Source organism: Elephas maximus, chromosome X (assembly GCF_024166365.1).
Source record: "Elephas maximus indicus isolate mEleMax1 chromosome X, mEleMax1 primary haplotype, whole genome shotgun sequence".
Classification (NCBI taxonomy): Eukaryota; Metazoa; Chordata; class Mammalia; order Proboscidea; family Elephantidae; genus Elephas; species Elephas maximus.
In genome coordinates, this window is record NC_064846.1 from 3954675 (window position 1) to 4243032 (window position 288358).

Sequence of the window (288358 nt, forward strand, 5' to 3'; positions counted from 1 at the left end):
CTGCCTTCTTCCTTCCTGCCTTCTCCCTTCCTGCCTTACATCCTTCCTGCCTTCTGCGTGCCTTCCTGCCTTCCTTCCTTCCTTCCTTCTTCCTTTTCTCCTTCCTTTCCTTCCTTCCTGTATTCCTGCCTTCTTCCTTCCTGCCTTCTTGCCTTCCTTCCTTCCCTTTCTTCATGCCTTCTTCCTTCCTGCCTTCTTGTTTTCCTCCTTGCTGCCTTCTCCCTTCCTGCCTTCTTCCTTCCTGCCTTCCATCCTTCCTGTCTTCTGCGTGCCTTCCTGCCTGCCTTCCTTCCTGCCTTCTTGCCTTCCTTCCTTCTTCCTTTCTCCTTCCTTTCCTTCCTTCCTGCCTTCTTCCCTCCTGCCTTCTCCCTTCCTGCCTCCTCCCTTCTTCCTTCCTGCCTTGTGCGTGTCTTCCTGCCTGCCCTCCTGCCTTCTTTCCTTCCTGCGTTCCTGCTTCCTGCCTTCCTTCCCTCCTTCCTTCCTTTCCTCCCTTTTCTTCCTTCCTGCCTTCTTTCTGCCTTCCTGCTTTCCTCCTTCCTGCCTTCTTCCTTCCTGCCTTCTGCGTTCCTTCCTTCCCTTCCTTCCTGCCTTCTTCCTCCTGCCTTCCTGCTTTCCTCCTTCCTGCCTTCTCCCTTCCTGCTTTCTCCCTTCCTGCCTTCTTCCTTACTGCCTTCTCCCTTCCTGCGTTCTTCCTTTCTGCCTTCTACCTTCCTGCCTTCCATCCTTCTTGCCTTCTGCGTGCCTTCCTGCCTTCCTTCCTTCCTGCCTTCTTGCCTGCCTTCCTTCCTTCTTCCTTTTCTCCTTCCTTTCCTTCCTTCATGCCTTCCTGCCTTCTGCCTTCCTGCCTCCTGCCTTCCTGCCTCCTGCATTCCTGTCTTCTTACTTCCTGCCTTCTTCCTTCTTGCCTGCCTGCCTTCTTCCTGCCTGCGTTCCTCCTTCCTGCCTTCTTCCTTCCTGCCTTCTTCCCTTTTGCCTTCTTCTCTCCTGCCTTCTTCCCTCTTGCCTTCCTTCCTTCCTTCCTCCTGCCTTCCTTCCGGCTTCCTTTCTGCCTTCCTCCTACCTCCCTTCCTGCTTCCTTTCTGCCTTCCTTCCTGCCTTCTTCCTTCCTGCCTTCCTCCTGCTTTCCTTCCTGCCTTACTTTCTTGCCTTCCTTCCTGCCTTCTTCCTTCGTGCCCTCTTCTTTCCATCCTTCGTCCTTCCTGCCTTCGTCCTTCCTGCTTTCTTCCTACCTGCCCTCTTCCTTCCATCCTTCGTCCTTCCTGCCTTCTGCCTTCCTACCTTCTTCCTTCTTGCCTTCCTCCTGCCTGCCTTCTTCCTTCCTTCCTCCTTGCATTCTCCCTTTCCCCTTCCTTCCTTCCTTCCTTCCTTCCTTCCTTCCTTCCTTCCTTCCTTCCTTCCTTCCTTCCTTCCTTCCTTCCTTCCTTCCTTCCTTCCTTCCTTCCTTCCTTCCTTCCTTCCTTCCTCCCTCCCTCCCTTCCTTCCTCCCATCCTCCCTTCCTCCCTTCCTCCCTTCCTCCCTCCCTTCCTCCCTGCCTGCCTTCCTGTCTGCCTTCCTCCTGTCTGCCTTCCTCCTGCCTGCCCTCCTCCTGCCTGCCTGCCTGCCTGCCTGCCTGCCTGCCTGCCTGCCTGCCTGCCTGCCTGCCTTCCTTCCTTCCTTCCTTCCTTCCTTCCTTCCTTCCTTCCTTCCTTCCTTCCTTCCTTCCCTTCCTTCCCTACCTTCTGCCTTCCTGCCTTCTTCCTGCCTGCCTTCTTCCTTCCTGCCTTCCTCCTGACTTCCTGCCGCCTTCTTTCCTGCCTTACCTTCCTGCCTTCTTCCTTCCTGCCTTACCTTCCTGCCCTCTTCCTACCTGCCTTCTTCCATCCTTCCTTCCCTACCTTCTGCCTTCCTGCCTTCTTCCTGCCTGCCTTCTTACTTCCTGCCTTCTTCCTGCCTGCCTTCCTCCTGCCTGCCTTCTTCCTTCCTGCCTTCCTCCTGACTTCCTCCTGCCTTCCTTCCGGCTTCCTTTCTGCCTTCCTCCTACCTCCCTTCCTGCTTCCTTTCTGCCTTCCTTCCTGCCTTCTTCCTTCCTGCCTTCCTCCTGCTTTCCTTCCTGCCTTACTTTCTTGCCTTCCTTCCTGCCTTCGTCCTTCCTGCCTTCTTCCTTCCTGCCCTCTTCTTTCCATCCTTCGTCCTTCCTGCCTTCGTCCTTCCTGCTTTCTTCCTACCTGCCCTCTTCCTTCCATCCTTCGTCCTTCCTGCCTTCTGCCTTCCTACCTTCTTCCTTCTTGCCTTCCTCCTGCCTGCCTTCTTCCTTCCTTCCTCCTTTCATTCTCCCTTTCCCCTTCCTTCCTTCCTTCCTTCCTTCCTTCCTTCCTTCCTTCCTTCCTTCCTTCCTTCCTTCCTTCCTTCCTTCCTTCCTTCCTTCCTTCCTTCCTTCCTTCCTTCCTTCCTTCCTTCCTTCCTTCCTTCCTTCCTTCCTTCCTTCCTTCCTTCCCTGCCTTCTGCCTTCCTGCTTTCCAGCCTTTCTGCCTTCTTCCTGCCTGCCTTCTTCCTTCCTGCCTTCCTCCTGACTTCCTGCCACCTTCTTTCCTGCCTTACCTTCCTGCATTACCTTCTATCCTTCTTCCTTCCTGCGTTCTTCCATTCTGCCTTTCTCCTTCCTGCCTTCTTGTTTCCTTTCCCCCTCCTTCCATTCTCAATTTCCTCCTTCCTTCCTTCCTTCCTTCCTTCCTTCCTTCCTTCCTTCCTTCCTTCCTTCCTTCCTTCCTTCCTTCCTTCCTTCCTTCCTTCCTTCCTTCCTTCCTCCCTCCCTTCCTCCCATCCTCCCTTCCTCCCTTCCTCCCTTCCTCCCTCCCTCCCTCCCTGCCTGCCTTCCTGTCTGCCTTCCTGTCTGCCTTCCTCCTGTCTGCCTTCCTCCTGCCTGCCTTCCTCCTGCCTGCCTGCCTGCCTGCCTGCCTGCCTGCCTTCCTTCCTTCCTTCCTTCCTTCCTTCCTTCCTTCCTTCCTTCCTTCCTTCCTTCCTTCCTTCCTTCCTTCCTTCCTTCCTTCCTTCCTTCCTTCCTTCCTTCCTTCCCTTCCTTCCCTACCTTCTGCCTTCCTGCCTTCTTCCTGCCTGCCTTCTTCCTTCCTGCCTTCCTCCTGACTTCCTGCCGCCTTCTTTCCTGCCTTACCTTCCTGCCTTCTTCCTTCCTGCCTTACCTTCCTGCCCTCTTCCTACCTGCCTTCTTCCATCCTTCCTTCCCTACCTTCTGCCTTCCTGCCTTCTTCCTGCCTGCCTTCTTACTTCCTGCCTTCTTCCTGCCTGCCTTCTTCCTTCCTGCCTTCCTCCTGACTTCCTCCTGCCTTCCTTCCTGCCTTACCTTCCTGACTTCTCCTTTCCTGCCTTCTCCCTTCCTGCCTTCTCCCTTCCTGCGTTCTTCCTTCCTGTGCGTGCCTTCCTGCCTGCCTTCCTGCTTCCTGCCTTTCTGCCTTCCTTCCTTCCTTTCCTCCTTCCTTTCCTTCCTTCATGCCTTCTTCTTCCTGCCTTCTCCCTTTCTGCTTTCTCACTTCCTGCCTTCTCCCTGCCTTCCTCCCTTCCTTCCTTCCCTTCCTTCCTGCCTCCTTCTTCCTGCCTTCTTGTTTTCCTCCTTCCTGCCTTCTTCCTTCCTGCCTTGTCCCTTTCTGCTTTCTCTCTTCCTGCCTTCTCCCTTCCTGCCTTCCTTCCTTCCTGCCTTCCTTCCTTCCTGCCTTGTATGTGTCTTCCTGCTTGCCCTACTGCCTTCCTGCCTGCCTTCCTTGCTGCCTTTCTGCCTTCCTTCTTTCCTTTCCTCCTTCCTTCCCTTCCTTCATGCCTTCTCCCTTCCTGCGTTCTTCCTTCCTGCCTTCCATCCTTCCTTCCTTGTGCGTGCCTTCCTCCCTTCGTTCATTCCTTCCCTTCCTTCATGCCTTCTTCCTTCCTGCCTCCTTCCTGCCTTCCTGCTTTCCTCCTTCCTGCCTTCTCCCTTCCTGCCTTCTTCCTTCCTGCCTTCCTTCCTGCCTTACTTTCCTGCCTTCTTCCTTCCTGTCTCCTTCCCTTTTGCCTTCTTCTCTCCTGCCTTCTTTCCTTCCTGCCTTCCTTCCTTCTTGCCTGCCTTCCTACCTTCCTCCTGCCTTCCTTCCTGCTTTCTTCCTGCCTTCCTCCTGCCTTGCTTCCTGCCTTACCTTCCTGCCTTCTTCATTCCTGCCTACCTCCTGCCTTCCTGAGTTACCTTCCTGCTCTCTTCCTTCCATCCTTCGTCCTTCCTGGCTTCTTCCTTCCTGCCTTCTCCCTTCATGCCTTCTTTCTTCCTACCTTCTTCCTTCCTGCCTTCTTCCCTCCTGCCTTCCTCCTGCCTGCCCTCCTCCTGCCTGCCTTCCTCCTGCCTGCCTTCCTTCTGCAGGCTTTCCTCCTGCCTTCCTTCCTCCTGCCTGTCTTCCTCCTTCCCGCATTCCTCCTTCCTGCCTTCTTCCTTCCTTGCTTCTTTCCTTCCTTTCTTGCCTTCCTGCCTTCCTGCCTACCTTCTTCCTCCTGCCTTCTTCCTTCCTGCCTTCCTTCTGCCTTCCTCCTCCTTTCCTTCCTGCCTTCATTCCTGCCTTCGTCCTTCCTGCCCTCTTCCATCCTTCGTCCTTCCTGTCTATTCCCTTCCTGCCTTCTCCCTGCCTGCCTTCCTCCTGCCCGCCTTCCTCCTGCCTGCCTTCCTCCTGCCCGCTTTCCTCCTGCCGGCCTTTTCCATACTTCCTTTCTTCTTCCTTCCATTCTCCCTTTCCTCCTTCCTTCCTTTGCTCTATCCTTTCCTGCCTTCTGCCTTCCTGCCTTCTTCCTTCTTGCCTTCTTCCTTCCTGCCTTCTTCCTGCCTGCTTTCTTCCGGCCTGCCTTCTTCCTTCCTGCCTTCCGCCTGACTTCCTGCTGCCTTCCTTCCTGCCATACCTTCCTGCTTTCTTCCTATCTGCCTTCTTCCCTTCTGCCTTTTTCCTTCCTGCCGTCCTCCTTCCTGCCTTCTTCCTTTCTCCCTCCTTCCATTCTCCGTCCCATTCTCAAATTCCTCCTTCCTTCCTTCACTCCTTCCTTCCTTCCTTCCCTTCCCTTCCTTCATGCCTTCCTTCTTCCCATCCTTCCTTCCTTTTTGCCTTCCTGTCTGCCTTCCTGCATGCCTTCCTCCTTCCTGCTGTCTTGCTTCCTGCCTTTTTCCTTCCTGCCTTCCTTCCTGCCTTACTTTCCTGCCTTCGTCCTTCCTGCCTGCCTACCTCCTGCCTGCCTTCCTCCTTCATGCCTTCTTCCTTCCTTTCTTCCTGCTTCCATTCTCCATTTCATCATTCTTTCCTTCCTTCCCTTCCTTCCTGCCTTCCTTCCTGCCCTCTTCCTTCCATCCTTCGTCCTTCCTGCCTTCTCCCTTCCTGCCTTCTCTCTTCCTGCCTTCTGGGTTCCTACCTTCTTCCTTCCTTCCTTCCTTCCTCCTTCCTTCCTTCCTTCCTTCCTTCCTTCCTTTTTCCATTCTCCCTTTCCTCCTCCTCCTTCCTTCCTTCCTTCCTTCCCTGACTTCTGCCTTCTTGCTTTCCAGCCTTCCTGCCTTCTTTCTTCCTGCCTTCTTCCTGCCTGCCTTCCTCCTAACTTCCTGCCGCCTTCTTTCCTGCCTTACCTTCCTGTCTTCTTCCTTCCTGCCTTCTTCCTACTTGCTTTCTTCCAATCTGCCTTTCTCCTTCCTGCCTTCTTGTTTCCTTTCTTCCTCCTTCCATTCTCAATTTCCTCCTTCCTTCCTTCCTTCCTTCCTTCCTTCCTTCCTTCCTTCCTTCCTTCCTTCCTTCCTTCCTTCCTTCCTTCCTTCCTTCCTTCCTTCCTTCCTTCCTTCCTTCCTTCCTTCCTTCCTTCCTTCCCTTCCTGCCTTCTTCCTTCTGCCTTCCTTCCTGCCTTCTTCCTTCCTCCTTTCTGCCTTCTACCTTCCTGCCTTCCTGCCTGCCTTCCTCCTTAATGCCCCGCTTCTTGCTGCCTTCCTGCTTCCTGCCTTCCTGCTTCCTGCCTTCCTCCTTCCTGCCTTCTTCCGTCCTGCCTTCTTCTTGCCTTCCTGCCTTACCTTCCTGCGTTACTTCCTGCCTTGTGCCTTCCTGCCTTCCTGCTTTCCTCCTTCCTGCCTTCTCCCTTACTGCCTTCTCCTTTCCTGCCTTCTTCCTTCCCTCCCTCCCTCCCTCCCTCCCTCCTTCCTTCCTTCCGCCTTCCTGCCTGCCTTCCTCCTGCCTGCCCTCTTCTGTCCGGCCCTCCTCCTTCCGGCCTTCTTCCTTCCTGCCTTCCTGCCTTTCTTCCGGTCTGCCTTCTTCCTCCTGCCTTCCTTCCTGCCTTCCTCCTGCCTTCCTTCGTCCTTCCTGCCTTCTTCCTTCCTGCCTTCTCCCTTCGTGCCTTCTCACTTCCGGCCTTCTCCCTTCCTACCTTCTTCCTTCCTGCCTGCCTGCCTTCCTCCTTCCTGCCTGCCTTCCTGCTTCCTGCCTTCCTTCCTGCGTTACCTTCCTGCCTTCTTCCTTCCTGCCTTCTTCCCTCCTGCCTTCCTTCCTTCCTGCCTGTCTGCCTTCCTTCCCTCCGTCCTTCTTTCCTTTCCTCCTTCCTTCCTGCCTTCCTGCCCTCTTCCCTCCTGCCTTCTCTCTTCCTGCCTTCTGCCTTCCTGCCTCCCTGACTTCTTCCTTCCTGCCTTCCTCCTGACTTCCTCCCTGCCTTACCTTCCTGCGTTCTTCTTTCCTGCCTCTTCCTTCCGGCTTCTCCCTTCCTGCCTTCTTCCTTCCTGCCTTCTTCCCTTTTGCCTTCTCTCCTGCCTTCTCCCTTTCTGCCTTCTCCCTTCCTGCCTTCTTCCTTCCTGCCTTCCTTCCTTCCTGCCTTGTGCGTGCCTTCCTGCCTGCCCTCCTGCCTTCCTGCCTGCCTTCCTTCCTGCCTTCATGCCTTTTTCCTGCCTTCTTGTTTTCCTCCTTCCTGCCTTCTCCCTCCCTGCCTCCCTCCCTCCCTCCCTCCCTCCCTCCCTCCCTCCCTCCCTCCCTCCCTCCCTCCCTCCCTCCCTTCCTTCCTTCCTTCCTTCCTTCCTTCCTTCCTTCCTTCCTTCCTTCCTTCCTTCCTTCCTTCCTTCCTTCCTTCTTCCTGCCTTCCTGCTTTCCTCCTTCCTGCCTCCTCTCTTCCTGCCTTTTCCCTTCCTGCCTTCTCACTTCCTGCCTTCTCTCTTCCTGCCTTCTCCCTTACTGCCTTCTTCCTCCTGCCTTCTTCTTTCCTGCCTTCTCCCTTCCTGCGTTCTTCCTTCCTGCCTTTCTTCCTTCCTGTCTTCTGCGTGCCTTCCTGTCTGCCTTCCTTCCTGCCTTCTTCCTGCCTGCCTTCCTCCTGCCTGCCTGCCTCCTTCCTGCCTTCCTTCCTGCGTTACTTTCCTGCCTTCTCTCCTGCCTTCCTTCCTGCCTTTCTCCTACCTTACCTTCCTGCATTCTTTCCTGCCTTCTCCCTTCCTGCCTTCTCCCTTCCTGCCTTCTTCCTTCCTGCCTTCCTTCCTGCCTTGTGCGTGCCTTCCTGTCTGCCCTCCTGCCTTCCTGCCTGCCTTCCTTCCTGCCTTTCTGCCTTCCTTCCTTCCTTCATGCCTTCTTCCTGCCTTCTTGCTTTCCTCCTTCCTGCCTTCTCACTTCCTGCTTTCTCCCTTCCTGCCTTCTGCCTTCCTGCCTTCTGCATCCCTCCCTCCCTCCCTCCCTCCCTTCCTGCCTTCCTTCTTCCTGCCTTCCTGCCTTCCTTCTTCCTGCCTTCCTGCTTTCCTCCTTCCTGCCTCCTCTCTTCCTGCCTTTTCCCTTCCTGCCTTCTCCCTTCCTGCCTTCTCACTTCCTGCCTTCTCTCTTCCTGCCTTCTCCCTTACTGCCTTCTTCCTCCTGCCTTCTTCTTTCCTGCCTTCTCCCTTCCTGCGTTCTTCCTTCCTGTCTTCTGCGTGCCTTCCTGCCTGCCTTCCTTCCTGCCTTCTTGACTGCCTGCCTTCCTTCCTTCCTGACTCCCTGTCTTCTTACTTCCTGCCTTCTTCCTGCCTGCCTTCCTCCTGCCTGCCTTCCTTCCTGCGTTACTTTCCTGCCTTCTCTCCTGCCTTCCTTCCTGCCTTCCTCCTACCTTACCTTCCTGCATTCTTTCCTGCCTTCTCCCTTCCTGCCTTCTCCCTTCCTGCCTTCTCCCTTCCTGCCTTCTCCCTTCCTGCCTTCCTTCCTGCCTTGTGCGTGCCTTCCTGTCTGCCCTCCTGCCTTCCTGCCTGCCTTCCTTCCTGCCTTTCTGCCTTCCTTCCTTCCTTCATGCCTTCTTCCTGCCTTCTTGCTTTCCTCCTTCCTGCCTTCTCCCTTCCTGCTTTCTCCCTTCCTGCCTTCTTCCTTCCTGCCTTCTCCCTTCCTGCCTTCTGCATTCCTCCCTCCCTCCCTCCCTCCCTTCCTTCCTTCCCTTCCTTCCTGCCTTCTTCCTTCCTGCCTTCTGCGTGCCTTCCTGCCTGTCTGCATGCCTTCCTACCTGCCTGCATGCCTTCCTTCCTGCCTTCTTGCCTTCCTTCGTCCTTCCTGCCGTCCTCCTTCCTTCCTCCTGCCTTCCTTCCTGCATTCGTCCTTCGTGCCTTTTTCCAGCCTTCGTCCGTCCTGCCTTCTTCCTTCCTGCCGTCTTTGTTCCTGCCTTCCTTCCTTCCTTCCTGCCTGCCTTCCTTCCTGCCTTGTGCCTGCCTTCCTGACTGTCTGCTCTCCTTCCTGCCTTCCTTCCTGCCTTCTTGCCATCCTTCCTTAAATTTCTCCTTCCTTTGCTCCTTCCTTTCCTCCCTTCCTGCCTTCTTCCTTCCTGCCTTCTTCCTTCCTGCTTTCTGCCTTCCTGCCTTCCTTCTGACTTCCTCCTGCGTTCCTTCCTGCCTTCCTTCTGACTTCCGCCTGCGTTCCTTCCTGCCTTCTTGCCTGCCTGCCTGCCTTTCTTCCTGCCTTCTTGCCTGCCTGCCTTCCTTCCTGCCTGCCTGCCTCCCTGTCTTCTTACTTCCTTCCTTCTTCCTGCCTGCCTTCCTCCTTCCTGCCTCCTTCCTGCCTGCCTGCCTTCCTCCTTCCTGCCTTCCTTTCTGCGTTACCTTCCTGCCTTCTCTCCTGCCTTCCTTCCGGCCTTCCTTCCTGCCTTCCTACCTGCCTTCCTCCTGCCTTACCTTCCTGCATGCTTTCCTGCCTTCTCCCTTCCTGCCTTCTTCCTTCCTGCCTTCTTCCTTCCTGCCTTCCTGCTTCCTGCCTTTCTGCCTGCCTTCCTTCCTGCCTTCCTGCTTCCTGCCTTTCTGCCTGCCTTCCTTCCTTCCTTCATGCCTTTTTCCTGCCTTCTTGCTTTCCTCCTTCCTGCCTTCTCCCTTCCTGCTTTCTCCCTTCCTGCCTTTTCCCTTCCTGCCTTCTCCCATCCTGCTTTCTCACTTCCTGCCTTCTTCCTTCTTACCTTCTGCGTGCCTTCCTGCCTGTCTGCATGCCTTCCTACCTGCCTGCATGGCTTCCTTCTTGCCTTCTTGCCTGCCTTCTTCCTTCCTGCCTTCTTCCATCCTGCCTTTCTCCTTCCTGCCTTCTTGTTTCCTTTCTTCCTCCTTCCATTCTCAATTTCCTCCTTCCTTCCTTCCTTCCTTCCTTCCTTCCTTCCTTCCTTCCTTCCTTCCTTCCTTCCTTCCTTCCTTCCTTCCTTCCTTCCTCCCTCCTTGCCTTCCTGCCTGCCTTCTTCCTTCCTGCCTTCTTCCTGTCTGCCTTCCTCCTGCCTTCCTTCCTTCTGCCTGCCTTCCTCCTGCCTGCCTTCCTCTTGCCTGGCTTCCTCCTTACTGCCTTCCTCCTGCCTGCCTTGTTCCTATCTGCCTTCCTCCTTCCTCCTTCGTGACTTCCTCCTTCCTGCCTTTTTCCTTCCTTCCTTTCTTCGTCCTTCCATTCTCCCTTTCCTCTTTCCTTCTTTCTTTCTTCCCTTTCCCTTTCTTCCTTCTCCCTTTCTTCCTTCCTTAATTCCATCCTTCCTTCATTTGCTCCTTCCTTTCCTTCTTTCCTGCCAGCCTGCCTTCCTGCCAGCCTGCCTTCTTCCTTCCTGACTTCTTCCTTCCTTCCTGCCTTCGTGCTTCCTGCCTTTGTCCTTCCTGCCTTCTTCCTCCCTGCCGTCTTCCTTACTGCCTTCCTCCTTCCTGCCTTCCTTCCTCCTTCCTGCCTTCCTTCCTCCTGCCTGCCTTCCTTCCTCCTGCCGGCCTTCCTCCTGCCTGCCTTCCTCCCGCCTGCCTTCCTCCTTCCTGACTTCCTCCTTCCTGCCTTACCTTAATACCTTACCTTCCTGCCTTCCTTACTGCCTTCTTACTTCCTGCCTTCTTCCCTCTTTCCTTCGTTCCTTCCTGCCTTCCTGCCTTCTTCCCTCCTGCCTTCTGCCTTCCTGCCTCCCTGCCTCCCTGCCTTCTTCCTGCCTTCCTCCTGCCTTCCTTACTGCCTTACCTTCCTGCCTTACCTTTCTGCCTTCTTTCCTCCCTCTTCCTTCCTGCCTTCTCTCTTCCTGCCTTCTTCCTTCCTGCCTTGTGCGTTCCTTCCTGCCTGCCTTCCTGCCTGCCTTCCTGCCTGCCTTCCTGCTTCCTGCCTTTCTGCCTTCCTTCATGCCTTCTTCCTTCCTGCCTTCTTCTTCCTGCCTTCCTGCTTTCCTCCTTCCTGCCTTCTCCCTTACTGCCTTCTCCCTTCGTGCCTTCTTCCTTCCTGCTTCTCCCTTCCTGCCTTCTTCCTTCCTGCCTTCTGCGTGCCTTCCTCCCTTCGTTCCTTCCTTCCCTTCCTTCATGCCTTCTTCCTTCCTGCCTCCTTCTTCCTGCCTTCCTGCTTTCCTCCTTCCTGCCTTCTCCCTTCCTGCCTTCCTCCTTCCTGACTTCCTTCCTGCCTTACTTTCCTGCCTTCTTCCTTCCTGTCTCCTTCCTTTTTGCCTTCTTCTCTTCTGCCTTCTTTCCTTCCTGCCTTCCTTCCTTCTTGCCTGCCTTCCTACCTTCCTCCTGCCTTCCTTCCTGCTTTCTTCCTGCCTTCCTCCTGCCTTGCTTCCTGCCTTACCTTCCTGCCTTCTTCATTCCTGCCTATCTCCTGCCTTCCTTCCTGCTTTCCTTCCTGCCTTCGTCCTTCCTGCTCTCTTCCTTCCATCCTTCGTCCTTCCTGGCTTCTTCCTTCCTGCCTTCTCCCTTCGTGCCTTCTTTCTACCTACCTTCTTCCTTCCTGCCTTCTTCCCTCCTGCCTTCCTCCTGCCTGCCTTCCTCCTGCCTGCCCTCCTCCTGCCTGCCTTCCTTCTGCAGGCTTTCCTCCTGCCTGCCTCCCTCCTGCCTGTCTTCCTCCTTCCCGCGTTCCTCCTTCCTGCCTTCTTCCTTCCTTGCTTCTTTCCTTCCTTTCTTGCCTTCCTGCCTTCCTGCCTACCTTCTTCCTCCTGCCTTCTTCCTTCCTGCCTTCCTTCTGCCTTCCTCCTCCTTTCCTTCCTGCCTTCATTCCTGCCTTCGTCCTTCCTGCCCTCTTCCATCCTTCGTCCTTCCTGTCTATTCCCTTCCTGCCTTCTCCCTGCCTGCCTTCCTCCTGCCCGCCTTCCTCCTGCCTGCCTTTCTTCCTCCTTCCATTCTCCCTTTCCTCATTTCCTCCTCCCTCCCTCCCTCCCTCCCTCCCGCCCTCCCTCCCTCCCTACCTCCCTAACTCCTTCCCTCCCTCCTTCCTTCCTTCCTTTGCTCCTTTTCTGCCTTCAGCCTTCCAGCCTTCTTCGTTCCTGCCTTCTTCGTTCCTGCCTTCTTCCTTCCTGCCTTCTGCCTTCCTGCCTTCCTTCTTTGCAGCCTTCTGCGTGCCTTCCTGCTTTCTGCCTTTCTGCCTTCCTTCCTTCCTTTCTGCCTTCTGCCTTCCTGCCTTCTGCCTTTCTGCCTTCCTCCTTCCTGCCTTCTCCCTTCCTGCTTTCTCCCTTACTGCCTTCTTCCTTCCTTTCCTTCCTTCCTGCCTTCTCACTTTCTGCTTTCTCCCTTCCTGCCTGCTTCCTTCCTGCCTTCTGCGTGCCTTCCTGACTGCCTGCATGCCTACCTGCATGCCTTGCTGCCTGCCTGAATGCCTTCCGTCCTGCCTTCTTGCCTGCCTTCCTGCTTCCTGCCTTCCTTCCTTCCTTTCCTTCCTTCCTGTCTTCTGCCTTCCTGCCTTCTTCCTTCCTGCCTTCCTGCTGACTTCCTCCTGCCTTCCTGCCTTCTTCCTTCCTGCCTGCCTTCCTCCTTTGTGCCTTCCTCCTGCGTTCCTTCCTGCGTTACCTTCCTGCCTTCTTCCCTTTTGCCTTCTTCTCTCCTGCCTTCCTACCTTCCTGCCTTCCTCCTGCCTTCCTACCTGCTTCCTTCCTGCCTTCCTCCTGCCTTCCTTCCTGCCTTACCTTCCTGCCTTCCTTCCTGCATTCTTCCTGCCTTTTTCCTTCCTGCCTTCTTCATTCCTGCCTTCCGTCCTGCCTTCTTCCTTCCTGCCTTCCGTCCTGCCTTCTTCCTTCCTGCCTACCTCCTGCTTTCCTTCCTGCCTTACCTTCCTGCTTCCCTTCCTGCCTTCATCCTTCCTGCTTTCTTCCTTCCTGCACTCTTCCTTCCATCTTTCGTCCTTCCTGCCTTCTTCCTACCTGCCTTTCTCCTTCCTGCCTTCTTCCTTCCTTCCTCCTTCCATTCTCAATTTCCTCCTTCCTTCCTTCCTTCCTCCTTGCCTTCCTGCCTGCCTTCCTCCTGCTTACCTTCATCCTGCCTGCCTTCCTCCTTCCTGCCTTCCTCCTGCTTTCTTCCTGCCTTACCTTAATGCCTTACCTTCCTGCCTTCCTTACTGCCTTCTTCCTTCCTGCCTTCTTCCCTCCTGCCTTCCTTCCTTCCTGCCTCCCTGCCTTCTTCCTTCCTTCCATCTTCCTGCCTTCCTCCTGTCTTCCTCCTGCCTTCCTTCCTGCCTTTCTGCCTGCCTGCCTTCCTCCTTCCTGCCTTCTCCCTTCCTGCCTTCTTCCTTCTTGCCTTCCTTCCTTCCTGCCTTGTGCGTGCCTTCCTGCCTGCCTTCCTTCCTGCCTTCTTGCCTGCCTTCCTGCGTTTCTGCCTGCCTGCCTGCCTTCCTTCCTTCCTTGCCTTCCTGCCTTCCTGCTTTCCTCCTTCTTGCCTTCTCCCTTCCTGCCTTCTCCCTTCCTGCGTTCCTCCTTCCTGCCTTCTGCCTTCCTGCCTCCCCACCTTCCTGCCTCCCTGTGTTCTTACTTCCTGCCTTCTTCCTGCGTGCCTCCTCCTGCGTGCCTTCCTCCTTCCTGCCTTCTTCCTTCCTGCCTGCCTGCCTTCCTCCTTCCTGCCTTCCTCCTGCCTTCCTTCCTGCGTTACCTTCCTGCCTTCTTCCCTTTTGTCTTCTTCTCTCCTGCCTCTTCCCTCCTGCCTTCCTTCCTTCCGGCCTTTCCTCCTGCTTTCCTTCCTGCCTTACCTTCCTGCCTTCCTTCCTGCCTTCTGCCTTCCTGCCTTCTTCCTTCTGCTTTCTTCCTTCTTCATTCCGGCCTTCTTCCTTCCTGCCTTACTTTCCTTCCTGCCTTCGTCCTTCCTGCACTCTTCCTTCCATCCTTCGTCCTTCCTGCCTTCTCCCTTCGTGCCTTCTTTCTTCCTACCTTCTTCCTTCCTGCCTTCTTCCCGCCTGCCTTCCTCCTGCCTGCCTTCCTGCTGCCTGCCCTCCTCCTGCCTGCCTTCCTCCTGCCTGCCTTCCTTCTGCAGGCTTTCCTCCTGCCTGCCTTCCTCCTGCCTGTCTTCCTCCTTCCCGCGTTCCTCCTGCCTGTCTTCCTCCTTCCCGCGTTCCTCCTTCCTGTCTTCCTTCCTTCCTTCCTTCCTTCCTTCCTTCCTTCCTTCCTTCCTTCCTTCCTTCCTTCCTTCCTTCCTTCCTCCCTCCCTCCCTCCCTTCCTCCCTCCCTCGTTCCTTCCTTCCTTCTTTTCTTCTTTCCTTCCGTTCTTCCTTCCTGCCTTCCTCCCTGCCTTCTTCTTTTCTTCCTTCTTCCTTCTTCCTTTCTTCGTTCTCCCTTGCTTTCTTCTTTTATTCCTTCTTCCTCCTTCCTTTCTCCCTTCTTTTCCTCCTTCCTTTCCCCCTTCGTTTCCCTCCTTCTTGCCTACCTGCCTGCCTTCCTTTCTGTCTTCTTCCTTTTTTGTTCTTACTTCTTCTTTCTCCCTTTCTTCCTTTATCCTTTCCTCCTTTTTCCTTTCTTCCTTATTCTTCCTTCCTTTCTTCTTCCTTTGTTTCTCCCTTCCTTGCGTCCTTCCTTTCCTGCCTTCCTGCCATACTGCCTTACCTTCCTGCCTTCTTCCTTCCTGGCTTCCTGGCTTCCTGCCTTCCCGGCTTCCTGCCTTCCCTCCTGCCTTCCTTCCTGCCTTCGTCCTTCCTGCCTTGTGCCTTCCTGCCTTCTCCCTTCCTGCCTTCTAAGGCAATTGGCATAATAAAATCTATTAAAAAATATTCTGCATCCCACTTTGAAGAGTGGCGTCTGGGGTCTTAAATGCTAGCAAGCAGCCATCTAAGATGCATCAACTGGCCTCAATCCACCTGGATCAAAGGAGAAATAAGAACACCAAGGTTACAAGATAATTATGAGCCCAAGAGACAGAAAGGGCCACATGAACCAGAGACTTACTTCATCCTGAGACCAGAAGAACTAGATGGTGCCCGGCTACAACCGATGACTGCCCTGACAGGGAACACAACAGAGAACCCCTGAGAGAGCCGGAGAGCAGTGGGATGCAGACCCCAAATTCTCATAAGACCAGACTTAATGGTCTGACTGAGACTAGAAGGACCCCAGTGGTCATGGCCCCCAGACCTTCTGTTGCCCCAGGACAAGAACCATTCCCAAAGCCAACTCTTCAGACGTGGATTGGACTGGACAATGGGTTGGAGAGGGATGCTGGTGAGGAGTGAGCTTCTTCAATGGATCAGGTGGACACTTGAGACTATGTTGGCATCTCCTGCCTGGAGGGGAGATGAGAGGGTGGAGGGGGTTAGAAGCTGGCGAAATGCACAGGAAAAGAGAGAGTGAAGGGAGAGAGCGGGGTATCTCATTGGGGGGAAAGTAACTGGGAGTATGTAGCAAGGTGTATATGAGAGACTGACTTGATTTGTGAACTGTCACTTAAAGCACAATAAAAATTATAAAAAAGAAGTTTGATTGAGGAGGAAAAGAAAGTAATAACTAGATAAGAATATGTCTAGAGAAGAATTTATTTTTAAGATGAGAGAAACTTGATATGATTATATTGTAAGAGTAAGGAGTCATGAGAGGGAGCGATTTAAGATACAGGTGAGAAAAGTGGGCTTCAGCAACCTGAGGGAAGCCCTTAGGGATGCAGATGTTGGCTATTGGGAGGGAGGGCACAATGGAGCCAGGGTGTAGGAAAATGGGGATATGAACGAAACACTTTTAGTGTCTGTTCTGGGTCGCTTGCCACTCCTGATTGTATTGACTTTTCACAAAGAAGATTGTACATTGTCTTGAATAGGCAACTTGAGAAGAATGGCAAAGTTTTAGAATAGTCGAGAGCATAGGGGAGAAGGCTAATTCAGGACAAATCAAAAGATCATTGAGCGGTGCTGGTTTGGAGACAATAGATTTGTAGTGCCTCTGATTTGCATAGTCATGAGATTTTCTTCAGCAACACTCTCCAGTCCAAGAGAGTACAGATTTTTTTTTTTTGTTGTTGTTGTATATTGACCCAAAGAAGGGTTTCTGAGCACATACAGTGAAAGGACTTATTTGCAAGGTGCTGGTGAAAGGTAGTTCAAGTGATTTATTACTTGGTCCAGCTTCAGTAGGAAAGGAAGTAGCACTAGGCAAGCCTGAGAGACTGAGAGACAGCGGAAAGATAATGGACTAGAACACTAATTTAAAAGAGAAAGTGGAGTAGGATTAATAACTTGAAAACTAGAAGGATAACAGTATAAGGACAGAAACTAGAGCTACTGTAGTTTAAGGCTTATGTGGGAACAATTATGCATAAGGTACAAGGTATGATCATGGCGATAGATTGCTAAAGTGGAATGAAGAGAAGGCCATCTGGGTTGTGCAGGTCAAATAACTGTGATAGATACATTATCTATACGGAGAGTGAAAATCTAGAAGATGATGGAAGGACATGAAAAGTGTGATCTGAGCACTGTTTTTGAATCAATGTGGAGAGGCTACAAGGAGGCTGATGAAAGACTAATGAAGGTGGAGGGTGATATAGATGGGTGACTTGAACCTCAAATGAGAGGGAGTGTGTGCACATGGATAAAGGAAGAATGATTTCCAAGCGGCATTGAATAGATGAGTGAATTCTGATCCTGTCTCCGTTGCATAATGTGTGACAATAGGCACAAGGTATACTTCAGAGGAAAGTTGATGAAGTAGTAGTGTCTTTGAAATAAAACCCAATTTATTTAAGGCAAGGAGAAGGGAAGACTATTCTGTTAAGAGGTGGAGGGCATAGGAGTGCTTGTTTTCCATAGAATGAAGGATTGAAAGAGCATGGGGGAAAGGTTTTAGAAGGGAAGGATAGTCTTGAAAATATATTTCTGAGAAGGAAAAGATGCCCGTAGCAGTGAGGCATGAACACAGGAAAGTATTCACACTTTTTTCAACAAATACAAATTTTTAAATTTTATTATACTTTAGGTGAAAATTTACAGTGCAAATTAGTTTCTTATTCAAAAATTTATACACAATTTGTTTGTGACATTGGTTGCAATCCCCACAATGTATCAGCACTCTCCCCCTCAACAGATAATTTATTGATTAGCTAACATGTGCTAGGTTCTATTCTATGGCCCAGAGATAGAGGTAAAGTCACTGCACCAAAGAAATTTATATCTAGTGGGGAAATAAAGAATAAACAAATAAGTGTAACACATAATTTTATGTAGTGATACATCACGTAAGGAAGATAAAACTGGGTGAGGACTTAATGGCACCCAACAACAATAACAACAACAAGGAGATAGAGATGGGGGAAGAGAGTGCAATTTTAGGTAAGGTTGGTCAGGGAAGGCTTCTCTGTCATGGTGACACAGGGCTAGAATCCTGAAGAAAGTGAAGGGGTAAACCAAACTGATACACATGGAGGAAGAACATAAGGCAGAAGGAAGAATAAGTTCAAAGCCAGTCAGGCAGGAGCAGGCTTGGTGTTTTCAAGGAACAGCGTGAAAACCAGTGTGACTTGGTTTGAATCAGGTAGGGAGATAGTGGAAAGAGGTGAGGTTTCAGAGGTAGCCAGTGGTCAAGCCAAGTAGATCCTTATAGGTCATGGCAAGTATTTTGGGTCCAAGGAAAACACATTGGAAAAATTTGAGAAGGGTAATGTAATATAAATTGCTTTATATTTTAAAAAGGTCACTCTGGTGACTGTGTAGAGAATGGACTGTATCTTAGTTATCTACTGCTGCTATAACAGAAATATCACAAGTGGATGACTTTAACAAACAGAAGTTTATTCTCTCACAGTACAGTAGGCTAGAAGCCCAAATTCAGGGTGCCAGCTCCAGGGGAAGGCTTTCTCATTCTGTCAGCTCTGGAGGAAAGTCTTTGTCATCAATCTTCCTCTGGTCTAGAAGCTTCTTAGCACAGGAACCCTGGGTCCAAAGAACACACTCTGCTCCTGGTGTTGCTTTCTTGGTGGTATGAGGTCCCCATGTCTCTCTGCTTGATTCTGTTTTTTATATTTTTAAAGAGATTGCTCAAGATGCAACCCAATCTTGTAGATTGAGTCCTGCCTCATTAACATTATTGCTGCTAATTGTATCTCATCAACATCACAGAGATAGGATTTACAACAGATAGGAAAATCATATCAGATGATAAAACGGTGGACAATCACACAATACTGGGGATCATGGCCTAGCCAAGTTGATAGATATTTTGGGGAGACACAATTCAATCTATGACAGAGTATAAGGAGAAAAAAGTGGAATCAGAGAGACAAATTAGGAGTGCATTTATGGTGGTTTGGACCAGAATGGGGGCTTTGGAGGTGGTAAGAAGTGATCAGAGTCTGGTTCTGTTCTGAAGTGAACAGAATAAGCTGATATTTTGGATATAGAGTCTGGAACAGAGAAATCAAGGTCTGAATAAGTATTGGATAAGGGTGGATTTGATGTGGGGTGTTAGAGAGAGGAGTACTCCGTCTAGTGTTCTTCTCTTTCTTCATTGATTCTTTTTGGCTGTTTTGTTCACTGCTGTATTCTCAGGATCTAGAACAGTGCCTGGTACATAGATGTGCCCCATAAGTTTTGAATGAATGAATAATAACAGTGCTTTCAGTGCAATGGTTAGGGAAAAATGTCTGATTGGTGTGGATGATATGAGAGAACGTGAGGAGAGGAAGCTGAGATAGTGATATAGAATATTATTGAAATGAGTTACTGAAGGGAAAGCAGAGAAATTGGGCAAGAGTTAGAGGGGGATGTCAGGTCAAAGGAGTTTTTTTTTTATGATGGATTATATTACATCATTTTTTATGCTGCAGAGAATGAGCCAGTAGAGATGGAAAAATTGACAAGTGTGGGAGAGATAAGACAATCACTGAAGTAAAATCCTTGAGCAGGAGACAAGAAATGGGACCCAGGGCACATTCGGGAGGGGTAGTATTTGATAGGAGCACAGACACCACTGGTAACCAGGATAGGCTAAGATGCAGGTAGGTTGGTGTAATTTGTGGTAGGAAGATGAGGGCATTATCTTCTGATTTCTTTTATTTTCCTGGTAAAATAAGCGAAGCTATTTGCTGAGAGTCTGGGAAAACACTTATTAGAGGTTTAAGGAGAGAAAATAAAGTAAGAAATAGCTGTTTCAGCGAGTGGAAGAGTGAATTGATCTGGCAAATATATAAAAGAATCATGGAACATTTGAAGTTTGCGGAAGAAAATTTAAAGAGTGACCTTTCAGGCATAATTATGCATTTTTCTCCAGCTACATTCAGCTCCTCATCTGCAGGCAAAGAGTGGGATTTAACCAGGGTATAGGTTTTTGTAGGCTGATACGACAGAGCAAGAGGGAGGCAAGTCTGATGAAGGTACATGCCAGAAAAGGATTGTAATCATTTAAATTATGGACTATGTATGTAATCCAGGCAGGATAAGGAAGGAGCTGAGAATATGAGGTGATGATGGATGATTCAAAGGTGTTGTCATCGATGGATTGAGATCCCAGGGGAGTGCAAGAATTAAAGTAAATTAAAGTACTTCATGAAAAGGGTTGGAAGGATGTGGTTAGAGAGTGATTTTTTATTTTACTTTTTAAAAATTTTTATTGTGCTTTAAGTGAAAGTTTACAAACCGAGTCAGTCTCTCATACAAAAACTTATATACACCTTGCTATGTACTCCTAGTTGCTCGCCCTCTGAGACAGCACACTCCTCCTCTCCACCCTGAATTTCCCATGTCCGTTCAACCAGCTCCTATCCTCCTCTGCCCTCTCCCCACCAGACAGGAGCTGCCCACATAGTCTCATGTGTCTTCCTGAGCCAAGAAGCTCACTTCTCACCAGTAACATTTTCTATCTCATAGTCCAGTCCAATCCCTGTCTGAAGAGTTGGCTTTGGGAATGGTTCCTGTCTTGGGCTAACAGAAGGTCTCGGACCATGACCTCCGGGGTCCTTCTAGTCTCAGTCAGACCATTAAGTCTGGTCTTTTTATGAGAATTTGAGGTCTGCATCCCACTGCTCTCCTGCTCCCTCAGGGGTTTAGAGAGTGATTTGAAATCATGGACTTGTAAGGACAAGGTTTAAGATATGACCATGAAAATTGACCTGTAGCTTACAGTGATCAAGGATGACTATATGCCAAGAATAGTGCTTAATGCTGTAAATGGATTATATTATTTAGTCCTCATAACACTCCTGTCTTATGCTGGGTTCTCTAGAGCAGCAAAACCAGTTAAGTGTAAAATATATAGAGAGAGAGATTTATATTAAGGAAATAGGTCACGTGGTTGTAGATGCTGGAAAATCCCAAGTCTGTGGTTCAGGCTGGAAGCTTCTCCTGGCTTACAGGCTGCAGAGACTGATGAATCCCAAGATTGGCAGACAAGATGGCAGGTTAAGCTAGTAGCTTGAGTCCCAAGAACCAGAGGTCAGAAGAATGCGGCCAGCTGCCGGATCCAGAGGAAGCGAAAGCCCATGAGCTTCTCCAGAAAACCCATTAAACCCACTGCTGTCGAATCGATTCTTTCCATACCCAGACCCAGTGCCGTCAAGTCGATTCTGACTCATAGCGACCCTACAGGACAGAGTAGAACTGCCCCATAGAGTTTCCAAGGAGCGCCTGGTGGATTCGAACTGCCAGCCTCTTGGTTAGCAGCCGTAGCACTTAACCACTATGCCATCAGGGTTTCCCTTTGCCAGAAAGTGATCTATATTGGATGCAGGACACACCCCCAAGGAAACCCCCTTGCAACTGATTGGCTACTCACAGCAGATCCCATCATGGAGGCGATCACATTATATCAGATCTCATCATGGAGGTGATTACATCATTATACAACTGCCAAACTACATCATAACTGCCAAACAACTGAGAATCATGGTCCAGCCAAGTTGCCACGCAACCTTAATGATCACAGTCCACCCCTTGTCAACTTAGCACCTGCAAGTATCTCCTTAAAAAAATCTCCTTATACCATTGATAATCTCTGAATAAATACAATTATAAAGTCATACTTGTGCCTAACATGGTAAAACTAACACATATACAACCAAAAATGCACTAGCCCTGTTTACATCTTATATTTTACAAGTGAAGAAAACAAAAATATTTGATGCATACATACAAGGCAGAAATACACATAACGATTACAGTTCTTATTTCTGCAACTGGCCACGTGGCCATAGCTGGTATTTAGAACTACCTTCTTCCACCACCCATTCCATTATTCCCTTTGCCCTCAGCAAGGACCTTAGCTAGTTGTGGTTCTTTGCCTGGTGGGGTGGCCCAAACCTTCATTCCTGAAGTGTCTGGGCTATAGTAGTTGTGTCGGAATTGGGTTGCGGTAGTTTTCCCATTGACTTTAATCACAGGGCATGGTAGTACTAAGAGACACCCTAATGGATCTCCTGCATTCCATGCATAGTCTTCTTTGCTTCTATTATATAATATCAATTCCATTTCCTCTTCGTAATTGGGATCAATCACATCAGCCAGTATGGTAACTCCCTTCTTTGCCTGTTGATCAAGAGGCTTAAGGAACCCAAAGTGGCCAGGTGGCATTCTTAACTTCCAGTTCAGTGGAATCAGCAATGTATCTCTTGGTGGGTGTGTTCCTCCCTTTGGAACTAAAAGCTCTAGACCTGCACAGCATAAAGTCGTGGGAACAGGAAGCAAAAATTTGGGGAGTGGATCACTAGGGGTAATAGTGAGTGGTGCCATTCCCATTTCCACCCCCTGATTCCTGGACCCATGAATCCTGGCTATGGGAGAAACAGCACCATATATTGGATGCTGGTTTAGAGCATATAGAGCCTTATGGAGATCATTGCCCCAACCCTACAAAGTATTGCCGCCTAGCTGGCACCATAATTGTGTCTTTAGAAAGCCATTCTTTCATTCTATCAAGCCAGCTGCTTCAGGATGATGGGGAACATGGTAAGACCAGTGAATTCCATGAGCATGGGCCCACTGCCACACCTCATTTGCTGTGAAGTGAGACCCTTGATGCTGAGGTGATACTGTTTGGGATACCATGGCTGTGGATAAGGCATTCTGGTAAGTCCACACATGGTAGTTTTGACAGAAGAGTTATGTGCAGAGAAGACAAATCCATATCCAGAATAAGCTCTATCCTAGTAAGAACGAAATGGTGCCCTTTGCAAGTTAAACCACTGAGACGACTGAAAAATAGCATGATGTTGAGTCAGAGTTAGCTATCCTTCCGGTGGTCAGTGTCTCAGAGTCAGAGAAGACAGAGGTTTAGAATTAGCAGGCAAAAGCCACTTTATTAGCTGTTAACCCCATGTCCTTGGTAGACCTCCACTACACCAGAGTTGCTGAAACAGCCCTATATACAGACAAGTCCAAATCTTATAACTCTGTCACCTGTAATTTCCTGACCTCTTAGGGATTTCTGTGGCAGGAGGCTATGCTTGGATTTCTTCTTTATGTTGTAGCTCCTACCTAAAGAAGCTGGTTTTCCCACACACATCTCTGTATGGGGAAACATTGCATTCCTGCTCAAAAGCCATGGTGTCTCAAGGGCTATGGGGACCGTGGTCTCAGGGAGCATCTAGTTCCGTTGGCATAACGAAGTTTATAAAGGAAATGTTCTACATTCTACTTTGGTGAGTAGAGTCTGGGGTCTTCAAAGCCTGTGAGTGGCCGTCTAAGATACTCCACTGGCCTCACTCACCCCTTCGGGAGCAAGGAAGAATGAAGAAAACTAAACATACAAGGGAAAGATTAGTCCAAAGGACTAATGAACCACATCTACTGCGGCCTCCACCAGACTGAGCCCAGTACAACCAGATGGTGCCCGGCTACCACCACTGACTGCTCTGACATGAATCACAGTAGAGGGTCCTGGACAGAGCTGGAGAAAAATGTATAACAAAATTCTAACTCAGAAAAAAAGACCAGACTTACTGGCCTGACAGAGACTGGAGAAACCCTGAGAGTATGGCTCCCAGACACTCTTTTAGCTCAATAATGAAGTCACTCCTGAGGTTCACCCTTCAGCCAAAGATTAGACAGGCCAATAGAGCAGAACAAGACTAAAGGGGTACAACGGCCCAGGGACAAGGACTAGGAGGCAGGAGGGGACAGGAAAGCTGGTAATAGGGAACCCAAGGTTGAGAAGGGAGAGTGTTGACATGTCGTGGGGGTTGTTAACCAATGTCATAAAACAATATGTGTACTAAATGTTTAATGAGAAACTAGTTTGTTCTGTAAACCATCTAAAGTACAAAAAAAAAAAAGCCATAGTGTCTCATCATTCAACGCTTTCTCAGCCTGATGCAAAGGAAGCTGTCTATCTACTCCAGGCCCTTCGATCTTTTGGAAAATTGCTTAACTCTATCAAGATGAGAATCAATCCCCAAAATACTATAAAGAGACTCCAGGTATTAATATCCTTGGATTTTCTACAACCTATGGCACAGACCTTTGTGATACTAAAGATCAAACAGGGAGTTGGAAGCACATAAAATGAAGATATGAGAGGTTATTTGCAGCTTTTGGATTACGCTAAGAGGTAACTGATGCTGAGGGAAGTATGCTGAGGGTCACCTAGTCACACAGGGAGACAGGGAAAGAGGAAATTAGAACCGAGGACTCCTGACAACTGAGCTAGTGCTCTTTACATTGCCCTTTACATCCTTTCTTGGATGGGCTCTGGGTATTTTCAGGAGGGTGGTATATTGGGTGTGAATTTTTGTGGGATTGGTTAGTTGGAGAAAGAGGGCTGTCATATTAAGCATGGAGTATGTATCAGAGAAGTGGGATAGGCTCTAATAGAGTTGAACAAAACCTTTTTTTTTTTTTTTTTTTAACCTCTTTCTCCTCTACCCCTTTGTCTTCTACACCTTTCCCTTTTCTCTTTCCCTGAACTGTGGATCTCACAGGTTGGTGCCCAAGAAGATGATACTCAAACAAATGAGTAACTTCTACGTGAGCAGCCTTGGGCTTCTCTTCCTGATCAACATTTTCCCAGAAGCAACTGGTCAAGGTGAATCAAGACGACAAGAACCTGGGGACTTTGTGAAGCAGGATATTGGCGGGTAAGAACCATTTATGATAAATGTTTGCCTCAGCCCAAAACCTCTGATTTCCACCCCCCCCCAGATGAACCCAAGTACTCTGGTCCCTGAAACTTAGACAATACATTGTATTGGGCAAAGAATAATCAACTCAGACTCTCAAGGTGGAAAGAGATCTCAAGCTCCCTAGCTGACTTGAATCCCCTCTGTAACATCTTAAAAGTAGTTCTAGCTAGGCTTGGTGGTGTAGTGGTTAAGCGCTGTGGCTGCTAACCAAAAGATCAGCAGTTTGAATCCACCAGGTGCTCCTTGGGAACCCAATAGGGCAGTTCTACTCTGTCCTTTACAGTCACTATGAATCAGAATTTACTCGAGGGCAATGGGTTTGTTTGTTTTTAATCTAGCCTTTTACTTTTAATTGTCACTCTTTCATATATTTTCAACCCGTCCCTTTCTATTGGATCTGTTCCATTAGCATTTAAATGTGATCAAGAACCTCCCATCTTAAATAAAAAAAGTCTTCATTCCAGGTAGTGCATTATGTCTTTCCTCCCCTTTGCAACCATACTTACCAAAGGGATGCTGTACATAATTGTCTTTACTTCCTCCCTTCCCACTCATTTTTCTACCTGTTGCTGTCTGACTTCCTATTCCGCTACTCGAAGGCAACACCTATGACCATGATCACTGATGTTGGCTGTGTTGCTAAAAGGAACACTTGTCTGTCCTTGTATTACTCAGTTTCTTTAGTAACATGTAGCAGTATTCAAAATGGTTGACTCCTCCCTCTCTTCTTAACATTCTTCTATTATGAAATAAAACATGTATATAGAAACATGCATAAAATATAAATATATAGTTTAAGAATAATTCCTTCTTTGATTTCAAAGACACCACAATTTCCTGATGTCTTAGACTAAGTTCTCTAGAAGCAGAGCCTGAGATGAGGATTCTTGAGCAAATGATTTAGTGAGGAAATGCTCTCAGGAGAAACTTATAAGGAAGTAAGGAATCAAGGTAGCTAAGGGGAAGAAGTAAAGGAAAGGTGTGATTTCTTTTGAAGCCTTGCCTCAGTTTGACCCCATGGGTAGATTTGAACTTGAATGGCACCACAGATTTGTCCTACCTTGAGGCAAGGGGTCTGGGCTTTTGTATGTATCAGTCATTGCCTGTGGGCCCACTGGAGGAAGGGGTACCCACCCAGGCATTTTAGGAAGAGATGGCTCCCTTTTACCTATGGTAACTGGGGAATGGGTACAACTGGCTCAAAAAATGGGATCTGGGCATGGTACCAATAGTAAATATTATACCTCATTTTCGTCATACTTTTATGGCTATGCTTTCTGCAATATTTTCCACAATACTTTGATTTGTGATATAAAAATCTTTACAATCTCTTTTGTAATACTAAGCATCTTTTATAATTTCTTTTGTAGTCTTCTGTTCTTGTGTTCATCTCTCAGGTGTTGGTGTTTTTCTTTTTTCTGTTGGAGGTACTCTTCCTAACATACAGGTCTTCCCTAAGTGATTTCATCCATTCACATGGCATTGTTATATTTGCCAGTGACTGTCCTTTGAATCTCTGTTCCTAACTTGTGTCAGACCTCTTTATCCAGCTATCTATTGGACATGTCCATTTGGCTATTCCACAAACTCCTTAAAGCAGGCAAGTGCAAAACTACTGTTGCCTCATCATCTCCATCTCCCCCCCCCCAAAAAAAAAAACAAACAGAAAGAAACTGAACCTGCTCCTGTTTCATTTTCCCGTTTCAGTGAAATGTATCACCATGCACCTGGTCGCTAAAGCCAGGAACTTGTAATCATTCTTGGCAATTTTCTACCCTTCACTTTCCATATTGAATCAATTACCAAGATCTGTCATTTTGCCTCCCACGTATCCCTTGAACTCATCTACTTTTTCCACCTTTCCTGCTGTCACCCTAATTTAATCCAATGTTGTTTCCTACTTAGACCACTGCAAGAGCCTCTAACTGGTCTTACTTTCTAAAGTCTTGTTCCCATGCAAACTGATCTCCACTCTGTAGTTGGAGTGTTTCTTCTATGATGCATGTTGAGTCATACCTAGTCTGTTCCCTTTAATGACATCCTATTGTCTCTAGAATAATGTCCAAATCCCTTAATGTGATTTATAAGGCCCGTTGTGAACCAACCTGTAAGTACCTTGTTAGCCTTATTTCTTCGTTCTTTTGCCACCAAACTCTATGTTCTCCATCTCTGCTGAACTTCTTTCAGATTTTAAGAGCTCATTCAGTAAATATCATTTCTAGAAATGACCCCTTAGCCTTGAAATATTTCGGTATTACGTAGGGAGTTTTATTCTTTGGTAGTGCCTTTTTTTCTTTTTCCATTTGGCTATTGTCCCGTATTCTTGGAAGCATGTGCCTTGAAGTAGGACTTGCTCCTAATTATTTCTGCAGAGTTGATTATCTTAATGTACTCCAAGTCTTTCCATCTTACATCAGCATTTTCACAGTAATCTCTGAGACGAAGGGCTACAGAACTGGGCTTATATATCCTTAGAATCTTGGCATATGAGGCCCTTTTTGTTCTTTCCTTCAAACTGAAAACCAAACCAATTATGCTCTATTAACTCCTCATGTATCTTACTTCATTGGGCCATGATGTTTTTGTTAGGTGCCACTGAGTTGGTTCCTCTCAGAGCAACCCTATGTACAACAGAATGAAACACAGACCAGTCCTGCACTATCCTCACAATCATTGGTGTGTTCGAGCCCATTGTTGCAGCCACTGTGTCAATCCATCTCGTTGAGGGTCTTCCTCTTTTTCATTGACCCTCTACTTTACCAAGCGTGATGGCCTTCTCCTGGGACTGATCCCTCCTGATAACATGTTCAAAGTACGTCAGGTGAAGTCTCACCATCCTTGCTTCTGAGGAGCATTCTGGCTGTACTTCTTCCAAGACAGATTTGTTCGTTCCCTTGGTAATCCATGGTGTGTTCAATATTCTTCAGCAACACCATAATTCAAAGGTGTCAATTCTTCTATTTTCCTTATTCATCATCCAGCTTTTGCATGCATATGAGACAACTGAAAATACCATGTCTTGGGACAGGTGCACCTTACTCTTCAAAGTGACATCTTTGCTTTTCAACACTTTAAAGAGGTCTTTTGCAACAGATTTACCCAATGCAATAAGTCGTTTGATTACTTGACTCCTGTTTCCACGGGTGTTGATTGTGTATCCAATAAAATGAAATTCTTGACAACTTCAGTTTTTTCTCCATTTATCATTTTGTTGCTTATTGGTCCAGTTGTGAGGATTTTTGGGTCATGATAGATGTTCTAAATAAGATGAAGATTCTAAATAAATGAACCTTGCCTCTTCAAGCGCTATAACCTTTTTAAGTCCAAGAATAAAGTTTGCTGAAAATGTATTATATATTTCCTTAGAATCCTAAACAAGGATTTTGTACAGAATTGGCCCTTTTCTTAGTCAGTTATGATCATCATAAAGAACATTCATTATGTTCATTCTATATCTGCTTTTTTTCTTGTTGTATCTCCATCTTTAGTGTTTGTTGTCAGTTTTCTTCTTTACATTATGCCTGTTGGTTTCAAATTTCTCATCTCTTTGTGCTTAGAAAATCAGAGAGCCAAGGCTTTTAGTAATTATGTTAAAGAGGAGGCCAAGGGATCCTGTCTGAAAAGATAGTGAAGTGCTTGATGACTGCATGTTTCTTGAATTTAGAAACTTTTTTCTGTTTACTTTCTTCCAAGTTCTGTGCAATTAATGCTTTGGAATGATGAGACTACTATAAGCCTGACTTTGAATATTGAGGTTGGTACTTTATTTGTATTTGGTAGAAATAAGGAAATAAAGACAAGTTTAAAATATATGGTATATGCTGGTAGTTTTGATACTTAGCCAAGCTGCAGCTTCTTTTTGTTTGTTTTCATGCTTTCTTGATGATGTTTTTATGTGGCAAAAAAAATCTATTTACTGCATTATTTTGCCTACCTCTGATGGCTTATTCAATTGAATCGGCTGGGTTCACTGCCACAGCGGCATCAACGATCAATAATGGCTTATTGACCACTACTTAGTACAAATCATGTGCTAGAAGCAGTGGTTCTCAGTGTTCTGTGTGTGTAAGCCGGGAAGCAAGTTCCACACATTGTAACTTAGTAGCCCTGGGGATAGGGCCTATGAATCTGCATTTTATCAAATGTCCCAGATGATTCTGATATAAGGAATCTTTGGATAATACTCTGAGAAGATGTACCTGTTTTCCAGGAACTAACAGTATAGCTGGAATCCTGGTGGCTCAGTGGTTAAGAGCTTGGCTGCTATCCAAAAGGTCAGCAGTTCAAATCCACCAGCTGCTCCTTGGAAATCCTATGGGGCAGTTCTACTCTGTCCTATAGGGTCGCTGTAAGTTAGAATTGGCTTGACGGCAAAGGATTTAACGGGTTAACAGTATAGTTAGAGGGATGGAATTCTGGGATTTTAGAGTAGTAGAGATGGAAAGTACAACCAGAATGCTCCTTAGAAGCAAGGATGACGAGACAACATCTCACATACTTTGGGCATGTTGTCAGGAGGGATCAGTCCCTGGAGAGGGACATCATGCTTGGTAAAGTGGCGGGTCAGTGAAAGAGAAGAAAACCCTCAATGAAGGGATTAACACAGTGGCTGCAACAATGGACTTAAGCATAACAACGATTGTGAGGATGGCACAGGACCAGGCTGTGTTTCGTTCTGTTGTGCATATGGTCGCTGTGAGTCAGAACCAACTTGCACCTAACAGCAACAACAGCAACAGAGATGGAAAAACTCATAGAGAGCATTTAATCCGATTCTTTACTTTGTACGTGAAGAAACTGAGGTCCAGACTGTGAAACTGTCTTACTCAAGTTCATAGAGCAAATTAATAGTATAGGCAGGTCTAGAACATCAATCCTCTGATTCTCAGACCCACATTCTGTTGTTTGGTCGATTGATTGATTGTGCTTTAGATGAAAGTTTACAAATAAAGTCAGCCTGTCATACAAAAAGTTAAACACACCTTGCTATGCACTCCCAGCTGCTCTCCTCCTAATGTGACAGCACACCCCTCCTCTCCACCCTGTATTCCCCATGTCGATTCAACCAGCTCCTGTCCCCCTCGGCCTTCTCATCTCCTCTCCATACAGGAGCTGCCCACATAGCCTCTTGTGTCTACTTGAGCCAAGAAACTCACTCACCACCAGTATCATTGTCTGTCTTACAGGCCAGTCCAATCCTTGTCTGTAGAGTTGGCTTCGGGAATGGTTCCAATCTTGGGCTAACAAAGGTTCTGGGGACCATGACCCTCAGAGTTCCTTGAGTCTCAGACCATTAAGCCTGGTCTTTTTACGGGAATTTGAGATCTGCATCCCACTTTTCTCTGGCTCCATCAGGGATTCTCTGTTGTGTTCCCTGTCAGGGCAGTGAACGGTGGTAGCCAGGCACCATCTAGCTCTTCCAGTCTCAGGCTGATGGAGTCTCTTGTTTATGTGCCCCTTTTTGTCTCTTGGGCTCATCTCTACCTTAGGTTTTTGGTGTTCTTCATTCTCCTTTGCTCTAGGAAGGTTAGACCAATTGATGCATCTTAGATGTCAGATCCATATTCTTGAGGAAATGCTACGGGAACAATTTCAGCTTCATGTAATAAAGAAATTTCTTATGATCCTGCTTCTTGGTCCAGTATTTTGACCATCAGAAAATGAGAGCTATATATGCAAACAGTATTAAATTCAACCATTATGAAAGTGCCATTTTTCTGTGTTACGATGGTCAAATATAAGCAATTTCATAATGGATCAATCTACAAAATAACTAAAGTAGCAAGTTAGTGCCAAATGGCTTCTTTGCTCAGATCTGATTGTAATTGGTTGAAACTGGAGAGCTGTATCAGTCAGGGTCCCAAAGAAAAAAGATGGGGCATTTCAATTACGATTCTTTGAGGATGGTGGATTTGCAAAGGGATTGTTTATAAAGATACGGGCTGGATGTAGGGGAATCACAAAGGGATAGAGCAAGAACCTAAAGGCAGCAGCAGCAGACATACCATGTAAAGCAGATTTTTTTGAGAGGTGCGAAGACCTTTAGTGTAGGAAACAGTCAGCCTGAGGAGATTTCTTAGGGAGAAAGCCCGGGGGTTAAATGCCTAGACTTTACTTTCTCACTCTAATCTTTGGCCAAGGATGCCAAACCCAACTTGAAGCCAGAGGGCAGGGGAGCTGTATTGATGTAGTTTATACAGGTCAGCCTTCTAAGAAAGGAAACCAGGTGGAAAAGAATAGATAACATATGTGGAAGACCAAATGAAGGATATTGGGCACAAGGCCTTATGTTTGTACATTCAAGACTAGAGTGGACAAAACTGAAAGGCGCTCTCAAAGTGTACTTTCCAGCCAAAGATTAGACAGGCCTGTAAAACAAATGGTAACACACTTGAGGAACGTGCTTTTTAGTTTAATCAGGTATGCGAGACCAAATGGGCAATTCTTGCCCAAAGGCAAGATAAGAAGGCAGGAAGGGACAGGAAAACTAGATGAATGGACAAGGGAAACCCGGGGCTGAAAGGGGGAGAATACTGACACATTGCGGGGATTGCAACCAATGTCACAGACCAACTTGTGTATAAATTTTTGAGTGAGAGACTAATTTGCATTGGAAACTTTCACCTAAAGCACAATAAAATTTTTTAAAACATTAAAAAAAAATCTACGATAGAAGTATGGACTAGAGAGTGGTATGCAGATTATATTGCTAGAGTTTCTAAACCAAACCAAGATAAAAATATTGGAAAAAAAGTTAAAAAAAAATTTGAAACAATTTTTAAAACATTCATCAAAAAGAATTGGGTGAATTTGGGGATATTCACCTTTGGGACCCTCAGCAACCTCTTAGAAGCTGTATCTTCCTCTTTAACATGGAAATAATATTTTTCTTACATCTTTCTCAGTGTTGCTTCAGAGTCCCAGCATATTTTATCAGAAAGATTCTAAAATTTTGCTGAAATCCCACATTTTCAATTCAGTGACCATAGTTAATTTTGAAATATTTTAATGATGTTAAACATAACCAACGATAGTAAAAAAAAAAAAAAAAGACTAGAGTGGAGACCATGATTTTGGAGGCTGGTGGCACTATAGCAATACTTTTTTGGATCAAGAGTATATGGTGATGGTCTTTTATACTGATAGTGGCAATGAGGACAGCAGACACTATGAACGGAACAGGAGATGGTTGGGGGGTTGCTTATTTGTTTTCATGTCACACAGATGGTCAGACTTGGTGCCACTGCACCAAATGTGTCAGTTCATATAATCTTCTGTGTTTATCTTGAAAGTTCTGTTAATCTAAGAATTAACTGGCATCTTATGCCACATGAATCTTTACTGTGATTTGAGGTATAAGTGTGGAAAGTCCAGTCCCTTCCATATACATATAATCTCTATTACAGAATCAATGCATCAGAGACTCTTAGCATTGTGTCATCAAACCTCAGATTTTCAGAACAAGATATGTGGCCTGAAAGGCTGTCAGTTCTAAGCTCCTATCCTGGACAAATATCCCTCCTGCATTATGCTAAATGGTGGATCTACCAGTTTGAAGCCCTTTCATGACAAACTGCATTACTACCACAGGACTTAGATCTAGGTGAGGGAAAGCGCTTCCTAAATTGAGCTGAAGCCCGCCTTTCTCTATAATGCCTACTAGTTATAGGCCATGGGCAACATTTGCTTCCTCTGCCACAGAGCAGCTCTCAGAGCTACTCCATGCTTTCTTGTCTACGGCCTCTCATTTCTTTCAACTATTCTCACATGATATGATTTTCCAGACATTCCTTCAAACTGGACACCCAAGTTTGCTCTCTAATTATATTTTTTTGAAACTCAGTTCAAGACTTGACTTACAGCTGTCATATTCCGTCTTGTTAGTTTAATGCTCATATTTAAATAGCTCTTAGTATGTACCAAAAAAAAAGTACAGAAAAGAAAACCCAAAAAACAAACCTGTTGCCACTGAGGCGATTCCAACTCATAGCAACCCTATAGGACAGAGTAGAACTGCCCCATAGGGTTTCCAAGAAGCTGCTGGTGGATTTGAACTGCTGAATCCTTCATTATGTACCAAGGGCTCCTTTATTATGTACCAAGAGTGCTTTATATATGTTAATTCAGATAATCTTTGTAACAGATCTGCTAGCTAGGTGCTGCTATTATCTCCATTTGTCTGATAAAATACAGAGGCACCGAAGGTCAAGTAACTTGCCAAAGCTCACATAGCTAGAATATCTACACTTAAGACTATCTCAGCCATATTGCTGGCCGGCTTGTGTTAAAATTGTGCAAGTGAAGTTTTCTTATAGGGCCTGGAGGAATAAGAAATATTATTTGGCCCCCCATTTTCCCTTTTGAAGGGGAAATGTTGCCTATGGGACATGAGACAGTGCTGGACATTTGAGGTTGGGATCAAGACTACTTCACAGGTGATGCTGTGACTTCCGATTGTGTCAGGTTAGGAGGCAAGGTCCTGATGCTGATGCTTAATGTGATCACTTGGTTAAGATGATGACTGCCAGGCCTCTCAATTGCAGGGATACCAGCCAGCAGGATTGATTGAGAGAGGCTGCGAGCTGGTGGCCAGTAGCTACCATTACATGAGCATGGCTGTGGGTGTAGGGTAGAGAGCAAATAATAGTGGGGGAGAGAATATTCCTAGTCCTGTGATTTTTCCTTCTTTTCTGTTGGAATTAGAATTCATTTCTACGTGCAGACAGTGTTATAAATGGCTCTCAGTCTGGCCTATGAATGTCCACTTCACCTTCACTGGAAATGTTGCTGAAAGAGTACTTGTCCATTGGCATTATGGTTACTATTATTCAAGTAAATTATGAGAAATAAAGACTTGTGTAGTCTTGCCTGGAACACTAGCTGGTCATTATGACACAGTTTCAGAGGAAGAATGTGCTCTTAATTCTTTGCAAATGTTTGGAACACACTCTGGTTTAAGTTGGGGCATTTCTGCTTACGTTCATATATTGAATCGCATCTCTAAGGTCTAGTCCCTTATTAGTTTATCATTCACAACAACAGCATATACTAGTCTGGTCTTCTTGTGCGTGTCTGTGAAGCAATGGCTTTCAGATACTAAGAAGTCATGAAGGACTTGATTTTTATTTCATTTAAACTCAGCAAATAAAGTGAGTGTGAGCAGGTAGGGCACATGCTGAGTGTGTGCACACAACAACATCTTCAGTTTCATTACCAGTCTATAAAAAAAAAAGTCTATAAAAGCTATTTTAAAAAGGACAGCTGTCTTTTTTAGATGAATTGGGCATATTCTAGCCAGAAATCAGGTTTATTTTTTTTTCTTCAAGCAGCTTCTGTAAAGATGTTAGAATGTTTATTATTGAATTCCAGGTGTTTCTTGTTCCCTTCCCAGTATATAACTGACATCCCTAGTGCTGAAGCTTTAGCTAGACCTTTCCACTTATGCAAAGGACTGGGATTGGAAAATGAAAACATGGGGGAGTGTTGGTAAATGGTGAGTAATATGATTTGGCTATGATTTCTGGTCAGAGAGGAGAGTAGTGGAATTTGCAGCTGAAAAAGTACATTGGGAACAGATTGCAGAAGGTTGTGAATGTCAGGCTAAGGAGTTGGAATTTTATATGTTAAGTAGTGAAAAATTGTGGAAGGTTTGTGAGAGGTACAGAAGCCTGACCTACACTTTAATATTAATTTTTTTTTCTTCTTAAAAATCTGTTCTCCCCCAGGAGATAATGCAGCATCAGGAAAAACACCATCCTTTTAATAATGTAAATTCCCCCCGTCTTTGGGTTGTGGTATGAAGTACTTCAGCAACTGCACGTCTGTGCCTCTCCTGTTTCCCCCTAATGTAAACACACATGGAGCCCCAGTGCGGTTGAACTAGTGCTGTTATTGCCAAAATCCTGGACCGAATCCCCAGTGGGTCAGCGAGCTTGACTTTGCTGCATAGCTTAAAATGTTCCCCATTGCTTTTTCAGGAGTTTGGGGGGAGGAAGGAATAATCATCCCTCAGAGAGATACTGAGCCTTCCTATTTCTAAAACAATTTTGCATTTATAATCTTGTCTACTTTCTTCTCCCCCAAACTTTCTTAAGTAGGGTATTATTATCCCCATTTCACATGTAGAAGGTGACATAATCACTTAGTGGTAGAATCAGGGCTAAAACTCTGGTCATTTGCTGCAGTCCTGTGGACTTACCATTATTCCATCTTTAGGACTGGAAAAGTGTGAAACCTGCCTAACCTACAGTTAATTTATTAGTAACATCATTTTCATGTTTTAGTTATGGATTATTATCATATTTAATCCAATCAGTAAGGACAGATATGAAGTACAATAAACGTAGTTATTGCATTGATGTCATCAACTTAATAATCACATGTCTTCTGTGCCTTAGGTGTGTTGTTGTTGTTGTTGTTAGGTGCTGTCAAGTCAGTTCCGACTCATAGCAATCCTATGCACAACAGAAGGAAACACTGCCCGGTCCTGTGCCATCCTCACAATCGTTGTTATGCTCAAGCCCATTGTTGCAGCCACTGTGTCAATCCCTCTCATTGAGGGTCTTCCTCTTTTTCGCTGACTCTCTACTTTACCAAGCATGATGTCCTTCTCCAGGGTGTTCCATCTTCAAAATGAAGGGAAAGAATGAGATGATCCCTGAGGTGGTCCACAATACTGACATACTCCTGAAACTTCTTCCCTCAAACTACAATTGGATGGGCATAAACTACAGCATTTTTAACTTGTTGTGGTTCAGTTACTGAGAAGAGTCCTGATTTGGGTTCTAGATTAAACTCTTCCAGCTGCCCATGCAATAATTTAATGTATATCAGGAGAAAAAAAACTATCAGTAATCAAGTGTAAAATCAGAGCAATCTATTGAAAATCATTTTGGAGTGACATTTAGCATTGATTCTGACTTAAAAGTTTTAAAGTTATTAGTGAAGAATGATGATAACGTGTCATTACAGAGTCAGCAGGGGATGGTCATGCATTCTCATGGAAGTTAGAATTTCAGTAAAAGAGACAGCTCAGTGTTTTGGCCTCATATCTGGGGATTTTGGATCCAAATTCTAGTTCTCTCATTAGTTATCAGAGTAATTAAAAATTATCTCCAGGGACCTCAGTATTCTCATCTATAAATCCACCTGGAGTAGCTACTCTCTGACCCCATTTATACTTTGTCTCTGACTCTATCAGGATTGGAAACCCTGGTGTCGTATTGGTTAAGTGCTACGGCTGCTAACCAAAGGGTCGGCAGTTCAAATCCTTCAGGCGCTCCTTGGAAACTCTATGGGGCAGTTCTACTCTGTCTATAGGGTCACTATGAATCCGAATTGACTCGACGGCACTGGGTTTGGTTTCGTTTACTATGAGGATTCTCCTATCTCTCCCCTCCCAGTAATCTAAGAAATGGTTTTTTGTTCAATTCATAGACCTAATTCCCAGAAACTGAGTTAGACTAACCAGGGTCAAGATTTCCCACAATGAGAGTTAAAGGATAATAAGAAAGAGGTTTGCACAAAATCATTCAAGCTGCCACAGCCTCCCTCCTCACAGCCCATGTAAAGTGGATCCAGAACGTTAGTGGATTGAGCCAAGGGTGGAACTGTCACCTGACAGGATGTCTGTAATTTATCTCTTTGGCATATTGATGTCAGTTTGTTAGCTCCACGCTACAGTTTCCTTCTTCCTTCCCCCTTCTCAATGAGGCATCTGTATCACTTCTAGTTATCTGTCCATTCATCTCTGCTCTTTACTAGGTTCCAGGGCCTCTCTGACTAAAAGATTTCCTTATGCTTTTTGGCTGAAAAGGGTGCTAATGCTTTGTCGTTAATATTTACCTTTGAATAATACATTCCAGTGCATAAAATACTGCTTAGAAAAGAAGAAAACAAACTTTGAATACTTCCAGATGTTAGGCATTAAGCCTGGCAATTTTAATATATTGTATGCTTTAATATTAATACAACATATCTGTGAAGTTATTTTCATTTTAGTGATGATAAAGCTATTACTAGAGGTGTTACATGGCTTGCTTAAGGTCACAGAATTAATAAATTAAAATGCGTGTGTCCAGAGTCTTTAAGCTTATGTCCCTTTTTCCTTCCATGTGTGTCCATTTTGCCATTTGATTCTCTTAAGAACCCTGTAAGTGAAGCAGGGGAAAGATTACTAGCTTCATTTTAATTTGTGTCTTTTCGTGCCAGTGCTGGAGTAAGAGTGCAAGTACAGTGACCACTGTCTGCCTTCTACACAGGCAACCGTTGTGACAAACAGGAAGTGTTTGCTGTTTTGCTTAAGATATAGGGCTAGTCAATTTTCTCAGTCTGTTGATAGAAGTCTTGTTGAATTAAAAAGTTTAGACATGCAGTTCTTTCCCACTAAGAATGATTGTTTTCTTCTCTTTCCTTGCACTGTCTCAGACTCTCTCCTAAACATGCCCCAGATATTCCTGATGACAGCACTGACAACATCACTATCTTTACCAGAATCTTAGATCGTCTTCTGGATGGCTATGACAACCGGCTGCGACCCGGACTTGGAGGTCAGTTATTACTTTAAGGTCATTTCCTTGGCCATTGTCATCTACAAGTTTCATAAGATGCCTGCAGTAGTCTATTGACCAATGAGGTTTTTGCAAAGCTGAGTTTCTTTCCTCTGAGCATTACAAATTAGTTCTAATCTTTTATTTCAGTGGGTGATCTTTCTGATTGGTTTTGGAAGATTCTGGATTCGCTTCCATATACAAAATAACTTCTCTCTTCCTGGCCAAGTGTCTGTCAACTCTTAGAACATCACTGTAGTAACTATACACATGGAACTCACCAGATGGAGCACACAGAAATCAAATTGACTACATCTGTGGAAAGAGACGATGGAAAAGCTCAATATCATCAGTCAGAACAAGGCCAGGGGCTGAGAGACTCAGCATGTTTGAAATTAACTGTTCTGAACTTTGTCTAAACCTCACTATTTGTCATTGAAAACTGTGAGGTGGACTGTCTTGCATTAACACCTAACTAAGAAAATGGGAAGATATTAAGATGTTTATGGATGTTTTCTGGATCATTGGTGGGCACGGGCAGCATATGGCAACGAGAAAACTATTGCCTTTCACTTTCCAAGAGGGCCAATAAAATTTAGGCTTAATATAAATTTTCACAGAATAGCTTTGGATCTGGAGGTAGATTGAGGAAGTCATATGGCAGCAGTCTTCCACAAAGGCTCTGGGTACCAACAGCCCAGTAATGCCCAAACTTTGATGCACATTGGAATTCCCTAGAGATCACTTAAAGTGCTGATTCCTTGTATTTTACCACAATAAAAAAAATTACTGATTCCTGGCTCCTACTCTCAGAAGTTCTGATTTAATTGGGCTAGATCTGGACCAGGATATTGGGGTTCTTAAATCCCCCCCAAGTGATTCCAATATACAGCCAAGTTGTGGGACCACTGCCTTAATGCTATGTAAGGCTGTGTCTGCTGAAGTGACAGGAAGGTATTTTCTCTCTGCCTTTCCCTTTCTTTTTTCTTCTTCATCTTGAATCTACCTTTTTTTTTTTTTTTCCCCAACCACATCCTCACCTCAATACATGAGAAGATTCTGGAACATGAAAAACAAAACAAAAACGTTGTGATCAGATAGAGGATTACCAGGTGCTCAGTAGGTGAACAGATGGGAACATAAACAACCAGGAAACAGAGAAACAAATTTTTTTTTTTTGGCTCTGTTTTAGTATCTTTATTTTTGGTCCAAGCTCTTATCATGCTGGAGGTGGTGGGCTGGGTGGGAAGAATAACAAGATATTAAAGATATGGAGCCCTAAGAAGTTTGATCCTTGCTCTGCTTGATCAATGTTAAGAATGACCAAGTCAAGCAAGGGTGAGGTAATCCAGGTGACTTAAAGGAACATATCCTTGACATCTTTCCATTTATACACCTATCTACTACCCATCTTTTCATTTGACCACCAGCTATATGCCAAACATTGTGCTTGGTACCAAAGTTAGATTAGTAAGTAAAATGGTCAAAAAATTCTGCTTTATAATACTTACAGTCTGGGGTGTGGGAAAGACTAGCATTAAACAAATAATCACACAATTTCTAATTACAAACTGTGATGTGAGGTAGAATAGCATGGAGAACTAATTCAGATTTGGGAGGAGTAGTCAGTGAATGCCTCTTTGATAAAGTACCGTTTAAGCCAGGACCTGAAAAATGAGGGGGATTTTCAGCAGACAGAGCTTTCCAGGTGGTTGGAACAGCATGTGTGAAGAATCTGAGGTGATAAAGGCCTTGACATATGTCAGAACAAAGAAGGAACAAGACACAGTGTAGTGAGACTGTAGTACAGGAGATTGGAGGGAACATGACATTGGAGAGATTATGCAGGTCTTATAAATTATAATAAGGATTTGGGTTTTATTCAGAGTATATTATGAAGGCATTGGAAGGTTTTACAGCAAAATGATAAGATTTTACTTACTTAAAAATATATATGTGTTATTTTTCTTGTTGTTGAGAACATACACAGCAAAACATATATGAATTCAACAGTTTCTTCAAGTACCATTTAGTGACGTTGATTACATTCTTTGAGTTGTGCAACCATGATCACCCTCCTTTCCTGAGTTGTTCTTTCCTCATTAACATCAATTCACTGCCCCCTAAAGTTCCTGTCTAATCTTTGGAGTTGCTGTTGTCAATTTAATTCCATATGGATAAATCTTAAAAATGTGTCATGCTCAAGGCAGAAATTTTTTACTAATTAAGCTAAACTGTTGTTTGGTTTTAAGAAAACTTCAGGGGATATTTTTGGTTTAAGGTTTAGAGATTATCTCAGGACAATAGTTTCAGCAGTTCATCCAACTTTCATGGCTCCAGGAAGTGTGGAACCCATGAGAATTTGAAATTAAGTTCTGAATTTTGCCCTTTCTGATCAGGATTCTTCTATGAAATCTTTCATCAAAATATTCGGTAATGGAAGGATGTCCTTTATCACCATTCGTATTCATCATTGTGCTGGAGTTCCTAGCCAGAGCAATTAGGCTAGACAAAGAAATAAAGGGCATCCAGATTGGCAAGGAAGAATTAAAAGTATCTCTATTTGCAGGTGATGTGATGTTATACACAGAAAACCCTAAAGAATACTCAAGAAAACTATTGAAACTAATAGAAGAGTTCAGCAGAGTATCAGGTTACAAGATAAACATACAAAAATCAGCTGGATTCCTCTACACCAGCAAAGAGAATGTCAAAGAGGAAATCACCAAATCAATACCATTAACAGTAGCCCCCAAGAAGACACAATACTTAGGAATAAATCTAACCAGAGATGTAAAAGACCTATGCAAAGAGAACTACAAGACACTACTGTAAGAAACCAAAAGAGTCCTACATAAGTGGGAAAATATACCTTGCTCATGGATAGGGAGATACAATGTTGTAAAAATGTCTATTCTATCGAAAGCAATCTGTAGATACAATGCAATTCTGATCAAAATTCCAACAACGTTTTTTAATGAGATGGAGAAACAAATCACCAACATCACATGGAAAGGAAAGAGGCCCCAAATACATAAAGCATTACTGAAAAAAGAAGAACAAAGTGGGAGGTCTCACACTACCTAATTTTAGAACCTATTATACTGCCGCAGTAGTCAAAACAGCCTGGTAATTGTGCAACAACAGCTACATAGACCAATGGAACAGAATTGAGAATCCAAACATAAATCCATCCACATATGAGCAGCTGATATTTGACAAAGGCCTAAAGTCGGTTAAATGGGGAAAAGACAGTCTTTTTAACAAAGGGTGCTGGCATAACTGGATATCCATCTGCAAAAAAATGAAACAAGACCCATATCTCACACCATACACAAAAACTAATTCAAAATATATCAAAGACCTAAACATAAAATCTAAAACAATAAAAACCATGGAAGGAAAAGGAGAGACATGGCGTAAACAGTATACAAAACATTACTAACAATGCAGAAGAGAAACCAAACAACTGGATGCTTCTAAAAATCAAACATATATGCTCATCCAAAGACCTCACCAAAAGAGTAAAAAGATTACCTACAGACTCGGAAAAAGTTTTTAGCAGTGACATTTCTGATCTCTAAAATCTACATGATAGTGCAAAAACTCAACAACAAAAAGGCAAATAACCCATTTAAAAAATGGGCAAAGGATATGAACAGGCACTTAACGAAAGAAGACATTCAGGCAGCTAACAGATACATGAGGAAATGTTCATGATTATTAACTGTTAGAGAAATGTAAATCAAAACTACAATGAGATTCCATCTCACTCCAACAAGGCTGGCATTAATCCAAAAAACACAAAAGAATAAATGGAGAGGCTGTGGAGAGACGGGAACACTTATGCACTGCTAATGGAAATGTAATATAGTACAACCACTTTGGAAATCAATTTTGCACTTCCTTAAAATGCTAGAAATAGAACTACTATATGATCCAGCAATCCCACCCCTTGGAATATATCCTAGAGAAAAAAGAGCCTTTACATGAACAGATATATGCACACCCATGTTCATTACAGCACTGTTTACAAGAGCAAAAAGATGGAAGGAACCAAGGTGCCCATCAATGGATGAATGGATAAATAAATTACGGTATATTCACACAATGGAATACTACAAGTCGATAAAGAACAACGACGAATCCTTGACACATTTCATAGCATGGAGGATCTGGAAGGCATTATGCTGAGTGAAATTAGTCAGTCGCAGAAGGACAAATATTGTATGAGACCACTATCATAATTACTCAAGAAATAGTTTAAACACAGAAAAAAAAATTCTTTGATGGTTATGAGGGTGGGGAGGGAAGGAGAGAGGTATTCACTAATTAGACAGTAGACAAGAACTTTTTCAGGTGAAGGGAAAGACAACACACCGTACAGGAGAGGTCAGCACAACTTGACTAGACCAAAAGCAAATAAGTTCCCTAAATAAACCGAATACTTCAAAGGCCAGCATAGCAGGGGAGGGGCTTTGGGGAACCATGGTTTCAGGGGACATCTAGGTCAACTGGCATAATAAAATCTGTTAAGAAAACATTCTGCATCCCACTTTGGACAGCGGCATCTGGGGTTTTAAACGCTAGCAAGCAGCCATCTAAGATGCATCAATTGATCTCTACCTACCTGGAGCAAAGGAGAACGAAGCTCACCAAGGACACTAGGTACTTATGAGCCCAAGACTCAGGAAGAGCCACATAAACCAGTGACTACATCATCCTGAGACCAGAAGAACTAGATGGTGCCCGGCTGCAACTGATGACTGCCCTGACAGGGAACACAACAGAGAACCCCTGAGAGAGCAGGAGAGCAGTGGGATGCAGACCCCAAATTCCTGTAAAAAGACCAGGCTTAATGGTCTGGCTGAGTCTAGAAGGACCCTGGAGGCCATGGTCCCCAGACCTTCTGTTAGCCCATGACAGGAACCATTCCCCAAACCACCTCTTCAGACAGGGATTAGCTTGGACAATAAGACAGAAAATGATACTGGTGAAGAGTGAGCTTCTTGGCTCAAGTAGACACATGAGACTGTGTTTGCAGCTCCTGTCTGGAGGGGAGATGAGAAGGCAGAGGGGGACAAAAGCTGGCTGAATGGACATGGGGAATACAGGATGGAGAGAAGGAGTATGCCATCTCATTAGGGGGAGAGCAACTAGGGGTACACAGCAAGGAGTATATAGATTTTTGAATAAGAGACTGACTTGATTTGTAAACTTTCACTTAATGCACAGTAAAAAAAAATTCTGTAATGGTAGCTGGGCACCGTCTAGTTCTTCTGGTCTCATGGCAAAGGAGGCAGTTGTTCATGGAGGCAAGCAGTCGGCTATTTCACATCCTCCTCCTATTCCAGAATCTCCTTTTTCCTATGTTGTTCCAGGCGAATAGAGACCAATCGTTGTGTCTTGAATGGCCGCTTCTGAGCTTTTAAGACCTCAGGCAGTACACGACAAACTAGGAGGTAAAACAGAAGTGCTAAACATGTTATTTTATTAGGCCAATTAATTGGGAGGTCCTACGAAACCATGACCCTAAACCTCCAAACCAGAAAACCAAATCCCACAAGGTGTTTGGTTGTACATAAGCAGCCACAGTAGCTACTATTTTTTTGCCATTGTTGTAAATATATTCTTAGTTAATTTTGAAGTAAAACGTTACTTTGGAGAATGGGCAGTTTGACAATTTCACTCATTGATTTAATTCATTTATTTATTGATCTCCTGATTTTCTCAGTTGTGGGGAGACACAGATGAGCAACGTATGGCCCCTGCTCAAGAAGCTAAATGTAATGGGTGAGACAGAAACTTGTAAACATAAAATTATGGTAAAATTATGATAGAGGGCGAGAAAGGGCATTGAAAGTATGTATGTGGCACTGAGAGAACAAAGACAAGGATGTACCCCATGGAATAGTCAGGGAGTGCTTCCAAAAAGAAAATATATGTAAGTTAGAGGGAAAGTGTTTTGATGTGTACAGAATATGAGAAAGAGCATCCTAGGCAGAAGAGAGGTACAAAAGTCAGGATGTATAAAATATTGCATAGGTGTCTTAGTCAGAGCATGTCTGGCTATAGAGAACCCTTCTCACAAATCACTGAGGCTGCCTCCATTCTGCCCATTAGCTGCGTTTGAGCTGACTCCACTGCTCGGTATATTCTGCTTCACACTCCATCTTCTACGCTTTCACACATTCATAGGCCCTCACCCTCTTACCCGTCACTGAGATTTCTACATTTTCGTCTCTCTTGATTTGATAAACGGGAAATACATTTTTCAACTCACCTTTAAAATAATAGCTCTTGCTATTTCTCTAAGTTGTCTGTACTTTCTTTTTATAGTCTTCAGTGGATCTGAGACCTATCTGTTACCACAAATCTGCTACTAATAAAGGACCTTCCTGCTATAACGCTTCTCTAGACAATTCCTTTCCTGGGATCCCATTAGTTAGCAGAAAGAACAGCTACCAATCATTGTTAAAGAAAGCATGGGTCTAGGCAGCTGGAATATACCCCAAGTTAGGAATGCAGAAATTGAATCCTGTCCCCAGCTGTAGCACCAGTTTATCACATAATCTCAAATAAGTGACTTGTTTTACGGTGCAGTAGTTTCCCCATTTATCACATGAGAAATAATTTTTTTTCCTTATACCAATAGTACAGAAGGGACTTAAAATTCACCTCTAAATAACTAAAATAGTGTTTCCATGTCATGGTGGTCACTTAGGATCCCAGATGGTCACCTCTGCCACCTTGTATATTGTCTTTTCCTCTTTTTCATTGTTGTTTATTTTGTTTTTGCTGAGTCTCTATGTTTTTCCTGTATTTTATTTTGATGTGTAGGTTTGTTAGTCTCCTTTGTGGCTGTCTTAATATTTACCCTTATTTTTCTAAGTTTAAACCAAACTTTTATCTCTTTATATCACCTTGACTTCCTCTCCATATGACAGATCTATGACTACATTTCTTAGTCCCTCTTTACTGATTTAATGTTGTGAACTTTTATATAATGACATCTCTGTTTCCCTGTTTTGAGTGGTTTTTATCTTGATTTATTTTTGTGATTTCCTATCTGGGTTGATATCAGGTTGCTCTGTCCTGTGTTCTAGTCTTGGCTGATATCTGATGTTATTGATTTTCTAACCAGAGGACTTCCTTTAGTATTTCTTGTAGTTTTGGTTTGGTTTTTGCAAATTCCCTAAACTTCTGTTTATCTGGAAATGTCCTAATTTCCCCTTCATATTTGAGAGACAGTTTCTGGATATATGATACTTGGCTGGAAATTTTTTTTTTTTCCTTCAAGGCTTTATATATGTCATCCCGTTGCCTTCTTGCCTGCATGGTTTCTAAATGCACCAGTTCTTCCTGGGTCTTCCTTATTCATTGTCTTGCTTTTGCACGCTTATGAGGTGATTGGAAGCTCCATGGCTTGGGGCAGGTGCACCTTAGCCTTCAAGGTGACATCCTTGCTTTTCATCATTTTAAAGAGGGCTTTTGCAGCAGATTTGCCCAGTGCAATACTTCGTTTGATTTCTTGACTGCTGATTCCCTGGGCACTGATTGATAAGTAAAATGAAATTCTTGACAACTTCAGTCTTTTCTCTGTTTATATGATGTGGCTTATTGGTCCATTTGTGAGGGTTTTTGTTTTCTTTATGTTGAGGTGTAATCCATACTGGAGGCTGTAGTCTTTGGTCTTCATCAGTAAGTGCTTCCAGTCCTCTTCACTTTCAGCAAGCAAAGTTGTGTCATCTGCATATTACATGTTGTTAATGCATCTTCCTCCAATCCTGATGCCCCATTCTTCTTCATATAGTCCAGTTTCTCAGATTATTTGCTCAGCATACAGATTGAACAAGTATGGTGAAAGGATACAACCCTGACGCACACCTTTTCTGACTTTAAACCATGCACTATCCCCTTGTTCTATTTGAATGACTGCCTCTTTGTCTATATACAAGTTCCTCAGGAGCACAATCAAGTGTTCTAGAATTCCCATTCTTCACAATAGTATGCATAATTTGTTATGATCCACACAGTTCGATGCCTTTGCATAGTCAGTAAAACACAGGTAAACATCTTTCTCATATTCTCTGCTTTCAGCCAGGATCCATCTGACATCAGTAATGATATCCCTAGCTCCTCATCTTCTTCTGAATTTGGCTTGAATTTCTGGCAGTTTCCTGTTGATGTACTGCTGCAGCTGCTTTTGAATGATTTTCAGCAAAATTTTCCTCGTATGTGATACTGTTCAATAATTTCTACATTCGGTTGGATCACCTTTCTTTTGAATAGACGTAAATATGGATCTCTTTCAGTCGGTTGGCCAGGTAGCTGTCTTCCAAATTTGTTGGCATAGACAAGTAAGCATTTCTAGTGCTTCATCTGTTTGTTGAAACATCTCATTTGGTATTCTGTCAATTCTTGTTGCCTTGTTTTTCACCAGTGTCTTCTGTGCAGCTTTAACTTCTTCCTTCATTACCATCAGTTCTTCATCATATGCTACCTCCTGAAATGGCTGAATGTCGGCCCATTCTTTTTGGTACTGGGACTCTGTGTATTCCTTACATCTTCTTTTGATGCTTCCTGTGTCATTTAATATTTTCCCTGTAGAATCCTTCAATATTGCAAATCGAGCCTTGAGTTTTTTCTTCATTTCTTTCAGCTTGAGAGGTGTCAGGCATGTTCTTCCTTTTGGTTTTCTAACTGCAGGTCTTCAGATGTCATTAAAAAAAATTAGTTCCTGAATATTTGTTCAATGAATGAATACATTACAGGTTTTTTGTGAGAATTAAACAAAATTATAGATATATATATATATAAAAGATTAAACAGTATAAATGTGAGTTATCATTTTTATTATTCCCCTCTGTTGGAATTTATCCTTGCCTAACAAAAGCTCATAGGTAAGATCCCTATTGAACTTATTTTACTATTTTGGGATTAGTTATTTATGTGTTTGTATTGTGGTTTCTCTCTCTCTGAACAAAGTGGGGGTACAGTGTCTCAAATTTTGGTGGGAATTTTTGGTGTGTAAGCTGGGTGAAGAATGACTAATTTTGGGGCCACAGAATGTGGAGACAAAAAATATCTGAAAGAAAATGCTCGGGGATGAAATTGGAAGTGAGAACCCAAGCAGACAGCTCAACTGGTGCAGACTACAGAGAGCGAGAAACCAGTTACCAAGCAACAGGATAGAAACCTTAACAGCAGGGGAAGAAAAGTAGATTCACAGGGCGAGAAAAGTAGATTCTAAAGGGAGGGTAGAAAATAGAGCCTGGGGAGCGTTTCCTGAGGTATTGTCACAAAGCTACACAGACATACTATATATCACCTTTGGCCTTGCCTGTGGGAGTTATTGGCATTTCTGAAGTGGTTCAGTTACCACCTCTCTGAAACCCTCGTCATGGGTGCTGTAAGACCATTATTTCCCTGGGGACACTAAGTAGATGGCTTAGACAGCCTTTGGAACATTCTAAAGGTGGAGAAATAGCATCATGATGATTTTTTAAATATAACCCACCAAATCAGGTACCAGAAGTAACCAAGGCATCCTGTGTTCAACATCTCATTCAAAATATACTCCACTTCTCTGTATTATTCCAACTTGTCCCTAAAGAAGGAATAGAGTACAGAAGAAAGCAATGAGAGATGGAGTGGGAATGCCTGCAGTCAGTATCAGAGCCAGAAGGCAAATGCATGGATGATTACTGTTATCCTGAAGGGCAAAAGACAGTTCATGGTCGTCAAACTTTGGGCATGAACTGGTAATTCATATGTATTGAGAGGAGGCCAAGTGCCTTCTTGTCTTCTCCCAAGGTCCACTACTGGTCAACATATTCCTCATCCCAACTCCTGGTGCACCAGATGTAATAAGGGTCCTTCTGGGAAGTCTGGTTTGGTCAGGGAATGATCAGCTACTAGGTATCACTTGCAGTAGTCATTTTCAGGAAATTATCAGTAGAATTTGTCAAACTCAGTAATTTTTGGGTGTATTTAATTGATTGGGGATGAGAGGCCCTCACTTCAGAACTACTGAAAACTTGTTCAACATCAAGCAGACCCTGTGATAAGCAAGATGTGCCTCAGAAATTCCATCTCTGGACTTAGCCCAAATGTATTTTTCCTGTGGCCTACCCACAGAAGATGCTGATATAAGCAGTGAAAAATTACCTGAATCAGGGATTCTAGTAATTTCGTGTTTGCAAAGATAAGCAGGAGGCTGTTCGAGTCTATAGTATCACTGTTCAAGAGGAATTTTTATTTTAATATGGTGTTTATCAAGGCAGTTCCCCTGTGAACCTAGAGCTCAATTGCTCCTGATAGAATTATATCTGAAGGAGAAAGGACATAGTCTTAACATTATCGGTACATTTCTCAGGAAGGGGCAGCAGCCAGGACAATGACAGCAGTAGTGCTGATGGCAGATATTGGAACCAGAAGTTCCAGTTTCAGTTCCAGCAATTAAACTTGAGTCATTTATAGCTGGAGTATGATCAAGGCAAGGCTAAGAATGGAGGTACTGGAAATGACACCTCCTTAACAGCCAGAGAGAACTTATAGCTGGTGTCTGGGCTGAGTGTAGACTGTGGAAGACCTGGCTTACAGGCTGCAGAGTGTGGAGTCAAAGGATAACAGATGTGAGAGTCCAACAGACAAAAGCTTCAGGCAGAGAGCAGGTATATGGCACAGGAGTCAAAGTAGAGCTGTCAGGCAGAGCTAATTGGGAACTGAGAGAAAGTTGAGTTGTTAATATCTCTGAGCAAAATTAGAGGACCTATTGGATACAATTATTCTTCTCTGATTCCTGTCTAGAAATGAATCTCTAACTTTTTGTCTCATCAAAATCATCTAGAAGGCTTTTAGAAACATAGATTCCTGGCCCTAGCCCAGGCCACAAAATCAGAATTTCTGGGAGCAGGGCCCTCAATCCATATTTAAAGAAAACTTAAAAAAAAAAAAAAAAAACCTCCCCCAAGCAATTCTGGTGATCAGTCAGGTGTGGAAGTGCTGTCCCGTAAAATGCAGTGTTGAACTTTGCAGAGGAGGACCCTAGCATGCTTTCCAAATGAATTAATGAATGAAGACAGGCAGCCCTTTTGCCTTATTAGCCCTTCCAAGACTCAATTATTTTCTGCTTCAAATTTTTTGTTGTCACCATGTGTTTTCATTAATGGAAGCGTGCTGAATCATTGACTGATTCTGAATTTTTGGTAGGTAGTATGGATTTTTTTTTCTTGCCCCCTCCCACATGTCTACCCTTAGAGTCCAGTGGGACTTACTTTGTTTCACTAATTCAATCCCCCAGATATCCCCCAGAGTCCACTGAGACATATGTTTCCCACATAAAAATTTTCAAAATTTCTATTTTTCCTTCCAAAAATACAAACACCTCATGCAATGCCCTGTAAAAACAGTAATTTGTGGCACACACCTGTTTCTCTGGTTTCAGTCACAAAGGCTTCTGCCTTGCCACAGCGCACACTGTCAGTGGGAAAGCAGATTCCCAATAAACCTGAGAGGCAGAAAATGTTGGTGGGCAACCATATATCTCAATGGTCATAAATAATTACAAACATTTTATGAAGCCAGAATTACCGCTATAACCAAATCAGATAAATATATTAAATAAAGGAAAATTACAGAAAAAAATCCCTCATGAACTTAAAAAAAATCATAAACAAAATACTAATTAATGTTAATATTAATGTTAAAAAGTACAAAACTTAAGTAAAATTAAAAAACTGAAAACAAGCACAAAGACTTCGATTCAAAGTGAGCCTACAAATCAAAGCTAATGAAATAGAACAGAATACTCACAAACCGCCCTATGTGAATATATGGAAACTTGATATATGGCAGAATGAGCATTATGTATTAGTGAGAAAAGAATGGACTATTAAAAAAATGTGCTTGGACCACAGGTTTATCCATATGTAAAAAATACATTCCTATCTCACACCACATACAAAAATTAATTGCAAGTGTATTAAAGACCTTAAATAGGAAAAGTAATTTATGAAAGAGGGAATCGGAATAGCTAATAAACATATACTGCTAGTCTCACCAGACGATAAGGGAAATGAAAATCAAAATGAGGGACTATTTCACAGCATGGCAAAAAATAAGTGTTATCACCAAATGTGGACAAGCAAGTGAAGCAAAAAGAACTCCACACACTGCTGTGGGGAGTGAAAATTGGTGCAACCATTTTGGTGAACATTTGGCAATATCTGCTGAGATGTGTATATCCTATAATTCAGCTATTTCACTAATAGGTCTATATCCAACAGAAGTTCCTATACATGTGCACAAGGAGATAAGCATAAGAATGTCCATTCAGTGCTTGAAATGAGGTTCTGTTTAGACTTGATGGCAGTACTAGGTATCTTTCAGCAGTAAGATTCTCTATTTCCCTCAGAAACCTCCAGTAGAGGTTTGTAATCACTGTAGGTCAGTGTGTTGCAAGTGAGATTTCATCTCATTCCCTTTGTTGTGCAATGAGCTAATGTGCTGGGCCTCGCAGAGGAGGGCACACTCCAGGCTTTCTGCCTAGAATAAGACATCTTCACTTTGCAACTCCACAGGAGTAGTTTTTCCTCCCATGCCGTTGTTAGTTTCCATATTCCTTTGACCCTGTTATAGAGAATTTTGTCTCCCAACCACACTGCCTGCCAAGTTGTTCTTTAACCTTAGTGTTCCACCACACATCTAATGGTTTGTTGTGAGACCAAAACATGACCTTGAGTATATACCACCTGAATTTGGAGACCATCTCAAGAATAGATATGATACATTGAATGCTAATGATTGCAGACCAGATGAGTTGTGGAATGACATCAAGGTCATCATACATGAAGAAAGCAAAAGGTCATTAAAAAGACAGGAAAGAAAGAAAAGACCAAAATGGGTATCAGAAGAGACTCTGAAACTTGCTCTTGAACATCGAGTAGCTAGAACGAATGGAAGAAATGATGCAGTAAACCAGCTCAACAGAAGATTTCAAAGGGTGGCTCTAGAAGAAAGACAAAGTAAAGTATTATAATGACATGTGCAAAGACCTGGAGTTAGAATACCAAAAGGGAAGAACATACTCGGCATTTCTCAAGCTGAAAGAATTGAAGAAAAAATTCAAACCTTGAGTTGCAATGCTGAAGGATTCCATGGACAAAGTATTGAATGATGCAGGGAGCATCAAAAGAAGATGGAAGAAATACAGTCACTGTACCAAAAAGAATTGGTCAAGGTTCAGCCAATTCAAGAGGTAGCATATGATCAAGAACTGATGGTATTGAAGGAAGAACTTCAAGCTGCACTGAAGGCACTGGTAAAAACAAGGCTTCAGGAATTGATGGAATACCAATCCAGATGTTTCAACAAATGGATGCAGTGCTGGACATGCTCACACCTGTATGCCAAGAAATTTGGAAGACAGCTACCTGGCTAACTGATTGGAAGAGATCCATATTTGTGCCCATCCCAAAGAAAGGTGATCCAACAGAATGCAGAAATTATAGAGCAGTATCATTAATATCAGACTTCAAAAACAGTTGCAGCAGAACATCAGCAGGGAACTGCCAGAAATTCAAGCTGGATTTAGAAGAGGACTTGGAATGAGGGATATCATTGCTGATGTCAGATGGATTTTCGCTGAAAGCAGAGAATACCAGAAAGATGTTTACCTGCATTTTATTGACGATGCAAAGGCATCGAACTGTGTGGATCATAACAAACTATGGATACCATTGCAGAGAATGGAAATTCTGGAATACTTAATAGTGCTCATGAAGAATCTGTACATGGATCAAGAGGCAGTCATTCGAACAGATCAAGGGAATACTGTGTGGTTCAAAATCAGGAAAGGTGTGCGTAAGGGTCGTATCTTTTCACCTTATTCAGTCTGCATGCTGAGCAAATAATCCGAGAAGCTAGATTATATGAAGAAGAATGTGGCATCAGGATTGGAGGAAGACTCATTAACAACCTGCAATATGCAGATGATACACCCTTGCTTGTTGAAAGCCAAGAGGAAGCGCTCACTGATGAAGTTCAAGGACCACAGCCTTCAGCGTGGATTACGCATCAATATGAGGAAAACAAAAATCCTCACCGACCAATAAAACCAAACACACCGCCGTCGAGTCCATTCCGACTCATAGCGACCCTGTAGGACAGAGTAGAACTGCCCTATAGAGCTTCCAAGGTGTGCCTGGCGGATTTGAACTGCCGACCTCTTGGTTAGCAGCCATAGCACTTAACCACTACGCCACCAGGTTTCCAAAACTGGACCAATAAGCAACATCATGATAAATGGGGAAAGGATTGAAATTGTCAGATTTCATTTTATTTGGAGCTACAATCGACACCCATGAAAGTAGCAGTCAAATCAAAAGATGCATTGCATTGGGAAAATCTACAAAGAAAGACTTCCTTTAAGTGTTGTAAGGCAAAGATGTCACTTTGAGGACTAAGGAGTGTCTGACCCAAGCCATGGTGTTTTCAATCCGTTCATATGCGTGGGAGAGCTGGACAATGAATTAGGAAGACCAAAGAAGAATTGATGCATTTAGATTTGGTGTTGGTGAAAAATATTGAAAATACTGTGGACTGCCAGAAGAACAAACAAACCTGTTTTGGAAGAAGTGTAGTCAGAGTGCTCCTTGAAAGCTCCTTGAAAGCGAGAATGGCGAGACTTACTTTGGATACATTATCAGGAGGGACCAGTCCCTGGAGAAAGATATCATGCTTGGTGAGATAGAGGGTCAGAGAAAAAGAGGAAGACCGTTGACAAGATTGTTTCACACGGTGGCTGCCACAATGGGCTCAAACATACCAATAATTGTGAGGATGGTGCAGAACTGGACACTTTCATTCTGTTGTACATAGGGTCGCTATGAAACAGAACTGACTCGACAGCATTTAACAACAAGAAGCTCAGTGTTAAATTGGAAAACTCTCATGTTTTTCCTCTCATATCAACAATAGACAGCACCTGCTCTTTTATATTTTCTTATGAAGACCAGTCCTCTAAATTGACATACACCTACAGTGCCCCACTCTGGCCTGCTCCAGCTTTGAAACAAGTATGCCCTGTAGAGCCCTTTGTTAGAAAATACATCCAGTCTCCCTCCAATTCCTGATAATCATAGCGAATGGAAGACTGGAACTTTCTGTGAGGGTACTCTGTTCACTGTTATCTTTGTTTCACTCTTTCCTTCAAAGATAGCAGTGATGAGATATAAATAGATCTGTATTTAGAACTAGAAGCCCTGAGACTGGGTTCTGGATCCACTATTTATTGGCTAAATTGCCTTAATCATGTCATCTTTTTAGTTTTAGCTTCTACCCCTGTGAAACAGGGATATCACTACCTGCCCTCAGAGGCCTATTGAGAGAATTAAATTAGATAAGAGATGTTGGATGTGAAAAACACCTTGAAATTGTGAAGTGCTACTGAAATGCTAGTTATTACCTGTACTATCATATCCATTATAGTAGAATTTTCCTGTACCTGTATGAATACCTTTTGTGAAGTTTTCAAAATATTTGGGAAAAGAAAAAAAAAAAAAGCCCTTTTCCTGAGGATTCACTAGGAGTGCTTAGAAGCAGTAGCCATCTTGGGGTGGTGGTGATCATGATCAACAAACCCACTGATTTTTGTCTCTGTGTGTGCCACTTAGGAGATAGTCCAAATTTTAGACAGTAGTTTAAATCTTAGTTGGTAATTTAGTTCTCAAAGCTTTGGGTATGTCCCATGCATGTGAAGATGAGCAGTGAGCCTATGATTTGCGGGAGTTCATACACAGAATTAGGGGAGCCCGCTCTTTAACCCCTTTCACTCTGGGCAAGAAGCATGGGATTTACATCAGAGTTTTAGCTGCCTATGCCACTGTTCTACCATGAAGCTTTGCCTTTGGGGCAAAACTGCAAGGCAAAAGGAACAAAAAGTCAAATAGAAAGCTCATTCCCCTGTGGGTTGCTTCTCCAAGCTTTGACTCACCTCCGTAATCCACCTGTTCTCATTTACTTTTCATAGACTTCAAGTAGGTGCTTTTTAAATTTTGTCCCCAAATTTTATTTACGATCACTAGAGAAAAGCTATGGTGCATTCACTCCATCATACCAGAAGCCAATTTGGTTTTGTTTTAATTTTAGATTTTCACCCCTTTTTCTTTCTTTGTAATGGTTTTCTTGTCCTTTCCACTCTGATCCCCACTTTCGACTGGACTTATAATAGCATTTCAAAGTTTCTTCTCCATCACAATACTGGTTATACATTGCTGGACTAACAAGCCATTGGCTCAGTTCCTAATACCAAGGTTATGGCTTTGTGTGTCATGCCACTCCCCCAGCTGCAGGCCTGCAGCCTCAAGCAGAGCCATACCCAGGCAATAGTTCAACTTCACTTTTTCCGCCTCTTTTTAAGGGGTTGGTGAGCCCCAGAGCTGACCCACAAGCATTCAGCCAGCTTCTAGTCTCCTGTTTTGTACAGAGCACTTTTAGTCTCTTTTACTCCACTTCCTATTTTCAGACCTAGAACTCTGACTTCAACATTGTTTACCCCTTTGCCTTGTTTCCAATTCATGATAATTTTTATAGTTTATTTGAAATCACTATATCTTTTTTTGTTATATATTTTATCTACCATTATTGTGTATTTTGAGTAGAGGGGTTATATTGAAATGCAATGTTACCTGTGCATCTTTTCTGAAAGTCCCAAACACTTCTTAAAGATGATAGTTTATCTACTTCTGACAGCCTCTTTTCATCTATTCCGGGCTTGAAAATTATAGTATTTTCAATACTGGAAATACATAAGAAAACCAACTCTCTTTTACAGGTAAGGAAATTGAGGCATAGTTAACTTGATAGCACCAGGGCTAACCCAAGTCTCCAGATTCCTGTACCAGTGGCTTTTCCACTCATTATTTTTAGGTGTAAGGTAAGACTCAGCAGGCTCTGGAAAAATACCAGAGCATCCTTTAAACATTTATAAAATATTTTAGTTGTTTTAAAGACTTTCTTACTTCCCACTGGCTCTCAGCTTGTTCTGGCTCAAGGAGGTGACTTTAGAGTGGAGAAGACACTGTGTAATGAGCCTCCAATCTATTTCTTGGTCATTATTTGAGTACTGATTCAACTTCCCTCTCTAACTTTGTTATAATGTTGCCCCAAGGAAATCCCACTAGCTCTTGGTAGTGGAGTCTATTTGCAGTGAAGAGCTATGAACAACTGAAGAGGCTGCTCTCTGATGTTTTTCTTTCTTTCACACCTATTACTGACATTTCTCTCTATGTGGGTGGCTAGTTCTACACACATGCCCTTTTTCTCTGGAGATACAAATTCAAATATGTTTTTGGTTCGAAGTGAACATCAGCTTCACAAGGAAGAGATGTCATTAGAAAGGTTGCTGAGGGCAAAGATATTCCAGGAAGGTGCTTCTATATATCTACATTAATGTCACAGAGAAAATTAAGCACGTCTATCTTAATTGAGAAAAGTCATAGATACCATTTGAGTTATTTTCTTTCCATGGACTGAAGCCTACATATTATCTTTTTTTCTACCTCCTCTTTTACTCCGTTAGTGCTTAGTTTTTATTTCTATCACTGGGCCAATCTCTAATTTGGTGCTTCTGATCTACTCTGGATGTGTAAACCAGGAAACCAAAGATTCATAGAAATATTTTATTTGAAAAGGGTCTTAGAGATCTTTGAGCTGAAACCGTTCACATTCTAGATAAGAAAACTGAGGCTCAGGGAGTTAAAATATTTTATTAAATGTCATAGAGCTTGTACAGAATGCTCCTCAGACGCAAGAATTTCAAAATGTCATCTTACACACTTTGGACATGTTGTCAGGAGGCATCAGTCCCTGAAGAAGGACATCATGCTTGGTCAGTGGAAAAGAGGAAGACCTTCAGTGAGATGGACTGACACAGTGGTTGCAACAATGGGCTCAAGTATAATGATTGTGAGCATGGCACAGGACAGGGCAGTGTTTCGTTCTGTTGTGCATAGGGTCGCTCTGAGTCGGAACCAACTCGACAGCACTTAAGAACGACAACAGAACTTGTCAGTAGCACTGCTAGACTTTGTACTGAGGCCTTCTGAAAATCAGATTTAATGCTTCAGACACTACATTCCGGGTAAGTATTGGGTTAGGTAACAAATAATAGGTGTAGGGTAAAGGCAAAAGGAAATGCTGGAGGAAAGAAACATCTAGAATCAGTGGAAGTTAAATGGAACCATGGGAGTTGAGGACTGAAATCTGTGTTGGCCAAAAAAAGACCAGACTTACTAGTTTCACAGAGAATGGAGAAACCCTGAGGGTTTGGGCCCCAAACACCCTTTTAACTCAGTACTGAAGTCACTCCTGAGGTTCACACTTCAGCCAAAGATAAGACAGGCCCATAAAACAAAACGAGAATAAATGGGCACACCAACCCAGGGGGAAGGACGAGAAAGCAGGACAGGACAGGAAAACCAAAAATGGGGAACCCAAGGTCGAGAACCCCCATGTTTCTGTCTATTTGTCACACTGTGGGGGCTTGCATGTTGCTGTGATGCTGAAAGCTATGCCACCAGTATTCAAATACCAGCAAGGTCACCCATGGTGGACAGGCTTCAGTTGAGCTTCCAGACTAAGACTAGGAAGAAGGATCTGGCAATCTACTTCCAAAAAGAATTGGCAAGTAAAAACCTTATGAATAGCAGAAGAGCATTTTCTGATATAGTGCCAGAAGATGAACCTCTCAGGTTGGAAGGGCACTCAAAAGATGACTGGGGAAGAGCTGCCTCCTCAAAGTAGAGTCGACCTTAATGAAGTGTATGGAGTCAAGTTTCAGGACCTTCATTTGCTCATGTGGCATGACTGAAAATGAGAAGAAACAGTTGCAAACATCCATTAATAATCGAAACGTGAAATTTACAAAGTATGAATCTATGAAAACCGGAAATTGCCAAAAATGAAATGGAATGCATAAACAATGATATCCTAGGCATTAGTGAGCTGAAATGGACTGATATGGGCCATTTTGAATCGAACAATTGTATGGCCTACTATGCCGGGAATGACATCTTGAAGAGGAATGGTGTTGCATTCATGATCAAAAAGAACATTTCAAGATATATCCTGAAGTACAACGCTGTCAGTGATAGGATAATATCCATATGCCTACAAGGAAGACCTGTTAATAGGATTATTACACAAATTTACACACCAACCTCTAAGGCCATAGATGAAGAAATTGAAGATTTTTACCAGCTTCTGCAGTCTGAAATTGATAGAACATGCAATGAGATTGCACTGATAATTACTGGTGATTGGAATGTGAAAGTTGGAAACAAGAAGAATTGGTAGTTGAAGAATATGGCCTTGATGATAGATGTGACACCAGAGATCGCGTGATAGAATTTTCCAAGACCAATGACTTCTTCAGTGCAAATACCTTTTTTCAACAACGTAGACATGGACCTCACCACATAGAACATATGGGAATCAAATCGACTACATCTGTGGAAAGAGGCAATAGAAAAGCTCCATATCATCAGTCGGAACAAGGCCAGGGGAAAACTGTGAAACAGATCATCAATTTTTAGCATGCAAGTTCAAGTCAAAACTGAAGAAAATTAGAACAAGTCCACGAGAGCCAAAGTGCGACCTTGAGTATATCCCACCTGAATTAAGAGACCATCTCAAGAATAGATTTGATGCGTTGAACACTAAGGACAGAAGACCAGACGAGTTGTGGAATGACATCAAAGGCATCAAACATGAAGAAAGCAAAAAGTCATTAAAAAGACGGGAAAGGAAGAAAAGACCAAAATCGGTGTCAGGAGAGACCCTGAAACTTGCTCTTGAATGTCGAGTAGCTAAAATGAAAGAAATATGACGTAAAAGAGCTGAACAGAAGATTTCAACGGACGGCTTGAGAAGACAAAGTAAAGTAATAATGACATGTGCATAGAGCTGGCATAGAAAACCAAAAGAGAGGAACACGCTATCATTTCTTAAGTTGAAAGAACTGAAGGAAAAATTCAAGGCTTGAATTGCAATATTGAAGGATTCTATGGGGAAAATATTAAATGACACAGGAAGCATCAAAAGAAGATGGAAAGAATATACGCAGTCACCATACCAAAAAGAATTGGTCAATGTCAAGCCATTTCAGGAGGTACCATATGATCAGGAATCTATGGTACTGAAGGAAGAAATTTAAGCTGCACTAAAGGCACTGGGGGAAAATAAGGTTCCAGGAACTGATGGAATACCCATTGAATTGTTTCGACAAATGGATGCGGTGCTGGAAGTGCTCACTCATTTATGCCAGGAAATTTGGAAGACAGCTACCTGGCCAACTGACTGGAAGCGATCCTTATTTTAGCCTATTCCAGAGAAAAGTTATCCAACTGAGTGCAGAAATTATTGAACAATATCATTAATATCACATGCAAGTAAAATTTTGCTGAAGATCATTCAAAAGTAGCTGCAGCAGTATATTGACAAGGATGTGCCAGAGATTCAAGCTGGATTTAGAAGAGGACGTGGAACCAGGGATATCATTGCTGATGTCAGATGGATTCTGGCTGAAAGCAGAGAATACCAGGAAGATGTTTGCCTGTGTTTTATTGAGTATGCAAAGGCATTTGACTGTGTGGATCATAACAAATTATGGGAAATATTGCAAAGAATCGTAATCCTAGAACACTTAATTTTGTTCATGAGGAACCTGTACATGGATCAAGAGGCAGTTGTTCAAACAGAACAAGGAGATATTGCATGGTTTAAAGTCAGGAAACATGTGCGTCAGGGTCATACCCTTTCGCTGTATTTAATCAATCTGTACGGTGAGCAAATAATTTGAGAAGCTGGACTACATGAAGAAGAACTTGGCATCAGGATTGGAGGAAGAGTCATTAACAACCTGCGTTATGCAGATGACACAACCTTGCTTGCTGAAAGTGAGGAGGACTTGAAGGACTTACTGATGAAGCTCAAAGACCACAGCCTTCACTATGGATTATACTGCAACATAAAAGAAACCAAAAATCCTCACAACTGGACCAATGAGCAATGCCATGATAAACGGAGAAAAGATTGAAGTTGTCCAGGATTTCATTTTACTTGGATCCACAGTCAACAGCCATGGAAGCAGCAGTCAAGAAATCAAAAGACGCATTGCACTGGGCAAACCTGCTGCAAAGGACCTCTTTAAAGTGTTGAAGAACAAAGATGTCACCTTGAAGATTAAGGTGCGCCTGACTTAAACCATAGTGTTTTCAATCACCTCCTATTCATGTGAAAGCTGGGCAGTAAATAAGGAAGATGGAAAAAGAATTGACGCCTTTGAATTGTGGTGTTGGCGAAGAATATTGAATATACCATGGACTGCCAGAAGAAGGAACAAATCTGTCTTAGAAGAAGTACAACCAGAACGCTCCTTAGAAGCAAGGATGGTGAGACTGTTTCTTATATACTTTGGACATGTTGTCAGGAGGGATGAGTCCCTGGAGAAGGACATCATGCTTGGCAGAGTGCAGGGTCAGCGGAAAAGAGGAAGACCCTCAACAAGGTGGACTGACACAGTGGCTGCGACAACGAGCTCAAGCATAACAACGATTGTAAGGATGGCTCAGGACCGGGCAGTGTTTCGTTCTTTTGTGCATGGGGTCGCTATGAGTCGGAACTGACTCGACGGCACTTAACAAAAAGAACAACAAGGCAAGGCTGAAATATCTGAGAGTTTGGGGATCCAAGTCATGAACTTTATTCAGTACCACCTTTGTAAGGGTCTTGGTCAAGATTATAGCAACAGTGGAGTTAAGGAGAATCTACAGCAGTTCTTTAAGTAGGTAGTGATTATGGTCTCTTTTAAGTCTTGTATTTTTTGCTGGTGTTATGTTATAACCATATATTTATACACACTTCCCCTCTTAAAAGCCTCAACAGGAAGGTATCTGGCTATTATGGATTTAGTATACATTCCAGGTACCAGATACTAGATGGGGTGGCATAAACATAGTACTAGACCTCTAGCCTACAAAATATCAAAAATTGTGAGATTTGCCTAAACAGCATGCAAAAGGGATGTAAGTCCAATTGCAGGGCCTTAGATTAGAGTTCAGGATCACTCATACAGTTTCTTGTAATATCTGCTTCCCTATTATACCTGTTGTGATGCCTCTGGAAAGCTTGTCTATGATTCATGCTATTTGGCAGGGAGGAGGAGATCACTGAGTACTTACAGTATCTCAGTCCCCAAGGGTGGTCAAAGACAAAGTGAAAAGTCATTAATGTGAGAAGAGAACACTCTAACTCTGAGACCTGTGAGGGTCTGTCCATAAGCCATTGTAGCCTGCTCCCTCAGCCAATACGGCTAGCAGATTCAGACAGCTAGTTAAATGAGAGCTCATTTCTAGCAGCAGTTTCTCTTTAAGAAGAAAAATGTGCACAACGAGAACTTATTCTCCAAATTTCCCAGTGATCTGGAAGAAAGAAGACAGGAAAGGCAGGGCTTTGTTTTCTTGGCCAAAGCCACAATTCTCAAAGCCTCACTATTCTTAGGAAGATTGTTATTGGAAGGGACTGAAGAGTCCATCATGGCCCACATTGAGATAAAGGGTTTTTGTTCATGTCATCCATTGTGTGTCATAGTTAATGTTCTGTGTTAACTTGCCGAGGCAATGATTCTCAGTATTATGTAATTGTCCTCCATCTTGTGATCTGATGTTATTATGCTCCCTTTTGCCATCTATAAGTGAAATAATGTGATCACCTCCACGATGTGATCAGCCAATCAGTTGTAAAGGGAGTTTCCTTGGGCCTGTGGCCTGCATCTGATATATTTATGGAGATTTTGGAAAAGCTCACTTGCTTGCTCTGTATCCTGCATCCTGCTCCTAATCATCTTAACTCTGGCCCTGGGCCTTATTGAAAAAAGGTATTTGCGATGGAGAAGTCCATCATCTCTTTCCACAGATGTAGTAGATTTGATTCCTATGTAATTATCAATGCACTCTGATTGCATGTTCAGTCAATTTCAGGCTGCAGCATCTGATAAAAATCTATTTCTTCATCTTTGGCCCTAGTGGTTGGTGCGTAAATTTGAATAACAGTCATATTAACTGGTCTTCCTTGTAGGCATATGGATATTATCCTATCACTGACAACGTTGTACTTAAGGATAGATCTTGAAACGTTCTTTCTGACGAAGAATGCAACACCACTGCTATTCATAAGGTTTTCACTGGCTAATTCTTTTCAGAAGTAGACTGCCAGGTCTTTCTTCCTAGTCTGTCTGGAAGCTCAACTGAAAGCTGTCCACCATGGGTGACCCTGCTGGTATTTGAATACCTGTGGCACAGCTTCCAGCATCACAGCAGTACAGAAGTCCCCACAGTATGACAAATTGAGAAATGTGTGGGGAAAATTAGTAAGTGGTAGAGCCTAAATTCCAACTCAATTAGTCATGCTTTTAACCACCATGCCATACTTCTACAGGGTACTTCTATATGTGCTGTCTAGTACCCTGCTCTGATGCAGCTGGAATTCCTAGCCAGAAAATGTGTCTAGACGTTGGGACTTGGTGTTCCCTCTGTGGACCACTAAAAAAAAAAAAAAAAATTCCTGTGTTTGCCTTGTCTTGGAGTAGAGGACCAGAGACCTAAGATAGAACCATACATTCAGGGCCCTCCCTACCTTGTGCTGCCAGGATAAAATTAACTACTTCTGTCTCTACATCCCATTGCGTGAAAGATTTCTAGCTCTCCTGGCAAAAAGAGCATTATCTTTTTTTTTTTTTATGCTCAGCATTTTTCTTTCTCTTGCTCTTTCTTGCACACACTCTCTTGCACACTCTCTCTTGCTCTCACTCGCTGTCTTTCTTGCTCTTGCTATCTCTAGCTCTCTGTCTACTTAGTTTTCTTTCCCCTTCTCACTCCCTTTCCTTTCCTCTCTTCCCTGTCTTACTTTCTCTTCATTCTCTTTCCTGCTTATTCCTCTCTTTCATCCTCCTCTAATTACCTCTCCGCTCTTCCTTTTCCTCCCCTTTATTACACACCCCTTTCTCTACTTCTGTTACCTGCCAGACTCTTTTCAACTGGGGTAGAAATAAAGGAATAAGGGACTTGGTGTCCAATTTGCCAGACCAACTACTAGACCAATCTTCCCAACTCTCTTCCCTGTTACAAAGCCAGAGACAGTTCTGAAGCTTTGCTGAGCCCTAACTCATTGGAAAAGTCACCTCTTCCCACATAATTGTCCTTTTAGCAATCATTGGGAGCCTTTTAAAAGAAATGAAAGGGTTGAGAGAGAGGAGTGGTGCCAGATTTCCGTAAATCCTTCTTGGCCCTACCTTCTACAGGCAGCTGAGGAAGCTTGCCTTGTGTACCATTGAACACCTTTGGTCAGATGCTTCTTGTTTGGCCCTACAGTCAGAAATTTTAGTTATAACAGAAAATTCAGAGTTTGCCTGATCCCAAATCCTCATCATACAGGAGGCAAAAGAGCAGCCGAAAGGAGAATGGTCTTGTCGCATTTGGCAATCCTGGGTCAGAGATTCAGTACTTAAGCCTTTGGATTCAAGTCCAACGTTCTTTGTTTTAGACACTTTCCTTTCTTTCCACAGTGACTTCACTCTTCCCGTGGTATTAGAGCATCCTCCTGCCACTTGACTTTACCACCAGTGGGACCAACACCTGGCAAGCCTGGGGAGCAAGAGGAGGAGGGAGTGTTAATGCAAGACTTTCCTTGGGTTGCTTCACAGTTGGATTGCCAGGAGGCCACCATAAACTACTCTATTCATTAACTCTCCAAGCCCAGCATACCTATCAATTTTGTAGGCCTTCGCTACTATCTCTCTTGCCCTTTGTTTCTGTACGCTGGGTCATTTGTTGGAAGGCTGCATGGTTACCTTACTATTATACTAGTTTAGAAATTTGTTCTGTATTTAACCTATGTCCTGACTAGATTATTGGATTCAAATGTAATAGCAACGTCTTTTATTAATTAATTTATTTTGTTTTATGGGTTTAGGGTAGGGACATTGGAGATCATTATGCCACACAGTAAGCATATGAACATTTGGTTATCCAGCCAATGAGCCTGGCAGGATCCAAGGGACAGTCTATAGGGAGTATGTTTTGGGTTCTGAAGTTTTTTTTTATTCTCCTTCCTGTGCAGAAATAGCTCTGAGGGAAGACTGTGCTCTAGATGAGAGCCCAACTATTTAAAACACTGCTTTAGTTTCAGAGACATGTTATTTACTGATTAAGCTTGGGAGTAAATTGTGTCTTTTGGTGAATTGATTATACTGTTGATTATTATTAAATGATACTCATGGTCTCTTCTGAAAATAGAATATTTTGGATGAGAGTAGTGGCCTTGAGTATATTGAACACATCAGTACCTGAATAGGGGCACAGATATTAAGCCTAAGAGGTGGTTCTGGGAAATGAGAAGTCAACAAGATGAAAAGTACAGCTGGGTCAGAACCCAGGGATAGGCGACTAGAGTGAATATGCTTATATGTAGTAAGTATGTTCTCTACCTCTCCATGAGGGAAAGGATATAGTGCCATAGACTGCAGTAACCAGCCCCATAATACACACACATCAAGGCTTGCCTGGGCTTTATTGGTGTTAGCTGTGCTACTGGTGTACTCTACTGGGGTCAGGTATCGTGGGCTGGAGTGAGACTTGTTTGAATTTACTGTAATGACGTGGTGTTTGGTAGGCTGGAATGAGCTTTGCTAGGCTGGAGCAGGCTGCCCTGGCTTGTGCTCTGTTTGTGGCATGCTGGAGTGAGTGGGCTAGTATGGGCTGTAGCGGGATAAAGAGGCCTCAGACAGACGCGAGAGAAAGGGAAACTCAGTAATGGGATAACTTCACTTCTCTGAGTATTATTTTCCACCATGGTAGATAGGTGATGGAATTCATCCAACATATGAAAAATTTTCAGTGAATACCATCTGAGTAACAAGCCGCCTCCCCTCTTTTTCAGGATTTTATTTTTCAAATTTATTGTACCTTAGGTGAAAATTAACAGCGCAATTTAGTTTCTCATTTAAAAATTTATACACAAATTGTTTTGCGACATTAGTTGTAATTCCCGTAATGTGTCAGGACTCTCCCCCTTTCCCTTTTTGCTCTGGGTTCTCTGCGTCCATTCGTCCAGTTTTCCTGTGCCTTCCTGCCTTCTTGTCTCTGCTTTCGGGCAGGTTTTGACCATTTGGTCTCCTAGACTTGATTGAAAGAAGAAGCATGTTCCTCACGTGTATTATTGTTTGTTTTATAGGCCTGCCTGATCATTGGCTGAAATGTAGACTTTGGGAGTGACTTCAGTTCTGAGTTAGCAGGGTGTCTGGGGGGCCATAGTCTGGGAGGTTTCTCCAGTCTCTGTCAGACCAATAAGTCTGGTTTTTTTCTTGTGAATTTGAATTTTGTTGTACATTTTTTTGCCTCTCTGTCCAGGACCCTTAATTGTGATCCCTGTCAGAGTGGTTGGTGGGGGTAGCCGGGCACCATCTAGTTCTTCTGGGCTCAAGCTGGTGGAGGCTGTGGTTCTCGTGGTCCATTAGGCCTTTGGACTAATATTTTCCTTCTGTCTTTGTTTTTTTTCATTCTCCTCTGCTCTAGACAGGATGGGACCAATAGATGTATCTTAGATGGCCGCTTGCAACCTTTTTTTTTTTTTAAATTGTGCTTTAAGTGAAAGTTTACAATTCAAGTCAGATTTTCACACAAAAACTTATACAGACATTGTTATGTGACCCTAGTTGCTCTCCCTACAATGTGAGAACACGCTCGTCTCCACCCTGTATTTCCCGTGTCCATTCAACCAGATCCTGTCCCCCTCTGCCTTCTCATCTCGCCTCCAGACGGGAGCTGCCCAATTAGTCTCATGTATCTACTTGAGCCAAGAAGTACACTCTTCACCAGTATCATTTTATGTCTTATAGTCCAGTCTAATCTTTGTCTGAAGAGTTGACTTTGGGAATGGTTTTAGTTCTGGGCTAACAGAGAGTCCTGGGTCCATGTCTTGAGGGGACCCTCCAGTCAGTCAGACCATCAAGTCTGGTCTTTTTACTAGAATTTGAGTTCTGTGCCCCACTTTTCTCCTGCTCCATCAGGGACTCTCTGTTGTGTTCCCTGTCAGGGCGGTCATTGGTGGTAGCCAGGCACCATCTAGTTTTTCCAGTCTCAGGCTGATGGAGTCTCCGGTTTTTGTGGTTTTTGTGGCCCTTTCTGTCTCTTGGGCTCATATTTTCCTTACGTCTTTGGTGTTCTTCATTTTTCCATTGCTGCAGGTGGGTTGAGACCAATTGATGCATCATAGATGGCCGCTTGCTGGCTTTTAAGATCCCAGACGCCACTCACCAAAGTGGGATGCAGAATGTTTTCTTAATAAATTTTATTATGCCAATTAGACCTAGATGTCCCCTGAAACCATGGTCCCCAGACCCCAGCCCCTGCTACTCTGTCCCTCGAAGTGTCTGGTTGTATTCAGGAAACTTCTTAGCTTTTGGTTTAGTCCAGTTGTGCTGACTTACCCTGTAAAGTTTGTTGTCTTCTCTTCACCTAAAATAATTCCTTTTTTTTTTTTTTGTACTTTAGATGAAGGTTTACAAACAAACTAGTTTCTCATCAAACAGTACACACATTGTTCTATGACATTGGTTAACAACCACAAGACATGCCAACACTCTCTTTTCTTAGCCCTGGGTTCCCTATTACCAACTTCCTGTTTGTTCCCTCCTGCCTTCTAGTCCCTGCCACAGGGCTGGAGTGCCTCTTTAGTATTGTTTTATTCCATGGGCCTATTCAATCATTGGCTGAGGGGTGAACCCCAGGAGTGACTTCATTACTGAGCTGGAAGGGTGTCCATGGACCATACTCTCAGGGTTTCTTCAGTCTCTGTCAGGCCAGCAAGTGTGGTCTTTCTTTTTGAGTTAGAATTTTGTTCTACATTTTTCTCCAGCTCTGTCTGGGGCCCTCTATTGTGATCCCTGTCAGAGCAGTCAGTGGTGATAGCCAGGCACCATCTAGTTTTACTGGACTCTGTCTGGTGGAGGCTGTGGTAGATGTGGTCCATTAGTCCTTTGGACTAATCTTCCCCTTGTATCTTTAATTTTCTTCATTCTTCCTTGCTCCCGAAGGGGTGAGACCAGTGGAGTATCCTAGATGGCCGCTCACAGGCTTTTAAGATCCCAGATTTTACTCATCAAAGTAGAATGTACAACGTATTCTTTATAAACTATGTTATGCCAATTGAGCTAGATATTCCCCGAGATCATGGTCCCCACAGCCCTCAGGTAGTTTGAATGTGCCTGTGGAGCTACCATGACCTTGCCTTGTACAGGTTGTTCTGGCTTTCACAGGAATTGTGTACTCTTTTACCCTTCACCAAAGTTTTCCATCCCCACACTTCCCCTCCCTCATAACCATCAGAGATTGTTTCTTTTTGTATGTAAACCTTTTCATGAGTTTTTAGAGTAGTGGTCTCATACAATATTTGTCCTTTTGTGATTGATTTATCTCACTCAACATAATGCCCTCCAGATTCATCCATGTCATGAGATGCTTCACAGTTTCATCGTTGTGCTTTAGCATTGCGTAATACTCCATTGTGTGTATGTACCACAGTTTGTTTATCCATTCATCTGTTGATGGGCATCTAGGTTGTTTCCATCTTTTTGCTGCTGTAAACGATGCTGCAATGAACATGGGTGTGCTTATGTCTATTCATGTGACGACTGTTGTTTCTCTAGGATATATTCCTAGGAGTGGGATTTCTGGATCATACGGTATTTCCATTTCTAGCTTTCTAAGGAAGCGCCGTATCATTTTCCAAATGCTAGTACCATTTTGCATTCCCACCAACAGTGCATAACAGTTCCAATCTCCCTGCAGCCTGTCTAATATTTATTATTTTCTGTTTTATTGATTCCTGCCAGTAATGCTGGAGTGAAATGGTGTCTCATTATGGTTTTGCTTTGCATTTCTCTAATAGCTAGAGACTGTGAGCATTTCCTGATGTGTTTATTGGCTGCTTGAATGTCTTCTTTTGTGAAGTGTCTGTTCATTGCCTTTGCCCATTTTTAAATTGGATTGTTTGTCTTTTTGTTGTAGAGATGTTGGATTTTCTTATAGATTTTAGAGATTAGACCTTTGTCTGATTTGTAATAGCCACAATTTTTTTCCCAGTCTGTAGGTTCTTTTTTTTACTCTTTTGGTGAAATCTTTCGATGAGCATGGAGTGTTTAATTTTTAGAAGATCCCAGTTATCTAGCTTATCCTTTGGAGCTTGTGTGTTGTTGGTTGTGGTTCTGATTGTATTAATGTCGTATATTAGGGCCTCTAACATTGATCTTATTTTTCTTCTATGAACTGCATGGTTTTTGGCTTTATATTTAGGTCTTTGATCCATTTTGATTTAGTTTTTGTGTATGGTGCGAGGTATGGGTCCTGTTTCATTTTTTTGCAGGTGGACATCCAGTTTTGCCAGCACCATTTGTTAAAAAGGCTATCTTTTCCCCATTTGATGGACTTTGGGCCCTTGTCGAAGATCAGGTGACCATAGGTGGATGGATTTACATCTGGTTCTCAATTATGTTCCATTGGTCGATGTATCTGTCCTTGTACCAGTACCAGGCTGTTTTGACTACCATATCTGTATAGTAGGTTCTGAGGTCAGGTAGTGCAAGTCCTCCTACTTTATTCTTCTTCAATAGTGCTTTACTTATTCTGGGCTTCTTCCTTTTCATACAAAGTTAATGATAAATTTTTCCATCCTATTAAAGAATGTTGTTGGTATTTGGATCGGTATTGCATTGTATTTGTAAATCGCCTTGGTTAGAATTGTCATTTTTACAATGTTCAGTCCACCTACCCGTGAGCATGGTATGTTTTTCTATTTATGTAGATCTCTTTTAATTTCTTGCAGTAGTGTTTTGTAGTTTTCTTTGTATAGGTCTTTTACATCCCTGGTTAAATTTATTCCCAAGTATTTTATTTTTTGGGGGGGCGATTATAAATGGTATTTTTTTCTTGATTTCCTTTTCATCATTCTTTTTAAGGATGTGTAGGAATCCAACTGATTTCTGTATGTTTATCTTGTATCCTGCTACTCTGCTGAATCTTTCTATTCTAGTAGTTTTCTAATGGAGTCTTTTGGGTTTTCTATGTATAGTATCGTCCGCAAATAGGGAGAGTTTAACTTCTTCATTACCAATTTGGATGCCCTTTATTTCTGTATCTTGCCTTATTGCTGTAGCTAGGACTGCCAACACAATGTTAAATAGGAGTGGTGATAAAGGGCATCCTTGTCTTGTTCCTGTTTTCGAGGGGAATGTTTTAAGGCTCTGTCCATTAAGAATGATGTTGGCCGTTGGTTTTGCATATATGCCCTTTATTATGTTGAGAAATTTTCCTTCTATGCCTATTTTATTGAGAGTTTTTATCAGGAATGGTGTTGGACTTTGTCAAATGCCTTTCTGCTTTGATAGTGATGATTATGTGATTCTTTTATTTATGTGGTGGATTACGTTGACTGAATTTCTAATGTTGAGCCATCCTTGCATACCTGGTATGAATTTTACTTGGTCGTGGTGTATTATTTTTTGATACTATTCTGAATTCTATTGGGTAGAATTTTGTTCAGAATTTTTGAATCTATATTCATGAGAGATATTGGTCTGTAATTCTCTTTTTTGGGGGTATCTTTGACTGGTTTTGGTATCAGGGTTATGCTAGCATCATAGAATGAATTCGTAAGTATCGCTTCCTTTTCTATGTTCTATAACAGTTTGAGTAGTACGGGTGTAAGCTTTTGTCTTAATGTTTGGTAGAATTCTCCAGTGAAGCCATCTGAGCCAGGGCTTTTTTTCATTGGGAATTTTTTTTTATTGCCTTTTCAATCTCTTGTTATGGGTCTGTTCAGATTTTCAACATTATTTTGTGTTAGTTTGGGTAAGTACTGTGTTTCTAGAAATTTTTCCATTTCCTCTAGATTTTCTAATTTGTTGGATTATAGTTTTTCATAATACTCCATTATGATCATTTTTATTTTAGTTGGGTCTGTTTTATTGTCTGTTTCATTTCTTATTTGGGTTATTTGCACCTTCTCCTGTTTTTCCTTTATCAAATTGGCTAGTGATTTGTCAATTTTGTTGATCCTTTCAAAGAACCAACTTTTGGTTTTGTTGATTCTTTCTATGGTTTTTCTATTTCTTTTATTTCAGCTCTGGTCTTTATTATTTCGTTTCTTCTGTTGGCGGTAGGCTTGTTTTGCTGTTCTCTTTCTATTTGTTCAAGTTGTATAGTTAATGTTTTAATTTTGTCCCTTTCTTCTTTTTTGATGTGTGCGTCTATTGCTATAAATTGACCTCTGAGGACTGCCTTTGTTGTGTCCCTAAGGTTTTAGTATGAGGTGTTGTCATTGTCATTTGATTCTAGGAATTTTTTTTTATTGCATCTCTGATTTCTTCTATTACCCAGTATTTTTTAAGCAGGATATCATTCAGTTTCCATGTAATTGGGTTTTTTTTTTTTCCTTACTCTTCCTGCTAATTTCACTTTGATGGCTTTGTGGTCAGAGAAGATACTTTGTATTATCTCAGTGTTTTGGATTTTGTTGAGGGTTGCTCTGTAGCCTACGATATGGTCTGTTCTGGAGAACGTTCCATGTGCGTTGGAAAAGAATATGTACTTTGCAGCTGTTGGGTGTAGTGTTCTATATATGTCTATGTGGCAGAGTTGGCGGATTGTGCTCTTTAGCTCTTCTGTATCTTTGCTGAGTTTCTTTCTAGATGCTCTGTCCTTTACCAAGAGTGGTGTGTTCGTGTCCTACTATTATTGTGGTAATGTCAATTTCTCTTCTCAGTGTTGTTAGTTTGTTTTATGTATTTTGCAGCCCTGTCATTGGGTGCGTAGATGTTTATTATGGCTAAGTCTTTAATCATTATACAGTGCCCTTCTTTGTCTTTTATGGTGGATTATGTTTTATAGTCTATTTTACCAGAGATTAGTATTGCCACTCCTGCTCTTTTTTGGTAGTTATTTGCTTGATATGTATTTTTTTCCTCCCTTGATTTTTAATAAATTTGCATCTTTATTTCTAAGGTGTGTCTCTTGTAGACAGCATATTGATGGATCCTGTTTTTTAATCCATTCTGTCACTTTGTGCCTTTTTATGGGTGCATTTAGGCCAGTTACATTCACTGTAATTATTGATAGGTGAGTTCATTGCTGTCATTTTGTAGTGCTTTTTTTTTTTGTGGTGCTAACATTTTCTTTGTTCCTCTTACTCTGCTGTGCTGAGTTCTTTTTGTTTGTGGATTTCTTTTCCTTTTGTAGATTTTCTTTTTTTTTGATCCTTTATGTTTTTCTTCTCCATTTTGATGAGTGGGTTTGTTAACCTTCTTTGTGGTTACCTTGAAATTCACCCTTATCTTCCTAGGTTTGAACCAGTATATTATTACTTGTTATCTCCTTGCCTTCCTTTCCATTAAGGAAATTCTATACCTACACCATTCATTCCCTCCTCTATTCTGACATTGTTGTCTTTTACAGATTAACCTCTCTGGCTCACTGTTGCAATTCTTTTGGTTTTGGATAGCCCTTGAGAATTCATTTCCATTGTTGTTATCTGGCTTGTACGATCTTGCGCCCTTGATTCAGGCTTTGGTCAGATGTTGTTTGTTCTTAGACTGAAGGCCCCCCTTTCATATGTATTATAGGTTTGGTTTTTACATGTTCCCTTAATTTCTGTTCAACTGGAAATCTCCTAATTTCACCATCATATTTGAGGAAGATTTTGTCTTGGTAGACAATTTTTGTTTTACTTTTAAGATTTTATATATGGCATCCCATTGCCTTCTTGCCTGCGTGGTTTTTATCGAATAACCAGAGCTTCATCTTATTGTTTCCCCTCTGTATGTGACTTTCTGTTTTTCTCGAGCTGCTCTCAGGATTTTTTCTTCTTCTTCGCTTTTAGCAAGTGTGATTATATTATTCCTTTGTGTTTTTCTGTTGGGGTCTAACTTATATGGGGTTCATTGAGCTTCTTGGATGGTCAGCTTCTCAGCATTCATGATATTAAGGAAGTTTTCTGTAAGCAATTCTTCAATGATCCTTTCTGCGTTTTCCGTTTTCTCTCTCTGCTCTGGAAATCCGATTACTTGCAAATTTTTGCTTTTGATTGCATCCCGCATTGTTCTCAGGTTTTCCTCATTTTTCTTTTCCTGATTTATTTCCTCAGAGTTGTAGCCAAGTGTTTGTCTTCAATTTCACTGATCCTGTCTTCCATCATTTCAAATCTGCTCCTCAGCCCTTCTGTGACACTATTTCTGAAATCTTGTTTTTTTTTTTTTATCTTTTAGATTTCTAATAGTTGTTTTTGTATGATTCGTAGGGATGAATTTATTTTGGTATTTTGTTCCTGTATTATTTTCCTGAATTCTTGCATCTTTTGTCTTTATTTTCCATGAATTTGCCTGGCTTTTCCGTAAATTTTTCTATTCTTTCCTCATTTTTCTGTGCTTTTTCTTAAACTCTTGGACAGCTCTGAATATTAGAGATTTGAATATCCTTTTAGGGAGTTCTAGCACCTTTTCTTCTACTGGAAAGTCATCTGGTGTTTTATATTGGATGCCTACTGGAACCATCCCTTCCTGTTTTTTTTTTTTTAAGGTGTTTTGAAATTGTCTCCCGTCTTTGGGACATTCAGTAGTTATTGTCTTTGTTTGTTGATTGTAGATTTGTTTGTTTCATCATTTTTTTTTTGTTTTATTTGGTTACGTCTGAGCAGTTGGCTGTGCATTCTTTGTTGTTTGTTCACCTATAGTCGCATAGTTTTCACCTCCTTGTGCAATGGGTGGGGCCGGTCACTAAGGTATGGTGCAGCAGGACAGGTCCGGCTGAAGGGCAGGAGCTGGGATGGGTTGTTTGTGGCCGACAGGGAAGGCCAGGAATCAGTGCAGGGAAGGTTCAGCAGGCCACGTCTGTGCTGCTTAGAAGTGTGATGTTCAGCCCACAGTGCAAGTAGGCAGAAAACAGAGGGGAGGTTTTGATGTATGGAGCTACTATGGAGATGGGTCAGAGGAGAGTTAAACAGGACCCAAAAGGAAAGAAGCAAGTAAAGAAAAAAGAGTGCAAAGGGAGCTTGCTTTTGTAGTTGAGAGGTTAGACACCAAGAAATGGAGAAAAGCAAAAAGAAAAAAAAAAAGAAAACGAGAAAAAGAAAAAAACAACTAGATAAAAATTTGGTAAAGAAAAAAAAAGCCCCCAGGGATCCCACCAGTGCAGCTGCGATGAACGGAGAAATCTCCCAGGCTGCACAGTATAGCCTGGCTAGAGAAGTTATAGATTTCACACAGCACAAGGTATTCAGGAGACAAGAAAAGAATGTAAGTGTAGCCAGATGAGAACTGAGAAATGAAACACAGGTAAAAAGAGAAAAGAAAAAAAAAATGCTCCCAGGGATCTCAGTCACATGGCTGTGTAGGTTAGTGCAGTGGTTGCTAAGCCATGCAGTGCAGGCCAGCTAGAAAAGGCTCCCAAGTCTGAAAAGAGAAGGAAAACAAATGAACAAAGTGAAAGAAAATAAGGAAGAAAAAAAAAGCCCCAGGTGGCCTACCAGCATGGTGTTGCAGGTCAGGGGAGTGGTTCCCCTGTTGAATGGGGCTCCACAGCCTTTCAGAAAGAAACAAAGTTGGCACACTGAGCCAGGTGTTTGAGAGAAAGGAAGGGGAGGTGGAGGGAGACACTGAAGAAACCAGAAGAGACAGAAGCAGCACCAGCTCCAGGACCGGCCTGTGTGGGTGGGGCAAATCCACGTTGCCTGGGGTGAAAGCAGTTGCCTCCTGGCAAAGAGACTGTGGCTGGCAGAAATTAGAGGAGGCCAAATGGGGAGGGGAGCAAGGGTAAGGGTTGGAAAAGCACATATGGCTCATTACGGGGTGCTCTGTCTACTGCTGGGAACATCCTGAAGCTGCTTTCCCATACTCCCTGTCTGCCGATCTGCTATGTGGGTGGGGTGAATCCAAGCAGAATGGATGCTGCACTTCCAGACTGGCTGAGCCACTGCAGAGAGTCAGGAAGCTCGGAGGTAGAGCAGCAGGGAGAGGATGGGGGGGGGGGGAAGCTTGTATAGCTGGTTACCAGGTGCTGTGTCTCCTGCTGGGAGCTCTGTGAAGCTGCTTTGTCCCGCTCCCTGTCAGCCAATCTCTGACAGGAGTCTAATATGACGGATCCATGCTGCATTAGCTGATAAGGAACCTCCATGTATATCTCTCCTTGCTCTCTGTCCTCTGTCAGTTTCTTATTCCATTCAGTGTTTGGCTGAGTTCTTTATCTCATTATTTAACATTTCGGGTTCCAGGAATGACGTTTTTCTCTGTTTTACTTAGTTTTTCACGTCTTTGCTGTGTAGGGACGGTGTGGTGCTTTTGTTTTAGGGTGCCATGTTGGCTGGAAGTACCTCACCTAAAATAATTCTTGTCTACTACCTATTTAGTGAATACCACTCTTCCTCCCTACATAACCTTGTAACTACCAAAGAATGATTTCTTCTGTGTTTAAACCTTTTCTCGAGTTCTTACAATAGTGGTCTCATACCACATTTGTCCTTTTGCAACTAATTTCACTCAGCATAATGCCTTCCAGATTCATCCATATTATGAGATGTTTCTTGCATTCATTGTTGTTCTTTACTGTTACACAGTATTTCATTGTGTGAATATACAATAATTTTTTTACCCATTAATCAATCTGAAATTGATTCAACATGCAATCAGGGTGCATTGATAATTACTGGTAATCGGAATAGGAAAGTTGAAAACAAAGAAGGATCTGTAGTTGGAAAATATGACCTTGGTGATAGAAATGATGCTGGAGATTGAGTGATAGAATTTTGCAAGACCAAGGACTTCTTCATTGCAAATACTCTTTTTGACCAGCATGAACAGTGACTATACACGTGGACCTCCCCAGATGGAATAAAAAAAAAATAACTACATCTGTGGAAAGAGACAATGGAAAATCTCAACATCATCCTTCAGAACAAGGCCAAGGGCCAACCATGGAACAGATCATCAACTGCTAGCCTGCAAGTTTAAGTAGAAACTTAAGAAAATTAGAACAAGTCCACGACAGCCAAAGTACAAGTTTGAGTATATTCCACCTGTATTTAGAGACCATCTCAAGAATAGATTTGAGGTGTTGAACACTAATGACTGAAGACCAGACAAGTTGTGGAATGACATCATACATGAAGAAAGCAAGAGGTCATTAAAAAGAGAGTTAAGAGAGGTGGGGCCAAGATGGCGGCCTAGGTAGACGCTACCTCGGATCCCTCTTGCAACAAAGACTCGGAAAAACAAGTGAATCGATCACATACATAACAATCTACGAACGCTGAACAACAAACACAGATTTAGAGACGGAGAACGAACAAATACGGGGAGGCAGCGACTGTTTTCGGAGCCTGGAGCCAGCGTCCCAGTCAGGTAACCTTGGCGCCCGGCTTAGATCTGGGCCCAGGGGAGCTGACGGCGCAAACAAGGGGTGCAGCCCTCCCCTCCTGAGCTCACCCTGGGAGGAGGCCCATCCGGTCCACAAGGGAGACGTGGCGACGCAGCTGATGGGAGAAGTCCCCGGGAGGCAGTGACTGGTTTTGGAGCTGGGAGTGCAGGGTCCCAGCCGGGGAACCTTGGCCCCAGGCTTTTGACTGGGCGCTGTCACGGTGCAAGCACAGGGCGCAGCTCTATTCCCCTGAACTAACCTCGGGAGGGGGCCCAGCAGGTCCGCAGCGGCGGCGCAGTGATGCGGCTGGTGGGAAGAGAACTCCCCGGGAGACAGCGACAGATTTAGGAGCCGGGAATGCAGCGTCCCAGCAGGGGAACCTTGACGCTGGGCGTTGGACTGGCAGGAGAGGATCTGACCGTGGCTTCAGCGTGCCAGACCCTCGGGGGCAATCTCCACACACCCAGCACACATAGGCGAAATGCCCCTCGGGAATCTCAGATAAAATAGTCATTCCGAGCAAGAAAAGCAACTTTGGCTATATTCCGAGGTGCTACCCTCCTATTTCTCTGAACCCTCCCCAACCCTTCCCAGGCGGCTTCATTAACATTGGAATTTCCTGAGCCAGAGGGAGAATGGCTCCGGCTTTGCTTCCCCCCCCTTTTTTTTTGGTCTTTTCCTAACCCATTCTTCCGGCCTGAGAGAAGGAATCACAAAAAACCCAGGGACCAAAAATCCATCCCTAATTGGACTAAAAACACAGAACCAGCCACAGCCAGGCATATATGATCCAAATCTCGGACTTTCATCCTTACAGGGAGCAAGGTGGCAGTTATAATCCAAAGGCAGTTCTGATAGGGATCTGACTGCATTTTTTTTTTAGTGGATTTTCTGGAAAAACAAGTTTCCCAGGTCTGATATCTCTGCTTATTCAACAGAGCCCTAACTGACCCACAACAGGGAACTGAGGGCTGAAGCTCCCCCCAGACCACCTAGCCCCTTACCTTAGGGGTCTAAGGAGGGTGACATCTACCAATCAGTAGAAGTACTTGCACTGGGGGCCTAAGGTACAGCTGCAGTGCCCTCCCACCAAGGTGCCACAGGAATAGAGACACACCTACCTCACTGACAGTTGGGGGAACCTTGTCAGCATCATGCCCCCCTGGAGGGTGAACCCCAGCTGCTAATAGAATCTGGTGCACACAACTATCACCACTACTTCTTGAGGCGGATAGGTGTCAGGGTGCAGCACACACTTGATGACCCAAAATCAGACTCAAGAATAGTGAATAGACTCAGGCATATATATCTGGCAACAGCCCAAACCAGCTGGTAATAGGTCATAAGTAAGTCAAGGGCTACAACAATCAAGACAGCACAATCTAGTAGCCCATCCACGTATATTGAAAGAAAACAAAACAAGATAAGACTCAGTGAGCAAATACAGAATAAACCACTACTATTGGCACATATCTTAGTGATGGCTCGGAGACAGCAGTCGATATCAAACCACACAAAGAAGTAGACCATGACACCTTCTACAACCCCCCAAACAAAAGAATCAAAATCTTTCCCAAATGAAGATACAATCCTGGAATTATCAGATACAGAATACAAAAAACGAATTTACAGAATGCTTCAAGACATCAGGGATGACCTCAGAAATGAAATAAGGCAAACTGCAGAAAAAGCCAAGGAACACACTGATAAAACAGTTGAAGAACTCAAAAAGATTATTCAAGAACATAGTGGAAAAATTAATAAGTTGCAAGAATCCATAGAGAGACAGCATGTAGAAATCCAAAAGATTAACAATAAAATTACAGAATTAGACAATGCAATAGGAAGTCAGAGGAGCAGACTTGAACAATTAGAAGGCAGACTGGGAAATCGGAGGACCAGGGAATTAACACCAACATAGCTGAAAAAAAATCAGATAAAAGAATTAAAAAAAATGAAGAAACCCTAAGAATCATGTGGGACTCTATCAAGAAGGATAACTTGCGTGTGATTGGAGTCCCAGAACAGGGAGGGAGGACAGAAAACACAGAGAGAATAGTTGAAGATCTGCTGACAGAAAACTTCCCTGACATCATGAAAGACGAAAGGATATCTATCCAAGATGCTCATCGAATCCCATTTAAGATTGATCCAAAAAGAAAAACACCAAGACATATTATCATCAAACTTGCCAAAACCAAAGATAAAGAGAAAATTTTAAAAGCAGCCAGGGAGAAAAGAAAGGTCTCCTTCAAGGGAGAATCAATAAGAATAAGTTCAGACTACTCAGCAGAAACCATGCAGGCAAGAAGGAAGTGGGATGACATATACAGAGCACTGAAGGAGAAAAACTGCCAGCCAAGGATCATATATCCAGCAAAACTCTCTCTGAAATATGAAGGCGAAATTAAGATATTTACAGATAAACACAAGCTTAGAGAATGTGCAAAAACCAAACCAAAGCTACAAGAAATGCTAAAGGATATTGTTTGGTCAGAAAACCAATAATATCAGATACCAGCACAACACAAGGTCACAAAACAGAACATCCTGATATCAACTCAAATCGGGAAATCACAAAAACAAATTAAGATTAATTAAAAAAAAAAACACTCATAACAGGGACTCACTGAAGTCAATATGTAAAAGATCACAAGAATCAAAAAGAGGGACTAAATACAGGAGGCATAGAACTGCCATATGGAGAGTGATACAAGGTGATATAGAACAATACAAGTTAGGTTTTTACTTAGAAAAATAGGGGTAAATATTAAGGTAACCACAAAGACGTATCACAACTCCATAACTCAAGATACAAGCCAAGAAAAACGTAACGACTCAACAAACATAAAGTCAAACACTACGAAAATGAGGATCTCACAGTTTACTAAGAAAAAAGTCTCAGCACAAAAAAGTAAGTGGAAAAATGAAATGGTCAACAACACACATAAAAAGGCATCAAAATGACAACACTAAACACTTACTTATCTATAATTACGCTGAATGTAAATGGACTAAATGCACCAATAAAGAGACAGAGAGTCTTCGACTGGAGAAAGAAACACGATCCGTCTGTATGCTGCCTACAAGAGACACACCTTAGACTTAGAGACACAAACAAACTAAAACTCAAAGGATGGAAAAAAATATATCAAGCAAACAATAAGCAAAAAAGAAGAGGAGTAGCAATATTAATTTCTGACAAAATAGACTTTAGACTTAAATCCACCACAAAGGATAAAGAAGGACACTACATAATGATAAAAGGGACAATTGATCAGGAAGACATAACCTTATTAAATATTTATGCACCCAATGACAGGGCTGCAAGATACATAAATCAAATTTTAACAGAACTGAAAAGTGAGATAGACACCTCCACAATTATAGTAGGAGACTTCAACACACCACTTTCGGAGAAGGACAGGACATCCAGTAAGAAGCTCAATAGAGACACGGAAGACCTACTTACAACAATCAACCAACTTGACCTCATCGACTTATACAGAACTCTCCACCCAACTGCTGCAAAATATACTTTTTTTTCTAGTGCACATGGAACATTCTCTAGAATAGACCACATATTAGGTCATAAAACAAACCTTTGCAGAATCCAAAACATCGAAATATTACAAAGCATCTTCTCAGACCACAAGGCAATAAAACTAGAAATCAATAACAGAAAAACTAGGGAAAAGAAATCAAATACTTGGAAAATGAACAATACCCTCTTCAAAAAAGACTGGGTTATAGAAGACATCAAGGAGGGAATAAGGAAATTCATAGAATGCAACGAGAATGAAAATACTTCCTATCAAAACCTCTGGGACACAGCAAAAGCAGTGCTCAGAGGCCAATTTATATCGATAAATGCACACATACAAAAAGAAGAAAGAGCCAAAATCAGAGAACTGTCCCTACCACTTGAACAAATAGAAAGTGAGCAACAAAAGAATCCATCAGGCACCAGAAGAAAACAAATAATAAAAATTAGAGCTGAACTAAATGAATTAGAGAACAGAAAAAACAATTGAAAGAATTAACAAAGCCAAAAGCTGGTTCTCTGAAAAAATTAACAAAACTGATAAACCATTGCCTAGACTGACTAAAGAAATACAGGAAAGGAAACAAATAACCCAAATAAGAAACGAGAAGGGCCACATCACAACAGACCCAACTGAAATTAAAAGAATCATATCAGATTATTACAAAAAATTGTACTCTAACAAATTTGCAAACCTAGAAGAAATGGATGAATTCCTGGAAAAACACTGCCTACCTAAACTAACACATTCAGAAGTAGAACAACTAAATAGACCCATAACAAAAAAAGAGACTGAAACGGTAATCAAAAAACTCCCAACAAAAAAAGCCCTGGCCCGGATGGCTTTACTGCAGAGTTCTACCAAACTTTCAGAGAAGAGTTAACACCACTACTACTAAAGGTATTTAAAAGCATAGAAAAAGACAGAATACTACCCAACTCATTCTATGAAGCCACCATCTCCCCGATACCAAAACCAGGTAAAGACATCACAAAAAAAGAAAATTACAGACCTATATCCCTCATGAACATAGATGCAAAAATCCTCAAGAAAATTCTAGCCAATAGAATTCAACAACATATCAAAAAAATAATTCACCACGATCAAGGGGGATTTATACCAGGTATGCAAGGCTGATTTAATATTAGGAAAACCATTAATGTAATCCACCACATAAATAAAAAAAAGACAAAAACCACATAATCTTATCAATTGATGCAGAAAAGGCATTTGACAAAGTCCAACACCCATTCATGATAAAAACTCTTACCAAAATAGGAATTGAAGGAAAATTCCTCAACATAATAAAGGGCATCTATGCAAAGCCAACAGCCAACATAACTCTAAATGGAGAGAGCCTGAAAGCATTTCCCTTCAGAACGGGAAACAGACAAGGATGCCCTTTATCACCGCTCTTATTCAACATCGTACTTGAAGTCCTAGCCAGAGCAATTAGGCTAGACAAAGAAATAAAGGGTATCCGGATTGGCAAGGAGGAAGTAAAATTATCTCTATTTGTAAATGACATGATCTTATACACGGAAAACCCTAAGGAGTCCTCCAGAAAGCTACTGAAACTATATAGAAGAGTTTGGCAGAGTCTCAGGTTATAAGATAAACATACAAAAATCACTTGGATTCCTCTACATCAACAAAAAGAACATCGAAGAGGAAATCACCAAATCAGTACCATTCACAGTAGCCCCCAAGAAGATAAAATACTTAGGAATAAATCTTACCAAGGATGTAAAAGACCTATACAAAGAAAACTACAAAGCACTTCTACAAGAAATTAAAAAGGACATACTTAAGTGGAAAAACATACCCTGCTCATGGATAGGAAGACTTAACATAGTAAAAATGTCTATTCTACCAAAAGCCATCTATACATTTATCGCACTTCTGATCCAAATTCCAATGTCATATTTTAAGGGGATAGAGAAACAAATCACCAATTTCATATGGAAGGGAAAGAAGCCCCGGATAAGCAAAGGACTACTGAAAAAGAAGAAGAAAGTGGGAGGCCTCACCTTACCTGACTTCAGAACCTACTATACAGCCACAGTAGTCAAAACAGCGTGGTATTGGTACAACAACAGACACATAGGCCAATGGAACAGAATTGAGAATCCAGACTAGATCCATCCACGTATGAGCAGATGATATTTGACAAAGAACCAGTGTCAATTAACTGGGGAAAAGATAGCCTTTTTAACAAATGGTGCTGGCATAACTGGATATCCATTTGCAAAAAAATGAAACAGGACCCATACCTCACACCATGCACAAAAACTAACTCCAAGTGGATCAAAGACCTAAACATAAAGACTAAAACGATAAAGATCATGGAAGAAAAAATTGGGACAACCCTAGGAGCCCTAATACAAGGTATAAACAGAATACAAAACATTACCAAAAATGACGAAGAGAATCCAGATAACTGGTAGCTCCTAGAAATCAAACACCTATGCTCATCTAAAGACTTCACCAAAAGAGTAAAAAGACCACCTACAGATTGGGAAAGAATTTTCAGCTATGACATCTCCGACCAGCACCTGATCTCTAAAATCTATATGCTTCTGTCAAAACTCAACCACGAAAAGACAAACAACCCAATCAAGAAGTGGGCAAAGGATATGAACACGCACTTCACTAAAGAAGATATTCAGGCAGCTAACAGATACATGAGAAAATGCTCTTGATCATTAGCGATTAGAGAAATGCAAATTAAAACCACGATGAGATTCCATCTCACTCCAACAAGGCTGGCATTAATCCAAAAAACACAAAATAATAAATGTTGGAGAGGCTGCGGAGAGATTGGAACTCTTATACACTGCTGGTGGGAATGTAAAATGGTACAACCACTTTGGAAATCTATCTGGCATTACCTTAAACAGTTAGAAATAGAACCACCATAGAACCCAGAAATCCCACTCCTCGGAATATACCCTAGAGAAACAAGAGCCTTCACACAAACAGATATATGCACACCCATGTTTATTGCAGCTCTGTTTACAATAGCAAAAAGCTGGAAGCAACCAAGGTGTCCATCAACGGATGAATGGTTAAATAAATTGTGGTATATTCACACAATGGAATACTACGCATCGATAAAGAACAGTGACGATTCTGTGAAACAGTTCATAACATGGAGGAACCTGGAAGGCATTATGCTGAGTGAAATTAGTCAGAGACAAAAGGACAGATATTTTATAAGACCACTATTATAAGATCTTGAGAAATAGTATAAACTGAGAAGAACACATACTTTTGTGGTTACGAGGGGGGGAGGGAGGGAGGGAGAGGGTTTTTTACTGATGAATTAGTAGATAAGAACTGCTTTAGGTGAAGGGAAGGACAACACTCAATACATGGAAGGTCAGCTTAGTTGGACTGGACCAAAAGCAAAGAAGTTTCCAGGATAAAATGAATGCTTCAAAGGTCAGCGGAGCAAGGGTGGAGGTTTGCGGACCATGGTTTAAGGGGACTTCTAAGTCAATTGGCAAAATAATTCTATTATGAAAACATTCTGCATCCCACTTTGAAATGTGGCGTCTGGGGTCTTAAATGCTAATAAGCGGCCATCTAAGATGCATCAATTGGTCTGAACCCACCTGGAGCAAAGGCAAAGGAAGAACACCAAGGCCACACGACAACTAAGAGCCCAAGAGACAGCAAGGGCCACATGAACCAGAGACCTACATCATCCTGAGACCAGAAAAACTAGTTGGTGCCTGGCCACAATCGATGACTGCCCTGACAGGGCGCACAGCAGAGAACCCCTGAGGGAGCAGGAGATCAGTGGGATGCAGACCCCAAATTCTCACAAAAAGACCGAACTTAATGGTCTGAGACTAGAGGAATCCCGGTGGACATGGTCCCCAAACCTTCTGTTGGCCCAGGACAGGAACCATTCCCGAAGACAACTCATCAGACATGGAAGGGACTGGACAGTGGGTAGGAGAGAGATGCTGATGAAGAGTGAGCTAATTATATCAGGCGGACACTTGAGACTGTGTTGGCATCTCCTGTCTGGAGGGGTGATGGGAGGATAGAGAGAGTTGGAAGCTGGCAAAAATGTCACGAAAGGAGAGACTGGAAGGGCTGACTCATTAGTGAGAGAGCAAGTGGTTGTACGGAGTAAGATGTATATAAACTTATATGTGACAGTGTGGAAAAAAAAAAAGAGTTAAAAAATAAAAGACCAAAAATGGATGTCAGAAGAGACTCTGAAACTTTCTCTTGAATGCTTAACAGCTAAAGCAAAAGGAAGGAATGATGAAGTAAAAAACCAAATAGAAGATTTCAAAGGATGGCTAGAGAAGTTGAGGTAAAGTATTATAAAGACATGCGCCAAGAGCTGGAGATAGAAAAGCAAAAGAGGAGAACACGCTTGGCATTGCTCAAGCTGAAAGAACTGAAAAAACAATGTAAGGCTCAAGTTGCAGTAGTGAAGGATTCCACAGGAAAAGTATTAAAAGATGCAGGAAGCATCAAAAGAAAATGGAAGGAATACACAGATTCATTATACCAAAAAGAATTAGTTGATGTTCAACCATTTCAAGAGGTAGCATATGATCAGGAATTGATGGTACTGAAGGAAGAAGTCCAAGTTGCGCTGAAGGCATTGGCAGAAAATGAGGCTCCAGGAATTAACAGAATATCAATTGAGATGTTTCAACAAACAGATGTACTCATTCATCTGTGCCAAGAAGTTTGGAAGACAGCTACCTGGCCTACTGACCAGAAGTGATACATATTTATGCTTATTCCAAAGAAAGGTGATCCAAACAAATATGGGAATTATGAAACAGTATCATTAATATCACACACAAGTAAAATTTTGCTGAAGATTATTCAAAAAGGCTACAGCAGTATATCGACAGGGAGCTGTCAGAAATTCAGGCTGGATTCAGAAGAGGACATAAAACCAGGGATATTATTGCTGATGTCAGATGGATCGTGGATGAAAGCAGAGAACACCAGAAAGATATTTTCCTGTGTTTTATTAACTATGCAATGCAAAGGCATTTAATTGTGTGGATCATAACAAATTATGGATAGCATTGCGAATTATGGGAATTCCTAAACACTTAATTGTGCTCTAGAGGAACCTGTACATAGATTAACAGGCAATTATTCAGACAGAACAGGGAGATACCCCGTGGTTTAAAGTCAGGAAAGGCGTGCATCAGGGTTGTATCCTTTCAACATACCTATTCAGTCTGTATGCTGAGCAAATAATTCGAGAAGCTGGACTATGTGAAGAATGATGGGGAATCAGGATTGGAGGAAGACTCATTAAGAACCTGCGTTATGCAGATGACACAACCTTGCTTGCTGAAAGTGAAAAGACCACAGCCTTCAGTATGGATTACACCTGAACATAAAACAAAAATCTTCACAACTGGACCAATGAGCAACATTATGATAAATGGAGAAAAGATTGACATTGTCAAGGATTTCGTTTTACTTGGATGGATAATTAACACCCATGGAAGCAGCAGTCATGAAATCAAAAGACGCATTGTATTGGGCAAATCTGCTGCAAAAGACCTCTTTAAAGTGTTGAAAAGTAAAGACGTCACCTTGAAGGCAAAGGCTCACCTTAACCCAATCCATGATACATTCAATTGCATCATATACGTGTTAAAGCTGGACAATGAATGGGGCAGACTGAAGAATTAACGCCTTTAAGTTGTGCTGTTGGCAATGAACATTGAATATACCATGGACTGCCAAAAGGACTAACATAGCTGTCTTAGAAGTACAACCAGAATTCACCTGGGAAGCAAGGATGGCGAGACTGAGTCTTACACACTTTCGACAAGATGTCAGGAAGGATCAGTCCCTGGAGAAAGATGTTAGGCTTGGTAAATTAGAAGGTCAGGTAAAAAGAGGAACAACTTGAACTAGATGGATTAAACATTGGCTGCAACAATGGGCTCAAGCAGAACAAGGATTGCGAGCATGGCTCAGGACCGGGCAGTATTTCGTTCTGTGGCACGTAGTGTCACTATGAGTTGAAACTGACTCCAGGGTACCTAACAACAACAACAACGTTCATCCATTGATGGGCACCTAGGTTTTTTACAAGTTTTTTTTACATGTTTGAAGAGCAAAGATGTCACCCTGAAGACTAAGGTGCACCCGACCCAAGCCATGGTATTTTCAATCACATCATATGTACGTGAAAGCTGGAAAATGAATAAGGAAGACTGAATAAGAGTTGACGCCTTTGAATTGTGGTGCTGGCGAATAATATTGACTATATCATGGACTGCCAAAAGAACGAACAAATCTGTCTTGGAAGAAGTACGGCCAGAATGCTCCTTAGAGGCAAGGATGGCAAGACTGCGTCTTACGTACATTGGACATGTTGTCAGGAGGGATGAGTCCCTGGAGAAGGGCATCATGCTTGGCAGAGTACAGGGTCAGCGGAAAAGAGGAAGACCCTCAACGAGGTGGATTGACACAGTGGCTGCAACAATGAGCTCAAGCATAACAACGTTTGTAAGGATGGCACAGGACCGGGCAGTGTTTCGTTCTGTTGTACATAGGGTCGCTATGAGTTGGAACTGACTTGATGGCACCTAACAACAACAACAACATGGTAGTTCTATTTTGTGCTTTTGAGGAAGCTCCTAATCGATTTCCAAAATGGTTGTAACATTTTACATTCCCGCCAGCAGTGTATAAGTGTTCCAGTCTCTCCACAACCTCTCCAACATTTATTATTTTGTGTATTTTGGTTTAATGCTAGCTTTGTTGGACTGAGATGGTATCTCATTGTAGTTTTGATTTGCATTTCTGTAATGGCTAATGATTGTGAGCATTTCCTCATGTATCTGGTAGTCACCTGAATGTATTCTTTGGTGAAGTGCCTGTTCATATCCTTTGCACATTTTTTAATTGGGTTGTCTTTTTTTGGTTGAGGTGTTTCTGTATCTTGTAGAGTTTAGAGATTAGACGCTGCTTGTATATAGTAGGCAAAAAATTTTTCCCAGGCTGTAAGTTGTCTTTTTACTCTTTTGGTGACGTTTTTGGATGAGTGTAAGTGTTGGATTTTTAGGAACTCCCAGTTGTCTAGTTTCTCTTTTGGTGTTTGTGCATTCTTAGTAGTGTTTTGTATTCTGTTTATGCCATGTATTAGGGCTCCTAGCATTGCCCCTCTTTTTTCTTCCATGATCTTTATTGTTTTAGATTTTATGTTTAAGTCTTTGATGCATTTTGAGTTAGTTTTTGTGCATGGTGTGAGGTATGGGTCTTGTTTTTTTTTTTTTTTTTCAGATGAATATCCAGTTATGCCAGCACCCTTTGTTAAAGAAACTGTCGTTTCCCCATTTAACAGACTTTGGACCTTTGTCAAATATCAGCTGCTCATAGGTGGATGGATTTTATGTCTGGATTCTCAATTCTGTTCCATTGGTATCTTTTGTTGTACCAGTACCAGGCTGTTTTGAGTACCATGGAGGTAAAATAGGCTCTGAAATAAGGTAGTGTGGGGCCTTCCACTTTGTTCTTCTTCTTCAGTAATGCTTTACTTATCTGGGGCCTCTTCTCTTTCCATAAGAAGTTGGTGATTTCTTTCTCCATCTGATTAAAAAATGCCATTGAAACTTGGATAAGGAATGCATTGTATCTGTAGATCACCCCGGGTAGAATTGACATTTTCACAACTTTGAGTCTTCCTACCCATGAGCAAGGTATGTTTTTCCACTTACGTAGGTCTGTTTTGGTTTCTTGCAGTAGTGTCTTGTAGTTTTCTTTGTATAGGTCTTTTATGTCTCTGGATAGATTTATTCCTAAGTATTTTATCTTCTTGGGGACTATTGGAAATGGTGTTGATTTGGTGATTTCCTCTTTGAAGTTCTCTTTGTTGGTGTAGAGGGATCAAACTGATTTTTTGTATGTTTATCTTCTATCCTGATACCCTGCTAAACTCTTCTATTAATTCCAGTAATTTTGTTGTGTCTTTTTAAGGGTTTTCTGTGTATAAGATCATATCATCTGCAAGTAGAGATACATTTACTTCTTCTTTACCAATTTAGATGCCTTTTTTTAATTTTATTTCTTTATGTAGCCTAATTGCTCTGGCTGGGGCCTTCTGCACAATGTTCAATCAGAGTGGTGGTAAAGGCCACCCTTGTATGGTTCCTCTTCTCGGGGGGAGTCGTTTCAGACTGTCTCCATTTAGGATGATATTGGCTGTTTGCTTTGTATAAATGCCCCCTTATTATGTTGAGGAATTTCTCTTCTATTTCTATTTTGCTGAGAGTTTTTTTCATGAATATGTGGTGAACTTTGTCAAATGCTTTTTCTGCAATAATTGATAAGATCATGTGGCTCTTGTATATTGTTTTATTTATGTGATGGGTTACATTGTTTCTTTAATGTTGATCTATCCCTGTATACCTGACAGGAATCCCACTTGGTCATGGTGAACTATTTTTTTGTATGGTGTTGAATTCTATGTGCTAGAATTTCATTGAGGATTTTTGCATCTAAGTTCATGGGGAATATTGGTCTGTAATTTTCTTTTTTTGTGGTGTGTTTACCTGGTTTTGGTATCAGGGTTACACTGGCTTCATAGATATGTGTTTGGGAGTATTCCATTCTTTTCTTTGCTCTGAAATACCTTTACTAGTAGTGGCAATAACTCTTGTTGGAAAGGTTGGGAGAATTCTCCAGTGAAGCTGTCAGGGCCGGGCCTTTTCTTGTTGTTGCTGTTGATGGTTGTTTTTTAATTACCTTTTCAATCTCTTCTTTTGTTATAGGTTTATTAAGTTGTTCTAGCTCTTGTTTGTGTTAGTTTAGGTAGGTAGTGTGTTTCTAGAAATTTGCCCATTTCCTCTAGGTTTTCAAATTTGTTAGAGTACAATTTTCATAATATTGTGTTATGATTCTTATAATTTCAGTTTGGTCTGTTGTGATATTTCCCATCTCATTTTTTATTTGGGTTATTTCCTTCCCTTCGAGTTTTCCTTTTATCAATTTGGCCCATGGTTTATCTATTTTGTTGATGTTTTAAAAGAACCAGCTTTTGGATTTGTTAACTCAATTCTTTATCTATTCTCTGTTTCTTTTAGTTCTGCTCTAATTTTTATCATATGCTTTTTTTCTGGTTCCCAAGGACTTTTTTTGCTCCTCACTTTCTATTTTTTAAAGTTGTAGGGTTAACGCTTTGATTTTGGCCCTTTCTTCTTTTTGGATGTGTGCATTTATTGTTATAAATTGATCCCTGAGCACTGCTTTAGCTGTGTCCCAGAGGTTCTGGTAGGGTGTGTTTTCATTCTCATTTAAATTTCTGTATTTCTTTATTCCATCCTTAATTTCTTCTGTAACGTAGTAGATTTTTTAGCAAGGTGTTGTTCTGTTTCTTTGCGTTTGAGTTGTCTTCCTAGTTTTTTCTGTTATTGATTTCTACTTTTATGGCTTTATGGTCAGAAAAGATGCTTTGTAATGTTTTGATGCTTTGGATTCTGTTTAGGCTTGCTTTCTGGCCTAATATGCGGTCTGTTCTGGAGAATGTTCCATGTGGGCTGGATAAAAAAGTATACTTGGTTGCTGTTGGGTGGAGTGTTCTGTATATGGCTATGAAGTCAAGTTGGTTGATTGCGGCATTTAGATCTTCCATGTCTTTATTGAGCTTCTTTCTGGATGTCCTGTCCTTCACTGAAAGTGGTGTGTTGAAGTCTCCTACTATCATTGTGGAGCTGTCTCTTTTCAACGCTGTTAGAGTTTGTTTTATGTATTTTGAAGCCCTGTCGTTGGGTGGGTAAATATTTATTATGGTTATGCCCTACTGGTGTATTGACCCTTTAATCATTATATAGTGTCCTTCCTTACCCTTTTTGTAGTCTATTTTGTCAGAAATTAATATTGCCATTCCTGCTCTTTTTTGATTGTTGTTGTTTGCTTTATAATTTTTTTCCATCCTTTAAATTTTAGTTTGTTTGTGTGTTTAAGTCTAAGGTGTTTGTCTTGTAGGCAGCATATAGACGGATAGTGTTTTTTTTTTTTTTAATCCATTCTGCCACTCTGTATCTCTTTATTGGTGCATTTAGTCCATTTACATTCAGCGTGATTATTGATAGGCATGAGTTTAGTGCTGTCATTTTAATATCTTTTTTTGTGTGTATTGTTGACTGTTGCTTTGTTTCACTTAATTTTTTGTGCTGATTCATTTTTCTTTATCTATTTTCTTGTAATCTTTTTCATTGTCGATTTTGTATTTGCTGAGTCTTTATGCTTTTCTTGTTTTTTATTTTGATGTGTAAGATTGGTAGTGTCCTTTGTGGTTTCCTTAATATTTCCGCCTATTTTTCTAAGTTTAAACTAACCTTTTGTTTCTTTATATCACCTTGACTTCCTGTCTATAGGAAAGATCTATGACTACATTTTTAATTCCCTCTTTTTTGTTTTAATGTTGTCATTTTTTACATAATTTTTTACATATTTTCTGTTTTTTTGCTTTAATTTATTTTTATTATTTCTCTGTCTGGGTTGATATCTGCTTGCTCTGTCTTGTGATCTAGTCTTGGGGTGTTATCTGATGTTATTGGTGGTCTAACCAGAGGATTCCCTTTAATATTTCTTGTAATGTTGCAGATTCCCTAATCTTCTGTTTATCTTGAAATGACCTAATTTCACTATTATATTTGAGAGACAGTTTTGCTGGATATATAATTTTTGGTTGGCCTTCTTTTTTTTTTTTTTTTATTCAAGGTTTTATATATGTCATCCTATTGCCTTCTTGGTTGCATGGTTTCTGCTGAGTAGTCCGAGCTTAGTCTTATTGACTCTCCTTTACGTTTATCCCTACCTTCTCTTAAAATTCTCTGTTTATCTTTGATTTTGGCAAGTTTAATTATAATATGTCTTGGTGCCTTTCTTTTGGGATCTACCTTGTGTGGGATTCAATGAGCATCTTGGATAGCTATTTTCATTTTTCAGGCTATCAGGGATGTTTTCTGACATTAAATCCTCAACAATTCTCTCTGTACTTTCTGTTAACCCCCTTCTCCCCGTTTTCATATTCCAGTCACTTGTAGGTTATTTCTCTTGATAGAGTCACACATAGTTCTTAGGTTTGTTCATTTTTAAAGAATTCTTTTATCTGATTTTTTCTCAAATATGTTGGTGTCAAGTGTTTTATCTTAAGTCTCCCTAATTCTCACTTCCATTGCCTCAGTTCTGCTGCTATGATTTTCTATTGACTTGTCTAATTCTGAAATTTCATAGTTAATCTTTTGGATTTCTGTTTGCTGTCTCTCTATGGGTTTTTGCAGCCTGTTAAATTTGTCATTTTACTCTTCTCTAATCTTCTTAAGTTCCTCTATTGCTTTGCCTGTGCTCCTTGGCATGTTTTTCATTTTGCCTGATCTTGTTACTGATCTCTTGAAGTGTTCCGTATACTAATCTTTTGTATTCTACCTCAGATAACTCCAGGAAGTTCTTTTCATTCAGAAGATTTCTTGATTCTTTGTTTTGGGAGCTTGCTGAAGCCATTATGTTCTGCCTGTTTATGTGATTTGATATTGACTGTCATCTCTGAGTCATCAATAAGTTATTGTATTTATTTATTTTATGCTTGCTTACTGTGTCCTAGCTTTTTGTTTTGTTTTGAAATGCCCAAATAGGCTGCTCAGGTGTGCTAGTTTGATTAGAGTTATCTTTGAAGCTCTAATGTCCTGTCACCAGGTGGTTAGAGCTGTTATTAGGTATGTGAGCCCAGGAGTCTATTTAATTTTCTTGTGTGGATTCAGCTCAGGTGTCCAGGTAGTTGGTCAACAAGTGTGTGGTGGAGGCTTTCACCTACAGTCATATACAGGCAGGCATGATTGGTGTAGGCACAGGTATGTGACTGCCGTAGGGGGTCACACACCGAGCAAGGCAGGGGGCTGACAGACACTCCTGAGTGCCTTGAGGAAAGCATGTCCCTGTTCCCTAAAGCACGTTGGTGCATGGATTTTGCAGCTGGACGGTGGGCAGTCAATGCTGTTGGCTGTAAGGACTAGGAGGTGCCACTTATTCTTGGACCCCCTGTTGTGGTTGGCTAGGTGGTGTGTGTGGAGCCACCAGTCCTCAGGCCCCTGATGTGGGTTGGTGAGGACTCTGCTTAATAGGCAGAGCAGAGTCAAATGTTACAAACTTGCCTCTCCAGCAAAAAGCTGGTATTTTTGCTGGAGAGGCAAGTTTGTTAACGATTGCCTATGCTGTTGTATTGGGCCCACACAGGTCTATGCAGGGGTGAAAGTCATTCAAAGTCCATGGGCCTCTTATGCCTATGACTATGCAAAGGAGCTTTTTCTGCCCTGAGTTCCTGGATTAGGAGAGGTGGCAGATTATTTTTTCTGTTTGCTAATTTGTTGTACCTCCAAGTCTGGAAGAATAGCTCAGGACACGTGACGGTTCCTGGTTCTGGGCCAGGGAACGGGGCAATGTCTGAAGCCAGCTGGGTCCCAGTGTACAGTAGGAAGGGGGCAGGTAAATGGGAGAGATGTTTTTCCCAATGGGGTGTTCTTTGATCCTCATGTTAGGTTAGATGCATGTGCTTTTCTTTTGCCGATTGAGCGCAGCTTTTCACTGATTCTGGAGGCATGAGTGGAGTCTCTGCCGCTTGGTCTCTCCTGATGTGGAAAACATGTCCCAAACACCAATGCTTGTGTTACCATGCTCGTGCCAGCGGATCTGGCCTGGGGGTGCTGGTTCCTGCCAAGTCAGGGCTGGCAACTCTTTGCTGCTTCTGAACCATCCCTCCACCCCCGCAACGCTCAGTCTGATTTCGCAACTTTGCCTTTGATGTTCAGGGGTCCTATACTGTCATATATAATGAATTCACTTGTTTTTTGGGGGGTCTTTGTTGTAAGAGGGACCACAGGAAGCGTCTAACTACTCTGCCAACCTGGCCTCACCTGTTGCTCACAAGTTTTTAATACCACAAATGCTACTCAGCAACGTAGGATGTAGAACATTTTATTTATGAACTATTATGCCAATTGACCTCGATGTCCCCCAAGACAATGGTACCCATCTCTCAGCCCCAGTAACTTGGTCTTAGGAAGCTTGTATGCCTTTGCCTTGGTCAAGTTGTGCTGAGTTCCCTATATTGTGTGTCCTCTTCGCCTTCACCAATGTTAACTCTTGTCTACTATCTAGTTAGTGACTTCCCCTCCCTATCCATCCCTTCCCTTGTAACCATTAAAGAATTTTTTTCCCTTGTAATACTTTTCTTGGGTTTTTATAATAGTGGTCTCTTACAATATTTTTCTTTTGTGATTGACTTATTTCACTCAGCATAATGGTTTCCAGATTCATCCATATTGTGAGATGTTTCACAGACTCATCATTGTTCTTTATTGTTGCATAGTATTCCATTGTGTCTGTGTACCATAATGTGTTTATCCATTCCTCTGTTGATGGGCACTTAGGTTGTTTCTGTCTTTTTGCTATTAAGAATATTCCTGCAATGAACGTGGATGTGCATATGTCTATTTGTGTGACGGCTCTTATTTTTCTATGATATTCTTAGGAGTGGGGTTGCAAAGCACTGGTGGTGCAGTGGTTAAGAGCTGGACTGCTAACCAAAAGGTTGGCAGTTCAAATCCACCAGCTGCTCCTTGGCAACCCAATGGGACAGTTCTACTCTGTCCTATAGGGTCTCCATGAGTTGGAATCGACTCGATGGCAACTTTTTTTTAATGATATTTCTATTTCTCGCTTTTTAAGGTGGTGCCATATCATTTTTCATAGTGGTTATACCATTTTACATTCCCACCAGCAATGCATGAGTTACCATCTCCCCACAACCTCTCCTACATTTGTTATTTCCAGTTTATTTGATTAGTGCCAATAATGTCAGGATGAGATAGTATCTCATTGTAGTTTTGATTTGCACTCCTCTAATGGTTTTTTTTAAAGTAATGATTTTTTTTATAATGGTTAATGATTGCAAGCATTTCCTTATGTGTCTGTTAGCTGCCTGAATGTCTTCTTTGTTGAAGTGTCTGTTCATATCTTTTGCCCATTTTTTAGTTGGATTATTTGTCTTTGGATTATTTGTCTTTTTGTTGTTGAGGTGTTGAAGTATTCTATATGTTTTAGAGATTAGACCCTTGTCGGATATGTCACAGCCAAATTTTTTTTTCCAGTCTGTAAGTTCTCTTTTTACTCTTTTGGTGAAGTCTTTTGATGAGCATAAGGAGTTCCTAGTCATATAGTTTATATTCTGGTGTTTGTGCAGTTAATTATGGTTTGTATTGTATTTATGCCATGTATTAGGGCCCCTACCGTTGTCCCTATTTTTTCCTCCCTGATCTTTATTGTTTTAGGTTTTATCTTTACATCTTTTATCCGTTTTGAATTAGTTTTTGTGTATGGTGTGAGATATGGGCCCTCTTTCAGTTTTTTTTACAGATAGACATCCAGTTTTGCCCTTAGCATTTGTTAAAAAGACTGTCTGTTCCCCATTTAATGGACTTTGGTCCTTTGTCAAAGGTAAGCTGACCACAGGTGGATGCATTTACATCTGGGATCTTGATTCTGTTCCATTGGTCTATGTGTCTGTCATTGTACCAGAACCAAGCTTTTTTGACTACAGTGGCTGTATTGTAGGTTCTGAGATCAGGTAGTGTGAGGCCTCCTACTTTGTTCTTTTTCTTCAATAATGCTTTGCTTCTCTAGGGCCTCTTTCTTTTCCATATAAAGCTGTTGATTAATTTTTCCATCTCGTTAAAGAATGCTGTTGGTTTTGTGTCAGAATTGTGTTATATCTGTACATCTCTTTGGGTAGAATTGACATTTTCACAATGTTGAGTCTTCCTATCCGTGAACATGGTATGTTTTTCCATTTATGTAGTTCTGTTTTGGTTTCTTGCAGTTAGTGTTTCTTGGTTTTCTTTGCATGGGTCTTTTACATCCCTAGTTAGATTTATTCCCAAGTATTTTGTATTTTTAGGGGAACAACCCCTTTTTTTATGTACTGTGGATAGAAAGATAGCAAAACACTGCCCTTCAGAAGTTCTTGAGTTAGGTGCGTAGGCAGATGAGTAAACAGAGAGTTACAATAAAGGAAAATACAGTCGGCCCTCAGTATTCATGTGTTCCACGTCTGCAGGTTCAACCAACTGCAGATCAAAAATATTTGAACCAAAAAAAAAAAAAGTTCCAAAAGCAAAATTTGAATTTACTGCCTGCTTAGCTTTTTTTTTTTTTTGCACTAGGCTGAATTGATGCAAATGAAGTGATGTGCAGATATATCCTCATTTCTGCCATTTCATAGAGCCTCAGTCTCTCTCCAGCATTCATTTTAGCATTGTTTGCATCTTGTCTCAATTGTTCGCCACCTCTGTTGTGTGCACCCTTTTTTTTTCTGTGAAAAAATGACTCCTATAAAGCAATGAAGTGGTGAAAGCAATCCCAGAAAGGCTAAGAAGGAACATAAAGTGCTGTCTCTCAAGAAAAGAAAACTCTTAGATCTTTTGAAAAGTGGCATGTTGCTTGCTGAAGTAGGCCATAAAGTCAGTGAGAATGAATTAAGCATTTGCACAATAAAGCGGAAAGAAGCTGAAATTTTAGATGTGTTAGTGCTACCTCTACGATGGCAAAAATGGTCTCTCTGGTTTGTGATAAAGTGCTTGCAAAGACTGAGAAAGCATTAAGTGTAAGCATTAACAACTATTTACTTAGCATTTATATTGTATTAGGTATTGTAAGTAATCTAGAGATGATTTGAAGTGAATGGGAAGATGTGTGTAGGTTATATGCAGATACTTTGCCATTTTATATAAGGGACTTGAGCATCCCCAGATTTTGGTATTTGTGGGGGTCCTGTTACCAACCTCCCCTGGATACCAAGGGACAACTGTAAATACAAAGAGAGTGTATCAAGTGACACCAATCATTTTCAAATCTGTCACTCAACCCAACAAAAGTTTATTTCTCACTCAATGCAGTCTACTGTGGCTCAAGACAACCCTCCAGGGCAGTTGTTTTCCATGTGTTGACTCATCCTTCTAGGCTGTTTTCATCTTATGGTAGCTCGACATCAATGTGTGTTTCCATTATCACCATAGCAGGAGGAAAGGTCTTGGGTTGGAAATTAATGTTCCTGCAAAGGAGGTACACACAGTACTTCCTCCCACAACTAGAACCAGTCTCATGGCCGCACCCTAATTTAAGGGGCTAGGTTGTGCAATCCTCCTGTGTTCCCAGATGTTGAAGCATTTGTAGCCTACCACAGGTACAGGCAGGCATAGTGTGGGAGTCCAGCATTTGGGATCATCAAGGGTCTCTAAAACACCTCCCTTAGCTTTGGTATTTTAGATTCTGCTGTAATTCTCAATGATATCTAAAGGCATACACTTTTTACCTGTACCTAGCATGTTCTCCTTGAAGAAACAGTACATGTAGGAGGTTTTAAAGGGGTTTTCCTGTGGCTGCGCCAAGTATACTTTCCCAGAAGTAGCAAGTTGGCTGTCATTCAGAGTACTGCACTGGATTCTGTTTGAGCTAAGCAACAAGCTTTCATGACACTCTGCTTTTCCACTTTCTTTGGCTTAGATGCTGTGACTGAAGTCAAGACTGACATCTATGTGACCAGTTTTGGCCCCGTGTCAGACACTGACATGGTAAGTATAGTTCTTGCAAAGGTAAAAGTGAAACAGATCAAAGAAAATAAAATGGGGTTTTTCTATGGCAAGACTTTGTAGGTATGCTCTAAGGAAGTCTTGTCTTATATGAATTCCCTACCCTCACCCCCCCTGCATTCAGCCAAAACTATCTTTTCCCTCCTCTCTCCACCTGTTTACATATAAAGCATATGTGCCTAGCAGGTGTATCCTTCCCTTCCTTTCATAACACATCTTTCAAAATTCTGTTTAGTTCCCTATCCTCAATTAAATTTTCCATAACCACTCCCTCCACACGTTGCTGGCACCACACACTTATCAGCACAGATAGGTCATATGAGGAGATCGTTATGGGAGGGACTCTGGATCAAGCCTGCTTTTTCTTGCCACTGGGGCCCATTCACCTAGGCAGTGTTTCAGTCACTGGGGACATGGTTTGACAGGGGTGATGCAAAGTGTTAGGAGGAAAAGTCTAAACCTCTTCTGGAAACTGGTTATTCCACAGATGTGGGCAGGGGTAGAGCTATGGTGCAGATCAAGGAATAGGGTAGGGCACAGAAGAGCTAGCAAAAGGTTGGCTCATGAGCCATCTGTAAGGATTGCCCCTCCTCCCACTATTCTCCCTTGCTGCTAAAGCAAAGAATGCAGAGAAGACTTGAGACAAGACCTGCCCCCATCGATGGGCCACCTAACCAGACATTTGATTGAGTAACTGTGATTTAGGGAAACAAAGAAGCTATTATCTGCTCTGTGAGCCTGGCAGTTACACAGGTATCAAAAAATTTTTGTTGAATGAGTGACTTTGTGTTGAAAACAAAAATCTTAAAATCAGGGAAAATACGTTCAAAGAATACAAAATGTTCATGTTCACTACTTAGATTTCTCCTGTATCTCCATTTTCAGTGGGCTGACTACTTATCAGGGGACAAGGCTTCTTTCTACCTGTTGGATAAATACAAACAATTGTGTAGGGAAGTAGTGGAGTTTGTTCTGTAGGTGATACAGCACCACTGAATGGATTTGAGTAGGACAATGAAAATATACAAATATAGCTTTAGAATGATTGCTCTGGAGATCTGTGCAGGGTGGACTGCAGGGGGAAAAGACTGGTGGTTGAGAGTTGATTTAGGCATGTTGACTTTTCGATCAGTGGTGAGGTCTAGGAGACAGTTGACAACCGGGCTAGTTCTCAGGAGAGGGAGTCATTAGTGAGTGGTTGTGAGACCAGCCAAGGGGAAGGTTGAGTTCTGAACTTTGTCTTTCAAGTGTGGAGTAAAGAGAAGGATACAGCCATATAGTAGACTCCTTGTGAACTCCTTGAGGGCGAGTACCGAGTCTTCGTGGCTTCTCTAGCACTTAGCTGAGTACTTGACACATAGCGTGAGCTCAGTGAGGGGGCATGTTTGACATAGGAGGGGTGGAGGAGGTGACTCTCTCTTAGGGGCAGCAAGAAGCTTGCATGTCTAGGTTAACCCCCTCTCAACCTGCTGGTGAGTAATGCTACAGCTTCAGATCCAAGAATCTGTTGCCAGTTGGTTATTTAACAAGCACTCCTTAGGAGCCCAACTCTGCATAAAAGGGCTTTTAGGGGCCCTGTATTCAGAGAGCTCAGAGGTGTTAGAGATAAACAGATTCACTGGGGATATGCCATTCTGTCTTTGTATTGCTAGGAATTGTTGATGAATTCAGATTTTTATAAGAAAATAACTGAAGTGACTCACTTGCTTGCTTGCTCACTCACTCTCACTCATACACCAACATCCATAAATAGGTTCAGACAAATGCACATAGCTACCTGGAGATGCAAACAGCCCATATACTACCCCAGACACTTTACAGAACCACACATGCACACAGATACCTAAACCCAGGAATGCCCAGAAGCACACACACAGCCCCAGTTCCCCCAGCAGCCCTCTTTTCGGATCTTTGCACACACCCAGGCACACATGAGTGTGTAGAGGCTCCAGAGGCATTTCAAACAACCCAGACTTTCTATCTCTTTTTAAATTTTTTGTTCCACTTGCTTGTTTGTTTTTATTCCTCATGATTAAGCTGAGGCAACAGAATGGCTTTTTCCTGATAGAAAAGGGCAGACTTTGGTCAAATAAACCTCAGGTTATTTTTAGATGCACTTCCATCCTGTCACAAGGCAGAATAACGACAATCACTATGGCTGGGAAACACATTTCTGGTGTTTTTAAAAATGTCTTCTTCATGTGTTACTTAGTAGGCTGTGGAATTGGCCCCAGAGTCAGGGATAATTTGGGGTGAAGCATCAGGCAGTCCTTGACTTTAGCAACTAGCTGCAGCAAGAACCCAGGCTCCCCTGTGACCACAGACAGCTTGAAGAAGTAGTTGAAAATTAAGGCTGGCTGGCTTCTTCTTGGCTCATTTGAAGCCAAGCAGGGAGTTCTGGCCCAGAATACTTTCTTAAGGAAATAGAGACAATCTTTTGTTCACAAATGGGGAAATTGTAGTCTCAGTTTGAGCGTCAATACAGTACCACCCATAACTCTTTGCACCCATTGCATTTCTTGGCCCACAGACATCAGTGTTTTTGAGAAAGCTCCATGAAATTATGATCCATGTCTGTTTTGTTCATCTCAGTACCCTCAGTGCCTGACTCAGTGTTTGGCACATGGTAGAGTCCCAACTGTTTGTTAAATGCAAGAATGAATGAGATGGAATAAATTAAATTTGAGGGAAAATTATGACTATGTTCCTCCACTTGACTGAAAATTCTTCATAAGTAGGAAACATATCAGGTACATCTCTCTATCTCCAGCACCTAACACAGGACCTGACACAGTTACTCAGTAACTGTTTGTTGAGATGACGTGAAATGTTAGTAGCTTTCCTTAGGAGGCACATTTGAATAGCCAGACTAGTGAGTCACTGATTGATGACTCTAAGTTTCAGTTCCCCATCCTCAATTAAACCTTCCCTAACCTCTCCCTTCATATGCTGCTACCACAGACATAAGTCATGTGAGGAGAGCATTGTGGGAGGGATTCTGAGTCAAGCAGCTGGTTGTGCTTTTGGTGGAGACTGGTTGTGCTTTTGGTGGTGTCTCCACCCATGGAGCTGTGACAGTAGGGAATCGAGCAGCTATGAAAGGTGAACAGTGGTAGATGTTTCTAAGACAAAAGTCAGAGAAACGAAGAAATTTAGTGCAGAGTATAAGAGGTAAGTTGGAAGCTGGTTGCAATGGGAAATTTTTTTTTTTTTTACAAACATCGTGACTGAAAGTCTTGTGTTAGTCATTTGCAACAAATGGAACTCGGTGGTAACACAAGACAAGGCTACTCTTCTCAGCAAGTATTACCAAGCCTGTGCCCGTGGTCTTCAAGGAGAGAAATGGAGCAAGGGATAATATCCCAATTTGAATGAACTGAGGCCGTGTGACCTTCCATGATTTCCTATTATAGGAAAGTTTAGACCATTTTCTCAATAAAACGTATGGAAAGATGTCAGAGATGGCAATGGGAGGAGGGCTGCAAAGGCTTTAGTGAAAATGCAGTTTCATTGCCACTTCTCTCTCATATCAGATCTATTTATCCATCCTTTACTAGCTGTTGTTGTTGTTGTTACATACCGTCAAGTCAGTTCCAACTCATAGCAACCCTATGTACAGCAGAGCGAAACAGTCGTCATTATGCTTGAGCTCATTATTGCCACTGTGTCAACCCATCTTTTTGAGGGTCTCCTCTTTTTCACTGACCCTCTACTTTACCAAGCATGATGTCCTTATCTAGGGACTGATCCCTCCTGATAACACGTCCAAAGTATGTAAGACATAGTCTCACCAACCTTGCTTCCAGGGAGCATTCTGCTTGTACTTCTTCCAAGACAGATTTGTTCATTTACCAGTGAGAAATGGCTTTTGGCAAGTTGAGATTCTCCTTGGTCTCCCAAGATCTTCTGAATTAGAATGCAGACAGAGTAGGATACTTGGCTTAGGAATAGCATACTATGTATATGGTCACTGATTAGAAAGGAAGGTAGAAAGATAACAACAGAGCACAACTTTGGTTGCTCTCCTGGGCCAAACCACCCTCTGACTCAGCTTTCATCCTAGCTTCCAAGATCCTAAGACCCCAGGCACCATCCTAACTTCTCTTCTGTTCCTTGAGCATGCAAGAGATTTAGGGACCCAGGGTCCTGAGTATTCAACAAATATATATTTAAATATACTGATAAAAATTGTGAGAGACTAGAGATGGCAAGGAGCAGTAGCCTTAGAAAAGTCAGGGAGAGAACAACTTAGAAACCTAAAATGCCAATTCTTAGTCCTTTCAACCACATGCCCCTCTCTCCAGGGTGCTTTTAACTGTGTAGACACTTCCTAGGTAACGGGTATCAGCTGCCACTTGACACTTCCTATGGTATGCAGTGAACAACCAGGCAATGATGCAGAGACAAGACAATAAAGAACTAACCTCGTTGCTTAAGAAAAATAAAATTGAGGCTTGAGAAATGAAGACCCATAAAAGACATTATAATCATAATTCTTGATAACAGATTCAGATGACGTACATTCTGGCCTGACAACTGCTATGAACATCAAGTAGTTGTCAAAATATACGAAGCCACTACAGGGTAAAAAATTGTGCTAATTAAAAAGAAAGTAGCACAGGGACCTCTTTCCTGGTGGCAGTGGACTTGAAATCACTCTGCTTGTTTTCACTCTAGCACTGAAAAAAGGGGCTATGTCCATTTCAAGCCCTCAGTTACTGGAAGTTGGGGGTACAGAATGGAGGGGAGCCTCTGTCTATTTTGAAAGCCTCTTAGGCTGTCAGTTTCCTCTCAGTCCTCAGGACACCGTATTCCCAGATGCAGTATGGAAAGGGATCCATGTCTCTGGGGTCTTCCCTAGGAATCCATGACCAGGAATCTCCTATGCTACTTTTATGTAATGTAGGCACACAGGGCACAAGCAATGCCAAGAAGACTAAACACACCCAGGAGAGGCATAGGATTATGGGTCTCCAAAACAGACCATGATGGAGAGAAGGCAAAGAGCAGAGGGAGGAGATTGTTGTTGTTCGATGCCCTTGAGTGGGTTCTGACTCATAGAGACCCTGTGTACAACAGAATGAAACACTGCCCGGTCCTGCGCCATCCTCACAATCGTTGTTATGCCTGAGCCTATTGTAGCAGCCACTGTGTCAGTCCATCTTGTTGAGGGTCTTACTCTTTTTCGCTGGCCCTCTACTTCCCCCCCCAAAAAATAAGAAAGAATTTTTCTTTTTTTTTTTCTACTTTCCCAAGCATGATGTCTTTCTCCAGGGCCTGATCTCTCCTGATAACACGTCCAAACTATGTGAAACACAGTCTCGTCATCCTTGCTTCTAAGGAGCATTCTGGTTTTACTTCTAAGACAGATTTGTTCGTTCTTTTGGCAGTCCATGGTATATTCCATATTCTTTGCCAACGCCACAATTCAAAGGCGTCAATTCTTCGGTCTTTCTTATTCGTATGACCATGGCTTGGGTCAGGCGCACCTCAGTCTTCAAGTAACATCTTTGCTTTTCAACATTTTAAAGAGGTCTTTTGCACCGGATTTGCCCAGTGCAATGTGTCTTTTGGTTTCTTGACTGCTGCTTCCATGGGTGTTGGTTGTGGATCCAAGTAAAATGAAATCCTTGACAACTTCAATCTTTTCTCCGTTTATCATGATGCTTATTGATCCAGTTGTGAGGATTTTTGTTTTCTTTTCATTGAGGGAGGAGGAGATGTCCCAAATAAGGGGGAGTGGCTTCCATACTGGGACAGTGACAATGTCTTCACTGTAATGCAGCTCTCAGTTACCTTAGCTCCAGATCCTGCTAAAGTTGAATCAACCTTGTAGGCTCTTTATGGGAACCTGAGCAGTATCCAAGAGTTGAAGTCATTCAAGCGAAAAATGCTTTCCCAAGAGCTAGGTGTCATCTCTGCGCAGTGTAGGAAATGTATTAAATGTCTTTCCCAGGGGACAGACTTATTATCTGGAAGATTTGATTTAAATGCCTCACAAAACAACAGAATTCAGTTGTCAGTCTGGAAGCAATCATCCTTGGAGAGTATACAAGGGCTCAATTTGTAAGAAAGTAATTGATTGCAATTCTTGAATGGTCAGGTTAAAATCAGGTTGCTTTTGGCCAATGATCATGGGATACTTATAGAGCAAATAATCCTTATGTGATTTTCCTCAATAGTTTTGATATATAAGAATAATATATTAAAAATAGGTACCCTCACCCAACTTTTTAAATCTTAAAAAATCACTGTATTTGCTTTCATATTTTAAAAAGTAGCCTTTAGAGATACAAGTGAATCCCCTGTGTACCCTACTCTATCCCATTACCCTCTCTCCCTCTTACCTCTGAGATAATCACAACCATGAATTCAATTTTTTTCACCATTTTGGTACATAATTTAGGCTTATACCTATGGATGTATATATCACATGAATTCATAAACAGCAAAGAGTGGCTTTCACATTTTTCAACTTTATGTAAAAGGCATCATAAAGTGTGAATTATTATATAACTTATTCCTTTAACCTTGTGTTGAAAACTCTTTTTGATGCATTTAACTCTAATTCATTTATTTTAACTGCTAAAAACTATTCCATTGTATGAATATTTAGTCATACATTCATTCATTCTCTCGTTAATGTGCATTTAGGCTATTTCTAGTTTTTAGCTATTAAAAACTATATAATGAACATTCTTGTACACATCTTCTTGTGAATATGTTTGAGTATTTTGTAGGGTGTGTCTCTACCAACTAAATTGCTAATTTATAGAATTTGCATATTTTAAACTTTTTCAGGTAGGATCAAAATACTCTTGTGATTGGTTGTACCGATTTATAATCCCATTAGCAGTGTATGAGAACTCCATTTTTCTGCATCCTTGTCAGTACTTCATATTATTAGTTTATTTTTGTCACTCTGATGTATGTGAAATAGTATCTAATTGATTTTATTTGTATTTTCCTGATTACTTTTGAGGTTGAACATGCTTCTATGCCTTTAGTGGCCACTCTGTGCCTTTGCCACCACCTGCACTAGCAAAAGCAGAAACCCCACACAGACTCTGTTTTCCCATGTTGCCATTACTGAATTGAACTTTCTTGTAGGATGTGTGTTTGTGTGTGTGTGTGTGTGCGTGCGTGCGTGCGTATGCATGGACGTGTGTGTGTGAGGGAGTGATTAGTGGGTCCTAGGTCATAGACCTTATTCTAGCTTGCAAGAAAGGCTGGGAACTTGAGTTTTGACTCCTAATTTGAGAAGGTAGGACTCATGGGGATTTTTGCAAAATTTCCTAGAAAGGCCAAACAAATGAAAATAGGCAGGAATGAATATGACGGATATCCACCACACATTCTAACCCTAGTTTTCTAAGAGGTGTGTGTGTGTGTGGTGTCTGTGTGTAATGTTTGGCCCCTATTGAGATGACTGCATAAGTGTTCTCCTTTCGTCTGTTCTTATGGTTAATTACATCAAGATTTCCTAATAGTAGGCCATCTTTGCTTTCCTGGGAAGAATCCAACTTGATAATGGTGTGTTATTTTCATACATTTCTTGGCTTGTTTCACTAGTATTTTCTTTGGGGTTTCTGCATCTATGTTTATATTAAAAAAAAAATCCCACTGCTATCGAATTGATTCCAACTCATAGTGACCCTATAGGACACAGTAGAACTGCCCCATAGGGTTTCCAAGGCTGTAAATCTTTACTGAAGCCGACTGCCTCATCTTTCCCCCACGGAGCAGTTGGTAGGTTCAAACCGCCAACCTTTTGGTTAGCAGCCAAACGCTGAACCACTGTGGCACCAGGGATCCTTCTATGTCCCAAATTAAACCACTTATTACCACCTCCCCTGCTACTGTTTTTTTTTTGTTTTCTTGTTTTACTGATTTTTGCTCTTATTTGAATCATCCCTTTCTTTACTTTCCTTGGCGTACTTTGTGGCCCTTCTGCTTTTCTGAGGTAGATTAGCTTATCAGTTTTCCTTCTTGAGGCTATTTTTAAGGCTTATTTGAAGCTATCAACTTCCCTCCAAGTACCACTTTAGGAGCTCACAAGATTTCGTATGTAAGCATTTTCACTATTGTTCTATTCCAAGTATTTTCTAATACCTTTTAGAGTTTCTTCAAATTTCTAGTAGCAAGTTTTTCAATTTCTTAAAAAGTATTTTTATAACATCCTTTGTGTGTGTATGTGTTGCTTGAGATTTGCCTTATGGCTTACCACTGGTCAATTATTTTTTTTATAAATACTCTCTGTGTGTTTTCCTAAGTGTTAAGTGGCTAAGTCTATGTGTATCCATTAGCTTATGCTTGTCAATTTCATTCTTCAAATCATCTCATCACACAAAATTGTTGGTCTGATTGAGTATTCACTTACTGAGAGTCTATGGGCGTTCCAAATTCTCCTTGTGATTCACTTTTTTGCTTTACTGATTTTGAGTCAATGTTATTATTGTTGTTAGGTATCATCGACTCGGTTCTGACTCATAGCGATGCTATGTACCACAGACTGAAACACTGTCTGGTTCTGCACCATGCTCACAATCATTGTTAGCTTGAGCCCATTGTTGCAGCCACTGTGTGAATCCATCTCATTGAGGGTCCTCTTCTTTTTCGCTGACCCTTTCCTTTACCAAACATGATGTCCTTCTCCAGTTACTGATCCTTCTTGACAACATGTTCAAAGCATGTAAGAAGAAGTCTCACTGTCCTATCTTCTAAGGAGCACTCTGGTTGTACTTCTCCTAAGACAGATTTATTTGTTCTTTTGGCAGTCCACAGTATATTCAATATCTTTCACCAACACCACAATTCAAAGGTGTCAATTCTTCAGTCTTCCTTATTCATTGTCCAACTGTCACATGCATATGATGCAATTGAAAATACCATGGCTTGGGTCAGGCGCACCTTAGTCTTCAAGTAACATCTTTGCTTTTCAAAACTTTAAAGAGGTCTTCTGCAGCAGATTTGCCCAATGAATGCATCTTTTGATTTCTTGAGTGCTGCTTCCATGGCTGTTATTGTGCATCCAAGTAAAACGAAATCCTTGACAACTTCAATCTTTTCTCTGTTTATCATGATGTTGCTTATTGGTCCAGTTGTGAGGATTTTTGTTTTCTTTATGTTGAGGTGCAATTCATGCTGAAGGCTGTGGTCTTTCGTCTTCATCAGTAAGTGTTTCAAGCTCTCTTCACTTTCTGTAAGCAAGGTTGTGTCATCTGCACAATGCAGATTGTTAATGAGTCTTTCTCCAATCCTGATGCCCTGTTCTTCATATAGTCCAGCTACTTGCATTATTTGCTCAGCATACAGAGTGAATAAATATGGTGAAACTATACAACCCTGATGCATATCTTTCCTGACTTTAAACCATGCAGTGTCTCCTTGTTCTGCCTGAACAACTACCTCTTGCTCTATGTACAGGTTCCTCATGAGCACAATTAAGTGTTCTGGAATTCCCATTCTTCCCAATGTTATCCATAATTTGTTATGATTCACACAGTCGAATGCCTTTGCACAGTCAATAAAACACAGGTAAACATCCTTCTGGTATTCTCTGCTTTCAGCCAGGACCCATCTGACATCAGCAATGATATCCCTGGTTCCACATCCTCTTCTAAATCCGGCCTGAATTTCTGGCAGGTCTGTGTTGATATACTGCTGCAGCCACTTTTGAATGATCTTCAGGAAAATTTTACTTGCATGTGATATTAATGATATTGTTCAATAATTTCCACATTCTGTTGGATCACCTTTCTTGGGAATAGGCATAAATATGGATCTCTTCCAGCTGGCTGGCCAGATAGCTGTCTTCCAAATTTTCTTGGCATAAAAGGGGGAGCACTTCCAATGAGGCATCCGTTTGTTGACACATCTCGATTGATATTCGTCAATTCCTGAAGCCATTTTTTTTTTCGCCAATTCCCTCAGTGCAGCTTGGACTTTTTCCTTCTGTATCATCCATTCCTGATCATATGCTACTTCTTGAAATGGTTGAAAGTCGCCCAATTCTTTTTGTTATAATGACTCTGTGTATTCCTTCCATGTTCTTTTTATGCTTCCTGCATTGTTTAATATTCTCCCCATAGAATCCTTCAGTACTGAAACTCGAGGCTTGAATTTCTTCTTCATTTCTTTCGGCTTGAGAAATGATGAGTGTGTTCTTCCCTTTTGGTTTTCTGTCTGCAGCTCTTTGCACATGTCATTATAATACTTTACTTTGTCTTCTTCAGCTGCCCTTTGAAATCTTTTGTTCAGTTCTTTACTTCATCATTTCTTCCTTTTGCTTTAGCTGCTCAAAGTTCAAGAGCAAGTTTCAGAGTGTCTTCTGACATCCATTTTGGTCTTTTCTTTTGTTCCTTTCTTTTTAATGACATCTTGCTTTCTTCATGTGTGATGTCTTTGATGTCATTCCACAACGATCTGGTCTTCAGTCATTAGTGTTCAACGCTTCAAATCTATTCTTGAGATGGTCTCTAAATTCAGGTGGGATATACTCAAGGTCGTATGTTGGCTCTCATGGACTTGCTTTAATTTTCTTCAGTTTCAACTTGAACTTGCATATGAGCAATTGATGGTCTGTTCCGCAGTCAGCCCCTGGCCTTGCTCTGGTGGATGACACTGAGCTTTTCTATCACCTCTTCCACAGATGTAGTCGATTTGATTCCCCCATATTCCATCTGGGGAGATCCATGCATATAGTCAGCATTTATGTTGGTGAAAAAATGTATCTGCAATGAAGAAGTTGTTGGTCTTGCAAAATTCTATCATGTGACCTCCGGCATAATTTCTATCACTAAGGCCATATTTTCCAACTACTGGTCCTTCTTCTTTGTTTCCCACTTTCACATTCCAATCACCAGTAACTATAAGTGCAACCTGATTGCATATTCTATCAATTTCAGACTGCAGAAGCTGGTAAAAATCTTCAGTTTCTTCATCTTTGGCCTTAGTGGTTGATGCGTAAATTTGTATAATAATCATATTAACAGGTCTTCTTTGTTGTCGTTGTTAGGTGCCGTTGAGTCGGTTCCGACTCATTGTGACCCTATGCACAGCAGAACAAAACATTGCCCCGTCCTGAGCCATCCTTACAGTCATTTTTATGCTTGAGCTCATTGTTGCAGCCACTGTATCAATCCATCTCATTGAGGGTCTTCCTCTTTTCTGCTGACCCTGTACTTTACCAAGCATGATGTCCTTCTCCAGGGACTGATAGCTCCTGATAACATGTCCAAAGTATGTGAGAAGGGTGACCTTGCTGATATTCGAATACCGGTGGCACAGCTTCCAGCATCACAGCAAAATGTAAGCCCACACAGTACTACAAACTGAGACACTTGGGGGCCATGTTATTGGTACATACAAATTTAGAGTTGTTATATTTTCTACTTGAGAGATTCCATTTTTTAATATAATGATATTTTATCCTAAAGAAAAATATTTGTCTTCAAGCCCATTCTACCTGTGTTTCATAGTTCTACCGCCTTTATTTTTATTAGGATTTGTCCATACATATTTTTCCATCCCCTTTCATTCAGTCTGTTTTATGTGTCTTTAACTGTGACTCTTGTTTGTACATAGAATATAACTACATTGCTAATTTATCTTATTATAGTTAGTTCATTTCTATTATGTTTTCTCTTTTCCCATGTTTTATTTTCTCTTTTTTTTTGCCTTCTGTAAAATCGTAACACTTTCTATATTCCTTTTTCTTTAATTGTTAATATACATACTTGACTTAAAGTCAAAAGGTAGTCATTTTCACTACTCTCCTCCCAAATAATTCAAGACCGTATTAACCCCCATATCTTCTCTCCCTTCTTCTACTTTGGTTTATTCTAGTTATTTATTCTACCTTGGTTTTTATATTCATTTGTAGAAAGCAGGTATTTGTTTATCTTACTCATAAGTTTAAACAAATAAAATGCTCACTCTTCCTTATTCTCACTATTCCTTCTTGCATCTTTTTTTGGTTTCATTTTCAACTACATGAAAATCTTCTTTTAGTAGTTCTTTTCGTAAGGATTAGTTTAATAATTTATATATTTAAAAATATTTTGGCACATCTTCTATATGCCTGGTAGAGTTCTACATGCTAAGGATATGTTATTGTTGTTGTTAGGTGCTGTCTAGTCGATCCCAACTCATAGATTCTTGGTGGGCTGAGTCCTGGTTTAGACCCATTGTCCTGCTATAATCATTAACCAACCCTCCTCTCACTCTCAAAATTGTTCCAGTTTATATATTATATGGTCTCCTTACCCTTTAGCAGGAATGTGCTTGGTATCCTGGAAGAAGGAAAAGGCCAGACTTGCTAATGTGTAGAGGGCATACTGGTTGGAAAAGAGCTAACAGAGGAAGGGAGGGGTCAGCTTATGAGGCGTTCAAGGTCAGGGAAGGAATCTGTCACTTATTCCAGGTATGATTGGAAGCCATTAGGAAATTTTAGGCCAAAGGATTTTAAGCATCTTTCCTTTTCTAACCAAGGAACCTGGAGATGTCGCCCATGACTTGTATAGTTTAATGGTCAGTCAAGGATTTAGGAAGAGCTTGCACTCAGATTATGGGACTCACCCTGTTAGTAGTTCTCTTGCTTCTGAGGCCTCTTCCTGAATTTTCACCTCATCCGCCAACCCTGAGTTATATCCTCTGAAACATTACATCAATAAAGCTTTAGATTTCTGAGCTGTGATGAGTTGGGGCATCCCTTCAGTCTAGAAAACAGCAAACTTACAAACCTTATCCAGTAGTTTTACCATTTAATGGGTGTCTTAGGCTGGGTTCTCTAGAAAAGGAAAACCAGTAAAGCATATAGATATATATATATCCCATTGGCATCAAGTCAATTCCAACTCATAGTGACCCTATAGGAAAGAGTAGAACTGCCCCATAGGGTTCCGAAGGAATGGCTGGTGGATTCAAACTGCCAGCCTTTTGGTTAGCAGCCAAATGTTTAACCACTGTAGCATCAGGGGTACAAAATATATAGAGAGAGGTATTTGTGTCAAGGAAATGGCTCACATAGTTGTAGAGGCTGGAAAATCCCAAGTTTGTGGGTCAGTCTAGAGGCTTCTCCTGACTCATGTAGCTGCAGGGGCTCGCGGGCCCAAGATTGGCAGGTCAGACAGCAGGCCTCTGGTTGACAGGCTGTGGAGACCGAACAAATTCCAAGATTGGCAGGCAAGATGGCAGGTAAGCTGCTAGCTCAAGTCCCAAGAACCAGAATTCAGACAATCAAGAGCCAGTTGCAGGATCCAGAGTGAGCAAAAGCCTATGAGCCTTGCCAGAAAGTCCACCTATATTGGATGCAGGCCATACCCTGAAGGAAACTTCCTTTCAACCGGCTACTCACAGCAGATCCCATCATGGAGGTGAAAACATTACATCAGATTGCATCATGGAGGTGATTACATCATCATACGACTGCCGAACTACATCATAACTGCCAAACAGGGCCCAGTCAAGTTGACACACAACCTTAACAATTACAGTGGGGAGCCCCCTTTTATTTTTGCAAGATTTTTTTTTAACTTGGCTCCATGGCCTCCCCCATGTGTGTGTATTGTAGTGGTCAGCCAGAAATTTATGCAGACTTAGTTGGTGACTTTCTTGCTTCCAGAACTCCCACTCCTACATTTGCATATTCTCTGCCAGCTCTGAAATATCACCTCTGCCGCCTGGAGCTGCTGTGGCTTTTGCCACTGAAACTCCAGGTTTGGGGAGTACTTTCGGGAAAAAAAAAAATCACAGACTCCCAATTTTAATCCATTGATGTTGCCATCTTTCAAGGGTAAACTCTCCTCTAGTTTCTGTCTACCTTCCATGACTTTCTATTGCTTTCAAGTACTTTATATATATATACATATATATTTGGGTGGTTTTTATATATACACACACTGGAAAGCAGTATATTTCAGATTTTATAATTAATAGTTGAAGGAGGATGGGTCTAAACAATTTACTGTTGTTACCAAAAGCTGGAACATTTATCGTTATTTTAATTTGTGTTTAGATTAACAGCAAATTAAAAAAATATTCTTCATATTTATTAGCAATTATTCATTTCATGGATTTCCTGTTCATTTACTCATTTTTATATTTATGTTTTTCTCTTATTTATCTGTAAGAGCTCATTAATTACTGAAGACAATAAAATATGAACCCATTGTTGTTGCTATTGTGGTAAGACATCATCGAGTTGGTTCTGACTCACAGCGGCCCTAAGTACATCAGAACGGAATACTGCCTGGTCCTGTGCCATCCCCACAACTGTTGCTATGTTTGAGCCCATTGTTGCAGGCACTGTGTAAGTCCATCTCATTGAGGGTTTTCTCCTTTTTCAACGGCACTTTACCAAGCATGATGATATTTTACCAAGAATGATGTCCTTGTTCAGGGACTGGACCCCCAATAACATGTTCAAAGTAGGTGAGATGAAGTCTCACTGTCCTTGCTTCTAAGAAGCATTCTAGCTGTATTTTTATGGATACAGATTTGTTCTTTGGCAGTCCGTGATATGTTCAATATTCTTTGCCAGGACCATAATTCAAAGGCATCAATTCTCATTCCATCTTCCTTATTCATCGTCTAGCTTTTGCATGCGTATGAGGTGATTGAAAATATCAAGTCTTGGGTCAGGGACACCTTAGTCTTCAAGGTCACATCTTTGCTTTTCAACACTTTAAAGAGGTCCTTTGCAGCAGATTTGCCCAATGTGATGCATCTTTTGATTTTCTGACTGCTGCTCTACCCTGGGCATTCGTTGTGGATCCAAGTAATATGAAATCTTTGACAACTTCATTATTTTCTCTGTTTATCATGATGTTATTTATTAGTACAGTTTGAGGATTTTTGTTTTCTTTATGTTGAGGGGTAATCCATACTGAAGGCTGTAGCCTTTGATCTTCATCGGTAAGTGCTTCAAGTCCTCTTCACTTTCAGCAAGCAAGGTTGTGTCATCTGCATAACGCAGGTTGTTAGTGAGCCTTCCTCTAATCCTGATGCCATGTTCTTCATCATATAATCTGGCTTCTCAGTATATTTGTTCAGCATTTAGATTGAATAAATATGGTGAAATGATACAGCCCTGACACACACCTCTCCTGATTTTAAACCACACAGTATCCCCTTGTTCTGTTCAAACAACTGCCTCTTGACCTATGTATAGGTTCCTCAGGAGCACAATTAAATGTTCTGGAGTTCCCATTCTTCCCAACATTATCCATAGTTTATTATGATTCACACAGTCAAATGCCTTTGCATAGTCAGTTTAACACAGGTAAACATATTTCTGTTATTCTCTGCTTTCAGCCAGAATCCATCTGACATCAGGAATGGTATTCCTGGTTCCAGGTTCTGCTCTGACTCTGGCTTGAATTTCTGGCAGTTCCCTGTTAATGTACCGCTGCAATCATTTTTGAATTATGTCAGCAAAATTTTTTCTTGTGTGTGATATTAATGATACTGTTTGATAATTCCTGCTTACTGTTGGATCACCGTTCTTTGGAATATGCACAAATATGGATCTCTTGTAGTTGGTTGGCTGGGTAGTTGTCTTCCGAATTTCTTGGCATATATGAGTGAGCACCTCTGGTGCTGCATCCATTTTTTGAAACATCTCAGTTGGTATCGTGTCAATTCCTGGAGCCTTGTTTTTCACCAGTGCCTTCAGTGTAGCTTGGACTTCTTTCTTCAGTACCACAGTTCTTGATCATATGCTACCTCCTCAAATCTTTGAGCATCGACCAATTCTTTTTGGTACAGTGACTGTGTATTTCTTCCATCCTCTTCTGATGTTTCATTCATCGTTCAGTATTTTGTCCAAGTGCCCAGCGTGTTCTTCCCTTTTGGTTTTCTAACTCCAGGTCTTTGTACGTTTCATTATAATACTTTATTTTGTCTTCTCAAGCCACCCTTTGAAATCTTCTGTTCAGGTTTTTTACCTCATCATTTCTTCTGTTCACTTTAGCTACTCAATGTTCAAGAGCAAGTTTCAGAGTCTCTTCTGATATCCATTTTGGTCTTTTCTTTCTTTCCTGTCATTTTAATGACCTTTTGCTTTCTTTATGTATGACACCCTTCATGTCATTCCACAGCTCTTCTGGTCTTTGATCATTAGTGTTCAATGCATCAAATCTGTTCGTGAGATGGTCTCCAAATTCAAGTGGAATATACTCAAGGTTGTGTGTTTGGCATTCGTGGACTTGCTCCAATTTTCTTCAACTTCAACTTGCATATGAGCAATTGATGGTCTGATCCTCAGTCGGACCCTGGCCTTGTTCTGATGATATTGAGCTTCTTCATTGTCTCTTTCCACAGGTGTAGTCAGTTTGATTCCTGTCTATTTCATCTGGCGAGGTCCCCGTGTATAGTCACAGTTTATGTTGGTGAAAAAATGTATTTGCAATGAAGAATTCATTGGTCTTGCGAAATTCTATCATGGAATTTCTGACATGTTTTCTATCACCAAGGCCATGTTTTTCAACTATTGGTCTTTCTTCTCTGTTTCCAACTTTCACGTTCCAAAAACTAGTAATTAGCAATTCATCTTGATTGCATGTTTGATCAATTTCAGACTGCGGAAGTTGGTGAATATATTCAATTTTTTCATCTTTGATGATCCCATTAAACATATTGTTATTTTGAAGCACAAATGAAATGATACATGTTCAAATGGAAATTTCTGGTTTTGTGGTGATGATTATGTTGTCTCTTGGTGTTCAGCAGGAGAGACAAGATGAGGAACATGTTCTTACTAAAAATGCCACTGCATGGTGAAGAGGCTCTAGTCTTTTCATAAGTAAAAGGCTTGTGATCAGCTTGTATGATCTGTGGGGCAGTGTTGGCAGTGACTTTCCTAAGCAAAGCCTTATCAGATATATTACCTCCCTAGTTATGGATCACTATGGCATTATTTTTCAACCATACTCATTTGCCTTGCTCACCAGTAACTACTGTTAATAGAGTACTGCTTCACTCCATTAGAAGAAATATTGTAAGATAATTAATATTTGTTTTTAAGGACACTGTGGACCCTCACCAGAAATCTACTCAAGCTCTGTTCTCTCCTTTTCTGTCTCCAGGAGTACACCATTGATGTATTCTTTCGACAGACATGGCATGATGAAAGACTGAAATTTGATGGACCTATGAAGATCCTACCACTCAACAATCTCCTGGCTAGTAAGATCTGGACTCCTGACACCTTCTTCCACAATGGAAAGAAATCAGTGGCCCATAACATGACCACGCCTAACAAGCTGCTCAGATTGGTGGACAATGGGACCCTTCTTTACACAATGAGGTCAGAGAGTGGTGCCCTGATCCAGGAGGGTGGCAAAGTATACTGGGCGGGGGAGACTTGGGTTGAAAGTGGCATGTTTTAGGGAATCCATTGAAATTCTGTCATGTTTACAGGTATATACCTCCTAGCATAGTCACATGTATACACACTCGTTAGCTGCCATCGAGTTGGTTCTGATTCATAGTGACCCTATGTACAGCAGAATGAAACACTGCCTGGTCTGGTGCCATCCTCACAACTGTTGCTATGTTTGAGCCCATTGTTGTGACCACTGTGTCAATCCACCTCGTTGAGGGTCTTCCTCTTTTTTCCTGACCCTCTACTTTACTAAGCATGCTGTCCTTCTTCAGGAACTGGTCCCTGTTGATAACATGTCCAAAGTACGTGAGATGAAGTCTCATCATCTTTGCTTCTAAGCAGCATTCTGACTGTACTTCTTCCAAGACAGACTTATTCATTCTTCTGGGAATCCATAGTGTATTCCATATTCTTCGCCTACACCATAATTAAAAGGCGTCATTTATTCTTTGTCCAGCTTTTGTATGCATGTACTGTTCATGTACTGCTGCAACCATTTTTTAATTATCTTTAGCAAAATTTTTATATACATACTTTGTTGTTGTTGTTGGGTGCCGTCGAGTCAGTTCAGACTCATAGTGACCCTATGCACAACAGAACAAAACACTGCCCGGTCCTGAGCCATCCTTACAGTCGTTATGCTTGAGCTCATTGTTGCAGCCACTGCGTCAATCCACCTCGTTGAGGGTCTTCCTCTTTTTCTCTGACCCTCTACTTTCCCAAGCATGATGTCCTTCTCCAGGGACTGATCCCTTCTGACAACATGTCCAAAGTATGTAGGACTCAGTCTCACCATCCTTACATCTAAGGAGCATTCTGGCTGCACTTCTTCCAAGACAGATTTATTTGTTCTTTTGACTTTCCACGGTATATTCAATGTTCTTCACCAACAGCACAATTCAAAGGCGTCAGTTCTTCTTTGGTCTTCCTTATTCATTGTCCATCTTTCCCGTGCGTATGATGCGACTGAAAATACCGTGGCTTGGATCAGGCACACCATAGTCTTCAAGGTGGCATCTTTGCTTTTCAACACTTTAAAAAGGTCCTTTGTAGCAGATTTACCCAATGCAATGCGTTGTTCAATTTCTCGACTGCTGCTTCCATGGCTGTTGATTGTGGATCCAAGTAAAATGAAATCCTTGACAACTACAATCTTTTCTCCGTATCATGAAGTTGCTCATCGGTCCAGTTGTGAGGATTTTTATTTTCTGTTTTTTTTTTTTTCTTTTTTAAAAGTTTACAAACCAAGTCAGTATCTCATACAAAAACTTATATACACCTTGCTATATACGCTTAGTTGCTCTCCTTCTAACGAGATAGCACATTCCTTTCTCCACTCTCTATTTTTGTGTCCATTCGGCCAGCTTCTGCCCCTCTCTGCCCTCTCATCTATTCTCCACACAGGAGCTTCCCACATAATCTCATGTGTCTACTTGATCCAGGGAACTCACTCTTCACCAGTATCATTTTCTATCCCATAGTCCAGTCATATCCCTCTCCAAAGAGTTGGCTTTGGGAATGGCTCCTGTCTTGGGCTAACAGAAAGTCTGGGGACCATGACCTCTGGGGTCTATTTAGGCTCAGTCGGACCATTAAGTCTGATCTTTAACAAGCATTTGGGGTCTGCATCCCGCTGCTCTCTTGCTTCCTCAGGGATTCTCTGTCGTGTTCCCTTTCGGGGCAGTCACTGGTTGTAGCAGGGCACCATGTAGTTCTTCTGGTCTCAGGCTGATGTAGTCTCTGGTTTATGTGCCCCTTTCTGTCTCTTGGGCTCATAATTACCTTGTGTCTTTGGTGTTCTTCATTCACCTTTGATCCAGGTGGTTGATACCAATTGATGCATCTTAGATGGCAGCTTACTAGCATTTAAGACCCCAGATGCCAATCTCCAAAGTGGGATGCAGAATGTTTTCTTAATAGTTTTTATTATGCCAATTGACTTAGATGTTCCCTGAAACCATGGTCTCCAAACCCCCACCCCTGCTGCACTGGCCTTTGAAGCGTTCAGTTTATTCAGGAAATTTCTTTGCGTTTGGTTTAGTCCAGTTGTGCTGACCTCTTCTATATTATATGTTGTCTTTCCCTTCATCTAAAATAGTTCTTATCTACTATCTCATTAGTGAAAACCCCCCCTTCCCTCCCTCCCCACTCTCGTAACCATCAGAGAATATTTTCTTCTCTGTTTAAACTATTTTTTGAGTTCTTATAATTGTCTCATACAATATTTGTCCTTTTGCAACTGACTAATTTCAGTCAGCATAATGCCTTCCAGATTCCTCCATGTTATGAAATGTTTTACGGATTCATCATTGTTCTTTTTCCATGCATAGTATTCCATTGTGTGATTATACCATAATTTATTCATCCATTCATCCATTGATGGGCAACTTGGTTGCTTCCATATTTTTGCTATTGTAAACAATGCTGCAGTGAACATGGGTGTGCACATATCTGTTCATATAAAGGCTCTTATTTCTCTAGGATATATTCCAAGGAGCTAGATTGTATGGTAGTTCTATTTCTAACTTTTTAAGGAGGCGCCAAATCGATTTCCAAAGTGGTTGTACCATTTTCCATTCCCACCAGCAGTGTATAAGTGTTCCAGTCTCTCCACAACCTCTCCAACATTTATTATTTTGTGTTTTTTGGATTAATGCCAGCCTTGTTGGGGCCAGATGGAATCTCATTGTAGTTTTGATTTGCATTTCTGTAAGGGCTAATGATCGTGAGCATTTCCTCATGTATCTGTTAGCTACTGAATGTCTTCTTTAGTGAAGTGCCTGTTCATATCCTTTGCCCAGTTTTTAATCAGGTTGTCTTTTTGTAGTTGAGTTTTTGCAGTATCATGTAGATTTGAGAGATCAGATGCTGGCAAGAAATGTCATAGCTAAAAACTTTTCCCCAATCCGTATGTAATCTTATTACTTTTTTCATGAAGTCTTTGGATGAGCATAGGTGTTTGATTTTTAGGAGCTCCCACTTATCTAGTTTCTCTTCTGCATTGTTAGTAATGTTTTGTATACTGTTTATGCCATGTATTAGGGCTCCTAGCATTGTCCCTATTTTTTCTTCCATGATCTTTATCGTTTTAGATTTTATATTTAAGTCTTTGATCCATTTTGACTTCATTTTTGTGCATGGTGTGAGGTGTGGGTCTTGTTTCATTTTTTGTTGATGGATATCCAGTTATGCCAGCACCATTTGTTAAAAAGACTGTCTTTTCCCCATTTAACGGACTTTGGGCCTTTGTCAAATATTAGCTGCTCACGTGTGGATGTATTTATGTTTGGATTCTCAATTCTGTTCCATTGGTTTGTGTATCTGCTGTTGTACCATTACCAGGCTGTTTTGACTACTGTGGTCGTATAATAAGTTCTAAAATCAGGTAGAGGCTTCCCACTTTGTTCTTCTTTTTCAGTAATGCTTGACTTATCCGGGGCCTCTTTCCATTCCATATGAAGTTGGTGATTTGTTGATCCATCTCATTAAAAAACGTCATTTGGAATTTGGATCAGAATTGTGTTCTATCTGCAGATCTCTTCTGGTAGAATAGACATTTTTACAATGTTAATTCTTCCTATCCATGAGCAAGGTATATTTTTCCACTTATGTAGGTCTCTTTTGGTTTCTTGCAGTAGTGTCTCGTTGTTTTCTTTGTATAGGTCTTTTGCGTCTCTTTTAAGATTTATTCCTTAGTATTTTATCTTTTGGGGGGCTACTGTAAATGGTATTGATTTGGTGGTTTCCTCTTCAATGTTCTTTTTGTGGGTGTAGAAGAATCCAACTGATTTTTGTATGTTTATCTTGTATTCTTATTCTCTGCTGAACTCTTCTATTAGTTTCAGTAGTTTTCTTGAGTATTCTTTAGGGTGTTCTGTATATAAGATCATGTCATCTGCAAATAGAGATACTTTGACTTCTTCCTTACCAATCTGGATGCCCTTTATTTCTTTATTTCTCCTAATTGCTCTGGTTAGGATCTGCAGCACAATTTTGAATAAGAGTGGTGATGAAGGGCATCCTTGTCTGATTCCCGATCTCAAGGGTAATGATTTTAGACTCTCTCCATTTAGAATAATGTTGGCTATTGGTTTGTATAAATATCCTTTACTATGTTGAGGAATTTTCCTTCTATTCCTATTTTGCTGAGAGTTTTTACCAAGAATCTGTGTGGAACTTTGTCAAATACATTTTCTGCATCAATTGGTAAGATCATGTGGTTCTTGTCTTTTGTTTTATTTATATGATGGATTACATTAATTGGTTTTCTAATGTTGAACCATCCCTGCAGACCTGGTATGATTTCTACTTGGTCATGGTGAATTATTTTTTTGGTATGTCGTTGAACTCTATTGGCTAGAATTTTGTTGAGGATTTTTGCATCTACGTTGATGAGGGGTATAGGTCTAATTTTCTTTTTTTTGTGGTGTGGTGTCTTTACCTGGTTTTGGTATCGGGGTATGCTGACTTCATAGAATGAGTTTGGAAGTATTCCATCCTTTTCTGTGCTTTGAAATACCTTTAGTAGTAGTGGTGTTAACTCTTCTCTGAAAGTTTGGTAGAACTCTGCAGTGAAGCCATCCGGGTCAGGGGTTTTTTTTTTTGCTTGGAGTTTTTTAATTACCTTTTCAATCTCTTCTTTTGTTATGAGTTCATTTAGTCGTTCTACCTGTTTGTGTTAGTTTAGGTAGGCAGTGTGTTTCTAGAAACTCATCCATTTCTTCTAGGCTTTCAAATTTCTTAGAGTACAATTTTTCACAGTAACCTGATATAATTCTTTTAATTTTGGTCAGGTCTCTTATGACATAGCCCATCTCATTTCTCATTCAGGTTATTTGCTTCATCTCCTGTTTTTTTGTCAGTTTGGCTGGTGGTTTATCAATTTTGTTCATTTTTTCAAAGAAGCAGCTTTTGGTCTTATTAGCTCTTTCAATTGTTTTTCTGTTCTCTATTTCGTTTAATTGTGCTCTAATTTTTATTATTTGTTTTCTTCTGGTGCTTGAGGGTTTCTTTTGTTCCCTTCTATTTGTTCAAGTTGTAGGGATAATTCTTTGATTTTGGCCCTTTCTTCTTTTTGTGTGTGTGCATTTATTGATATAATTTGACCTCTGAGCACTGCTTTCACTGTGTCCCAAAGGTTCTGAAGTTTTTTTTCATTTTCATTGGATTCTATGAATTTCTTTATTCCATCCATGACGTCTTTTTTAACCCAGTCTTTTTTGAGCAGGGCTTTGTTCAGTTTCCAAATGTTTGATTTCTTTTCCCTGCTTTGTCTGTTATTGATTTTCATTTTTTTGGCCTTATCATCAGAGAAGATGCTTTGTAATATTTCAATGTTTTGGATTTTGCAAAGGCTTGCTTTATGACCTAATATGTGGTCTGTTCTAGAGAATTCTCCATGTGTGCTCAAAAAGAAAGTATACTTGGATGCTGTTGGGTGGGGTGTTCCATATATGTCTATGAGGTCCACTTGGTTGATTATGGCATTTAGATCTTGCCTGTCTTTATTGAGCTTCTTTCTGGATGTTCTGTCCTTCACTGAAAGTGGTGTGTTGAAGTCTCCTAGTATAATTGTGGCGCTGTCTATCTCACTTTTCCATGCTGTTAGAGTTTGTTTTATGTATCTTGCAGCCCTGTCCTTGGGTGCATAAACATTTAATATGGTTATATCCTCCGGGTATATTGTCCTTTTAATCATTATATAGTGTTTTTCCTTATCCTTTGTGGTAGATTTAAGTTTAAAGGGAAATTCGTTTGAAATTAATGTTGCCACTCCTGCTGTTGAATGATTGTTGTTTGCTTGATATATTTTTTCCATCCTTTGAGTTTTAGTTTGTTTGTGTCTCTAAGTCTAAGGTGTGTCTCTGGTAGGCAGCATATAGACGGATCATTTTTTTTTTTCCATTCTGCCACTCTCTGTCTCTTTATTGGTGCATTTAGTCGATTTACCTTCATTGTAATTATGGATAGGTATGAGTTTAGCTGTGTCATTTTGATGTCTTTTTGTGTGTGTTGTTGACCATTTTTTTCCCACTTAATTTTTTGTGCTGAGTAGCTTATGTTTATATATTGTTTTTCCTGATATTCCTTGTAGTTGATTTTTTTTCTGCTGAGTATTTTTTTCTTGTATTTTATTTTGTTGAGTGGGATTGTTAGTCTTCTTTGTGTTTACCTCAGTATTCACCCCTATTTTTCTAAATTTAAACCTAACTTTTATTTCTTTATATCACCTTGTCTTCCTCTCCGTATGATAGATCTATGACTACATTTCTTTTTTTTCCCCCTCTTTATTGTTGCAATGTTGTCTTCTTTTACATAATAACAATATTGTTTCCCTTTTTTGAGCTTTTTTTTTTTTAATCTTGTTTTATTTTGCGATTTCCCTACCTTGATTGACATCTGATTGCTCTGTCCAGGGTTCTAGTCTTCAGATGATATCTGATATTACTGATTTTCTAACCGGGGAACACCTTTTAATATTTCTTGTAGTTTTGATTTGGTTTTTATGAATTCCCTAAACTTCTGTTTATCTGGAAATGTCCTAATTTCATCTTCATATTCAAGAGACAGTTTTGTTGCATGTATGATTCTTGGCTGGGAATTTTTTTCCTTCAATGCTTTATATATGTCATTCTACTGCCTTCTTACTTGCATAGCTTCTGCCGAGTAGCCTGAGCTTATTCTTATTGACTCTCATTTGTAGTTGACTTTTCATTTTTGTGTAGCTGCTCTTACAATTCTCTGTTTAGCTTTGATTTTGGCAAGTTCGATTATAATACATCTTGGTGACTTTCTTTTAGGATGTACCTTATGTGGAGCTCAATGGGCATGTTTGGTAGATATCTTCTCATCTTTCATGGTATCAGGGATGTTTTCTGCCAAGAAATCTTCAACAGTTCTCTCTGTATTTTCTGTTAGCTCTCCCTATTCTGGTACTCCAATCACTCATAGGTTACTTCTCTTGATAGAGTCCCACATGATTTTTAGGGTTTCTTCATTTTTTAAATTATTTTCTCTGATTTTTCTTCACTTATATTGGTGGCAAGTGCTTTATCTTCAATCTCACAGGTTCTGCCTTCCACTTCCTCCATTCCTCTCCTCTGATTTTCTTTTGAGTTGTCTAATCCTGTAATTTTTTGGTTAATCTTCTGAGTTTCTGATTGCTGTCTCTCTATAGATTCTCGCAGCTTATTAAATTTTTCATTATGTTCTTGAATAACCTTTTTAATTTCTTCAACTGTTTTATCTGTGTATTCCTTGGCTTTTTCTGCATTTTGCCTGATCTCCTTCTTGATGTCTTGAAGGTTCTGTATATTAATCTTTTTTCTTCTGAATTCGATAATTCCACGAAGGCACCTTCATCCAGAAGATCCCTCGATTCCTGGTTTTGAGAGCTTGTTGAAGCGACCATGGTCTGCTTCTTTATGTGATTTTATATTGACTGTTGCCTCTAAGTCATCTATAAGTTATCGTATTAGTTTATTTTATGTTTAGTTAATGCATCCTAGCTTTTTGCTTCTTTTTTTTTTTTGATATGTGCAAATAAGTTGCTTGCTTGAGCTAGCTTGCTTATTTTCGCCTTTGAAGCTCTAACGTCCTGTCACCAGATGGCTTGAGCTGTTACCAGGTATATGAGCCTAGGGGTCCATTCACTTTTCTTGTATGGATCCGGCTCAGGTGTCTAGGTAGTTGGTCATCATGTGTGTGGTACCGGCTCTGTCCTACAGTCTTAGGGGAGCAGGGATGATTGGTGTAGGTACTGGTATCTGTTTGCAGCAGGGGGTCACGCTCTGATGAAGGCAGGGATTGACAACCTTCCCCCGAGTGTTTGTGAAGAAAGCGCGTTCCTGTTCCCTAGAGCACACATGTGGATGGGTTCTGCAGATGGACCTTAGGGACCCAGTGCTTTTCATTGTAAGGATTGGGAGGTACCAGTTATCCTTGGACCCCAATTGCGGGTAGCTGGGTGACCTGAGTGGAGCCACCAGTCCTTAGGCCACTGTTGTGGGTTCGTGTGGACCCTGTTTAATAAGCAAAGTGGTGTCAGACATCAAACACTTGTCTCTCCATTGCACAGCTGAAACAGTTGCAGTCTGCCAACAAGTGTCTATTCTACTGAAATGGGCCCACACAGTTTCATGCAGGGGGGAAAGCTATTCAAAGTCCACAGACCATTTATGCCTGGACAGGAGCCACTTCTGTCCTGAGCTTCCCAGGTAAGCGGAGCTGGCAAATGATGTTTGAATTTATTCCTTCTCCAAGTGTGAGTTTATTCCTTCTCCAGTGCTTGGAGAATGGCTCAGGTCTTTCAACAGGACCTATCTCAGGCCCATGGAAATCGACAGGCACTGAAGCCAGCTTCAGGGTTGGGGGTACGGTAAAATACACGCAAGTACTTAGCTTTTGCTGATAGCGCCATTCTTCTCTGGTTCTGGAGGTGTAAGTAGGCTGTGCGGCTGGATGTTTCTCCTTGAGGAAACTGCAGCCAAAGGGTACAACCAGCCCGCTGAAGCCGCTCCCGGCAATGGTGCCTGTGGGTTCCCAGTGATTCAGGTCTGGCAACTCCTCTCCACTTCTGAACCGTCTCTCCCTCCGCCTGCTGCTCAATCCATTTTCTAACTTTGCCTTTGATGTTCAGAGCTTCTAGCTGGTCATAAATGTAATCTTTTCACTTGTTTTTCAGTTCTTTGTTGTAAGAGGGTTCACTGGAAGCATCTGACTGCTCTTCCATCTTGCACCCTCCCTGGATTTTTGTTTTCTTTATGTTGAGGCACAATCCATACTGAAGGCTGTGGTCTTTGATGTTCATTAGTAAGTGCTTCATGTCCTTTTCACTTTCAGCAAGCAAGGTTGTGTCATCTGCATAACACAGGTTGTTAATGAGTCTTCTTCCAATCCTGATGCCCTTTGTTCTTCATATATCCAGCTTCTTGGATTATTTGCTCATCACACAGAATGAATAGGTATGGTGAAAGCATACAACCCTGATGCACACCTTTCCTGACTTTAAGTCAATCAATATCCCCTTGTTCTGTCAGAGCAACTGCCTCTTGATCTATATAAAGGTTCTTCACGAGCACAATTCAGTGTCCTGGAATTCCCATTCTTCGCAGTGTTATCCATAATTTGTTATGACCTTGGGTATATCCCACCTGAGCTTAATGTACATACTTAGAGATGTGAATATAGATGCACATATAAATGGAGTTGCATATCTGTGCATTCAGAGACATATATGTATATACATGTTCATGACGTGTAAATGTATGCATTCTGAAAGACCCACTTGGACTAACACACAGGTGCGTACATATTCCAGGACGCTTAAATCCAGAAACTCAGAAAAACATGTACACAAACATGAACACTTTCAATCAGAATATGCTAGGTTTAAGAGCAGCAACAATCAACTCCTATGACACAGAGTTGTGAGGATCAAATGAGATAATAGTTTCTGAATCATACAATGATATGCACATACACACACACTACACACATATATATAATTATAAACATATATTTTATTCTGTATTGCCTGGGGATGCTGAAGAGTTTGATATAAGTAAAGTTTACACCAAATATATACTTTTCAGTACCAAGATACATATACTGTAGTCTTTATGAAATATAAAATATATTTCAGAATTTACAACCTCTGAAAGCATGAAATCCAAAATAATTTTGTATGCTTCTTATGACTCATTATTTATCATTTGTGTCTTAGTCATCTAGTGTTGCTATAACAGAAATAATACAAGTGGATGGCTTTAACAAACAGAAATTTATTCGTTCACAGTCTAAAGACTAGAAGTCTAAATTTAGAGTGCCAGCTCCAGGGGAAGGCTTTCTCTCTCTGCCAACTCTGGGGGATTGTCTTTGTTATCAATCTTCCCCTGTTGAGGAACTTCTCAGTGCAGCAACCCGGAGTCCGAAGTCCACACTATTCTCCTGGCTCTAGTTTCTTGGTGGTATGAGGTACCCCTGTCTCTCTGCTTGCTTCTTTCTTTTATGTCTCAAAAGAGATTGGCTCAAGACACAGTGAAATTTTATAGATTGAGTCCTGCCTCAACAACATGACTGCTGCTAATCCCATCTCATCAACATCATAAAGATGGGATTTATAACACATAGAAAAATCTCATCAGATAACAAAAATGGAGGACAATCACACAATACTGGGAATCATGGCCCAGCCAAGTTGACATACATTTTGGGGGAACACACATCAATCCAAGACAATTAGAATTATTAAGTATTGAATTTTGCTGTCCAAAAGAATATATTTGAAAATATTTTTAAGGCAATGAGATTCTTTGCCCAAACACTAGAAGACTTTAGGTTCTTTTGTTTGCCTTTTATGCTTATACTGGCTCCTTTGTTGTCAGTTGTCACTTTCTGATGCTCTTTTTCACATTAATGAACTTCAATTTTGTCTGACTGGACATTTAATGAATGGATAAATGAGATCCTTCAGTTCAGATTCTGTGACTGCTTTGAATTTTTTATTTGTTATTTGAACAATGAAATTCAAATAACACAAGCTTGGTAAATATGTGGTGAATAAATGAAGTGTGCTTGCCTGTATAGTGTTGTTGCTGTTGAATCGGCTCTGACTCATGATGACCTGATGTATAACAGAAGAAAACCTTGTCCAGTTCTGTGCCATCTTCATGATCATTGATATATTTGAATCTAGCCAATATACTAGTCCCTCGTTACTTCAAATGTGTTATTTTTGATGCGTTTCCTACAAGAATTTGGGAGAACAGAAGGTGGCCAAGAAAAAGATGGATAGCAAACGGATGCGTAAGATAAAAGTTGGATGAGAGAGGAGTTGGCAAGAGACTAGAGAAGTGAGAATAGAGGAGAGAATGTTGGAGAAAAGAGGAAAAGGGGATAGAAGTGAGAAGAAGAGGATGTAGAGGGAAGGCAGGAATGATGTAAAGAACAGGTCAATAAAATTAAAATAATATCTCTGTGTATGTGTATATAGATAATAGATAATCTATCAAGAAGAATTGACTGGTTGGGTGGAGAAAAAAAGAGAACATGAGAGGAGAGAAAAGAGTAGACAAGGTGAGAAGACAAAGGAGAAGACTGAGTGAAATAAAGAGGCTAGATATTAGGATATCCTAAAAAGACAGGAGAAATTGGAGAAGAAGATGTAGATGGGAAGAAAGAAGAGATGACATAGAGAAGTTGGGGAAGGGGCAATAGAAGAGATGAACAAGAGGGAGGAATATTGTGGATGACAGAAAAGTATTCAGAGATTCATTTATTCATTCACCATTTTTTTTAAAGCTTCCTAATAAATATGTGGCTCTGTACTAGGCTCTGGGGAAGCAAACATTAATAAGACATGCTCTCTGCCCTTAAGGTGAGGTGATCACAACATGATAGGGGAGAAAGACTAATAGATAATTACAAAAAATATTAAGTGAAATGTTAAAAATATAGACAATTATGGGAAGATAAAGGAGGGGCATCTAACCCATTCTTTTGGTTGAGCAAAGAGTCCCTAGGTGAGGCAACACCTAAGCTACTCATTATTATTATCAGTATTAGTTTTTATATTATTAGATAAGTAGGATTTAGCCAAGCAAATTGTAGGTGGGGAATGGGAAAAGGGGAAGGACGTTCTAGACAGAAAACCAAGTGAGCAGGTTCAAGAAATGCAATGGTATATGGGAGTTAATTTTAGACAAATCAGTGTTGGAATATAGCACAGAAAGAGGTGTAAATGTGGGGGAAGGCAGGGCAAAGCATAAAAGACACCCTATGCCACACTAAAAAATTTGGGCATCATCCTGGGAGTGGAAGGTTTTAAGGAGGAGAATGGAGTGGTCAGTTTTCTAATTTATATATAACACTCTACTGTGTAAAGAGTGCGTCTGAGGAAAACAAGACTGGAATGAGGGAAACAGGTTAGGAGACAGCTGAAGTAGTCTAGGTGAGAAATGATCAAGTTCTAATTCAGAGCAGTGGCTGACGATAGAGAAAGGGAGATACATTGAGAAAATAGATGGTTAAATAGGTTTGAGTTTTGGAGAAGGGGTAGAGAAGAGAGAAGCAAGTAGAGGATGCAAACATAGGAGGGCAGAGGATGAAGCGCAACAAAGGATTAAACCAAAGATTAGTCATCTGAAAATAGAGCTGGAATAATGGGAAGAAGATGTTGATTGACCCCTTCATTCTGGTCTGAAGAGGACAAGAATGTGAAGTTTGATGAGATAGGAGTCAATGGGAAATGTCCTCGGGCTTATTCTGAAGTACAGACTAGAGGAAGTACAGGAGCACAAAAGATAGTGAAACCACTGATTCCCCTTCACCTTAGACTCAAGAAGGTGGAGCTGGAGAGAGGACTAAGCTCAAACCCGAAAGATAAAAACTTAGCTCTATTTATGGCCCCATAATTGATTCATCTAGTGACCTTTTGCAAGTCACAAACTGTCTCCTTTTGCCAGTTCCTCATTTTGGTACTAATGTGGCTGCTGCCTGTCTTGCAGGCACAACAAATTGGATGAAGTTTGCAGAACACTTTTCAGAAAGTGCGATTCTGCAGCATTCCTATTATTATTTTGACCCTCAGAAATTTTGTCTGGATTCCATGAGAAAACTACAGAAGGACATCTTCCTAGTAAAAAATCTGATCAAGATTTGTGTTACTATGTAACTAAGGCAGTTTAGAAAGAAGCCCTGCCTTGCCTCAGGACAACCATAAAAATGCAGGCCAAGGCCCATTACCTGCTGCTTGCTTCGGCAGCACATGCACTAAAATTGACAGAAGACAAAGATTAACATCGTCCCAGCACAGGATGACACACAAATATTTATGAAGTATGTCCGAGTTTTCACGTATGGATAAGTAGGCAATTTCATCACTATTAATGACATTTTATTTATTTATTTTTTGTTTGCTTGAGATGAAGGTTTGTAGGGCAAATTAGTTTCCATTAACAATTAATGCACACATTGTTTTGTGACATTGGCTGCCAACCCCACGACGTCAACACTCTCCCCTTCTCTACCTTGAGTTCTCCATTACCAGCTTTCCTGTCGCCTCCTGCCTTCTGGTCCTTGCCCCTGGGCTGGTGTGCCCATTTAGTCTCGTTTTTGTTTTATGGGCCTGTCTAATCTTTGGCTGAAGGGTGAACATCAGGAATGACTTCAGTACTGAACTAAAACGGTGTCCGGGGACCCTACTCTTGGGGTTTCTCCAGTCTCTGTCAGACCAGTAAGTCCAGTCATTTTGTGTGTGTGTGTGAGTTAGAATTTTGTTCTACATTTTTCTCCACCTCTGCCCAGAACTTTCTATTGTTGTCCGTGTTAGAGCAGTTGGTGGTGATACCTGGTCACCAACTAGTTCTGCTGGACTCAGTCTGGTGGAGACTGTGGTAGTTGTGGTCTATTAGTCCTTTGGACATGTCAGTACTCTCCCTTCTCAACCCTGGGTTCCCGATTACCAGCTTTACTGTTCTCTCCTGCCTTCCAGTTCCTGCCTCAGGGCTAGTGCGCCCCTTAAGTCTTGTTTTGTTCCATGCGCCTGTTTAATCTTTGGTTGAAGGGTGAATGTCAGGAGTGACCTCATTACTGAGCTGAAAGGGTGCCCGAGGACCATACTCTCCAGCTTTCTCCAGTCTCTGTCAGGCCAGCAAGCGTGGTCTTTCTTTTTGAGTTAGAATTTTGTTCTCCAGCTCTGTCCGAAACCCTCTTTTGCGATCCCTGTCAGAGCAGTCAGTGGTAGCAGGGAACCATATCGTTGTTCTGGACTCAGTCTGGTGGAGGCCGTGGTAGATGTGGTCCATTAGTCTTTTGGACTAATCTTTCCCTTCTATCTTTAGCTTTCTTCATTCTTCCTTGCTCCAGAAAGGGTGAGACCAGTGGAGTATCCTAGATGGCTTCTCACAGGCTTTTAAGACCCCAGATGCTACTCACCAAAGTAGAATGTAGAACATATTCTTTATAAATTATGCTATGCCAATTGAGCTAGATATTCCCCGAGACCATGGTCCCCACAGCCCTCAGCCCAGCAATTCAGTCCCTCAGGGAGCTTGGATGTGTCTATGGAGCTACCATGACCTTGTATTGTGCAGGTTGTGCTGGCTTCCCCAGTATTGTATACTATCTTACCCTTCATCAAAGTTTCCACTTATCTGTTTTCTGTTAAGTGTTTTTCCATCCCAACCCCTCCCCTCCCCCATAACCATCAAAGATTCTTTTTGTATGTAAACCTTTTCATGAGTGTTTACAGTAGTGGTCTCATACAGTATTTGTTCTTTTGTGATTGACTTATTTCACTCAGCATAATGTCCTCCAACTTCATCCATGTTATGAGATGTTTCACGGGTTCATCATTGTTCTTTATCATTGTGTAATACTCCATTGTGTGTATGTACCACAGCTTGTTTATCCATTCATCTGTTGTTGGGCATCTAGGTTGTTTCCATCTTTTTGCTATTGTGAACAATGCTGCAATGAACATGGGTGTGCATATGTCTATCCGTGTGATGACTCTTATTGCTCTAGGATGTATTCCTAGGAGTGGGATTGCTGGAGCATATGGTATTTCTATTTCTAAGGAAGCTCCATATTGTTTTCTAAAATGGTTGTATCATTTTGCATTCCCACCAGCAGTGCATAAGAGTTCCAATCTCCCCACAGCCTCTCCAACATGTTATTTCCCGTTTTATTGATTTGTGCCAGTGTTGCTGGGGTGAGATGGTACCTCACTGAGGTTTTGATTTGCATTTCTCCAACAGCTACAGAGCGTGAGCATTACCTCATGTGTCTGTTGGCTGCTTGAATGTCTTCTTTGGTGAAGTGTCTGTTCATTTCCCTTGCCCAGTTTTAATTGGATTATTTGTTTTTTTGTTGTAGAGGTGTTGGATTTTCTGGTATATTTTAGAGATTAGGCCCTTGTCTGATTTGTAATAGCCAAAATTTTTTCCCCAGCCTGTAGGTTCTCATTTTACTCTTTTGGTGAGCATAAGTGTTTAATTTTTAGAAGATACCAGTTACCTAGGTTATCCTCTGGGGGTTGTGTGTTGTTTGTATCCTGTTAATGCCGTGTATGAGGACCTCTAGCATTGACCCTATTTTTTCTTCTATGGACTTTGTGGCTTTTAGCTTTATATTTAGGTCTTTGATCCATTTTGAGTTAGTTTTTCTATACGATGTGAGGTATGGGTCCTGTTTCATTGTTTTTGCAGATGGACTTCTTTTTGCCAGCACCATGTGTTAAAAAGACTATCTTTTCCCCATCTGATGGACTTTGAGTCCTTGTTGAAGATCAGGTGACCATAGGTGGATGGATTTACATCTGGGTTCTCAATTCTGTTCCATTGCTCAATGTATCTGTCATTGTACCAGGCTGTTTTGACTTCTGCAGCTGTATAGTAGGTTCTGAGTTCAGGTAGTGCAAGTCCTCCTACTTTATTCTTCTTCAGTTGTGCTTTACTTATCCGGTGCTTCTTCACTTTCCATATAAAGTTAATGATAAGTTTTTCCATCTCTTTAAAGAATGGTGTTGGTATTTGGATCGGTACTGCATTGTATTTATAAATTGCTTTGGGTAGAATTGTCATTTTTACAATGTTGAGTCTACCTATCCATAAGCATGGTATGTTTTTCCTTTTATGTAGACCTCTTTTGGTATCTTCCAGTAGTGTTTTGTAGTTGTCTTTGTATAGGTCTTTAACATCCCAGCTTAGATTTATTCCCAAGTATTGTATTTTTTTAGGGGCTGTTATAAATGGTATTGTTTTTCTGGTTTCTTTTCATTATTCTTTTTATTGGTGTATAGGAATCCAGCTGATTTTTTGTTTGTTTGTTTGTCTTGTATCCTGCAACTGTGCTGAATCTTTCTATTAGCTCCACTAGTTTTCTCGTGGAGTCTTTTGGGTTTTCTATGTTATAGCATCATATCATCTGCAAATTGGGAGAGTTTAACTTCTTCATTACCAATTTGGCTGCCCTTTATTTCTGTTTATTGCCTTATTGCTCTATCTAGGACTTCCTACACAATGTTAAATTGGAGTGGTGATAAGAGGCATCCTTGTCTTGTTCCTATTCTCACAGGAAATGTTTTCCACCTCTTTCCATTGAGAATGATGTTGGCTGTGGGTTTTGCATAGATGCCCTTTATTATGTTGGAAAATTTTCCTTCTATGCCTATTTTATTGAGAGTTTTTATCAGGAATGGGTGTTGGACTTTGTCAAATGCCTTTTCTGCATCGATTGAGATGACCATGTGATTCTTTTCTTTCTTTTTATTTATGTGGTCTATTACATTGATTGATTTTCTAATGTTGAACCATCCTTGCTTGCATACCTGGTATGAATTCTACTTGGTCGTGGTGTATTTTTTTTTATATATGCTACCGAATTCTATTGGGTAGAATTTTGTTGAAAGTTTTTGCATCTATATTCATGAGAAATAATTGGTCTGTAATTTTCTTTTTTCATTTGGGTCTGTTGTAATGTCCCCCATTTCATTTCTTATTTGAGTTGTTTGCATCCTCTCTTGTTTTTCTTTTGTCAATTTGGCCAGTGGTTTGTTGATTTTGTTGATCCTTTCAAAGAACCGACTTTTGGTTTCTTTGATTCTTTCTATTGTTTTTCTATTCTCTATTTCATTTATTTCTGCTCTGATCTTTATTATTTCCTTTCTTCTGGTGGCTGTGTGCTTCTTTTGCTGCTCTCTTTCTATTTGTCTGAGTTGTGTTTTGATTTTTCCCTTCTTTTTTGAGGTGTGCATCTATTGCTATAAATTGACCTCTGAGGACTGCCTTTGTTGTGTCCCAAAGGTTTTGGTATGATATGTTTTCATTCTTGTTTGAGTCTAGAGATTTTTTTTTTAATTCAATTTCTGATGTCTTCTATTACCTGGTGGTTCTTTAGCAGGGTGTTATTCAGTTTCCATTTAATTGAGTTTTTTCCTTACTCTTCCTGTTGTTAATTTCTACTTTGATGGCACTGTGGTCAGAGAAGATACTTTGTATCATCTCAGAAATTTTGGATTCGGTTGAGGGTTGCTCTGTAGCCTAAGATGTGATGTATTCTGGAGAACTTTCCACGTGCATTGGAAAAGAATGTGTACTTTGCAGCTGTTGGGGGTAGTGTTCTATACATGTCTATGTGGCAGAGTTGGTGGATTGTGCTCTTTAGCTCTTCGCTATCTTTGTTGAGTTTCTTCCTAGATGCTCTGTCTTTTACCGAGAGTGGTGCATTCGTATCCTACTATTATTGTGGAACTGTCAATTTCTCTTTTCAGTGCTGTTAGTTTGTTTTATGTATTTTGGAGCCCTGTCATCGAGTGTGTAGATGTTTATTATGGTTAAGTCTTTAGTCATTATATAGTGCCCTTCTGTGTCTTTTATGGTGGATTTTGTTTTAAAGTCTATTTTACCAGAGATTAGTACTGCCACTTCTGCTCTTTTTTGGTAGTTATTTGCTTGATATGTATTTTTTCCATCCCTTGATTTTTAATAAATTTGCGTCTTTGTTTCTAAGGTGTGTCTCTCGTAGACAGCATATTGGTGGATCCTGTTTTTTTTAATCCATTCTGTCACTTTGTGCCTCTTTATGGGTGCATTTAGGCCAGTTACATTCAATGTAATTATTGATAGGTGTGAGTTTATTGCTGTCATTTTGTAGTGCTTTTTTTTTTTTTTGTGGTGCTAACGTTTTCTTTGTTCCTCTTACTCTCCTGTGCTGAGTTCCTTTTGTTTGTGGATTTCTTTTTTCATTTCTTTTGCTTTTGTAGATTTTATGGAGCCTTTATGTTTTTCTTCTCCTTTTGTTGAGTAGGTTTGCAAACTTTCTTTTTGGTTACCTTGAAGTTTACCCTTATCTTCCTAGGTTTGAACCAGTCTATTATTACTTGTTATTGCCTTGCCTTCCTTTCCATTAGAAAGTTCTATACCTACATCATTCATTCCCTCTTTTTATTGTTCTGACATTGTTGTCTTTTACAGATTAACCTCTCTGGCTCACTGTTGGAATACTTTTGGTTTTGGATAGTCCTTTTGGGTTCATTTCCTACTTTGGAATCCAGCTGGTACAGTTCTTGTGTCCTTGATTCAGGCTGTGGTCTAATGTTGTTTGTTCCCAGACCAAAGGACTCCCTTTAATAATTCTTGTAGGTTTGGTTTGATCTTTACATCTTCCCTTAATTTCTGTTCAACTGGAAATGTCCTAATTACACCATTGTATTTGAATGAAGGTTTTGCAGGATACATTATTCATGGTTGGCAATGTTTTTCTTTCAGGGTTTTATGTATATCATCCCATTGCCTTCTTGCCTGCATGGCTTCTGCAGAATAATCAGAGTTTAGTCTTATTGTTTCTCCTCTGTATGTGACTTTTTGATTTTCTTGAGCTGCTCATGGGATTTTTTCTTTGTCTTTGGTTTTAGCTAGTGTGATTATGATATGCCTTGTTTTTTTTGGGGGGGGAGGGGTCTATCCTATATGTGGTTCGTTGAGCTTCTTGGATGGTCAGCTTTTCATCACTGATGATCTCAGGGAAGTTTTCTCTCAGCAATTCTTCAATGATCCTCTCTGTGTTTTCTATTTTCTCTCCCTGTTCTGGAACTCAGATCACTCACAAATTTTTGCTTTTGATTATATCTCACATAATTCTCAGGGTTTCTTCATTTTTCTTTGTTCTTTTTTCTGATTTTTTCCTCAGAGTTGTATCCAAGTGTTTGTCTTCAATTTTACTGATCCTGTATTCCATCATTTCATTTTTGCTCCTCAGTCTTTCTATGACACTGTCCATTTCTGTAATTTTGTTTATCTTTTGGATTTCTAAGTGTTGTGTTTGTATGATTTCTATTTGTGAATTTATTTTGGTATTTTGTTCTTAGATTATTTTCCTGAATTCTTGCATTTTTGGGGTCTGTATTTTCCATGAATTTGTCTGCCTTTTCCACACATTTGTCTATTTTTTCCTCATTTTTGTCTGCTTTTTGCTTCAACTCTTGGATAGCTCTGAATATTAGAGATTTGAATTCCCTTTCAGATAGTTCTAGTGCCTTTTCTTCTACTGGAAAGTCATCTTTTTTTTTTTTTGGATGCCTACTGTAACAATCCTGTTCTTTTTTTTTAATATATGTTTTGATATTGTCTGCTGTTTTCACGACAGTCAGTAGTTATTCTCTTCGTTTATTGATTGTAGATTTGATTGTTTCATCCTGGTTATTTTGTTTTATTTGGTTATGTCTGAACAGGTGGGCTGTATGTTCTTTATTGTTTGCTTGCCTGTAGTAGTGATAATTTTCACCTCCTTATCCAGTGAGTGAGTGGGGCCAGTCACTCAGCTATGGTGCAGCAGGGCAGGTCCAGCTGAAGGCGAGGGGCTGAGATGGGTTGTTTGTGGCACGTACTAGGGCCGACATGGCAGTCTGGGGATCAGCGCAAGACAGGTTCCCGTAGGCGGCACCTGTGCTTCTTGGGGGTGTGATGTTCTGTGCATTTTGTAGGTAAGCAGGAAAGAGGGGGAGAGATTGTGACCTATGGAGGTAGTATGGGTACAGGAAAGAGGAGAGAAACAGGAACCAAAAACAAACAAAGGAAAAAAAGCACACACAACCTCCCCCCAAAAAAGTGCAAAGGGAGCTTGCCATTGGAGTGGAGAGATGAGAGCCCAAGAAATGGAGAGAAGCAAAAAGAAAAAAAAAAAAAAAAGAAATAACTAGATAAAAATTTGGAAAAGAAAATCCCCCAGAGGTCCCACCAGTGCTGCCACGAAGACTGGGGACGTCTCCCAGGTAGTGCAGCTTAGCCTGGTTAGAGGGGTATAGATGTCACACAGCACAAGATATTCAGGCGACTGGAAGAGAAGGTAAGTATAGACAGACAAGAACTGAAAATAATGAAGAAAGACAGAATGGGAAAAAGAGGGAAGGAAAAAATATAAAAGAAATAAATGCCCCCAGGGATCCTGCCTACGCAGCTGCTCAGATAGAGGGAGTGGCTTTTAGGCTGTGCAGTGCAGCCTGGCTATAAGGGGCTCCCAAGTGCGAAAAGAGAAGGAAAAAAAAAAAAAAACCCAAAACAACAAAGCAAAACAAAACAAGGGAAAAAAAAAAAAAAAACCCAGGGATCCCAGGGTGGGGGAGTGGATCCCCAGTCAAGCAGGGCTTCACAGCCTTTCAAGAAGCAGCTGCAAAGATGGCACCTGGAGCCAGGTGTTCAAGAGAAACAAGGAAGAGGTGGTGGGAGTCGTGGAAGAAACCAAAAGAGACAGAAAGAAGCAACACCAACCAGCTCAGAGCCCCAGCCAGTGTGGACAGGGTGAATCCAAGCAGCCTGGGGCAGAAGCAGTTGCCTCCTGGCCAAGAGACAGTGGCTGGCGGGGCGCAGAGGAGGCCAAAGGGGTAGGGGAAGAGGAGTGGGGCTTAGGAAATGGTATATTGCTCATTATCGTGTGCTCTGTCTCCTGCTGGGAACTTCGTGAAGCTGCTTTTCCATGCTCCCTGTCCGCAGGTCTGTGATGTGGGCGGGGCGAATCCAAGCGCACAGATGCTTCACTTCCTGGCTGGTCTCTTCACTGCAGGCAGCATTCCATTCGGTGTTTGGCTGAGTTCTTCATCTCCTTGTTTAACACTTCAGGTTCCAGGAATGACGTTTGTCTCTGTTTTACTTAGCTTTCAGGGTCTTTGCTGTGGAGAGATTTTGTGGTGCTTCTGTGTATGGCACCATGTTGCCCGGAAGTCTCTCATTGTAGTTTTGATCTGCATTTCTCTAATAGTGTCTTAGTCATCTAGTGCTGCTGTAACAGAAATACCACAAGTGGATGGCTTTAACAAGGAGATATTTTTTTACAGTGTAGTCTACAAGTCCAAATTTAGGGCATCAGTTCCAGGATAATGCTTTTGCTCTCTATTGGCTCTGGAGGAAGGTCTTTGTCATCAATCTTCCCCTGTTCTGGGAGCTTCTCAGTGCAGAAACCTCCAGTCCAAAGGACACGCTCTGCTCTTTGCACTGCTTTCTTGGTGGTACGAGGTCCCCCTGTCTCTCTGCTTGCTTCTCTCTTTTAGATTTCAAGAGTTTGGCTCAAGACACAATCAAATCTTGTAGCTTGAGTCCTGCCGCATTAACATAACTGCTGCCTATTGTATCTCATTAACATCATAGAAGTAGGATTTACGACATGTAGGAAAATCACATCAGATGACAAAATGATGGACAATCACAGGATACTGGGAATTATGGCCTAGCCAAATCGATACACATATTTCTGTGGGACACAATTCAATCCATGACAGCTAGTTAATTAGAGCATTTCTTCATGTGTCTGTTAGCCACCTAAATGTCTTCCTTGTTGAAGTTTCTGTTCATATCCTTTGCCCATTTTTTAATTGGGTTATTTCTTTTTGTTGTAGAGGTGTTGGATTTTCCTATTGATTTTAAAGATCAGACATTTGTGTGATTTGTCACAGCCAGAGATTTTTTCCCAGTCTGTAGCTTCTCTTTTTACTCTTTTGGTGAAGTCTTTTGATGGGTGTGTTTAATATTTAGAAGATCCCAGTTATCTACCTTATCTTCCGGTGTTTGAGTATTGTTAGTTGTGATTTGTATTCTGTGTATGCTGTGTATTAGTGCCTCTAGCATTGACCTTATTTTTTCTTCTATGATCCTTAGGTTTTTGGTTTTATATTTAGGTCTTTGATCCATTTTGAATTAGTTTTTGTTTATGGTGTGAGGTATAGGTCCTGTTTCATTTTTTACAGATAGACTTCCAGTTTTGCTAGCACTATTTGTTAAAAAGGCTTTCTTTTCCCTGTTTGGTGGACTTTGGGCTTTTGTTGAAGATCAGGTGACTGTAGGTGGATGGATTTACACCTGCGTTCTCCATTCTGTTCCATTTGTCAATGTGTCTGTCGTACCAGTATCAGCTGTTTTGCCTACTGTAGCTGTATAGTAGGTTCTGAGGTCAGGTAGTGTGAATCCTCCTACTTTATTCTTCTGTTTCAACAGTGCTTTGCTTATCTGGGGTCTCTTACCCTTCCATGTAAAGATAATGATTAGTTTTTTCATCTCATTGAAGAATGCTATGTCGGGATTGCATTGTATTTGTAGGTAGATTGCTTTGGGTAGAACTGACATTTTCACAATGTTGAGCCTAACTATCCATGAGCAAGGTATGTTTTTTCATTTAGGTGGGTCTCTTTTGGTTTTTTGCAGTTGTGTTTTGTAGTTTTCTTTGTATAGGTCTTTCACATCACTGGCTAGATTTATTCCTAAGTATTTTACTTTTTTAGGGGCTATTATAAATGGTATTGCTTTTCTGATTTCCTTTTTGTAGTTCCCTTTTTTGGTGTATGGGAATCCAACTGAATTTATGTATGTTTATCTTGTATCCTGTTATTGTACTGTTAGTTCAGGAAGTTTTCTCGTGGAGTCTTTTGGGTTTTCTCTATATTGTAGCATATCATCCACAATAGGGATGGTTTTGTTTCTTCCTTACCAATTCGCATGCCCTTTATTTCCTTTTCTTGCATTATTGCTCTTGCTAGAACTTCTAGCACAATGTTAAATAGGAGTGATAATAAAGGGCATCTTTGTCATGTTCCTGTTCCCAGGGGGAATATTTTCAGCCTTTCTCTGTTAAGAATGATGTTGGCTGCTGGTTTTGTACAGATGCCCTTTATTATATTGAGGAATTTCCCTTCTATACCTATTTTATTGAGAGTTTTTATCAGAAATGGGTGTTGGACTTTATCAAATGCCTTTTCTGCATCGATTTAGATGATCGTATGGTTCTTTCCTTTTGTGTTATTTATGTGGTGGATTACGTTGATTCATTTTCTGATGTTGAACCATCCTTGCATACCTGGTATGAATCCTACTTGGTCAGGGTATATATATTTTTTTCTTTTATGATGCTGAATTCTATTGGCTAGAATTTTGTTGAGAATTTTTGCATCTATATTCATAAGAGATATTGATCTGTAATTTTATTTTTCTGTGGTGTCTTTGCTTGGTTTTGGTATCAGGGCTATGCTGGCTTCATAGAATGAATTCAGAAGTATCCCTTCCTTTTCTATGTTCGGAAATTGTTTGAATAGTACTAGTGCAAGCTCTTCTCTGAATGTTTGGTAGAATTCTCTAGTGAATCCATCTAGGCCAGGGCTTTTTTGTTGTTGTTGTGGGGAGTTTCTTTTTTAATTACCTTTTCAACCTCTTCTCTTGTTATGGGTCTGTTTTTTTTTTACTTCACTTTGTTTTAGTTTAGGTAGGTAGCGTGTTTCTAGAAATTTGTCCATTTCTTCTAGGTTTTCAAATTTGTTGGAGTATAGTTTTTCATAGTACTGTTATGATTCTTTTCATTCCAGTTGGGTCTGTTGTGATGTCCCTCATTTCATTTCTTATTTGGGTTGTTTGCGTTGTCAACTGTTTTTTTTTTTTTTTGTCAATTTGGCCAATGCTTTATCAATTTTATTGATCCTTTCAAAGGACTAACTTTTGGTTTTGTTGTTTCTTTCTATTCTCTATTTTGTTTATTTCTGCTCTGATCTTTATTATTTCCTTTCTTCTGGTGTCTGTGGACTTCTTTTGCTACTCACTTTCTATTTGTTCAAGTTGTATAACTGTTTTGATTTGTCCCTTTCTTCTTTTTTGATGTGTGCATCTGTTGCTATAAATTGACCTCTGAACGTTGCCTTTGCTGTGTTCCCAAAGGTTTTGGTATGATGTGTTGTCATTCTTGTTTGATTCTAGGAATTTTTTGATTCCCACTTTGATTTCTTCTATTACCCAGTGGTTTTTAAGCAAAGTGTTATTCAGTTTCCATGTATTTGATTTTTTTTCCTTGCCCTTCATGTTAATTAGTACTTTTATGGCATTGTGATCAGAGAAGATGCTTTATGTTATCTCAGTGGTTTACATTTTGTTGAGGGCTGCTTTGTGGCCTAAGATGTGGTCTATTCTGGAGAAAGTTCAATGTGTGTTGGAAAAGAATGTGTGTTTTGTTGCTGTTGGGTGGAGTGTTCTATATGTGTCTACGAGGTCAAGTTGGTTAGTTTTGGCTTTTAGGTCTCCTGTATCTTTGCTGAGTTTCAAGATGTTCTGTCCTTTACCAAGAGTGGTGTGTTGAAGTCTTCTACTATTATTGTGGAACTGTCAATTTCTCTTTTCAGTGGTGTTTGTTTGTTTTATTTATTTATTGTTCATTTTGATAAATAGGTTTGTTAACTTTCTTTGTGGTTACCTTGAAATTTACCCCTACTTTCTTAAGTTTAAACCTGTGTTTTGTTACTTGTTATTTCCTTGACTTCCTCTCTATCTGAAAGTTCTACACCTATACCATTTATTCCCTCTTTTATTGTTTTGATGCTGTTGTCGTTTACAGATTGAACTCTCTGGTTCACTGTTGTAAATCTTTTAGTTTTTTTTTATAGAGTTCATTACCTAGGTTTGTATCTGAGAGTTCATTACCTAGGTTTGTATCTGACCGATGCTGTCCTATGCCCTAGATTCAGGTTGTCGTCTGACGTTGTTGGTGCTCTAACCAAAGGACTCTGTTGAATAATTTTTGTATGTTTGGTTTTGTTTTTACATATTCCCTTAATTTCTACTTATCTGGAAATGTTCTAATTTCACCATTGTATATGAGTGAGAGTTTTGCAGGATATATTATTCTTGGTTGGCAATTTGTTTCTTCAAAGGTTTTATATATGTCATCCCACTATCTTCTTGCCTGCATGAATTCTGCCAAGCAATCAGAGCGTTAGGTCACTGTTTCCCCTTTGTGACTTTTCACTTTTCTCAAACTGCTGTCGGGATTCTTTCTTTGTCTTTGGTTTTATCAAGTGTGATAATGATATGTCTTGGTGACTTCCTTTTGGAGTCTATCCTATATCGGGTTCATTGAGCTTCTTGGATGGTCAGCTTGTCATCTTTCATGATAGTAGGGAAGTTTTTTTTGTCAGCAAATCTTCAATGATCCTCCCTGGTTTTCCATTCTCTGTCCCTGTTATGGAACCCCAATCACATGCAAACTTTTGCTTTTGATTGTATCCCACATTGTTCTCAGGATTTCTTTATTTTCCTTCATTCTTTTCTCTGATTTTTCCTCGAAGTATTATCCAAGGATTTGTCTTCAGTTTCTCTGATCTTGTCTTCCATTGTTTCAAATTTGTTTCTAAAACCTTCTATTGCACTGTCCATTTCTGAAATCTTGTGGCCTATCCTTTGGATTCCTAATTGCTGTTTTTGTATGATTTCTAATTGTGTGTTTATTTTGACATTTTGTTCCTGTACTATTTTCCTGAAGTTTTCCATTGCTTTGTCTGTGTTTTTCCTGATTTTGTCTGTATCCTGCATGATTTTGTCTGTTTTTTCCTTATTTTTGTCTGTGTTTTTCTTCATCTCTTGAAGATCCCTGAATATTAAGAGTTTTGAATTCCCTGTCAGGTTCCTTCACTCCATAGCTCTCCTCATTCTCTGTTCTCTGTCAATTTTTTATTCCATTTGGTGCTTGATGGAGTTTTTTATTCCTCCATTTGAGACTTAGGGTTCCAGGATTGACATTTGCATCTGTTTTACTTAATTCTTTGGGCCTTTGCTGTACAGGGATGGCATGGTGCTTCTCTCTATAGCACCATGTTGGCTCCACCTCTCCAACATTTTATTTATTGGTGAATATATGTGTAAACATAGACATTGTATTGTTCTTTATACCTATTGTATACAAATATTGTATAATATATACTACAGTAAAAAAAAGTTCTGTTCACTATCTGAGTAGGAGAGACAAATATTCATCGAATTTAGCTAGGTTTTACCCCATTGACTTGAACCATTCATTCAACATATTTATAAGTATTTATTATGTTCAAGCCTCTGGAATTTGTTCTGAGCTATACAGATAAGACACAGGCCATGCTCTTAATGACCTTGCAGTCTAGTGGTGAAAAAAGACGTGCACAGATCACTACACACACACAAACAAAACAATTGTCCTGTTGAGTTGATTCCAACTCATGGCAACCCCATGCGTGTCAGAGTAGAACTGTACTCCACAGGGTTTTCAATGGCTGTGATCTTTTGGAAGTAGATTGCCAGGACCTTCTAAAAGCTCTTAAATAGAGAGAGAGGTGTAAAATGATGGAATTACTGGATAAGGAACATCAAAAGTCACGTGGGAGCGTCAAGGAAATTTGCAAAAAGAGGTGACATCCTATCTCTTGGATCTGAAAAGAGCTGTGGGTAGCTATCAGACAGATACAGGACTAGGTTGAGGTACAGGAGGGCATTCCAGGCAGAGATAACCACATGCACAAAGGCTTGTATTCATGAATTGGCATCATATATCAGAAAATTCATTCTCTTATTAGAGCTTTCATTTGTTTATTCTTTCAAAGAATATTTCCTGAAGGGTTAATGAGACTGGGCCCTGGGAATAAATGGAGAGCCAAAAGAGATGTGGTTTCTGCCCTCACAGAACCTATATTCTAGTGGGGAAAGCAGATAAGCAAGCCTCGATGGTGAAGTAGAAGAAGAAATACAGAGCGCCATGGGAGCATCCAGCAGGACAACGAAGTGAATCTGTGGGGAATATCCATAATGAGTTCCACAGGAAATAACTTTTAAACCAAGATCTAAAATATTGAGTAGATGTAAATTAGATTAAAAAATAGGAAGGAAATATTCCAGAGAGAGGGTACAGTGTGTATGAAGGCCTAGAGAGCAGGGAGTGATGACATATAAAAGGAACAGAAATAAATTTAGTATGCCTGGACCACAGAGTGGAGGGAAATGATCTTGAGTGGGGAGGGGCACTAATAAGCTATGTTGGCATAAACGCATGGGGATGCACTAAAGAGTTTATGGCAGCAGAATGAGACATACCTGCATTTTAGATGGATCACTCTGGGAATAGTGTGGAAGATGGACTGGAGGAAGGCAAGGCTGAAGATGAAGTGCCCAGTTAGAAAGCTGCTATAATACTCTAATAATGATGCAAATAACAGCTGCTATATGTTGAACACCTACTAGGTGCCAGGCTTTTTCTGTAAAACATCTCTAATATTCTCAACAACTATTCAGTGTAAGAATTGTTATCCCTATTGGACAGATCCAGAAGATGGAGCTTAAAAAATAAAAATGACATACCCTAGAGTAAGCAATTATTAGATAAATATAGCTCTATCTGCATTCAAGCTACTGCTTTTTCCATCAAATAAGGCATTGAAGAAGGATATGGATATATGATCTGTTTAGGAGGTACCATTGATGGTACTTGGTGCCTAATTGGAAGTTGGGGGCGTCAGGATGTTGTACGGGTGGTTCATGTGAACAAACAAGAATAATGGCAGTACTAAAAGCCACTCCACGAGAGAAAGATGTGGCGGTCTGTTTCTGCAAAGATTATAGCCTTGGAAACGCTATGGGGCAGCTCTACTCTGTCCTATAGGGTTGCTATGTGTTGGAATGGACTCAACAGCAACGGGTAACGGGTGTAGGACAAAGTGCTAACATTCCCATTGGGTGAATAAGCTTCATGGAATATGACAGTGATAAGGAGGGGTAGTGGGAAATACAACCTAATAGCATACCTATGTGGAAGTATTTCTGCATGAAGGATGAGAGACGCTAGTCTGGAATACATTTACCCAGTACCTATAGGGAACCCTTGTCGGCTTTTTAAAAAGTGAGTGACAGGATCAGATCGTTTGTATTAGTTAACACAAGTTGCTGAACCCAAAAACGTCCAACATTTCAAACATGAGAGAAGTTTATTTTTTGCTCCTCAAAGTTGAGAGCAGGTGTTCCTTATTGGCGGATGGCTTATTTCCAAGTGGTGTTTCAGGGACTCAAACTTCTGTTATCTGGTGCCTCTGCCATATTGAACACATGGTTTCCAAGACCACTGTGCTTGTCTGTATCAAGTGAGGAGAATGAGCATGGAGGATCACGTGTGGTCTTGAGGGGGCACACTCATTTGTACTGACATTCCCTTGGCTAGAATGAAGTCATGTGTGGACACACCTAACTGCAAGGAAGGCTGGGAAGAGAAATGTTGCCATGTGCCCAAGAAAAAGAAAACGGGTTTGGTGAGCAACTGGCGAGTCTCTGCCAATTCCAGTTTCATGAATAAAATCTCTGGTTGTAGTCTGGAGGATCAATTGAAGGCAAGGATACCAGTTAGTGGAACATTTCATAGTCTTGGTAAGAATGACGAGGGCCCAAAGAAAGTCAGTGGAAAGTAGGAGTGGAGACGAAAGGACATGAGAGGTTTTCAACAGAGCTTAGATATAGGATAGTGAGGAAAAGGGAGGATTGAGAATATCCATGACATATCCCTTCCTGGATACTGAAGGATTGTGTTGTTATTAATGCAAATAGGCAGTATAGGAGAAGCAGTAGATAATCTGGAGAGGGGAGGCAGTGGATTGAGAATTTATGCTTATTGAGGATTTATTACATGCCAAGTGCTGTGCTAGGTGCTTCGCATGTACCTACCTCATTGAATCCTCACAGCAACGATCATGTATGTGTGTATTTATGGAGGCACTGTACTGTATTGTGATGAGCAAGGTAGGTTGTACAGAGAGACTGCTTCTGGTCTTTCCTCTGTAAAATGGAGTGAGTCATAACAATACCTGCCTCATATGGTTGTCGTGGGAAGTAAATGTGATAAGCATATGATTCAGTTGACATATGTCCTGGCACATGACAAACTCTGTGGAGACTTTTTGTTAATATCCTTACTTTTATAGTTCACATCACTGTTAAGTGGCAGAGCTGGTATAGAGACCCAAATCACTCCTTTGTTAAAGCAAATATTTTTTCCACTACATCACGCCACTTCATCTAAGAAGGGAATGTAGGGAATATCAATTTTAAACATAGTGAGTCTGAGGTGAACATGACCAACTGTAGTTGAAAACTCAGGTCTGGAACTCAGGAGAATTTTGACACAGTGAGATTTTCTAAAATTGAATTCAGCATACAAAGTATCTTCTGTGGGTTAAGCTATGCAGTCATAGTGTCTTACATTTTTTAAAGAAGTAGCTGAAAATTAAAGAAAATAGCACTAGTTTCTCCATGTTGAATCATCAGAAGGAAAGCAGTGTTCTGAACCAGTTAAGGAGGGGAGCTGTCATCTTCAGACCACCGTGCCTCCCTTCATGCTTTGATTGTAGGATCAGGTCAGTTTTGCTTAGGGACTTGGAATGTTCGAAAAAGAAATTATTTGAAAGATAAATTCTGCGTGATGCCTCCCCAAAAAACCAAAACCCAGTGCTGTCGAGTTGATTCCGACTCCTAGCGACCCTATAGGACAGAGCAGAGCTGCCCCATAGAGTTTCCAAGGAGCGCCTGGTGGATTCGAACTGCCGACCCTTTGGTTAGCAGCCATAGCACTTAACCACTATGCCACCAGGGTTTTGCATGATGCCCAGACACCCTAAAAATGTTACCAGTAAGGGTCCTCTGTTCCTGCTTAAAAATGCAAAGAGCTTGCACTTGAGTTTTCATTATAGCTAGTGCCTCTGAAATGGCCAGGAACCAGGGAATGCATTTGGGCCCGATTGTTAGATGTATAGGACTTAATGTAGTTAGACCAACCAAGCACTGATAGCTTTGCTTCACATAGTCCTTCTTTGTAATGGCTTTTGCTCTAGGAGATTCCACCTGTAGTTGCTTGTTCATTAAGCTAGCAACTGACTCATGAACCCACACTTAGTGAACCTCACTCTAATGAACAGAAGTAAGAGCATAGAAGAGATGGAGTGGCTCCTTTGGGCTCTGAGAAAGCTTACAGTGAGGTGAGAAGCAAGGAATAGTACAAATTCTTAGTCAATCACAAGGTACTCTGATACACTCTGTGTAGAGATGTGAGTCTCTGCCCTCCAAGAGCTCACATGCTGGTAGGAAAGATAGGACGCATCATTCACTGTACTAGATGGCATAATATAAGGCTTTGAAGTAGTAAGGATATTGCATTTATTCTTGAAGGCAAGAAGCTGGTCTCCAGGCAGATGGACTTTGTGAAAAAACTCTGCCATCATTCTAACACAAGGGATTTACAGATCACCAGAAGAGCCCTTTTGTTCCAAAGAACCCATCTATTTTAAATAGAGTGAAGACCTATGTTGTAATGGAAGGAACATTAGAATAGGAATGAGCTCCAGATGTGAGTCCCAACTCTGGCTTGGATCAGAAAGTATAACCAGGGGTGAAACATTTTCCTCTTGGAGCCTCAGTTTCTTTTTCTTTTTCTGTGAAATGAGACTGAAAATATCTGCTCTGCTTACTTCACAGAGCTCTTTGTTAGACCAAGAAGCATTTATCCACGATCTACTGTGTGCTAGCCATTGTACTAAGGATGAGGTCATATGACGAACAACACAGAGACCCTTCTCTCAAGTTTTTCACAGTCTTGTGGGAAGTTGTTCTTAGTTACTGTCAAGCCGACTCTGACTCATGACAGCCTTCTGTATAATAGAACGAAATACTGTCCGATCTTGTACCATGTTCACAAACATTGGTATGTTTGAATTCATTGCTGCAGCTACTGTGTAGTGCCTCTAACCTAGGGGGTTTATCTTCTAGCACTATATTGGACAATAGTCTGTTGTGATCCATGGGATTTTCATTGACTAATATTTGGAAGTAGATCACCAGGCCTTTCTTCCCAGTCTGTCTTAGTCTGGAAGCTCCACTGAAATCCATCCACTATGGTTGACCCTGCTGCTCTTGAAATACCAGTGACATAGCTTCCAGCATCACAACATGCGAGCCACCACAGGAAGGCAAAGTGACAGATGGGTGGTGGCTGTGGGGAAGACAGGCACATAAACATACTGGTAATCCTGTGTGGTAAGTACTAAGGTGTTTGTCCAAAGCACTCTGGGATTTCTGTGAGCTGGAGGAATTCAGTATGCCTGGAGAGGACAGAAAAAGTGTCATGGAAGAGGTAATATTTGAATAAAGACTTGAAGGAAATTTGTTGCTCACATAAAGAGAAAAGGGCATTCTAGGCAGAAAAAAAAAAAACCAACAACAATGTGTACAAAGATACAGAAGCGTGACAGCTTTGTCTGGTAAAATCACAAGTATTTGCAGATGGCTGAAGTTTGGGGGGAAATATGAGTGACAGAAAATGAGGCTGGAGCTACATGTCTGAGGTAATTGTTAAAACGCAGATGTACTCCCTATGAAGGCTGAATGCAGCAGTAAAATGGTGGCCTTGCAATTCAAAAGCTCAGGGGCTTCAACTGTACTGAAGCCTCTTGTCTACAGCTCGAAGAGTTAATGTGAAGGCCACAGAAGATAGGATTCTTGTGACCAATGTGCTCCTTGGTTTGGGTGTTTGCTGGTGGTATTTTAAGTGACGCATATTGTACTGATAATAGCTATGGATGATTTTCTATCCTTTTTCCATCATAAACCCCAGACACTGCCTTTTATTCCATGACTATAGAATTAGCCTGCCTTGCTCCTCAACCACCCCAGAAGCAGTGTTGTCTGCACTTTGGTTTCCAGAAAAAAACATTCCTCAAAGTGCAGAGCAGATTGTTCCACTTCCAAAAGACCTAGGTGACATATTGCTTACAATGGAGCTCCTATTGAAGCCCTGAGACACTTGTCCCCAACAAAGATTAAGCTGCTGCATCCTACATTACTCATGGAACAACTAGTGCACAGATTCAATAAACTTTAGATCCTTAACCTTTAGGACTTTAATATTACAGAAACCTTTTTTTTCTCTAGAGTTTTCTCCTATTTTATGCCCACATTTTTAAAAAAGCAATTGGTATTCTATATGCAAGAATCTAGGAGAAGTTGTTTTCATTTTTTTTTTCCCCCTGTGGGGTAGTTGTTAAGAGCTAGATGATTCATTTTCATTCATATTCATTTTACAGTTTTTAATACTCTTTAATTGAGGTATGACGTGCACATTTAAAGGGTACAGATGGTACATGCATAGCTCCATGGCATTCTGAGCCAGCGATGTGTGCTAGAGTGTGCAGTAGTAGGAAGGTAAAGAAATGGGGAAGTGGCTTAGTAAGGTGAGAGAGATTGTCGAGATATGAGGACCAGAGCCTCAGTTTCCAGGAGGATCACTTTTCCTGAGGCTATCTGGCAATAGCTTCTGAGCTGGAAAAATTTTCTCTTTGGATGAGTGTGTTGGGTGGATTGCCATCTAAAAGCAAATGACTCATATATTGTATTCAATCTAGTTCAAGAGATGAGACATATGTGCTTGAAAAAATCCCTAAAAATGCAAAACACTGTATAATAAGTGTGAAGAAAATACAGTGATATAATAAAATGGAAAACAATTGTGAAATAGCATATTAAAATAATCTCTGATATATGGGCTCATTTTGAAAATGTACTTAGGTATTGCCAATGAGAATGAGATAAGGGCACCAAATAGCTGAGTCACTAATAATGTTTCAATTTCAAAAGAGTAGAAAAGAAACTACTGTATTTGCCTAGCAGCTTTAAGTCAATAGCAGTGATTCTTAACTCAGTGGAGACAGCATAGCATAATTGCTGGGGTAAACTTTTTCAAACTACCATATTAACTCTATTGTTTACCCCCTTAACTCATACCCCTTCCCACCTTGAGACTCTGATATATGTACCTTCTGCCTGAGGTGAAAGCAATGTTACTCTTGGGTAGTACATGCCATAGGAAACAGACAAAATGTTGAGAATCACTGGTGTGTTGGGAGTCAGTGGACAAGACGTTAACCCAGTTATTGTACCCAGGATCTCAGTCCTCCGACGTCTTGTCTTCCGTATCTACCATCACTCCTCCATAATACCAGCCTCATGACTTTCGTTAGAATCTGGAAGACGGAAGCTAACAAGGCCACGGCACAGAGAACTGAAGCAACTTGCAGACATCTACTGTGAGGTGGAGCTGACTTTCAAATCTGGCAGTCTTGCTTTGGAATCCACACTCTTCATGGCTATGCTATAATGCCACTCTGGCTTTTTTTCAAATTTTATAACAGCTTTTCAAAGGTTTTTTTTACACACCATAAAATCGAGCTGTTTTAAGTGTACAATTCAATGATTTTTAGTACATTTACAGAGTTGTGCAACCATCACCACAATCCAGTTTTAGAATATTTCCATCACCTCCCTCCCAAATTCTCTTGAGCCCATTTCTGTCAATCCCCCTCCCTCCCCCGCAGCCCCTGGCAACCACTAATCTGCTCTCTGTCTTTACAGATTTGCCTATTCTGGGTATTTCATATAAATGGAATCATACAGTATGTGGTCCTTCATGACTGGTTTCTTTGACTCAGCACAATGTTTTCAAGGTTCATCTATGTTGTAGCATGTATCAGGACTTCATTTCTCTTTGCTACCAAAAACTATTCCATTGTATGGATAGACCACATTCATCTGTCGATGGACACTTGGGTTATTTCCACCTTCTGCCTATTGGGAATAATGCATATATAAGCAGATCTTTATGTGGATTTGTCTCTATGGATATGTTTCATTTCTATTGGGTAGTGGAACTGCAGGATCCAGGGTCACATGGTAAGTGTATGTCTAACTTTTTAAGAAAATGCCAAAATGTTTCCCAAAGTGGGCTGTAGCGTTACACATTTCCAGCAGTGATGCATGAAGTTCTATTTTCTCTGACTCCTTGGCAATGCTTGATATTGTCAATTTTTCTGATTTTAGCCAGCCTAATTTTTTTTTTTTTTTTAGTGGGCACATGGGTCCTGGTGGCACAGTGGTTAAGAGCTTGGCTGCTAACCAAAAAGTAGGCAGTTCGAATCCACTAGCCTTTCCTTGGGAACCCTGTGGGGCAGTTCTACTCTGTCCTATAGGGTCGCTATGAGTTGGAATTCACTCGACGACAATGGGTTAGGTTAATGGGTTAGTGGGCACATAGTAGGAGCCCATTGTGGTTTTGATTTGTATTTCTCTAATGACTAATGATATTGGGCATCTTTTTATGTCCTTGTTAGTCATTGTAATATCTTCCTTGATGAAATATACTTGAAAATTTTGCTCATTTGTAAATTGGTTTTCTTCTCAGTATTGAGTTGTAGGAGCTATTTATATATATTCTTGATACAAATTCTTTATCAGATATATGATTCACAAATATATTCTCCCATTTTGTGACTTGTCTTTTCCTTTTTATAATGATGTCTTTTGAAGGGCAAAAGTTTTGAATTTTGATGAAGCCCTGTTTATCATATTTTTTCTTGTACGGATCATGCTTTTGCTGTCATATCTAATAAATCTTTGCCTAACCAAAGATCACAAAATTTTTCTCCTGTTCTCTTTTAGAAATTTTAGCTCTTAAATTTATGTATATTTATGTATATGATTCATTTTGAGTTAATTTTTGCTTTTGATGTGAGATAAGGGTTTATGTTTTTGCATGTGGAGATTGAATTCTCCCAGCACCATTTTTTTGAAAAGGCTGTCCTTTCTCCACTGAATTGCCTTGGCACCTTTGTCAACAATCCTTTGCCATACATATGAAAGTTTACTCCAGGACTTTGTATTTTTTTTCCCCCCACTGATCTACATGTCTTTCCTTAGGCAAAAACCACACTACCTTAATTAATGTAGCTTTATAATATGTTTTAAGTACTTGAGTGACACAAGTGGTTTGCACTTGACTCCAAGCTTAAAGGTTGGAGGTTCAAACCCACCCAGTGGCACCATGGAAGGAAGGCCTGGTGATCTGCTTCTGTAAAGATTATAGCCAAGAACACCCTATGGAGCACAATTCTACTCTATAACACATGAATTTGTCATGAGTTGGAATGGACTTGATAGCAATGGATTTTGTTTTGTTTTTTAAACTATGTTTTGAAATCGGTAAGAGAAGGTACTCACTCTATTCTTTTATTTAAAAAAAGAAGTTTGTTTTTTTTAGTAGGTGTGAAGTGGTATCTAGTTATTTTAACTTGAAATTCTAGAATGACGTGATGTTGAGCATCTTTTCATATGCTTACTTGCCATCTCATCTGTATGTCTTCTTTGGTGACTTGCCTGTTCAGATCTGTTGTCCATCTTGTAATTCAGTTGTTTGTTTTCTTATTTTTGAGTTTTAAGAGTTCTTCATGTATTTTAGATACATGTTTTACAAATATTTTCTCCCAGTGTGTGGCTTGTGTTTTCCTTCTCTTAATGGTGTCTTTCATAGAGCAGATTTTTTTAGTCTTAAAAACGTCCAACTTATTATTTTCTTTCTTGGATCGTGCTTTTAGTGTTGTATCTAAAAAGTCATCGCGAAACCCAAAGTCGACTGGATTTTCTCCTATGTTATCATCTAGACTTTGGTATACTTTTGCATCTTACATTTGGTTCTATAATTTATTTGGAGTTAACTTTCATGAAAGATGTAAGCTCTGTGTCTAAATTAATTTTTTTTCTATGCAGATGCCCATTTACTCCAGCATCATTGCTCTTGCTCCTTTGTCAAAGACCAGTTGACTGTATTTGTGTGCGTCTATTTCTGGGTCCTCTATTCTGTTCCACTGATCTCTTTGTCTAACCCTTCATCAGACACTGTCTTGATTACTGTAGCTTTATAATAAGTCTTGAAGTCAGGTAGTGTCAGTCCTCTGACTTTGCTTTTCTTCACTATTATATTGGCCATTCTGGGTTTTTGCCTTTTCATATGAACCTTGGAATCAGTTTGTCAATGTCTGCCTTATTTTTAAAATCAGATTTATAGAGATTATGATTTACATACCAAACAACTGACCCTTTTAAAGTGTACAATTATAATTTTTATATATTCATACAGTTTTGCAGCCATCACTATGATCATTTTTAGAACATTTTAATTTCCCAAAAAGAAGTTCCATATCCATTAGCAGTTACTCCCCATTGTTTTCCTTCTCTCACTTGATAAAATCTCCAGTACGGTGGTAAGTAAAAGGGAGCAGACATCCTACTCTTGATCCTGGTCTTAAACCCAAACCCATTGCCATCCAGTCAATTCCAACTCCTAGCGCCCCTATAGGACAGAGTAGAACTGTCCCTTAGGGTTTCCAAGGCAGTAAATCTTTGCCGAAGCAGACGGCTACACCCTTCTCTTGCATAGCAGCTGGTGGGTTGGAACCACTGGCCTTTTTGTCTTTCACTATTAAGTATTGATGTAGATGTGGGTTATTCATAGATGTCTTATCAACTGAGAAAGTTCCCATCTATCTCTACTTTTTTGAGTATTTTGAAGCATGATGTGTGTTGGCTTTCTCCTCCCTGCTTTTGTTCTTGCTCTCCTTCAATTTATTCTCCACATAAAAAAAATACCTGCCAGAATAATCCTACAGTTTTAGTCAGATCAAGTCACCCCTTTCCTGAAAACCTTGCAGTACCTCCACACTTCACTCAGAGTAAAAGCCAAAATATCCTAGAAGGCCTTACACCATCCAGTCCATGTTCTATAGTTTCCTCTTTGAATTCATCTTCTATTAATCGTCCCCCTTGATTCCTCCACTACCACCACAGTGGCCTAGTCACTATTCCTTGAACATAGTGGACACAATTCTACTTCAGGGCCTTTACATTTGTTACTCTCTCTACTTTGAATGGTCTTTACCCAGCTATCCGCAAGTCTCAGTCTGTCATCTCTTTCAGGTCTTTGTTCAGATGTTACCTGCTCAGTGAGGTCTTCCCTGAATACCCTACTGAAACCTGCAATCCCTTCCTAATACTCTCTACCCACATGTTAATTTTTCTTCCTGGGACATACCACCTTTTAATATACTATATAATTTACGTATTTATCTTGTTTATTTTTTTTTTGTCTTCTCTTCCTTGAACGTAAGCTGTAAGAAGGCAATGATCTTCTTGTGTTCACTGCTATACTTACATTGCTTAGAATAATACCTGGCACATAGTAAAGTGATCAATAAATATTTTCTGACTACATCAATGAGTCAGGAAACTTGGATAGTCAGCTCTGTATAAGAGATTCTGGGTGATTTGGGGCAGGTTTCTTCCCTTCTGTTTTCTCATATGTAAAATATATGGGAGGATAAAACTAGATGTTCTCTGTAAGGCTCTTCCTGCTCTAAAATTCTAGGAAAGAGACTACATGCCTGTTTATGGATTGAGATATTATGCTTTTGAGGAATCATATTGTTATTTTGACAAAAGCCCAACAATACCTAAACTCTGTCTTGCCAAACCTACACCTCCTCTCTGCAAGGTTCCCATGAAAATGAATGCCTTTAGAAAAGAAAAGGCATTCATTCATCCATCCATTAATTCAGTAGATATTTATTAAATGTGTGCAGTGTACTAGGTGCTGCCCTAGGCTCTTGGACACATCAAAGAGTAAAGGAGACAAAAATTCCTAACCTTATAGATGGGAGAGAAAGAAAATAGATGATAAAAAAACAACAGCAAAAATTATATGATATGTTAGGTGCTATGGCAAAAGAAAGAGCATGGTAAGGTTTACTGCACAGAGGGTGGGTAGTAGCCTGGTAGAGGTAGGCCTCGTATAAGAAGGTGGTAATTAAGCAAAGACTTAAAATAAGTGTAGGAACTAGTCATCTAGGTATTTGGAGGAAGAATATTGGAAGAGAGGTGTGTATTAGCAGGAGCCCAGGCTGACAACAGAAACCAAGTGTGTTTTCTTGGGCAAATCTTTGCCCATCTCTTATTTTTAGTTTCCCCCTCTAAACAGTAAGAGGTTGGAAGTAGATGGCAAGTATCTTTGAAACTCTAAGTGATTCCTTGGATATTTACAAAATTTCCCATGTGTCTTGGACAAAGATTCAATTATCAAGCCCAGTCTGTAATATCCTACCAATCTACCTTTTATTCTTAAGTCATAAAAGGGGTTTCATGGCTCAAAGAACCAGGCACAAGAGAAATGTATTTCATTGAGAAACCTGCTCTTTGTGTCGGATACTGAAAGAATTCCATGAATGTTTAATAAAGAAAATTGTGTTCATTTTTTCTACTTATATTTCTAAGATACTGCCTCTTATGAGTAATACCAAGGGGAAATTACTTTATGTCTGCCCAGCAGTCCTGGGGATGTGGAGAATAAGACCATAGCAAATAGATTATCAAGACAAGATGTAAAAAGTAGTGATTTCTGATTAGGTGCAGAACGGACTTATAATAACATTCCTATCTTCTTTCCCATCCACTTCTTACCCATCCCTCCTAGGCACAGAGCACAGAGTAGAGAGCAGATGTTTGTGGGGGCAGGGCACTTCACAAGCCAAACTATGCTGTGCTCATTTCCTTGGTTCTTCTATACACCCTCTCTGACCTCCTGTGCCTTAATGTTCTTCCTTCTTGCCCTCCCTCTAACCCTGCACCTAGCTACCAGCTACAAGACACCTTCAAGGCTTCTCTGCAGCAGTAAGCACCCTGACTGTACTCAGGCTAATATCCTCAACTCCTGCCCTGTGTTAATAGTTAACTGCATATATGAGTGCTCTCTGTCTCCTCCTTTAACAGTAGTCAGCTGTGAAGGCAGGGATTCTGGCTTTGCATCTTTGATTCTTCCTCCTTCTCTTCCTATCTTTCTTGCTCAAAGATTTTTTATTCTGTTGCCATCAAGTCAATTTCAACTCATGGCAACCCCATGTGTTACAGAGCAGAACTTAGCTCCATAGGACTTTCTTAGCTGTAATGTTTATGGAAGTGGATCTCCAGGCCTTTCTTCTATGGTGCCAGTGGCTAGGTTCGAGCTACCAACTTTTAGGTTAGCAGTCAAGTACAAACCAATTGTGCCACCAAGGGACCTTATTGTTCAAAGATAACCATAGATAATTAGGGTATATCTCATGTGACTGAAAGATTCCTAAAGGATCTGAGGAGACGTTTGCCCTCAGATGAATAGAAGATAGTTGAATGAAGAAAGAACACTGGATGTGCGGTTCAACTTTCCTGATTATGTGACCTTGAGCAAGTCACTTTAACCCCATGAGTTCTTGTCTCTGAAATCAGAATAATAATGCCTGAAATATGTCTCTCATGGGATCACTATGGGGAGCAAATGGGACCAAAACAATCTTTAGTTCCAGACTGTCAGTGACTCTGCCTCCCAAATGTTAGGAGCAGGCCTGAATACGATTATCAATGTGAATGTGCTTTAGAAGTTTGGCATGCTGTGGGCATCTCATGGGTTATTAACAATGACTATCATAATGATAGTAATTACACGATGAACCTCCTGTGCCATCCTAGACACATGGAAGTCTGTAATTTCCCAGTAAACATTTCCCTGGTGTATTCATTTCCTAGGGCTACCATAACAAAGTACCACAAATTGGGTGGCTTATCAGAACAGAAATTTACTGTCTCACAGTTCTGTAGAAGTAAAAACTCAGAGTGTCGGCCTTGTTGATTCTTTCTGAGGCTTTGAGAACCTGTTACATCCCTCTTTCTTAGCTTTTGGAAGCTCCAAGTATCTCTGGCGGACCCATCCTACTCCAGGCTGACCTCATGTTAACTGATAACACCTTCAAAGACCCTATTTCCAAACAAGGTCACATTGACTGGTATCTGGGGTTAGGACTTCAACATACCTTTTGTTGTTGTTGTTGTTGTTAGGTGCCATCGAGTCGGTTCCGACTCATAGCGACCCTGTGCACAACAGAACGAAACACTGCCTGGTCTTGCGCCATCCTTACAATTGTTGTTATGCTTGAGCTCATTGTTGCAGCCACTGTGTCAATACACCTTGTTGAGGGTCTTCCTCTTTTCCACTGACCCTGTACTCTGCCAAGCATGATGGCCTTCTCCAGGGACTGATCCCTCCTGACAACATGTCCAAAGTATGTAAGGCACAGTCTCGCCATCCTTAGCTCTAAGGAGCATTCTGACTGCACTTCTTCCAAGACAGATTTGTTCGTTCTTTTGGCAGTCCACAGTATATTCAATATTCTTCGCCAACACCACAATTCAAAGGCATCAACTCTTCTTCGGTCTTCCTTATTCATTGTCCAGCTTTCACATGCATATGATGTGATTGAAAATACCATGGCTTGGGTCAGGCACACCTTAGTCTTCAGGGTGACATCTTTGCTCTTCAACACTTTAAAGAGGTCCTTTGCAGCAGATTTACCCAGTGCAATGGGTCTTTTGATTTCTTGACTGCTGCTTCCATGGCTGTTGATTCTGGATCCAAGTAAAATGAAATCCTTGACAACTTCAATCTTTTCTCCATTTATCATGATGTTGCTCGTTGGTCCAGTTGTGAGAATTTTTGTTTTCTTTATGTTGAGGTGTAATCCATATTGAAGGCTGTAGTCTTTGATTTTCATTAGTAAGTGCTTCAAGTCCTGTTCACTTTCAGCTAGCAAGGTCATGTCATCTGCATAATGCAAGTTATACTTTTTAGGGGGGACACAGTTCCATCCATATCAGTGATATCTCACTCTCATCAACACAAGAGAAGCAGCACTAGGAAACAATGGCCGAGGAAGGATAGCCTCTTGCTAGGATAGTGCTTCCTGAAAAAGGGTTGAGGAGAAAGAGAAATGGAGACTATAATCATACGATTCCTTCCAGGCAATTCATGTATTTATTGCCTCAACAAGACACTTCTCCAACAGGATTCCTTAGTAATTGCCTAGAAAGTGAGACATATTGATGCTTTATTAGGCAGGGCTTCTGGTTCCAAGGAGTACCTGGGCCCTGAAAAGTTATTAGCAAGAGTGCCTGTCTAGGTGAAAAAGCTACTGGATGAATGAGTGACACTGTGATTGATGACCGGCTTCTCAATTTGTTAGCGCTCCAAAAGGATGGCATGGATTGGGTCCAATATAACCAGGAGATATAAAGGCCAGCTAGAAATAGCTCATCAGAGCCAGGTTCCAAAGAACTCTGAGTTTCTGCTGTGTGGGTCCCATTTCTACACAGGAGGCTACTATCTATGGCCAAGGGAATTTGATGTTAAAAATTTGAAAGAAATCAATGTACTTAGTGAGCCAATAGAAGAGATAAAATGGAACATTAAAAAATAGTCAATGCACAAAAGCAAAGAAGTTTCCGGGATAAAATGAATGCTTCAAAGGTCAGCGGAGCAAGGGCGGGGGTTTGGGGACCATGGTTTAAGGGGACTTCTAAGTCAATTGGCAAAATAATTCTATTATGAAAACATTCTGCATCCCACTTTGAAATGTGGCATCTGGGGTCTTAAATGCTAACAAGCGGCCATCTAAGATGCATCAATTGGTCTCAACCCACCTGGAGCAAAGGAGAATGAAGAACACCAAGGTCATACGATAACTAAGAGCCCAAGAGACAGCAAGGGCCACATGAACCAGAGACCTACATCATCCTGAGACCAGAAGAACTAGTTGGTGCCCGGCCACAATCGATGACTGCCCTGACAGGGAGCACAACAGAGAACCCCTGAGGGAGCAGGAGATCAGTGGGATGCAGACCCCAAATTCTCACAAAAAGACCGTACTTAATGGTCTGACTGAGACTAGAGGAATCCCGGCGGTCATGGTCCCCAAACCTTCTGTTGGCCCAGGACAGGAACCATTCCCGAAGACAACTCATCAGACATGAAAGGGACTGGACAGTGGGTAGGAGAGAGATGCTGATGAAGAGTGAGCTATTTATATCAGGTGGACACTTGAGACTGTGTTGGCATCTCCTGTCTGGAGGGGGGATGGGAGGATAGAGAGAGTTGGAAGCTGGCAAAATTGTGGCGAAAGGAGAGACTGGAAGGGCTGACTCATTAGGGGGAGAGCAAGTGGGAGTACAGAGTAAGGTGTATATAAACTTATATGTGACAGTCTGACTTGATTTGTAAACGCTCAGTTGAAGCTCAATAAAAGTTAATAAAAAGAAAAATAGTCAATGCAAAACAAAGCAGGAAATAAGGGAAACAGGAACAAAGAACAGGTGCAATGAATGGAAACCAAATAGCAAGGTGATAGACTTAAATTCAGCTATATCGATAGTTACATTAAATGTAAATGGATTAACAGACCAATCAAAAGGCAAATGTTGTCAGATTGAATAAAAACAGAAGACTCAACTATGTGATGTCTGTGAGAAATGTATTTAAAAATGTAAAGACACGGATAGGTAATGTACTGTTTCAAAAGATAGAAGACAGAGCACTTTCCATCTCATGAGGTCAGTATTATCCTGATACCAAAATCAAGCAAAGATATTAAATGAAAAGAAAATCATAGACCTATAGCCCTCATCAATATACATGCTAAGATCCTTTTTAGCAAAATATTAGGATTTTGAGTCTAGCAATACATAAAAAAGAATAATTCATTTACCAACTGTTATTTACGTCAGGAATATAGGTTGGATTAACATTTTAAAAATCAATGTAATTCAGCATGTAATAGAATAAAAGAGGGAAAAAAACCATAGAATCAGCTCAACGGATGTAGAAAAATACACATTAAGAAATTGCAATGCTCACTTATGATATGAACTCTTAGCAAAAAGGAATAGAAGGGAACTTGCTCAACATGTTAAAGGGCATGTATAACAGGATGAAACACTGCCCGGTCCTGCGCCATCCTCACAATCATTACTATGTTGGAGCCCCTTGTTGCAGCCACAGTGTCAATCCATCTCATTGAGGGTCTTCCTCTTTTTTGCTGACCCTCTACTTTACCAAGCATGATGTCCTTCTTCAAGGGCTGGTCCCTTCTGATGACATGTCCAAAGTATGTTAGACGCAGTCTCACCATCCTTTCTCCTAAGGAGCATTCTGGTTGTATTTCTTCCAAGACAGATTTGTTCGTTCTTCTGGCAGTTCATGGTATATTCAATATTCTTCGCCAACACCATAATTTGGAGGTGTCAACTCTTCTTTGATTTTCCTTATTCTATATAAAAATTAGTAATGAACAATTGGAAAAGAAAATTTAAAAAGAAATGCTGTTTACAATAGTATCAAAAACACAAAGTACTGAGATATTAATGTAACAAAATACTTGTAAGACATTTCATGGAAAGCTACAATAAGTATATGGAAGGATGTTTAACATCATTCGTTGTCATGGAAATACCAATTAAAAATCATACCGAGTTACTACTGCACACCTACTAGAATGGCTAAAACTTAAAAAGACTGGCAAAAGCAAGTGATGGCAAGGATGTGGAATAACTAGAATGCCCGTATTCTCCTGCCGGTAATGCAATGGAGACAGTTTTAGCAGGTTCTTATAAAAACTAAACATGCACTTAGCATAGTAAGTTCCACTCCTAGGGGTCTTCACAAGAGAAATGAAACCATATGCATCCATACAAAAACTTGTGCAGAAATGTTTGTATCAACTTTATTTATAATAGTCAAAAATTGGAAACAACCCAAATGTCCGTTAACAGGTGAATGGATTAATAAATTTTGGCATCTGCATAAAATGGAATGCTACTTAGTAATAAAATAAAGACGGGCTACTGATATAAGCAACTAAATGGATGAATCTCCTAAGTCTTATGCTCAACATACTCTATGACATCATTTATATGAAATTCTGTGAAAGGCAAAGTTAGTCTATAGGGACAGAAAGCAGACCAGTAGTTGCTTATGGCCAGGGCTTGGGGCTGGAGGACTGACTCCATAGGGCAAGAGGGGACTGTTTTGGGGTGATAGAAATGCTGTATATTTTGATCTGGTGATGGTTACATGGGTGTGTACATTTGTTGAAAACTCATCGAACCATAAGATTAAAAAGAGTGAATTCTATTATTTGTAAATTGTACCTTAACCCATTTTATTTTTTTTTAAATGTAAACTATATGCATTTTGGCTTCAGATTGATGTGATGTTTACCTAAGGCTCCATTGGCCAGTCTTGCCTATATAGAGATGTAGTAAGGCTTCAGGAGGATACCAGGTCTGAGGATCATTCTTCCAACAACCTTACAGGAGAAGCCCCCACTAACTACCCACCCGATCCAGGCACCTCAGTATTTTTTATTTCCATGGCTTCAGTTTTCTAGGTAGATTGGAGAAACAGCAGTGGTCACTCAAGTCTTAAAATTCAAGCCTTTGCCACAACTGAGAAGCCTCTTCTTACCCTTCCATAGTCAGGGAGGTAACAGAATATACAAGCATTGCTAGCCTCTGACCTAACTGCTTTGGGCCAGCACTTCACCTAGAAATGCTTTGCTCAGGAGCACCCTTTCCTGTACCATGAAGTGGGAAATGCTCTGGCCTAGAAGTCAAGACAGCTCATCTCTCAGCTTTGTCATCAAATAGATTCATGATCCTAGAAAAGCTCCTTCTCCATTCTGGGCTTTTGTGAGGAGATTGTCGTAGCCCCTGTAAGAAACTTTCTATCTGACAGACCAGGAATTTTTAGGTTTTTAAGTAATATTCAAAACCCTGCAAAATGTCCCTTTCCAGCCTCATGTTCTACTTCTTTCCATATGTTCCTCCCATTCAAGATGGTGTTTAACTGCATTTATTCATATATTCATTCATTCAACAGGCATTTTTAAATTCCTGCTACGTGCCCAACACTGTGCTAGATGATGGGGATACAACAGTGAATAAAAAGAATGAGTAGCATCCAGAAGATCTCACAATCTGGAAAGGGTGGGATGGGAATTCAAATCTAGGTCTTCCTGATTCCAAAGTACATACTCTGGCCACTCTACCACACTTCCACTGCATGACTGCAATTTCCATGTTAGTGACCAAAGGGGAAGTGAGGCTTATTCTTTGTCAGGCGCAAGGCTGTGAGCTCTCATTGTACCCTGTACTTCTTCACAGTGCATGTGTGTTTGCATACATATGTTTATTAGTCTCCCTCCATTAGAAAGAAAAGGCACTAGGGCCCTGGACCAAGCCTGTCAGATGCACTAGAGTAAGTGAGCACAAGGCCTGGCACATTATAAAGACTTTAAAAACAATTTCTGAGAGGCAGGGAAGTGGAAGGGAGGCCAGAAGGACACCAGACCACCTTGTGGGATGGGAGGAATGCTACTCCCAGGGCCTCCCACCTGTGTGGACATGGTCAATCGTACCCCATCCAGATTCCCACTGAGGAATCCATGCAAGTCTCTCCTACATGTTGGGAGGGCATGAGCTCTTCAGACTTGCCCTCAGAGGTCTCCGATGTCCTCCATTACTTTGATATTTTCCACTGTGTATGTGTGTGTTCTCTAAGATCTGCTGTGAGCAGCAGAGCCGTCTTTTGTGTCATTATTATCAGGGTAAAGATATTATTTCTATACACCTCTCCTCTCCAGCGCAATCTTTAAATTGGTTAATTTACAGGATATTCCGCTGAGAAGAATCAGGATTATCTACCCAATTTCAGAGATAACCATACTGTGATCAGGACTGAATAAGTCAGTGCCCTGGTGTTTCTAGGCTCTTGAGAGCTGGTTAAGGCTGCACAGTTAGGATAGAGAAGTTATACTTGTTTGTCTAAAGGTGGCAGGGTGGGACTCAGAGCTGATCAAAAAATCTGCATATTGAGTGTTGCTTGAAGAGGTACTTAGTCCATTTAATCCATTCTTTGTGATCTTAGAGACTCAAATCTCAGTGAATTTAAACAAAATCTACTGTAATTCTTAGGCGTGTGCCAGTGCTAGTGAATAGGAACTGAGCCTGGTGTTTAATACCATTAGCTTTAGGTTAATTTAATTTTCTCTTTTCCTATCTTTTAGGTTAACAATTCATGCTGAGTGCCCCATGCATTTGGAAGATTTTCCCATGGATGTGCATGCCTGTCCACTGAAGTTTGGAAGCTGTACGTATTTTCTCACATTTTGCTTGCCCAGTCTTCTTCCAAAAGAAATATCATGCTTCCTATTTTTCCCCTCAAAAAAAAAAAATTCATTGCCATCAAGTTGATTCCGACTCATAGCAACCCTATAGGACAGAGTAGAACTGCCCCATACAGTTTCCACGGAGCGCCTGGTGGATTCGAACTTCTGGCCTCTTGCTTAGCAGCCGTAGCACTTAACCACTACGCCACCAGGGTTTCCTTCCTAAGGACATGATCCCTCAAAAAGAATGTGTTTTTATTTTTTTAAATCTCCATTCTACCTGCCTCCTCACACGCCTCTGTCCAGTTCTCAGCAGTGAATGGTAGACTGGAAGAGACTCTGGAGTGTTTCTCATTTTGGAGAGTATTGTCTCGGCCAGTAGCTGTAAATCTTACCGAAAAAAAAAAAGAGTAGAATTAGAAAAATAAAAATTGACTAGAATTTGAGTGAGCTTCTGAGTCTGAGAATAATGGAGGCAGTTTCATATAAGGAGTATACCAAGGTTTGTGTTAGTTATGTCTACATTAGATTTAGCTCTGTATTTTGAGGTAGGCAGTGTATTTCAGTAGACCCAAATAATTACATGTGATTTTTTTTTCAATCATTAATTTGTCAAATATTTCCAGATTGCCCCTTGTGTGCCAGGCCCTCTTCTAGGAGCTTGGAAAGCATCCATAGGTAAAACAAAGACCTTGCCTTTGTGGAGTTTATATTATAGTGGGGAGGGTGATGGCAAAAGAGAAAATCAACTATGAATAAAAAAGTAAAGTATAAAGTATGTTGTGAGGTGAGAAGCACCATGGGAAAAAATAAAAGTACTGTGGAATAAGGGGGATCAGTCACGCCTAGAGGGGATAGGTGTTGTCATTGCAATTTAAAGTGGGGGGTGATCACAATAGGCTTCTTTTGAAAGGTAACATTTGAGCAGAAATTTTAAAAAGGTAAAGGAAAGTATAATGCAGATATCTGAGGAAATAGTACTCCGAGAAGAAGAAACAGCCAGGTAAAAGACCCTGGAAAGTGTTTTTATATACATATATAATTTTTTTTGGGGGGGGAGCCCTGGTGGTGTAGTGGTTAAGAGCTATGGCTGCTAATCAAATTGGCAGTTCAAATCCACCAGGCAGGCGCTCCTTGGAAACTGTATGGGGCAGTTCTATTCTGTCCTGTAGGGTCGCTGTGAGTCAGAATCAACTTGACGGCAATGGGTTTATATGTATTTATATTTGGAGTTCAGTATTCTCTCCACCACCTCATGCTATAAATCTAAAGTCTTGTCCTGATTTGCCGTTAACTAGTGACTGTAACTTGTTCTTTCGCTTTGGATAATTAAAAGCCCTAATAAATGCAATTATTTCATTTAGCTATAAAACTGTACAGTGTCTGTTTCCATTTTGTTCCAAATATATACCAACCTTAAGGCTGTAGTTGCCGGGTCCATCAGAATCCTTGGATTGTCTTGGATTGTGTAGCTTCCTAAGGCAACCTTAAGAAATGACCACAAAGGAGGTGGCTTTAAAGAAGGCAAATTGATTATCTCACAGTTCTGGAGGTTAGAAGTCCAAATTAGGGTATCAGTTGTGGTGACTTCTTCCTAGGGCTCTGAGAGAGAAACTGGTCCATGCTTCTGTCCTAGTTTTTGGGGACCCCCGGCAATCCTTGGCATTCCTTGGCTTGCATCTGCCTCCTTAGTCACATGGCCATCCTTCTTCCACCTCCCTTTGACTCTTCTCCTCTTTTGTAAAATACTACTCATGGGGTTAGATAGAATTAAGACCCACCCTAATAGCCACTCCTTGGAAACCCTATGGGACAGTTCTATTCCATCCTGTAGGGTAGCTATGAGTCAGAATCGACTCAACAGCAACAGGTTTGGTTTTTTGGGGGTTTCTACTCCAGTAGGAGCCCTGGTGGTGCAGTGGTTAAGAGCTATGGCTGTTAACCAAAAGGTTGGCAGTTCAAATCCATCAGCTGCTCTTTGGAAACTCTATGGGACAGTTCTACCCCGTCCTATAGGGTTGCTATGAGTGGAAATAGACTCTATGGCAATGTTGTTTGTTTGTTTGTTTTTCATTTTCTCCTCCAGTGTGACCTCGTGTTAACTGATAGTATCTTCAAAGACCCTATTTCCAAATAAGGTCATGTCCACATGACCAGGGGTTAGGACTTCAACATATCTTTTTGAGGGACACAGTACAATTCATAATGTATTTTTACTAATTATATCCAAACGAAACTGATTATCTTTTCTCTAAAGCCTTCTTCTGCATCTCCTGACTTGGTTTAGATCCTGCATTTTGATGGCTACTTACCTATTGAATCTCATCTCATATCCCTCTCCTCTTTACATTGGTCTTCTGACAGTTCCTAGAACACCACAGGGTCTTTCCCACTTTGAAGCTTTTGTACAACTGGCTATTTCTCATTTTTCAAGTTTCAAGTTTAAAACCCAACCCCTCAGAGAGGGCTTCTTTCTTCACTGTCTAATGAAACCCTGCCTCACCCCCGTGACTCCATTTTCTTTTCTTCAGAGTACCTACCATTATCTCGTATCTTCTTTATTTGTTTGTTTATTGTCATGCTTTCCTGCAACTGTAAGCTCAGTGGGGGAATAGGACCTCAAATGTCTCATGACCTTTGTACCTTCACTATCTAATACAGTGCCTTAATATTTGCTGAATGGATGACTGACCGAAGCAATCAAGCAAGCAGTCAATCAGTCTCTGACAAAATGAGTTCAAATGGAATGCTTTTCCATTGGTACTGTTGTGGTAGGATTGTTTTTTACTCACCATTTTCCTGGGGCCTGACACATACCAGGGCTTGTTTAAGAGAAGGGGACATTTGGTAAAGCTACTAAAGGTAAGGAAATGCTTATACCATAATAACCCATAGGGAATATGTTGAGGGAGCCATTCTAGGAGTGCAAAAGGTCTAATTTTCTGGTAGATATCTTTTTTGCAGTATTCAGAACACTACCTTACTGTTACCCGCCGCCCCCCTCCCCCATGAAAATGGAATGATTGGAACTGAGAAGGAGAGGGAAAGAAGCTGAGGGAAGCTGAAAATGAGAGAAGAAAAAGGTCTAAAGTTCTGTTCCCCACAGGTGAATGAATTCCATCATGATTCATGTGCTTGCAAAAGCTACAATCTCAGGGTCATCTAGAGCCCCTTCTTCTTTCCTCTCTTAACCATCATGAAAAGCCATGACTTGTAGTTTGCTCTGCTTCTGAAATCTCCTCTCTGCCCAACTCAATTCAGCCCACTGTCAACTACATATATTATTTCCTGAGTGTCACTCACACCAAACATTGTGGTGGTCTTTTAACTGCTGTCTTGGCTTCAGTTTTGTTCTCCAGTCTGTCATCCATGCTGCAGCAAGAGTTACTCTTCTAAAGCATACATCAAGCCATATCATCTCTCTTCTTCAGGTACATGCACAACTCCTTACAGCCTATGGACTAAAGCCCTTATTTCTTAATGTGAGCCATTAAGATATTTTATGATATTGCCTCAGCTTCTCTCTTGCCTGACAGTTCAGTGATACCATTAATTCCCTTAACACTTGCCTTTGCTGCATTGTTCCTTTGCTAGGAATGTTCTTTCACCTACTGAAGGTGACCTCATCTTCTAGTATCATATGAATTATGATTCCTTCTTCAACATCCCACTCTGAGCAGGAGTAATAACACTCACCTGTGTTTTTGCCAAACACTTGCTTTTGTTCCACTTGTGTGCATGTTTCTCACATTCAGACTTGTACTATAATGACTGTGTTCTTTCTGTCTCCCCCAATAGACTGTGGGCTCCCTGAAGGTGATCACTGCACCTGATTAACCTTTGTCTACCAGTACAAAGTGTGGCTCTGAGCAGACAACCAATCAAGTAGTTTTCAATTTGTTTTTTAATTTCCTTCTTCCTTCTCTTCCTTCATTAGCTCGTGCTTTGATCTCCATCTTATGAAAAGGGAGTTTTTTTTTTCCTCCACGAATCCCTCTGCTCCCATATTTGTTGTCAAAGAAATAAAACCATTGCTTTTTGCGTACAGCGGGTTGGTACTCTTGGCCTGATGGTTTCTGAGGTACTTACTAGTAGCTGCACAATTTATTGTCACTTCTGCACTTGGAAAAAAAGTTAGAATTCCTAGGGCTAATATTCAGTGTTGTCTGCTCCACCTAGTCTATTTATGTTAAGAGATCATGCAAGAAATTCCACTTCTCTTTTAGGGGTAGAAAACATCTTCCATCTTCCATCATCCACTCTGTCCCTGAGCAGATTTCTGTTCTAGTGTTTACACTGTCAAATTCTTGGGTAGATTCTTGGGTGGAATGTTGCATTGCCCTTTAAACATAGGGAGTTACAACTGCCTGAAGAGCAAAGTTAAGAAGACCTATATAGGGGGTTCTCTAATTAGGCATAGAGGAATTCCAAGCATATGTACTAAAGATGGAAAGCATTGGGAAAAATGAGAGGACAAGGGCCTTGTGAAATCAGGTATCTGTCCTCTCTTCATTCTCTTATTCAACTATTTATTGACTTGGCCCCAGGATTTCTGTTTCTAGAATAATGTTTCCAGTATTCCATGCAGTTTATAGTTAAGAATTAAAAAAAAATATCCTGAACTGCTGACATAAAGGTAATTTCACTAATAGTCCTATGATGGTCCTCACATAGTGGCCTTCGAATAAATTTAGGTAAGGTGTGAGAAGAATCCTGAGGAGATTTCCCTTTCTTCTTAGTAATAGTAGTTTAAAGACCTACATTTCCACTCGGGAGCCCTAGAGTTCCCACAGGTAGCAGAGGATGCTTTGTTTCAAAGGCTGAACCACAAAGGACCATAGCCATCTCTGGGCAGAAGTTTCTAGGCCACAGGCTGCAAATTGATGGTTTGTAGGTGTGATTTGTTTGACCTGTATAGTATTTACAACTTTTAAAAATTACCTGCCTAGACTTGACATTTGGAAGATTTCATATAAAATGTGGATTTTTCATTATTTTATGAAATCGAAAGATTTGACAACACTGGGACAAGTTCCCACAATCAACTGGAGCTGAGTAGTGGCTGTCCCTAGAAGATGGGCATTTCCTACAATCCCTATCATTTTCTATTCTCTCCCTGAAAACGAGGTCCAATGTCAGTTGCCATTAATCAACTTACTTGAACTCCTGTTTTACTTATAGTATAATTAAGGGCTCCCAGTAGAGTTAAAGGGAAAGTGAAATTGTTCTTGTACCTATAGCTATCAAAATTGAAAAAAAAAAAAAAAGATAGAGGTGACTGTGGTTTTCAAAAAAGATAGAATTTACATTTCCTTATAGATATGTCTACATCTTTCCTATGTGTACAAAGTATGCCTTTGTTTAAAAAATAAAATTCCAGATACCAGAATTATGCAATCCACTGTAAAAAAAGAAAAACTGTGATTGCTATATAGAGAAGGTGTACAATGAAAATATTAATTAACTTGGAAAAAACAGACTGAAAGTTCAACAGGTTTTGTGTTTGGATGGAGACACAATAAATGTTGCTGCTGGGAAACCCAGTTATTCACTCAGTTAAAAAAAAAAAAAAGGCTTCCCAGACATCAAAACATTTTAGAGATGCCATATTCATTTTAAAAAAACTATTAATTGCAGCAAAAGTTATGTGTCTAACTAGAAGTACTGTTTTCAATGTGTTGAAGAAATGACTGAGACTGTATACAGGGCAAGTTATTTGGAAAAGTTGTTTCCTGCGGCATTCTTTTTTTGCAGTTTATGAGGGCATAGATATATACATAATATCATCCAAACCCACTGCCGTTGAGGCAATTCCAACTCATAGAGACCCTATAGGGCAGGCTGTAAATTTACAAGGCTGTAAATCTTTAAAGGAGCAGTCTACCACATCTTTCTCCCTCAGAGCCTCTGGTAGGTTTCAACCGCCGACCTTTCAGTTAGCAGCTCAGTGCTTTAACCACTGCACCACCAGGGCTCCACAGATATCATAGAGTTATGTATATTTTTTTCATGATGTTAATGGGAATTTTGATGCGAACAAAGATTGTTTAGGGGTGTTGCCCCATTATAAGCAAATCAGGAAATGACTTACTTATGTATGTTGACTAAAGTCCTAAAAAGTTTAATGTAGTAGATCACAATTACTACATGTGAGTAAGCTTTAATGCCAGACTTTTTATGAAACTTATAGCCAACAATGCCAAGTTTTGCAGGGACACAGAATTTACATTTGTTCATTGACAGATTCACCAGGAATTATTTGCTTTGCAGTCAAAGGTTTAAATAGAACATGTTATGAACATAGTAGTTACCACCATGAGCTAGAGACCCTCACTGGCATGAACAACAGACAGCACCAAACTTGGATGAACTGGGTAATGGTATGGTGGTCAGCTGCCGTTTCTGAGCCTGGGTGCCTGAGTGAGGGCAAGGTGTTCAGTTTAAATAGGAAATCAGATCTACTGTGTAAAGGGTCAACCCATATCTGGCAATATATAGATACGCAACTCTCTTCTTTTAAGATACTGACTAAAACACAATAGCCCCCACTCCTCATTTCCCCACCATATCTCTGCCCACGCTCCCGTCAAAGTTAATCTGTACTAAATACTGTACTCTACATTGGAACTCCAACTGCAAGGCTGGACGTTAAGGCCCTGTGGCAGAAAAAAAGTGTCAAGTGTCTGGTTTGCGAATGAAAGCGGTAATAAATTACGAAAGAAAATTGTAATCATTAGTTATTGCTATTTTTAATTTGGAAATTTTTTATTTTTTAATTTCAAATATCACTAGTAAGAATTTTTGCATTATCTCATATGCTTATCCCATAATTAATTAAAGAAACTTTCATTACATATTTAGCAGTTTACTTTTCTTACAAATAGCCTGACTCCCTCACTGTCTGGCTGCTTCAGGTATTTTTTGAGTTTGTGATGTCTGCATTAGACAATATGTTAGCCATTCCTCCCCCTGCCCCTCCTCTCTATGCTCCAAGGGAAGGAAATTTTTAACAATTTTATTGGCAATGCGGAAGACTGTGAGCCATTGAAAGAAGAGACCACCTCAGGTTCATTTCTGTGTACCCAGCGTACACTGTAGTAGTAGTTCAGTGAAAGTTTATTAGACAGATGGATAAATGCACTTTAGTTGAAGACAGAGCACATATCCAGAACTCTTTGGGGATGGAAATTGTTTTTCAATCTCATGTAAGTTTAGTAGCAAGGGTAATTGTTGTCCTTCCCCTCAACTTCTTCTTGACCCTTCTCTGCTTTAGATGCCTATACAACAGCTGAAGTAGTTTATTCTTGGACTCTTGGGAAGAACAAATCTGTGGAAGTGGCACAGGACGGCTCTCGCCTGAACCAGTATGACTTGCTGGGCCATGTTGTTGGGACAGAAGTAATCCGGTCTAGTACAGGTATTTATTTTTTTTTATTTAACAAACATTTTGGTGGGTTTTACCGTATGCCAGCCACTGTGCTTTCCATGTAATAACTTATTTAATCCTCAGAAAAGCCTTGTGATGTAGATACTATTTTCCTGAGAAAACGGAGGCTAGAGAAGTTCAGTAATGCCTGAAATGCCTCAAATCACAGCTTTACAATGGCAGAGCCCAGAGCGGAAACCAGTCAGACTGGATCCCAAGCCCCTGCTCTTACATGATGCCCAGCCCATCTAGTGGGGCAGAAGGTCAAGTGCATTAGGGTTGAGGTGTGGTAGAAGAGAAGGAAGAGGGAGGCCATAATGGTGAGAAAGATGAACTTTGATTCTGAAGGTTTCACTAAGACATTTGCTTAACTCAGCCGGTGCTGAGGTGGCAATTTAATAACCCCAGGAGGGGTCAGGCACACAGCCAGATCTGGGGATAAGCCATGGGATTATTTTCTTAAGTGGATCACCCACCTCAGAAACAAGCTTGCCTGGCAAAGCCTGCAGAGTTCTTTTAATGGCTAATCCTTGGGTATTGAAAAATGGAACCTAGAGACTTGTTTTGCAGCCTTAAATTCTGTCCATTTGGAAACCGACCAGTTGCATGGGCCTGAGGAAGGAGGCACCTGAATCCCAACTAACTTTAGAGCATTTGGCAAAATGGGGTCTATCCTGGTGTCTACATCTCTTACACTAATTTTTGCTGTGAAAGGCTGGGAGCTCTCGACATTAATCCTCCAGCAACACTTGTCTCAGTGAAAAAAAACCTCAGCATCCACAATTACAAATGCAGAAAGGTTCTCTTGCCCTTTTGTTTTATTATCTGGACACATGCTGTTCCCTCTCCTTGTGATGTCATAGTCTGTCACCTTGTCTGCCTCCCTCCTCTGTTCTCTTTCCACCCTAGGACCAGGGGAGGGTATCTGAAAATGGTGGCTTTTGAAATGGATTTGAAGGATAAGAAGGATTTAGAGATTTGTAATGAGGTGTGTGGAAAAGCTGATCTTGACAAAGGCAATACCGAGATGTCACAAGCCAAAAGCATGGGAGGGCACGGCATGTGGCGGGAGTGCGAGCAGTAGGTTAGGGCTCCGGTGGGTCAGAGAGCCCAGGGCTGCATGGTGGGCGAGGCCACTGTCCTGTGGTGGTGTTCTGGAGCCCTGTGCTTGAGACTGGTGACTGGACCAGGCAGAGCCCCCCGGGCAAGCACTGGGGAACTGGGGGAAGTCAGAAGTGTCCCCTCCCTTTAGTAGGTGATTGTTGGCTGCTGACACCAAATGCTCCAAGTCTAGAGGAGGCAGCTGAGTGGCCAGTGGTGGGTGTGCCTGGGCTACCGGACCCTGTCACTTGGCCCTGAGTATTCACTTCTGTCGTGTGCAGAGTTAGTCAGAGTCAGCCTGCTGGTGCTCAGATCCTGGTGGCCCTAAATTCCAGAAGGCAGCAGTCTCAGTACACAGATCTTCTTGCATCATCTCTGTGAACAGCCACACTCAGAGCAGCCCCCTTCTCTGTCCCTTGGGGATAGCCCTGGGGCAGGCTGGGCACCAGCAGACAAAGAGGGGGCCTGGGGGCACAGGCTTATGGTAGGCTCAGGAGGCTGAGCCCGAAGCTGCCTGAATCCACTTGGGCCAATTACAGCCTTAGGAAAGCCTAGCTCTGATGCCATGAATACGGATGAGCCCTCCCCATCTGTTAACAGCCTTCCCCTGGTACCCAGGTAGCATGGCCTATGTGTTCTTTCTCTGTCTCTCTCTCTAAGAGCAAAGCATGCATCCCAAGGCTGTGTTGAGAGCGCATATTCACATCTTTATAATAATCCATTCAGACTGCAGCCTGCTGTGTCTCAGGCCCTTAGAGCCGAGCGGTTTAGCAAGATGTGAGCACTGTGAGTAGCATGGGGTCTTTACCATATCCTTGACTATACTCTTCTCTACACCGGTCTCATTGACTTGATGTGGGTGGCGAGCCGAGGGCGGGACTGTCCTCCCAACCTGATCATTGGTCTACTCTCCCCCAGCAAGCAGAAACCATCAACGGCCCCGTCACTTCCAATTCCTCCCAGTTACTTTTAGGCTCTTCTGTTGTTTGGCCCTCCTGTGAAATCGGCCTCCTGCTCCCAGCGTTCCAGTGCAGTGTCCCCTGCTGCCCTGCCATGTACCTGCCTGCCCCTGCCCTCCGGCACAGCATGCGTGGCCCTCTCAGCCCACATGGCTGGGCCTCTAGCTACCCTGGGTCTCCCCTTAGCCACCTGGATTCTCACCGTGGCCACGGCCTCTGCTCCCTCTTCCCATTCATTCATTCTCCAAGCAGCCCCAGCTCCTGTTTTGTTCGGTTGAATCAATGTTTAGTCTTTACCACACAGGCAGTTCACAGTTTATGCTGGAAAAATTCGACCACACAGAGAAGCAAAAGATGGAAATTAAATCACTCTGTCTCTCCATGATCTCGAAAAATCTCCTTTGACGGTTTTGGTACAGTTAGAATGGACACACATTCATTATTACCTGTGCTAGTTACTTAAAAAAAAAAAAAACAAAACATATATTTAAAATGCCCTCCTCCAAGGCCGGGCATTCTCAACAATGATGTGATATGTGTTGTTATTACAAGGAAATGTAGCATTTCATTGGGAAACTCAGGAAAATAATATCTTCACTTTTAATGCACTCATGTGTATGGATCATCTATTTAAGCAATTATCTACTGTTAGTTTCTGCATTTTAATGCTATAAGTGACACTGCAAAGACCGTCTATTTCCATTTATCATTTTGTTCCAGTGTAATTATCTGCCTAGGATAGAGACAGAATATTGAGATTGCTGTTTCAGAGAGTGGGGGCCTTTTTAAGTTTGTTAATGCATATTGACAAACCGCTGTTCTGAAAGGTTAAACGATTCACACGCTCATTATAGTGCATGAGCAAGCCAGTTCCCTTCACCCTTGGCAGCAGCACAGGATATTGTCTTGCTTGTTTTGTGATTGTTGATCAAAGTAATGCATGGGCAGGGGGATGGGAGTAATAAAGATCCATTTTTGCGCATGTACCGAGCCCTACCCTGAGGACATGTATGAACTCATTTAACCCTTGAACAACATAGTGAAGTAGACACTATTGTGACCACAGATTTCCAGATAAGGAAACTGAGCCTCAGACAGATTAAATAATTTTCCCAGGTTCACACAGCTGGTAAGGTTTTGAAACCAGACAGCAACCTGGCTCCCAGTCTACACTCATAATCACAACATGGATCTCTCCCTCTGCTTTTGATTTAGGAAAAAAGAGACAGGGAGAGGGAGGGAAAGAGAGAAATCAAATAGCACAGAAAGGTTTCTTCTCAAAGGTAACATTTCCCTTTTTAACCACTTATGTTTTACTTCTGGTGATTCCCTGCCTAGCTCTAAACAATGCTAAAAACTTTGAAGGTGAGTGAAATATGGATCCCCTGCTGATTATCGCCTGCCTCCTCTCTCCGGCACCAGATCGGGACAGTGTTGCAGTGGCTGAAGAGTAAAAAAAGAGATATAAATATATATAATATTTCTAGAAAGATACAATGTAAGAGACCATTCATTGTAATTACATAAGGGGTGGAGAAATAAAACGGGTGGTTTGGTGACAGATGTGGGAGGGAGTCTTTTTGATGTACAACCTTTTATACCTTTGAGATAGGCACCATATGGATGTTCTTATTGTCCTTGAATATATGTTTATGTTTTCATTGTGACTATGAACTATAGGCTTTCACTTCTGAGTCCTGAATATGCTCCTTCATGTATTAATGGAAGCTGGCCCCGAGAAAGGACCGTGGCTGTTCTGTTGGTGTGATTGGCTTTCTCTCTGAATGTTCTCAGTCCTCAGCATGAAGTAGCTCCAAGCAGAGGACTCCTGTTATTTGCTCTGGGCTTAAACAAGTATTAAGTAAATGAATCAAATTCCTTAAAATATGTGGTTAGTTAACACCATTCCTTATTTTCAGCACTGATTCCATTTGTCTCCCATTTGGCAGATTATTTCATTAATTTTCTAGGATGTGGGTTTGCACACATGATCTTATTTTCCCCTCTCTTCCCTCAATCTGATCACTTGATAGAATAACACTGTAACATTAATATTGGCATTTATATATTATCTCTGGATATGTGGCAAAGGTGGGTAAAGACAAAACAGAAAATAAGAGTGAGAGTGAAAGGGACACAAAGAGAAGAGAAAACAGTGAGCTGGAGATAAAAAGAATACAGAAGGCAAGATAGTACTGGGAACACAGAGATAGATGGAAAACATATCAAACATGGATTTAATATATCCACTTACTTAGTATAATGGGTTAATTTGCCAGGCTATTCAAAATATCCTCTTGTGTGTTTCACAACCTTAGAAACTAGCTAAGTTGCAAATGCATTTTACATCATATCCTCAAATATTTCACACCTAACACAGATGGAGCTTAATAAGCTAGAGCCAAGACAGGGGAAATTTCTCCAAACCACTTAAAGGGTCATCCTTCATCATAAGAGACACAGAGAGAAGCAGCAATAGAGGCATAAGGGAGGGAACACAATGATCCACTTTAGGAAAATATATTCAGTTATGTAAAATATTAATTTGGTTTTGGCTGCTCTACATTTCTGATACATAGATAATAACTAATTTGTAAATAAATATGCATTATATGTTTTATCTTGTACCCTTGAATATTTCACACACAACACAGATGGTACTTAATCAGTTTAATAAGCTGGGGCAGTGGGGTGGAAATAGGAGGGGAAGTTAGGAAAATCTTCCAATCTGATCAAAGCTGCAGTTTTCACTTTGGCAGAGAAGAGGGTGTAGAGATACAAAATATCAGGGTTGTATTTAAGAAAATAGATTCAGTTCATTGACACGATGAATTAATTTGCTATGCTTTCTAAAAGCCCACTTGTGATTTTACATCCATAGAAACTACCTAGGTTGCAAATATCTATGAATATGCAAAATTGGCTTTCCACTCTCCCTTTGACAATTTCACACTGGACCCAAACAGCCTAGCAGAATAGGGAAAATCTTCCCAATGTGGTAAGAGGTTTCAGTTCTCATTAAGATGAATTCCCTTTGCCTCTTTGGGAGAGAGACAGCAGGACAGAAAGAGAAGGAAAGAACAGAAAAGGAGAGAACTGAAGAAAATATATTCATTTATTTGAAACAAATGGTTAATTTGCTAAGCTTTTGAAAAATCCAGTTGCTTTTCATCTCATATCCACAGAATATAGCTAATTTATGAATGCATATTTATCATGTTTTATATATTGAGTATTTCACATGATCACAGATAGGACCAATAGGCTGGAGTTCAGGGATGTGACATAAGATAAGAAAGGGAGTAAACTGCCCAAGCTAATCAAAGCCCAGCTCTCATTAAAAAGAAATCTTCAATTCCTTTTCAGTGGAAGGAGAGAGTAAAGGCAAGGAAATGGAGAGAGGAGTAGACCTGGACACACACAGAAAAGAGATAGAGAAGGAACACAGACAGAAAGAAAAAGGTTGAAAAAGAAGCAGAGATAAAGAAGAGATAGAAACTCCCAAGTTGTAATGAAGAAAGCATGCCATAGTTTTGTATAAGATCCTTTGCTAAATTAAAAATAAGTCTACATGTGTTTTTCACGCTTACATAAACAAGCTAGGATGTGAATACACACACAATATGGATTGTATATTAAGCTTTGGATGACCAGATGGTGCTTCCTAGACTTAGATACAAAGGAGTGGGAAGGGTAGGCAAAAAAGTGGGAAATTGCCTCATTTGGGAGGCCTGCCAAAACCAAATGTGGGTGAAGGGGGAAAGGTGATGAATAAGAAGCTCTGACAACAAAGGTAATAGAGCAGTCAGATAGCATGGGTCTTTGTGGACTGTTTTGGGGATTGGGGCTTTTACTCTTTGAGAGATGGGAAACCATTGGAGGGTCTTGAGCAGAGGAGAGACAGGATCTGACTTATGTCTTAATAGGTCTCTCTGGCTGCTGTGCTAGGAATGCATTGAAGGGTGCAAAGACAGAAGCAAGATCAGTTAGAAAGCTCTTACAGTACTGTAGGTGAGAGGTGATGGTGGCTGAGACCAACATGGTAATGGAGGTTGTGAGAAGTGGTCAAATTGTGCATATATTTTGAAGAAAAGACTGGCAGAGTTTGCTCACTGATTTTGTATGTGTGTGTGTGTGAGAGAGAGAGAGAAAGAGAAAGTCAGCAACAATACTCAGGGTTTTTGAAGACTTGGGCCTGCGCTTTTGAGTGGGACCATTTGCTGAGATGAAGAAGTCTGTTGGAGGAACCAGTTTGGAGGGGAATGAGGGGATGGGGAGAGCAAAAGCTCAGATTTGAATATATTACATCAAGATGCCTATTAGATCTCCAAGTGATGGTTAATATACAAATCTAAAACCCTGGAGGCATAGCGGTTAAGAGCTAAGACTGCTAACCAAAAGGTCAGGAGTTCAAATATACCAGGCGCTCCTTGGAAACCTTATGGGGCAGGTCTACTCTGTCCGATAGGGTCGCTATGAGTCAGGATCGACAGCAACGGGTTTTTGGTGTTTATAGTTGAGTGAGGAGTCCAGGCAGAAGATACACATTTGGGAGTCATCAGAGTTTAAAATATTATTTAAAGACACAGGCTAGGTAAGAATACCAAGGAAGTAAGACAGAAAAGAGAAAAGATACAAGGACTGAACCCAAAGGCCCTCCAATGAGAATGAAATGGAATGAAACCAGCAAAGGAGGCTGGGAAGGAGCGATTGGTGAGGTCGGAGGGAAACCAACAGAGCCTAGGGCCCAAGAAGCTCAGTGAAGAGAGTGATTCCAGGAGGAGGGAGAGCGAAGCTGTGTGAAATGCTAACACATTCAGTAAGACTGAGAATTGACCACTGGATGCAGTAACATTGAATAATAATTAGTACCTACCTAAAATTTTTTTTTTTTTTTACCTCATAGGACTGTTGTGAGGATGTAAAGTTAATACTCCAAAAAGACTTATAAAAATGTCTGGCACGTAGTAAGAGCTCAGAGAGTGTTTACTCTTATTTTGGGAGAGGGGTGATGTAGGTCCGTCCACATTCTGCTATGTGAAGTTTTGGTTCTAACCATGTAAGTCTACTGAAAAAGCAAAAGCTGTGTAGCCAACCTATCTGAGCTTGATTTCAGACTCCATTACTTACTACCTGAGTGACTTTGTGCAGGTTATTCAGTCTCTCTTTCCTTCAGTTTCATGACCTGCAAAATGAAGATAACAATAGTACTGACCTCACAGAGTTGTTGTGAAGATGAAATATTTTAAAAATATAAATTACTAGATGAGTGCCTATTACATAGCAAGTACTATAGAAGAGATTGTTATTTCTTATAATTAACTAGATGAGTACATAAATTTATTTGAATGAACTTGTGTCAGAGTTGCTCTGGACAAGCTGTGTGGGTACACCGTTAGTATATATTTTCACAAAAACCTCACTGCTTCATGATTATTAAAGATATGTGGTTACGTGGACTTGGGAGGTGCTGGCATGTCTTGCCTTGAATATAAGGTTGAGGAGCTTTGTAAACAGCATTGGAGCCAAACTTAATCCAGCAATAGTTTATTGGGCTACATCATACTTAATTTTACTCTCTCTCTCCAGGAGAATATGTCGTCATGACAACTCACTTCCATCTCAAGCGAAAAATTGGCTACTTTGTGATCCAGACCTACCTGCCCTGTATCATGACTGTCATTCTGTCACAGGTGTCTTTCTGGCTCAACAGGGAGTCTGTCCCTGCTCGCACGGTCTTTGGTGAGTGTTGGGTTATGGAAAATGGGGGAAGGACCTTTGCAAAGCCTTACGAGGGGCAGCCAGAATAGAGGTAAGGAAGGAGGAAGAACCATCCCTGGAGATAATGGGAGCAACACCTGCCAGAGGCATAACTAAGGTAGGGCGAGGCCCTGTGTGCTGCTTGAAGAGGGTTGCCAGTGAGCAGTTTCTATTGGCCATCACAGTTTCAGTTGCCAGCTGTGAGAGATCATTCAGCAATTTAAAACTAAATGCCATAGGAGCTATTTTCTGTAGATTTAGGTCCCTGCCTGAGCCCAGCAGTCATAAATGAGTCATCAGATCTTGGGGCTTCAAGTAACTGAATTCTTAATAAGGAAGTGGGAACAAGAAGAGTGTTGGAGTAGAAACCTTACTGAAATGTTTCCTATCTCAGTCAGGTTTGCCCCAGGAGTTGAGGAGGGACTGAGCCTTCAGTGAAAAAGTGGGGAGATTAGTTGGCAGAGCTGAAGAAGGTAAAGGGTGCAGAACTAAGCTGACAACCAAGAAGTAGATTTGGGGCTGTTATATATGACCCATTTTTGGTATGAGCTTCTGAATTTGCTGCTCCTTCTACAGCCTTTTTGGGAGTGTGAATGATCTGATATTCGGTTAAGGCTGCACAAAGTTGGGAGAGTTTTTCAATAGTCCCTACATCAGAAAATTTTTCTTCAATATGAGTTTGCTCATGTCTAGGAAGGGACTTGCATATTATTAGCACTTTTCCCTTGGAGACTTAAAGCATGTAAAACATTTTCTGCCTGTTCCTCTCACTGTAAGATTTTTTAGGAGATAAGTATTAATGAACTCTTTCAAGCTACTAAACTGCCCCCCATAGCAATGATGGTTGTGAGGCATATACTTAGATGCACTGGGTACTCACACAGAAGGCATGTCTACCAATACTCTGAAGCTGCACTGTGTAGTTATATAGTCAATGCTGTTTCAAAATGAAGCAGCATTTCAGGTCAGGCAGAGGAGGGGCTGGTGATGGAGAAAGAGAAAGAGTGATCTGTAAAGTAGAAAGAAAACCAGAAGGGTGTGATATCATGGAAGTCAGGAGAGGAAAGTGTTTCAAGAGGCAGGGAATAATCACCTGGTTTATATTCTACTGTGAGTTTAGGTAAGATGCAGACAGAAACTGGGTATGGTGATAGGATTGGTTGCTAGCAATCTTGAAAATAAAAGTTCTAGTGGAGTGGAAGAAGCAAAAGCTATAATCGAGTGGATTAAAGATGTCCACTTTTGGAAATACGGCAAACTAGATATTCTGAAAAATCTTCCTCTACAAAATCCTAGAAAAGCTAGGTAAAACAGAAAACATTCTTTTAAGGTAACATCTGACCTCATAAGGAAATATTAGGGACCCAAATGGAATTGAAAAATGGAGTGTTAATCACAGGGACTGATACTATGGTAGTAGGAAGGTGGGTTGATGATAACTGGTCTTGGTAACCAAAACTATAGATTTTAAGGTTACACAAGGAAAGAATTAGCTTAAGTCATGTCAAGAGTTGGAACTAGGACTGTGGTAGGCTGAATAATGGCTCCCCAAAATATTCATGTCTTGATCTCCAGAAACTGTGAATGTTACCTTATATGGCAAAAGAGACTTTGCAGATGTAATTAAAAGTTTTGAGATGGGCAGATTATCCAAGATTATTCAGATGGACCCTAAATACAATCACAAGTGTCCTTATAAGAGGGAGGCAGAGGAAAATTTGACTATAGAGGAGCAGGTGGTGTGATGGAAGCAGGAGAGATTCAAAGATGTTACACTGCTGGCTTTGAAGATGGAGAAAGGGGTCATGAGCCAAGGAATGAGAGGCATGCAGCTCTAGAAGCTGGAAAAGGCAGGGGAAAAGCCCCTCAATAACTTCTAGAAGGAGTGCAGCCCGACTAACACCTTGACTTCAGAAGCACAGTGAAACTCATTTCAGACTTCTGGAATGAGTTTCTTATAGTTCCAGAAATATAAGAGAATGAATTTGTTATGTTTTCAGCCACTAAGTTGGTGGTAATTTGTTACATCAACCATGGGACACTAATACAATGACCCTTCCTATAAATCCAATGCCATTGAAGAGCTAAACCCTCAGTGCAAGAGAGCACTAGAAGAATACACTCATCAGTGCAGGGAGACAATAAAGAAACACATCTATTTTGGACTGGGCTCTGTGTAAAAAATATAATTCTTTAAGTGTTTTGTTTTGTTTTAAATTCAAACATGGGCTCAGGTGAGTTTAAAATTCATATTTACACTAACTGCATGGTGTGAGAATCTCCAAGCTGAAATGTTAATGCAAGTGATTGCATAATTTTTACGTAAGAACAAAGGGCCAAGAATAGCCAGGATACTCCTAAAGAAGAAAAACAAAGTGGATTCCCACAGATGTCAAGAATTAAAAATCTATAGTAGTTAAGACAATATGGTATTGGCAAAAGAATAGAAAAATAAATGAACGGAACACTATAGAGAGCCTAAAAGTAGGCCCACATATAAGGAAATTTGATTTATGACAGAGCTGGAATTGCAGAGAATTAATTTCAGGTTGATCATGGACCTAAACATAAAAGCTAAAAATATAAAGTTCCAGGAAGAAACTATAATGCAATATATTTGCAACCTTTGGTAGGCAGAAATTTCTTAGTGCACACACACAAAAAACAATAACACTAAAGAAAAAGATCTAATAAATTGAACTTCATCAAAATTAAAAACTTCTGTTTGTCAAAGGGTAACATCAAGAAAAAAGCAAGCTATAGACTAGGAGAAAATATTCTACATATGTATATATCTGACAAATGACCTGTATTGAAAAACATGAAGAACTCCTATAATTCAGTAGTAAAAAGACAAAGAACCCAACTTTAAAAAAAATTGGGCAAAACACTTGAGCAGACATTTCAATAAAGAATATATACAAATGCCCATAACTCGTTGCCATCAAGTCAATTCTGACTCACAGTGACCTACAGGAGAACAGAGTAGAACTGCCTCATAGGGTTTCCAATGAGTGGCTGGTGAATTTGAACTGCTGACCTTTTGGTTAGCAGCCAAACACTTAACCACTGCACCACCAGGGCCCATAAGCATGTGAAATGATCTTTAACATCACATTTTCTTGGAGAAATGCAAGTTAAAACCTCACAGAGACATCACTTTACAAACATTAGAGTGGCTAAAGTTAAAAAGACTGATAATAGCGAATATTGGTGAGGTGTGAGGAGCAATAGTGAGGATGTAAAACGGTACAGTCACTTTGGAAAAACAGTTTGGCTGTTTCTTAGCAGCTTTATACATAAAAGCCAAAAACTGGAAAACATCAAAATATACATCAATAAGTGAATGGATGAATACATTATGGTATATTTCAGCAATGGAATACCAACTAGCAATAAAAATGAACTATTGATTCACATAATAATATGGTTGGATCTCGACAACTATGTCAAGTAACATAAAGAAAACAAAAGTCTTCACAACTGGACCAATAAGCAACATCATGATAAACAGAGAAAAGATTGAAGTTGTTAAGGATTTTGTTTTACTTGGATCCACAATCAGCACCCATGGAAGCAGCAGTCAGGAAAACAAATGACATATTGCATTGGGCAAATCTGCTGCAAAAGACCTCTTTAAAGTGTTAAAAAGCAAAGATGTCACTTTGAGACTAAGGTGCGCCTGACCCAAGCCATGGGTTGCCTCACGTGCGTGTGAAAGCTGGACAATGAAATAAGGAAGACTGAGGAAGAATTGATGCCTTTGAATTATGGAGTAGGCAAAGAATATTGAATATACCATGGACTGCCAGAAGAATGAACAAACCTGTCCTGGAAGAAGTATAGTCAGAATGTTCCTTAGAAGCAAGGATGGCCAGATTTCGTCTCATATACTTTGAATGTGTTATCAGGAGGGATCAGTCCCTGGAAAAGGACATCATGCCTGGTAAAGTGAAGAAGAGGAAGACCCTTGATGAGATGGATTGACACAGTGGCTGCAACAATGGGCTCAAACACAGCAATGATTGTGAGGATGATGCAGGACTGGGCAGTATTTCATTCTGTTGTACATAGGGTCACTATGAATCAGAATGGTCTCAATGGTACCTAATAACAGCAACAACATGTCAAGCAATAGAACCCAGACACAAAAACAGAACATAATATTTTATTTATGTTAGATTCTAAAACAGGCAAAACTAAGCTATGGTGTTAGATATCAAAGCAGTGGTTTCCTCTGGGGAGGTATACTGACTGAATATGGGCATGAGGGAGCTTACTAATGTGATGCAAATGTTCTATATCTTGATTGGTGTAGTGGTTATATAATTGTATACATTTGTCCAAACTCTGAAATGCACAATTAAAATATTTTTACTTTATTGTACATAAATTATACCTCAATTAAACAATACAGACATGCTTGGACTCCAGATATTTGAGTTATCAGACACAAACTTTCAACTAGCTATGAAGAATATGTTTAAATTAGATAAAAGAAACATGATAACTCTAGCAGATAAAGCGGAAAAAATGCAGAGAGAGAGAACATAATTGAAAATTCTAGAACTGGAAAATACAGATTAAAAACTCAGTGTTTTAGACACAGTTGAAGGGAGAATTTGTGAACTGAAAGATAGTTCAGAAGAAAATATTTACAATGAGGCACAGAAAGAAAAAAAAGTGAAATACATAAGAGAGAGGTTTAAAAGACATAAGATTAATTGAGTAGGTCTAATATACATGTAATTGGAATCCAAGAAAGAAGTGAGATAATGTGACAGGACCAATTTTTGAAGAGGCAATGGCTGAGCATTGTCTAAACCTGATAGGGAAAATAAAGCTACAGTTACAAGAAGTCCTACAAATCCAAGTAGGCTGAAATGCAAGCCATACAGAGACACGGTATATTGAAACTGCTGAAAATGAAAATCAAAGAGAAAAATCTTCAAAGTAGCCTGAAAAAAATGCATTGTCTTTAAAGTCATAACAAATAGACTAATAGCTAACTTCAACAGAAATAATAAAGGCATTTTCAGACAAATTTAAAACAAACAAACAAACATAAAGTCCCTTGTTATCAGACCCTCACTAAAGGAAATATTGAACAGTGTTCTTCAAGCAAAAGGAAAATTATCCCTTTTGAGGAGTGAGGAGCAATGGTGGGGATGTAAAATGGTACAATCACTTTGGACGTAAAGTTGAAGGCGTATAAAAAAAGAAGAAAAATGACAAATATGTGGGTAACCCTAAATGAGTCTTAAATGTCTAAAATAATAACATTGGTCTATTGGGTATAAAATATATTTAGAATAAAATACTAGTCCATGATGTAATTTATATAAGATGAGGATAAATTGAAATAAAGTGATCTAAGAGCTTCTATTTGTCAGGGAAAAGTGTAAAAGTATCAATTCATATTAGATTTTTATGTCAAGAAAGCATGCAGACTGAAACTCTTGTACATTTCTGCTGGGGATATTAAATGGCATAGACCCTTTGGAAAACAATTTGGCAGTCTCATGTAAAGTTAAGCATCCATTCCTAGATATTTATCAAGAGAAATGAGAGCATATGCTCACACGAAGCCATATATGTAAATTTTCACAGCAGCTTTATTTATAATACTGAACATTGGAAACAATCCAACTGTTCATTAACAGGTGAATGGATAAACAAATTATGAAATATCAGTGCAATGAAATACTACTCTGCAATTAAAAGGAATGAATTATTGATAGATGCAACAACATAAATGAACCTCAAAAATACGCTGAATGAAGGAAGCCAGATGAAAGAGTACCAACTGTATGGTGTATTTATATGAAACTCTAGGAAAGAAAAATCTCATCCATAGTGAAAGAAAGCATATCAGTGGTTACCTGGGGCCAAGATGGGGATGAAATGGGCACAAAGGAACCTTTAGGGTGATGGGAATAGTCTATAGATACCTATCAGGAAGGTTGGAGAAGGGTATAACTAGATGGTAGAAATCTCAAAGCCATACAGAGACAGGACTGTGACAGTGTAATGGCCTAGGGAGTAGTGGAGAGTAAGGAAGATATGAACCCCACTTCTTGAGGTATGGACGAATGTACAACCACCTTTGGAGAAGTGAAACAGTGTACCCAAGTCAGATTTCAGTTAAGACCAAAAGGGGGGCAGTGTGCATTCAGAGAAGAGGTTGTGAATTATAGGTGAAATGATGATCATCGAGCAGCAGAGTTGGTGATTTGGAAGGGTTTGGGAGAAAGGTGTTAAAGAAGGTATGGGAGTTAGGGTTGGATTTGGTAATGCACTTTATAAAACAGGATTAAACCTGACTGACAATTAATTAACACAAAGCCTTGCTCTGTGGTGTCTGGGGTCAACAAGTATACGAAGCATGATTAATTCTGTCTCCTAAGGGAGGGTGGGTACTCATTTTGAATGCTGCGGTCTGAAATGTTTCAATTTTGCATCTCTAGGCTCTAATCTTGAGTAAGGCACAGGACAGTTGGTAATATTGGAGAAAAGAAGAGACGATAAGAACTGTGTTATTGATAATAATGACAATGTAGTTACTATAAGAAAAGTACATTTTTCACTCTGATGGGAGCACATGTGAGTCAGTGCAAAGGGCTGTGGTCTGGGCCTGAGTATTAATATCAGTTCCACTCATCACACACACTCTGAGGGCCTACTCTATGCCAGGTACTGTGCTCAGGGTTGGAGACATAGAGTGGAATTACCTGTGGTCTCTGCTCTCAAGTAACTCCTGGTTTGGTGGACAGACAGATGTTATCAGGTAAGTGTACTAAAGTTTTAGAAGTGCTGAAAGGAAGTGAGGGGGTAAGGGGCAGCCTGTTAAACCTCAGCAGTTCAAGAAAGGCTTGCTAGAAGAATCTTGAAAGAGAAGCTATGGGTGGCGGGTCTGAATCTCCTATTAAAAATGCCGAGCCTTTCTTTGTCTACCCATGAAGTGTACCAAATGCTTAATTGAGGATCTTAGCAGTTCCAACTAGCTAAGAGCTCTCCAGAAAATGACAGTTCTAATTAAGCCCCAGAGGCTAGAGATCTAAAAATCTTTCCTGGGTTATGGCACAGGAACAGTTAGTTGTGTTGCACCATAATCCCGCCACCCCCCCAACCCGATCTGTGCATGGGCACATGGCTGTGAATATGCCAGAGTGGGCAACTCCATTTGCTGCTAACCATAAATGAGGTAACTTGCCTCTCCCATGAGATACCACCTGCTTGGTGTGCTCGGAGGGTTACTGAGCCTTGGGTCCATTCTAAGAGCTTACCAGGTTACAAAATTCAGATAGTTTGTTAATAAAAAAATAGGCAGTAACTATTGGGCCCATTCCTGTCATGGCTTAAAATGTGTTTTTGCTAGTGAGTCTTGATAACTCCCTGCCTAATTTGTGCAAAGGTGCTCGTTTAAGGTCTCTCTATAGGGTCGCTACGAGTCGAAATCGACTCGACGGCAATGGGTTTGGTTTTTGGTTTTTGTTGGAATTGGACTGAGTCTTTTCAGACCTGGATCTTCATTTATATAGCAAATCTATAAGGAAGGTGCTCAAGGAGACCCCAGAGACTGAAGCACACGTGGCTGACCCTCTAGGTATAGTTAATTAAGGCAGTTCCTTATCTTCTTGCTTCTTTCTTCTACGTAGCAGCTCTTCCCCCCTCCCCCATTAGGACTTCCATTAGGACTTCACTCCATGCCTTATTTGACCCAGGCTCAGGAAGATCACATTCCCCATCCTCTTCAGCATGTCTGTGCTCAGAAGGAGCTTCTGATCACCTTTCCTTCCCTAGTTCTGGATGTCTTTTGAGTATAGCACCTGTACAGCTTCATCAAAATTCTGGGGAATAAAGACAGTAGAAAATATTCCTACACAAAGGGGGAGTATGGAGGCACAGAGAGATTAAGGAAATTGCCCAAGATACAGAGCAAGTAAATGGCAGAACCTAGGACTTCTTACTTCTAGTTTAATACTCATCTAGACTAGAATTCTATTGCTAACAATCATAAAACTATTATGATAATATTAATAATAACAACGTGATTATAATTATACTTCTATAATTAATTCTCTAATTATAACAATACTGTTGTTAATAATAACAACAGTAAAAACAATAGTAGTGTTAATTATAGAAGCTTTTTACTCTATGAGTTGCTACTCTATGCCAGGCATTGTATTAGGGACTTTATAAACCTTATCTCATTGAATCTCCCGACAAATCTCTGAGTCTGGTGTTATCATACCCATTTTACATATGATAAAACTGAGGTTTAGTGAGGTAAATCACCTCGTTCAAAGTCATATTGCTAGTAACTGGGAATTGCCTGGACCTCAGTCTAGTTCAGTCTGACTCTAAGGCTCATATTGTTAACCACAACAGTATGTGGCTCATATGTATATTTAAAATAATGGAAATATTGGAATTTTTTTTTTACAGCAGTGAATAAAGAAAATCTTGGATTTAGGTTAACAACACCACCAAGAAAAGAATTGATCTAAAAGCAAGCTCTGGTTTGGCAAACACTCACAAAAAATAGCTATGGGAACAGCTTTGGTTGTTCCTGAAGCTCAAGAGAATGTGATGGTGGCTACAGAACCAATTTCCCTAATAGTTTGTTGCATTATCAGAAGTGCGTCCAGAATTAGGAAAGTGAAGACTGATCTGTGTTCAGACCAGGTTTGGAGTCTTGAGCCCAGTTCTGGGCTGTTCAGAAGAGAACTACTAGGATGGGGAAGGAGGAGGAATGAGAGAAGGAACTGGCGATGTTTAGTCTGGAGACAAGCAGAATCATGAGGAGCCATGGCCATGCTTTTCAGGCCTTTGAAGGGCTGGGGAGACAGTGGGCTGGGAGTGAGAGGGACACAGTTTCAGCTCATAGGGTAGGTTTTTCTAATAGTAATAAGACAACCTCTCTTACAATGGAATGAGCTACTTGCTGTGGAAATGGCTAAGCAGAAGCTAGAGGACACCTGTTAGAAGTCCTCTACTGGAGATTCCTATGCCTGGGCTAAATGGGATGGGGTGGTTACCAGGTGGACCTATTCAGCTTTGATGCTCTCTATTTTTTTTTTTTTTACTTCAAATTTTGAGTGGGGCACACCTCCTCCTTTCAAGTAGGGAGTTGGCAATTGTATCAAATATGCCTTCAATGTCTTCCAGTGGCAACTGGCTCTCATCTTCTCTCTCCGCAGGTGTTACGACTGTACTCACCATGACCACCTTGAGTATCAGTGCCAGAAATTCCTTACCTAAAGTGGCATATGCGACGGCCATGGATTGGTTCATAGCCGTCTGTTATGCCTTTGTATTTTCTGCACTGATTGAATTTGCCACCGTCAACTACTTCACCAAGCGGAGTTGGGCTTGGGAAGGCAAGAAGGTGCCAGAGGCCCTGGATACAAAGGTGAGATACAGCAAGAGAGGGGCTGGGAAGCACCCCCTGAGAGATCTGTATTGGGACCAGGAGTGGGCAGCCTGCAGCCTGCAGGAACTCGGCAGGGCTGTGTGCTGTACACTGGGGTCATCAATCCAATTCTCAACTGGAGTGCTTCTTGGCAATGTGGAGTGTTGGCTGAGGGCAAAGGAAAGAGGTCAGGTATCATGGAGGGTTGATGTCTTGTGGTGGGGGATCAAACCTAAGTCTGATACTGAGAGACTTAAGGGGAACACATTGGTACTTACCAAGTCACCCAGAAGAGTGGATTCTATCTTCAGCACAGAGGAGAACAGTATCTAGGGCCACTTCTAGTCCCTACTTCCCAGTACATTCACATTACAATCACACCAAAGTGATCATCATTCCTTATGGGTCGTTGCTCATTCTGTACTCTCTACTTGAAATGCTCCTTTCTTTTTTCTGTGCCTCATAAACATCTGCTCATTCTTCAAGACTTAGTGGAAATGCTGCTTTCTCCGTAGAGCCATTCCAGAACCATTTAGACAGATTTAACTTTTCTTGGGAGGAGGGTGCTTCTCATATTAAAAGCATTTATTTGTATTATAGTTATTTGTCTGCCTTCTCACTAGGACTATGGACTTCTCGAGGCCAGGGTCTTGTCTGCGTCATCGTTCTAACTATCCAGCATCCTTACACAGCATCTGACTCATAGTAAAAACTGAATAAATGTTGGTTGGTGTCTTAGTCATCTGTAACAGAAATACCACAAGTAGATGGCTTTAACAAAGAGAAGTTTATTCTCTCACAGTCTAGTAGGTTACAAGCCCAAATTCAGGGTATCGGCTCCAGGGGACGGCTTTCTCTCTCTGTCGGCTCTGGAGGAAGGTCCTTGTCCTCAATCTTCCCCTAGTCGAGGAGCTTCTCAGGTGCAGGGACCCCGGGTCCAAAGGATGCACTCTGCTCCCAGTGCTGCTTTCTTGGTGATATTAGGTCCCCAACTCTCTGCTTGCTTCCCTTTTATCTCTTGAGAGATAAAAGGTGGTGCAGGCCACACTACAGGGAAACTCCCTTTACACTGGATCAAGGAGGTGACCTCAGTAAGGGTGGTATTACTATCCCACCCTAATCCTCTCAACATAAAATTACAACCACAAAATGGAGGACAACCATACAATACTGGGAATCATGGCCTAACCAAGTTAATACACACATTTTTGGGGGATTGGCATGATTCAATCCATAACAGCTGGATTGATGGATGGATAGGAAGGAAAAAGAGAGAAAAAACAACAAACCAACTAAAACATGATTACAGTGAAATCAAAACTGGTGTCCCTAGCTGCTTTAAATGAGTTCAGGTCTCTAGATCTAGACGAAGACCATTCAATGAAGTCAAAAAGAACTGGTAGATGGGATCCCAGAACCAATCCAGTACTCTTCAAAGAATCATGGAGAAGAGAAAAGGTCAGGAAGGTTTTTCAAAATGGAGGGAAAGATAGATTTCATAGAGTATACAATGGTGAATTGACAAAGTTTTAGGGTAGTGCCCTCTTGGATCTGAAGGACAAATGATTTTTAATCTATAATCCTATGTCTAGCCAAACTATCAATTAAGTGAAGAGGCAAAATAGTCATTTTAAGACCTGCAAGAACTCAGACATGTCACCTCCCATGTATCCTGCTTTAGGAAGATACTGGAGAATATGTTCTATTATAACGAGGGAGTAAAAGAGAAAGACATGGGATCCATAAAAGAGAGAATCTAACAGAGGCAAGAATCGAAGGAAATTCCTAAAATGACAGCTATGCAGCAAGCCTCGAGAGGTCCAGGTTGGAGCAGGAGGCTAGAGGTATTGGTGACTGAACTAAAAATATTGCTGTAATTGGGTTGGAGGATAGGGGAAGGGTGGCGTAAGTGACGTAAATCATTATTTATAATCTTCACCGAATGACTCCTCCACTTCCTGTCTTTTTATAGTGAAAAGACAATTGGCAATGTGCAAAATCGATAGCAGTGGAAGCATAGTATTTAGAAATGACTATTAGGAGTATCAGTGAGGAGAATTAAAAATAATTACCTAAGAGGAGCTGGACAAAGGGATGAGGTGCATCAGGGTAAGGGTTTCCAGGTTTTTATTACAAGCCTTTCAGTTCTATTTCTTTTTAAACTATGGGCATGTATTACTTGGGTTAAAAATTAAAAGTAATAAAAACAAAATGAAAAAATAAATCTCTACATTTAAAAAAGAAAGTACTTATTCTTAGAATTACTTTTAAAATATTTATAAATTCTTACCTAAATTTTGGAAACAGTCATTCTTAGGCTCTTTTCTCTTATTTTCAAATGAGACAACCCTAACATCTTGCTCTAGAATAATACTTTATCTTAATATTGGAGAAAATGCTCAACTTCCGTCCACATCTTGAAAAAGTTTCTTACAATGGGTGGCTTTTTAATCTATGGGGCATTCTTGTAAATATAGCTACAAATTGAGTCACTCTTGGTATTTTCCCTGTGAGCTGAAAACATTCAATGTAGCGTTAGGTTTTACTCAACAACTAGTGATCCTCCCACCCTATTCTACCATAGGCATAAATGCCCCGACAACATATTCTATAACTGGTGAATAGATTGAAACAAAAAACAAACAGCAGTCTTGTCTGGGATATCTGTGGGATGCAGAGTTTAACACCACATGGCCCCAGCACTCAGGAGTGACAGTCTAAGGAGAGCAGTAAGGTTACATATACTTAGACATACTGAGTACTGCACAGGACCAAGTGCTGTGTGTCACAGGGAAGAGAAAACTGAAATGCTCCCTCTCCATTTTTTTTTATAACATTATTTAACACCTGGCTGTTTCCCGAGGAAATTACTTCTTTAGCTTCCCTTCCAAGGGAAAGATCCTTCTCCATTCCTTTCTGCTGCTTCCAGGTCCTTACCTACTCCTTTACCTCATGTCAGCGGCTTCATCATTGACACTCACCTCAACTAGCCATATCACTATTTTTCTTCATCTTGCTCATCTTACTAACATCATTGTTTCTTATTCATGCTCATTTCATATACAGGACTTTTACAACTATTTTACATTATTTATGAGCACTCCAATTCCTGTCTTTGTTCTTCACTTGGGTGACCCATTGGACACCATAAAACGTAATTAAGTTATGACCAGCTCTATCAAATGAGGTCTGGGTTGTCCCACCTGCCAGACACTGCTGCTGTTTCCACCACTGGTTAAGGATGTTGGAAACGAACCAATCTGATATGCCTGTATAATTGGTCTAGGGTTTCTTTAGGGAGACCAGGAGCGTGAGTCAGCCAAAAGTAGTAGTAAGTTTGGAACTGTCACTTAGTATCAGAAGAGCCTCATAATAAATTGTATTGCAGACACGTGAGCCCGTATGTGCTACTGGCATTACATGTCATCCTTGGTCACTGCCCAGGTGGTAGTTTCCTCTATAGTTATTCATGCTTTTCTCACTTCTTATCGTTATGACCCCTCCCCTTCCTGTCTTAACTGACACCTGAGTATCAGCACAGACATCCTTTCCACTGCCTTCCTGGTTGGTGGAAGCTGTTTATCCTCTGACTTCCATTTCCCAGAAGTGGACTTCGCATCCTCTTCATCCTCAACACTGCTTTCAGACCATTACTCTTCCACTCTTTCATATTAAGGCACTCTCCTTTGAAGCTCCAGCTCTTCACTTGACTTCTCATAGATTTCTGGCTTTTTCTTTTCTTCTTTGGTATTTTCCTTAGAACTACCTTTGTCTTCTTCCTGACATCTAAATTTTGGAGTCCCCTAGGACTCAGAATTCAGACCTCTTTTCTTCTGCCCAACAGTCAGAAAGATCATTTTAAATTGTAAATTAGAAAATATTTTTCTCAAAATACTCTAATGGCTACCCACTTTACTTAGATCAAATCCGTAGTCATTACCATGTCCTTCAAAGAATTATAAGATCTGGTCCCCAGGTCCATGGTCTTACTATCCTTTTTTTGTTTATTTTATGTTTCAATTTTTATTATGCTTTAAGTGAAATTTTACAAATCAAGACAGCCTCTCATACAAAAATTTATATACACCTTGCTATTTACTCCTAGTTGCTCCCCCCTCAATGAGACAGCATACTCCTTCTATCCACTCTCTATTTCCATGTCCATTCAGTCAGCTTCTGTCCCCCTCTGCCTTATCATCTCCCCTCCAGACAGGAGCTGCCCACGTAGTCTTATGTGTCTGCTTGATCCAAGAAGCTCACTCCTCACCAGTATCATTTTCTCTCCTATAGTCCAGTCTAATCCCTGTCTGAAGAGTTGACTTTGGGAATGGTTCCTGTCCTGGGCCAACAGAAGGTCTGGGGACCGTGACTTCCGGGTCCTTCTAGTCTCAGTCAGACCATTCAGTCTGGTCTTCTTATGAGAATTTGAGGTCTGCATCCCACTGCTCTCCTGCTCCCTCAGGGCTTCTCTGTTGTGTTTCCTGTCAGGGCAGTCATTGCTTGTAGCCAGGCACCATCTAGTTCTTCTGGTCTCAGGCTGATGTAGTCTCTGGTTTATGTGGCCCTTTCTTTCTCTTGGGCTCATAATTACCTTGTGTCTTTGGTGTTCTTCATTCTCCTTTGAGACCAACTGATGTGTCTTAGATGGCTGGTTGCTTGTGTTTAAGACCCCAGATGCCGCTCTCCAAAGTGGGATGCAGAATATTTTCTTAATAGATTTTATTATGCCAATTGACCTAGATGTCCCCTAAAACCATGGTCCCTTCAACCCTTGCCCCTGCTACACTGGCCTTTGAAGCATTTGGTTTATTTAGGAAACTTGTTTGCTTTTGGTTTAGTCCAGTTGTGTTGACCTCTCCTGTATTGTGTGTTGTCTTTCCCTTCATCTAAATTAGTTCTTATCTTCTATCTAATTAGTGAATACCCCTCTCCCTCCCTCCCTCCCTGCTCTTGTAACCATCAAAGAATATTTTCTTCTCTGTTTAAACTATTTCTTGAGTTCTTATAATAGTAGTCTCATACAATATTTGCCTTTTTGCAACTGACTAATTTCACTTAGCATAATGCCTTCCATATTCATCCATATTATGATATGTTTCCCGGATTCATCATTGTTCTTTATCGTTATGTAGTATTCCATTGGGTGAATATATCATAATTTGTTTATCCATTCCTCTCTTGATGGGTGCCTTGGTTGCTTCCACCTTTTTGCTATTGTAAACAGTGCTGCAATGAACATGGGTGTGCATATATCTGTTTGTATAACGGCTTTTGTTTTATTTTGGGGGGATTTTTTTTTTCATTCATTTCACTCAGGTCACAGTGGCCTCTATGCTGATCCTTGAACAAGTCATTCTCATTCCGACCTGAGATGGTTTATCCTTACTGTTCTCTCTCTCGGGAAATTTTGTCGTTAGATTTTTTTTGTGCTTGCTTGCTCATTTTATCTAGGTCTCTGCTCACCTTCTCAGAATACATTCTCTGACTATCTAAAATAACACTCACCATCATTCTCTGCTCCATCCTGCTTTATGTGTCTCCATCATATTCATCACCTCCCGGCATTACATTGTTGTATGTCTTCATATGATTACATGTTGCTTACATGCCCCCTCCCCTGGAATATAAGCTCCTGGAGCACAGGTCCATTTTATTATGGACCCCCAGCTGTACCCCCAGCACCTAGCATGATATCTGCCACATAGTAGACACTCAGTATCATGGATTGAATGGTGTCCCCCCAAAATATGTGTTAAGCTGGTTAGGCCATGCTTCCTAGTATTGTGTGGTTGTCCTCCATTTTGTGATTGTAATTTTATGTTAAAGAGGATTAGAGTGAGATTGTAACACCACCCTTACCTAGGTCACATCCCCGATCCAATGTAAAGGGAGTTTCCCTGGGGTGTGGCCTGTACCACATCTTATCTCTGAAGAGATAAAAAGGAAAGAGATGTGAGCAGAGAGAAGGGAGACCTCATACCACCAAGAAAGCAGTGCCGGCTATTTACAATAGCAAAAAGATGGGAGCAAGCCAAGATGCCCATCAGTGGATGAATGGGTAAATAAATTATGGTATATTCACACAATAGAATACCACACATTGATAAAGAGCAATGGTCAATCTGTGAAACATTTCATAACATGGAGAAACCTGGAAGGCATTATGCTAAGTGAAATTAGTCAGTTGCAAAAGGACAAATATTGTATAAGACCACTATTATAAGAGCTCGAGAAATAGTTTAAACAGAGAAGAAAAAATTCTTTGATGGTTACGAAAGAGGGGAGGGAGGGAAAGGGGTATTCACTAATTAGATAGTAGATAAGAACTACTTCAGGTGACGGGAAAGACAACACACAATACAGGCGAGGTCAGCACAACTGGACTAAACCAAAAGCAAAGAAGTTTCCTGAATAAACTGAATGCTTCAAAGGCCAGCATATCAGGGGCGGGGGTTTGGGGACCATGGTTTTAGGAGACATCTAAGTCAATTGGCATAATAAAATCTATTAAGAAAACATTCTGCATCCCACTTTGGAGAGTGGGGTCTTAAACACTAGCAAGCGGCCATCTAAGATGCATCAATTGGTCTCAACCCACCGGGACCTAAGGAGAATGAAGAACACCAAAGGACACAAGGTAGTTATGAGCCCAAGAGAAAGAAAGGGCCACATAAACCAGAGACTACATCAGCCTGAGACCAGAAGAACTAGATGGTGCCTGGCTACAACCGATGACTGCCCTGACAGGAAACACAACAGAGAAGCCCTGAGGGAGCAGGAGAGCAGTGGGATGCAGATCCCAAATTCTCTTGAAAAGACCAGACTGAATGGTCTGACTGAGACTAGAAGGACCCCAGTGGTCGTGGCCCCCAGACCTTCTGTTGGCCCAGGACAGGAACCATTCCCAAAGCCAACTCTTCATACAGGGCTTGGACTGGACAAGGGGGATGGAAAGGGATACTGGTGAAGAGTGAGCTTCTTGGATCGGGTGGACACTTGAGACTATGTTGGCATCTCCCGTCTGGAGGGGAGATGAGAGGGTAGAGGGAGTTAGAAGCTGGAGAAGTGGACACAAAAAGAGAGAGTGGAGGGAAGGAGCGGGCTGTCTCATTAGGGGGAGAGCAATTGGGAGTATGTAGCAAGGTGTATATAAGTTTTTGTGTGAGAGACTGACTTGATTTGTAAACTCTCACTTAAAGCACAATAAAAATTAAAAAAAAAAAAGAAAGCAGTGCCAGGAGCAGAGTGCATCCTTTGGACCTGGGGTCCCTGCACAGAGAAGCTCCTAGTCTGGGAGAAGATTAATGAGAAGGCCAACAGAGAAAGAAAGCCTTCCCCTGGAGCTGACACCTTGAATTTGGACTTGTAGCCTACCAGACAGTGAGAGAATAAACTTCTCTTTGTTAAAGCCATCCACTTGTGGTATTTCTGTTATAGCAGCACTAGAAGACTAAGACACTCAGTAAATATTTAATAAATGAAGGAATAACCTCTGCATTTTCTCTGAATCTATGATTCCCTCTGCTTTCCGTCAGTCTCTATTCAGCTTAGACCCCATGCTGTATCACTGTGGTCACGCCCCAGCACCCTTGACCTCCTGAGTCACTTCCATCCGACTCCTCAACTTTTCTCTGAAAAAATCCCAGAGCCATTGATGGGCTGTGAACATTTATGAGCTTATCGTCTTCAATTCTGCTGGTCCCTCAGCCTGTGCCTATTATCCTTCTCTGTGTCACAAATCAGTTCTGCCTTCTATTTCCCACAAAATTTACTTTAAATCTTTACTTTTCCTTTCACCTATCTCATGGAGAAGACAGAAGCCATTGGCTGAGATTTGCCTCAACTCACTGTGTACCTCTCCTCCCTACTCTTTCCTCCTCAGCCGTGCTCTGGCCCTGGGTTAACTCCCCACTTACGCTCTGGATACTTCCTGTCCTCGCAGAAAACTAGTATAAGTGATTACTTTTCTTCCATTCTTATATTCTCTCTTATCTGATCCCTCCAAGTCTATTACGCCCCCTCCTCTTTTGAATTCCCGCAACTTATTGTTTATGCTTCTCTGAGTGTTTCTTGCACTTTCTCCCTTATATTTTGTTGCTGTTGTTGTTAGGTGCCGTCAGGTCAGTTCCAACTCATAGTGACCTCATGTACAACAGAACGAAACACCGCCTGGTCCTGCACCATCCTCACAATTGTTGTTATGCTTGAGCCCACTGTTGCAGCCACTGTGTTAATCCATCTCCTTGAGGGTCTTCCTCTTTTTTGCTGATCCTCTACTTTACCAAGCATGATGTCCTTCTCCAGGGACTGATCCCTCCTGATAACATGTCCAAAGTAAGTGAGACATAATCTAGCCATACTTACTTTTAAGGAGCATTCTCGTTGCACTTCTTCCAAGACAGATTTGTTCGTTCTTCTGGCAGTCCATGGTATATTCAATATTCTTTGCCAACACCACAATTCAAAGGCATCAATTCTTCTTCAGTCTTCCTTATTCAGTGTCCAGCTTTCCCATGTATATGAGGCGATTGAAAATACCATGGCTTGGGTCAGGCGCACTTAGTCTTTAAGGTGACATCTTTGCTTTTCCTCACTTTAAAGAGGTCTTTTGCATCATATTTGCCCAGTGCAATACATCCTTTGATTTCTTGACTACTGCTTCTGTGGGTGTTGATTGCGGATCCAAGTAAAATGAAATCCTTGACAACTTCAATCTTTTCTCCATTTATGATGATGTTGCTTATTGTTGCTAATAGTTCTCTTATATTAATTAACAGTCATATGGACAAGGTCTCTGATTCATCTTTGAACCCCACATAGCATATACCTCATTGCTTTGCCCCACTTCTGAAAACTGGGGTTCAGGAAAGCTGGGTAGCTATATGGGATTGGCACAGAGGTGCTGGACCATGTCTGCCTGTGGTCTGAGATCTCAGCTGGGTCTCAAGTGCATTTGGGCCTCCAGTGAGCCCTTTAATTAGCACTGCTAGAAATGTTGGTAAAAGTGTTATCTGGGGAAGAGACTCTTGAGTTGGGCATGCATTTGTCTGTAGCAGTGTTCATTGCCTCCTCCCAAAACCCACATGTAGCAGCTTTCCAGAAGGAAAGGTTATCCTCGTAATGGGATCAGACTGCTTGGAGAATTTGGAGGAGTCAAGTTTAGCTTTCTGGTACGGGAATTACCTCAGGCTGAACTAAAGAGTATGCTCTGGGTATAGGAAAGCTCAAGACTCAGGATGAACAAAACCTGAAATCATACTAAGAATATACAGTGGGTGGGGGTGTCATTTTTTCATTCAGTAAACATCCATCCACACACTTGGCTAGGGAGGTAGGAATAGAATTGCAAATTGGTCAAAGTTAAATCCATCTAGTCTCTACCAAATTCCAGAGCAAGGAGATGTATTGGAAAACTGGATGTAGCACTGGAGAGAGATGAACCGTTACTCTCTGCCTTTTGCTTCTCTCAACACTACGATGTTTGTTTTGGGTTTTTCTTTGACAATTTAAGAGTGTAGTGACTGATTAAAATGTGAAAATGTGTCATGTTGGAAAGGGTGAGAGAAATTAAAAGGTAATTTTATTTTATTATTAAAAAATGTCTAACTAAATCAACTCCTGCTTCTCCCCCACCTACGGAACACGTAGTACCTACGGAGCTAAAGAAAGTGTTTGCTGTTCACAATAATTCTTTGGGAGACTTGGTCATAACCAGCTTATGAGATGACTAAATGAAAGAACAGGGTGGTAGATTTTCTTTTTTTTTTTTTTGTCTTCCCATGAAAAAAAAGATTACTAAGCAAATTAATAAGTAAGCAGGCAAACAAGTAAAGTGCTCTTTTATTTAATAGCAAAGTCATTTAGCAGCAGGGCTCTATTCACACAATGAATTTGCTAATTATAAATGAGTCCCATGTAGTATTTAAAGCATTTACAAGATTCTTAGAAGCCTTAGAGCTCTGTCCTCCTTCCACTTGTAGCAATGTGACTGTAATTGTCAAAGAGAAAGAACAATACTGTTTTTAAAATGTCCTATTAGTCAGAATGTTCATTTACTTAAAACCAGCACACCTTCATCCTCAGCTTCCTCAGCTGAAAACACTGGAGCCAGGGCAGGAAGGCAGGGCAGGAGAGGCTGGCGGACCAGGCCCTTCGAGATTGGGCCCCTGCCTGTTGCTCTTTGCCTTGCACCCTGTGATCCAGCCGCAGCAAACTCCTCCTCATGCCCAAACAGTGCCGCAGCTTGGGCATTGGCCTTGGCTGCCTCTTCATCTGATGAACTCTTGCTCCTGTTTTGCAACGCAGCTCACCTGTCCCATCACTTTCTCTGAGCTGCCTTTTCTACCACCTGCAGGTACTTTGTCCCTCCCTCTTCTGAACCCCCATAGCACTCTGCTGGTATTTGGTAGAAATCCTATCACATTCTATGGCAATTATCTCCCCACAAGGCTGTCTCCCTTACTAGACTGGGAGCTCCTGGAAGACAGGGACTGAAGCTGACTCATCTTCCAACGTTTCCACTTATCCCTAAACACCTAGTGTAGTTCTTGGCCCAGTAACACCAGCCTTGGGCACCATCTGCCATTGATCTTACTTGAAGGAGGTCTGATAGTGGCACAGCAGCCTGGAAAAGCTGGCTATAGCTCATCGTAGGAGACCAGCTCAGCATGGACATGGCTTGAAGAGGCTGGACCTTCAAGGTGAGTAGCAGCTGCTCATGACATCAGCACAGAGGGAATGTGGTGACTAAGAGGCTAACAAAACCTTAGATTTCACTGGCTGATACTATTTCTACCAGGAGCTCACTAGCTCTCTACTTTGCCAGTTAGCATTCATTAAACATCCCCAGATGTCCTCTCATCAAGAGGCAGGGAAGGGACCAGCATCTGTCATCATGGCTTCTCCGACGGGATTGTAGTGAAGCCAAGGTGTCTATGTCAGATTCTCAGCTGAAGCAATCACTGACCACTCAGAAAATATGAGGAAAAGTTGGTATTAGGATCTCAGTGGTAAATGGCATGAAGGTCTAAAGGAGAATATAAAAAAAATCAGGAGACTCAGAAGTAAAGAAGAAAATAACTAGAAAGAGATTAGGAGAAAGGGGTGAGTAAGAGAAGGTAGGAATAGAGAATCCCAGGGAAGAAACAAGTAGGGAGTGGGGGAGCAAACGAGGCCAAGCACAGGATACTGGGAAGCAAAGTAACATCCAGACAGAAAACATGAGATGGGTGATATTTATTGTTCTTTTTAGCTGCCATTGAGTCAGCTCAGTCTCATGGCAACCCCATGTTGTTGTTGTTGTTAAGCGCCATCAAGTCAGTTCTGACTCATAGCAACCCTATGTAAAATGGAATGAAACACTGCCCGGTCCTGTGCCATCCTCAGAACTGTTGCTATGTTTGAGCCCATTGTTGCCGTCACTAAGTCAATTCATCTCGTTAAGGGTCTTCCTCTTTTTTGCCGACCCTTCTTCATGGATCTGATCCCTTCTGATAACATGTCCAAAGTACCTGAGACGAATTCTCTCCATTCTCGCTTTTAAGGAGCATTCTGGCTATACTTCTTCCAAGACAGATTTGCTTGTTCTTTTGGCAGTCCATGGTATATTCAATATTCTTTGCCAACACCATAATTCAAAGGTGTCAAAACTTCTTTGGTCTTCCTTATTCATTGTCCAACTGTCACATGTATATGAAACAATTGAAAATACCATGGCTTGGGTCAGGCACACCTTAGTCTTCAAGGTGATATCTTCTCTTTTTAACACTTTAAAGAGGTCTTTTGCAGTGGATTTGCCCAATGCAGTACTTCATTTGATTTCTTTACTGCTGCTTCCATGAGCATTGATTGTGTATCCAAGTAAAATGAAATCTTTGACAACTTCAACCTTTTCTCCATTTATCATGATGTTGCTTATTGGTCCAGTTGTGAGGACTTTTGTTTTCTTTATGTTGAGGTGTAATCCATACTGAAGGCTGAAGTTTTAGATCTTCGTCAGTAATTGCTTTAAGTGCTCTTTGCTTTCAGCCAGCAAGATTGTGTCATCTGCATATCACAGGTTGTTAATGAGTCTTCCTCCAATCCTGATGCTGTGCTCTTCATATAGTCCAGGTTCTCAGATTATTGGCTTAGCATACAGATTGAATAAGTATGGTGAAAGGATAAAACCCTGACGCATACCTGTCCTGATTTTAAACCATGCTGTATCCCCTTGTTCTGTTCCAACAACTGCCTCTTGGTCTATGTACAGGTACTACACGAGCACAATTAAGTGTTCTGAAATTCCCGTTCTTCACAATGTTATCCATAATTTGGTATGATCCACATAGTTAAATGCCTTTGCATAGTCAATAAAACACATGTAAATATCTTCCTGGTGTTCTCTGCTTTTAGCCAAGATCCATGTGACATCAGCAATGATATCCCTGGTCCCACATCCTTTTCTGGATCCTGCCTGAATTTCTGGCATTTCCCTGTTGATGTACTGCTGTAACCACTTTTGAACGATCTTCAGCAAAATTTTATTTGCGTGTGATATTAATGATATTGTTTGATAATTTCTACGTTCTGCTGGGTCACCTTTCTTTGGAATGGGCACAAGTATGGATCTCTTCCAGTCGGTTGGCCAGGTAGCTGTCTTCCAAATTTCTTGGCATAGAGGAGTGAGCGCTTCCAGTGTTGCATCTGTTTGTTGAAATATCTCAATTCCTTTTCTGTCAATTCCTGGAGCCTTGTTTTCCACAATGCCTTTGGTGCAGCTTGGACTTCTTCCTTCTGTATCATCAGTTCTTGATCATATGCTATCTCCTGAAATGGTTGCACGTAGACCAATTCTTTTTGGTACAGTGATTCTGTGTATTCCTTCCATCTTCTTTTGATGCTTCCTGCATCGTTCAATATTTTTCCCATAGAATCCTTCAGTATTGCAACAGGAGGCTTAATTTTTTCTTTAGTTTTTTCAGCTTGATAAATGCTAAGCCCATGTACAACAGAACAAAGCATTGCTCAGTTTTGCACCATCTTCACAATCGTTAGTATGCTTGAGTCCATTGTTGTGGCCACTGTGTATCTGGAGTACCTTCTAACCTGGGGGGGAGCTCTATATCAGACAATATTCTGTTGTGATCCACAGGGTTTTCTTTGCCCAATTTTTAGAAGTAGATTGTCAGGACTTTCTTCCTGCTCTGTCTTAGTACATAAGCTCCACTGAAACTTGTCCACCTTGCTCGTATTTGAAATACCCATGGCTTCCCCTATTCCTCAGCCTGTATCTCTATTCTGATCCAGGTGAACTTTGCCTCTTCTCTCTTCTCCATGAAGGGATGCCCAGTGAAGGTCTGTTTATGCACAGGTGCCTATGTATGAAAACAGTGGGCACGTGTATGTGTAGGCGTGCTTGTTTCCCATTGTGTATTTTTTTTAACTCTGAAGAATAGGTCTAAAGGACAGTGCCATAGTGAGCCCCCAGCTGCCACTGTCTTCTGTGTTTGAGGGAGCCCTTTGCAGAGCTTCATGGGTAGGCTGTGGCTCCTGCCTGCAGCCTTGCAAGGGTGGAAAACCCCGGCATGCCCCCTAGGTTACTGAACACATTTACAGTGCATGAAGGGTGAAATGCTCTGCTAATGATGCATGCCAACATTGCATAACTTTTATTGTGTCTTTAAGACAAAATGACTTTGCAGACTCACCGAGCTCTCTTCCTCACAGGAGGTGTGCCCCTTGAAGGTCGCGGCGCTGTGAAGTTATTTCTCGGATAACCAAAAAGTGCCTCGTGCCTGTAGAAAGCAGCACGGTGCAGTCCTGGGTAAAAGTCAGGAGCCCAGGTTGCTAGTTTGGGCTCTGCCACTCGGTCTCAAGCTGAGTTTTCTCATCTGTTGAATGGGAGTAATCTCACCCACCTACCTCATAGAGTTGCTGTGAGGATCAAAGCAGATGATATATAGTACCGCACATGTGACCAGTACTTCACAATTGGCTAGTGATTTCAACAGCCATTCTCTCATTTGATCCTCTCAGCAACCCTCCTCATTATTTCGATCCTCATTTTACAGATGAACAAACTGAAGCTCAAAGAGGAGAAGTGACTTGGCCAAAGCCACATAGCTAGTAAGTGGTAAAGCCAGGGTGATGGAACTTTTCTGCTTTCAAATTCATCTCCAATTATCCCTGGACATAAGCCTGGCTACTCAGTGCTATTGGCTTCATGGCTCCTGTTTCTTAACTTCCCTCATGACTCCTCTTCCCTGAAACCTCTGCTGGTGCTCTGTGTGATGAATTAACCCACTTTTGTTTTGTCCCTCCCTTCTCTCCTTTTTCTGGCCCCTAGAAGAAAACACCAGCAGCTCCAACAAAGAAAAGCAGCAGCACCTTCAACATCGTGGGGACCACCTATCCTATCAACCTGGCCAAGGATACTGAGTTCTCTGCCATCTCCAAGGCTGCTGCTGCCAGTGCCTGTTCAACCCCAACAATTGTTGCTTCACCCAAGACCACCTATGTGCCAGAAACCCCCACAGAGACCAAGACCTACAACAGTGTCAGCAAGGTTGACAAAATTTCCCGCATTATCTTTCCTGTGCTCTTTGCCATATTCAATCTGGTCTATTGGGCGACATACGTCAACCGGGAGTCAGCTATTAAGGGCATGATCCGCAAACAGTAGAAAATGGTGGCTGCCCAGCATCCAGAGCACTGTATACCCTATGAAGCATTCAGGCACCTAAACCCCAGGGCTCCCCTTCACGTGTTTCAGGATTCTTCTTTTTAACCCCCACCAAGCTGTGACTCTCAAATATATTTATGGATCTCAATGAAAAAAAAAGTAACAAGAAAAAAAAATTGTCCCTCTAACGTTGCTGAGTATACTCCCATCAGGGCCAAACACTGCCATTTGTCCAGTTGCACATCTTAGTCTGCCCGTCTCCCCCAGCTGAAGGCACTGCGTGTATTTTGTTACACTCTGCCCAATGCAGAAAGAGCAGGATACGCCACTCCCTGGAGTGGGAGCCTTGGCTGTTTGAGAAGGCAAGATTGAGGAGAGTTACTGACTGCTCCAGATCAGATGATGCTGACTCACTGGGGAGCCAGGCTGGGCTCTTCCATGGAGTCCTGCCTGCCACTTTCCCTGCCTAAAGCAGGACACATTAGGCATAAGTACTGATGGTAGAGGCAGGAGCCAGTTTTAACCTCCGAGTACGGCCCCCAAATCCTTTCTTGGCTTGAAGGTTAGTGGAGACAGTGGAGAACTACCACTGTCACCATGTGTGTCCAAAACAGATAGAGTTAACTGGACCAACCTGGCACCACGATGGCTGGTGCCCTGCCATGTCCAGCCCCTCGGGAAAAGAACCCTCCTTGGCATATCTCTCCTCCAGGAAAGCCCTCAGCCCTCAATCTCTTTGCCTCCCTTGTAGCCAACTGGGCAGTGCCTAATTTGGACTCATTGCCATCTGTAACTCTTCAGGAAAAAAAGACCAAGCACTTTTTTATTTTAACAAAAAAGGAACAAATAGAAAGAGAAAAATCCAGATCAAATGCCTACACAAGGATTTTAAAAGATGTGCAAGATTGGAAAGTCACCTCCGTGCCAGGGCAATTAGTCAAATACTAGAAAGGGCAAGATGTCTGGGGCTGGTTTGGTAGCTGAGGTTTAATGTATGGCTCAAAAGAGAAGACCACCAGCAGGCGAAAGTCATATTCTTCCACACCTGCTATACCGCCAGACCCTAGCCCAGGCCCAGAAACTTTGTTCCCACTGTGTCAGGGATTTCTGGTCCTCTGTTGTTGCTGATTCTAAAGGGCATGAATTGGAGATCTATATAAATACCTCTAGTCTATTTTTTGAGTCAATTAAATCATTAACTTTATTATCAGTTTTATAATATATTATCTAGAAACCAGTTGACGTCATTTATTCTTAATCTCAACGTCAGTAAAAGGCACAGGCACAATTGGGAAGTTTTTGTAAGGTAGATGAACTGATTCCTGAAGTCTGAACGACTTGCCAAGGCTCCTTACAACTGTAATTGAGAAGTATTATGCACCCCTTCCAACAGCCTAAATGAAGACAGAACTGAGAATCTAGGTCCACCTTGACCTCAGAAATCAGCACAGTCTCAGTGGGCCTACTGGGTCTTGAGTGCAGTTAGTTTAGACACCTAAAAGGTTTTTAGAGAGTCACAATATGTCACTCAAGGAGACCACTTCTAATAGTCACAGCTCAAGTGTTTAAGACGGCAGCCCCAGCCACTTTGGATCTGAATAGCTACAGTAGCCCAGAGTGGCCCAGAAACATAAGTAAAGCCAAGATGGTACCACAAGCAGAGATTCCCTGCCCATCTCCTGAACAAAGCTTCTAAGGGGCCTATCACTAGCTGCTGGCTGCCTTTTCATCCATCCTTCCCCCATCCCCTGCTTCCTTGACATTGCTGGGATAATGCATGCCAGTCCCATTCTTCCTAAGACTGTGTCTGTTAAGCAAGTCTCGTGGATACGTGGGGATGGGGGGGTGGGAGGGGGGTGGGGGTGTTAATGACTGTCTTAAGAAATTTAGAGTGGAAGCCTGACCTTTGCCTCTCTGTAGAAATCGTGTTTCCAAATGCTTTGGTGCAATGTTTAAAAAACCCAGGTGCAATGTTTAGTGGCTGTTTATTAAACTCTTTCTGAATTGTACTTGGGCTGGAGAACTTTTTTTGATCGTGCTTTACCTAACAAACTCACAGACAACACTATGTCCTTGGTTTTCATCCCCTCTCTTGTTCCACCCCGACTTTCCACTTCTTAGCACCATTAGAATGAACTTGAAGAAAGGTATCTCCAGAGCAAGAGACCTATTACAATGATACAGAATGGAACCCATGTGAAAACATAGCTTTGATTTACTCAGGGGGCTCATCGCCCAGTATAACAAAGAAGGAAGCAGCTGCATTGCTTCCTTTGCTAAATCTACCCACTCCCACCAAATACAGGAAAGTATTTTATTGCAATTCTAAAGGCTTTCTCTTGTCCATCAATTACTACTTCCTTAGTCTGTAGTTTCTTTAGGCAATAATTATTAGGCAGAGTGGGACTGTGAGTCTGGTTGGTTGAGACATGTTTGGGAAATGGACGATGAGTACGTATTTCTTACAGAGTAAGGAAAAATCTTGGAAATAATCTCATGAGATCTGCTCCTGAGGTATGGGAAAAACCTACTTGGGAAAGCATTTAACATCATATAAAATGTTTTCTTGTCTGTATTAGAAGCAGGGACTTTGACAATCTGACCCTAGAGATCCTTTCCATTCCTGTGATCATCTGATGGATACCCTGCTGCTGCATCAACCCTGCAGTCCCTTACAAGTTCAACCACACCCCAGAGCAACCATGCTAAGCAAGGTGGCAGTCCCCCTTGTAAAATGGCCTGATAGTCAACATTTAAAAGTTGTTTCCTTGAGAACCTTCTGAAATTGCTTTGATTCTGAAAACCATTCCCCTAGTCTTAGGGATGGGAACCCTGGTGGCATAGTGGTTAAGTGCTACGGCTGCTAACCAAGAGATCAGCAGTTCAAATCTGTCAGGCGCTCCTTGGAAACTCTATGGGGCAGTTCTACTCTGTCCTATAGGGTCACTATGAGTCGGAATCGACACGACGGCAGTAGGTTTGTTAGTCTTATGGGAAAGTTCAAGCTGTTCCCATTAGCATTTCTGTTGCCTAGGCCCCTAGAGTTTGAAGCCCTGCCCCAGGCTGGGCCCAGTATCTCTGGACTCCAGTACTTTATGGTTTTCAGTGCATCGGGGAGATATCCCCAGAAGTTAATTGAAGGTAGCAGTCCAGAGGCTGCTAGTAGAGTGGCTAGTACATAGTAGGTGCTCAATAAATATTTATTGACTAAATTAATGCTAATGTATATCAGGGATACATGAGACAGGTTTCTTCAGGGTGCTGTTGGAGAGGCGACTAGCCAAACTGATCAATGGAGACAAATGGGAAGAAACAAATGAGAAACACAGTCTTCTAAAGCAGCTCTAAGAGCATTCCTGTACTAATAAATGTGCTCTGTTTTAACTAAGTTTAAATAGCTCTTTCCTGGTTGAACAATTGCTTGTTCCTATGGTCTTTTGAATCTGGGGGGGGGGGTCATTTAATGACCTATTAGTTTCTAGTACTAGACTACTGACAGCAGGAGACGAAGGCTTACTTGGGCATCAGGCCCCAAGCATAGCCCACTGACCCATCAAGGATGAGTCTGAGTTAGGACACCCTTTGGAGCCCTCTCCAGTCTGGGCTTGGGAAGCAGACTCGCTGGAACTCCTCTGAATCTTTGAAAGAGGTCCAGCAGGAGATGCAAGGAGTGGGTGGAGCAATGGAAGAGGAAAGAAGCAATTGGGGGGAATTCTGTCAAAGAGGCCCTACACTGTGAGAACCATGGTCTCGGAGAACATCTAGCTCAATTGGCATAACATTGTTTATAAAGAAAATGTTCTACTTTAGTGAGTAGCGTCTGGGGTCTTAAAAGCCTGTGAACAGCCATCTAAGATTCTCCACTGGTCTCACCCCATTTGGACCATGGGAGAATGAGGAAAACCAAAGACTCAAGGGAAAGATTAGTCCAAAGGACTAATGGACCACAACTACCATGGCCTTCACCAGACTGAGTCCAGTACAACTAGATGGTGCCCGGCTCCAACAGGGATCACAATAGAGGGTCCTGGACAGAGCTGGAGAAAAATGTAGAACAAAATTCTAACTCAAAAAGAAAGACCAGACTTACTGGCCTGACAGAGACTGGAGAAACCCCGAGAGTATGGCCCCCAGACACCCTTCTAGCTCAGTAGTGAAGTCACTCCTGAGGTTCACCCTTCATCCAAAGATTAGACAGGCCCATAATACAAAATGAGACTAAAGGGGCACACCAGCCCAGGGGCAAGGACTAGAAGGCAGGAGGGGACAGGAAAGTTGGTAATAGGGAACCCAAGATCAAGAATGGAGAGTGCTGACATGTTGTGGGGTTCTTAACCAATGTCATAATACAATATGTGTACTGTTTAATGAGAAGCTAGTTTGTTCTGTAAACCTTCATCTAAAGTACAATTTTTTTTAAAAAAAGTGAAAAACAGAAAAAGAACCCTACAATTGGGGGCAAGAATCTCTTCACTTCAACCTCAATAGCTTCTAATTACAGAGGCTCCCTTTAACCTGGGGACATTAATCATGTGACCATCTGCTCGAGTGAGGCTGGAGGTACCTGCCCTTGTTGACTTGAGCAAGCTGTCCTCTGGGCCTCCCGCCCCCAGCCTACTTCCCAGTTCCATTAGAGGGCAACCTGGATCTGTTCTGCCTTGCTTCTGCCTCAGCTCCAACAATGTGATACTGTGGGAAAAACACAGAGAAGACTGCACACCTGTATTTAAGCCAGGGCTCAGTCCCATCACAGTTGTGTGATGCTGGGCAAGTCCATCCCTTGGTCTGAGACTTAGTTTTCCCATTAGTAAAACGGGGCACTGATCAGAGCCACACTCAAGAGAGTGCTCTTTCTAGCAGCTGCCATGGTGGCCACTCTGCCCCAAGTGTCATCACATCCTGGGGCCTCACTCAGATTTTGCTACTGCCCTCACACCAGCCCACCCTAGCAGCATAAACCCTATCGTTTGCTTCCCTGTGACACAACTCAGTTGGGCTGGCAACTTCAAAAGAATTTGATTAAACACTAAACAAGGACAGCTAGGAGGCTGTCTTAATTACCTACTGTTGCCATAACAAAAATATTGCAAATAGGTGGCTTTAAAGAACAGAAATTTATTGTCTCACAGTTTTGGAGGCTAGAAGTCTGAATTTGGGACATGACTGGAGGTCTTTCTTGGTCTACTTCAGAATCTAATAGCTGCCCAGAATCTTTGGAAGTCCTTAGTGTTCCTTGGCATTCCTTGGTGTTCACTGGTGGCTGTCTTCCACCTGTGTATTTCTATGCACCACTCAGAAGTAATTAGGTTTAGGACCCACGCTACTCTGGTAGGGTCTCGTTAACAGAAAACCCCTATTTCCAAACAGGATCATATCCACAGGCACAGGGGCCAAGATTTCAGTTCATACTTGGGGGGACACAATTCAATCCACAGCAGAGCCTGAATCTGGGAATGCAGAGGGCCAAACTGTCCGGTCTAGCAATGATCTCGCTGCCCCCTCCATTCATTTCTTGGCCTGGGCTCCATGTGGCAGAGTCTTGTGTGATGAGATGCAGGATTATTAGCGGTCCAGCTCCAGCATAGGAAAAGTAGGATCCTAAATTGAGGACATTAAGGGGGTGCTGGTGCCAGGCAAGGGGCCCCCAGGTAAGCTGAGAGCACAGAGTGGGAACAAAAACTCCTCCTGTTCTTTTTCCTCTAAAGGTCCAGCTCATAGGCGAACAGAAACTCTCAGAAGGGAACTTTCTGAACTTCTCGTGACCAAATCAGCAGACCTCTCTGGATCTGCACACACTCTTACTCCCTTCCCTTTTGTCACAGGAGAAAGGGCGGTCTCCCCTCTCTCCAAGGCCAGCCCCTCCTTCGTCTTTCATCTCTGTTCCTCCCTTCTTAAAGAGCTCTAATGTATGTTCTTGCTGACTCACCACTGCCCTTGTTATTTAAACCTAAAGGCATTTTTTCAGTTATCTTACTTCACCTGTCAGCAGCATTTGACTTTGTTGACAACTACTTTATTCTTGAAACTGTCTCTCTGGTTTCCATGACACTACATTCTCCTGGGAGCCCTGCTTTTTTCCCTGCCACCTGTTTCTTGTGTTTCCTAGTCAACTTCTCCTGTCTCTTAAAGACTGAGGTTCCCTACAGTATTTGCCCTGTTCTGTTTTCACTCAACACACTCTCCCTGAGTGATCTCATCTGTCCTGATGGTTTCAGTCACCACACACTCCAATTCTCTTTTGTTGTGTAACAAAACTCCCCAAAACTTGGTGTCATAAAGTAACAACCATTTATTATTTATATGGGAGCACAGCAAGGATGGCTTGCCCCAGGCTCAAGGATGCCTGGGACCTCAGATAGGAAGACTAAAAGAGCAGGGGTGCCTTAAATGACAGGGGACTGGCACGATTGGGAATGAAGGATCAGCTTCCAAACTCCATGTTACAGAGGATTCTGTGATGAAATGCAGGCTTCTTAGTTGCCCAGCTCCAGTCCTGTTCATCAGGATAAAAGTTGGGTCCTAAACTGAGAAGATGAAGGCTCTGGATGCCAGACCAGGGTGAAGGTCCTTCACTCACATGAATGTCAGCTGGGTTGTCATGGCTGAAGGACAGGCTCATTGGACACTGTTGACTGGAGCATCTATAAATGGTCTTCCCTTGTGACTTCTCACAGCATGGTGGTTGGGTTTAAAAAGGCAACATCTCCAGAGGAGGCCCCTGGAGAACAAGCTTTCCAAGAATGTCGGGTGGAAATTGCATGTATTTTTCTGTCCTAGCCTTGGAAGTCATGCAGCATACCTTGTGCTGCATTCTGTTGGTGATACTGAGTCACCAAGGCCAGCCCAGATTCAAGAGGAGAGACATCGGCCCCACCTCCTTTTGGGAGGATTGCTAAAGAATTTGCGGAAATGTATTAAAACTGCCACACCTCCTTTATGCTGATGATGACAAAATCAGCATCTCTAGCCTAGTTATTTCACATCAAATTTGATATGTTCAAAGCTGAACTCTTGATTCTGCAATCCCCATAATTCTGTACTTCCCTTGGTTTTTCCTTTATTCTAGCAATAAATCGAACCCTCATTCACCCAGATCTCAGGCCAAAAGCCCAGCAGGTATTTTTGACTCCTCTCGCTCCTCCCCACATCCAGTCTATCTAAATAGCTTGTCAGCTTAGCCTCCAATTTAAATCCAATATTGGACCCTCTTCCCCACTTCCACTGCCAGCACTCCAGTCCAAGCCTCAGTCATGATCTCTCACCTAGATCACTACAGAGCTACCCTTTTAAATTGTAAGCCAGACTATGCCACATGCCTGTTTTATACCCTTCAATAGCATCCTGCTGCACCTAGAATAAAATCCAAAATCTAGCCCTGGCCTTAAAAGTCCTGAGTAATGTGGTCCCACTTACAGCTCAGCCTCTCATTGTCACAATGTCTGCCTCCCACTCACAAAGCATCAGCCATATCAACCAGACATCAAGTACTAATGTGTCTCAGGGCCTTTATGCAGGGTGTTTCCTTAGTCTAGAATGTTCCTTCCCTCTTTGTCTTCACATAACTGACTCCTACTCATCTCTCAGGTCTCACCTGAAAGGTCCCTTCTCTCATGCTTCTTGTTCTCCCAGACTAGGTAGCTTGTCGTGCTGTGAGCTTCCACTCCACTCTGCATTGCTCTCCCTATCCCAACATTTAATCTGCTTCATTGCAATTTCCTACTGAACTAAGCCCTGCAAGGAAGAACTGCCTCTACACACCATTGTGTAGGTTGAAAAGCATAGTCTACACTCAGCAAATACTCATCTAATGGAACAACTTCTCAGCTGGAATTTAAGGATGATTTCAAATTTTCCAGGCAAAGAGAAGGGCATTCAAGACAGGCTGCACAAAGGTCCAGAAGTGAGAAAGACTATGATAAGGCATGCGGCCAAACTTATTTGTCCTAACTGTCCAGGCCTTCTAGTGTGGATGGTGAATTTAGTGGCTCTGGATCTAAAAGGTAGTTGTGGGATGCCTGCGCATCATCTGCCTGAGTACCTGGCTGTATACCATCATCTTGCCAGCTTGTGATCCCAGAAGGCTGGCTACCCAGCAAGATGAGCTGCTTTAGGGAGAGCCACTTGCTGGACCCTGAGGCTGGTGGTTCCTATGGTCCTTTCTCCATTCAGGCAAACTTCCTGCAGACTCAGGGTCTTAAGAGTTTTCCCTCCTTGAAGCCTCTCTCTAGCCTTGCTGCCCAAGAGTCATATTCATTCATGCTACTCCAAATTCCACAAGCCCTTTCTTAAGTCACTAAATAGTCACATGAAATAAACAAAAACTCAAGAGGGATAATGATAACAATGCTGCTAGGTCCCACAGCAGGCCCTTCAGTCTTATCATAGTCTTGGGCAACTCTGACAGCTGCCCCAGGCTGCCGGGTTTAGGGCTCTGCATTTCAGCAGGTGACGTTTTATGCCTGCAAGTATCGTGTAGGGTAACACTTCAATCTGGGTCCTCCTTCCAGAAACACAGATCAAGCCTGGAATCATGCTGGTCCTCTCCCTGCTTCTTGATGGGAGGAGATCTGGGAACAGTTAATGAATGCTAATGGGCAAAGAAGTAGAGAGCTAGTGAGCCCCTTGCAGAAATAGTATCAGCCAGTGAAATCCAAGGTGTTATTAGTCACCATATTCCCTCCATACAGAGCATCTACTACTGACCCTGAAGGTCCAGCCACATCCATGCTGTGTTGATCTCCTCTGATGAGCTACAGCCAATTTTTCCAGGCTGCTATACCACTATCAGGCCTCCTCCAAGTGAAGATCAATGGAAGATGGTGCCCAAGGCCAGTGCTCTGGTCAGTGGTTGCTTCAGCTGGGACTCTGCCTTAGGTACCTTGGCTTTGGGTCATGGCTGCACTACAGTCTCCTTGGAGAAGCTATTATGACAGATGCAGCAGGGCCTGAACCTTGGAGAGATGGCCATCTCCTGTAAGTATTACAATGTGGCCATGTGAGAGGCTTAGACTGGGACTGGCCTCTGGCCAAATTGATGTAAAGAGTGAGATACCAACATGGTCATGGAGAAAAGCTGGTAGTGACTGGACCAATGTGAATGGTAAAAAGGCAAAGGCACTGGAAAGCAAGAATAAAAAATGGGGAAAAAAAAAAAACCTGTTGCTGTCGAGTCAATTCTGACTCACAGCGACCCAAAGGAAAACAAAAAAGTACTGAGTTCTCATTCAGGTTATACCACTTTCTCAGCTGTGTGACCTTGGGCAAATCACATAACCTGTATGTAACATAAATATAATAAGAAAACTTTTCCAGGGACACCTGTAAGGATCAAATGAGCTTCTGCTTCTGCACGCGGAAGATTGTTGGAATCTTCAAATGCTGCTCATAAATGTAGGGGATAAATCTTCTAATCCCAACACTACCACTGACTTGGGATAGGCCCTCTACCTCTCTATAACTCAGCTAGTCACCTGTGTGTGTATAATGAGGAGCTTGAGCTAGGTGATCTTTAAGGGCTTTTCTGGGTCTGAGGGTCCAGGATTCTAGCCAACCTTATCAGAGCTGAAGTCAATTGTGTCTGTGTACAAGACAGTCTGAAATCGTTTTTATTGTTTACATGAAGGAAATGCACAGTGTGCATTTTGGGTGCAAACAACAGCAAAGCAAGCACTGGGGGGAGGAAATCCAATGCTCTTGAAGTCCCAGAGTCCCAGTGCTGGCAGGGCAAATACTGCCTGCCATGCTCGTGTTTATCCCTTGAGCTGTAATCAGATCAGAGCAAAATGTAAGGCATTATCACAATTCTCAATGCAATTAGATGCTTTCCAATATGGGCTGGTAATTTGTGGCTTTCTTTATTTCAAACTTTTTTATTTCATCTTGATTGTTCTCTAGAAACAAAATCTCTTTTTGGGGAAAAAGTCTGCAGTTGGGAAAGGAGGGACACTGGTGTTGTAGGAGAACAAATAATGTGTATTAAACACGTGACATGGAGTAGGCATTTGGATTTCCTTCCTTCTACCCCCTCCCCCCCCGCCCTTATCTTTCCACACTCACAGACACTGTAGAGGTGCAGGAAAAGACTGTTGAATGAACAAATAAATATGACTGGAGCCCTTTCTCCAAAATAATCCTGGGAAAGGGTAAGAGAAATACAGAGGATCATTAAGTCAAATGAAGGAAATGAGTGGCCTATAAGGGGTAGTGATAATGACACCAAGACTAATACTAGGAGTTCCTATTCACTCAGTGCTTCTGAGGTGCCAGTCTCTGTGCCAACTGCTGATGGCAACCCTTTGGGGTGGGTGCCATTATCCTTTCAATTTTTCAGATTATGAAACCGAGGCTCAGTGAGGCCACATGAGTTACTTAAGGTCCCACAGGCTGGACAAAGTTCCATTCCACTGCTTGAGCATTTGCAGTTGAAGCCTCTTAGAGGTTGCCTCAGCTCTGTGAGGAAGGCTGAGCTGGGCTCATTAGCCCTGGGGAAGAGGGAAGCACTGCTATTTGAGGGCCCGTGTGTGGATGTACGCCTGGGTGTGCAACTCCTGGTATCCAGATGTTCTGGGAATTGTTGAGCAGGCCCAAGGAGAAGGTTAACAGATGTTCTTGTGCATCATCTGTGGGGCATGGCTTCTGCATTGTTCTCCAGTGACTAGTACAGCTGTTTTCAAGCCACCAACAGTCTCAGTTGTGTGAGGTGTAACAAACAGAAATGGCTTCATTCATTTAGCCAACATTTATCGACAGCCTCCTTGACATGAGTACCAAGCTCTGTGCAAAGTGCCGAGGGTTGCACAGGGAAGAAGACAGGCATGGGGTGTACTTTAAGGAGGGTACAATCTAATGGCAGAGAGATAGGAAAGAACCAGGAGAATGCCAAGTGTTAAGGGCTGGGGGAACCCAGAGAGGGGGCCCTTGACCAACCTGAGCTCAAGGAAGGCCTTCCTCAAAAAAATAACATCTGATCTGTGACTTGAACTGAATAATTAGCCTGTCCTTGCCCAAAATGTATGTGGGTAAAGAGGAAAGGCAGGAGGGAGAAGTGGGAGTGCTCAAGCAGAAAGAAAATAGTGTGTGAAGAAGAAAGATACAGACACTGAGAGTATGAAGCCTTCTAGGAATTCAAAGTGATTCATTGTGACTGGAGGGAGACTGGCAGGGGAAGAGGGTCTCAGGTGGAGCTGGAAAGAGAGGCAATGTTCAGGCCCTTTATAAAAGGTCACTTTACAGGCCAGGAAAGTCCTTTAGACCTTGTCCTCCAACCAAAGGAGAGTCACTAAAGGATGTTAAGCAGAAGGAAGTATGGATGATGGTGGTGGTGCAGTGGTGGCAGAGCAATGGGTCCGAGTGGCTGTTGAAGACTCTTGGACTGCAGTGGGCCAGTGTCACAAGAAGGGCAAGTGTAGGCCCAGCAAGTCCAGCATGAGCATCCGCTTATGAGATGATGGGGCCTGGATTATGTTACAGGAACCAGGGAAGAGGGGATGAACTGGGAGATGTTTAGGAGCTAAAATCATAAAAAAAAAAAAAAAAAAAAAAAAAAAAAATCATGAATACATGGAAATTGATTGGATATTGGGACTGAAGAAGGGCAGGCATGGAAGACAACAGCCAGGCAGGAGGCTGGTTTGAGTGACTAAGGGTAGGGTATGGGTAAAATTTATGGGCATGGGAGAGACTGAAGGTTCCACCAGACTGAGTGGAAGATGATGAGTACAGCGTCAGATATATGGAGATGAAGGGGACCTTGGGGCATCTTTGATGGAGGTGTTCTGGAGGTACTTGGATATCAGGGTCGAGGCCCAGACTCAAGACAGGGATCAGGGATCAGGGCTTGGTCAGTGTAGTAAGGGTAGTAGCTGAAATCTTCGGATACTAGAGGGCCCTTGCCCCCAACCTACACCCTCCATCCATGGGAGAGAGTGTGGAGTGAGGAGAGAATGCGGCCCAGACGGAACCAGAGGAGAAGCTGTAGCCCTTAAGAGGTGGGTCTGGGACAAGCAGTCAGCAACAGAGTCTGAGAAGCAGCAGCCTGGCAAACACAATGGATACCGGAGAGAGGGAGGGAGAAGGAGGAAAGGAAGGAGAGAAAAAGAAGTGAGGAGGGAGGGAGAGAAGAGACAGACCCACGGAGTGGGGGTGTGGCGCTGAGCACAGGGCTGCTCAGAGGGAAAGAGGCAAGGATGACTGTTGATCGGGAACATCTTGCAAGTTTGGAAACCCAGGAAAATGAGCCCGCAAACATGCCTACTTCCTAACCCCCAGAACCCGTGACTATATTACCTTACATGGTAAAGGGGAATTAAGGTTGCTAACCAGCTGACCTTACAATATGGAGAGTACCCTGGATTATCCAGGTGGGCCCAACGGAATCACAAGTGTTATAAGTGGAAGAGGAAGGCAGAAGAGAAAACCAGAGAGATGGAAACCTGAGGACTTGGCCCAAAGTTGCTGGCTTTGAAGATGGAGGAAGGGGACTATGAGCCAAGGAATGCAGGTAGACTCTTGAAACTGGACAAGGCAAAGAAACAGATTCTCCCATAGAGCCTGCAGAGGAGCACAGCTTGACTCCTTGAGCTTAGCCCAGTGAGGCTAATTTCAGACTGACCTCCAGAACCGGAAGGGAATACATTTGTGTTGATTTATGTCACTGAGTTTGTGGTAGTTTGTTATAGCAGCCATAAGAAACGAATCCACCACCCTTCACCTTTTCTCTTTCCAGGGTTCTAACCAGAGCCACCAATTGAATCAGAGATGAAGTGCTGGTTTATTAATTTGGGCAAACATTTTTAGCGCTCTAGAATACAAGGCTTCTAAGCAAATCACGTTGGAAAATCTGGCTTGGGGTGGCAGCCGGTTCATTCTACAAATATTTATTGCACATACAGTACTGTGCTAGGTCTAGAGACACGGCAGAGAATGAAACAGACAAGGCTGAGTGGCACTGACATAGAGGGAGGTTTCTAGTAACAATCCTTTGCTTTGCATCTCTAGGAAAGCCCTGTCCTACTTCAGCGATTTTGTCAGCAATGTTGTTTGTCCCCATAGGTGAGCAAAGGGCATCTTTAAGAAGGAACAGGGAGGAATCCAATGGCCAGGCTTTTGTCCAAGGAGAAGCCACACAGTTGAATGGTCACAAGTTGGGGTTTTGACAAGTGTCGGGGAAATAGGTGCAAAGCATTTAAAATAAAGCATTTAAAATAAAGGTAAAGGCTATGGGAATGTTTATGAACCTGGAGGGCAGTGGTGCCAGGAGGGCAATGCCACTCCGGGAGATAGAGGGATCTGCTTGATCCTGGGGGTAGGTGCTGGGCCCCTGTCCTTGCCCCCCAGCCCAGTGTACTGTGGCTACCTGGGCACGGATCAGAGTGTGTAGTCAGTGCTAGTTACCTGGCTGTCTCCCACCGGACTGTGAGCTCTTTGAGGGGAGTTACCTTCCAGGTCCGTTGGAAGGGCCAGGCATGCAAGAGTCAATGTCCCTCTGCCTCTGCGAAGAGTTGGGCACAGGACCAGAGAGCCGGTTAACCACAGTGTGAGGTGCTTTGACACAATTGTGTACTGAGTGCTCAGCTTGGCAATGAAAGATGTATCTAGATAGCCCTGAAAGAGGGGCAAGGAGAGAGCAAGAAGGGAGGAAAGGGTCATCCCCTTGACCTTTTTCTCTATGGCTGCCAGCTCCCCAAGCCACCTCCTCCATCGCTGACCTTTTCATTCTCCCACCCACCTCTAGGGGGATTGACAACTAAGTTAAACTCCCTTGAAAGATGACTTCAGGGAACAGCCAGGGAGGGCATCCCAGCAATTGAGGGGGCAGGAAGAGCTGCAATCAAGGTACTGTCTGTGGGCCTTTTGGGCCGCCTCCAAGCTCTGGCTCATCTGGGCAGGGTGCTCATCTCTTAGGGAATCACTTAGGGTCGTCTCAGGCTCCTGCTTTCCAGCATGCCCATGGACCCAGTGCCTCAGCAGGGCCTCCCTGAAATCTGGGCACCGGAAGGACCCTGAGCCTGCCAAGTGTCCCACTGTATTGACTGGGAATGTGAAGTTCACATCACAGAAAGGGATTTCCAAGGAAGACCATTCCAGTTTTTGTTCATTTACACTTCTTCTGCCATAGAGACCAGCCTCTATCTGCGGTCCTGCACCATCGCCCTGCCCCCCAGGAAAACTTTAAACTGAAGCAAATGAGTGCTTCATTTTATGATGTCTGCTCAATTTATCACAATTATTCACATCCAAACAACACTTTTAGGTATAACTTTCCTTTGATGTAAAGAGCAACTTCTACGTGAACCCAATTTTTGCATAGAAAGAATTTTTTAATTGCCTCTTACAAGGTGTATAAATCAGCAAATCAGACTAAGGCCATTGCATTAATGATTCTGTGTCATTAGCTGGAGCATGTAGACAGCAAGAGAAAAGCCACCCCTCGCCCCCATCCACTCACTGCCATTTCCCTGCCTCTTGCCTCTGTTGATCTCATGCTTCATAACTAGTAGAAGTATCACTTTTCTTCTAAGGGCTCATACAAGGAGTGCCTGCATTCAGAACAAGATGGGTAGGAATGTAATCTGAAACCAAGAAAGAAGAGTGGTGCTGCCTCATCCAGGAGCTCTGTGGAAACATCTCTATCTTCCAGTGATGCCACAGTAACTGGTATGTCAGGAACTGGGTTCCTCCTCCCAGGCTGCCTGGTGAAGCCATCTTTCAAGTGGTTTTCATTTAGTTGTCAATCACCCAAGGGGATGAATAGAAGAAATGAAAATGGAGAAGGAGGCTTGGAGAGCTGGCAGCAGCAGAGGGAAAGGTCAAGGAGGATGACGCTTTCTTCATTCACTCCTTTCAAGGCTGTCCAGACATATCCATTTTCTACTGTTTGCAAAGCTGGAAGTTCAAGATAAAACTTGAGATCAATTTTTCAAACTGTGGTTTATCAATCCTTGCACCCCTCTGCTCTCACTCTGTGAGGTCAACAGGGGGAAAGTGCATTCTAGGTGTAGGAAATAACATGTGCAATAGCCCAGAGGCACAAGAGAGCAACTAACTGCTGAGGAACTGCTCGTAGTCAAGCGTGGCTAAAAATGAGCTAACTGGGGAGGGCAGAATACAGAGTGTGGGGGCAGAGATAAATTGGAGTCAGTATGCAGAGTTGTGTAGGCCAAGGTAAGGAGCTTGGATATTATCTGAAGACCAACGGGGACCCACTGAAGGACATTAAGTAGAAGAATAGCACAATCAGGTGAGATTTAGAAATTTCCCTTTGCTGTTGGTAGAACATAATGTCATGGCGGTAAGACTGGTATCACTGAAGCCAATTTAGGAGGCTATTAAAGTAGTTCAGGCAATAGATGATACCTGGACAAAGGTAGTGACAATGGGAAGTCCAGCCTCCCCAACAACTCTGCCAAGGACAAGTAGGAAGAAATAGAATGGATAGGATTTAGCTTGTAATTAAACATGGGGCTGTAGGAGAGGGAGTATAGCTTGATAATCAGACTTCTAGTTTGGATGTCTAAATGAATGGCTGTGCCATTTGCTAATTATGGCTTGGTGTTGGGAGTGACGGATCTGATGAGTTTAGCTTGAGAAATCCAGTTACAGATATTTAGGGATAAGTTGTATATTATGGATCTGAGGCTAGGAGAAAGACCTAAACCGGAGATGTGTATTTATGGGTCATCAGTATAGAGGTTATAATTGAATTTAGCAACAAGGAAATCCTTGGTAATCTTAGAAATATCACCTACAATGACATTGCAGGGAAGTTCTAGATGGGATGGAGAAAAGTACAGGGAGTACTGTCTGGTGAATTCTACTTTGCTTACATATATGGTGGTGAAATTATCTGCTGAGAGTGAGGAAGAAGTGGTAAAGTTGGAAGTTCGAGTTGAATAGAGACAGTTTAAAATATTCATAGTATGGAATGGCCAATCAAAGAGCCAGTTGAACTTGAAGACCGTGACTTTTCATTGAAGCCAACCTGCCTAGTGGACAGATTTGCTCCAGCAGCCAGTGTTCATCAGGCAAGGTGAATGAGGACAATGGAGGATTGGCTGGTCGGGTAAATGGGACATGAGAACAATAGGGAAGAGGAGTTGGGACTGTAGGCAAGAGAGTAGAAAGTAGTGGGGATTCAAGGTCTTAAAGAGTTTAAAAAACAAGTGTATTAGGAATAGATGAGTAAGTGACTTGTAACAATAACAGTTTTTTTCTTGCTATAACAATAGCAGCGTGTCTGTCAGTTTGTTGTACTGTGGGGGCTTGCATGTCGCTATGATGCTGAAAGCTATGCCACCAGTATTCAGATACCAGCAGGGTCACCAGTGGAGGACAGGTTTCAGCTGAGCTTCCAGACTAGGAAGAAGGACCCAGGTAGTCTACTTCTGAAAAGAATTAGCCAGTGAAAACCGTATGAATAGCAGCAGAACATTGTCTGATATAGTGCCAGAAGATGAGCCCCCAAGGTCAGGAGGCACTCAAAAGATGACAGGGGAAGAGGTGCCTCCTCAAGCAGAGTTGACCTTAATGACGTGGATGGAGTACAGCTCTCAGGACCTTCATTGGCTGATGTGGCATGACTCAAAATGAGAAGAAACAGCTACAAACATCCATTAATTATCAGAGCCTGGAATGTACAAAGTATGAATCTAGGAAAATTGAAATGGTCAAAAATGAACTGGAACTCATAAACATCGATATCCTAGGCATCAGTGAGCTGAAATGGACTGATATTGGCCATTTTGAATCGGACAATCATATAGTCTACTATGCCAGGAACGATAACTTGAAGAAGAATGGTGTTGCATTCATTGTCAAAAAGAACATTTCAAGATCTATTCTGAAGCACAAAGCTGTCAGTGATAAGATAATATCCATACGCCTATGAGGAAGACCAGTGAATACGACTATTATTCAAATTTATGCACCAACCACTAAGGCCAAAGATGAAGAAATTGAAAATTTTTACCAACTTCTGCAGTCTGAAATTGATCGAGCATTGCAATCAGGATGCATTGATAATTACTGGGGACTGAAACGCAAAAGCTGGAAATGAAGAAGGATCGGTAGTTGGAAAATATGGCTTTGGTGATAGAAATAATGCCAGAGCTCGAATGATAGAATTTTGCAAGACCAATGACTTCTTCATTGCAAATACCTTTTTTAGCGAACATAAACAGCAACTATACACATGGACCTCACCAGTTGGAATACACAGAAATCAAATCGATTACATCTGTGGAAACAGATGACGGAAAAGCTCAATATCATCAGTCAGAACAAGGCCAGGGGCCAACTGTGGAACTGACCATCAATTGCTCATATCCAAGTTCAAGCTGAAACTGAGGAAAATCAGAGCAAGTCCACAAGAGCCAAAATACGACCCTGAATATATCCCACCTGAATTTAGAGACCATCTCAATAACAGACTTGAAGCATTGAACACTAATGACCAAAGACCGGATGATTTGTGCAAGGACATCAAACATGAAGAAAGCAAGAGGTCATTGAAAAGACAGGAAAGAAGGAAAAGACCAAGACGGATGTCAGAGGAGACTCTGAAACTTGCTCTCGAATGTCAAGGAGCTAAAGCAAAAGGAAGAAATGATGAAGTAAAAGAATTAAACAGAAGATTTCAAAGGGCAGCTCTAGAAGACAATGTAAAGTATTATAATGACGCGTGCAAAGAGCTGGAGATGGAAAACCAAAAGCGAAGAACACGCTCGGCCTTTCTCAAGCTGAAAGAACTGAAGAAAAAATTCAAGCCTCAAATTGCAATAGTGAAAGATTCTATGGGGAAAATATTAAACAGTGCAGGAAGAATCCAACCAAGGTGTAAGGAATACACAGTCATTATTCCAAAAAGAATTGGTCAACGTTCAACCATTTCAAGAGGCAGTACATGATCAGGAACCGACGGTACTGAAGGAAGAAGTCCAAGCTGCTCTGAAGGCATTGGCGAAAAACAAGGTTCCTGAAATTGCCAGAATATCAATTGAGATGTTTCAACAAATGGATGCAGCGCTGGAGGTGCTCACTCATCTATGCCAAGAAATATGGAAGACAGCTTCCTGGCCAACTGACTGGAAAAGATCCATATTTCTGCCTATTCCTAAGAAAGGTAATCCAACCAAATGAGGAAGTTATAGAACAACACCATTAATATCACATGCAAGCAAAATTTGCTGAAGATCATTCAAAAATGGCTGCAGCAGTATATTGATAGGGAACTGCCAGAAACTCAGGCCAGATTCAGAAGAGGATGTGGAACCAGGGATATCATTGCTGATGTCAGATGGATCCTGGCTGAAAGCAGAGAATACCGGAAGGATGTTTACCTGTGTTTTATTGACTATGCAAAGGCATTCGACTGTGTGGATCATAACAAATTATGGACAACATTGCAAAGAATGGGAATTCCAGAACACTTAAGTGTGCTCATGAGGAACCTTTACATAGATCAAGAAGCAGTTGTTAGGACAGAATGAGGGGATACTGATTGGTTTAGAGTCAGGAAAGATGTGCGTCAGGGTTGTATTCTTTCTCCATACCTATTCATTCTGTATGCTGAGCAAATAATCTGAAAAGCTGGACTATATATATGAAGAACGGGGCATCAGGATTGGAGGAAGACTCATTAACAACCTGCAGTATGCAGATGACACAACCTTGCCTGCTGAAAGTGAAGAGGATTTGAAGCACTTACTAATGAATATCAAAGACCACAGCCTTCAGTATGGATTACACTTCAACATAAAGGAAACAAAAGTCCTCACAACTGAACCAATAAACCACATCACGGTAAATGGAGAAAAGATTGAGGTTGTCAAGGATTTCATTTTACTTGGACCCACAATCAACAGCCATGGAAGCAGCAGTCAAGAAATCAAAAGACACATCACATTGGGCAAATCTGCTGCAAAGGACCTCTTTCAAGTGTTGAAGAGCAAAGATGTCACCTTGAAGACTAAGGTGGACCTGGCCCAAGCCATGGTATTTTCAATCACATCATATGCATGTGAAAGCTGGACAATGAATAAGGAAGACCGAAGAATTGACGCCTTTGAATTGTGGTGTTGGCAAAGAATATTGAATATACCATGGACTGCCAAAAGAACGAACAAATCTGTCTTAGAAGAAGTACAACCAGAATGCTCCTTAGAAGCAAGGATGGCGAGACTGCATCTTACATACTTTGGACATGTTGTCAGGAGGGATCAGTCCCTGGAAAAGGACATCATGCTTGGTAGAGTACAGGGTCAGAGGAAAAGAGGAAGACCCTCAATGAGGTGATTGACACAGTGGCTGCAACAATGGGCTCAAGCATTACAACCATTTTAAGGATGGCGCAGGACCGGGCAGTGTTTTGTTCTGTTGTGCATAGGGTCGCCATGAGTCAGAACTGACTCGATGGCACCTAAGAACAACAACAATAACAATGGCAGTTACTGTTAGAAATTGAATGTTTTAATTTATCAAAACTAGTTGCCATTGAGTTGACTACGGCTCATAGCCCCTCTATGTGTGTCAGAGTAGAACTGTTCCACAGGGTTTTCAATGGCTGATTTTTCAGAAGTAGGTCCCCAAGCCTTTTCTCTGAGGCACCTCTGGGTGGACTTGAAAACTTCAAACCTTTCGGTTAGCAGCTGGTGCATTAAGCACTTGCACCTTCCAGGGACTCCTAAGATATCAAAGCGGATTAATTTAAGGTCTATCCAATGGCGTGGACAGCTGGAGTCTAGGAGAGGAAGAAGTCATCGGTGAAAAGAAGGTCAAGAAACTGAGAGGCCAGGATGGTGGGTGAATCTTCTACATGGATATTGTAATTACCCAGGAGGATGACAGAGCTTGGAGTAGACTGTAAACTTGAAGTCACAGTCTACAGTGAAGAGGAGATTGAAGGCATCAGTGTTGAGGTGAGGAAAATATAGCCAAACAATGCAAGGCATTGATGCAGCTTCGGTTCTCAGCCCTGGGCCTGACAGAGTAAGAAAATTAATGGATGAATGAATGAGTGATGAATCTCGGGGATTCTATGAGCCCCCCTAGAAAAACATGAAACCCAGTCAAAACAATTCTTGTTTCAAAACCACGTTCCAGATGAATAGGATGAGAGAGGGCCTTTTAGAAACTCCCAAATACATTCTAAAAGAAGGAGATGGAGCCTCCAGCGGTTCATCCCACATTAGCTTTGTAATTAGTCACCATGGCTTGTGAACCCTGTTCCAAGACCTTGCTCAAAGCCCACCATGGGAGCATTGAAGAGCTTAAGTCTGCAGAGATCGGACTCTGAGAAAAGATGGAGACACCCACTGTATCATCTTGGAAACCACTTCTCCCCATTCCTATATACTGCTTGGCCTGGCCAGAGCTCACAGCGAAGGTGTACAGAGGCCTTGAGGGTGTTTGCTTTTGGATCCCATTAGGAAAGCCTCTGAGAGTGAAGCTGTCCCTCCATAGGTCTCATCCTCCGGGAGGGACCTCCTGCTCTGAGTAGGCCTTTTGATACACCCCAAATCTTTGCTGCAGAGGCACCAGACACTCCAGCTCTGGGCCATAAACACTACATTTCTCAGAGCAGCAGTCCTCTGACTTCCTATGATGATGATGTCACTTTTGGTAAGGGTTATAGACAAATAATTGCAACAGAATTGTCAAGAGGAAATGTTATTGCTATGGATCAAAAACACAAAACAAACAAAAACAATTCCATTAGTGGATGGAAATGCTAATATTAGGCTATATAATTATGTTCTGCTATGATAACTCCAGAATGCAAAAATAATAAATTCAGCATTACAAGTAGGCATGAGGCCTGGGCAGAGCAAAAGCTGAGTCACCACTGTGAAAACCTCCCTTCCCACTCACACTGCCTCGGCCTGAAATCAGTGCGTCTACACTGTAAATGCCTGTGAGTTCCCTCAGGACGTTGTTACAATGCAGATTCTTTTTTTTCTTGTTTTGTTTTAGCAAACAAAAATTTATTCTCTCACAGTTTAGGAGGCTAGAAGTCTGAATTCAGGGCACCAGCTCCAGGGGAAGTCTTTCTTTCTCTTCAGCTCTAGGGGAAGGTCCTTCCCCTCAATGTTCACCTGCGTCTCAGAATTTCTCAGCACAGGGACATCAGGTTCAAAAGATGTGCTCCACTCCTGGCCCTTCTTGCTTGGTGGTAATGAGGTCCCTCTCCTCTCTCCTATATCTCAAAAAAGACTGACTGAAGATACAACCTAATCCTATAGATTATGTCCTGCCTCTTTAACATAACTGCCCCTAATCCTGCCTCGTTAACATCATAGAGGTTAGGATTTACGACACATAGGAGAATTACATCACATCACAAAAATGGAGGATAACCACACAATACTGGGACTCATGGCCTAGCCAAGCTGACACACATTTTGGGGAGACACAATTCAATCCATAACAGAATGCAAGAATCCTGCCACTACAATGTGGATTCTGATTCAGAGGGTCTGGGCAGGCCTGAGAGGCTGCGATTCCAACAAGCTCCCAGGGTCACAGCTGCAAGGAGGCAGCAAGGACCAAAGCTGTGCTCAAGCCAGACCCTCAGAGGACCAGACCAGGGCAGTGTCCAGGTGCCTGATGGGAACTGCCCAGGTATAAATAATACAGGATAAGGATCACAGTTCCAGCACAGAGCTGGGATTTCAGGGGTCCCATCTACAGCACCTCTCTTCCTTCAGGGTGTTCTGGACCTGAGAGACAGGCACCTGAGTTAGACAGATGGAGATGGAAGTAATGGCTCCATCATGGATACAGCCTGGATGGGCTGCCTCAGCTTGGATGGCAGCACAGCAGGCCAGCCAGCTCAGACCAAACCCCGCAGATAAACCCACCCAGGGGTGAGTGCAGCCAGCCAATGGCCGGCTTTCAGAACCCACCCATCAGTCATTGCTTCACCCTTGGGGAGGAGAGAGGGAAAAGGGAAAGCAAGTGGCCAAGGGTCTCACCTTTGAAGCTCCTTGATGTGTTACCATGAAGCCAGGGAAGTCGGGTTCCCACTCATCCCAACCTAGCTTGAATGCTTTCCCGGCTGGAACCTCCACTACAATGTGAAAGAGAAGTGTTAGTAGACACCCTTGTAACGTGTACTGCAAGCCAGCACTGCGGTGGGGGCTGTAGCAGCAGTAGCCTCCTCATAGCCCCTGTGTCTCGCCTTGTCCCTCTGTGGTCTTGTCACCTCACAGTGGCCAGAGTGGCGTTAGTCATAAACCAGATCATGTCACACCTCTGCTCAAAACCTTCCAGTGGCTTCCAATCACATACTGAATAAAATTTGAATCCCTCACTGACGCCCATGAGTTCTGTGAGGCCCGGTATGGCCTGGGTCCATGCTTGCTACACCATAACAAGTGAAATACTAGGGACAATATTAATATCACAAAGAATAGATGGCAAGGTCAAATGAATTCTAAAGGTTATAAATGTATAGCTTACAATAATCTTTAATAGTTATTAACTTAATTTTAAAATACATAAAGCAAAAAATATCAGATATGCAAGGAAAAATGGGCACGTACACAATCACAGTGGGAAATTTTAACAATTATGCCTCAGAAATGAACAGACTCAAGAGGTAAAACCAAGAAATAAAAATATGCAAGATTTGAATAATATCATTTAATAAATTTGTATTCAGATATGTGCAAAAGCATAGCAATGTAAACACACATTGTGTCAGACTGCCCCACTTGGCTATTCAGTTAGAGTTCCCATTTTCAGCCACCCTTTCACCCAGGTGGGACCATGTGACTGAGTTCTTCTGAATGGAACATGTCTGTGATGCATGCGTGTATTGGGGCGAATTGCTTAAATGAGAAGCATTTGCCTTGAACTTCCTCTTTCCCATTCCCACTTACTGAAACAAAGACGTGTCTGAGCCCTAGCTGTAATCATGCAATAAAGACAACATTCCAAGGATAACAGAGCAGTAAAATGGAAGGATCCTGGGTCCTAGAATGATCCTGGGTCCTAGAAAGCTACCCCCTAATCTGGGTCACTTAAATTAAGACTGGTGTATGAGAGACAGTAATGACTATTTTCCTTAAACCATCATATCTCATTGTGTCTTTGTTACAGTAACTTGGGCTTACCATAGATAGATAATAGACAGATAACAGGTAGGCAGATAGATGATGATAGGTAGGTAGGTAGGTAGATAGACAGATAGATAGAACGCTGTAGGGAAACCATACACACATACAAATTTTAAATTCTTATGGGCATCTGTAAAAGTCCATTATATACTAAGAAACTAACAAATCCTGAATTACTCCAATAAAAATCATATAAGCCACATTCTTGGGCCATAATGAACTGCAAAAAATAACCAAACAGGATAGACTAATAGACAGATGGATGAATGGATAGACAGACAGAAAGATAGATAGATATGTAGACAGACAGATAGATAGATAGATAAACTGATAGATTGACCAAAACAAACCCATTGCCTTCGAGTAAATTCTGACTCATAGTGAACCTATAGGATGGAGTAGAACTGCCCCAGAGAGTTTTCAAGGCTGTAATCTTTACGGAAGAAGACTGCCACATCTTTCTCCCATGGAGCACCTGGTGGGTTCAAATCATCAACCTTTTGGTTAGCAGCCGAGTGCTTAACCACTGTACCACCAGGAATCCTCAGATAGATAGATAAGCTAATAAACAAACCACCTGGAAAATTCAACTATACTTCTAAATAACTCCTGGGAATAGAGGAAATGAGAAATAAAATACCTGAATGTATGAGTATGAGATCACTGCACATGAATACCTATGGGATCTGTGCAAATGGAAATATTCAGAGAAAATTTATAGCCTTAAATGAATTCATTTGAAATTATTCAGAAAGCAAGAAAGACTGAAATTAAATAAATTTAAGCATTCAATTCTGGAAGCTAGGAAAAGAACAACAGTATTAACCAAAGGAACATAGGATGGAGACAATCAAAATAATATCAGAAACTAATGAAATAGAAGACACACAAACAAGAAAAATAAACTTGATAAATAAAATCAAATACCAAGGTAGTTCCTAAAAATAATAACACAAGCCTCTTGCAAGTCTTGAAAAATAAAACAAATGGACATGAGAAAGAAGAAAAAGTGACATATGCAGGAATACATTAGAAAGTTTAAAATTTAAGATAATACATGTTGCTGGGAGACTTGAGAGATTACATTAAAAGGAAAATATTTTAGGCAATAAATCTTTAATATATTACCAAGGTTGACTGAAGGAGAGCTAGAAACACACATATTATTTGACCTAGAAACAATCCACTATTATGGATTCATTCTGAAGATGTACTCACATATATGCAAAATAACTTGTATGTAAGGTTACTGGTAGGACCAGTATTTATAATAGCAAAAGAACAGAAACAACCTAACAACCTATTGAAGCCATCACTTCCTTTCTGAGCACATCGGACCTCCCTTAGTACAGGTTCAAAATGACTCCAACAAACTCCTGAATGACTTGGGACTCGAGTCCCAACTTGTCAAATTAAGCTGCCAGTTGTAGTTATAGCGATCTGTTCAAAATAAAAATCTGGAAGTGGGTACACAGTTGTCTGTTACATTATTTTTGTGCCTCTCTGGTTTTGTAAATTTGTCAAAACAAAGTTTTAAATTTTCATTTAAGAACGTGGAAGACTTCCAGTTTCTGCTCTCAGTTGTAAAGTGCTTGGGAGCTTTCACTCCCATCATTACAAGAAGAAAGCCGAATGGACTGAAAATCAATGACTTTTCTTGAACCCATCAGAGAACTGAGGTCTCACGGAAAACTTTCATCCCAAAATCGGGAGTGAAGGACAAAGAAAAAACAGCTGAGACCAGCAGACCTGGAGCAGAAGCCACTTAAATGGAAACTGACAAATTACTGGAGGCTGAGAGTGGACTAGTGTGAAACTGAGAAAACCCTGGGGCCACAGACTTAAAGTGAACTCATACATTCGTAGTGTTTACCTCCAAGAACCCATGAGATTCTCACAGTGAAGAGCAAGGAAAAATCACCCTATGTCTTTGGCAGCAGGAGGCGAAAAGTAACCATTTTGAAATATGTCCAGTACATTCTCCATAACGAAGACCTGCTCTCCCGGGGAAAAGGCTTTATCAGAACCTTACTTCACACAGGCAGGCAGGCAATTGCCCTATTGCACTCACTTCTAGCATTCCTGTGCTCAACTACTGCCCTTGGCTGCTAACCGATAGGTTGGCAATTTGAACCCACCAGCCACTCCAAGGGAGAAAGATGAAGCAATTTGCTTCCATACAGATTACTACCTTGGAAACACTATGAGGCAGTTCTAATCTGTCCTATAGGGTTGCTATGAGTCGGAATTGACCCAACAGCAACAAGCATTCCTGTCTCCTAAAATGAGGAGAAAGAAAAGGTAAGAAACACTTCTGAGGGAAGATATTAATCCAAATATATCAATAATCACTTTAAATGTGAATGGCCTAAATACGCCATTTAAAAGACAGAGAAACAGATAACCTGAATAGCCCTATATCTTTTAAATAAATTGAATCAATAATTAATATTCTACAAAAGTATAAATCATCAGACTCAAATGGTTTCCCTGGTGAATTCTACCAAACATTTAGGAAAAATTAATAGCAATTCTCTACAGTCTGTTCCAGAAAATGGAAGCATAGGAAGCACTTCCTAAATCATCCAATGAGAACAGCATTGCTATAACACGAAAACCATTTAAAGACATTGAAAGAAATGAAAATCACAAACCAATAACTCTCATGAACACAAACCAACCGTCTTCAACAAAACTGAACCCAACAATGTCTAAAAAGAATGATCTATCACGACCAAGTAGGATTTATTCCAGGTATGCAAGTCTGATTCAATACTCAAAGTCAATTAATGTAATTCACAACATCTATATTTTTTTTTATAGGCTAGAGAAAAATCATATGATCATATTATTTGATGCAGAAAAAGCATTTGAAAAAATTCCACATAAATTCAATGATTAAAAAAAAGTTTTAGCAAACTAGGAATAGAAGGAAACTCCTTGAACTTGATAAAGAGCAACAATCAAACATATTTAATGATGAGAAATTGATGCTTCCTCAAACTTTCCATTTAAGTGCTCCTTGCAGTTTATGGCTCCAGTGGCTAAGACTGGGGACAAGGCAAGGATATCTTCTCTGATCACTACTATTCACATTCGTACTTGAAGTCCTAGCTAGTGCAATATTGCAGGAAAAGGAATAAAATATGTTCATTTTGAGACAGAAGAAATAAACCTGCCTTTCCTCACAGTGACATGTCCATTTATGTAGAAAATCCCACAGAATTGTTAAAAAAAAAAAATCTCCTGGAACTAAAAAATGATTACAGCAAGGTTGCAGTAAAAGAGTAACGTATAAAAGTCAATTGTTCTCCTATATACCAGTGATGAACAATTGGAATCTGACATTTAAAAAAATACTATTTATAATAGCTCCAAAAAATGAAACACCTAGGTATGAATCAAATAAAATATATACAGGATCTGTATTCAGAAAACAACAAAACAATGATGAAAGAAATAAAAGAAGATCAAAATAAATGGAGATTCTGTTTTCATGGATTGGAAGACCCAATATTGTTAAGTATGCCAATTCTCCCTAATTTATTCTATAGATCCAGCACAATTCACTCAAATTCTAAGCAATGTATTTTACAGATATTGACAAACCGATTCTAAAGATTAAACGAAAAGGCATGCTGTTGTCAGGTGCTGTCGGGTCGGTTCCGACTCATGGCGACCCTATCTATGCACAACAGAATGAAACACTGCCTGGTCCTGCGCCATCCTTAAAATCATTATGCTTGAGCTCGTTGTTGCAGCCACTGTGTCAATCCACCTCGTTGAGGATCTTCCTCTTTTCCGCTGATCCTGTACTCTGCCAAGCATGATGTCCTTTTCCAGGGACTGATCCCTCCTGACAACATGTCCAAACTATGTAAGACTCAGCAGTCTCACCATCCTTGCTTCTAAGGAGCATTCTGGTTGTACTTCTTCCACGACATATTTGTTTGTTCTTTTGGCAGTCCATGGTATATTCAATATTCTTGGCCAACACGACAATTCAAAGGCGTCAACTCTTCTTCGGTCTTCCTTATTCATTGTCCAGCTTTCACATGCATATGATGCTATTGAAAATGCCATGGCTCGGGTCAGGTGCACCTTAGTCTTCAAGGTGACATCTTTGCTCTTCAACACTTTAGAGAGGTCCTTGGCAGCAGATTTGCCCAATGCATTGGGTCTTTTGATTTCTTGACTGCTGCTTCCATGGCTGTTGATTGTGGATCCGAGTAAAATGAAATCCTTGACAACTTCAATCTTTCCCCATTTATCATGATGTTGCTCATTGCTCCAGTTGTGAGGATTTTTGTTTTCTTTATGTTGAGGTGCAATCCAAACTGAAGACTGTGGTCTTTGATCTTCATTAGTAAGTCCTTCAAATCCTCTTCACATTCAGCAAGCAAGGTTGTGTCATCTGCATAACGCAGGTTGTTAATGAGTCTTCCTCCAATCCTGAAGCCTCATTCTTCTTCATAGAGTCCAGCTTCTCAGATTATTTGCTCAGCATACAGACTGAATAGGTATGGTGAAAGAATACAACCCTGACGCACACCTTTCCTGACTTTAAACCAATCAGTATCCCCTTGTTCTGTCCGAACAACTGCCTCTTGATCTATGTAAAGGTTCCTCATGAGCACAATTAAGTGTTCTGGAATTCTCATTCTTCCCAATGTTATCCATAACTTGTTATGATCCACAGAGTCGAATGCCTTTGCATAGTCAATAAAACACAGGTAAACATCCTTCTGGTATTCTCTGCTTTCAGCCAGGATCCATCTGACATCAGCAATGATAGCCCTGGTTCCTCGTCCTCTTCTGAAAACCGCCTGAATTTCTGGGAGTTCCCTGCCGATATACTGCTGCAGCTTTTGAATGATCTTCAGCAAAATTTTCTTGCATGTGATATTAATGATATTGTTCTATAATTTCCATATTCGGCTGGATCACCTTTCTTGGGAATAGGCATAAATATGGATGTCTTCCAATCAGTTGGCCAGGAAGCTGTCTTCCATATTTCTTGGCATAGAGGAGTAAGCACCACCAGCACTACATCTGTTTGTTGAAACATCTCAGTTGATATTCCATCAATTCCTGGAGCCTTGTTTTTCGCCAATGCCTTCAGAGCAGCTTGGACTTCTTCCTTCAGTACCACAGGTTCCTGATCATATGCCACCTGTTGAAATGGTTGAACATCAACTAATTCTTTTTGGTATAATGACTCTGTGTATTCCTTCCATCTTCTTTTGATGCTTCCTGTGTCGTTTAATATTTTCTCCACAGTATCCTTCACTATTGCAACTCGAGCCTTGAATTTTTCCTTCAGTTCTTTCAGCTTGAGAAACGCCGAGTGTGTTTTTCCCTTTTCGTTTTCCATCTCCAGCTCTTTGCACATGTCATTATAATACTTTACTTTGTCTTCTCAAGCCGCCCTTTGAAATCTTCTGTTCAGTTCTTTTACTTCATCAATTCTTCATTTTGCTTTAGCTGCTCAACGTTCGAGACCAAGTTTCAGAGACTCCTCTGACATCCATCCTGGTCTTTTCTTTCTTTCCTGTCTTTTCAGTGACTTCTTCCTTTCTTCATGGATGAAGTCCTTGATATCATTCTACAACTTGTCAGGTCTTTGGTCACTAGTGTTCATGGCATCAAATCTATTCTTCAGATGGTCTCTAAGTTCAGGTGGGATATACTCAAGGTCATATTTTGGCTCTCGTGGACTTGCTCTGATTTTCTTCAGTTTCAGCTTGAACTTGCATATGAGCAATTAATAGTCTGTTCCACAGTCGGCCCCTGGCCTTGTTCTGACTGATGATATTGAGCTTTTCCATCGTCTCTTTCCACAGATGTAGTCAATTTGATTTCTGTGTGTTCCACCTGGCGACGTCCATGTGTATAAAAAAAAAAAATAGTCACCATTAATGTTGGTGAAAGAAGGTATTTGCAATGAAGAAGTCATTGGTCTTGCAACTTTCTATCATTTGATCTCCAGCATTGTTTCTATCACCAAGGCCATATTTTCCAACTATGGATCCTTCTTTGTTTCCAACTTTCACATTCCAATCACCAGTAATTATCAATGCACCTTGATTGCATGTTTGATCAACTTCAGACTGTAACAGCTGATAAAAATCTTCTATTCATCTTTGGCCCTAGTGGTTACAGTGTAATTTTGAATAATAGTTGTATTAACTGGTCTTCCTTGTAGGCGTATGGATATCATCCTATCACTGACAGCGTTGTACTTCAGGATACATCTTGAAACATTCTTTTTGACAATGAATGCCACACCATTCCTCTTTGAGTTGTCATTCCCAGCATAGTAAACTGTATGATTGTCCGATTCAAAATGGCCAATACCAGTCCATTTCAGCTCACTAATCCTAGGATACTGATGTTTATGCGTTCCATTTCATTTTTGATGATTTCCAATTTTCCTAGATTCGTACTTCGTACTTTCCAGGTTCTGATTATTAATGGATGTTTGCAGCTATTTCTTCTCATTTTGAATCATGCCACATCAGCAAATGAAGGTCCCAAAAGCTCTACTCCATCCACATCGTTAAGATTGATTCTATTTTGAGGAGGCTGCTTTCCCCTGTCATCTTTTGAGTGCCTTCCAACCTGGGGGGCTCACCTTCCAGCACTATATCAGACAGTGTTCTGCTGCTATTCATAAGGTTTTCACTGGCTAATGCTTTTCAGAAGTAGACTGCTGAGTCCTTCTTCCTAGTCTGTCTTAGCCTGGAAGCTCAGCTGAAACCTGTCTTCCATGGGTGACCCTGCTGGTATCTGAATACTGGTGGCAGAGCTTCCAGCTTCACAGCAACACACAAGCCCCCACAGTATGACAAACTGACAGATACATACGAAAAGGCGTAAGTCATATAAAAGCCAAAAAATATAGAAGAACAAAATTAGAGGACTCACACTATCTGATTTCGAGACTTACTATAAAGTTACAGTAATCAAGACAGAGTGAAATTGGTGAAAAATAGCAACAGAGATTAATAAAAGAGAAGAGTGCTCAGAAATAGGACTACACATATAGTGAACTGATTTCCAACAAAGATGCAAAAGCCATTTTATGGAGAAAGCATACTCTTTTCAAAAAAAAAAAAAAACTAGTGCCATCGAGTCGTTTAAATAGTGCCTGGAAAATTGGATGTTCATATATAAAACCCATCCCCCCCAAAAAATCTAGACAAAACCTTACACCGTTCACAAAAATTGACTGAAAATAGATTTTAGAGCTAAATGTAAAAGGCAAAAACTATAAAACTTCTAGAAGAAAGCATAGGAGAGAATTTATGTGATCTTGGTTTGGTGATAAATTTTTAGATACAACACTGAAGGCACGATCTATGAAAGAAAAAATTGATAAGTTGGACTTTGTTAAATGCACACACACACCTTATGCTCTGTGAAAGACACCACTAAAAGAATGAAAAGAGAAAGAGAAAATAGCTGCAAAACACATATTCGATTGAAAAAGTATTTGTATCCATAAATACTTAAAGAACTCTTAAAACACAACAATAGGAAACAAACAACTCATTTAAAAACAGGGCAAAAGATTTAAACAGACCTAATGAAAGAAGATAATACAGATGGCAAATAAACATAGGACAAGATGTTGAACATCATTTTTTAATAGGCAATTGCATATTAAAACAACAAAGAGGTACCACTACACACCTTTTGGAATGTCTAAAAAAAAAGCCTTCCAAGTCTACTTGCTGGTGAGGATGCAGAGCAACAGGAATTCTCATCATTGCTGGAGGGAATACAAAATGGTACAGCCACTGTGTAAGAAAGTTTTTCAGTTTCTTATGAAGATCAACATAGTCTTACCTTAAGATCCAATGGTATTCACACTCATAGGCATTCGCTCCCATTGATTTGAAAGCTAATGTCCGCAAAATATCCTGCATGTGGGTGTTTATAGCAGTTTCTTTCATAATTTCCCAAAACTGGAACCAAGCAAGATATACTTTGATAGACGAATGGATAAAAAACAAACAAAAAACGATGGTACAACCTATAATGTGATACTATTTAGCAATAAGTGAGAATGCACTACAAGCCACACAAAGATATGGAAGAATCTTGAAAGCATATTGCAAAGTGAAAGAAGCCAGTTGGAAAAGGCTAAATAGATTCTATTTATATGACATTCTGGGAAAGCAAAATTATACAGATGGTAAACATTTAGAGAGGGAGGAGATTTATTAGGGCAGTGAACTATTCTGTATGATTACTGTAATGGTGGATAAATGACACTATGCATTTTTCAAAACCCATAGAATGTTACATAGAGAGTGAATTTTAATGCATACAAATTTAAAAAATAATAATTTAAGAGGTCAGGTGATGTCAGGATGAAATGCGGAAGTGGGGAGGGGGGCTCACTGTTTAGGAGACGCTAAGCTCCTGTTAAGGGTAACAGAAAAAGTAATGATGATGGTTGCACAACATGATGAATACAATTAATGCCACTAAGTTGTACATGTGAAGAATGTTAAAATGGCAAATGTTTTTAAATTATATATTTACCACAAAAAAAGAAAATATGTAGTAACGTTAAAAAAAAAATGAACTCTACTTAAAGCCCTGTCTTCTCATTGTTGTTAGGTGCCGTCTAGTCGGTTCCAACTCATTGCAACCCTATGTACAACAGAACGAAATACTGCCCGGTCCTGCACCATCCCCATGATTGCTGTTATGCTTGAGCTCGTTATTGCAGCCACTGTGTAATCCATCTCATTGAGGGTCTTCCTCTTTTTCGCTGACACTCTTCTTTACCAAGCATGATGTCCTTTTCCAGGGACTGATCCCTCCTGACAACATGTTCAAAGTGTGTAAGACCCAGTCTCACCATCCTTGCTTCTAAGGAGCATTCTGGCTGTGCTTCTTCTAAGACAGGTTTGTTCGTTCTTTTGGCAGTCCATGGTGTATTCAATATTCTTCGCCAACACCACAGTTCAAAGGCTTCGATTCTTCTTCAATCTTCCTTATTCATCATGCAGGTTTCACATGCATATGATGCGATTGAAAACACCATGGCTTGGGTCAGGCACACCTTAGTCTTCAAGGTGACATCTTTGCTTTTCAACGCTTTAAAGAGGTCTTCTGCAGCAGATTTGCCTAATGCAGTGCATCTTGATTTCTTGACTGCTGCTTCCACGGCTGTTGATTGTGGATCCAAGTAAAATGAAATCCTTGACAACTTCAATCTTTTCTCCGTTTATCATCATGTTGCTTATTGGTCCCGTTGTGAGAATTTTTGGTTTTTTTTTTTTATGTTGCAGTGTAATCCATACTGAAGGCTGCGGTCTTTGATCTTCATTAGTAAGTGCTTCAAGTCCTCCTCACTTTCAGCAAGCAAGGTTGTGTCATCTGCATAATGCAGGTTGTTAATGAGTCTTCCTGCAGTCCTGATGCCCTGTTCTTTTTCATATAGTCCAGCTTCTCCGGTTATTTGTTCAACATGCAGACTGAATAAGTATGGAGAAAGGGTACAAACCTGACGCACATGTTTTCTGACTTTAAACCACACAGTATCTCCTTGTTCTGTCCGAACAACTGCCTCTTGATCTATGTACAGGTTCCTCATGAGCACAATTAAGTGTTCCGGAATTCTCATTTGCCTTAATTAGCTAGTGCTGCTTTAATAGAAATACCACAAGTGGATGGCTTTAACAAAGAGAAATTTATTCTCTCACAGTCTAGTAGGCTACAAGCCCAAATTCAGGGCGTCAGTTCCAGGGGAAGGCTTTCTCTTCTCTGTCAGTTCTGGAGGAACGTCCTTGTCATCAATCTTCCCCAGTTGAGGAGGCTCTCAGTGCAGGGACCCCGAGTCAAAGGATGTGCTTTGCTCCCAGTGCTCCTTTCTTGGTGGTATGAGGTTCCCCTGTCTCTCTGCTTGCTTCTCTCTTTTATATTTCAAAAGAGATTGGCTCAAGACACAATCCAATCTTGTCAGTTGAGTCCTGCCTCGTTAACATAAAGTGTCTTCTATCTCACCTCATTATCATTACAGAGGTAAGATTTACAACACATAGAAATATCACATCAGGTGACAAAATGGTGGACAATCATGCAATACTGGGAATCATGGCCTAGCTAAATGGAGAAACATATTTTTGGGGGACAAAATTCAATCCATGACGCTATTCTTTGAAATGTTATCCATAATTTGTTATGATGCACACAGTCTAATGCCTTTGCATAGTCAATAATACACAGGTAAACATCTTTCTGGTATTTTCTACTTTCAGTCAGGATCCATCTGACATTAGCAATCCCTCTTTCTACATCCTCTTCTGAATCTGGTTTGAATTTCTGGCAGTTCCCTGTCTATGTACTGCTGCAACTGTTTTTGAATGATCTTCAGCAAGATTTTACTTTCATGTAGTATTAGTGATATCGTTCAATAATTTCTGCATTCTGTTGGATCACCTTTTGTTGGAATGGGCACAAATATGGATCTATTCAGTCTGTTGGCCAGGTAGCTGTCTTCCAAATTTCTTGGCATAGACAAGTAAACAGCCTGTTCTCTAGTTATTGATAAAGTAGATTCACACAAGGGTACAAGTTAGCAATTCTGAAACCTCTACACATATATACTGGAATCAAACAATTAATTAAATGGGTAGAGGATGGTGGGAGCCACATTTTTCATTGTTGAAATGGGAGACTACAGACAAGCAAGGGGAAGAGTCTAGAATGAACTTTGTGGTCATGCATTAGAGCTGGAGACATCAGTATGAACTCATGTTCAGCCTAATATATATACAGATAGTTACATATATAAATATTTGTAGATAAATGCATATACAGAGGTTAATACACACACATGTATTTCATTGCTCTGTTAGATGAGACGACCTGTAAGTAATGACCCCTCAGCAGCAACAAGCACACCCAGCACCCAGATCTACGTTTCTAAAACCATTCTCCAATAGAAGGAACCAGAGTTCCTTGGAGAAACTCCTGATTCTAGGAAGGACTGGGGAAGTATTCAATATGAGCCTGGAACATCTTATAGCCCCCAGAAAATAATGGCTGAAAAGCATGTTAACATATACCACGAAGCTAATATGCAGTATGCACTCAGCAAAAACCATACTATGGGAAACTAGACAAACACAAATTTTTCAAAAAAAAAAATGTAAGGAAAAAGACATAGGGGTGAGAAACTATAATTTAAAAAATACTTAGGAGACAGAGCAACCACAACGATTAGAGTATATTTGGACACTGATTCAAAGCAACTACTTTTTTAAAAATTTTTATTGTGCTTTAAGTGAAAATTTACAAACCAAGTCAGTCTCTCATACAAAAAATTTATATACACCTTGCTATATCACTGTTTGTTTTTTTGGTTTTGTTTTTTATATACTCTTAGTTGCGTCCCCCTGAGGCAGCACACTCCTTCTCCCCACCCTGTGTTCCCATGTCCATTCAGCCAGCTTCTGTCCACCTTTGGATTCTCACCTCCCCTCCAGACGGGAGCTGCCCACATAATCTCATGTGTCTGTCGACTTGATCCAAGAAGCTCACTCCTCACCAGTATCATTTCCTCTCCCATAGTCCAGTCCAATCCCTGTCTGAAGAGTTGGCTTTGGGAATGGCTCCTGTCTTGGGCTAACAGAAGGTCTGGGGACCATGACCTCTGGGGTCCTTCTAGTCTCAGTCAGACCATCAAGTCTGGTCTTTTTATGAGAATTTGGGGTCTGCATCCCACAGCTCTCCTGCTCCCTCAGGGGTCCTCTGTTGTGTTCCCTGTCAGGACACTCATCGGTTGTAACCGGGCACCACCTAGTTGTTCTGGTTTCAGACTGATGTAGTCTCTGGCTTATGTGGCCCTTTCTTTCTCTTGGGCTCGTAATTACCTTGTGTCTTTGGTGTTCTTTATTCACCTTTGCTCCAGGTGGGTTGAGACCAATTGATGCATCTTAGACGGCTGCTTGCTAGCTTTTAAGACTGCAGACACCACTCTCCAAAGTGGGATGCAGAATGTTTTCTTAGTAGATTTTATTATGCCAATTGACTTAGATGTCCCCTAAAACCATGGTCCCCAAACCCCCACCCCTGCTGTGCTGGCCTTCAAAGTGTTCGGTTTATTCAGGAAACTTGTTTGCTTTTGGTTTAGTCCAGTTGTGCTGACTTTTCCTGTGTTGTGTTGTCTTTCCCTTGACCTAAAATAGTTCTTATCTACTATCTAATTAGTGAAAAGCCCTCTCCCTCCTTCCCTCTCCCACTCTCATAAGTATCACAGAATATTTTCTTCTCTGTTTAAACTATTTCCCCAGTTTTTCTAATAGTGGTTGCATACAATATTTCTTCTTTTGCAACTGACTAATTTCACTCAGCAGAATGCCCTCCAGATTCCTCCATGTTGTGAAATGTTTCACGGATTCATCATTGTTCTTTATCGATGTGTAGTATTCCATTGTGTGGAATACAATACATAATTTATTTATCCACTCATCCATTGATGGGCACCTTGGTTGCTTCCATCTTTTACTATTGTAAACAGAGCTGCAATGTACATGGGTGTGCATATATCTGTTCGTGTAAAGGCTCTTATTTTTCTAGGATATATTCCGAGGAGTGGGATTGCCGGATAGTATGATGGTTCCATTTCTAGTTTTTTAAGGAAGCTCCAAATCATTTTCCAAAGTGGTTGTACCATTTGACATTCCCACCAGCAGTGTAGAAGTGTTCCAATCTCTCCACAGCCTCTCCAACATTTATTATTTTGTGTCTTTTGGATTAATGCCAGCCTTATTGGAGTGAGATGGAATCTCATTGTAGTTTTGATTTGCATTTCTCTAATGGCTAATGATCGGGAGCATTTCCTCATGTATCTCTTAGGTACCTGAATGTCTTCTTTAGTGAAGTGCCTGTTCATATCCTTTGCCCATTTTTTTAAATTAACTTTTATTAAGCTTCAAGTGAACATTTACAAATCCAATCAGTCTGTCACATGTAAGTTTACATACATCTTACTCCCTTCTCCCACTTGCTCTCCCCCTATTGAGTCAGCCCTTTCAGTCTCTCGTTTCGTGCCAATTTTGCCATCTTCCCCCTCTCTCTATCTTCCCATCCCCCCTCCAGTCAAGAGTTGCCAACACACTCTCAAGTGTCTACCTGATTTAATTAGCTCACTCTTCATCAGCATCTCTCTCCCTCCCGCTGACCAGTCCCTTTCATGTCTGATGAGTTGTCTTCGGGGATGGTTCCTGTCTTGTGCCAACAGAAGGTCTGGGGAGCATGGCCGCCGGGATTCCTCTAGTCGCAGTCAGACCGTTAAGTATGGTCCTTTTTATGAGAATTTAGGGTCTGTATCCCACTGATCTCCTGCTCCCTCAGGGGTTCTCTCTTGTGCTCCCTGACAGGGCAGACATCGATTGTGGCCGGGCACCAACTAGTTCTTCTGGTCTCAGGATGATGTAGGTCTCTGGGTCATGTGGCCCTTTCTGTCTCTTGGGTTCTTAGTTGTCGTGTGACCTTGGTGTTCTTCATTTTCCTTTGCTCCAGGTGGGTTTAGACCAATTGATGCCTCTTAGATGGACGCTTGTTAGCATTTAGGACCCCAGATGCCACATTTCAAAGTGGGATGCAGAATGTTTTCATAATAGAATTATTTTGCCAATTGATTTAGAAGTCCCCTCAAACCATGTTCCCCAGACCCCCGCCCCTGCTCCGCTGACCTTTGAAGCATTCATTTTATCCCGGAAACCTCTTTGCTTTTAGCCCAGTCCAATTGGGCTGACCTTCCTTGTATTGAGTGTTGTCTTTCCCTTCACCCAAAGCAGTTCTTATCTACTGATTGATCAATAAAAACCCCTCTCCCTCCCTCCCTCCCTCCCTCCCCCCTTCGTAACCACAAAAGTGTGTGTTCTTCTCAGTTTTTTCTATTTCTCAAGATCTTATAATAGTGGTCTTATACAATATTTGTCCTTTTGCCTCTGACTAATTTCGCTCAGCATAATGCCTTCCAGATTCCTCCATGTTATGAAATGTTTCACAGATTCGTCACTGTTCTTTATCGATGCGTAGTATTCCACTATGTGAATATACCACAATTTATTTACCCATTTGTCCGTTGACGGACATCTTGGTTGCTTCCAGCTTTTTGCTATTGTAAACAGAGCTGCAATAAACATGGGTGTGCATATATCTGTTTGTATGAAGGCTCTTGTATCTCTAGGGTATATTCCCAGGAGTGGGATTTCTGGGTTCTATTTCTAACTGTTTAAGATAACGCCGGATAGATTTCCAAAGTGGTTGTACCATTTGACATTCCCACCAGCAGTGTATGAGAGTTTCAATCTCTCTGCAGCCTCTCCAACATTTATTATTTTGTGTTTTTTGGATTAATGCCAGCCTAGTTGGTGTGAGATGGAATCTCATGGAAGTTTTAATTTGCATTTCTCTAATGGCTAATGATCGAGAGCATTTTCTCATGTATCTGTTGGCTGCCTGAATATCTTCTTTAGCGAAATGTGTGTTCATATCCTTTGCCCACTTCTTGATTGGGTTGTTTGTCTTTTTGTGGTTGAGTTTTGAGAGAATCATGTACATTTTAGAGATCAGGCGCTGGTCTGAGATGTCATAGCTGAAAATTCTTTCCCAGTCTGTAGGTGGTCTTTTTACTCTTTTGGTGAAGTCTTTAGATGAGCATAGGTGTTTGATTTTTAGGAGCTCGCAGTTGTCTGGTTTCTGTTCATCATTTTTGGTAATGTTTTGTATTCTGTTTATGCCTTGTATTAGGGCTCCTAAGGTTGTCCCTATTTTTTCTTCCATGATCTTTATCGTTTTAGTCTTTATGTTTAGGTCTTTGATTCACTTGGAATTAGTTTTTGTGCATGGTGTGAGGTATGGGTCCTGTTTCATTTTTTTGCAAATGGATATCCAGTTATCTTTGCCCATTTTTTAATTGAGTTACTTGTCTTTTTGTAGTTTAGTGTCTGCAGTATCATGTAGATTTTAGAGATCAGATGCTGATCAGAAATGTCGTAGCTAAAAGGTTTTTCCCAGTCTGTAGGTAATCTTTTCACCCTTTTGGTGAAGTCTTTGGCTGAGCATAGGTGTTTGATTTTTAGGTGCTCCCAGTTATCTAGTTTCTTTTCTGCATTGTTAGTAATGTTCCGTAAACAGTTTATGTCATATATTAGGGCTCCTAGCATTGTCCCTATTTTTCTTCCATGATCTTTATCTTTTTTGATTTTATATTTTGGTCTTTGATCCATTTTGAGTTAGTTTTTCTGCATGGTGTGAGGTATGGGTCTTGTTTCATTTTTTTGCAGATGGATATCCAGTTATGCCAGTACCATTTATTAAACAGACTATCTTTTCCCCATTTAACTGACTTTGGCCTTTTGTCAAATATCAGCTGCTCATATGTGGATGGATTTATGTCTAGATTCTCAATTCTGTTCCATCGGTCTATGTATCTGTTATTGTGCCAGTACCAGGCTGTTTTGACTAGGTAGAGTGAGGCTTCCCACTTTGTTCTTTTTTTTCAGTAATGCTTTACTTATCCAAGACCTCCTTCCCTTCCTTATGAAGTTGGTGATTTGTTTCTCATTAAAAAATGCCGTTAGAATTTGGATTGGAATTGCATTGTATCTATAGATCACTTTTGGAAGAATAGACATTTTACAATGTTCAGCCTTCCTATCCATGAGCAAGGTTTGTTTTTCCACTCAGGTAGGTCTCTTTTGGTTTCTTGCAGTAGTGTCTTGTAATTTTCTTTGTATAGCCTTTTACATCTCTCGTAAGATTTATTCCTAAGTATTTTGTCTTCTTGGGGCTACTGTAAAAAACCAGCCCTGGTGAGGGCCTGGATGCTGGCCTCTTGCTGCAGCCACTTTCTTTTCTTCTTCTTCTTGAAGCTTGAAGGCTCAGGCCCAGGCTCTTGAGGAGTGTCCTCAGGGGTGGCAGAAGACATAGGCCTGACAATGGAGAATAGAGGGGTCAGCATGTCAGCCTTGGCTTCCCCAAAAGGAGGATCCTTTGAGGGCAATTCAGCTCTACCGTTACCTGGACGTGACCCTCACTTCCATCTCACTTCTTATGTCTTATTTGGCACCATATCTGTAAATGGTATTAATTAGGTGATTTCCTCTTCGATGTTCTTTTTGTTGGTGTAGAAGAATCCAAGTGATTTTTGTATGCTTATCTTGTATTCTGATACTCTGCTGAACTCTTCTATTAGTTTCAGTAGTTTTCTTGAGGGTTCCTTAGGGTTTTCTGTGTATAAGAAAATGTCATCTGCAAATAGAGATACTTTTACTTCTTCCTTGCCAATCGGGATGCCCTTTATTTCTTTATCTAGCCTAATTGCTCCCGCTAGGACTTCCAGCACAGCACTGAATAAGAGTGGTGATAAAGGGCATCTTTGTCTGGTTCCTGATCTCAACGGGAATGCTTTCAGGCTCTCTCCATTTAGGGTGATGTTGGGGGCTGTTGGCTTTGTATAAATGCCCTTTATTATGTTGAGGAATTTTCCTTCTATTCCTATTTTGCTGAGAGTTTTTATCATGAATGGTGTTGAACTTTGTCAAATGTCTTTTCTGCATCAATTGATAAAATCATGTGATTCTTGTCTTTTGTTTTATTTCTGTGGTGGATTACATTAATTGTTTTTCTTGTGTTGAACCATCCCTGCATACCTGGTATGAATCCCACTTGGTCATGGTGAATTATTTTTTTTGATACGCTGTTGAATTCTGTTCGCTAGAATTTCATTGAGGATTTTTGCATCTAAGTTCATGAGAGATACAGGTGTGTAATTTTCTTTTTTTGTGGTGTCTTTACCTGGTTTTGGTATCAGGGAGATGGTGGCTTCATAGGATGAGTTTAGGAATATTCCATCCTTTTCTATGCTCTGAAATACCTTTAATAGTAGTGGCGTTAACTCTTCTCTGAAAGTTTGGTAGAACTCTGCAGTGAAGCCATCCGGGCCAGGCCTTTTTTTGTTGGGAGTTTTTCGATTACCTTTTCAATCTGTTCTTTTGTTATGGGTTTATTTAGTTGTTCTACCTCTGTTTGTGTTAGTTTAGGTAGGTAGTGTGTTTCTAGGAATTCATCCATTTCTTCTAGGTTTTCAAATTTATCGGAGTGCAGTTTTTCATAGTAATGTGATATGATTCTTTTAAGTTAGGTCTGTTGTAATATCGCCCATCTCATTTCTTATTTGGGATATTTGCTTTCTCTCCTGCTTTTCTTTTGTCAATTTGGCCAATGGTTTATCAATTTTGTTAATTTTTTCGAGGTAACAGCCTTTGGTCTTGTTGACTCTTTCAGTTGTTTTTCTGTTTTCTATTTCATTTAATTCTACTCTAATTTTTATTATTTGTTTCTTTTGGTGCCTGAGGATTTCTTTTGTTGCTCTCTTTCTATTTGTTCAAGTTGTAGGGATAATTCTTTGATTTTGGCCCTTTCTTCTCTTTGTATGTGTGCATTTATTGATATAAATTGACCTCTGAGCACTGCTTTCACTGTGTCGCAAAAGCTCTGATTGGAAGTTTTTTCATTGTCATTGGATCCTACGAATTTCCTTATTCCATCCTTAATGTCTTCTATAACCCCGTCATTTTTGAGGAGGGTATTGTTCGGTTTCCAAGTGTTTGATTTCTTTTCCCTGCTTTTCCTGTTATTGATTTCCACTTTTATGGCCTAATGGTCAGAGAAGTTGCTTTGTAATATTTCAAAGTTTCGGATTCTGCTAAGGCTTGCTTTATGATTAATATGTGGTCTATTCTAGAGACAGTTCCATGTGTGCTGGAAAAGAAAGTATAGTTGCTTGCTGTTGGGTGGAGTGTTCTGTATACGTCTATGAGGTCAAGTTTGTTGATTGTGGCATTTAGAGCTTCTGTGTCTTTATTGAGCTTCTTTCTGGATATCCTGTCCTTCACCGAAAGTGGTGTGTTGAAGTCTCCTACTATTATTGTGGAGCTGTCTATCTCACTTTTCAATGCTGATAGAGTTTGTTTTATGTATCTTGCAGCCCTGTCATTGTATGCATAAATATTTAATATGGTTATGTTCTTCTGGTATATTGTCCCATTAATCATTATATATCATCCTTCCTTATCCTTTGCGTTGGATTTAACTTTAGAGTCTATTTTGTCAGGAATTAATATTGCCACTCCTGCTCTTTTTTTGATTGTTGTTTGCTTGATATAGTTTTTCCATCCTTTGAGTCTTAGTTTGTTTGTGTCTCTAAGTCTAAGGTGTGTCTCTTGTAGGCAGCATATAGACGGATCTCGTTTTTTAGTCCATTCTGCCACTCTCTGTCTCTTTATTGGTGCCTTTAGGCCATGTACTTTCAGGGTAATTATGGATAGGTGTGAATTTAGTGCTGTCATTTTGATGTCTTTTTTGGTGTGTTGTTGACAGTTTCTTTTTCCCACTTAATTTTTTGTGCTGAGCAGTTTACCTTTATACATTGTGTTTTCCTCTAATTCATTGTTGTTGATTTTGTTTCTGCTGAGTCTGTTTTTTTTTTTTTTTGTATTTTATTTTGATGAGTAGGATTGTTAGTCTCCTTTGTGGTTACCTTAATATTTACCCCTATTTTTCTAAGTTTATACCTAACTTTTATTTCTTTATATCACCTTGTCTTCCTCTCCATATGAAAGATATAAGACTACATTTCTTAGTCCGTCTTTACTGAGAAACTAATTTTTTAAGAAGTACATTTCCATCAGGTAAATGTGAAAAACAGTTGGACGTTTAAATAAATTTACTTGTTCAATAAATTTTTAGGAAAGGTAATTGTATTGGCTTTATGTTTTATAAAAGGTTCTTATCTTTTAGAAATGCATATGAAATACTTAGAGATGAAATGGTATCATATCTTGGATTTGTCTCACATTATTCTAGTTCAAAGATGGGAAAGGAGTAGGTGGGGGTAGAGTTGGAAGCATACTGGCCATGCATTGATGATTGCTGACACTGAGTGTCAGGTAGACTGGGATCGTTATACTATTCATTTTGCTGGTGTACATGTTTGAGAATTTCTGTAATAAAATTTTATTATACACACTACGCCATTACATTTGAAATCATAAGTGAAATTGATCACTCTTTAGAAAAAAGAAAATAAACAAATGCGTCCATAAAGGAATAAGAAAACATTAATTAAAAACACCATAAACTGAAACAATTTAAAGTTGAAGCCCCCTTGAAGTGATCCAGAACAAGACATTTTTGGATTCAGTTCTATCAAATTATCAGGGAAAACTAACCACCGTCTGACGTAAGCTCTTCCAAAGCATACAAAACAGTGGGCAATTACTCCACTCGTTTTGCCAGGCTAGCTCTCCTTGATCCAAGAACCAGATGCGGACCCCCACGAAAACCACCCTTGGGCCGAGCGCGCTCACACAGCAGCAAACGTCCCAAGGAAATTGCCGGCACGCTCCCCACAGCGGCGCAGGGAATGAACAAACAGGAGGCGTCCGGGGAATGAAAATATGATTTAACACTGCTTCCGATTGTCCTTCCTGGCACACACATTACAGAAAAAAATTGACCACGTCAATAGGCACCAAAAAAAGCCTTTGAAAGAAATTCAACACAAATTCATGGTAAAAACTTTTACCAAACTAACATGAGATGAGGACTTCCATTGTCCAAAGTCTAAGCAAACACACTTAAATGTGAAATGTTAGACGAATTTCCATTAAAGGCAGGAATAAAACCCAAAAAATGTATGCTATCTCCTCTGCTCTTCAAAACTGCACTGGAACACACAGCCAGTGCTACGGCTATCAAAACAAATACGAGGTATTAATATTGAAAATGGAGGAAGAATATTTTGTGACACATTATTATGTATCAAGAAATTTCAAAGGAACAGGCACACGGAGTATTCAAATGACTGAGACTTCAGAAAGAGCGTGTATGGGAGATCACCACAGGAAAACCAAGAGCCCTGCCACACAAAAGCAATGCTAATTAGAATATGTAACAGAAATTATGGTCATGAGGAACCTGTACATGGATGAAGAGGCAGTAGTTTGAACAGAACAAGGGGATGTTGTTGTTGTTGTTAGGTCCTGTGGATTCAGTTCCGACTCATAGTGACCCTGTGCACAACAGAAGAAAACATTGCCCGTTCCTGTGCTGTGCTATGCTTGAGCCCATTGTTGCAGCCACTGCATCAATTCATCTCTTTGAGGGTCTTCCTCAAGCATAACAAGGATTGTGAGGATGGTGCAGGACCTGGCAGTGTTTCTGTTGTACATGGGGTCGCTATGAGTTGGAGCAGATTCAAGGGCACCTAACAACAACAGAAATAGCCCATTCACAACAACAACAAAATCCAAAAATTACTCAAGAAGCCTAACAAGAACTTATAAGATCAGTAAACTATAAAAGTTTACTGATAAATTCAGGCAAAAGAAGTTCCAAATAAATAGAGCAGTATTCATTGATAGGGAACAGAACATTGTCAAGATGTCAATTTTCCTTAATTATTTATAGATTTAGCTGCCAAGGTGACAATCAAGCTCAATTCGCTGGCTTCTGCTCCCAAACCAACCCAGGAAAGCTACAGGAGGGCGGCAAGGGGTTAGTTATCAACAACAAATCTTTAGATCCCGAATCTCCACAACAAAACATGAGAAACTGCCGGGGAGGCACTTGAACTGGTACTTGTGTTTCGGGTGGGGAAGGAGGGCAGCAGTGAAGTTGGGGGTCTGTAGCCTGCAATAGGTGGCAGCTGACAGGGCAGGTGGGAGGGAAGATTTTAAACCTCTGCTCCTGCTCCAGATGCCAGCAGCTGTGGGGTAACATCAGGACAGCAAGAGAGATGGGGCTGACTGAGGCATGGGACTCCAGAGTCTGTGCGAATAACCACCTGAAACCACTTCAGTGGGTGAGGACTGGCCTTTAGAAAAACATTATTTCAATAGAATATAAACAATGGAATAGAAATAGAACAGCAAGCATCAGAGTGAATCACACGTTACAGTGGGTATTCTTTCATGAAATTATATGTGTATATATATATAAATACAATTACATATATAATATAAATACATATTTTTCTAAACATATGCTTGGTAGCAATGTAAGAAAATTTCTTTTTACCAGTGAGGGTTAAAAAATAGTGACAATCACCACACTTGACCATGCATTGTGAGATAGTCTCAGCAGAGCCGCCCCCACCCCCAAACACACTACTCAGCCTCTTCCGTGCGGAACATACATTAGAACCTAAGGTTTCCAAAGTCTAAGTCTGGCTGGTTGAGGACAGCCCATGGAAAGCAGTTTTTCTTCTCTGGCAGTCCACCTCCTGTCATGAGCCAAGAGCGAGGACGTCGGGGAACTTCCACAAAGAAGAGAACTGCAGTACCCCGCCTGGCATCTAGCCTGAGGCCAGGAGCTGTTCTCTGCCAGGGCTGCAGTTGGGCAAATGCTCAACTCTGGCAGGGAGGGGGCATCGCCCAGGGAGCATTTAATCAAGGAGCCAAGAGCCAAGATGAGGATCCTCAAGGGTGAGGATTGACGGATTCACTCACCCCAGGACAGGAGACCACCACAGGATCCAACTCTGCCCCTCTGTCAGCCCTAGGGACCCAAGCGGGTTGTCAGGGTGAGCGCTATGCCCCACCCTCACCCACCTAAGGGGACTCAGGGAGTGAGAGCCTTGGTCTGAAGGGGGCTCAAGGAGAGGAGTCAAGGTGAGGACCTGTGGGAAGAATAAAGGGACCTTGGACTCTAGAACAGGAAACCCCCACAGAATCCCACCTTTCCCCCACTATCAGCTCACAGGACTGTGCAGAGCTGTCAAACTGAGCACCCCCCTCCAATTCCCTACTCAGGGGTCTCAGGGAGGTGAGGACCTAGGTCTGAGGGAGCCAGACTCAGGTCCAAGGGTGAGGTCCCAGGCCCTGCAGGCGTCAAGGTGAGGGCACTGAGGGAGCACTGAGGCGACCCCCCACCCCATACAGAGGGGGACCTAGTCCTGCCTACCACACTGTTGGCAGTCCTGGGCTCTCAGCTTCCAGATGTGTGCGCCCTCGCTTCTGCCTAGGGGGTTTCAGGGAGGTGAGGAGAGAGGTCTGAGGGGGCTGGTCTCAGGTCAGCAGATGGAGGGGTCCCGGGCTCTGCCAGGATTCAAGGTGAGGAGCTGAGGGAGGACTGAGGAGACCTTTCACACCAGAAGAGATAAGCCCCCACTCCCGCTGTGCCTGTAAAGGGACTTTGGACTCCAGAGTAGAGGGGTCCAAGCTCCACCCTGCTATCCGCTTTGGGAGGCTCAGTCAGGGGCCAAGCTGTGGTGTTTTCAGACTTCCACCTGAGGGGGCTCTCAGGAAGGTGGGACCTTGGTCTGAGGGGGTGGCCTCAGGTCAGCAGAGGGAGAGGTCCAGGCCTTGCTGGTGTCAAGGGGAGGAGGGAAGAACCCTGAGGGAGCACTGAGGGGACCCCAGACAACAGAACAGAGCCCCTCTGCCCTTGCAGAAACCTGTCCCGCTGTCAGTCCTGGGAAGTCCCGGAATAGCTGTCAGATTAAGGGGTCTCCTGCATTCCGTATCCTGAATCTGAGGGAGGAGAAGCCTTGGTCTGTCAGCCCTGCCACTACTCAACATGAATAACCTGAAGGAGGACTGAGGGTATCACCACCCTAGACAGAGCCCTCCCCTTGCCCCTACTGTCAGCCCCAAAAGACAGGTCAACAGAGGGAGGAGTCCCAGTCCCTGCCAAGAGTCAAGATGAGGACTGAGGGGACCCCCTATCTCAGGACATATGGGACCTCCACAAAGTTTGGGCGGCCCTTGCTGTCATCCCTGAGAGGCCTTGGGCAGGTGTAGCCAGACATGGGGCCCCCACACTTCCTCTTCATAGACCTCAGGGATGTGATCTCTTGTTCTGAGAGTCTTCTCTCAGATCAGCAAAGGGGTGAGGACCCTGAGTGAGCACTGAGGAGACGCCAACCCTGGAAAATGGGGACTTCCCAGAGTCCACTCCACCCCTCCCATGAGCGCTGGGAGACCCAAAACTGAACTTGCAGTCAGCATCCTGAGGAGACTCTCAATTCCTCTTCCAGGGGCACAAGGAACTGGGAGATGAGGGCCTTGGTCTGAAGCATGTGTCCTCAGGTCAGCAGAGCGGAGAAGGCCCAGGCACTGCCAGGAGCCAAGGTTAGAACTCTGAATGGGTAGCAAAGCCCCACTCACCCAGGAAGAGAGGGGACCCCACACCCCCAACACCACCAGCCCCAATTTCAGCCCTGGAAGCTCTGATTGCACCCTGAGGAGCCATGTCACTTTCTCCTTCAGGGTCTTAGGGGACAGGCTGACAGGAGACATCTGAGGCCCTAGAGAAGACCTGTAAGTTGGCCTTTGTCAGAGCCACCGAGGTTGAGTTTCACAGCTGAGGCTGCTCACACTCTCCTTCTCTTTCTCACAGGCCTGTAAGCTCCCATCACCCACCCTTCTCCTTCAGGGTCTTAGGGGACAGGCTGACAGAAGACCCGTGAGGGCCTAGAGAAGACTTGTAAATTGACCTTTGTCAGAGCCGCCAAGGTTGAGTTTTTCAGCTGAGGCAGCACACACTTTCCTTCTCTCTCTCCTGCAGGCCTGTGGGCCCCCATCACCCACACCCCGGCCCACATTTGTTCTTGCTGACTCTGACAAGAGTCATCATGTCTTCCTGTGAGAAGTGTTGGTGCTGCATGCTTGAGGAAGGCCTTCAGAGCCAAAGTGAGGTACAGAGCCTGGTGAGTGCACAGGTTTCCATGGCTGTGGAGGATGAGACCTTCTCCTCCTCCTCATCTTCCTCCTCTATCGCTTCTCTGATCCCAGGCACCTCCAAGGAGGTGGCTGTTGTTGGGACACCAAGTCCTTCTCTGAGTCCTCAGAGAGGCTGCTTCTCTCCCACTGCCATCACAGCCATTCCATAGAGCATTTCAGATGAGGCCTCCAGCTGTCAAGAAGAGGAGGGTCCCAGCACCACACAGGCCACACCAGATGCTGAATGCTTGCCCAGATATCCACTAGATGAGAAGATGACTGATTAGGTGCAGTTCTTGCTCCTCAAGTATCAAACAAAGGAGCCCTTCACAAAGGCAGAAATGCTAAATACTATATTGGTGTTACAATCCCACCCTAATGCTCTCAACATGAAATTACAATCACAAAATGGAGGACAACCACACAATACTGGGAATCATGGCCTAACCAAGTTGATACACACATTTTTGGGGGGACTCAATTCAATCCATGACATTCCACCCTTTACCCCCCCCATGACATCCTTGTAACATGCAAAACATATTGAACCCATCATATCATAGCAAACATCTTAACTCCAAGTCCAAAATAAAAAAATTTCTCTTCGTCTGTGAAATCTAGAGTACAAGTTATCTGCTTCCAAGGGTACAATGGCAGAACAGGCACAAGCTAGACATTTCCATTACAAATGCGAGAAACCAAAGGGAAAGAAGGCATAACAGGCACCAAGCAAGTCAGCAGAACACATTAGCTCTCAAAGCTTTGAAAATAATCCTCTGTTCTCTGAGACCATTTACACAATAACCCTGCCCTCCAGCCTCTAGGTATTGGCCACACTCTCTGGTTTCTGAGTGGAGGCCCCTCAGCCCTGGGTTTCAACTCCGCCTTCCAGGCCCACTGGGACAGCAGCTCTGCTCCCTAGGCTTTAAAAAAAATTTTTTTTCTCAACCATCTGAATGGCAACTCAACCCTTAGAAACACCAGAGGCCATGGCTCTACCCTTTGAAAACCCTGAGGTCACGGCCATACCTGTTGACACTGAGGCAGCTCAGCTTCTTGTGTTCCTAGTCTCTTCAGCTTGTTTCCTGGTTTCTCGGCCTCTCAGCTCCTCAGGCCTCACAACCTCATCTGCCCTGCTCGGGCACATGTTCCAAAGCTCACTAGCTACATGGATAAGTGCCCAGAGGCACCACCCTCTGCCAGGAAACCTCCTGCGCACAGGCATTCAGCTCTCTGGCTCCGGGGGTCGGCAAACCTAGCTCCACCGATAAGTGCCCGGAGGCACCCTACTCCGCCAGGGAGCCTCCTGAGCTCAGGCACTCAGCTCTCTCTCTTCATGGGTTGGCTCCAGCGCCCTCTCGCGCTGGTCTCCTGGTTCTGCTGCTGCTGGTTCTCTGCTGTGCTGGTCCTCTGCCACTGTTGCAACTCTACCCATTCACAGTTTCAAAACTGCTTCCACATCTTAGGTATCTGTTAGAGCAGCACCCCACTCTCTCGGTACCAAATTCTGTCTTAGTCATCTAGTGCTGACATAACAGAAATACAAGGAGAAATTTATTTTCTCACAGTCTAGTAGGTTAACCCCAGGTTACAAGTTCAAATTCAGGGCTTCGGTTCCAGGGCTAGACTTTCTCTGTCAGCTCTTGAGGAAGGTCCTTGTCCTCAATCTTTCCCTGGTTAAGGAGCTCCTCAGGCGCAGGGACCCTGAGTCCAAAGTACATGCTCTGCTCCTGGTGCTGCTTTCTTGGTATGTGGTCCCCAGCTCTCTGCTTCTTTTTCCTTTTCTCTCTTGAGAGATAAAAGGTGGTGCAGTCCACACCCTAGGGAAACTCTCTTTACCTTGGATAAGGGAAGTGACCTGAGTAAAGGTAGTGTTACAATCCCACCCTAATCCTCCCAACATAAAATTACAATCACAAAATTGAGGACAACCACACAATACTGTGAATCATGGCCTAACCAAGTTAATATACACTTTTTTGGGGGGACATAGTTCAATCCATGACACGTGGAAATAGGCATCAATATGGATCTCATCCAGTCAGTTGGTCAGGTAGCTGTCTTCCAAATTTCTTGCCATAGATGAGTGAGGACTTCTAGAGCTGCATCCATTTGTTGAAACAGCTCGGTTGATATTCTGTCAACTCCTAGAGCCTTGTTTTTCGCCAGTACCTTCAGTGCAGCTTGGACTTCTTCCTTCAGTACCATCAGTTCCTGATCATATGCTACTTCCTGAAATGGTAGTACGTCAACCAATTCTTTTTGGTATGGTGACTCTGTGTATTCCTTCCATCTTCTTTTGATGCTTCCTGTGTCATTTAATATTTTCCCCATAGAATCCTTCACTACTGCAACTTGAAGCTTGAATTTTTTCTTCAGTTCTTTCAGCTTGAGAAATGCTGAGCATATTCTTCCCTTCTGGTTGTCTATCTCCATCTCTTTGCATGTCATTATAATACTTTACTTTGTCTTCTCGAGCCACCCTTTGATATCTTCTGTTCAGTTCTTTTACTTCATCAGTTCTTCGTTTTGCTTTAGCTCCTTGACTTTCAAAAGAAAGTTTCAGAGTCTCCTCTGACATGCATCTTCATCTTTTCTTTCTTTCCTGTCTTTTCAATGACCTCTTGGTTCCTTCATGTATGATGTCCTTGATGTCATTCCACAGCTCCTCTGATCTTCGGTCATTAGTGCTCAACGTGTCAAATCAATTCTTGAGATGGCCTCTAAAATCAGGTGGAATATACTCAAGGTGGTACTTCGGTTCTGGTGGACTTGTTCTAATTTTGTTCACTTTCCACTTGAACTTGCACATGAGCAATTGATGGTCTGATCCACAGTTGGCCCCTGGCCTTGTTCTGACTAATAATATTGAGGTTTTCCATTGTCTCTTTTCACAGATGTAGTCAATTTGATTCCTGTGCATTCCATCTGTCAAGGTCTATGGGTATAATCACAATTTATGTTGGTGAAAAAAGGTATTTGCAATGAAGAAGTTGGTGTTGCAAAATTCTTATCATTCAATCGCTGGCATCATTTCTACCACCAAGGGCATATTTTCCAACTACTGATCCTTCTTCTTTGTTTCCAACTTTCACATTCCAATCATCAGTAATTACAGATGCATCCTGATTGCACGTTTGATCAATTTCAGACTGCAGAAGTTGGTAAAAACCTTCAGTTTCTTCACCTTTGGCTTTTGTGGTTGGTGTGTAAATTTGCATAATAGCCATATTAACTGGTCTTCCTTGTAGCTGTATGGTTATCACCCTGTCCTGACAGCATTGTCCTTCAGAATACACCTTGAAATGTTCTTTTTTTTTTTTTAATAACTTTTATTAAGCTTCAAGTGAACGTTTACAAATCCAATCAGTCTGTCACATATAAGTTTACATACATCGCACTCCCTACTCCCACTTGCTCTCCCCCTCTTGAGTCAGCCCTTTCAGTCTCTCCTTTCTTGACAATTTTGCCGGCTTCCCTCTCTCTCTATCCTCCCATCCCCCCTCCAGACAAGAGTTGCCAACACAATCTCAAGTGTCCACCTGATATAACTAGCTCACTCTTCATCAGCGTCTCTCTCCCACCCGCTGACCAGTCCCTTTCATGTCTGATGAGTTGTCTTCGGGGATGGTTCCTGTCCTGGGCCAACAGAAGGTCTGGGGAGCATGGCCGCCGGGATTCCTCCAGTCTCAGTCAGACCATTAAGTTTGGTCTTTTTATGAGAATTTGGGGTCTGCATCCCACTGTTCTCCTGCTCCCTCAGGGGTCCTCTGCTGTGCTCCCTGTCAGGGCAGTCATCGATTGTGGCCGGGCACCAACTAGTTCTTCTGGTCTCAGGATGATGTAGGTCTCTGGTTCATGTGGCCCTTTCTGTCTCTTGGGCTCTTAGCTGTCGTGTGGCCTTGGTGTTCTTCATTTTCCTTTGCTCCAGGTGGGTTGAGACCAATTGCTGCATCTTAGATGGCCGCTTGTTAGCATTTAAGACCCCAGACGCCACATTTCAAAGTGGGATGCAGAATGATTTCATAATAGAATTATTTTGCCAATTGACTTAGAAGTCCCCGCAAACCATGTTCCCCAGACCCCCGCGCTTGTTCTGCTGACCTTTGAAGCATTCATTTTATCCCGGAAACTTCTTTGCTTTTGGTCCAGTCCAATTGAGCTGACCTTCCATGTATTGAGTGTTGTCTTTCCCTTCACATAAAGCAGTTCTTATCAACTGATTAATCAATAAAAAACCCTCTCCCACCCTCCCTCCCTCCCCCCCTCGAAACCACAAAAGTATGTGTTCTTCTCAGGTTTACTATTTCTCAAGATCTTATAATAGTGGTCTTATACAATATTTGTCCTTTTGCCTCTAATTTCTCTCAGCATAATGCCTTCCAGGTTCCTCCATGTTATGAAATGTTTCAGAGATTCGTCACTGTTCTTTATCGATGCGTAGTATTCCATTGTGTGAATATACCACAATTTATTTACCCATTCATCCGTTGATGGACACCTTGGTTGCTTCCAACTTTTTGCTATTGTAAACAGAGCTGCAATAAACATGGGTGTGCATATATCTGTTTGTATGAAGGCTCTTGTATCTCTAGGGTATATTCCCAGGAGTGGGATTTCTGGGTTGTATGGTAGTTCTATTTCTAACTGTTTAAGATAACGCCAGATAGATTTCCAAAGTGGTTGTACCATTTGACATTCCCACCAGCAGTGTATGAGAGTTCCAATCTCTCCGCAGCCTCTCCAACATTTATTATTTTGTGTTTTTTGGATTAATGCCAGCCTTGCTGGTGTGAGATGGAATCTCATCGTAGTTTTAATTTGCATTTCTCTAATGGCTAATGATCAAGAGCATTTTCTCATGTATCTGTTGGCTGCCTGAATATCTTCTTTAGTGAAATGTGTGTTCATGTCCTTTGCCCACTTTTTGATTGGGTTGTTTGTCTTTTTGTGGTTGAGTTTTGAGAGAATCATGTAGATTTTAGAGATCAGGCGCTGGTCGGAGATGTCATAGCTGAAAATCCTTTCCCAGTCTGTAGGTGGTCTTTTTACTCTTTTGGAGAAGTCTTTAGATGAGCATAGGTGTTTGATTTTTAGGAGCTCCCAGTTATTGGGTTTCTCTTCATCATTTTTGGTAATGTTTTGTATTCTGTTTATGCCTTGTATTAGGGCTTCTAGGGTTGTCCCAATTTTTTCTTCCATGATCTTTATCGTTTTAGTCTTTATGTTTAGGTCTTTGACCCACTTGGAGTTAGTTTTTGTGCATGGTGTGAGGTATGGGTCCTGTTTCATTTTTTTGGAAATGGATATCCAGTTATGCCAGCACCATTTGTTAAAAAGGCTATCTTTTCCCCAATTAATTGACACTGGTCCTTTGTCAAATATCAGCTGCTCATACGTGGATGGATCTATGTCTGGGTTCTCAATTCTGTTCCATTGGTCTATGTGCCTGTTGTTGTACCAGTACGAGGCTGTTTTGACTACTGTGGCTGTATAATAGGTTCTGAAGTCAGGTAAAGTGAGGCCTCCCACTTTCTTCTTCTTTTTCAGTAGTGCTTTCCTTATCCGGGGCTTCTTTCCCTTCCATATGAAATTGGTGATTTGTTTCTCTATCTCCTTAAAATATGACATTGGAATTTGGATCGGAAGTGCGTTAAATGTATAGATGGCTTTTGGTAGAATGGACATTTTTACTATGTTAAGTCTTCCTATCCATGAGCAAGGTATGTTTTTCCACTTAAGTATGTCCTTTTGAATTTCCTGTAGTAGAGCTTTGTAGTTTTCTTTGTATAGGTCTTTTACATCCTTGGTAAGATTTATTCCTAAGTATCTTATCTTCTTGGGGGCTACTGTGAATGGTATTGATTTGGTTATTTCCTCTTCGGTGTTCTTTTTGTTGATGTAGAGGAATCCAAGTGATTTTTGTATGTTTATTTTATTACCTGAGACTCTGCCAAACTCTTCTATTAGTTTCAGTAGTTTTCTGGAGGATTCCTTAGGGTTTTCTGTGTATATAATCATGTCATCTGCAAATAGTGATAACTTTACTTCTTCCTTGCCAATCCGGATACCTTTTATTTCTTTGTCTAGCCTAATTGCCCTGGCTAGGACTTCTAGCACGATGTTCAATAAGAGCAGTGATAAAGGGCATCCTTGTCTGGTTCCCGTTCTCAAGGGAAATGCTTTCAGGTTCTCTCCATTTAGAGTGATATTGGCTGTTGGCTTTGCATAGATGCCCTTTATTATGTTGAGGAATTTTCCTTCAATTCCTATTTTGGTAAGAGTTTTTATCATGAATGGGTGTTGGACTTTGTCAAATGCCTTTTCTGCGTCAATTGATAAGATCATGTGGTTTTTGTCTTTTGTTTTATTTATGTGATGGATTACATTAATGGTTTTTCTGATATTAAACCAGCCTTGCATACCTGGTATAAATCCCACTTGATCAGGGTGAATTATTTTTTTTGATGTGTTGTTGGATTCTATTGGCTAGAATTTTGTTGAGGATTTTTGCATCTATGTTCATGAGGGATATAGGTCTATAATTTTCTTTTTTTGTAATGTCTTTACCTGGTTTTGGTATCAGGGAGATGGTGGCTTCATAGAATGAGTTGGGTAGTATTCCGTCATTTTCTATGCTTTGGAATACCTTCAGAAGTAGTGGTGTTAACTCTTCTCTGAAAGTTTGGTAGAACTCTGCAGTGAAGCCGTCCGGGCCAGGGCTTTTTTTTGTTGGGAGTTTTTTGATTACCATTTCAATCTCTTTTTTTGTTATGGGTCTATTTAGTTGTTCTACTTCTGAATGTGTTAGTTTAGGTAGGTAGTGTTTTTCCAGGAATACATCCATTTCTTCTAGGTTTTCAAATTTGTTAGAGTACAATTTTTCATAATAATCTGAAATGATTCTTTTAATTTCATTTGGTTCTGTTGTGATGTGGTCCTTCTCGTTTCTTATTCGGGTTATTTGTTTCCTTTCCTGTATTTCTTTAGTCAGTCTAGCCAATGGTTTATCAATTTTGTTAATTTTTTCAAAGAACCAGCTTTTGGCTTTGTTAATTCTTTCAATTGTTTTTCTGTTCTCTAATTCATTTAGTTCAGCTCTAATTTTTATTATTTGTTTTCTTTTGGTGCCTGATGGATTCTTTTGTTGCTCAGTTTCTATTTGTTCAAGTTGTAGGGACAGTTCTCTGCTTTTGACTCTTTCTTCTTTTTGTATGTGTGCATTTATCGATATAAATTGGCCTCTGAGCACTGCTTTTGCTGTGTCCCAGAGGTTTTGATAGGAAGTATTTTCATTCTCGTTGCTTTCTATGAATTTCCTTATTCCCTCCTTGATGTCTTCTATAACCGAGTCTTTTTTCAGGAGGGTATTGTTCATTTTCCAAGTATTTGATTTCTTTTCCCTAGTTTTTCTGTTATTGATCTCTAGTTTTATGGCCTTGTGGTCTGAGAAGATGCTTTGTAATATTTCGATGTTTTGGACTCTGCAAAGGTTTGTTTTATGATCTAATATGTGGTCTCTTCTAGAGAATGTTCCATGTGCGCCAGAAAAAAAAGTATATTTTGCAGCAGTTGGGTGGAGAGTTCTGTATAAGTCAATGAGGTCAAGTTGGTTGATTGTTGTAAGTAGATCTTCCGTGTCTCTATTGAGCTTCTTACTGGATGTCCTGTCCTTCTCCGAAAGTGGTGTGTTGAAGTCTCCTACTATAATTGTGGAGGTGTCTATCTCACTTTTCAATTCTGTTAAAATTTGATTTATGTATCTTGCAGCCCTGTCATTGGGTGCATAAATATTTAATATGGTTATGTCTTCCTGATCAATTGTCCCTTTTATCATTATATAGTGTCCTTCTTTATCCTTTGTGGCGGATTTAAGTCTAAAGTCTATTTTGTCAGAAATTAATATTGCTACTCCTCTTCTTTTTTGCTTATTGTTTGCTTGATATACTTTTTTCCATCCTTTGAGTTTTAGTTTGTTTGTGTCTCTAAGTCTAAGGTGTGTCTCTTGTAGGCAGCATATAGATGGATCGTGTTTCTTTATCCAGTCTGTGAGTCTCTGTCTCTTTATTGGTGCATTTAGTCCATTTACATTCAGGGTAATTATAGATAAATAAGTTTTTAGCGCTGTCATTTTGATGCCTTTTTATGTGTGTTGTTGACAACTTCATTTTTCCGCATACTTTTTTGTGCTGAGGCGTTTTTCTTAGTAAATTGTGAGAGCATCATTTTCATAGTGTTTGACTTTATGTTAGTTGAGTCGTTACGTTTTTCTTGGCTTTTACCTTGAGTTATAGAGTTGTTTTACCTTTTTGTGATTACCTTATTATTTACCCCTATTTTTCTAAGTAAAAACCTAACTTGTATTGTTCTATATCGCCTTGTATCACTCGCCATATGGCAGTTCAATGCCTCCTGTATTTAGTCCCTCTTTTTGATTATTGTGATCTTTTACCTATTGACTTCCATGATTCCCTGTTCTGTGTATTTTTTTTTAATTAATCTCAGTTTGTTTGTTTTTGTGATTTCCCTATTTGAGTTGATTTCAGGACGTTCTGTTTTGTGACCTTGTGTTGTGCTGATATCTGATATTATTGGTTCTGACCAAACAATATCCTTTAGTATTTCTTGTAGCTTTGGTTTGGTTTTTGCAAATTCTCTAAACTTGTGTTTGTTTGTAAATATCTTAATTTCGCCTTCATATTTCAGAGAGAGTTTTGCTGGATATATGATCCTTGGCTGGCAGTTTTTCTCCTTCAGTGTTCTGTATATGTCGTCCCATTCCCTTCTTGCCTGCATGGTTTCTGCTGAGTAGTCTGAACTTATTCTTATTGATTCTCCCTTGAAGGAAACCTTTCTTTTCTCCCTGGCTGCTTTTAAAATTTTCTGTTTATCTTTGGTTTTGGTGAGTTTGATGATAATATGTCTTGGTGTTTTTCTTTTTGGATCAATCTTAAATGGGGTTCGATGAGCATCTTGGATAGATATCCTTTCGTCTTTCATGATGTCAGGGAACTTTGGTGTCAGGAGTTCTTCAACTATTTTCTCTGTGTTTTCTGTCCCCCCTCCCTGTTCTGGGACTCCAATCACCCGCAGGTTATCCTTCTTGATAGAGTCCCACATAATTCTTAGGGTTTCTTCATTTTTTTTAATTCTTTTATCTGATTTTTTTTCAGCTATGTTGGTGTTGATTCCCTGGTCCTCCAGATGTCCCAGTCTGCATTCTAATTGCTCGAGTCTGCTCCTCTGACTTTCTATTGCGTTGTCTAATTCTGTAATTTTATTGTTAATCTTTTGGATTTCTACATGTTGTCTCTCTATGGATTCTTGCAACTTATTAATTTTTCCACTATGTTCTTGAATAATCTTTTTGAGTTCTTCAACAGTTTTATCAGTGTGTTCCTTGGCTTTTTCTGCAGTTATCCTAATTTCATTTATGATATCATTAAGCATTCTGTAAATTAGTTTTTTATATTCTGTATCTGATAATTCCAGGATTGTATCTTCATTTGGGAAAGATTTTGATTCTTTTGTTTGGGGGGTTGGAGAAGCTGTCATGGTCTGCTTCTTTAAGTGGTTTGATATGGATTGTTGTCTCCGAGCCATCACTGGGCAACTAGTTTTTCCAGAATATCCGCTGCGTCCAGTCCAAATCCCGGCGAGACGGTTCCCCGGCTGGGACGCTGCTCTTCCTGCTCCAAGACCAGTCACTGCCTCCCGGAGACTTCTCCTACCGGCTGCGTCCCACGCCGCCCGTGGAACCCGCTGGTCTCCCTCCCGGGGTTAGTTCAGGGGGGTGGAGCAGCTCTCTGTGCTTGTGCCGTACCTGACTGGTACGCTGGCTCCAGGCTCTGGAACAATCGCTGCTTCCCCGTATTAGTTCGTTCTCCGTCTCTAAATCTGTGTTTGTTGTTCAGGGTTCGTAGATTGTTATGTATGTGATCGATTCACTTGTTTTTCCGTGTCTTTGTTGTAAGAGGGATCCGAGGTAGCATCTGCCTAGTCCGCCATCTTGGCTCCGCCCCCGAAATGTTCTTTTTTATGATGAATGCAATACCATTCCTCTTCAAGTTGTCATTCAGGCATCGTAGACCATATAGTTGTCTGATTCAAAATGGCCAATACCATTCCATTTCAGTTCACTAATGCCTAGGATATTGATGTTTATGTATTCTACTTCATTTCTGATGATTTCCAATTTTCCTAGATCTGTACTTTTATTGTACTTCATAGATTCCAGGTTCTGATTATTAATGGATGTTTGCAGCTGTTTCTCCCCATTTTGAGTAGTTCCACATCAGCAAATGAAGGTCCCAAAAGCTTGACTCCACCCACATCATTACGGTCGACTTTACTTTGAGGCCTCTACATGTCTGTCAGTTTGTTGTACTGTGGGGGCTTGCATGTTGCTGTGATACTGGAAGCTATGCCACTGGTATTCAGATACAAGCAGGGTCACCCATGGAGGACAGGTTTCAGCTGAGCTTCCAAACTAAGACAGACTAAGAAGAAGGACCCAGCAGTCTACTTCTGAAAATCATTAGCCAGTGAAAACTTTATGAATAGCAGCAGGACACTGTCTGATATAGTGCTGGAGGATGAGCCCCCCAGCTTGGAAGGCACTCAAAAGACGACTGGGGAAGGGCTGCCTCCTCAAGTAGAGTCGCTCTTAATGATGTAGATGGAGCAAAGCTTTCAGGACCTTCATTTGCATGACTCAAAATGAGAAGAAACAGCTACAAACATCCATTAATAATTGGATCTGGAATATATGAAGTATGAATCTACAAAAATTTGAAATTGTCAAAAGTGAAATGGAACACATAAACATCAATATCCCAGGCATTAATAGGCTGAAATGGACTGGTATTGGCCATTCTGAATCAGACAATCATATGGTCTACTATGCCAGGAATGACAACTTGTAGAGGAATGGCATTGAATTCATCGTCAAAAACAGCATTTCAAAATCTATCCTGAAGTACAATGCTGTAAGTGATAGGAAAACATCCATACACCTACAATGAAGATCAGTTAATACGACTATTATTCAAACTTATGCACCAACCACTGAGGCCAAAGATGAAGAAATGGAAGATTTTTTATCAGCTGTTGCAGTCTGAAATTGATTGAGCATGCAATCAGGATACGTTGATAATTACTGGTGATTGGAAAGTGAAAGTTGGAAACAAAGAAGAAGGATCAGTAGTTGGAAAATATGGCCTTGGTAATAGAAACAATGCCGGAGATTGAATGATAAGAATTTTGCAAGACCAACAACTTCTTCATTGCAAATAACTTCTTTCACCAACATAAACAGCGACTTATACACCTGGTACTCACCAGATGGAACACACAGGAAAAAAATTGGGTACATCGGTGGAAAGAGACAATGGAAAACCCAGTATCATCAGTCAGAATAAGGCCAGGAGCCAACTGTGGATCAGACCATCAATTTCTCATATACAAGTTGAAGCTGAAACTGAAGAAAATCAGAGCAAGTTCTCGAGAGCCAAAATATGACCTTGGGTACATCCTACCTGAATTTAGAGACCATCCCAAGAATAGATTTGATGCACTGAACACTAGTGACCGAAGACCAGATGAGTTGTGGAATGGCATCAAGGACATCATACATGAAGGAAGCAAGAGGTCACTGAAAAGAAAGAAAAGATGAAGATGCATGTTAGAGGAGACTCTGAACTTGCTTATGAAAGTCGAGCCACTAAGGGCAAAAGGAAGAAATGATGAAGAAAAAGAACTGAAGATTTCAAAGGGTGGCTGGAAAAGACAAAGTATTATAAAGACATGTGCAAAGAGGTGGAGATAGAAAACCAAACGGAAAGATCACGCTCGGCGTTTCTCAAGCTGAAAGAACTGAGGAAAAAATTCGAGCCTCAAGTTGCAATAGTGAAGGATGCTATGTGGAAATTATAAAACGACAGAGGAAACATCAAAAGAAGATGGAAGGAATACACAGAGTCATCATTCCAAAAAGAATTAGTTGATGTTCAACCATTTCAAAAGGTAGCATATGATCAGGAACCGATGGTACTGAAGGAAGAAGTCCAAGCTGCACTGAAGGCATTTCCAAAAAACAAGGCTCCAAGATTTGATGGAACATCAACTGAGTTGTTTCAACAAACAGATGCAGCACTGGAGGTGCTACCTTGCCTATGCCAAGAAGTATGGAAGACAGCTTCCTGGCCAACTGACTGGAAGAGATCCATAGTTATGCCTATTCCCAAGAAAGGTGATTCAACTGAATGTGGAAATTATACAACAATATCATTGTGTACATTTTTTACAGTGTGTTAATATTCTCATTTATTCCCTTCTGGATGTTTCACTTCTGTAATCTGGTTTCCATGTCCCCTTGCATCTTTTCTTTAGAGTAACTGTTGACCATTTGGTTTCATACAGATAATTTTTTACAAGTGTGCAGTATTCATGGGTAATATTCTTTATTTTATGAGCCAATCATTTATTTAGCTAAAAGGTGACCTCAGGGAGTAGTTTCAGTTCAAGGCTTATTGAGTATCTCAGGACAATAGTCTCAGGGTTTCCTCTAATCTCAACCAGTCCAGTAAATCTGGGCTTTTTAAGAATCTGAGTTTTGTTGCACATTTTTCTCTCCTTCTGTCAGTATTCTCCTGTTGTGGCCCTGATCAGAATGGTCATTAGTGGTAGCTGGACACCATCTATTTCTTCTGGCCTCAGGTAGATGAGGCCATGGTTTGTGTAGACTGTTAGTCCTGTATATAGTCTCCATTTCATTTTTGACAACATCCAATTTTCCTGGATTCATACTTCATACATTCCATGTTCTGATTATATTTTGGATGTCTGCAGCTGTTTCTTCTCATTTTGAGTAGTGCCACATCGGCAAATGAAGATCCCAAAAGCTTTACTCCATCCACATCATCAAAGTTGACTCTACTTTGAGGAGACAGCTCCCCCCCAGTAGTCTTTTGAGTGCCTTTCTACCCAAGGGGCTCATCTTCCGGCACTCTATCAGACAACGTTCCGCTGCTATTCATAAGGTTTTTACTGGCTAAATATTTTCAGAAGTAGACTGCCAGGTCCTTCTTCCTAGTCTATCTTAATCTGGAAACTCAGCTGAAACCTGTCCTCCATGGGTGACCCTGCTGGTATTTGAATAGCGGTGGCATAGCTTCCAGCATCACAGCAACATGCAAGACCCCATAGTATAAGAAAATGAGAGACCTTTGGGGGATTATACTATTAGACAAATACAAATTTTCAAAAGTTATAGCTTCTTGGTGCAGTTGAATCTTTTAGCATTAATAGCTGCCCCTCTTTATTTCTAGTTAGTAATGCTTTTTTGAAGTATACCTTGAGACTGATATAACTACACTGACTTCTTCTTGATTAGTGTTTTTATGGTATATTTCCCCAACCTTTCACTTTCAAGCTTCCTGTAATGTGTTAGATGTGGCTCTTGTCAACAGAATATACTTCGTATGTGTGTGTTTCATAATCTGTCTGTACTTTATTTGAAGCATTTGGTTCTTTTACAGTTAATGCAATTCTTAAATATTTAAGTTTAAATGTGTCCTTATATTTTTTGCTGTGTTTTTGTCTCACCCACTCCATGTTGCTTTCCTCTCTTTCCTTGACACTTTTTTGGATTGGTTGTTTTTTTTTTTTCCATTTTTCCCAAAATTAGCTTGGGAGGAAGGTATGCATTCTTCCATTGTTGTTTTCATGGTTACCCAAGAGAGTCCACCATGCTTGCTTGACTTATCAGAGTCTTGCATAAATTAGCACATATCCTCTCTTTCCTCATAATGCAAGGGCCTTAGAACACTTTAACTCTGTTTAATCCTTCCACCTTCATACAATTTATTGTAATATATTTTAATTATATATATATAATTATACATGTATACATATTATTTTATACATATACATGTGTGCATATTTATATATATACATATATGTTCATATGTATGTGACACATACGTACACATACATGTACATCCACAAATAATTGTCTTATTATTGTATACAGCCAATAATAGTTTAAATTTACCCACATATTACTATTTCGTTTGCTCTGTGTTACTTCCTCCATCTCCCAGCTTCAAATTGAGATCAATTTTCTTTCTGCTGTATAAACATCTTTCAATATTTCCTTTAAGTGATGTCTAAATGTTTTTAATGTGAGGAAACCCTGGTGGTGTAGTGGTTAAGTGCTACAGCTGCTAACCAAGAGGTCAGCAGTTCAAATCCACCAGGAGGTCCTTGGAAATTCTACGGGGCAGTTCTACTCTGTCCCATAGGGTCGCTATGAGTCAGAATCGACTGGATAGCAGTAGGTGTGGGATGTCTAATGGTGATGAATTTGCTCCCTTTTTGTGGCTAAAAATGTCTTTATTTCACCTTCATCTTTTCAGTATGTTTTCTCTGGGTGTAGAATCGTAAATTGGCAGCTATTTTTACTCCATACTTGGAAGAAATCACGCCATTTTATTTCGACTTCCGGCTTCCGCATATGAGACGATTGAAAATATCATGGCTTGGGTCGGGCACACCTTAGTCCTCAAAGTGACATCTTTGATTTTTGCAAAGCAAAGAATCTGTTACTAAAACCTGACAAAATTGTATATTATTTATATGTGTGTATATATATATATATATATATATATATATATATATATATATATATATATATATATATATATAAAAACATGGAAACCCTGGTGGCGTAGCAGTTAGGTACTATGGCTGCTAACGAAGAGGCTGACAGTTTGAATCTGCCAGGTGCTCCTTGGAAACTCTATGGGGCAGTTCTACCCAGTCCTATAGGGTTCCTATGAGTCAGAATCGACTCCACAGCAGTGGGTTTGGTTTTGTTCAATATATATAATATATATATGATGAAGTCACAGAAAATATCCCACATGAACAGAATAGCAAAAATGCTATCAACAAATCAAATTCAGCACTATATATTAAAAAAATGTGTTCTCATTGCGTATTTACAGATGAGGGCCAGAGATGTTCAGTGATTTCTGCAAGGCCATGCAGCTGGTAGGTGACCCTACCTCTACCTGATTCAAAACCCACACTCTTCCCAATGCAATGGCATCCTAGGTGGTGAGGGCTGGCTTTGCAGTGGAAGGAGTTGTGATGAGGCTCCTGGGCGGGGAACAGCCAGCCTGGGTCCCTTGTGCAGGTTCCAGGCTTGATTGGGACAAGGTGCAAATGCAGAGTGTCCCAGGGGCCTGGTCTAGGGTCCTCTGCCCCGACTTCCGGCTTCCATAGCCCCGACCTGCCTCCAAGTTGCTACAATGAGCTCTCCCTCCACCGACTTACTTCCCCAAGTCCCCCCCCACCCCCCTCCTTGTTGCCAGGCCATTTTGCTGGTGGCAGGCCAATGGGTGCAACTGTTGCCTCTGGAGGCGGCCAGCGTTGCCAGGCAGACCCTTACCATGCAGGTCCCGGTGCCATGACAACACGGACGTCTCCTTACGTGCTCTCCTGCTGCGCCCCCCGCACTGAGACACGAAGTCGGCCTGCCTCCGCTCCCCGGGGGCTTCTGGGAAAGCCGGGAAGGCCACGTGGCCTTGGCGAAGAGGATGCCGGGAGGCACGCGGCTGAGGCGCGTTTCCGGATCTTTCTGAGGGGGTTCTGGAGGGGTCCGCGGCCGGAGGCGCCGTTTCCCCAGGGTCGTGGGAGCGCACGCAGAGTGGTAGGAGGTGAGCGCAGAGGGCCTTCTCTGTGGAGGAGCCGGGAATGACCGAGCCCTGGGTCAGGTTAGGGCGTCGCCGGGCGGGGCCTGAGGGGACTGGCGGCCGGAGTCTGGGTAGAGCACGAGGCGGCGTGGGGGACCGGCAGGCTCGAGGGCTGGCTGAGAGGGATCCCCGGTGATGAGGGCCCGAATAGGGTGCTGTCGGAGAAGGGAGAGAGGGGTCCCGGCCGCAGGGCTGCAGATGGGGGGGAGGACTCCCGGCCCGGAGGGTTGGGGGCACGGAAGGGGCAGTCCAGGTTGTCGGGCGGAGTAGGGCGTGGAGGGGACTCGCGTGGTCTGGCGCTGAGGGTGAGGGGAGGGACGGCCTCCTGGCTACAGGGAGGGGTAGGGCGGGGGCCCCGGGGGCTGAGGGGGGGAACTGGAGGCTGCGGCGGGGTGCGGCGTGGTGACCCCCGGTTGTGGGCGTCTGGGTGGGGCTTGGGAACGGGTCTCCTAGCCCACCAATGGCGTTCCTCTTCCAAATACGTGTGCCCTCATTTCCGGCTCAGGGATGTTGGGAGGTGAGGTTTTAGGTCTGAGGCGGCTGGTTTCAGGTCAGCAAATGGAGGGGTCCCAGGCTCTGCTAGGCTGCAAAATGAGGACCTGAAGGAATACTGAGAGAACCCCAGCCCTGGAACAGAGAGTACCCCAGTCTCGTCAGACCCCTGCTGTCAGCCCTGGGAGATCCCGAGCAAGGCTGTCAGGCAGAGGTGTGGTCTCCCACTACTTTCTTCTCAGGGGTCTCAGGAAGATGTCAGGAGTAAAATATTTTGCGGTTATTGAAGATGCCCCCTACCCTACATAAAGGCCCCCTCAGTGGCTCAGCCCCTGCTGACAGCCCTGGGAGACCCGCTGCGGGGGGGGGTGGTGTTTCCTGACTTCCGGCTTGGGAGTCCGAGAGCCGAGGCTGGTCTGAGGGGTTTCAGCCTTGGATCCAGGCCTGGTCAAGCCTCCACGTGAGGATGAGAGAACCCGGAATCTCAGAATATAGAGCCCCCCCCCCGAGGGACGTGCCCCTTCTGTTAGTCCTAGAAGACCCAGGAATATTTCAAGGACTGGGGCTTCCACTCAGTTTTGCCAGTACCTGAGGGGCGGCGCATTGTCTGAAAGCGGTCTCAAGCACCAGAGGGGAGGGATCCCGGCCCTGCCAGAAGTAAAGGGAAGGACTGAGGGGACCCCGGGCCTCAGAACAGAGGGGTCCCAGAGAAATACACCTCTGCTGTCCGCTCTGGGAAACCCCAGCTACCCCTTAATTCGGCCCCGGGGTCTGAGGTAGGCGGGACGTGGTCTTAGCGGGTTATCTCAGATCATAGGAGAAGAAGGGGCTTTAGATCATGAGAGGGGAGGGGTCCAGGCCCTGGCAGGAGTCAAGTGTAGGACTGGGGGAACCCCGGGTCTCAGAACAGAGGGGCCCCAGAGAACCTGCCCCTGCCATCAGCCCTGGGAAACCCCAGCTACTCCTCGATTCGGCCCCGGGATCTGAGGGAGGCGGGACGTGGTCTTAGTGGGTTATCTCAGATCATAGGAGGAGAAGAGGCTTCAGATTATCAGAAGGGAGGGGTCTAGGCCCTGCCAGGAGTCAAGTGGAGGTCCCTGAGACAGGAATAAGGGGACCCGATGCCTCAGAACTCTCTGGAACCCCATAGAATCCGCTCTTTTCTGTCAGCCCTGGGAAACCCTGGACAAGAGTGGCTGAACGTGATGGGCCCTTATTTCACCTCGGGCGTCTCAGGGAGGTGGGACCTCGATCTGAGGCAGGACGCTTCAGGTCGTCTAAAGGGGGGACCCAGGACCTGCCAGGTGTCAAGGTGAGGACCCTCAGGGAGGGCTGAGGGGAATTCTCCACACTCACAGAAACTGGCCCAGCCCCCACTGTCAGACCTGGAGACCCAGGACATGGCTGTAAGGCTGAACCAACTCCCACATTTCTGCTGAGGAAGATAAAGGTCTTGAACTGAGGGGGCTGGGCTCAGGTCAGCAGAGGAGTCCTGGGCCCTGCCAGGTGTAAGGTGAGGACTCTGAAGGAAGACTAAGGTGACTCTGGACACCATAACGCTGCTACCCCCACCCCTCGCCCATGCTCTCAACCCTGGGAGATGGAGAGGGGGACAGGGGTGGCCTGCTGTGGTGTTTTCTTACTTCCGCCAGAAGGAGCTCTCAGGGAGGCTTGGTGTGAAGGTTAGCAGAGAGAGGAGTCCCGGGACCTGTTAGAATCCTGTTAGGACCCTGAGGATGAATTGAGAGCTCCTCCCACCCTATACAAAGGGGACCCCACAGAATCCCACCCCTGCTGTCAGCCCTGGGAGACCCCAGTTAGAGGTGGCTTCATGTGGAGCCTTCTCATTTCTGCTTTGGTGACGTCAGGGAGGGCAGAATCTTGGACTGAGAGGTGGGAAGTCAAGTCAGTGAAGGGAGAAGTCCCAGGCCCTGCCAGGAGTCAAGGCGGGGACCCTGAGAGAAGACTTAAGGGACCTTAGACTGCAGAACAGAGGAAACCCTGCAGAATGCCCGCCATAATCTTGCTGTTCATCATGGGAGGACCTAGTCAGTGGTGGTTAGATGTGGCCCCACTCACTTCTTTGGAGTGAGGGGGATGAGGGAGAGAGGTCTCAAGGAGATGAGGCTTTGGTCTGAGGAGGTCCACATACAGATGTGCAAGCACTTACACGAGTAAAGATGAATGTCCTGAGAGAGGATTTGAGGATATCCTCATCTTAGAAGTAATGGGCACCAGCTTTGCCCTGCTCCTTCTTTCAGCCCTGAGAGGCCTTGAGTAGGTGTGGTTAGTGGGGACCCCTTCTCCTCCTCATAGACCTCAGGGATGTGATTTCTTGTTCTGAGAGTCTTCTCTCAGATCAGCAGAGGGATGAGGACCCTGAGTGAGCACTGAGGAGACCGCCAACCCTGGAAAATGGGGACTTCCCAGAGTCCACTCCACCCCTCCCGTGAGTGCTGGGAGACCCAAGACTGAACTTGCAGTCAGCATCCTCAGGTGCCCCTCAATTCCTCTTTCAGGGACACAAGGAACCAGGAGTTGAGGGCCTTGGTCTGAGGCACGTGTCCTCAGGTCAGCAGAGCGGAGAAAGCCCAGGCACTGCCAGGAGGCAAGGTGAGAACACTGAATGTGTACCAAGGTCCCACTCACCCAAGAAGAGAGGGAACCCCACAGCCCCTGACCCCACCCACCCCACTGTCAGCCCTGGAAGCCCTGGCTACACCCTGAGGAGCCGTGTCGTTTTCTCCTTCAGGGCCTTAGGGGACAGATAGACAGGAGACGTGTGAGGCCTTAGAGAAAACTTGTAAGTTGGCCTTTGTTGGAGCCATGAAGGTTGAGTTTCATAGCTAAGGCCACTCATACTCTCCCTGCCTTTCCCACAGGCCTTTAGGCTCCCATCACCCACCCTCTTCCTTTAGGGTCCTAAGGGACAGGGTGACAGGAGACCTGTGAGGCCCTAGAGAAGACCTGTAAGTTGGTCTTTGTCAGAGTCGCCAAGGTTGAGTTTTTCAGCTGAGGTCCCTAACACTCTGCCACTGTCTCCTGCAGGCCTGTGGGCTCTCACAGCCCACCCTCCTATCTGCACTCCCCGACAAGAGTCACCATGCCTCGCCCATCAAAGCGTCGGCGTTACATGTTTGAGCAAGACCTTCAGCCCCAAGGTGGGACGCAGGGCCCAGAGGGAGGGCAGTTTCTTGTGGCTGAGGAGGAGGAGGCCTCCTCCTCCTCCACCTGCTCTTCCTCTTTCCCCTTGTCCTCTTCCTCCTCCTCCTGTCCCCTGAACCTAAGCACCCCAGAGGAGGTTTCTGCTACTGGAACACCCAGTCCTTCCCAGAGTCCCCAGGCATCCTGCTCCCCCTCTGCTGCCGTTGCAGCCAGTCTGTCCAGCAACTCTGCTGAGGGCTCCAGCAGCCCAGGGGAGGGTCCAAGCACTTCACAGGCCCAGCCAGATGCTGAGGCCTTGCTCAGAGAAGCAATAGATGATAAGGTGGCAGATTTGGTACAGTTCCTGCTCCTTAAATATCAGACGAAGGAGCTCACCACGAAGGCAGAAATGCTGACCACAGTCATCAAAGAGTACCAGGACCACTTCCCTGTGATCTTCAGGGAAGCCTCGGAGTGCATGCAGCTGGTCTTTGGCATTGACATGAAGGAAGTGGATCCCACCAGCCACTCTTATGTCCTCGTCAACACACTGGGCCTCACATATGATGGGATGCTGAGTGGTGATCAGGGTGTGCCCAAGACTGGCATTCTGATACTTATTCTGAGCATAATCTTCCTGGAAGGCAACTGTGCCCCTGAGGAGAAGATCTGGGAAGCTCTGAGTGTGATGGGCGTGTATGTTGGGAGGGAGCACTTCATCTACGGGGAGCCCCAAAAGCTCATCACCGATGACTGGGTGCAGGAGAAGTACCTGGAGTACCGGCAGGTGCCCGACAGCAGTCCTGCCCGCTATGAATTCCTGTGGGGTCCAAGGGCCCACGCAGAAACCAGCAAGATGAAAGTCCTCGAGTTTTTGGCCAAGGTCAATGGCAGTGACCCCAGATCTTTCCCGTTTTGGTATGAGGAGGCTTTGAGAGATGCGGAGGAGAGAGCCCAGGCCAGTGTTGCTGCCACGGATGCCACTACTGCCATGGCCAGTGAAAGTGCCGGGGCCATGTCTGGCAGCTTCTCCTGCCCCAAGTAAAGTTTCAGGCCATCCATTACTCTGTGTTTGAAGAGGGTGGTCACAGTTCTAAGTAGTGGAGGGCAGGGGCGTAACATCTTTGTGTTCCTGTTTTGTAAGGGTGACTTGTAGCCTTATTTCTTTTTCTTGTTGGTGTTTTTCAAATGCTGTTCTCTTGAATAGATAAGGTTTAATTAGTTTCAGAATCTAAGTTTATCGGTGGCATCGATCACACATTTATTGCTTTTTTTGTGTTTCAAGAGTAAGAATTTTGTTATTTTGTAAAACAAATTGGGAAACCTTATATCTCATTCAGTGATTTGAACCAAGATAACATGGCATTGGAACAGGAATTTCTTTGGAAATGTGAAGTAACTCAGCAGTAAAATAGAAAAAAGATTTTCGGATGCCTTTATTCTTTTTAGTCTGTTATTGTGTAACATTAAAATATATGTATCTGGATTTGCTTGGCTGATTCATGAATGTAGGAGAAATTAAACTTTAATAAATGGAAGCCCCTGCTCACTGGCTCATTTTTTTCCCCCAAACGTGAATTGAGCATCTGCTGTTTGGGAGACACAGTGTTGCGGGGGGACAGGGAGAGGTCCTCATAGGATGGTAGTGTCCAGGAGCAGCAGTCATACAGGAGGAGGGTACCATGTCCCCTAAGACCTGCAGGCCCAGTACAAGAGGGTGTGGGGAGCTGGGGTTCCAGGGGGGAGCCGCCACGAGTAAATGCCCTAGTCAGGGCAGCTCAGGGCTCTGGGAAACTACAGTTGCCCTTGTGAAGTTCACTGTAAGAAAGGTGGTGTGACCAAGTGGCCTGAGTCTAAGATGGTGTCTTTGAGGAGAGGCAGAAGCCTGGATGGAAAACTGCTCTTGATGGGTACTTCTGGGTCCTGGAGAAGCCAGAGAGAAAGCTCCAGCTCAGGCAGGTGTGGGCAGTTTCTCCTGCTGTTGTCCCAGTGCAGGTGAGCCCAGTGCAGAGCCAGCTGCTTATGCCTGCAAGGAGTTCCTGAGAAGTGGAGGTGAGGCTCCCTTACCGTGAGGCCCAGGGGCACTGGGCTTCCTTCCACTCTTTCACTGGCCGACGACAGCCCCGCCCCTCCACTGAGAGGACATTTTCCCTAGGTCACCTTCAGTGCACTCTGGTCAACTTTAAAGAAGGACCGGTGGTCGGTGGGGTGGAAGGAATGAAAACAGCGGTTTGGATGGAAGAGCAGCTGGGAGGGAGGGAAGGACTTGGTCCTAGACTCGAATTCTAGGAGCTTCCAGTGGCACCCAGCTGGGGACGACACCCCTACACCCAAATTAAATAATGGCTCCTCTAAGGAGAGAATGTTTTTTGGGTCTTAAATAATTAGAAATAGTTGCCATTCATTAAAGATCCAGTATATGCCAGACACTATCAGGTGCTTTACGTATGGCATGTAAATTCCTGCCTAAGGCTCAGAAACCAAAAACCCGTTGCCACGGAGTTGATTCCAACTCATAGCAACCCAGTAAGACAGAGAACTGCCCCATATGGTTTCCAAGGAGCACCTGGTGGGTTTAAACTGCTGACCTTTTGGTTAGCAGCTGTAGCTCTTAACAACTGTGCTGCCAGGGTTTCCCCAAGATCAAAAGAGTCAGGGCTAGGACTAGAACCCTGGTCTGAATTCATATCCAGTTGACACTGTTCCCACTCCTCCTATTCAAAGTGAGAATTTCTCTCTTTACTTCATTTCTCTCTTCACTACTCCTTAATGTCTCTTGAGTGACAAGACCCTATGGCCAAAGTACTAACAGCAAAGCCTAAAGCAGGAAGGTGGTCATGAGAAGCACGTATAATGTGGGTTCCCCTGGGTTCCTCCGTCAGAGCCCTCGGTTTCTTGAGACCCACCTTGCCCAGAGGCCAACATCTTTTGTCCCATCCCCACACATTCCCAATCACAGCACCTTCCCCTACCCGCCTCCCCATGTGCCCTTCTGTCCAACTCTGGAACCTGGCCTGTGACCTGCTTGTCCTTGCTCCCAGAGGAACAGTCCAGAGTCACCTGCCCCCCCACCTGTGAGTGTTCCTCCTTCCTGAAGAAGTCCCCTGGCTGCCCTCTCCCTCCCCCTGGAAGCCCTTGGATGGCAAAAGCCCCTTCAACGGGATAGTTGACTTTAGATATTGATGTTTAAACACCTGGTCACACTTTCTGGGCATCTTTAAGAAATTCTTTTTTCCAAGTCAGCTGGTGAGTAGAGTCTGATTTGAACTATAATCTGCTGGGCTTGGGATACAACCCTGAAGTTAGAGAGGTTTTTGAAACTACCCTAATATTTGAAGTAGGATTTTAATGGGGTGTCTTATTTAAAATTGGCCACTGAACACATACGCAAATTGGTACAGGAATGCCTGAGTGATGCAGATGGTTAACACACTCGGCTGCTAACCAAAAAATTGGAGGTTTGAGTCCAGCCAGAAGCACCTCGGAAGAAAGGCCTGGTGAGCTATTTTTGAGAAATCAGGCACTGAAAACCCTATAGAGCACAGTTCCACTCTGACACACATGGAGGCATCATGTGTTGCAGTCGACTCAAAGGCAACAACTGGTCTTTTACAGAATTCCAGGTTAACATATTTTTCCTTTCAGTAATTTAAAGGTATTAAAACATTACTCCTCTCTCCTCTGGCCTTCGTTGTTTAGGCAAGAAATCTGCTGTTATCATTATCTTCATTTTTCTATGGTAGGCAAATTGTCTTTTTACTCTGGCTACTTTTAATATTTTCTCTTTATCACTGGTTTTAAGCAATTTGATTATGAGGTGCCTTGGTACAGTTTTCTACATGTTTCCCACTTCTTAGATATGTGAATTTGTAGTTGTCATCAATTTTGAAAATTTTTCATTTGTTATTTCTCCAGATATTTTTTCTATCCCCATTTTTCCTCTCCTTCAGGGTCTCCAAATGCATGTATATTACAGCCGCTCGAAGGTACCTCATAGCTCACCAATGGTCTATTCATTGTTTTCAGTGTTGTTGTTTTTGATTTCTGTGTTTCATTCCAGAAAATTTTAATGCCATGTTTTCATGTTCGCTAATCTTTTCTTCTGCATGTCCAATCTGCCATTAATCCAAACCAGTGTCTTTTTTTTATTATAGTGATTTACACATAACAGAACATAGAGCAATTTACCAGTTTCTGCACATACAATTCATTGGCACTGATCACATTCTTCAACTTGTGCAACCATACTCGATAGCACTTTCCAAACCAGTGCATTTTTTTTTTTAAGGTCAGACATTGTAGCTTTTATATCTCTCAATTCATTTGGCATCTTTTTTTATATCCTTTTTTAATCTTTCCTCTTATTTCTTGAGCATATGGAAGACAATATAATAGCTATTTTAATGTCCTTGTCTTCTAACCCTATCATCTGTCTCATTTCTAGGTAAGTTTCCATTGATTGATTTTTTTTCCCTCATTATCTATTGCACTTTGCTGCTTCTTTGAATGCCTGGTAAGTTTGATTGGATGCCAGACATTACAAAGTTTATGTACCTTGTTGAGGGCTGGATATTTTTGTGTTTCTATAAATAACTATTCCTGAGCTTTGTTTTGGGAAATGGTTACTTGGAAGCAGTGTGACCCTTTTGGGCCTTGCTTTTAGTTATTGGTAAGTGAGATCAGAGTAGTGTTTAGGCTGATATTTCCTCACTATTAAGCCATATGGGGCAGGACTGGGCAACATTTCCTTCTGTTATACAGAAGGTCACTGTGAGTCAGAGCTGACTAGAGGGCACCTAACAACAGCATGAAAGCAAAACACTTCTGAGTACCCTAACCAGTGCCCCAAGAATTAGGAGGTTTTCCACTCTGATGGGGACAGGAACTATTCCAAGTCCTATGTGAACTCCAGAGTTCCCTCTCTATGCAGCTGTGTCCTTTCTGGAATTTTGTCCCGCAGACTCAACCCATCTTGGCTTCCCTGGACTCCCAGCTCTGTCTCGTCAACTCGAGACAGCCAGGCTCTCCTTCTGTGTGCTGTGGTCTGCTGTCTCCAGGCAGTCAGCTGGGGCAATGATCCGGCTCACCTCACTTGTTTTTCATCTCTCAGAGATCACTGTCTTTTCCCTGATGTCCAATAAATTGAAAATCACCTTTTTACATATTTTTTAAAAATTTGTTTTAAGTAGGAGTGTAAATTTGAGCTCTGTTAAGGCATTTTGGCCAAAAGCAGAGGCTCTATAATCCAAATTTCAAGCCTAAATTATCTATGCACTACAAATGCCCAACATTTCAAACTTATTCAAATTAAACCTAGTATTGAATGTGCTTACATACAACTGGGAGAGTATACAAAAAATAGCAACAATGTTTTTCCATAAGTGGTGGAAATAGAAGTGATAAATTTTCTTATTTATGCTTTCAACGTTTTCCAGTACTTTCTAAAAGGCAAATGACTTACCATTATAATTATAAAAATTGTAAATGTTTAAAAATGTGATTTAGACTATCAAAAATAAACACATTCTCTAGATGGTTTGCTTGCAATATTGATCAGCCTCTTGTCGGATTCTTTTCAGTCGGATTCTTTTCAGTCCCTGGCATGCTTGCAACTTGGGTAACCAAAAAGAAACAAAAAACTTTGAAATCCAATTAGTAGGCTCTATGTATCCAACTTCTCACAGACTGTCAAACACAATCCTACACAGGTGAGAATCTAAAGATCTCCCTCTAGAAAAAGTAGTAACTGATATTTTAAAAGAGAAAATTATATTTAAACCATATTTCCATGACATGATTGCTTCCAATATTTATATAAACAACTGTGTGCAGGCAATGTTGGCAGGAGGAATTACCACAATGACATTTATTCTTATGAGTGTTGTTTATATGTCTCTTGTCAAAGCTTGTTTATATATCTCTTGTCAGTGTTGATAATAAACAAGTTATTTAAAAAATATACTCTTCAGTCACTCTTGCCATTAATTCCAAGTCATGCCTGAAAATGCATTTTTATTTAAACACTCCTAGATTTTCATGAATATGATACAATATTTTCACAACGAGGATCTGCATTTTCCTACATAGATGATTATTCTGCACGTAGATTTAAGTTAACACATGGTCATCTTTCACAAAGTAAATACCATGCAAAAAGAACTGCAATTCACGATTTTGTGTTAGTTATATCTCACATACTTATTTTCTGAATCCAGAATTCCTACATTTTAGTGTTTTCATGAATGATTTCTCTCACATTGATATGATTCCATATTATCCTTGTGCCTCGGGAATTTTCTCACCACTGTACCTTGTGTTCCTTGTTCTTTTGCCTTTGAGAAGACTACACATCCTCTTCCATCCTGTGGGTATTTTATCTTTCTTTTTTTGGCCCCTGGCCGCCTTCTGAAACATCAATCCCTGAGTTTTACCAAATAATTTGGATCCCAATGTATTTCTATACATTCTCAGTTATAAAATATATGCACATAGTTTATTTCTTTGCAATGGACTAATCTTACATTTATTCTCTTTTAATATACAGGCTCACATTCTTTTTTTTTAAATAGTATTTATTGAGCTTTAAGTGAACGTTTACAAATCAAGTCAGTCTGTCACATATAAGCTTATATACACCTTACTCCACACTCCCACCCACTCTCCCCCTAATGAGTCAGCCCTTCCAGTCTCTCCTTTCGTGACAATTTTGCCAGCTTCCAACCCTCTCCACTCTCCTATCTCCCCTCCAGACAGGAGATGCCAACACAGTCCCAAATGTCCACCTGATACAAGTAGCTCATTCTTCATCAGCATCTCTCTCCAACCCATTGTACAGTCCCTTCCACGTCTGATGAGTTGTCTTCGGGAATGGTTCCTGTCCTGGGCCAACAGAAGGTTTGGGGACCATGACCGCCAGGATTCCTCTAGCAGGCTCACATTCTTTAAAAAAAAAAAAAAAAGGAATTACCAAACACCAGTGTCTTTGCCAATACTTTTTTATGCCTATCCCATTTTATACTTAATGAGCATTTTCCCTTTGCAAAATAAAAACTCTTCATTATTTTCCCATGTTACCACCTTTCTTCTGTATGGGCTTTTGCTGTAGAACTAAATGATTTTCTTGCCATTCCACATTTTTTAACAATTACAGATTTTGCTCACTCTGGATTCTGTATCCTTCTCATTATCATCTGACCTCTGGTTCTTGGAACTTGAGCCACTGGCCTGCTGTACTGCCTGCCAATCATGGGATTCATCGACCTCCGCAGCCCATGAGCCAGTGGCCTGCCATCTAACCTGCTGATCTTGGGTTGGTCAGCCCCTGCAGCTACATGAGTTAGCAGAAGCCTCCAGCCTGACACCTGACCCACAGACTTGGGACTTGCCAGCTTCTGCAACGATGTGAGCTATTTCCTTGAGATAAGTCTCTCTGTCTATATATGTGTGTGCATGTGTGTGTATTTTTTAGCTACAGGTTTATGGAGCCCTGGTGGCACAGTGGTTAGGAGCTATGGCTGCTAACCAAAAGGAAGGCAGTTCAAATCCACCAGTGGCTCCATGGAAACATTATGGGGCAATTCTACTCTGTCCTATAGGGTTGCTATGAGTTGGAATCAACTAGATGGCAATGTTCTACTTCTCTTTCTCTCTCTCTTTATATATATGTGTATGTATATACACACACACACACATACACGCTTCACTGGTTTTGCATCCCTGGATCATAAGACATCTATTCATTTACATGATTATAATACGTGTTCTGTTGCCCTTTCTGAAAATTCCTATATATCTTCCTCTATAAAGTATACAGTTCCTATGTTGTTGTAACATAGGAAAAAAGTGAGCAGAGAGAGAGGGGGAACTCATAGCACAAATAAAGCAGCACCAGGAGCAGAAAAAGAGAAAAGTGAGCAGAGAGAGAGGGGGAACTCATAGCACAAATAAAGCAGCACCAGGAGCAGAACATGTCCTTTGGACCTAGGGTTCCTGTGCTGAGATGCTCCCAGACCAAGGGAAGACTGATGACAATGACCTTCCTCCAGAGCTGACAGAGAGAGGAAGACTTCCCTGGAGCTGGTGCCCTAAATTCGGACATCTAGCCTACTGGACTGTGAGAGAATAAACTTCTTTTTGTTAAAGCCATTCACTTGTGGTACTTGCGTTATAGCAGCACTAGATGACTAAGGTAAATATTACTTACTCTTTTCCTAATATCAGTTTCATTGATTTCTGCTCTTATCTATTTCATTCCCATTCTTCTGTTGCCTAGAGTTTAATTTACATTTCTTTTTATAGTTTCTTAAGGTGGAAGCTTAGATTATTATTTTGACTCATAGCGACCCTATGTGTAAAAGAACGAAACACTGCCCGGTCCTGGGCCATCCTAACAATCGTTGTTATGCTTAAGCCCTTTGTTGGAGCCACCGTGCCAATCCATCTCATTTAGGGTCTTCCTCTTTTTCACTGAACCTCTACTTCACCAAGCACGATGTCCTTCTCCAGAGACTGATCACTCCTGAGAACATACCCAAAGTATGTAAGGCACAGTCTCGCCATCCTTCCTTCTAAGGAGCATTCTGGTTGTACTTCTTCTAAGACAGATTTATTCATTCTTTTGGCAGTCCATGGTATATTCAATATTCTTCCCCAACACCACAATTCAAAGGTGTCAACTCTTCTTCGGTCTTCCTTATTCACTGTCCAGCTTTCACATGCATATGATGTGACTGAAAATACCATGGCTTGGGTCAGATGCACCTTAGTCTTCAAGGTGACATCTTTGTTCTTCAGCACCTTGAAGAGGTCCTTTGCAGCAGATTTACCCAATGCAATGCGTCTTTTGATTTCTTGACTGCTGCTTCCATGGCTGTTGATTGTGGATCCAAGTAAAATGAAATCCTTGACAACTTCAATCTTTTCTCCGTTTATCATGATGTTGCTCATTGGTCCAGTTGTGAGGATTTTTGTTTTCTTTATGTTGAGGTGCAATCCATACTGAAGGCTGTAGTCTTTGATCTTCATTAGTAAGTGCTTCAAGGCCTCTTCACTTTCAGCAAGCAAGATTGTGTCATCTGCATAATACAGACTGTTGATGATTCTTCTACCAATCCTGATGCCCTGTTTTTCTTCATATATAGTCCAGCTTCTCCAATTATTTGCTATACTTTAACTATATCCAAAAAAAGCTATTGCTAATCAACAAGCTTTTTAATTTCTCAGGCTGACGTTGGATATTTCAGCTTCTCTGATCTTTTCATAAAACTAGCTCTTGGTTCTATTAATATGTCATGAATTGAATTGTATCCCCCCAACATATCTGTCAACTTGGCAAGGTAATTATTTCTGGTATTGTATGATTGCCTACCATTTTGTTATTTGATGTGATTTCCCTACATGTTGTAAATTCTATCACTATGATGTAGTGAGATGGATTAGTGGCAGTTATAAATTGATAAGATCTACAAGATTAGATAGTGTCATAAGCCAATCTCTTTTAAGGTATAAAAGAGAAAAGTGAGCAGAGAGAGAGGGGGAACTCATAGCACAAATAAAGCAGCACCAGGAGCAGAACATGTCCTTTGGACCTAGGGTTCCTGTGCTGAGATGCTCCCAGACCAAGGGAAGACTGATGACAATGACCTTCCTCCAGAGCTGACAGAGAGAGGAAGACTTCCCTGGAGCTGGTGCCCTAAATTCGGACATCTAGCCTACTGGACTGTGAGAGAATAAACTTCTTTTTGTTAAAGCCATTCACTTGTGGTACTTGCGTTATAGCAGCACTAGATGACTAAGGTAAATATTACTTACTCTTTTCCTAATATCAGTTTCTTTGATTTCTGCTCTTATCTATTTCATTCCCATTCTTCTGTTGCCTAGAGTTTAATTTACATTTCTTTTTATAGTTTCTTAAGGTGGAAGCTTAGATTATTATTATATTTTCTTTTTTGGTGGAATTTAAAACATTTTATTTTATTTTTTATAAATTATTGTGCTTTAAGTGAAAGTTTACAAATCAAGTCAGTCTCTTATACAAAACCTTATATACACCTTGCTATATACTCCTATACATGTGTCTGTCAGTTTGTCGTACTGTGGGGGCTTGTGTGTTGCTTTGATGCTGGAAGCTATGCCACCGGTATTCAGATACCAGTAGGGTCACCCATGGAGGACAGGTTTCAGCTGAGCTTCCAGACGAAGACAGACTAGGAAGAAGGACCCAGCAGTCTACTTCTGAAAAGCATTAGCCAGTGAAAACCTTATGAATAGCAGCAGAACATTGTCTGATATAGTGCCAGAAGATGAGCCCCCAAGGTCAGAAGGCACTCAAGAGATGACTGGGGAAGAGCTGCCTCCTCAAAGTGGAGTCGAACTTAATGACGTGGATGGAGTAAAGCTTTTGGAACCTTCATAGGCTGATGTGGCATGACTCAAAATGAGAGGAAGCAAACAGCTGCAAACATCCATTAATAATCGGAACCTGGAATGTACGAAGTATGAATCTAGGAAAATTGGAAATCGACAAAAATGAAACGGAACACGTAACCATCGATATCCTAGGCATTAGTGAGCTGAAATGGACTGGTATTGACCATTTTGAGTCAGACAATCATATAGACTACTATGCTGGGAATGACAACTCGAAGAGGAATGGTGTTGCATTCATCGTCAAAAAGAACGTTTCAAGATCTATCCTGAAGTACAACGCTGTCAGTGATACAATAATATCCATACGCCTACAAGGAATACCAGTTAATATGACTATTATTCAAATTTACGCACCAACCACTAGGGCCAAAGATGAAGAAATAGAAGATTTTTATCAGCTGCTGCAGTCTGAAATTGAACATGCCTTCAAGATGCATTGATAATTACTGGCGATTGGAATGGCAAAGTTGGAAACAGAGAAGAAGGATCAGTAGTTGGAAAATATGGCCTTGATGATAGAAACAATGCCAGAGATCGAATGATAGAATTTTGCAGGACCAACAACTTCTTCATTGCAAATACCTTCTTTCACCAACATAAACACCGACTATGCACATGGACCTCGCCAGATGGAACACACAGAAATCAAATTGACTACATCTGTGGAAAGAGACGATGGAAAAGCTCAATATCAGAACAAGGCCAAGGGCTGACTGGAACAGACCATCAATTTTTCACATGCAAGTTCAAGCTGAAACAGAAGAAAATCAGAGCAAGTCCACGAGAGCCAAAGTATGACCTTGAGTATATCCCACCTGAATTTAGAGACCATCTCAAGAATAGATTTGATGCATTGAACAGTAGTGACCAAAGGCTAGATGAGTTGTGGAATGACATCAAGGACATCATCCATTAAGAAACCAGGAGGTCACTGAAAAGAGAGGAAAGAAAGAAAAGACCAGGATGGATGTCAGAGGAGACTCTGAAACTTGCTCTTGAGCATCGAGCAGCTAAAACAAACGGAGGAATTGATGAAGTAAAAGAACTGAACAGAAGATTTCAAAGGGTCTCTCGAGAAGACAAAGTAAAGTGTTATAATGACATGTGCAAAGAGCTGGAGATGGAAAACGAAAAGGGAAAAACACGCTCGGCGTTTCTCAAGCTGAAAGAACTGAAGGAAACATTCAAGCCTCGAGTTGCAATAGTGAAGGATTCTATGGGGAAAATATTAAGCGACACAGGAAGCATCAAAAGAAGATGGAAGGAATACACAGAGTCATTATACCAAAAAGAATTAGTCGCTGTTCAGCCATTTCAAGTGGTAGCATATGATCAGGAACCGATGGCACTGAAGGAAGAAGTCCAAGCTGCTCTGATGGCATTGGCGAAAAACAAGGCTCCAGGAATTGATGGAATATCAATGGAGATGTTTCAACAAACAGATACAGCGCTGGAGGTGCTCACTCATTTATGCCAAGAAATAGAGAAGACAGCTTCTTGGCCAACTGACTGTGAGATTCATATTTATGCCTATTCCCAAGAAAAGTGATCCAACCAAATGTGGAAATTATAGAAGAATATCGTTTATATCACACACAAGCAAAATTTTGCTGAAGATCATTCAAAAATGGCTGCAGCAGTATATAGACAGGGAACTGCCAGAAATTCAGGCCAGTTTCAGAAGAGGACGTGGAACCATGGATATCATTGCTGATGTCAGATGGATCCTGGCTGAAAGCAGAGAATACCAGAAGGATGTTTACCTGTGTTTTATTGACTATGCAAAGGTATCCGACTGTGTGGATCATAACAAGTTATGGATAACAGTGGGAAGAATGAGAATTCCAGAACACTTAAGTGTGCTCATGAGGAACCTTTACATAGATCAAGAGGCAGTTGTTCGGACAGAACAAGGGGACACTGATTGGTTTATAGTCAGGAAAGGGGTGCATCAGGGTTATATTCTTTGACCATACCTATTCAATCTGTATGCTGAGCAAATAATCCGAGAAGCTGGACTATATGAAGAAGAGTGGGGCATCAGGATTAGAGGAAGACTCATTAACAGCCTTTCATATGCAGATGACACAACCTTGCTTGCTGAAAGTGAAGAGGACTTGAAGCACTTACTAATGAAGATCAAAGACCACAGCCTTCAGTATGGATTGCACCTCGACGTAAAGAAAACAAAAATCCTCACAGCTGGACAAATGAGCAACATCATGGAAAATGGAGAAAAGATTGAAGTTGTCAATGATTTCATTTTACCTGGATTCACAATTAATACCCACGGAAGCAGCAATCAAGAAATGAAAAAAAAAAAAAAGAAATGAAAAGCCACATTGCATTGGGTAAATAGGCTGCAAAGGACCTCTTTAAAGTGTTGAAGAGCAAAAATGTCACCTTGAAGACTAAGGTGCACCTGACCCAAGCCATGGTATTTTCAATCGCGTCATATGCATGGAAAAGCTGGACAATGAATGCGGAAGACCAAAGAAGAATTGACACCTTTGAATTGTGGTTTTGGCGAAGAATGTTGAATATACCATGTACTGCCAAAAGAATGAACAAATCTGTCTTGGAAGAAGTACAACCAGCATGCTCCTTAGAAGCAAGGATGGCGAGACTGCATCTTACATACTTTGGACATGTTGTCAGGAGGGATCAGCCCCTGGAAAAGGACATCATGCTTGGCAAAGAACAGGGTCAGCGGGAAAGAGGAAGGCCCTCAATCCAGTGGATTGACACAGTGGCTGCAACAATGATCTCAACCATAACAACGATTTTAAGGATGTCGCAGGACTGCGCAGTGTTTTGTTCTGTTGTGCATAGGGTTGCTATGAGTTGGAACTGACTCGACGGCACCTATCAACAACAACTTTTGGTTTCTTGCAATAGTGTTTTGTAGTTTTCTTTGTATAGGGCTTTTACATCCCTGGTTAGATTTATTCCTAAGTTTTTTTTTTTTTATGGACTAAATATTATAAATGGTATTTTTTTTTTCCTGATTCTCTTTTCGAAGTTCTCTTTGTTGGTGTATTGGAATCCATTTGATTTTTGTTTGTTGATCTTGTATCCTGCTACTCTGCTGAATCTTTCTATTAGTTCCAGTAGTTTTCTTGTGGAATATTTGGAGTTTTCTGTGTATAGTGTCATATGAATAGGAATAGTTTTTCTTCCTTCTTCCCATTTTGGATGCCATTTTTTTTCTTTTTCCTGCCTTATTGCTCTAGCTAGGACTTCCAGCACCATGTTAAATAAGAGTGGTAATAAAGGGCAGCCTTGTCTTGTTACTCTTCTCAGGCGAAATGCTTTTAATCACTCTCCATTGAGAACAATACTGGTTGTTGATTTTGTATAGGTGCCTTTTATTATGTTGAGGAATTTCCATTTTATACTTGTTTTATTAAGAATTTTTATCAGAAATTAGTATTGGACTTTATCAAATGCCTTTTCTGCATTGATTGAGATGATCGTGTGATTCTTTTATTTTGTTCTACTTATGTGGTGGATTATGTTGATTGATTTTCTAGTATTGAACCATCCTTGCATACCTGATATGAATCCCACTTGGTTGTGGTGTATTAATTTTCTGATATGATGCTGAATTCTGTTGGCTGGGATTTTGTCAAGAATTTTTGCCTCTGTATTCATGAAAGATACTAGTCTGTAATTTTCTTTTTTGTGGTATCTTTGCCTGGTTTTGGTGTCAGGGTTATGCTGGCTTCATGGAATGAATTCTAGAGTATTCCTTCCTTTTCTGTACTCTGAAATAGTTTGAGTAGTACTGGTGTGAGCTCTTTTCTGAATGTTTGGTGGTAGTCTCCAGTGAAGCTGTCTGGGCTAGAGCTTTTTTTGTTGTTGTTGGGAGTTTTATTACCTCTTCAATCTCTTCTCTTTTTCAGATTTTCAACTTCAGTTTGTGTTGGTTTAGGTAGGTAGTGTATCTCTAGAAATTTGTCGTTTTTCTCTAAATTCTCAAATTTTGGGGGGTATAATTTTTCATAGTATTCTGCTGTGATCCTTTTATTTCAGTTGTGTGTGTGGTAATGTCTCCCATCTCATTTTTTATTTGGGTCCTTTACTTCCTCTCCTGTTTTTCTTTTGTCAGTTTTGCTAACGGTTTGTCTATTTTGTTGATGTTTTCAAAGAACCAACTTTTGGTCTTGTTGATTCTTTGTATTGTATTCTCTAATTCATTTATTTCTACTCTAATCTCTATTACTTCTTTCTTCTGGTGGCTATGAGCTTCTTTTGCTGTTCTCTTTCTATTTTTTTGAATTGTAGGGCTTAACATTTTTACTTTGGCCCATTCTTCTTTTTTGATGTGTTCATTAATTGCTATAAATTGACCTCTGAGCACTGTCTTTGCTGTGTCCCAAAGGTTTTGGTATGATGAGTTTTCATTCTTATTTTATTCTAATAATTTTTTGGTTCCATCTTTGATTTCTTTTATTACCCCATTGTTTCTAAGCAAGGTGTTATTCAGTTTTCATGTACTTGATTTTTTTCCCTTCCTCTTCATGTTATTGATTTCTACTTTTATGGTGTTGTGATCAGAGAAGATGCTTTGTGTTATTTCAGTGTTTTGGATTTTATTAAGGGTTTCTTTGTGGCCTAAAATGTGGTCTATTCTTGAGAATGTTCCATGTGCTTTGGGAAAAGAATGTATACTTTGCTGCTTTTGGGCGATGTGTCAAGCTGCAGGTTTTGATGATCTTCCTACTGTAGATAAAGGTTTTTAGTGTGTATGAGATAAGGAAGATGGATCTGAATGAATTTCAAGAGTGGCCACTATTCCCCTCTTTCACCTGGCACAATGGAAAGCTTTTTCAGGATTCTGTCCAATATTCCTTGCAGGCACCTGGTTGGGTTCCTGGAGAAAAAGCCCACAAAAAATGCAAATCCTTCTTTGTCTGAAGTTCTCAGGGGATTCACACTCTCACTAGTGCACACTAAGTCTTTAGCAACTTATTAAATATTTCTTGTTGAATCTTTTTTACCAGCTTATGGTGTTAGGTGGTATTTGTCTCAGGTAAGCAAAAGCTTCTTGTGTCCTGTTTTTCTCTGCAGGCAACTCCATCTCTCTCTCGAGATGTTGGGTTTACAAGCCGACGTAAAAAAATTAGCATAGCATGGTTATGCGGGGGGGGGGGGAGGTGAGGGTACAGTTGGCCAAAAACTTATAGTATGCGTGTTATATATGTAAAAACACAATAGTAATTTAACCTGTGATTTCAGTTCTCTGATGGGTACAAGAAAAGTCACTAATTTGCAGTGTATTCAGCAAATTCCTTGTTCTATGAATTGGTGCAATACTCTTTCTGGGTCTTTATATCTCCTAGCTGAAATTAGAGCTAATGGCTATTTCTTAAGACCTTACTTTAGTAGAATCTCTTTTGGAATTCACAGGAAACATTTAGTAAAGTCCCGGGGGTGGAGGGGTGCTAGAGTCAAGTTGAGGAGGAGCCAGCTTTGGGGTCCAAGATCTGCTTTAAGGGGAGCCTGGCTGGGGGAGGTGCCATAAAGTGATCCTGGGAGAAAATGTGCATCAACTCAGTGGCTGATATCTTAGGCCTACTCAGACTACAGGACCCGTGGACTAAGTAGGATTTACTAGATGACTCCTACCTTCTCCAAACTCATGAGGTAGCAACCCAGTGGACGTTGCTGGACTTCTGGCTCTGGAGGCCCTTCCTATCTCAGGTCTGTATGTTTTTAGGCCTGGATGAGGTTTCAGTGTGAGGTGGAGGTGGCAGAAAGTGATCCAACCCCCAGTCAGCTCAGGAAGCATCTATGTGGCTTCTGATAGCAGAATTTGAACAACAGGAAGTTCTCTGTCCCTCAGAGAAGCCTTCTGTCCACCTTACACAGAACCAAAGTTTGCATTCCAGAAGTCACCATCCCTCAGCCTTTGGCTATCACCTCCTGATCATAACAGCCCTTTGGGGATCATAAACCAACCATTCTGTATGTCAACATAGACTTCACTTTTCCATGCTAAATGTTCATTCAGTTATTTCTCAATATCCATAGTTTTCAGTTTGCTAGAGCCTATCTTTGAACACCTTCCCCTTCAGAAATGTCCTGCTGGGAGGGTCACTAGAAGCTGCTAGTTGAGTAGGGCATCACTCTTTTACCTCTATGCCTTTCTCTTCTTTCTTCGACCCACCTGCTGTTTGAGACATGCTGAACTGGGTCAACAGCAATAACACTGCCTGCTCCTCAACCTAGTCTCAATGGATCCTTTTTTTTTCAGGCACCCCTTATGCTGCAAGTATTTATTTCCTTGAGACTGGCTGGCCAGTCAGGGCTCCCTGTCTGGACCATGTGCAATCAATCTCAAAGGAGGAATACAGGCTTTACAAGGCTCTGCTGGTGCTACTAAGCTTACACCAGCATTATGGCTTGTTGAGATCATCCTGAACTCTGGGTCATTTATCTCTTTCATCAGATATTCCTCCTAGCTCTGTGTCTTCTTTGAAGTAAAAAACCTGCCTTCTCCATCTGTACCTTGTCAAAAATGTTGATGAAGGATAGCGTTATTATTCATCCCCAGGGAGGACATTTAGGTAGGTAGGTCTTAACCAGTGTTTCTGGTCCCACTGGCTAACCAGTGTAGCTACAAATTTCCTCCGGGCATGAGTTTTCCAGCCACCTCCCACTGCTACCATAGTCTCCTTGGGCCTGGAATGAGATGGATAGTTTTAGCCCTGTACCTCAGACAGGCATAGCAGTAGTTGTATTCTCTCTGATGTCTTCGCTGTGCTCTTACTCCAATGACTTGCACCAGAAGAGACCAGGGCACTGCTCCTTCCAAGGGAACCATCCTAGTTCCTAGAGCTTGCTGCATTTATTTTCAAGATGTGCACACACCATCTGTTCCTTGGTCCCATCTAGAACTGAGTAGAGCTCAGTTTCAGGGCTGCAGGTCTTTAGTTTCTAGAACGCACATTTTCTTCCTTTTGAAAACCAGGAAAACATTTGTTGTCTCTAGTCTCTAGACAAGGAGCCCTGGTGGTGCGATGGTTAAGTGCTTGGCTGCTAACCTAAAGGCTGGTGGTTCAAACCCACCCGGTGACTCTGTGGGAGAAAGATCTGATGATCTTCTTTCATAAAGATTAAAAAGAAAAAAAGATGCTGCCATCAAGTGGATTCCGACTCATAGCGACTGTATAGATGACAGCCTGGAAAACCCTTTGGGGTAGTTCTACTGTCACATAGGGTTGCTATGAGTCAAAATCAACTTGACAGCACCCAATAACAACAGTCTCTAGGCAGTCCCTGGGTGGTGCGAAAGGTTAATGTTCTTGGCCTGGACAGGGATGGCTAGAAGGCTGGACTCAGCTGGGATGGTCATCCAAGGGCAGACACGTGGCCTTACAGCATGCTCAGGGCGGTTGGACTACTTATGTGGAAGCCCAGGGCTCTAATAGCTAGTGTTGCAGTGACTCAGGTGGAAAATGCAGGACCTTTTATGATCCATCGTTGGAAGTCACAGGGCATCATTTCCAAAAAAAAAAAAAATTTTTTTTCTATCCCTGGGTGGTGCAAACGGTTAATGTGCTCAGCTGCTAACCGAAAGGTTGGAGGTTTGAGGCCACCCAGAGTTGCCTTGGAAGAAATACCTGCTGATCTACTCCTGAAAAATCAGCCACTGAAAACCCTATGGAGCACAGTTCTACTCTGACACACATGGGGTTGCACTGGGTCAACTGGGATAATACTCTTAAAAATAAAACACTGTCTTGGCTGTATCCTGAAGGTTTTATATATGCTGCTTTTATTATCATTAAGTTCTAGGCATTTTTATATGTGCATTGTGATATTTGATTTAAATCATAAGTTATTTTGTGGTGTGTGTTTAAATTTTTTAAATATATGGCCATTTCTATTTATCTTTTTTGTTATTAGCTTCTTACTAAATTTTGTTGTGATGAAAGATTGTGGTCTGAAAAGTGTTCAGACTTTCATGGTAGCCCAGACCATGATCATTTTTTGTAAATATTCCATGGGTGAGAAAAATCTGTAGTCTATAATTGTTGGATAAAGCTTTATATATGTCCATTAGGTCAAGCTAATATGCCCTTCTCCACCATTAACGAAAGCAATTCTTCTCACCTTAGTTGGAATTGATCACTCCCTTTTCTGTGTGCCCGTTAGTATATTCTTGCTATTCTTGTGTTATCATTTATGCAAATATGACTTGCTGGTTGAACTTTTTGCTCTGTATTTTAAGGGGAAGAGAAGAACTCTTACTTAGGATTTCAGAAGTAACTGCTATAAAAAAAACCTCTTACTTATAGCCTCTTGATAGTAGTAGTGCTGGTGGCTGCATATATACCCTCTGGGGGGAAGAGGGAGGTTAACAAAGAAGGGAAAATTACCATCTGAATAAAGAAGGAAAATAGGATCTCAACAGAGGGACCAAGGCTGGGTGGTTGGGACTCAGGACTGCTGTGAGGGAGGAGTTGACAGGATCTGGTGATACCTATCACTGAGACCTATCTAGTGCTGCTTTTCTTCTCCCTCCACAAAATTCTGGCACCCTTGTGCAGCGATGGTAAGTGTGGACACTGCACACTTCCTTGTCAAGGCCAAAAGGGAAATAAATACCTGATGGGCACCAGGGCTCATAGCCACATGGAAAAGAAGTGTGAGATTTGAAAACATGCTTGAATCTGGTGCTCAGCCTTGAGACCAGCCATCAGCAAAGGATGTTATCGTCAGCCTAGCACCTAGCAACAGCCCGTGTAAGCTCAGCCAGAGTGATTGTCACCTTTGAAGCCCACTCAGCTGTGTTTACCAGTCTTTCTGTTGACCTCCTAACACAGTTTACTGTGGCTGGCATTAACTAGAAACCGTCCTCTCATTGGACTCAACAAACCATATCCCCAGCTGCGCTATTTCTGCATGTTTAAATTGATCTGGGTAACCTTTCTCCCTGCTATTCTAGATCCAACAAAGCTTTGTGGAGAAAGCTTCTCCTTCTGCCTTGCAAGCTTCTAGGAGCTAAATTATAATCAAGAATGTTATCGGGGGAAGCTCTAATAGCAATTTTCATAGTGACTGTTGTAATATTTGATCATAATGCCAATTGTCAACAGCAATCATAGCCACAGGAAGCTCACAATTGCATTTATGAAAATGAATGAATCTTGAAAAAGATTGAAAACGAGAAGGATTCTAAGGAAGGTGCCGGTGCAGCTGGAGAGTTGAGTGATACATTTACTAAAGCCTTCTTAGTGCTGGGGACTGTGATGAATGCCCGCCCTTGACGTGCTACTTTAGGAGTTGTTGTTGATAGATGCCGTCAAGTCGGTTCTGACTCATAGCAACCCTATGTACAATAGAATGAGACACTGCCAGGTCCTGCACCATCCTCACAGTCATTGCTATGTTTGAGCTCATTGTTGAGCCATTGTGTCAGTCCATCTCATTGAGGGTCTTCCTCTTTTTAACTGACCCTCCACTTTACCAAGCATTATGTCCTCCTCTATGGACTGGTCCCTGCTGATCACATGTCCAAAGTACGCGAGATGAAGTTTCTACATTTATTTGTTGAAACATCTGAATTGGTATTCTGTCATTTCCAGGAGCCTTGTTTTCACCAGTGCCTTTAGTACAGCTTGGACTTCTTCCTTCAGTGTCATTGGTTCCTGATCATATGCTAGCTCCTGAAATAGTTGAACATCGACCAATTCTTTTTGATACAGTGACTTCGTGTATTCTTTCCATCTTCTCTTGAAACTTCCTGCATTGTTCAATATTTTGCCCAGAGAAGCTTTCACTATTGCAACTTGAGGCTTGAATTTTTTCTTCAGTTCTCTCAGCTTGAGAAATGCTGAGCATGGTCTTCCCTTTTGGTTTTCTAACTCCAGGTCTTTGCAGATTTCATTATAATACAATTCAGGGGAGGAGGTAATTATATCCACCAATGAGTGACCAAACTAGAGAACGAATTCCAGGGGCTTTGCCTTTCTTCCTGGGATACTGAAAAGCAATGGTGTTAGTAAGGAGCCCAGCAGAGGGCTTTGCTCCTAGTGGGTATTCACCAGTGGTGAGCACTCTTCCCTTCTCTATTCATGACCTCTTTGCTTTCTGCCCATCTAGTTCTGGCTTCCAGGTCTGCTAGGACTTCACCCATCTTACTGTGTTCTACCAGTCCCTATTTAGCTATAACAAGTTTAACTTAACCCTCCCATCTGACCCTCACACACCCCTAGAGCTGGCCCCAGGAAAGGATGTTGCTAAAGGTAAAAGGAAGCTCCAGAGCAGCCTGAATAACATGGTAATTATGTTGGTAAATGCCAGTTTCCAACTTGATGGTAGGCTCTAGCAAAGGAGGGGAATAGATAGGTAGGCTATGCTCTCTGAATGTAGATGCCTACAGAAATACAGGAAGAAAATTATTCATTACAAAAGGAGATTTGAAGTGAGTAGAGGGGTTTAGAAGTTTTTTTATTTGGTCTCAAGGACCACTGAAATGTACCATATCAGATGCACCTCCTATATCGTGCCAGCTTGCAGCTATTGCCTTCCCCATCCCATCTCTCTGCCCCTCTTCCTCTTTTCCTCTGTGCAAGCCCTCACTCTTCAAGAGCCTTCCTCTCCCACCCACCTCTTTTTCTCTGGACAGTTCTTACTTGCATGAACCTTGCAGGAGAGGAGAGAAGAGGGAAATCCCGCGGCACCTGGCTGGGTCTGCTATGCAGGGACACATTGGGGTGGATGAGACCTGTCCAGAAGCTGGTTTTCAGTTATCTTGCCAATTCAGCAAAGCCCCGAATCCAATACATCCAATTTTCGTTCGCTTTTTACTTCATGCAACATGTGCCTTGCCTGCCAGGCCCTATGCATGTATGCATACACAAGTGTACATAGAGTGGTTACAACACAAATTAATAACACTCAGAGATCAAGATCCGGGAGACGGATTGATTTGACAGATGCCCACTCCTCCATTTCCAGTGAGAAACGTGATAATTGCAAAGCCTCCACATGCCCTCCTTTTATGGTAAAGCCACTTAGAGCCACATATCAGCTCTGGGAGGGCAGCTACGTCACCATTCCAGGTTCTGTCTTTTGAAGATTCTTTTCTCCAACAACATTCATCATTACTACCATTCATCTTTCCAGCTTTTTAATTTTTTTTTAATACAGGATGGATACCTTACTTTTATTGGGGTTATCGAGGATACTCGCCAAGATTCGGCAGCAGAGGATTCTTGGGAAGGCATATGCTCACTAATCATTTCCTCACCAACATGCCACAAAGATGGAAGTTCCTTGAGCAAATAAGGACTCTGGGAAATTTTAATGTTGAAAGGGTATATATTCTGACCCTATCCTTAGATTTAGATGTCCTCTAGTCTAATCATCATGACCAAATGGTCAAAGCCACTGGGGAGCAGGGGTAGGGAAGAGGGCTTAGAGATCATCTGGTTCAATCCCATCACTGGAGAAATGAGATGCAAAGTAAGTGACCCACATAGGGTCATAGAGTGAGTGAGAGGCAGTGTCAGACCAGGACTGGGTCTCCTGACCCCTGCCCCAGCCCAAGGCTCTTCATGCCTCTTTCTGTCCTACCATGAAGATCACTGGAGCTGCAGTTTTACTTTGAGGGCACCTCCAATGAATACATAATCTCTAAGCCTCACCAAGGGCATATGATAGGATTATGAAACTCAGACAAACTATTTTTCAGGATTCTCCAATGGGATTTAAATGAAGAAATGGGTCCTGGGGTCTTGTGGCTTGGAAGCCACTCAGATGGGTCAGCTGCACAGGTGTGGTTCTGAAGGGTGCAAGTGAGAAACAGGAACCCATGTCCTGAGGTAGAGACGGTACTGCAGATGGAGATATAAAGGCATAGTAACAATTTTGTTAGCCTCCTGAGCCCATAGCATTGCCTATGGTCTGCTGAGTAACAAGCTTCCTTCCTGAGCCAGATAATAGAAGTGTTTCACTCAGGGTCCTTAGTTTCAAGCAATCAAATCTTACTCTGGCTAATATAAGCACAAAGGGAATTAGCTAAAACGGAATTGGAATTGGACAATCCACAGAGTCTTGGGGATGGCGAGCCAAACTTGGAGCCATCTCAGACAAGAACAAGTCCCCAGCTGAGTTGGAGTAGGTGTCCATGTGACTTCTTACCATGGAGGAGCACAAACACTGCAGTTTGCACCACTGATGCAGGATATGGGATGCTGATGCTAGACCCAGGGCTGCCACTGCTGCCTCAGGAAACAGGCAGTCCTTCCTCTATTGCCACTGCCTCCAACTGAGTGGAATCTGTGCAGCCAATGCATCTTTCCATCTCTAGCCTTGGAGTTAGAGTCTGGGCAGCCAAAATAAAATACAAGTATCTACTAAAGTTCATCACTTTGACATTTGCATATCAACCTTTCCACACTCACGCATATACACATCTAATTTTTTCTCCTGCAGGAAATAATGCTATTTAACACCCTTACAATTGAAAAGACACTCAGCCCCATTCCATATGTCGTAGCGGAAAGTCACTGATAACGTAGTATTCCATCGTGTGAGTGTACCGCAGTTTATTTCGCCTGCCTATGTGAAGAAGCGTTGCTGGCATGATGCTCACAGGAATTGCAAGTTGAAGTCCATAACGAGCAGACAGGATGAAGCCAACCTCTTCTTTCTCCTCCAAACTCAGTCTCTCTCTACCATCTTCTATTGGCAGATTCTAACAGGGATCCGGAAGGCAATGCATAAAATCTGGTTTGTAAAGTCCAAGGCCCACCATCACAAAGCAAAGAAGGAGAGAGAGGTGAAATTAATTAAAATATTTTTAAAAATGCATGACATCACAAGGAAAAGTATGAGCAAATAGTCTTCATTTATGAAACAGGCCATGAGGCTATGAGTGATATTTATGACTTATTCTCTCCATTATCATTTACTGTTTTCATTTAGAAAGTATTGTATACACACAGATATTCTCTTTCATTTTCAATATGCATTTATTTTAAACATAGAAAGTATAATTATTTCATAATCTGTGCTTAAAAATTGAATTATCTGAAGTTTCTGTGTCTGTTTCTGCTATCTGTTGATTTTTTTTTTCTTTGCTCTTACTCATGGTGCCTGGTTTGCTTGTGTGCCTGGTTCCCTTTGATTGTGATGATAATGAATCCTAGGATTAAGGTGCACCCCCTCACAGAATGTAAGCATTTGTTTCTGTGAGACTACCTGGAGCACTTCTTTTTTTTTTCACAGCTTTATTGAGATAAAATTCACAAACCATACAATTCACCCATTTAGAGTATACAATTCAATGGTTTTAAATATATTCACAGATATGTGTAACTATCATCACAGTTGATCTTATAACATTTTCATCACCTCAAAAAGAAACCCTGCACTCTTTATGACCTGTTCTACTCTCCTATGACATCATTAACATAACAAATTGTCCTAACATACAACCATGTCACCAGCCACCAAGAGATCTCCAAAAGGCTTCCCATTCCACACCAAAAATATCCACTCCAACCTTACCCAGGCCTTTCATAGAGAAAGAGGGGCAGAGGGCACAGGACAAAACTTCCTGGGGGGGAGTCTGAGAAAGTCTTGTAGTTGAATGTCAACAGGCAGAAGAGGTGGGACAACCACAGCAGAGAAGAGCAAACTCAGCTGAACAGATGATGGTAAGTACCATGAAGAAGAGAGCAGGGAGAAAGGGGAGCACTGTAAGGGGGCATTTTAGAGAGTGTGACATTTGAGGGAGTGACATTTGAGCAGAGACTTGAGACAAGGTGAGCAGAACCAGGTGGCTAGAATGGAGTGAGTGACCAGGAGCCCAGACCATGCCAGGCCTAACGGACCTCATGGGCCTCAGTGAGGGATTCAAATTTTATTCTGTGTGTGATTGGAACCCACTGGGAGGTTTTGAACAGGGGTGCGATATGATCCAATTTATGACTAACAAGGCTACTCTGGCCACTGTGAGGTGACTAGACCTCAGAGGGACAAGGGAAGATGCAAGGATGGTGAGGAGGCTGTACTTGCAGTAGGCATTCAAGCTAAGTTGGAGTGAGTGGGAACGCCCACTTCCCTGGCTTCATGGTAACATGCCAAGGGGCTTCAGAGGTGCCACTCTTGGCCTCTTGCTTTCCTTTTTGCATCTCTCCACCCCAAGGGTGGAGCAGTGACTGATGGGTGGGTTCTGAAAGCCAGGCATTGGCCAGCTGCACACTCCCCTGGGTGGGTTTTTCTGCCTAGTTTGGGCTGGGCCGGCAGGCCTGCTGTGCTGCCATCCAACCTGAGGCCACCAGTCTGGGCTGTATCTGTGATGGAACCGTTACTTCCATCTCCATCTGTCTGACTCAGGTGCCTGCCTCTCGGGTCCAGAACTCTCTGAGGGAAGAGACGTGCTGTAGATGGGACCCCTGAAATCCCAGCTCTGTGCTGGAACTGTGATCCTTTTCCTGACCATTATTTCCACCTGGGCGGTTCCCATCAGACACCTGGACACCACCCTGGCCTGGTCTACTGAGGGTTTGGCTAGAGCATAGCTTTGGTACTTGCTGTCTCCAGCTGTGGCCCTGGGAACTTGTTGGAATCACAGCCTCTCAGGCCTGCCCAGACCCTCTGAATCAGAATCTGCTTTGTAACAATGTCCTCTGGGGGTACTCACAGGCACTTACAATGTAGACACACTGGAGATCTAGTGTTTCCCCCTTTAAGAATTTGTCAAACCAAGCTGGTTTATCTTGGAAACCCTCAAAGTGCTTTGACACTAATACCTGGGAGCAAATTGCTGGAAAGGACACTCTTGTCAGGCAGCACAGGCCCCTAGCTGGGATTCAGCCTGAGGCCCATGTGTAATCATCAGGCCTCAGGCACAGATTAAGAGCTGTTAGGCCATGATGGACTAACGCACAGATGTGTGGTTGTTGGCAAAAGCAAGCTGGCTCTCCCGCAACTGAGCAGCCTCATGGCGCCCTGCCTGGCTAGTGGCCTTTCTCCGTGCAGCCTCCTCTCCTACTCTGTTCTCAGGGCCTGACTTGGCAGCTGCTGTCTCACACATGCAGTGCTCAGCCTGTAGGGCAGGCAACTGTACCAGTCTGACTTACTGTAATCAGCAGACTCAGGCAGGCAGCACACCACCTCCATGGAGGCCAGAGGAGGAGTAAGTATCCTGAGCTCAGGAGCTGGGAGCCCCCCAGAGGTCTCCTTATAGTGCCTCCCTGGTTGGCTTCTTGGTGCTACCCAAACTGGAGCTACTTTGGCACAAACCCCTGTGAGCCAGGAATTATTACCACAGCCATTTTACTAAGGAGATAATGGGGGCTCAGAGAGGCTAAGAGGCCAGCTCAATACCATTCAGCTGGTGAGAGTCCAGCACCAAAACACTCAAGAGCTCATTCTCTTCCTACTGGATCCCAGTGCAGGCCACATCCTTCCCTGGCCTTCACACGCAGAGAAAGATACTATGAAAAACACAGACTCCAGCATGCTCAAGGTTGAAGGGCTGGAGAGTTCAGGCTACCCACCTCTTTGACATGTAGGATGCCTACCCCGTGGGTGGAGTGAATGCTTTCTTCAGAAGCTCCCTCTACAGAAGAGCTCAGATGGATATATACTTCTTTCCAATGTTGCTATTGCCAGACTCTAGGCCTCCCCCAGGGTGCCCTCAGCACAGACCTGGACCAGCCCCTGAGCTTCTCTGAGAGACAGTGCCCAGAGGAGTCCAATTGCTCCACATGCCAGGGGGTAGACCCACTTGTCCTTTGACCTGGATTCTCAATTTCTAGTAATGCCACAAAGACGGTAGTTTGGGTATTCCACAGCTGCATCAGTCAGAAGGAGATTTAACAAGTGCTCCTCTCTCTTGGCATACCACCCCCCCCAGGTCTGACTCTCTCTGTGTACAGAACCAGTGGGGATGGGACAGCACTTTCTTCTCCTTGTAAGGCCACTGCCACACATCACCTGGTGCCTTGTTAATTGTACATTGACACTGTCACATTGTGGGTGCCTCACAAGGATTAAAAATCCATCCAAAAACTCTTAATTGGCCGCATCAAATGATGACTTGGTAAATAAGTAGAGTGGGCACCTTGGACTGTGGTTAACCTACTGTTAATTGGCCCCCTGGCCTGGCCAAGTATTAAAGTCTCAACCTGTCCCTGGAAACATGCCAAAGCCCAGTTCCATGGGGCAGCCAGGAGCCAGGGACACGTCAGAGCGAGAAGCCATAGGCTCAAGCTCAGTTCCATCAACTGCTGCTGGCAGTAGGGCAGGAAGGA

The 288358-nt window shown here is 41.9% G+C and overlaps 2 protein-coding genes across 3 annotated transcripts; both read left to right on the top strand.

Annotated features, from left to right (window-relative positions):
* Positions 1-23426: 23426 nt before the first annotated feature.
* On the top strand, positions 23427-197147 carry GABRA3 (gamma-aminobutyric acid type A receptor subunit alpha3). 2 transcript variants are annotated; one of them, XM_049872781.1, is made up of 9 exons: positions 23427-23666; positions 36138-36259; positions 92889-92956; positions 110062-110282; positions 155956-156038; positions 163331-163474; positions 171133-171285; positions 180510-180721; positions 195048-197147. In XM_049872781.1, the coding sequence occupies exons 1-9, from the start codon at positions 23527-23529 to the stop codon at positions 195381-195383; spliced, it is 1479 nt and encodes a 492-aa protein (XP_049728738.1). In that variant the 5' UTR covers positions 23427-23526; the 3' UTR covers positions 195384-197147. The 2 variants fall into 2 exon arrangements, with proteins under 2 accessions (XP_049728738.1, XP_049728739.1); XM_049872782.1 differs by lacking the exon at positions 195048-197147 and adding an exon at positions 194773-194827.
* Positions 197148-261609: 64462 nt separating this feature from the next.
* Positions 261610-262695, top strand: LOC126069116 (melanoma-associated antigen 10-like). Its single transcript, XM_049872096.1, has one exon. It carries the CDS (start codon positions 261610-261612, stop codon positions 262693-262695), a length of 1086 nt encoding a protein of 361 aa, XP_049728053.1.
* Positions 262696-288358: the final 25663 nt, after the last annotated feature.

Coding starts and splice junctions, on each gene's coding strand:
- GABRA3 (XM_049872781.1), top strand. CDS start 23,527: ATGATACTCAAACAAATGAGTAACTTCTACGTGAGCAGCCTTGGGCTT. Junction 110,283..155,955: donor ACCCTTCTTTACACAATGAG/GTCAGAGAGTGG, acceptor CCTATCTTTTAG/GTTAACAATTCATGCTGAGT. Junction 171,286..180,509: donor CCCTGCTCGCACGGTCTTTG/GTGAGTGTTGGG, acceptor CTCTCTCCGCAG/GTGTTACGACTGTACTCACC.
- LOC126069116 (XM_049872096.1), top strand. CDS start 261,610: ATGCCTCGCCCATCAAAGCGTCGGCGTTACATGTTTGAGCAAGACCTT.